The sequence below is a fragment of the Etheostoma spectabile genome, chromosome 11, assembly GCF_008692095.1.
Source record: "Etheostoma spectabile isolate EspeVRDwgs_2016 chromosome 11, UIUC_Espe_1.0, whole genome shotgun sequence".
NCBI lineage: Eukaryota > Metazoa > Chordata > Actinopteri > Perciformes > Percidae > Etheostoma > Etheostoma spectabile.
The window spans coordinates 5,768,633-6,013,334 of NC_045743.1; the positions used below are offsets into that span (position 1 = coordinate 5,768,633).

Below are 244,702 nucleotides of genomic sequence, written 5' to 3' on the forward strand. Positions count from 1 at the left end.
CTACTTTATCTAGACTACTTCATGTCATTTGCTGGGGCTAATAATAATAACAATAATTATAATAATACTACTACTAATATTAATAATAATAATGTATATTTTATTAATCTTACAATGTTTTCACTCTGTTGTTATTACACACATTACACACTACTGCCTGGCTTGTTTAATTTTAGCACAGAATTATTTACGGAAAGCAAATCTCTACTCACTCTTTACAAAGCAGAATGAAAAGAGGGAGGCAAAACCTAAACGTATGGTGGGAGAACTTCAGTTTGAGGCAGAACAGAACAGACAAAAAGAAAAGGGAGGTTACCAAAGAACGAGGAACAGTTTAATGAGAACCTCCTTTTTTGAGAAAGAAGGAGACCGTTTTGATTCATTCAACGTGCGCACTCACACAACATGTATACAAATCCTCACATTAACTCACAGTAAAGGATGTAGTGGCTGGGTTTGGGTGCAAGAGATTAGATGACTTTCTCTTTCAATAAACTGACCATAGTAACCGGGATCTGCATCTAAATTGATTGCAAACCAGTAAAATACACAGTCAGTTAGCTGAACACCTGTCCTTGTTATCCATGCATCCAGTGGCTCCTTGCTGCAGATTTTCAGTAATGACAAGGGGGCTGTGTGTTTCTTCTCCCAGACTGAGCAGCAGCGTAATAAGCTTATTAGGGATTTTCTTGTGAAGCTGCCATTTTGCCAATCAGGATAAAGAGAAAAACAATCCACGCCATCAGTAGGCTACATCAAAGAACACGGGTGATGTCCATGGGTGTTGAAGTTCAGGTTGAAATGGGTAAATGGGTCTGTGTTTCTGCTCTGGGTTGGGGGCAATCCAGCTAAAAGCCAAGATTTATGAATTGAAACTGATAAGTGAAAAGCAAAGCCAGTTGCCCCTAATTAGTACAGTAAGCAGTCACGCTGAGAACATATACAGGATATCCAGTGACAAAGTTACACAAAGATGACATTTCATAGCGTGCATTGAATATAAGTATGCACAGGCGAATGTAAATACCAAATATCAACCTCAGTAGAGAGCTAGATCATACCCTCCCACAGTCTGAATGCAAAATGTCTCAATTGAAAGGTCACGCATCAATATTTTGATGCACACACCACACAGCTCACTCTGCTTCTCTTCTCATTGTTTAAAAACTGGTTGAGTTTAAATGTCTCAACCAGTGCCATTTGAATAACTGTCACACCAAAGCAGACACAGTGTGAAATGAGTGACATAGCATGAGTTTACATATCTGAGAGTATCCTAACCCTGTATTTATGAAACTGCTAAAAGAGAATTTTTGCACTTACATAACTTACTTAACACTGGCCACTGTGGATACAAACTGTATTTACACCCCGCGAGTGTTTTATTGCTTACTTTTCATTTGCAAGAGGAAGATTGTCTTATTTTGTCTTTCCAAAGTTACATAATCTCACTTTAAGTGGAACGCAAAAGTTAAAATCCTACCTGCTAACGTAATAGTTAAACCTCTTTATCTTACAAATTACCAATTAAAAAGGATCTTGAATTGAAGAGAGCTCAAGCGGTCTCTTAAAGTGGATGTATGTAACTTTTAAATGTTTCTGAAACTGTAATTTTTCATCTGATGATCCTAAGTGACCTGTAACAGCAAACTAAACTAACAGTGACAATATTTTAATATAATTTTTATTCATGCCTTTGCCTGGGTCCAATTCTTCCCCTGCAAAGTCACGAAATGATTCTTTTAAAATTGATAAACACGAGCCCTGATGTGGGCTCAAGACATGAGGTACATCTGTGATGCGAAACCACAATGGATCCAGATTATTTTGTGGTTTATATTTACCAGAAAGTGTAACAAAATAAAAGTATGCCCAGGAGAGTTGAGAAAGGTGTTAAATGGTTGAACGTGAGCCAAACCACATTCAGCACAAACCAGTCAGACAGGCACAACTTCTCATTCCTGGTATGACATGAATACTGGCCTCCCACACTGACTCACTCTCGCTTTCTGTCTCTCTCTCTCTCTCACTCTCTCTCTCTCACACACAACACACACACACACACACCACACACACACACACACACACGCACGCACACACACACACACACACACGCACACACACACACACACACACGCAAGCATGCACGCACACACACACACACACGCACACACACACACACACACGCACGCACACACACACACACACACAACACACAACACACCACACACCACACACACCACACACACGCACGCACGCAACCCACGCACCACACACACACACACACACCACGCACACACCACACACACACAACAACCACACACACGCACACACACACACCACACACACCACACGCAATGCACACACACCACACACACACACGCACACACACACACACACACACACGCCACCACACACACACCAACCACACACCACACTACACACCACACCACACACGAACCACACACACACGCACACTATCGCACACAAACACCAAAACACGACACAGCACACACACGCACAACTGCAAACACAAAACACTGTAACACCACTTGTTTTTTGTGACAACCACACCAGTCACAATCCACACATCATTTAATCTGTGTGTTGCACATATTTGTACATATTATATTCATCCAAATAGTGCTGACGTGTTGTATCAGTCAACATTAAGCTGTGCTCAAGTATTTTCTGTGGCAGAAAGAAAAGATGTAATTTCCTGCCATTAGTCATGTGCAGAATGTTGCTAAGTAGTACAAATAAATGTACCGTTGATCATTCACTGTTTTCCTTCATTGTTTTGTCCTCAAGAGACATCAGTGTTTACTTAAAGCTGACTTACTATCAGGCACGTTTTTTTCTTTAAAGATTAGTCCTTTGTCATTTTAGGCCATTCATTTGATAGGACAGCTTAGACATGAAGGGGGAAGAGAGAAGGGGAATGACATGCAAAAAAAGGGCCACTGGTCAGAATTGAACCTGCAACCACTGTAGCAAAGATTGAGCCTCTGTACATGGAGCCCATGCTCTACCAGGTGAGCTGTGCAGGTACCCGTATCATCAACGTTTTACTGCACATTCATTCAAAAGGAAAACGCCATAGGCATCTTTGGTCTCTTGTTTGTGTGCTTCTGGTGACATTTTATCATATATGGGTGCACAAAGGTCAACTCAAGGGGCATTTTTAGCCTCTTTTAGCACTTATTTAAGTTTTGAGGAATCACACTTTCCTGTGCTGACTGTCAGTAAACAGTCCAGCATAAGTAAACATGCTGATGTATTTACCTTGCATCTCTTCACTAGTTCTGAATCTGGTTGTTGTCTACATCATAGAAAATGCCAACATTGGCAGGAATGCAAGCTTTCAGAGAGAACCAACAATTTGATTCCTTTAAAGTGGAGATCAAAACATTCACTTCTGTTAATCTGGTGTCACGTAATTATGTCCAAGGACCAGATCAGACAATACATATTAAGGTCAGGATCAAAAGACAGCAGAAAATCCTTTGATGGTGCGATGTCTGTCTGCAAAACCAGATTAAACATTGTGGGAGAAAACAAATCCCTTAGCTACAGGCCTACAGGAACTATCCATACATCTAACTACTTCCGCAAGCCCTTATTAAACATGGGCTGTTTTTGAAAATTTACTTTTCGCATCTACTGTGGTCTTGTCAGCTGTCAAATCATTTTGTGAACTGTTGTCTCAAAAACCTCTCACCACCGACTGAAGCGAACTCTGTGTTACACATCACAACTCCAAGTGTGATACTGTGTGCTCCTGTTACATCTGTTGAACCTGACCTTGAATGAGAGAAAAGTCAGCGTGGCTCTTTGCTGCTGCTCTCTCTTACAGTAAATTACATTTGATTGATGATGAAAGTGCAAGGCTTATATTTACAACATCATTTTAGATTTATAGTAGCCTACATGTATAATTTGATTTACAAATTATTATGAATTGCGATTTCAGACAGTAGCAGAAACTTGGTTATGTAGTAAATGTGCAAACGTAAAAATGACAATTCAAAAAACAGGCAGATGTTTTGCAGGTATAATATTAACCATGTTCACAATTATGCTTCAGTGTGTTAGCATGCTAACATTTTCAAAATAGCCCTTTAACAAAAAAGTACAGGTAACTTGTCCAACATTTTGGATCATGACCAAATATCTGCAAAATGAATGACATTAGTTTCACCTACGTGTTGTAGTGGTGCTAATTAGAAAATGTTGGTATGCTAACACTAGCATGTTAGCATTCAGCTCAAAGCACTGCTGTGCCTATGCACAGCCTCACAGAACCACTTGCATGACTGTAGACTCTTGTCTTGTTACTTTGTTTACTTTTAACTGTACACATAATCAAATGTGCGGACACGAGCTGCAACGACTGACGTTGATACCTGAAGATAAACATCTTGTAAACCACTATTATCATATTATTCGTCACAAACAGAAATGACATACATGCAATTTAGTGATGCATAGTCACATTTGCCCAGAATGTTGCTGTCAAGATCGTTGCCATTTCTCTCAGGTCACTCCCTATCTTCTCCCTCTGCTGGTTTTCAATGGCTGCCTCATGCATCCATTTTGAGTCTGCACACAGCTTGTACATCAGCCATTTATAATCCCCATAGAAACACTCTTCAGCACATACTCGTCACACATACTCTAAACATTTTCAAACAACAGCAAAACAAGTTTAATTCAGGTCTGCTCCAAGGTAATGGCGCAGACTTCCTGTTTTGAAATGTGAGTGAGACATCAGCAACGATAGCCCTTTCTTTACAAGCTTGTACTTAAGTTAAGATTCTTATTTTCTTGCTTCTTTTCTCAATAGATATGGTGAAAATTAATGTTTGAATTAAGATTATTCTTACTGTATATCTGTTAAATATTTGGCAGCTCTTCAACAGTACAAACACGTCATTGACAGACTACCTGGGGTTCATCTTTCACTGACCTCAGTCCATTTATCGATTTATTTTGCCATCTGCTTTTGCAACCTCTGACAGTCTGTGAAAAGCTTCTTTGTCTGTTCATTTGGTGTCATTGTGTTTTGTGAAGGACAGGGTTACCATTCGTCTTTGGTAATTAACACTGGTCTGTCAGTGCTTGTTGACTTTGGCAGGCGGAGGCTGTACTTGTGACTTCAAATGCGTCAAGCTATCATCCAGGAGATCCAGCACCAGCCCTTCTTAAATAAACACTTTTGGTGATGAGTGCCTTGTAGATCTCACGCTCACATCCCACATGTTTTCCTCATTGATCAAATGGGTTAGGGGTTTGAATCAACCTGGTCTCACGGCAGTTTGTGAAATGGTGACGTTATTTTGATAACGTCACCATTTAACGTCTCTGGTGGACGCAACATTTGAGACGGTTGTGGCTAGGAAAAGAACAACGGGGAAAGGAACGTCACACAGGACGCAAACCCCGGTCTCTGAGATGACAGTCCTGCGTTGTTTTTTTCTTTTATAAAATTGAACATTTCAACAGAATATAGGAGACGACTAAGGTTTGTGCACTTCTGTTAGAACTTCCTGGTCGGCAGTTTGTGAAATGGTGACGTCATTTTGATTTATTGGTTCGTCACAGTAACACAACATTCCTGTTTATTTCGTGTGGTCACACAAATTACCAACGCTGCAAAACACGAGCGCAGTCTCACGGGGACACAAACAGGCAAGGAAACGCCACTCTGGCAACGGACCAACCACGGAAAGGCGTTTGTTTGGAAGAAAAACATGAATGAACGTCACAGGGGACACTATCCCCGTCTACTGGGTAAATTTCACTGTTCAATACTCTCGCTATTGTAATCGTGCTGTCATCACGAAGGTGCTCTATGAAAAACCTACTTTAAGGTTCCTTTGATTTTTAACTTATGCATTCCACCAGCCTGCTATGGTGCCCCTATGGCTAGAAATGGTGATAGGTGTAACCAGCCCTGGGTATCCTGCTCTGCCTTTGAGAAACCAGACCATGGACCCCTATGAGGTCATAGGGAGGTTACCTGCCTTTCCGCTTTGCCGCCCAGACATTTGGCCCCCCATGAGAAAGACATCAAGCTTTCAACTACAAAGTGCAGTTGTCATAGATTAAATACTTCCCAATTCACAAACGCCATGAGACTGGCTTTGAATACATATAATAAATTATCAGTGACAATAAGTCAGTGGTATAAGATGTTCCAATGTCCATGTTTAATTTAGTTTGAACTGGAAAATCCCCCCGGCTTGTTTTTTTATTTTTTTTTTTTTTACAGAGAATAGGCCAGTATAGTACGGTTGTGCAATTACACAATATTTTTTGAGAAAATAAATTATGGGAATTGCCTCCTTTAAATGCTTTTCCACAGCTGCAGTTTAGTGGTACAGGCCCAGAGGATGCCAGAAACCTGGAAAATAGGCCTACTTAACTGATGTGAATCATTTTCACAGCCTTTCCACTCATAAAAGAAAACACAACATGCAAATAGATAACCCTGTTTTTCTTAACTTATAAAACTTATAAAAGCAAAAAATGAGCTAACTGGGGTATAGCAGATTTGCCATTTTTAACAAGGCAAATGTTAAATTGAATGTATTCTTACATCGAAGGCTATGTGCAAACAAAGCATTTTGTTACAGGAACACTGTTCTGGTTTGTCTTTAAACCGGAAATTGTTATTACTTTGACAACTGCGACCACATAAAAACAATCTATATTCAATGTTGATGGCAGTGATGGTTCGTTGATACTTTTTTAGTTCTTTTCACAAAGTGGGAATTATGTTCTAAACAATATGATGTGAAAGCAACGTTAAACTTATACAACTTGGTAATTTTTGCTTTAAAGTAAACATGATCATGCAATCTTGAGACAGAGGTAAAGGTAAAATGATCTTCGTAACACCATTTAATACCCCTGGTGGCTATACAGTCTGATTTTCGATCACCATTCAAAACAGAAACAAAAGTTTTTTTCTGCTAAAGAATGCACAATGTAGGGTAGTATCAGCAGAGTTACTGGTACAGTTATCCTGTGGTGTCAGTTATCTCAAGATGGAAATACCTGGTCACCGCCAGTATCTGCACACCAGGCTACAAAGAGCCTTTATGAATGCGTGTGTGAGCAAAAGCCCCCCAGGAGACAAAGCCATTTGCGTCATACCACGGATTAGCATATTATCCAGGGCTGAGGGTGGTAGGGGAAGGGGATTTGGGGTACACAGAAAGGTGACAGCAAGCTTAAATGAAAAGCAAATTAAGTACAATCATAGATAGACTCAACGAGTGGATACAATTCCAAAGATGAAAAAGACAGGGAGTAAAAGAGAGCGTTAAAAAAAGATGCAAAGATAGCACTGAGAGGAGAGGGCACAAAAACAGAGAGAGCAGCGATGAAGGGACTAGAAAGAGGTCAGCTTTGAGTGAAGCAGGATGAGGCACCTCTCGAAGTGATTTAGTGATGTAATGCTCTTATTCACCACTCCAAAAGCAAGCAGAGTGAAAGGATTTTTTTTGTCTGTTCTCCCTTATTTCTGACCAGCCCAATCTAAACTAACAGGGGATTTACAGAATTGAGCTGCTCATGATGAAATGGATTTGATATGTGAGACAGTGGAATCAGCAGAATGGCAGGACCTGATTAAAATTACGTATAAAACAAATAAAGTCATCATACTACCCTGGAAATGTAGAGGGGGGAGTGTTGGGCATGCTTTCCTTGCCCTAAAGTTGTGGGTAAAATATATACTGTCTCTAAAATGTATCTTTTTTTTAATTAAAAATAAATAAACACGTGTGACCTGGAAGTGACACTGAGTCCAGATGGAAAAAGTTGAAAGTTGTCCCTCCAGGTGTTGCTGCATGTTGTACTCACAATCTTAATATCCATATGGTCTCTCAGCTGGGTCCCCAAAGCCAGACAATAGTCCTTAACTCAAGGAGAGGAAGGATGTGTAGAGAGAGCTGAATACAATGTATACGTGCAGAGAGCTTCAGGGAAAAGTTGTGGAAGATGGTTGTTAGAAGAAGCCACCACCCGAGGCTGATCAGTTAGAGAAAGAACAAGCTACATTGTGTATATCAGCACAGACGTTTATTTTGTACATAATTAGTAATACGGTGTGGAGCAGGGAATATCACGTCCTTGTCCTTGCACAGATTATCTATTCTACTAAATTGATTTAATACTTTCTTTACCCCAGAATGAACTTGTGTAAATGTGGACACAGCTTCTACCACGTATTCATTGAATAAACATTTTAGAAGATGAAAAATAGCAACATTATATTTTGAAAATTAGTTCAAACTATAGACCCAGCATGATTGAATACTAAGTCAATGAAAATGTTTCACTTTGAAGCAAAAACAGTTGTTTATCTCAAACTTTATGAATCTCAAATTTTGCAAAAAAATTGTCAATGCAATGTCTCTTTTTTTGTGATAGATGGAAACAAGTGTGTGTGTGTGTGTGTGTGTGTTGTGTGTGTGTGTGTGTGTGTGTGTGTGTGTTAGAGTTAGCATGGTTGGGGATTCTAACCCTAACCCCAATTTTTACATTCGCTGGTGCAGCTGTCTAGCATGTTGTCAGGCACCCTATTTGATCCTCAGAGTGTTTTGCAGTGTGTTTGATTTGGTTGCTAGGACTGTTGGGAGATAAAAGCAGACAACAGATAGCTTGACACAGATCCTCCTCTGTTCTTCGTCCAACTTGATCTGCTCTCTTCATCCAACACCAGACCACCTAGTGTTCACTTTAATGACTAACCTCAGATTAACGGCAGCACAAAGACCGCTTTTGTTTCCATCTCCTCTTTTTCTTCCACCGTTTATCTCCTTCCACTACCTTCTCTACAGCCAAGGTTCAATGTTCAATTTCTTCACAAAAGTTAAAAGACAAGTACAATCATAAGACACAATGCAGACATGTGAAATGGGACACCCTGGTAACAGATTTAAAGCTTGTGCAAAGGGGCTCAGACACAAATAATACATTATAATACATTGTCTGGATGAAAAAAAGTAAACATGTAACATACAACAACATTTACAACCTACATAAAAATAAAAGCCAGTGAATGTTTGCCACTCAGGGCTGAAAATAAATATCCAGGAGAGCGAAGCAGCCAATGGATCCACCTGTCATGCACAGCAACATCTGCTCACCCAAGTGCACAATCCATATTTTCTTGTTTTTTTATCAAAAAACTATTACTCATATTTGCCTCAACCTTATCCTTTCTTTGTTTGGGCCACCTCCAGCTAAATGTAGCATGTATGATGGCAGCGTCCTAATATGTATATATAGCTCTCTGGGAAAGTTCCTTTCTCTTTTTTATATGATCCATGTCTCACGCACTACGACTCAAATATAATTTTCTCCCTGTGATACTCTGTGTATAATTAGTGTCAGGTGCATGATGACATTTCTGAAGCCTTAATGATGTTCTAAAGACATGAAGAAGAAGGTGGTGGAATTGTTTCCTTGCATGAGTATAGATGTATAGATATAGAGTTTAGATATAGCATGAGAATACCTATCCCGTTTGCAGGGTTCAGGTGGGCAGTTGAATGCCAAATCCCACCAGTTATTTCTTCAAATTTCCTCCTTCAAATAATCTCTTTGTCATTTTAGTAATGCCACATGCATTTCTTAATATTCTTAATATTCTTCTTCTTTAATACTCACTACAATATTTTCTCTTGTTTTGTCTTCTTCCCCTCCACCCTCCTCCTCCTCCTCCTCCTGTTTAGTCAAAAGGAGGTACGGACAATGTTGTCAGCAGCACACGTCAAAGACCCAGGCGCGTTTTCAATCCCCTTAGCCTAAATGAGCCTTCCATTGAGATCATTGCACACTAATCTTTGCATTGAATCTTTGTGTATGCATGACAATTTCCTCCTCCAGTTCAATCCTTCAATTTCATAGATATGTGGAGAAGAAAGGCTTCTCTGAAAATGTGAAACACCTTAAGCTAAACAGCTGCAGCCACACATATGTTTCGTACATGTTTGTAAACAAAAGGACATGCAACACTGTACTTCTGGTAAGCGAATGTATCCTTGAAATTGCTTATTGCAGGTGTACGTGGCTGATCAACGGAGGTGACTGAATCCTCTGTGAGGTGCACCAATCGATCCCAGTTCTCCCTGTGGATCTTGGCTTTTGCTGAGAAAGAAGAAAACACCTCATTTCAATTTATCTGCAGAAGAGTGCCGTTCTTATGCTTTCTGTGTTCACAGGCACAGATAATGTAGGATTGTTGTTCTGCTGGATGTGTTGGGCTTTCAGTGAAATGAGTCAGCTGGACTGCGGTTTGCATTTACGCTTGACCGCATCATAAAGTGGTATAAACACTGACCTCAGTGCAAGGGTGTAGGTTTGGTTTCAAAGTTGGTAGAGACAAAGAGTAAACAACACTGGTAAATCTGAGGTTATTTTAGGTTCATTTTGTTATCCATCTACATTTGCGTCATCCAGGATATGTAAAAAGCAGGGTTTAATCATGTTTTACCCAAATTACAAAAATTGAGGAGTCCATGTCATCCTATATGTAAATCTACACCTATGCTTCAGTCAGTGAGCTTCCATAAAGTTGAGACTTGTGAGATGCAAATTTGAAAAAGGATAGTCAAAACTGATGCATTAAAGGCAGAAATATTGTGACTTTAGTCCCTAGTATGATTCAAGCTCCAAAAGGGCTGGATCTTCACAACATTTCCTACAATGTAACTCAGTACCATCTACATCATCATTAGACCCTCCCTTTGTCCATGTATGCCCCCAGTCTGTATCAGAGGCTGTCCTTTAAAAAGAATCTGCTGCTAATTAGCTTTAAATACGAAGTACAGCTGTGTCTGATGCAAACATCCTTATTTTTGCAAGTGTTTGATCATGAGCAAACTTTTTTTTGGTGGTTGTGCTAGATGAAGAGTTGGAATCAACAGAATTATCAGGAGACATCATCTGGCAACAATAAATGTTCTAAAATTTTGAGCCAATCCATCCAGTACATGTTGAGATATTTCACAGGAAAAGTAAAAGATTTGACCTGGTTGCATTAGAAGAAACTCAAGTTATCACCAAAGTTATAGGTCTGTAGCTTTAGAAAGCTCCTCCAAACAAACAAGGTATCATACAGTATTGTACAGTTGTTCACAGATTGAATTTCAATACTAATAAGCAGGAAACTGAACTTCATTTGTCATTTGTAAAGTTGGTGGAAGACCCCTAATTGAACTGCTGTGTCTGGGCCCAGCGTTATGCATAATGACAAAAGGCTCAAGCTTATGTGCACACAGCAGCCTTCACTGGCAACATTACAGACAGATGCCAGTCTGTTACTGTTTTCTGCTCCAACTGTCAATGAGCTCTTAGCATCTGCTCAGACTTGAATGTAACATCCATCACAAGGTTTAGTGTAACTGCAGAAGAAGGAAGTGTTAGGTAAGTCATTAACTTGTTAGAGCTGGCAGAGGGGCTGTGACCGCACTGACAGAGTGTTTGTGCTGCATTTACGTCAGACAGCAGCTGTGGCTCATCCCTCCCCCCACAATACTATGAGAGACAGCCAGATAGACTTCAGGACTGGGAAAGAAAAACACTGCAAGGAGCTGTATGTTAGCTGTTGGAGACACACTGATACACTCCACAACAGAACACACAACGTACAGCCACACAAATGAGATTAAAGTGGTTGCCTATGGCATTTCCACAGAGGTGACGGGAAAATATTCATACATGCACTGTACATACATAAAGCTTCCGTAATCCATGACATGACATCTGCTATAATCTTCCTTGGCATTTAGCGGACACTGCTGAGTGATTATGACAGGTGTCGTGTAATGTTTAAGACTTAAGTTGGCTTCAGCATGTGTTTACCAGCAAATGTGAGTCTGTGTGACGGTGTGAAATCACTGGGCTGCAAACTTATAAATGGCATTAATTGTTTTAATTAAGGATGGCGTATAGTGGCATCTACATTTAGGGATTTTAACTTCCCACTCTTAATTTTCTGGGAACTTGAGAAGAAAAACACAAAATGGAAATTTAACAGAATGTGCTGGAGCTGAGACAGGGAAGGTGAATAAAAACATTGTCTGACTTTAAAACGCATCTTAAGGTTACGTGACGGCCCTGTTCATGTTGTACAGACATATTAATTGTGTGTCTGTTAAGAGGCACAAAGGCACTCTAAAACTTGCCCCGTTAACTGCCATTTTAGTTCAGTGGAAGCTTGTACACCTAGCTGCAGCTACTCAGTGTAGCCTACACCGATTCAGGTCAGGGTTTTTCAATCGAAAGTACTTGCATATTTATGGCAATCAAGATTAACATAAAAATTGGCCAGATTTCTCCTTTAAGGACATTCACACCCTCTTTGTATTGCACTGTGGCCCCTTCCATTTTTTTGACAACATCTCCATTGTTTCTGGTCAACCCTGTAATGTAGGGTGTAAAAATAAGAGTATGAAATGTTTAAAGAGAGTGATTTTAAAATGAAAACACTGAATTCCTTGCAAGACTGCAGATCATGGACATTTCAAGCACTACACTTACATGGCTGCAAGCGACTTGGGTTTGGAAGTCTTCTTAAGAAATTTGAAGTGTTTTTTTTTAGTTGCTGGTGGCACTAGAGGAAAAGTTGGGTGATCACTAAAGTCTAACAAAATTCTGTAAGATTCATCGCCTGGGAAATATGAATACGCATATGTATGTAATTTAGTGCCAAAGATGCTGCGTGGCTACAACCATAAATCAAAAGAGACAATAGAAAGATCTGTGTTTAAATCTCTTTATAAAAGAGTAGTGGCGGCCACTTAATTTCTTCTCTAATTTAATAATGCCTTTCAATGCACTCAGAGACACCTTACAGGCACAGTAAAAAACAAGCAACAATGCATCAATACATCATAAAACAGATCAGATTAATACATTACATTAAAATTAAAAGACATGACAACTCGTTAACATTCTTCCGATAGACAAAGAAAGAAGAAGAAAAAACTGTTAACCACAATCTCTCTTTGTAAGAGCTGATGCTGTGCTGGCGTCAGAGGCAACTGATGTCACCTCCAAAGCTGCAGCCAGCCCCCTCCTCCGTCACCAGCATGCCCAGAAAGACTGCATCACTGCTGGGTTTGACAATCGCCTTGCTGCTCCCTGGAGGACACCCCACTGGGTGCATAAGTGACTAATGACCTCTAATACGTGTTCCATAGTCTTGTATTTTTGTGATAGACGGAGACAGGTGCAGTGTTTTATATGTTGTAATCTAATAAACATATGCTGCAGGTGCTCTACAGTCTCAAAATATTCATGCCATGCAGAAAAATTGACAATGTGGTAAAAGAACAAAGAACAAAGCAATATGCAACAGCATGACTGATACTTTGAACAACAGATAGTTTAACAGTGTGTGTTTGTATGTGTGTGTGTGTGTGTGTGTGTGTGTGTGTGTGTGTGTGAGTGTGTGTGTGTGTGTGTGTGTGTGTGTGTGTGTGTGTGTGTGTGTGTGTGTGTGTGTATGTGTGTGGGAGTTTTTGTATGTCTGTGACAATATAGCATACTTCCTCTCTGCATTGACGCAATAAATCACACAACACCAGAAATGGCACAGTGCAGATCAATCACATGCAATCCAATCCATCTATGTAAAAAGGACCAATATGGGGGAAGGTAAAACACGTCAGAGAGAGAGAGAGAGAGAGAGAGGAGAGAGAGAAGAGAGAGGAGAATCAGCATATGCAGCCCTAAGATAAGACAGCAAGGAAGAGAAAAGGAAGGGGAAATCTTGCACACAGTCCACCAATGAACGACCACAAAGTGATGGAGAGTCTCACATTACCATTCTGGTACTGGTACATGTTACACAGTCTTATGGGTTATTGCTGACAGCTTTGACTGAGGAGGTATTTCTAGTCACAGTGACGTACAATTTTGATAGTAAATACATCTAATTACTGTAAATGCAATAAAACAAGGTCATGTAAACAAAAGATGCAGTTTAGTAGACCATAAATGAACAAAACTCTTCTTCACACAGGGCAAACGAACCAATACAAAGAACAGACATTTTCAGAAATTTCAAAACAACTACAAGCACTCTGCCAAGCTCTAAAATAAGGCTGTTGAACTTTATGAGAAACACCAGTAAGTTTCAAAGTACTTCGAGGTTGTGTGCTTCTGGAGCAGCTGTCATGAACCGAGCAAGCTCTATCGGCTGAGGAAGACTGTTAGATGCAACTGAAACCTCCAGAAAACGCTAGTAAGTGGACCTTGAGTTAATTTTCATCATGTAGGTTTTGTTCATTTGAATGACATATCTGTGACATACTGTATGAAGTTATATGACAATCACTGTCTTGCTGTATTGAGCTTTTCTCTTTTTACTTAAATACTCTCCTACTTTATGTCTTGCTTTTGTCTTATATTTTGAAACCTTTTTTGAGGTCTGATCTACAAAAGTGTTATATAAAAATAAACTTTACTCTAATTAGGGGTCAATTTGTCAACGACAAATACATCAAGAGCAAAGTGGAGCGATTTTTGACCTCTCTTAAAAAAATCTTCACATATTCATAGGATAATTTAACTTGTGCATATGCTTTAATTTTCCAAACACCTGTATTTACTTATTTATTTATTAGTTATATTTATGTGTATTTGTGTCAGCAAAATTACCTCTATCTTCAAACTGCGCAGTGTGAACAGTGTTAGCAAATAATCAGTAGACTACTGTATATTTTCTTTCAGTTTGGGACATTCATAGAGTTTTAAGAAATTACCAAAATTGTCATACTGAATAGTGCATTTAGCATTTCTAATCTCAAAAGACTGATATAACAAAAATAATCTTCTTTTAGTTTTAATTTAATACTGCATCTGACAATACTTATACCTAGATCGGTGGCCATCAGAAATGGTTTGATTGGCTGTAAAAAGCTCCTCTGACATTACAGAGTGTTCAACGTTTAAGTTTGGCACTTGGTTTGTGTGAGCACTCACCCCATGAGGAAATATCTCACCAAACCTGTGCAAGTATAAATATCACTAATGGTGGCATGTTTGAACCTCACTTTGAGAGCGCTATATGTGGATAAGATTCTGCTGACATATTGTTTAAACTTACCCTCCCGCTGTTTAATCGCTGATACCTGAAATACTGGTCAGTCTGAGGCTGGGAAAAGATTTACAGCAGAAGGAAGCTGTAGTCTTAAGGGATGGATTATTACCTTTGACCTAGATAAAGAATGGCAGGAAAAGGAAATACTTGGGAAGTGCGAGGGCTTGTTGCAGCACATAGTCTGCCCATTATTCTGTGATTCCGCATGCTTGTGTAGTGAGGAAATGAACAAGACAGGGGTTCTCTTACAATGTATGTCAGAAATAAACACAACAAATCTTTAATTGAATGACATTTCTGAATATGTTGACATATGCTGACAGCTTTAAGTTTGGCAATTTGGCTGATACACTCGAACAAGATGTAATTGATATTTGCAGAAGACTCTGAAATCCACAATACAATTTCACTTATTGTTTATTTTACTCATTTTGGTGTGTTTTAACTTCCAAATGGGACAAAACAAAACCTAAGAAATCAACAACAAAAAATATAAAATGAGAAAAAAGAGGGTCAACATAAAAAGATGAGATGCGATTGGTTCACAATAGCTTTAGGTTACATTATGACTTGACATAATGAACATTATTCACTTTTCAATTAATTCATATATCTAATATATACTAACTAAAGTAAGTCTAATAAGTCTAACAGACTTAATTGTTTTGAGCATATCCTAGCCTTAACCATGATTGGTGATTTTCTCCAAGTGTAGGGTAGGGCACCAGATTGAAACACATCAGCAAATGTTTTTAATAGTAATTAAAACGTCTTAATTGATGTAACACCCTAAACTTGGACTTTTATTATTCTAAGGCTGAATCCCATTTTTCTATCTTACCCCTTCCCCTTAACTGAGTGGTAAGGGCTAGGGGTGAAATCATACCCCTATAAAATGGGACAATGTACATGGAACCCCTCGGTTTCAAGTAAGCTCGCGTCCTCCCTTGGTTTTAAGGGCTGTGCACCCCTTCATCTTACTCCTAGCCCTTGATCAAAAGGAGTATTGGGACAGCCCTTACTCTCACGTGAATGCGCAAAAACTAAGGAGAAGGGGTAAGACAGAGAAATTAGATTCAGCCTCATGATTAGATTAGATTTTGAAGTACTGTTTTTACATCTTTAAAATGTTTTGATTTTCTGAAAGAAGAAGCATAGATCTCAATCAGGTTTATAGTCTTGTATTGTCAGATCTATCTCAATATCGCTGTGGAGGTCTGGCCACAGATACATTCTGGGATAAAAGAAAAAAACGATCTGGGTTGTTTGCATTTCTTTAAACCAATCACTTTTGTCTTGGGCAGCACTAAATTCCAGTCAGAGCGAAAACGGTTCAACACCATGTGAAGGGAAGACTGGGAAGACCATGTTTGTATGCATCACAAAGGAGTTGTGCTCTGCCTAATCTGGTTTCATCAGAGCTGAGGCAGAACTCAGCAGGATGATTAGTGTTGAGGTAAAGGGATTACTAAGTGTTTAGTAATTGTCATTGCCATTGCCATATTGCCACATTGCCATAATGCCATTACTAAGTAGACTGAAGTGAGAATAGCCGTTTTCTCATATGAACTCAAGACAATTTCTGGAGAATCAGTTACAGACATTGAGTCTGAGAGTTGCCCTTTCACACATTTAAAACACAACAGGAGATTGTCCATATCAGAAGCGTTCTCACCGACTGGAAACACTCTGGTTTAGGCGATGGTTACCGCCTGGGGAGAGCGTGCAGGAGGCAGGACGACACATCACGTAGCTGTACAGTGTTCCAGCGTTTTGTCTTCTCTCCAGTAAGACATTTTTGTTGCTGCCTTCATGTAAATTACCCCCCTTATTCACCCTTGGACTTTTGTATTCTTGTGGTTTCGCGCCAGCTGCATGATAGAAACGTCATCAACACGCTCACTTGCTTGCTGTGAATTCTCTTCACAGTGACCAGCTCTATTCACACATGGGCTCAATTAGACATTACATGGACTTTGTACTAGGGGGGCTGGCAGGATAAAGTCTGTTTAATGTTCAGTCCAACTGTTTCGGACAATTTAGTTCTTACGTACAGCTCTGTAAAATCTAGATAAGTTCAGGGTTGCAGGGCATGTGTGAAAAGGGCTGTTGTTTCTAGTCTAGTTATTTTGATCTCAGCAAACAGACAGTAGTCAGGTGGGATATTTAACCAGCCTGATAAACTATCAGCGGACATTCCTGTGTAGACATGTAATCAAGGTCAACGACAGAGATTAGGACACAGGAACTGGCAGCAGGTTCACAAATTCACATTGGAGTGACGCATGAAAAGACAGAAAGATAACTCATTATAAAGACCATATGCAGTCACATTACTTTTAAACAGACAAGATGATCTAAAAGTAAAAACACAACTTACAGTAAGCTCTGGTTGTGAAAGAAAACCAAATAATGTGTTTGCTTGTTTGACTCCATTTGTTTTGCACTGGTTGAATGACAAGTTAAATTATCAGTTCAAAATATATGAAACTTTACTGCAAATGTTTTGTTCTTATTGTTGCTCAGTTACAGTACACTGTAGTATTGTGATATGCTTCAAACCTGTGCACTTTTGGGTTACAAAGCTTATTTTAGCAACGTAATTGCTGTGCTTCCAAACGTTGTCAGAGGAGTAGAACTATTCTCTGTGTGACATTAATCACATCTTATGATGAGGGTGTAGGCGATGCACAAAAGACACTGTGCTCTCTTTATTGTACTCCCTGACAGCCTTAAGGCGTTTCTTGTCGATGCAACAATACCATACTGTTCATGTTCTAAAACATAACACTGGGATGTCAATCCCTCCTGTTAAATGTATTGCATTGTGAGGGTTGCATTATGGGTAACGTATGCACCAGGATTTCCCAAGGAAGAAGAATGAATAAAATACACTATATCTGGATTCTTTTTAATTTTCATAAACTGTTCATCATAAGTGCAGAACGAATAATGCTAAATTGGTGGAGCACTCTTTTAAAGAGACACTAAAGGTTGGGTTATGCATAAAACAAAATAGCTTGTATGAATCTTTGTTTTTATGGACTGTAATACTAATATTCAGTTTAATAAAGCCTGCATCATAGCCTGTTGTAAAGTGGGTACATTTTTAACACAATAAGAGTGAAACTGGTTCCTATATATTGCGATAAGTAACATACTCTGTTCTATATGTTCTATATTTGGAACATTTGATTTATTCATGCGTATTCATTAAAGTGTGTGCGTGTGTGTGTGTGTGTGTGTCGTGTGTGTGTGTGTGTGTGTGTGTGTGTGTTTTTCACTTGTTACATAGAGGTAAAGTAGGGGCCTTGGGAAAACTGGGTGCTGTAGTGCCTCCACAGAGCATGGTAAATGGTTGGCAACTTTAACCCAATGGTGACATCATCACGGCAGTAATATTAGTGTGACACACTCCGCTGAGGTTCATTAACATTCTTCACGTTCCAAAGCCTTTCTCATAACAGAAAGCCGCTCTGGAGCTCGCCCAGTGCATATTGTGATAGACTCCAGCACACCGCAATCCCCCACAGGATAAGCTGGTTTAGAAAAATGGACGGGTGGATGGTTGTTGCTTTGGAGCAACTGCGGAAACTGTGTCTGCTTTCTACCTCCATGTAGCTTAAGAATCCAAACTATTAAGGATGACACTAAAGCCAGGATAATACAAACGCCAGGGCTTCATATATTACGTCAGAACTAAATCTTAGACTGCTGCTATTGATTGGTGTTGAATCATAATAGGATTCCTGTGGCTCTGGAGTGAAATCAACACTACATGACTTTCATCAAGCAGCCAAGGTGACCTGCAACTAGAGGCAATATCTCCCTCTAACGTACAAAAATAATACTTCACCTTGAAAACAGTCATAGCTGGTGGCTTCTAACATAGTTTGTCATGTGTTCTACACTGTCAATAGTTTTTGTACAAAGAATAAACCTTATTTAAAAAGTAACAATAAGAGTGATAATAACGTGGTTGGGTGAGCTCAGTTGGTGGAGCAGGCGCACATATACAGAGCGGCCGTGGGTTTGACTCTGACCTGCAGCCCTTTGCTGCATGTCGTTCCCCTTCACGCTCCCCTTTCATGTTGTCTTCTGTCCTGTGGAATTAAAGGCCTCAAACGCCCCCAAAAAAACCTTTAAAAAAGTATGATAATAACATTAAAAAAGGCAGAGATCCTCGTATCCCCACTTGAATCATCTCTTGTATGTCTACACTGCTCAGAACCTTGCATGTGGTTGTCTTTTCTTGTTGTATACTGCTATCTTGTGGTGAAGAAGAAACACAACATTTAACTATCACTTGGAGGTAACTTACATTATACTTCAGTAACATTTTGAAAACAGGACTTTTAGGCTACTTGTGATATAGGTTTTTTTTTTAAACATTTTGGTAGTGCATATTCTTGTACTTATTTCCCCACTGTCAGCTGTTGAAATAAAACTATTAAATGAAATAAATGTTGATAATTAAATTTGGTATTGCCCAGCCTTGTGTTTGTAGTGTGAGCATATGCTAGCCCAGGCTTTGACCAAGAGCCCATTTTGGTAGTTAACCAAGAAGCAGGCTAGTGTACTAAGTTGATTAATGTTGCTTGTGATTGAAAGAGGGATTTGGCCTACTGTATTAAACATCTTGTTCTCCGTCACCCTTTGAATGAAGTCTCTAAACATCGACTCTCAGTCTTACAACAAACTGTCTCCATGACCGCTGGCTCAGACATTTGTGGTCTCTTAGACAGGAAGGCAGGTCTATAGTAAAATAAAGATGGAATCTATTACTATAAAGACTAACTTTGGAAAATATCCACTTGATTTGTCAAACTCAGATTACTGAAACTCATGTCAATTTTGGTTGAACTTTAGAATTGACTTTTGCACAGAAATAGAATTTTGTTCCCTATCATTCGAAAAGATCTTTTTTGGGGCTAGTATGGACGAAGGTCATTTCAGACCCTTATCAGGCCATGTCACAGATCTCAGTAGTTTGAAGAATTTGCCCTGGTGGATTGTGCATACTTAAAAATAAACATATTAAAATGAAAGCAATTAATACAGATACAAACATGTACAGTTTAACTATTTACCAATAAAAAAAGGTTATATGGTTTAGTGCAGGATGTGCAAAAATCAAATCTATGTGCTGTGTCTTCCTACCAGCTTGTTTTTTAAGTTATTTTCATAGACAGTTAAAGGTTATTCATGAAAACTCATCAGTCTTTTAAACTCAGAACTCAGACAGTCTACTGCCCAGAAGGTGGCGACATAGTAAAAAGGAAGGAAAAGAACAAAAGTCAGGAATGTGAGCTCCAGTCCGCAGTTTGCAGCTCACTTGGCTCCTCTCAAGTTTTTACTCAGGCGCGTGCTCTGCCCACGGATGTATAATAAGACCTGTCTGCTTTGTGTTGTCAGGCAGAGAAACAAAAATCGCATCGGTCAGGGTGGCGCGTGTTGTGATACATATGCACCGAACGATAGTTATTTCTGTTGTCTGTTTTTAAAGTAGTTAGCGTTAGGCATTTATCATTTTTCTACAATGTCGGTGGGTGTGGAGTCTGGATTCTCGAGCGAGGAGGTCTTAAACAGCCGCTTCCCTCTTCACCGGGCATGCAGGGATGGTGATGTCGGTGCCTTGTGCTCCCTGCTCCAGTGCACCTCAAACCCGGCTGACCTCACGGTGGAGGACACTTTCTACGGCTGGACGCCCATACACTGGGCCGCTCATTTCGGAAAGGTAGCTAGTTATATCGCTAGCCTGGTGTTTGAAGGACAGCCTTTCCCGAGTTGAACATTTTGGTCTCCAGAATGAGCGCCAACGATCTGCGACATAGTTAAGCCTCTCGTCTCGGCCATTTCCTGATGTTGGCTGATAAAACTAAAAAGCAGCCATCGTTAACTGTAGGTGGAGAATGGACAATAAACGTTGAATTGATACTGTTCTCTAACGTTAGCTAGCTAACTTATATTTCATGAACTGTAGCTAGCTACTGATATATCCATTATACATGTTAGATGAGATTAAGGCGACGTTACGCTTTTGAATGTAAGTAGCGTTAAGGTTTTGCGAGTAAAAAGCTTAACGTTACCTCGTGCAATTTTAACATTAATGTAATGGTCGTTAGATGAGACGTTGACATAGCTAGAAAGAAAAATAAACCTTCGTGAGTTTGACTTTTGCTTGTTAATTTAAACGGAATTGATTAAATGATAATAAACACGGTAAAATGATTGAAAACCAGGTGATATCTGAACACACAACTACGTTTCCAAGGTCAGTCTGAAATATTTTTCCGAAAGCTTTAACATTATATTTAAAACGTCTGGTAACTTGCAAGTCAGCGTTTAACAGTAAGGATGCCTTTCTAACGAACTGGCCGCTCCTAAAGAATCACACCTTACACATATGCTAAGATTTGTGTTTACACTAACTCGCTGGCATTGTGAAGGCAGGCCTACCAGTAACAGTTTGAACATTAATTGGATGCATGCCAAAAGCAAGAGCTATGAAGACTGAGCCAGGCCACACAATTGCGTTGCATTTTTCTCTAACCAGCTACTGTAGTATGCTTGTCTATACCTGCCCAATGTCTTCCTGGAAAGCAATGAATTAATGAATCGCTGCACACACATTCAAATGAACTGAGTTTCCATGCATTGCCCTTGTGTCTTCACAGCTGGAGTGTGTGATGCGTCTGGTTCAGGTGGGCTGTGGTGTGAATGCGGTGACCTCCAGGTTTGCACAGACGCCCACTCACATTGCTGCATTTGGGGGCCACCCTGAGTGCTTGTTATGGCTACTCCAAGCTGGTGCAGATATTAACAGACAGGTATGACATCAGATGCTCACTAAATACTGCACACCAGGGGAATTAAACGGTTCGGTTTGGCACTTTAAAAACCACCCAACTTATCAAGTAAGAATTAACCTTTTTGACATTTCCTGGTGAGGTGCATGTAAACATGATCTAAAAGAGGAGAGCAGAGGTTGACCTCAGACTGATCCCATCAAGGAGCATCAAACTAAAGTGGGGTCACTACCCTTGCAGTCTACTGCTGCTACTTACCCCTCAACCTGATTTATATTTAGATTATGGTAATCTCAGTTTCTGGTAATGCATTTGCTCTCAGATTGTTGTGTGTTTTACTTTTCACATTGTTTCCTCTTCATGTATTTTCCTGCAGACTCATGTATTCACTGGGGCTATATCTTATGCTCTGCTGCACTGCTGAGAAAAATCAAATTAGTAGGTCATGATTATAAAACGGGTCTCGTCATCATGAAACTGATTCAATGTGCTCAGCATAAGTTAAAATAAACACCTGAGAAACTAGGGAGAACTATGATTTGTGAGCTTACCTCTCTTGAATTCCTAATATGACTGGTATTGGACAGCAGAGTCGCACCACGTTTAAACTCAGCCGACTTTACAGTTGTTGGAGACATCATTTGTGTATGTAACTGTAATAAATGTGTGTGGGCGGTGGTGAGGTCTGGGTGAAAAGTTCAGACTCTGCCCTGTAGAGTTACGCCCTCTTATGTCTGTCTTTCCTTTTTTTTTTTTTAAACCTGGAGGCAGAGGGGATTTTTGATTATAAACGTACTGTAATTCCTCCAATGAAAGCCGGGGACTTTATTTACCTGAACTCCAGAAGGTATCAGGCTTTTATTTGAAGCAGGCTTTTATTAAAGGCAGGCCTTTATTTCTAATTCCATATGTTTGATAAGTATAACTGTTTTAAATGAACTGTCTTAGATGAAAAGCCGTGGCATTCCAGTGGTCAGAGAGCATTCATTTTTAAGAGACATTTGCAAAAATATCCCAAATACAACAGCCAGAAGGGCAACAGAGCATTTTGGCTCAGAAATAATCAAACACCACCATTGTGTCAGTTGGAACCCGAAGAAAAGTTTCACAGCTTTTTCACACAAGTTTCCCTCTGCACACTTTAAAACTCTTTTTTTATTTTGTTGTTGTTAAAGTCTGTCAATAGCACCAGAGCCTGTCCTCCTCTGCTAGCACTAAATGAGACCCATGTTACTTCCAATGTAGCTACTGCCATCAGTTGTCACCTGTACGTTACTACAAACTACACTTGGCTGAGTAACACGTACAGCCGCATTGACTAAAAGGCCGGTAGGACAATAGTACTTTACATGAGAACCATAACCCAGAAAAAAACAAAATGTGGAAAACATGAATATGTTTTTAAATCTGTTAAAGTGCCCATATTATGCTCATTTTCAGGTTCATATTTGTATTTTGAGGTTGTACCAGAATAGGTTTACAGTTTACATTTTCACCCTGTTTGTTTGCATCTCTGTTTTAGCTACAGAGTGAGACATCTCACTTCTATACTATCTTTGTTGGGAGTCGCACATGCTCAGTAGCTAGGTAAGATCACATAGCTAGATAACTCTTTCTCCAACTTTGGTCAGTACATGGCAGGATTGGCTGGAAGACTTCTTCTAAATGAGGGCGCACTTGTAGGATACCTGCAGAACAGGGACAGGAAGTAGTTCTTTTGTAATATATGGTGAACTATTGTGTGTTGTAGCAGTGTTTTGCCAGTGAGAACAAACTTGCATGCCAGTGCTAGCATGCTACGGTTAGCCACCTCATCTCGGCTATTTACGTAGAAAGCTGTGCAGGTTTTAAACGGCTCACCCAGAGACTGAAGGCAGAGGACATTCAGAAACCTGTATCTCACTCAAAACAGCATGGATGTTTTTTTTTCTTCCAAGTTTGTATGTGTGTGGAAGCACCAGACACACAATAACACCCCAAATCCCAGACAAAGTGATATTTTCTTTTTCATAATATGGGAACTTTAAATTAAATTAGTAGAAATGTACATCACGATGGGCTTGATTTAGGAGATTATTCACAGTAATTTTTCCCCGGCCTTAATTTGAGGCTGGCCTTTATTTGACCACGCCCCCGGCCACTATCAGAGGCCGGCTTTTAATTTAATTGACTACGAGAGCGGAGAGAGAGAGAGAGAGAGAGAGAGAGAGAGAGAGAGAGAGAGAGGAGATATTTAGTTAGTACCTGAAACTGTGTTTTTGCTCCTACAACTGTTCTTGTGCGCAACACAGTCTTGCTTTTTGTGTGTAACTTCAGTCTTTTGTTATCACTCAGGACTATGTGGGCGAGTCGCCCATCCACAAGGCTGCTCGTGCGGGCAGTCTGGATTGTATCAACGCTCTCTTGATTCAGGGAGCGAAAGCTGAGTAAGTCCTGTGATCAGATCTGTCTTTGTTTATTTTCCTCTGTACTATTACACATCTAAGTTAAACCTTTGCAAGGGATCGCCACCAAACTTAAAACGCTGCATTGATGAAATTGAAATGCTAGATTTAGATGTGATTTTTACAGTGTTGCAAATAAGAGTCAGATGATCTGCAGATTAACTCTACAAATCCGAATGTTAGGTTAAACAAATATTCAATTATAATCTGGAACTCTACATTGTTGATATTATGGCTGTCCTACACATACCCAGCCAGAAGGAAGCTGCTCTGTTAACTGCTGCTCTGTTGCATCCTAACTTTACTCAATTACTTTAAGCTGTAGACTATGCTTAATTTAACAGTGGTGTACATATTTCAAAAAATGCAGCACAATTTTCAAAATAAGTGCAGCATATTTATTATTTTAAAGATCAGTACAATAAAACATCACTATGTCTTGCTAATTTTGTTTAATTTTGGTGTTAAAACCATATAATTGTGTTAAACATTTATTTATCTTCCTCCAGTGACTTTTAATTATTGTTGTTCAATTATTGTGGGCAGTTTATTAAATAGCAAGACACTGTAATTTGATAGTAGACTTTTAGTTATCTTAAAACTTTTTTTGTTGTAGAATTCTTTGTAGATTGTTTTACAAAACAAATCCAGCTTAAAACAGTTTGTTAATTGATGCAGTATATAATAGAATATTAATAGAATTGGTGGAGCTCCCTTGAAAATGTGACACATTTCCTTAAAATTGTTGTTTTATCATAGCAACAATACACATTAAGTTGCCCTCTGTGTAATGATATTGACAAAGACATGTTTGGTTACTAGAAATTAGTTAGAAGTACTTTTTATTTTTTATTCACATTCAGCACTTTTTTTTAAGAAAGAGCAACATTTTAATAGAAGTAGATTAACTCAGTATTGTGCCTTTTTATTAATATACGGCTTTGTAAATTTAGCACAATCATTACATGTACAAGAGGACAACTTAATGTAAAGGTTGATAAACTGTTAGTCTAGTAGGCCATATTGCATGATAAGTCTAGAGTGTTGTTTTCTTTGTTAATATTTGTTTTGGTTAGTGTCTTACATACACAAGTTGACTGGATGACCAAATGCACATTGCCTCTTTCTTCTGATGCCCTTTTACCGTCAGTATGAAACGGCTATAATCCTGTTGCATATGAATGAAATTGCATCAGTCATACATAATTGGTTGCATACTATTTTTAGGAGACGGCACAGTAATTGGAAGATCAGATGAAACTATTTTGGCTGCTGTCATTGTACAACAGGTGTCGTTTGACAAATACAAAATGTTCTTGGTATTGACAAGATAAAACATAAATAGGTTATGACATTATGAACTTTACATTATTAATGTAATCAGCCCAGGTCACCCTGTTTCTTAGTGGTATTTTAGGAAGTGGGTAAATAATCCACCTAAAGTGTAGTGCTAAGCCACACCTTGTTAGTTGGAAGCTCCTTTTGTGCTGTTCGATCTATATAAACCATTCTGTTATTGTTCGTTCACCAGAAGCACAAACAAAGGCAGAAGAGATACAACCCATTTTTCTTGTTTCTTAAATTTAGAGTTTGTAAAACCTGTATGGACACAAATCAATTACAAATGATTGCATGACATAACAAACCATAGGTATTATTTCTAGAAGGGCATGAATGCAGCTCAATGAACAAAGCACTGAATTTACCTACTGTTGTATTTTATACAAGTAGATAAATGTTAATTTTTAGCTGATTGTTACTCATACATAGAGTAATTATATAATATAGTTTAATATTCTAGGAAGCTGACCTTAAACATTGCAGCATATTTTAATCAAATATTTAATTTAGACATTTGCCAGTCTTTCTTTCCCAGCCCAACTATTGTTTGCTTGCAGTTTCATTTTTTGCAACAAGTTGTATGCCAATTTCTGATGCCATTGATGTTCAGAGACCCAAAACAACCAGGGGGTTTATAGAGGCACACTTTATTGGGTAGCTTTTTTTATTTGTTCGTCCTGAAAGAACTTGTGTTCTTCTGAATCTGAGCTCAGCAAATGATGTCAGTGGAAAAAGTTAGAGATACCATAGTGAAATATTGGCTCTACTTAGTATGTACTTGTTACAATGAGAATACAAGGCATTTGTATTTTACACTATTAAATGAAGTTTGATAATTCTGCTCTTCGGGCCTCTTTTTAAAAGAGTTGTTGAAACACATGTATAACCTCTTCCTTGTAGTTTATTGGACTACATGACCCTAGTGACATAAACACAATATAGAAATAGAAGAACTCAAATTATAATTGTATGCGGGTTCAGTTAATCCTGACCGCTGAGCCACGTTGGTTTTTGTTAGTCACACTGTAAACCAAGGTGATTTATACTCTTAGTTTCCTATGAAACCCCTGGTCGATTTGGCTGTTTCAACAAAACAAAACCAGTATGTTCATTTAGACGTGTTTAATCAATCCTTTATTTCTTGTTGAGGTATTGTAATGTGCATTTGGTTATCAGCTGATGAATAATATTTATGATGGAAATGATATGTGATTTCTCCCCCCCGCAGATTACAGATTAATGCATTTAGTTCAGTCCATGTATCAGGGTTTTGTTTTTGTTTTTTTAAACTTATGACCCAGAAATGTATAGAGGGACAACTGGGAGGGAAACTAAGAGGCACACTAGATGGGTATGAGGCTCATGACATATATAATACACAATAACTTTAGACTAACTTCAAAATTAATTTGGTGTCAAATGTTTACCAATAACTCTTATTTCTCACTGATATCTTCTTCAAATAAATAAGGCTAACTTAAAAAATAGTTACCCAAAGCTAAAAAAAATTTGAATGCCTAATAATCCTTATGTACTTTGTAATGGAAAAACATATTGTTTTGAATTAAAATTGAACTGAAATGCTTAAATATCCAGCAAATGAATATGCGATTTGGCTTATTAATATTTTATTTCTTGTACAATGGATTTATCATTTTATGAAGATTTTTGTGCACAAATTAACATTGACAATTGACATCAACGCTTGTCTAATTCCTTTCTTGTTATTTTCTTAATACGTAGCAAAAGTGCAAGACAAATGCAGAAAAGTCAGAAGATAATGGAGTTTATAATGGGCTGTAAGATTACCTTAACCCATTTTTAGAATTTATACAGTTATGGTAATATTTTAGTTAATCAACAATGAATATATGTAATAAATTACAGTTTTGTAAATATTTTCCTTTTTTGAATAACCTATCACAATTTAGAAATAACTTAAACTTTATTTCAGTTCCATGAATATTTCCTTCATTCCCGGTTCAAACCAGGTCAGATTTCACAGTTTAAAGTTTTTTCATGGTAACATGAACATTTTAGTGGATGCCTACATGCTGTCTATCTTCCTCCTTAAGATCTTGTCATATTGATGTCCATCTTTTGAAGTCGCTCTAAGCACCAACACCTCTACGAAATGCCTCTGTGCTGCCACCCTCAACAGTGAACTACCTAACTACTACGGTGAAATTTAAACTTGCTGCATCATGTTAATGAGATGGATATTGAACTTTGTTTCAGTAATATATAATCCTTAACATTCTCCCTGTTTTTTTGTTTTTTTTGTTCTTGCTGTAAAACGTCCTTTTGTAAACTACTCACCTTGTTGGGTTCCTTTTGTGAAGATTCTTGAGTAAACGGCGTTTGCGTCGTGATGAAAGACCGCTGCTGGCCAGAGCCTTCTTAAGAGGAAAAGATTTGCCTGTCAGTGCCCTTTATGCATAAACTGTATGCTTGGAATATATTTTGCAACACTTTGCAGTGTGACTTGTCCTGCTCTCTTTGCACTGCATTGTCAGGCTTTAGCTTGATGAAGAAAGGAAAAACAGGAGAAACCACACTAAATGGATTCTTCTCTGATTCATTAAATTCAGAGCTTTCTCTCACCATCTGCTCCCACCACTGAGTCAACACACCCAGTTGGCCAAATGTCTGCTGACAAAAGGCCTACTGTGGTTCAGAACACCATCGAAATTAGACACCATAGATGATCAATCAATGCCCAACAGCACCTGATGACTCTGGGTTTGAGTCAGGCCTGATACCTCCTGAAAGTTTTCACTAAAAGCTTTCACCCTCTGAGTCTTTATTCATTTTCATGAAACCTTGGCCATGAAGAACTATATATGAGATCAACTGAAACTACACCGGTAGTATCATGGTTGGATACCTTTTTCCAGTTTTCCTATGACCCATCCACCTGTGTCCTTTTTACATACCCCTGTTTCATATTTGCACAGGGATGTTTCCCTTGCACGTGCCTGCATTGGAGAGACTCGTTTCCTGACAAAGAGATAAATGAATTGGAATGCCAGCAGATGAAAGTGTGCTCATCCTCTTGTGATGCTTATCTTTGTCCCATTACAAAGTGAGAAGACCTTTTTTAATTGGGACAGCAAGTATGACATCTGAGCTGTTTTGGTTCGGTAAGATAAGAAACTTGTGGTCTTACCCGGTCTTATTGGAAAAAAAAAACGGTCTCATTTGCTCACTTTATCTTATCGTTACCTCATCCTCTTATCATCTCCATTTAATCCTAACTAGACAAAATTGTCAGTGTTCGAAATTAACGTTCGGTCCTTCTATCTAAATTAAAACTAACCACAAAAGACTACATACTTTACCTAAATTAAACATTAAAAATATAATTAAAATCTTTTTGTCTTCAAAAATGAGCTTAACTTTACTGTTTCTACGATATTAAATCTCTAATATTAAATAACTTGAAACACAGTGTTCTGATAATTTTGATGGTACGTCCACAGTGCCTGCCTCTAAATTTGATGGGCCTAAATGGGTTAAAACAATCTCAGAAAACAATAATATTAAATTAATAACTTTTTTTTTTTTTTCTAATTCCTAACAAGTTTCCTCATCAAAACTAGGTTTTTATTATTTGTCATGAGTCTCAAAGTGCTAAGGTGGTCCATTAGCAAGCTAGCAGCAGGTAGGAATGTGTTAAGAGGCTTCCGGTGATCAGAGTAGTGCAGAGAAAGAGGCTTAGAGCAGCTGAGTGAGATGGGTTAGATTTTACATACCATCATGTACTGAACTGTGTAATGCTAACAATCATCCTGTTGCAATGGTTATTCACTGTCATTTCACTGTACCAAATATTTTACTTCATACACAGAAATGTTTTATTTTGTATGTCACAGTATTAACCCTATACAATATCATAGTCTGTTTTGACATCTAATCTTTGTCACCTTTTCCTTTATGAAAGTGACAAAAAAGTTTCAAAAAAAGTATTCTATACTGAAACAGAACCGTACGTCTTAATGTTTTGCAGCCATTGAATTGGAAATGACTTGGTTTTTTCAAGTAATCCTAGAAAGGGGAAGAATAGACACTGCTGAGTCTGCCCCGTTCCCTGGGATAGCCGCACTGTTGTGGCATTGAGTGTTCTCACTATCGCTTCCTATCTACACACTGGCAAACTGTTGAGGTATTTCTTGCGGTGATTGGTTTTAATGCTAGGTTTTTATGAATCAAAACTAAAGTTTTAGACCTGCATGCTTTGCTTATTATCCATGATTGTTCCTGTATCTAGTCTTTTTTTATTTTATGATTTAGTTTTTTATTCTGTGAACTAACCATAGGAGCCCTTTTTATATGGACAGGTTTAATCACGTGAGTCCCATGTCAACATGTAGCATGATAATAGGCTGCCTCTGGAAGGTTAGACGATAGTTAGAGAAGATGCATACTGTGTGCTTAGGACGGAAAAGCAAAGCATACCAGGCATTTACAAAGAATTAACGCTTCCTTTTTAAAATGCATACTAAAACTGGGTTAAGTAATTTATTTTTGCATCAGTGCTTGCTGTAGGTGCCAGGTCTCACTAAAGGAATACTGTTTTTAAGATGCAAAGGGATTATTTGCTTATGAGGGATCATCTATGTAGAAGAAGAAAATTATTTAAAAGTATAATTTCAATCTGATTTGAACATAACATCTGCTATTGAGACGCTACAGCATCTGAAACTCTCCTTGCTTTTTTTTGGTCCGACTTTAAAACAAGTCTTGAAAGGCAAAGCGGGGAGTTTCTAGTTTTTTAAAGCTTAAAAAAATCAAAAAGTACAAGACATGGTAGTGTTTGGTGGGATTTGATCTTAGGTCAGCACACATGGCTCCAGAGGCCTCAGAGATAACTGCTGGACTATAATAAATGTAGTTTGTAAATGTAGTGTCTGACTATTGCTTAAAGGATAAGATAAAATGCCTTTAAAAGGTTATTTTGCTTACTGTAATGTTTTTTTTTAAATTTGCTGTGCCTCTTGCCCATATTGATTTGTTCAGTGAACTTTTTTCAGTTTAAAGAGAAACTTAGTTTTTTTTGTTTGGGCCACTGAATTGTTGAATTGAATTTATAAAATGAGTTTTAAAACAGTTTTAACAGTTCGGACATTTAGATTTCTATTCCTTAGAGTGAGACCTATATATCTACCTTACCATAAACTGGTTTTGTACATGTAACCTTTTGGAATAATTCTTTGGAAGCGTTAATTTTGGAGGGGACGGGAAATGTGCAACAAGTTAATGTGTAATTTTAATATTTTTTTTTCTTCAATCTTAAATTCTTTATAAAATGTTTTTCATGTGCACTAGCTCTTGAAATGTTTCTTTTTTGCACAACTGTTTATATAAAATGCAGAGAGAACATTTTCTAAACACAATGAATGACCAAACAGCAACTGTGTACATTAAAAGCATTTAATTGTGTGGAAGTCAATGTCACTTGGTTTTAACTTAATAATAGAAATAAAAAAATTAGAATAGAATATTATTGAAAATAATAGACTAGAACAAAACACATTGCTTAATCATACAGTTTATGAAGCAGCCACCAGGTATGCCATTCTATTCACTAAATATGGACTTTATCTATTTTTTTGTGTATTCATATGTTTATAAATTGCCTGCAGATAGTAAAGTTTTCATTGTTTCTGTCTAATCTTTAATCCCAAATACCGTATAAGCTTGGATGTGAGCCAAAGTCCCAATTCCTTGACAAAGACATTACTGTAAGAACTCATTTTGCAGTTCGATGACATTTAGACACAGAACAAGTGCAGTATTGTTGTGTAACTGGCCAATGGAGAGGAGAGAAATTCTCATTAAGCCAAAAGGCCTCTATTGGTTAGAGGAAGACTGGTAGACTTTTATTCTTCCACGATAATGTCACATCAGCAGGAGAAAATTTTATGTTTTGTATCTGAAATCTAAATAAGTGCATCAGCAACAACAACATGCATACATATACAAAAAGTTGATTCTTAAAGTAGCATTTCTTTTAATGACAAACAGTAGTTATCTGTCATGGTTTAATTTTTTCAGTGAAATTGCTTCCATACTCAAGTGCCATGTCCAAAAGCTGTAGCACAACACTGTTTGCTCATTCATTATTGAACTCAGAAAATCTCCTTATTCCTGCGCCTGGATACGATTGACACAACTGTACGTAGTGCAAGAAGTCTTAAGGATTTACAAATACCCCTTACATCGGTTTCTCTTGTTTTTCATTCTTTCTTGAAACAACATGACGACTAGGTCTTTACAGCTTCACCTTTCACCAAGAGAAGACATCTGGATATCTAATGGTTGAAGGTTGTAGTTTGTCCTTGATACGTTGGAATTGTTGATTTTCTCTGAAGATAAAACTTACATCCTGGCCTCCTTTGGATGATCAACTTGTACTTGTCTCAGTAGAATTCTACAATCAGTTGCATAACTTTTGGTTTCAGGAATACAGCTTATGTTCTACTTTATACACACACAAAATACAGTGTACATTCATGTGGACATGTGCACCACTCCAGGTTTTTTATTTTTATTTTTTTCAACTTAAATTTGGAACATGGCATCATTGGTTGGATGAAGCTTTTCAGAAATCCTTGATCGGTATCACCGCTGGAAATGTGAGATGACCGCAGCCTTTCACCCTTTGCAAAATCTTTCTTGATGTCACATTTTTCCTGCAACAAGCTCTTTACATCACTTACAAAAATTTGACTTTTGGATTCAGTGGATCGTTTGATAGAAATATCATCATCCTGTCCAGTTTGTCAGATTAATAAACTGGTGCATACCTACAGTTGTCTCAATCGTGTCCTTTTGCAGCAGACATGTAATCCTAATTATTTGGGAACTTGTCACGATTTAAGTCCTATGGAAGATGCAAATGATCCAAAAGGATCAGTCGTCATCTCTCATGAGGATGACGAAGAGGATGTGAGAGGGTAGAGCAGCATAGGCTATGTCTATACATCTGTGTGTCTGTCTGTGTATGCGAATACTTGCCTAATGAGTCTGTATGTGTGTGTGCGTGCACGTGTGCTTGGATGTGTCTTATTTTGTTTGTTTCTTATTTGTGTGAATCAAGCGTACAGTGCGTGTCTCTAACACTCCTCCTTCTCGTGCAGTATGAGGAATGCCAGTGGGCTGACTGCTGCTGACCTGGCCCACGCCCAGGGATTCCAGGAGTGCGCTGAGATTCTCTCCAATGCCCAGAACTTCCAACAAAACATGGCTCAGTCACATAACGGGGCTTTTCTCAATGGCGTGACCCAGAATGAGGGCCACGCTCGCCCCACTATCCAGGGACGCAGCTTCTTGAATGGCGTTCCCAACAGAAAGAGGTCGTTTGAGGGCATGGAAGCAAACCCAATGAAGAAGGCTAGATCAAACGGTAGGTTACTAAGCTCAATGACATCTTTTTTACATTATTTTTAGACTTTTTTTTTTTTTTTCGAGGTTGCTTAAGACACATAGCATATTTTAGCACTGACAAGGTGTGTGTACTAGAGTGACATAAAATATACCTGATATGTACACTTTATAAAAAACAATTATACATATTATACAGCTGCTATTTTTTAGCATCAGGCATAAACATTAAATGGTTTTCTGTTATAAAACCAACTGTTCATTTAATTGTCTCGTGTTGTAATGCCATGTGTTGAAAGAAGGAGCTGATTAACATTCTTAATTGAATGGTTTCGTTGTATGAAATCCAAATTTTTTTTTTCTTTTTCTGGTAATTTAGTTAAAAAGAAACCCATATTTCAGACAGACATTTTTTAAAGGGGTAAAATTTGACCCAAGGACAAAAGTAGGGGTAAAAAAAACATAATAACCTATCTATACTGTGCTTTTTAAGAAAGTCCAGGACAATTTTACAGAATTAGAGATTGTAGGCTGCGTTTTTTTAAATATGTCCAGAGATGTAGCATTTCGGATATCTGCAGGGAGAGCGTTTCAGAGGGATGGGGCTACAACACCAAAGGCTCGGTTTCCGAAGGTACAGAGTCTGGTGTGGAGGATGTAGAGCAGGCCAGCGTCTGAGGGCCGCAGGTTTGAGGGTGGGGTGTATGGATGGACGAGATAGGAGAGTTACTGTGGGTCCAGGGCATGGAGGGATTTGTAGGTGAGAAGGAGGATTTTATGTGTGATGCGGGACTTAATTGGGGGTCCAGTGAAGGTGGATGAGGGTTGGGGTGATGTCATGCCATGATGGACCTCTTCAGAAGAGGTAAATATCTTCACTCTAGTTTCTGCGAGCAAAAGTCGCCGGACAACACCAATATCTTAACACAGCCTTACTTAGAAATACAGAGACAGCGTTCATACGTTTGGGAAAAAACTGGAAAAGTTATGGAATTTGAAAAATGCAAATTCCAGGCCTGGAAAGCTTTGGGAAAAATAAAAATACCCAGAAAGTTTTGGAAAAGTCAATAACTTTTTTTTAACAAAGCATAATAATATGTGATTAATTAAAAAAAATCTTTTAATGAAAAATGTATTTCACGTTGTCTTAACCTTCACGTTCTATTCTGGGCACGATATTACGAATTCCACAATGAACCACTTACATTGTCATTCATTTTACTGTTAAACCTCTGAGGATAAACGTTAACACAGATTTTATTCTTTTTGTATAATGTCAACTGAGATTTTCGGGAATACATAGTCATGGAAATTTGCCAAAAAGTATTGGGTAATATGCAGAGAGAGTTTTGTGGAGCTGAGTCTTTGCTTAGTAGCAACTTATTCGCCAATGGCTTGAATGTAACGGACGTTCCTCATTATAAAAGTTTAACCACTAAAGCTTAAAGAAAGTGATTATGTTTGGAGATTTACTGTAAATAGTTCAAATTATTTAACAAACATTTAGCAAGGATTTCTTCTTTTTTTTTAGCGAGTGGAAATTAATAAATATTCACAAAAATCAGTGTTCATTTCTTAAGGCAGCACTATACTCAAAATGGATGCAGGAACAGCAAGAGATTCAACTGGGGCCTTGCATCATGGTCTAGAGTTTCTGACATGTTTGAAGTTAAAAATTAAGTTATTTTCAAATATAATTTCTAGTTTTTGTATGCACCTTGTTCTCCTAGGTCTGGGCATGCCACCCGGATTGCTGAATGGGCCACTGGGAGGCACTGGAGAGGCCCAGATGGAAAGCATGAGCATGGAGTTGGCAGCAACTGTGACCTCAGGTGGGCCAGGACCCTTTGCATTTGGGCTGAATGGGTTTTCACCTCCTCAAGTACCGGGGCCCATGGATCAGTGTGGGGACCAGGGGGGACAGGACAGGTCAATACCTGCAACTAAAGAGCTGGAGGTCATCACTGTGGCGTCAATGCAGACACCTTGTCGCTGCACCAACTCTTATGCCTACCTGTAGAGAGAGAGAGAGAGAGAGAGAGAGAGAGTGTGTGTGTGCGTGTGCTAGAGTATATCTTTTTGGTATTGTCAGGCTGATGTTGTGTTTTTTTTGCATAACCTGCATAAAGGAATACATTTCTTTTGATTTGGTGCTAAGCTACATTTGAACAACATATAGCAGTGAATGTGCTGTATTTTCTTCTGTTCCACATACCTAATTATACTCTGATGGATTACAGTATTAACATTTCTTTGTTATGCAGATATATTTATTGTATCCGTCCAGTTATACAAATAATAGTTTTTTTTTAGGGTTTATGATTAAAAAGGGGTTTTGTTTTGCACAATTATACAGCTGCACTCCAACAAACTTAGTAGCATTCCCTCAACAAGGTAGGGTCAAAAGGGCAAATGTAGGTCATATTGGCATTATGGAAAAAATAAGTCTTGGTCACATTTAAATCAGTCATTATTGCTTGTCAAATTATAATGTGTTGCATAATAGGAAAAGATTCAATTTCATTGGTCCCCTGAAGATGTGCTGGAATGGTTAAAGCTGTCAAATGCTTATCCCAGAGAGAGAGAGAGAGAGAGAGAGAGAAAACTTCAAAATATAATTGCTAAATAGCAAAAAAAAAAAAAATGATTTTAAATAATGCTTAATTAATATTTATATAAAAATGATGAGTACTCTTTAATAGACGCAGAGGAAATGTCTACTGGTTTTGACCGCTACCACACATTAGCTGACACCATTTTGTGTTCAAGAATGACATTATGCCAAAGCATATCCCAACATGAATGTAGCTCGTAAAGTATAAACTATTCACCGTGCAGCTTTTTTGTAGTTTGTAGATCTTGTACTAAGACATAGTGGTCCATGGACTTGGAATGGGTTATTCCTCTGTTTTATCTTTTTGTTTCCTTTTTCCATTTTCGCTGTGTGCTTTTTGATTATCAAGTATGGTAAATGTTTACTATTAGCAATGTTTTTAGGCAACTAGCAAGGCTTGCACGTCTGTATGCTACATCCTAATACCCAGTGTGATTTTTTTTTTTATTATTATTATTATTTTTTAAGATGGTTATTGGCCATTTTATAATTGGTAGTTATGAGTTAACAGTACTGCTCTAGAAAGTTTGCATGAATTTGCAAAAAGCCTTATTTCTTGAGCTGTATTGAATAGTTGAACAATAGCTTAATGTACAGTACATCATTTTCATTACATTGTATAGATACTGGTAAGGGGAATTCTTAATGTATTTTGTAGTACTATTTCATGTTGCAGTTGGGTTCTGTTTATTTTGTTCTACGTGGCAGAAAGTTGGACTGTGTAGTCATTCAATTTGGAACAGCCAATGCTTAGTACTGAGCAGGTTTAGCTTTGTACTTGATTGTGTGAAATCATTAAATGTTGATTGATTTTATAAGTGTGACTGGTGGACTTTTTTTTTATTTTTTATGTATTCTCATGAATCTGTCAAGTCCTGGCCTTACGGTATTTTTGCTGGCCTGTAAAACAAGAAAAAAAAAAATGGAATTATTTTCAGATGAATTCAACTAGTTTCACTAACCTGATTTTTTTTTTTTTAATTTTAAATCACATCTGCTCATTATGTTGGGTTTTGGATTATGGCATGCCAACACCTGGAAGATTTTAGGTTTCCTTGACTTGACGCAGTAGCTTAGATACCACTGTGGAGACAAAGTGGCCACCTTGTCATACAGCAGTAACTACACCAAGTCAAAACGTATGGGTTTATATAAGGCTCTGGAATGTACTTTTCAATTTTTTTCATCAATCAATTAGTGAGGGTCAATCAAAAAGAATCTTTTTCTCTTGTGTGTTAAATTACAGTCACGTCTTCTAAACTTCTTTTGTAGTTGGCTGCTCATTAAAAGTCCCTTTCTAATAGTTGTGCAAAACAAAATCAAGCCAGTGTTTTTAGTTTTCCGTCTCTCATATTTATAGATGCAGGAATAGGGTCACAAATTAATCATAAATATTCGCTATTTGTCTCATTTCCAGTGGCAGGTGAGGATTTTTCCTCAAATGGTCACAGTCAGCCACAGCTTCCATTTGGGTGTGACTCAGCAGCAGAAGTCCCCCAGGGCCAACTCGTCTACAACGACTCCTCTGAGAACAACGGCACTGAAGGCAGCCAGGTGGAGCACCAGAAGTCTGTGAAAGCAGAGCAGTTGTATGACCATGCCTTCTTTACCACCATGCTTCTTTACCATGGATCCTAAAGTACAGAAGATCTAGTTGACAGGCTGTTTTTTTGCCTGACTGTCATAAGCCTAAACAAGCATTCATTTGCCTTAAAGCCATTTAATAGTCCATTTATTCATTGAAAATATTTGTTTTTGAAAAGGGCAGGCCCATTATTGATGGACTGAAATGTGTAACTGATTAATAGTTAAGAAGTGGGTGTTTTGTTTGTGTTGTTAAAGAGAAAGTGTTTGTTTGGCCTGTTTTTTAAGTTTGATTAAGCTGTAAATAGTCTAAACTAAGCATCTGTATTGAAACACTGCCAATACTTGTGTTTTTTTGTTTTGTTTTTTTACACTTTGTTGTTTCTGTCTCAACTCGAAGTTGGATCCCTGCCTCTTGATGGTAATACAAACAATTAAAGTCCCATGTTACTCATTAAGAATTAAAAAAAGTTTGGCAAAAGTTAAATTTTGATTCAGTTTATTTTTGGACATTCACGGGTACAAATAACTTGTGAAATAAGCCCTTATCCTGGCAAATATGCCATGTTAACCAATAATAAATGAGCTGCATATAAATTGTGCTAATCCTTACGTGGACTTTAAGATTTTTTTAAACCACAAGTCTTAAAACGTTTTCAGTTTTTTTTTCCAGAGGTTTATCCATGATACTGCTCTAAATGGAGCAGAACAACCTACCCCACTCTAGCCTTATAGTAGTAGAAATATGTTGTTTAATGTAAATGTACAGCGTTATGAAGTTAGGTGTTTTATTTTGAAATTTGGACTTATGGATGTAAAATTTGGTCAAAATCATAATCAGATTGATTGATTAAAATTGAGAGGGAGTATTTGTCATAATGAATGAAAACAAAAAGTACATTTTCCCAACACAAGGAGAATTCAGAGTAAAAAAAATAAGTATCTAGTCGGTTTACTCCAAAGTAATTTATTATGATTGCATAACCAAAATAAATGCACTCTCTTTGATTCCCACACTGAATGTACAATTTACATTAATGTCTATTTTGAGCTTCTGTAAATAGTGGTTGGTTGGGTAAAACCTAAGAAGCATTTAAAAAGAAATCTCTTTAACTTTATTAGTCAGACAATACCTTGTCCCAACATGTATCTCTAACAAACTGCACCAGTGTGATGTAAAAGAGGGAGTACTAATGATGTCATGTTGAAAAAGTTGACGACTTATTTTAATATTCTTACAGTGTGGAGAGAAGCAACTTCTACCAACAACAGTATCAAATACATTACCTAAAACAGGGAGATAACCACCAGCCCTGTAACCTCTAAAAAGTGCAATTACACCTGTGGGGATAGCATAGAAAACTAGAAAATTCCGCAGAAATTTTATCAGTGTGCCTACTACTTGGTGCACATCCACACACACACACACACATTGGAAACATCAGTTAGGAGTCAGTTGGTCAACATGGCCGCCAGGGAACAGGGTCATGATAGGGGTGTGTGTGTCTGAGCCGTTTTCAATGTGTTGTATTGGCAGTTGGTTCCCTAGCGTGAACACGTTAAGTCTGATAGACTCCATAGTTACATGTCTGCGACCGGAACAAGATTCCCTACATTTTGACCAACTATGATGTATAAAGAGATAGAACTGGAGGAGAGAGAGACATTTGTTTGTTTCAGAGAATCGTCCTGCAGCCCCCCCTCTGTCCTCTCAGTATCAGAACCTGTTGCTATGGTGATTTCGTCAGAGAGGGAGCCAGATTTTTTTTCCAATGTCTATATCTGCAGTTGGTGAGCCTAGCGCAAAAAGTTTTAGTCCGATAGACTCCATAGTTACATGTCTGTGATCGGCACAAGATTCCCTACATTTTGACCAACTAGGATGTCTAAAGAGTTAACACTGGAGGAGAGAGAACAATTTGTTTGGGGAAAAAATCTGTGAATCGGACTCCAGCTGCATGATTTCTCTCGACAGTTGGTAGATCACAGCCAACAATTTAAGTCCGATAGTCTCCATAGTTACATGTCTGCGACCGGAACAAGATTCCCTACATTTTGACCAATAATGAAGACTGCAGAGTTAAAACTGGAGGAGAAAGAGCAATTTGTTCGGGAAACTTCCAGATATCTGTACCGTAACCCCTCACTCTGTCTCCCACTCTAGCTCTGAACATTCCGCCACATACACACACATTGGAAAATCTGAGACGCTCTGAAAACGGGACGAAACGTAAACTGGGATTTGGGAGAAACCGTGCTTGATATCTGAACGCCCATTCAGCCCAATAAAGGCCAAAGTCTTGTCTTCGGTTTAAACTTTTAATCATGTTTCTACGTTAAAGTATGGCGATGCAGCACGGTCCCAAAGAGGGGGCGTTTTGAGCGATGTTGAGAGATTTCCCGAACATTTCCCATTCAAGTCAATGAGAGATTTTTGCCGTATTTTTGCCGATTTCGGTAAAACCACGCGGCAAATCTGGTTGAAACTACATAGCACACCATTCCCAATCAATACCCACATGTCGGTGTAATGTGTTGCGCGTGTTGGCAACGCTTCGGGACTAGTAGCGGGACGAAATTTGGCGGAAGATTAAGAATAAGAAATAATAATAATAAGTATGGGCAATAATAATCATTGTGCCGATTGCTGCTTATGCAGCACATCGGCACACTGAACAATCGAAAACTCCCTAGGAGGAACGGATACTAGGGGCGACTCTTGTCAGATGCAAATACACAAACATCACGTCACTGTGGCCCAGCTCCGTCAGAGGCGACGCCGAGCTCAAAGAGAATTGGGGAGGAAATACAAATGCAGATAAATAAAACAAAATAATATATAATTGTATCTTGCCGGTATTTAGCATAATACTTTTCCAAAAGCTATTTTATTTACGGCACGGGGTGCATGTACTGATATATCAATGCCAGAAAAATGTTGTAACACTTGGCACTCGAAATAGTCTCCTCTTCTTTCCATGATGTGGTATCGTCCGGTAAACCTAGCTGGGCTAACCAAGATTTATATCTAGAGAACGACGGAAAGCGTCGGGCCGCTGTGAATGAGGTTACGGTGAAGGTGTAAATATAACATAGCATTTTGATAAAATTAGCTCCTGTTAACGTATCAGTGTTATCAATACGTGTTTCACAAGTTAAACCATGTCAACCCCGGCTAGAAGGAGACTTATGAGAGATTTTAAACGGTAAGTTTTTACCGTAAGTCGATGTCGACAATGTTAGCTATGATTAGTCAAAAACAGCTAACATTAGCCTAGCTTACGTCAGCTTGAACCAGTATTATTTTAATATAAATCTATTGATTAACTAATGTCCATAGTAAAGTACGGGCAAAGCGAACGCCAACACTGTGTGGTAAATCTAGTGTTATAACAAACCTGAAACATAACATTTATTTGGTAGAAGCGCTTTGCCCGTAGATGGTAGCTAGCTAACGTTAGGAGCTAACAGTGCTAGTTGATACACGTTAGAATGGTGGTCGATTAGTAACTAGTAGCTATTGACAAAGATCCTCTATAAACCGTCTCTGGTGTCGTTACTGTCTTCGTCTAAGACGGGTAACGTTAGCTAGCTAACTCCGAGAACTAGGTAACGTTATCATTTTACGTTTAATGTCGAAGACAACCATGCAACATAACCGGTTGGCCATTTTATCTTTGGGCAAAACAGATTTAATGCAACGTATCAGTGCTTTGGGAATGTAAAAGTGTCGTTTAGGTGGCAGAAGGCGGTGTGACAGTTTTAACTTCCATTGCCAATATACATAACATGTTTAAAAACCATACAGTTCCATTATAAGTAAAATAGTTTATCAGAGTTTGGTGTAAGGTAAGTAATTGTGGGCAGATTTATTTTGAATCGAGATCTAGCACCACAGAGTAATCTAACTTTATTATATCGCTCCTTAAAAAAACAGAGTTTAAAAGTCCTTTGACAGACAAAGCAAGGCAAAAGTACGACAGCCAGGTCAATATAAACAGAGAGCTAAACAGTGGCAAGACACAATTTGGACAAATTAAAGCAAGAAGGTAAAAGACTCCAACGAAGTAGAGAAAACTAAATTTAAAATAAGGGCAAAATCAATAAATAAAAGAAATACCAATACTTTTTTTTTTTTTAAAGAGACATCACATGAAAGTCTATAAAACAGGTTTTAAGGAGGGATTTTAAAAAAGTTCACTGATTATGCATAACTCTCCAAGCAGGTTCTTCCAAAGTCGAGGGGCCCTGATGGCAAAAGCACGGCGGTCACCTCGACTTTGGAATAACCAGAAGGGCCCCACCTGAGGATCTAGGTGGCTGGCTCATATCAGGTCAACATCCCCACCATTCAGCTTGGAGCCAGACCCAGAAGAGCTACTGAACGCCTAGACAAATACATTGTGTTGAACATGAGAAGAACAACATTAAGCCATAGCTGAGGAAAAACAATACTACTCGGGCTGCATTTTCAGAAGTCACCATCAAACTGACTTGTTCATTCAACAGTAAAACAACACTTTTTACTTCTTTTTTATTTTTTTATTATTATTATTATTATTATTTTTTTTTTTTATACTTATTAGCAAGCTGCCAGTATAACTAAATAAATCCCCCCCATAAATCCCAATAAAAAAAAAAACTTTTTACTTCAGGGTCCTCAAACATGTTTTCATCTCACTGTAAATTTCAGCAGCTTCAGATCATTTTGTAGAATCAGCTTTTAGTCGTATGTGTTTCTAAGTAAGCTATTGGAACCGTTCACAAACTTCTATAGTCCTCTGGTGATTGTGCAACTGACAGAATTAGGATGACGTAGATATGTGACATAAGGTTTGTTGCAAAAGATGTGAGAGGTTAACATTTTAGTTTAGACCTGTCTCATCAGTGTTTCTATTTTGTAAGGGTTAGGGCTATGGTAATAAGAGAAATATTGTACCACTAACTACACAATGCTCAGAAACGTAAGTTCTCGTACTTTTATGCCAATGAGACATTGATTTTAAAAGGAAAGTTAATAAAAAAACATTGTCTTTTATTCAAAATTAGCTTGGACTAAGCTGCCACAATGTGAGGATAGGTTGCTAACTAGTAATGACATTAATCTTTATCTCAGCTGAAAACAACTTAAGAGGAAGCATTGTAGTTGGTCAGAAATTATAATGTAAAATATATAATATTTACATTATTTTTGGCACTGACTTGATTGATTTACAGAGACCGTTGCTTAGTTGCTATCATGATATGTACAAATTCGTTTAAAGCAGAAGGCTGAACAACATTTTGCAAAAATACTAAACATCACCAGGGTTAAATGTTTAAATGGCATAGTCGAGGTGGGGAAAATGTTGACGATAACAATTACCATTTTCATTTAAAAATATTATCACGGTGGATAACCACGGTGTGGAAGAAGTGTGTTCAAGCTTTCCCAGCTTCATCCAAGTCTCCTGAAGTTGCCGCGCAGTCGCACTGCCCAGCCTTCAGCGTGCGTTTCTTGAAGTCGAAATCATGGCGGAAGGAGGAGATGACTGCGCTCAGGACATTTATCAGCCCTCCAAGAAGACTATGTCTGAAGCATGGGCATATTTTGGTTTATTATTAGAATATCATTTTGACTTTGTGTAAAAGGAGGCCATTGGATTACAGGATTTACCCGACTCTGGCTGAATAAAACTAGTTTCCTGTTAGTGGAGAATAGTTTAAAAGTCCTGCTATAAACCTTTTTCTTTTTTTGTGTGTGTTTTTGTTGTAAAGGCTACAAGAGGACCCTCCAGCTGGTGTCAGTGGTGCCCCATCTGAAAATAACATTATGGTGTGGAATGCCGTCATATTTGGGTAAGACTTTGATGCATAGCCATAATGTTAATGGAAAGATTTCCCCCACAACTACAGATCTTGTAGATTTGTGTGTGAAGGGTGAAAGGAATGATGAATGACCTTCTTTCTCTAACCTCACAGCCCTGAAGGAACTCCCTTTGAGGACGGTAAGCATCTCACGTCTCCTTTACCACATCCAAACCCAAATAATATGGAACACATCATTATATCCCCCCCCCCCCCCCCCTTTCCATAGTTGATAAACCTGTAATATACAACTTCACGTTGCTAGAGGGGGGATTCATGTTAGAGGTCACTGCACCAACACACTATTCTGCCTTGAGACATTCCTCACCGGCTCACACATGTGTTTTTTGTGTCTCGTCTTTCGTCCCAGGTACATTTAAACTCATTGTAGAGTTCACAGAAGAATACCCCAACAAACCCCCCACAGTACGATTTGTGTCGAAGATGTTTCATCCAAATGGTAGGAATATTGTCTTTTCTACTGGCACATTAAAGGGTTGATATTTGTGTGTAGTGTGTAATTATGTTTTTATCCACAGTCTATGCAGATGGCAGTATATGTTTGGACATCCTACAGAACCGTTGGAGTCCCACTTATGATGTGTCCTCTATTCTTACATCTATCCAGGTTGGAAGGGTCATTAAACAGCAACATATTTTATTAGTTGGTATAAATGCAGGCAAGCCTTATTTTACTTTGACAAAAGTGAATAAACCAAAGGTCCTGAGTTTTCCGTGATAACCGGAGAAGCAAACCCTGTAGTACGGTACGTGGAGAAGCTGTAACCACCACGTATCTGATGTCTAACTAGATGGACTCAAATTATTCTTTGTACATCCAAATTTAAACAATGATTTTTGTTGTTAGACTACAAATCCTTAATACACATTTGTAACAACACAAATGTACAAAATAATCCCCCGTGCTAACCTATGCTCATGCAAATGTTTTGCCAATACAGTGACATCTAGAATTTGGTACTGATAGTAACGGTTATTTTCCAGGAGTGTTTAATTAATTACTTTGAACAGTTTTCTTGATTTATCATTTAATTTAATAATATCCTATTTATATTTAATGGTGGTTTTGTGTGCTAATTAAAGTAATTTGGTGCATAATTTTAGAAAATATATTTACAAACTCAGATATTTTGGTGATCATAATTGGATGTACTTCAAACCCAACATATGTGAAGGCGTGTGACTAGGTAGATGAATGGGGGTTGATGCAGGTTGGTTCTTTTCCACTAAAGTAAACCATGAGTATTGTATCTTCTACCCCCCAGTCCCTGCTTGATGAACCAAACCCCAACAGTCCAGCCAACAGTCAGGCAGCCCAGCTGTACCAGGAAAACAAGCGGGAATACGAAAAGCGTGTGTCTGCCATCGTAGAACAAAGTTGGAGGGACAGTTGACCTGAAAATCCTGACAGCTACTCTCTCCATTGTTAAGCTGTGTGTGCTGCAAGTTTTAGTAGAGTACCTCTTAATTTTTACCCTCCCCCCACCTTTTTGATTTTAAGCTTTTATGCACTTTACCTTCAACATACCTTTTTTGCCCACCGAGAGGGATTTATTTTTTCTATACTATCCCGCTTTTTCAGTCCGTCAGGGGAAATGTGCTGAATCTTGCCTTGATGTTTTGTCAGTATGGACTTGTGGACTGTCAACCCAAAAATTCTGGCCTGTTCTTACTTGCTGTAATAACTCCCCATGACTGATTATGTTAAATGTCCTGGAGGGTGTTTGAATTAAGTCATGGGTCCTCTGTTGTGCTCCTTATTTGTTCGGCCATTTTGTTTTCGCAAGGCAGTTTGTGGGCTCCAATGTGATCATCCTATCTTTCCCTGGGAGAATGAGCAGCCTGAGCATCATGGACTACAACTAAATCCGACATCTTTACATCGTGTCATTTGCTGTGTTGTGAACTTTGTTACATGCATGACAGAGTGTATTCACGTTCCGGTTCAGTACTCGTGTATATAAGAAACCTGCAGCTGAATTTATGTACAGATTTTGCACTGGTTGTCCCCCATGTCATTTTTTCAGCACTTGTAAATAAACAAAAAAGGCAAATCCATCTTATGTGAAAAGCTTTTTATTGCAACTGCAAAGTCATTACTATTTGACAGGAGTTACTATATACCTGTGCTGCGTCTTAGTTTTTATGAGATTGATGTCAAGAAGATGCACAAATTAATCTGAGGCACTAACCCCTAAGGTAAACTACAGTTTTGTGTATATATGTCATTGTCTATCCACTAAATGATGGCCCTTTACAACAGAGTTAAATCCTCACTATACCACTGCAGGTACAGTGGGGCTTGAAAGTTTGGGCACCCCAGGTAAACAAAAAATTATTAATATGCATAAAAAAGCCAAGAAAAGATGGAAAAAATCTCCAAAAGGGGCGGTACATGAAATAAACTCTGCAGGTTGCCCAAACTTTCTCACTAAATATGTACTGTTTTAGGCCTATTGGCAGACAGCCATTTTAAATGTAGGCAATGGCATGTTAAGAGCCTTTTTAAAAAAATTAAAAATGGTTTGCAAGGTTACTTTTACTTTTATACTTTAAGTAAATTTCCAAACCTGGACTTTGTTACTTTTACTTGAGTCAAGAAGTTAAATAAGTACTTCTACTTTTACCAGAGTAGTTTTTTAACACAAGTACTTCTACTTGAGTACGGGAAGTGAGTACTTTTGCCATCTCTGCTGCACATGGGTCGGCACTTTTAGTGACATTTTGAGCATGTTTAGAGGCTAAAAACATGTTTAAAACTTGCCCTGTTTCAGCCTGTTGGGTGCTACCTCTAGCAGGAGGATAACACGGTGTAGGCAGCACTGATTGTTTTTTTATTTTTCTTGCTACTGACAACACTCGAATTTCCAAACAACCGAGCTACGTGTTAAAATCGACCGTAATTCTCCTTTAAGGTATAAATTCAACACTAGAGTCAAAGTCACGTTTTTACTTTCAGACCTTTACAAACGTAAACCAGACAATGAAATCACTTACTATATAGTGCAGTTTATTTACAACATTTTAATTCTAAGTGAAATGTATACACTATATTGTGCCCTTATAGGTTTCAAATTCTCAAGTGTATCTTAATACGTAAGAAGCCCATATACATGAAAAGATTTTTTTCTTTGCTGTCAAAAACTTTTTTCGACATGCTAAACTATGACTTTTTTACTCTTTTTTTTCAACATACTGTGACTTGCTATAAAATGTATTTTTGTGTGACTTTTTAGACATACCATACTATGACTTTTTTATTTATTTCTTTTTCTTTTACTTACTATCCTAAGAATTTTTTGTTCATTATTTGCCATGATATATTATGAATTTTTCACACTCACTACAGATAAAGAAAAATTTCCCCAAAACTTTCATGGGGAAATGGAAGAAACCTCAGGAAGAGAAACTGAGAAAAATGGACAGACAGGAAGCAAATGGTGAGTTTACAGAACAGCCAACATAACAAAATAATAGTTATGTATAAAAAGTATACATAAAATGTAAACGTATGAAGAAAACGGATCCCGGAGCCATTCAAATGGCAAACAGCACCATACTAGGATTTGACATCTCTTCATCCAGGAGCACCGTTCAGATGTTGCTGTAGACTGGGTTGTATTATGATGATGTTCATAGAGTTACAGTAACAATAATAACTATACCCGTAGCTTTGTTGTTAATGATAGGGTGATGATATGTCTTGCTTGATGTATGTATGCTGTGCTTTATGTGGTTGACATTGGACAGTGATGACATGGTGCATCAAGATTGGAAAATCGCCAGTCTATTGCAGACTCTGTCACCCTGCCACTGTGAGGCATCGGACGGTGAGCTGGGTGGCCTCCGTCAGTTTCCAACAGGACTTTGGGTGCTGTGGTGTCCTTTCACTGAGACGTGGCTGGATCCTGGATCCTATTTTGAAAGGTTTTTAAAAGTCATAGTATGTCAAAAAAAGTCACAAAGAAGTCATTTTATGTTGAAAAAGTCACATAGTCATATTATAGCATATCAAAATAAAAATTGAATTATAACCCCAATGGCGTGTCAAAAAAAGGGAAAAAGTCATAGTATCGTACGTCGAAAAAAGCAAAAAGTCATAATTTAGCATTTCAAAAAAGTGATGGTATACTGTGTCGAAAAAGTAAAGTCATAGTATAGTTTGTCAAAAAAAGTCAAGAAAACTAATTGTATAGCATGTCAAAAAAGTGAAGTCATAATATAGCATGTTGAAAAAAGTAAATAAAGTCATAGCATGTCAGATAATGTCACAAAAAAGTCATGCTCTGAAAAATTAAAATGTAATTGTCTATTTAAAATATTAATTGTGCCTTATGTGATTGACATTGGACAGTGATGGCATGTTCCAGCAAGATTGGGAAATCAAATAGCCAGTCTACAGCCAATCATGTCACCCTGCCACTGTGAGGCATCGGACGGTGAGCTGGGTGCCCTCCGTCAGTTTCCAACAGGACTTCGGGTGCTGTGGTGTCACTGAGACGTGGCTGGATCCTGGCATGCCGGAGCCATTCAATCCCAAGACTTTTTTTTTTTTATGCACAAGTTGAAGAAGCTGATGGGTTAACATTTCACTGGTATTGTATGTCACAAATAAAATGAATAAAAGGATTGATGAGTCATTGTATAAGTCATTAAAAAGTATGTCGAAAAAAGCAGCACATCAGTTGCCTCTCTGTCAGCTCTTCATAATTTATATTGAATTGTCTATTTTAAAATTATTCCTTTTTTTTTGTTGACGTTAGGAGATGGCATCCTACTTTATGCTAACAATCCTCACTGTGATCAGTGCCATTTAATAGAAAATGTTCTTCATCTTTTATGGTGTCAAAAACATCCTAAATCTCATCTTTGATTAGAAAAGTTTTATTTGTTAATTGAGCACATATAAAGCATTGGGTGATGTTGCATGCATGATGAAAACAGAAGGGATGTAAGTTACATGCAGGTTGTACTGTACTGTGTTCATTCTTTACAAATAATCTCAACCAGAAGACCGCAATCTTGTTTATCAGCCATGCAGCGGTTACAAAAATAACTATTTCCCTAGCAATTCATTACTTTTTTAAACAGTGTAGACAGTAAATGGAAACAAAGAAATAAAATTATTTTTTACACAATAGTGTTCATTGGGCCAGACAGAGCAAGCTACCTGTTGTATGCCCTCTCCTTCTTGGCCCTCTCTAAAGTCTTGTCCATGGTCTTCTCATTCTCACCCCTACACTTGGGACAGTACCACTTTCCCTTGGGCTTATGGTGAAGCCCAACACAGGAGAAATGAAACCACTCAATAGGACATTCATCGTTATCACAGCCAATCATCTCGCCATATGATACCTGCTCACACAGGCAGTACGTTGGCTCATCTGGATCGATGGGCAGATCTGGGGGCGACACTTCTCTCTCAGACTTTCCTTTTGACCTTTTCTTCTTCTTCGAAGATGTTTTGGCTCTCTTTTCCCGGGATGCCCCCACTCCTGCTTCCTCGGTGTGATCCAGACCCCCGTAACTTTCCCGACTTTCTCCATTTTTCTGTCGCCGGGAGCGTTTCCCTCCAGCCTTGTCTCCACAGCCTGAGCCTGGGGTAACCTCATCACGCTTCTTGTCGTGGTGGCCAGTTTTGCCTGGAGTAACGGTGGCTGATGATGATGAGGATGACATCGTGGATGATGCAGTGGTTGTGATGGATGTTGCTGTGGGAACGTGACTCTCGGGGACTTCTTGAGAGGAAAGGAGAAGTTCAGAATGCCAGTCTATTTGTCGTGTTCGATTCTCAACCAACTCCACCTGAAACAGACAATGTTCATATTTTACTGTAAAGCTCTGCTCGCTGTCATGTGGAGTACCACATGTACTAAAGACTTGCAGTTAAGTTAAAACTAGAATAGTCAAAAATTTGTTTAGTTAGGATATGTAGAGTGGTAAGCTATAGTATGATTTCCTTTGATACATGAATTGCATTTCAATGATTTTGTATGTGAAAATACATTTGCACAATCTGCAGGAAACAAACTTGAATACAAGGTTTTATTTTTGCACATTTTGGATTTGCTTAATTTAACTGACTGAAAAGAAAAAGGTGAGGCAGGCTTCCTGTATAGCCAAGTATGTGTAGTAACATTTTACTAGAGGTGTAGCAACGTAGCTAGAAACAGATTTATAATGGTTTAACCACTTCTCCTTCTCTTGGATTTAAAAGTAAAAGGTGAATGTTAACATTCAAAAGTTAAGCAAACCGTTAAACCTCCAGTGTGGAACTATAAGAGGAAGATTCAGCCTTAATTGATGAAGTTCTGCCACTGTCCAAAGACTTTTTTCCTGGTTTTGATTTAAAGTGCTCATATTATGCTTTTTGGCTTTTCACATTTATATTATATATATATATATATATATATATATATATATATATATATATATATATATATATATAGAAAACAGAGCGTCAATTTACGGTGAAAAGCGGAGCTGCAGCAATGTGCTGTACAACAAATATATGGTGTTTTCCTGAAAAGTAAACCACATAAACCTATTCTGGTACAACCTTTAAATACAATTGTAAACTTAAAAATTAGCATAATATGAGCACTTAAAGTGAAATTAAAATGTGTGCAAATGGAAAAACCTAATACAAAAAGTAAATTTAACAGGTCTTTAAAAGATTTTTTTCTTTTTATTGACTCTATTTTCTGAGCACAAATGTTCCAGGAAAGCACTTCTGTACTCAAACAGGTGCACACACTCCGAACAAAGAGCAGCTTCACTGGAGCAGCTGCAGCCCACTCTTTGTAACCGACTCTAAAAAAGGTGTATTAATCAGGTAACCACTTCTTGCTGTATTTAATTAGTTTTCATTTTTTTTTGACACTATGAGTCCTTTATTTTGGCACCTCCTAGCGGAACTGTAACCTTGTACACAAAGGGGGGACTAGTTTGAGATGCACCCAAGGAGGGAACAACACATGTCGCTCGGTAACCATATACAGCTCTAAAGGATAATAATCAAGCATCTAGCTGGAACGGAAACAAGTTTGTTTGTTTTTGATTGTTCATGTGACTTTTGGGTAACATTTATGTAAGAGCTAATTTAATGTTATTTATCTGTCCTGTAGCTCTTACGGTGTTTCACGATGAACAGGTGTACGGAAGGTTACGTAGATTTGTTTTCAAACTAAGGCTGACGGATGAACATAAACAAGGCTTCTGGAAACATCAGTACGCTTTACCATTGTCTGGCTGCGGGTTTTCCACACTCTTAACATACCATTTGACCAGCAATCTGTATCTTCTCATCTCCGAGCTCTTGACTGCGAATCAGCGCTCTCTGAATGGTTAACTGAAGCTTTCGCCTCTGAAGCGAGTCAGATTCCCGGCGATACCGTTCATAAGCATCATCAAGCTCCTTCAGAACATCTGCCAAAGAAGAAATACAGGAAAAAATAAATAAATAAATAATAATACAAAATAAAAATATTCTCAAGGATACACAAAACAGAAATGTAAACTGTCAGCTCATTACTTTACATAACAGATAACTTTATTGATCACCATCATGTGGTATACAGGTGTTTGGTGAGTAACGAACGGGTTACGATTTAAGGCTGTATGAGGTTTAGCTAGGTGTACCTATTAAACTGGCAAGTGTGTAGTTTTTGGGTTCAGATATGTCTGTTAACATGAACTGATTCAATCACTTCTACATAAAGGTTTTTGTGACGTTTGGAAAGGTTAGCCAAAATGCATCTGGAGACAAATCTCTGTTTAGTCTGCAGTCAACGAGCGTGAAAGATGCATCCTTAATGTTGATCAAGCATGACACATGGATAAGACAGGCTGGGGAGTCTGACTACTTTGGTTGATGGAAATGAATATTGCCGAGAGCAATGTGGTTGCTGTAAAGCTCAATCTAGTGGGAGAGGTTAAAACCTAGTGGGTGTAGACATGCAGCTACAATGTAGAGTTTAATTATACAGAACACCAATATAGGTATATTTCTACCATGTAGAAGTTTGTTAAGCGTTCAGTTCATATACCTGGCAAATACCTGCTAATTTCTAATTTACTTGGTTTATTCATATGTAAATGTAAGTGCACTCTCCACGTGTTGAATTGAATGCTCATCTGTAATGCACACAAAGATATCTCTCACACACACACACACACACACACACACACACCACACACACACACACACACACACACACACACACACACACACTTTCTCTGATACATATCCATTCACATAGTACTTGCTTTCAGCAAAGGAAATATAACAAGGAATAACAGCTACAATTATAGTTCTGTGTACAATGTTTGACATGTCCAACTAAGGTTAACTTTATTTGTGTAACCTCTTTAGTATGTAGTCTTGATTCACTTAGGAGGATTTTAAAGAGATTTGCACATCAGGGGCCACACTGTGCAGCTTATTTACCTTGATACTTGGCATCAATTTCCTTCATAATGGACACACTTCTCTGCAAGTCAAAAGGTAGTGACTCCACCAAATCCAAATACTCCTCGACATAATTCACAACAACGTGGCTGGGGTCGCCATTGGTCGGGTTCAACATTGCAGGTCCCTCTCCACTCCAGGGCACTTAGACACCTGTTGACAATATATCATTATTAAAAATGCGTTGTTGCTCTAAAGCTGTTTAAATGCTGTTTTATTGGCAGTTCTTAATTTAACTTCATCAGACTTCTCTGAGATAATGATGTATATTATGCATTTTGTCTTGTTTTCTTGTACATACCTGAAATCAGTCTGGAAATATAGACTAATGGTCAAAATGTGAAAAGGGGAGGGGGCAACAGATCTGGAGTCAGCCATCCTGAAAATTGCTACGTGTACAATGAATCTGCCAACAGAGTGCTAATTAGTTTGGGGCCGAAGAAAAATAACCCAGTTCAAAAATAATATAACTAAATAAATAAGAGCAAGGTGACTTCAGGTGGATGACATTACGTTAGTTAACGTTACTTGACGTGCAAGTGAACAGTAAGTGTTTAGCTTTGTTGTGTCCTACAACAAAGCTAAACAGTAACACGAACTACCGTTAAGGTTAGAAAACGTTGGCTGAGTGGTAAGCCGACATATTAATGTGAAATCAACCACGAACAAGTTCACTGATGAACTTGAATATTTCCATCAACAGCAGTTGAGTTCCAGTGCCTAATTTTAGTGGTGATTATTAACCAGTTATCGTAACGTGACCCTGAACAAACTTCCTCCTTACTGCATGTTTGAGATGGGGTCTTTGGGCTTACTTTAACTCTAGCTAGCAAACGCACTCAACGAAATACAATTTCAACAGTGACGTTAGCTAGCTTTAATCGCTGAATGACAACGATGCAAGTGTAAGCAAACGACAACGTTACACCAATGTGTCAAAGATTAACGTAACTAACACTATGATAAACCACAACGTAAACAATCACAGAACACTTACATCAATAAGCTAACGAAACACAACAAACCACGTAAGTTATAATCAGACAATATTATAAGCAGTCATTTTGACACTTTAGGTGGTCTTATTTCAGTAATTTTTGCTTCAATGTAACGTTAGCCGAATTAGCTTGTGTTAGCTTTTAACGCATTTCGTTACTAAATAAACGACTCACATTAGAATCACTGCAAAACATTCAACACAGCTTGACTCATCTAGTTGGTAGATAGGAGGCTGGCAGATGAACTTACTTATGTTGATATTTGTTGCTAGTTTTTCTGCAGCAAACGTTTAGCACTCCGTGGTGTAGCTCCTCTTGCTGCTGTTGCTAACGCGGTCGTGTGAGTAGACCGCTGTAACAGCGTAGGTCCTAATACTAGCCTAGCTAGCTAACAGCTAGCTAAAGCGCCTGATCAAATGTCTATGTGCTATAACCACAATTACACGTGAATTAACTTGGCTTTTAGCATTAATGTCAGACTCCTATTTTGTATCATTAACGTTACTATATATATTACCAATCTGTTATACACAACTAACACAATGCCCCTTGCTTTGGCAGTATCTCTCTTGTGCAGTGCGTGGATGCATTAAGATGCAAGGGTAAGAAACATGCGTCTATGGTACTTTTCCATGATCCAAGTCAATATTGCCCCACTGTGGCAAACATTTACGTTACAATGAAGGCTTTTTAGGAACGTCAAAAAGTCACAGACACAAAATTTTATTTATTATTTATTTCAAAATGCAATCAAGTTTCTGTCTTACAGTGGCCACATTACTCTTTCCTTTGGTGGGTTGTGAAAAATATAACTACCTCAGCACGTTTGGTAAATGCATTCATAGATAATACTTGAGATATGGAAGACACATTTGTTTGTTTATTTTCTTCTAGGGTTAATTTTATACTCTTCAAACAACAAGTCAGTGTGGATATTTCTTTTGCACCAGATTTTGAGAGCTGTCTTTAAAAGGCTAGTCCACACCTCTCTAACATTAAATCAATTACAGCTTGAAGAGAACATTTTCGACTGGTTCAGCCAAAGGCTACAAGAGTAGTTTTGCAAAATTGAGTATGTATTTATAGATTTTAAAACAACAATTTCACTCGTTTTCAGCTTTCAAATAGCTTTTTGAAGGCTGTGCCAATCTCCTGGATCATGTCTGATGTGGTGGTGGACCTGCCATGTCGCTGGTATGCTTGACTGTTGCACTGTCTTGTAAGAGAACAGGCACCGAATGCTGCAACCACTGATGGGTTCAAACTGGAGGAGGGAAAAAAAATTATGGATTAGGAAACATAGAGACACACATTTACTTAACATGTATTTATCATATTACGATTCAAAATACCAGACTGTGGGTTTAAGTCCTGATCGATTCCCTAATGCATGATCATGTGACAATAATACATGGGGGCTGCAAATAAGATATTTTAATTATCAATTAGTCTGATTGTTTTATCTATAAAATGCCAGAACATAGTAAACAAGTTTCCCATAGCAGAGCCCAATTTTCAATGTATTGTTTTTCTGTCCAATAACCCAAAGATATTTAGCTTACACACAAGATTAAGAAAAGCAGCAAATCATCACAATAGAGATATATCTAACTCTATATTTACCTTGTACTTAATAAAATAAAACTTACAGAATGTTTTATAAATACATGTAGTTCACAAAATGCAGTGTATGCAGTTTGTAATGTGTTTGAACATAAAAAAAACACTGGTATGGTCCTTTAAAAAGGTGCTATACACTACTATTAAAACTAAATGCACAAGCAGACAATCTTGTCTTCACCTTCTGCCCATTCCAGCTGCAGAGGCAGCATGGGCCCAGTGTGCCAAAACTCCCATAGATCCAGATAGAAGATCTCCCTGTCCACCACATCTTCTCCCACTGCCCTCAACACTGCATGAGATCACTGAAGACAAGAAGTCACAACATAAGATCACAGTCACAAAAGAAAAAGAGCTCTAAAGTTTGCTAAAGTGTTATTGTTTTCCTACTATATAAGGACTTGACACTAACCCTTGGTGCCGTCTGTAATGAGATCCTGTTCTCCTTTTAGCACCACAGTGAGGTTGCCCATGGCTACACTGAGCTGCATGACGCTGCGTTGATGATCAGTGCTGTTCATGGGTTCGTGGTGCTGAGACAGCAAACACAGGAATAACGTAAACACACATACAATAACACACAGAAGCTATCAATTGTTAACTGAATCAACTCTGCAGAAAGACCCACCAGTGCCTCATACAGTCGAGTGAACTCCATGAAGTTAGGTGTAAGGATGCCTTTATGGTACCCTTGAATAACAGATGGTTGCTGTGTAACTAGCCATAAGCCGTCCTGTTGAAAACAAACAAACGACACACACTAGGTGATTGCGTACAGCTTTTGCAAATAAAATCCCATCTGTTCAACAGCTGGAACTTGAGACTTACTGCATCAATGACTATAGGGATATCTCTTGCTTTAGACTTCTCTATCACCTCCTAAAATAGAAAGAAAAAAGTGTTATCAAGCCATAATGTAAATTATATATTTTATTTAGGTACTGTTGGTCCAACAAGCACACTGTCATGTTCTCTTAAAGCCATAGTGCGTAGTTTCTGTCGCCCCCATGAGGCATTCTAAGTAATGACAACAACACTGTCAGCGCATCCACATGACGCAAGTGCACCAACTTCAGCCCTCCTCCACACAGTTCCTAGTAGTGTTTATCCTGTTAAATCAAGGAGGGCACGGAGGATTAAAAAAAAAAAACTAAAGAACATGGACTCTACAGAAGAGACAATTATCTTGTCATTTTTATGTCCTCTTTATCTCCAAAGCTGAACGCTGCTGATGTTCTTTCTCAGGAGTGATGTAAAACGCATCACTCGAGCTGCTGCGCACAAAAGTCGCCAGACTACACCATTTTGTAAACATAGCCATACTGGGAAATACAAAGAGTTCTGTGGAGTCAATATGCTTCAATAGCTTTGAATCAACTCATTTTGCAATGGCTTGAATGGAACAGACGTTCATTACTATAAAATAGTCAAACACTTTTGCTTTAAGGCAGAGCTACACAAAATCTTTACATATACATATCTTTAGATTTATATACTGTACATACACATATACCTGTTTCATCAGTCTAATCAAAGTTAGGCTACAATTCAGTGTCGCCTAAGCAGCAGAGCAAATGTGCTTCTTTCAGAGAAAGTTGGAATCACCAATACGACACTCTCACAAGTCTACAAGCCATGCTTTCTTGGAAATAAAATTGTAATTGTGACCGATATATCCGTCACAAGGAGCTACAAACATGAGGAGCTGTGTTTCGCAGCTTAAATCCATCAGTGTATTTTATCAAACAACTGTTAAAAACTATGAGTTTTGTTCCATTTTGTAAGAGACTGTTTTGAGTACAAGGGTGCAATAGTGAATATTTTCCACATGCCTTGGCTGCTTTCAGTAATACGTCTTCTCTCCCTAGACCTGGTCCCACCACAAGGCCGTGAAGTCTTGGGAGCCATTTTTCAATCTCTTCCACTGCATTAGGACTGTCCCTTGACACACAGACAAACACACACAGACACACACACAATGTTAGATGTGTTTGACTGCACAAAATACGAAAAGTCCTGGTTATGTTCTTGTTTCCAAAAGCTATTTCCTTTTTATGCCTTGTGCGTCATCCTGGTTTTCATTAATAAAAGGTTTTATGAATTCATTTTTACCATGGCAACCGTGCACACACAGGGGAAGGAAGATGCATACATGCCACTGTATCTGCATATTTGTCAAAATCTAGAAGAGCTTGTTTGAGTTATTGTTTGTGACATATGGTATTTACTACTATAATACAGTTTTGGCATGTTTCTATGAAGCATATATATAGTTTCCTGTTTAGCTAAAGCTAATGCAGTCTAATACAACAGTCATGCAATAAATCCAACTTACAAAAAGGTTAAAATGTTTTGCGGTTTAGAGAGGTGTTGATTCAACTTTGTGATCATTTTGTAAGACTTAGGTTGTGGTGCTGTAAAACTTAATTGCATTATGCAAACAGCTCTGTTATTTAGCCTACTGTCATTAATACTGGTGTGGACAAAATAAAAGAAACACCCGTCAGAAGATCCTATGAAAGAATGTCCTGTCAAAATTATATTCAGATGATAATTGGTCCAGGTGGATCTGTACTTACAGAACAGGATGAACTATGAGCTCAGGGCTGTATGATTTGATTACAGTTGCAGCATCTTTTGTGCAGAACACATGAGACAAGTCAGCCCCCTAAATACAAGACAAAGGAACCATCACTGCACCAGAACTAAACCTTAACTTTAAAAAAAGATACTTTTAGACTGGGTAACATTAATGATACATCATTAGAATTACTGCCTACCACTTTCAACGCTGAGATGGCGGCGAAGTACGGAGCTCCAGTATAGCTTTAGAGAGTGGAGATGAAAAGAATTAGGGCAAATGTGCTATAGAATAAAAATAAGGCTATTGTTTGGTGAATGATGTTGACATTGAGGACAAGTTGTGTGACATACTCTTGGCATCCTCCGATGATCCCAATACGTCCATCTTGTCCCTTGTGCTTTTTGGATGTCAGTGGAGGGACTATGCTTTTTACTAGTGAGAGGATGTCATCATCCATGCTTCTGTGTGATGTAGACCCCAAACTGTAGTAGCGTTCAAACACTGAGGAAATAAACAAAGCGTCAGTTTTAAAGTGTGAGATACTACTACTTTTTTCCTTTACACAAACATAAGATGACATCAGTTTCACAATAAAATCAACAAATACAGAGATAATGATGTACTGTGAATAAAGATAAACCACCTAACTGCACCGAGGAGTAAACCTATATATATATATATATATAATATATATTATATATATATAGGTTTACTCCTTGATGCAGCAGGCCCGGGTTCAACTCCAACAATAAAGGCTTAAAAATGTCCAAAAAATAATCTTAAAAATAAATAAACAAACAAACCACCTAACTAAGGAAAAACTTTGTACTGGAGCTCCATCACTGAGCCTTCGCATTACAGCTGATATGCCTTTAATTGTCACCTTGAGGCTGCACATGACACCGAAACTAATACCTAATGCCTGGGGATCTGTGTTCAATAGTTGACTTTGTTGAGTGCAACAGTCTGTCTGGGGTGAAGGGCGTCTGAGATGACTTGACTGGCCTTGTGTACATGATGGGGAGGCACTGGAGAACACAGGAGCACGGGCAGGAGGAGCTGTTTTACAGGGAGTGGCTGCAGAGCCGGGTCTGGTGGAGGAGATGCTGGAGAACATCTGACCGAGCATCTGAAGCATGTGCAGCTCCCTGGCGTGTTCGGCTTCCCTACGGCGGTCTTCTGCCTGCAAGCGCTGCTCCTCCATCCGATAAAAGTTGTCCTCAGCCTGGGCGCTCTGCTCCAGGAACTGCTCCATTAGTTTCTCCATGGGGAAGTTAGCACGCCGCTTTCTCTGCCGTTTAGGTGTTTTGGTTGATAGATTACTGGTCGACTGGCCGCTGTTATGCGGTCTTACTGAAGTGCCTAAAGTAGAGTGGGGTGAGACATTATGTGATGCATCTTTGAGCAAAATCTATAATCAAATAATCATGGTATTAGAAATTATCCACCAAACATAGAAGAACCACTGAGTGTGGACAAGGAGGGAAGACTTACTGTTATTGCCCATTGTCACTTTAACTGGAATGGGGATGGGAACAGCTGGGTATTCCAACTTCACTTCAGTTTCTGCAGGATAAGGACACTCCCCTGTGCTCTCCGAGTATGCATCCTGAGCATCTTCTCCATCTTCCTCCAGGCCATCATGATCCACGGCCTCTTCTCCCCCCGCCCCGCTGTCTATAAACTCCTGGGGGTCAAGAGCGGGCCGGTTGCTCAAAATCATCTCCATGGTGTCATAAAACTTACAAATCTTGTGATACTGCCCGTTGTTCCGTAGATTACCTTCCTTTGCTAACAAGTACTGTCTCTTGAGGCTTTTGATCCGCACCCTGCACTGCTCCGGCGTCCTTTCAAACCCCATTACCCCCAGCCTCCGGGAAACGTCGCGGTACACGAAGCTGTTTCGGAAGTTTCCATCCAGCGCCGTCTGAATGTCCTGCTCCCCCCAGATGTTCAACAAGGTCCTCGTCTCTACGTCCGACCACAAGAAGCCCCGCGTTGTGTTCGCTTGCATAGCGGATCCAAACGGGCTTGCTTACGGAATAACCTGCACCACAAGGAGTTCGAGTGGAGATGTTGACACTGCGGATTATGATGGACGCCTAGTCTGGATATTTGATGCGGGGCGCCGCTATCCCAGACAGCAACAACTGGCCATTTAGCAAGCTAGGTAGCTTAGAAAGACTTGTGAGGGTTATAATGATAGTGTTCAACTTGCGAACCATTACAATATATTGTAAGTAACCTTACAATATATATAAACTCTTTGTATGCTAGCTAAAGCCTCTCATTTTACGTCGCTAGCAAAATGCGTAGCTCAGTACTTTGAGATAAACTGACTGAGGATCGGTGTCCCAAGCCCTTTTCACAACCCTAACCTTCATTGGTGGAATTCCAAACTGACCTCTGATCAGTAGTCTGAGGGTAACTTCACCTTCTCCGCCTGCTCCTCCGCCCATGTTTCTGCGGGGTCCTAGAGACCTTTATGAAACCTTCCATGTGTCGACTTATCGACCAATAAACGGCGTGTAGCTTAGCTAACATGACAGCTAACCTACAGGCCACTGCAATGACATAAAATGTCGCAATGTTTTCTCTCCACTTTACCTTTCTCGTTCAAACAGACCAATGTGACGACAATCGACAGAGCAACTGTGATAAAGCAAAAGACGAGCATCTGAACCTCGTGCGCCATGTTTTTATCATCCTCCAGCCCCCCTTGTTGTACACAGTCCTTCTTACCTAAACTGGAGCTGCGTTTAAACGCTGACAACTGAACACAAATGATCCTGATCATGAGGAGCCTTGACTTGACAGTACAATGCCCCAGTACAGGAAGAAACATTTTATGATGCATTTAAAGGTGCCTCGGAAAAATCAAATTCCCAGAATCCTAGTAGGTTGAAATCATAGGTTGAAATCTGTCAACAGAGCTGCATCTAACCTGTTCGTGTCGTGATTCACTCAGGTCTTTAACCCGAGTCTTTAAATTGACTCACGATACGCGAGTCTCTAGTATCATAAACTCGGATCAGTTGAGTTCTACTACAATTCAATCTAAATTCATTCATTCATTCATTCAATCTAAAATGATAACAGATCCATACACAAACCTCTTGCAACATTAGCTACTATTCCGAGCCATCTTAGCTGCAAAAAGCTTAATAACACCAGTTCCAGTTAAAATAATAAAGTAGTATAAAAATAATAACAAGCACATGGACATTTCCTTTATATTGTTTTGAAATTGTTTAATTTTTTTTCAACTTTTATGTATCTCTGGGTTTGAAACTGTTTCCATGTCTCTATTTTATCCCCGTATTAGTTTGGTAAATGTGATATTTCCCCCTGGTGAAACAGATAAGATAAGACTACATTTGAATGTGAGATATGTGCATTTTGTTAGCAAGATTTCTGTTTGACACTCATTCTAGAGAGTGTGAGTGTATACACACTATTACTATGTTCAAATAGGCTGGCAGTCTGTTCATAGCAGGTGTACATGTACAATGTCCGACCTGAACATTTGGGCTGTATGTTTGTAGATGCAGATATATTTTAGCCTTACAGTAAATCCTAAACATGCTTATTCCTCACAACATTTCTTTGCTCAGAAATAATTGCACGCATAACGTGTGCTAGGAAAATCACACTTCACAAAAAGTAACTAGGCTGTAAAGCACAGTGCTGCCAAACTTCCCATTAAAATTACACAAGTGCGTTTTGTCTATGGAAAATGGCAAGAGTTACGTTATTTTTCAACATCAACATTTGTTTCTGGCCCGTGATATGAAAGAATTTGGGCACCTCTGCACTAGAGCCAGTTCCACAATGAGATTTCCTGACCCCTATTTTCCCCCAATTGCGGAATGGCTGCGGATCCGCGCCAGACCGGCGGCGGAGTCAATAGGTTTCTATTAAAGTCAATGTGTGTCTTTTCACTGACTGCGGAATGGCTGCGTTCCGACTCCATCCCAGCTCCGGCGATCCGCAGCCCTCTGGAGAAAATACGCAGAGTTTATATTTTTCATTTTTTCAGCACACCGCAAATTGTGGGGACAGGAAGTCGAAACAAGAAAAAAGAGGTGGAGGGTGGGGTGTTTGCACGATGTCTCTCTCTTTCTTGTGGGCAGGCCAAATTCTCTGGGTGGGCAAAGTAGAGAAAAGGGGGGTAACCTTGCTCCTTGTGATGTCATAAAGAGCAGATTTAAGCTCATCTGAGCTTTCATTTTCTCAAAGGTAGAGCCGGATATGTAGGGCTTGGGCATCTCTCGCCATTTCTAGTCATAGAGTGTATACAGTCAGGGAATGCATATTAATGTTATAATAAACAATGCATAAACAAATGGGAACTTTTAATGTTCCAAGAACATTTGATGTGTTGCTACACTTTTTATTTTTGCTGGATTTTGTGAAATGTTTTAAAAGAAAAACAAAACAAAAAATCATCTTGTTTAGTTTAAAACTAAAGTTAGTTTGTAGGAAATTGGCAATTATAGTGTGATTAAAACTCACTGTTTAAATTATTTACAGTACTTGATTTACAGCTGATATGTGAATAGGTACATAACCTTATTTGTTTTAACAGTAATTTAGTTTTACTGCAAATCATCATAGGAAGTGCTTTTATTTTGAAGGAGACTACACGGAAGTTTTCTGTTGTGTACTCTTGCTAGCTTATTGAGATGAATGTAAGATGCTAGATGTAAAACATGTCCATCTGCTCACTTTGTTTTTTGTAAAACTGTAACATGTTAAACAGTAATTGGTCACAGTAAAAGACAAGTGTTTTTGGTCGTCACTCGAAGCCATTTCACTACAGGTACCTCTCCACGGCTGACAAAATGCAATGGTATTTACTTATTCTTCTTCTACTCTTTAAAAAAACAATGATGAACGACCTGCTGTACCTCTCCTTCTTACACCGTCGGTGTATCAGTCTGCTGCTGAAGGAGCTGCTCAGGGACCCCACGGTGTCATGTAGGGGGGAGAGGTGTGTACTGTGCGACAGTAAGTCGCGTGGTTATGACACAGTCGTTTGCCAGGGAGAAAGCCCTTAACTGTCTATCATTTTTACAAAAACGTCTGCTACGGAGCCACAACGTGAGATACAAGGTAATGGAGCCTTTCATACATTGTTGTGTTTCTTTAGAAATAAACAACGGACAAATAGAGTCTTTAAACGCGTCAGGTGTAAAGTTATTCACTGTCAAAGTGGCGCCTAAATATATGGCAGTCAATGGACTGCTAACGGCGGGTGATGGTTTGGTAGCATCAAAATGGCGCCACAGGGAGAGGCCGACCCCCTTGCCTATTTCCTGTTTCCCTTCAGTTACTTTTTGAAGTTCAGATTCAGGCAACATTATGAGAACGAGCCTACGCTGGATAGTTGAATCCACTTTCGTTCATATGAGAGGAATGTAAGAGGAATTCGCGACCAGTCTGACAGTTTTAGGAGCTAGACCGAGTTTGTTTTATAAGATTTAGAGAGGATAAAGCGCCACTGTACCGGGACGCGATCCAGCGTCATGCCCGAGCTGTCGAAGATGAAGAAGCCCGACGTCAAGGTTGTTCTCCTGGGAGACATGAACGTGGGGAAGACGTCGCTGCTCCACAGGTACATGGAGAGAAAGTTCAGAGACACCATCAGCACCGTTGGAGGGGCATTTTTCCTCAAACAGTGGGGACCTTACAATATCTCAATATGGGACACTGCCGGTAATACCTCATTTTCTTTACTAGACTAGACTTCTTCATCTTTTATTTTAAACTCTTATTAAGTCTCCTTCCTCCTGTTTATTTGTGTTTGTTTACCTGATAACGCGTAATCCCACCACTTGTGGCAATCTCTGGTACGTGACCGTAAAACTGACCCTCTACAAATCCGCCTCTGATATATAAATAATGTTATTCTCACATGTAAACAAATATAGATTAAGATCTGAAACAATTAACAATATCATGTTCTATAGGTTTGCACAATTAAAACATTTCAGGTCAAAACTGGATAAAAATACAACACATAAGCTAATATTAAATCATTCGTTGAACAATACATATAGTTAGTCCAAAGTTATTTTCTACAAGTTTTGAATTTTGAAGCTTAATCTTAAAAGAAAGATGGCAGTTCAATGTAATGGTACAAATATATAAAATAAAAAATATGATGACAAAAATCATAAACAACTCAATGTATTGTTTAAAAAGGGACTTTTTCTAAAACATAAAATAAAGTGTTATGAAAGCAAGGTCTGTCGTCACTTAGTCAAAGTTCATTTTTTTGGATCAATTTTATCAAGTAAACATCAAATCCAAAAAGGGAAGACGATTTATGACCATTATGAAGTCATAAAAATAATGTCCAGGCACTTATGTTTGGTTACAAAAATTGAGTGAAAGGCCTATAATAAATAGGGCAAGATATTAAAAATACACCAGCGCGTGTCGGCTTGAGCATTCCTCAGGGTGTAGTGCTCAATCTCATATCAGTTTAAATTTAATTATAAATGCTATACTTTAATCAATTATAATGATGCATATATTTCTTTAACTTTCTGATAAGTTGATAACAAAGATGTCAGATTTAAAATAAATATAAATTAATTAATTGGAAAATGATTGATTCATTAATGACAGTAACTGTTTTTTCAGTTTTTGTTGTTTTTCATGTGCTAAAATGCATTTTTAGCCCTTGTAAAGTAATGAGTTAACACCACATCTATCCCTTAATCGTTAACATTTGTATTTTTATTGCGCTAACAGAAAATCACCCACCATGCAGCTGCATGCTTCCTTAACAAGCACTTCAAGGCCCTCTATATTCTGCAGTGACCTTAATACTGATTCATTAAAATTGTATCGCTACACATAATAAGTTCCTTCACTCAGGGTTTCCTGCTTGCTGAACAACACAGAAGTTATAAAATCACAGTGACCTTTGCCTTAGTCCGTATTACTCAACATTGGACTCGTCTGACCCAATCAAAGCCATTGCCATTGGCTTCTGCAGAAACGCTCACACATACAGAGACAAACATCTATTATGAGCTGCCTGTGATGGAGGCTTTAGGAATAACAACCACCGCTAATGCTTCGATAAAAGACAATCAATTCCAAGTAAACGCAAAGCCTCTAACACTACGCTGCACGGATTCTTACTAAAACATGTGTCAGTTAAATGAGTAGGTAAGCTTGTTTACATGTGCTGCAGCCTGCATGTCAACAGATAAACGGCAAAGGACCTTATTCTATCAGATGAATCAAATGATTCATGAAATGGTGTTAACGGATATGTTTTAAATAAGTTGCTGAAAAACCCAGTGAACTTAAATGATGACGATATGAAATTTATGCTTTTCCAGAAGCCCCAGGGATCACATGATTTGAGAAAGTCTTTCACTTTAAATACACTAATGTTGACTATGGCGGCAGTATTTTGTTGATTCTTCTAGCTACTGCTGATGAATAAGCTTATAACTGCACTACATTCTGTCATTGTGAAAAAAGAATTCCGGTAAACCCTCTTAGGTAAAAGTAGAGTTGGTGAGCCACAGAGATAAGGAAAGCCTGACCATGTCACCAGCCATTTCCTGTCTGTGTTTTCCAACTGCATGACCCCTGACTGAAGGCTGTTGCGTTTTCTTATTCAGTCACTGTGGTAGAGAAATGCCAGATCAGTGCTGAGTCATTTTAGGGTTACTGCTGCTGACTGATCAGTGTCGGCCATAAAGCTTTGGAAGAGTTGCCGTTATAAGGGTTCTACTTAAACTTGTCCAATGTTTGGCTCAGCACATTGTTAACAGGCTGTCTGTTGATTTTCTCGCTGATAATGCTCCTTTTTTAGTTTAGTTTCAAAACCCCATGAAGGCGTTTTAAGCTGCCTACCCTGTTCCTCTTAATAGTCACATGACGGGTGGGAAAGGAAGACGTGACTCCTCATGCTTTAACCTTCTTTTTTTCAAACTTACATACAATAGTAATTTCCAGAAGCACATGTTTTGTGACTCAGCCAATAGTATGGTAAAAAAAAGAAGAAATAAAGCAAACTTCTTACATCAGATCTTCAGTGTATTGTGCATTGAATATACACTTGAGATAGCATTATCGCTGGAATGATTAGTTGATTAATCAATTAGTCGACTGACAGAAATTTTTTTTGATAATCAAATCATTCCGTTTCCAGCTTCTCAAATATGAGCATTTGCAATAATAATGAACTCAACATATGTAGGGTTTGGACTGTTGGTTGGATAAAACAAGGTATTTGAAGATCTTCATTGGGCTCTGGAACATTTTAATGTTGATTTCCCCCCAATTTTCTGACTTTTTTTTTTTTTTAAACAATTACTTATAAAAAAAACAACAACTTAGTTGTACCTGATGAACTGGTATTATTCAAGAGAGGCCCCCAGTCTTCAAAGCCCTTTCAAGAATCCTGCATGTTTCAACAACAAAGGTTGTTTCTGTTTACAAACTGCTGACCGTCTTGCACAACTTCTCTGTGTTCTGCAGTGCTTTTCATGGCTGTTTCCAAGTTTGAAATGGGTCAGACTTCTCTCTGTCTCCTCAGGTCGTGAACAGTTCCACGGGTTGGGTTCAATGTACTGTCGAGGTGCAGCCGCTGTCATCCTCACTTATGACGTCACCAACTGGCAGAGCCTAGCTGAACTGGAGGAGCGCTTCCTGTCCCTGACTGATACTGCTAACCATGACTGCATTTACATGGTAGTGGGCAACAAGGCTGATCTCACAGACTCTAAAGCCCTGCTGTCCCAGGACTCAGATTTGGCGTCTGAGTGTGAGGACAAGAGGACAGAACCACAACTGTTATCTGCTTGCCCCACACCCCCGGCATCCCCTACTTCCTTTTCTGGGATAACACTACACAAACAGGTCAACCTTGAGGATGCAGTGGCTTTTTATGGGAGAATACTACGCTACAAGGGCCTTGAGGAAAAGAGCAGCCTGCCTGCAGAGAAGATGTGCTTTGAGACCAGTGCCAAGACGGGCTACAATGTGGACACTCTATTTGAGGCATTGTTTGATCTGGTGCTGCCTTCCATCCTAAGGAAGAGAAACGAGAACCAGGAGTCTCCTACAGTGGACCTGGAGGAGTGCAGAGGGGCCGGCAACAAGCGGGCCAGATCTGCCTGCTGCTAGGGGCTATAGTTTGTTACCAGCAGAGACTTGTTTTTAACTAAGGAAAATCAAGAGGTTGATGTGTACTGAATACATACTGTGATGGTACTACTTATTTGCCTCGACTGAGAACCAACATTAATGACCTCCCAGTAACACAAACACACATTCTTGATTCTGTCCGGAAAAGCAGCTAGCATTCATAGTGTCCGCTGACATTTGAAGGAAGGGAAATAAACGAATGTTGCGTTATAGCTCTACGCTTTAAAGCCTTTCAACCCAATGACTGAACCACACTTGTATCCCAAAGACGTGCCTGTGGGCAAATAACACACATAAGAAGTCAACCACTGCTTTTTGTTAAGGTTTTGGACTGAGAACTGAGACTGAGAAATTATCAGCACTAATTGTTATGTTGGTGGCACTGTTTATTACAGTTGTATTTTAAGGTTTCCACAAATCACACTTTTGTTTTCTTTTATGCTTTGTTACTAGCATTGATACAGATCTTTATATTTTTTGGCACTTTTGGATCTTTTTTTATTGTGTTAATAAACCTGTAGAATTTTTAACTATGCTGTCATAATACATATTTTTATTTTGCTGACTGCCAGATAAGGTTAATATTGTGAGAGTAAAATGATACAGTCAGAACTATAACAAACAACTTTTAATCTTTACAATCCAATGAAATAATGGAAGGAAAATGACCAATATTACATTACAGTTAATTGTCAGTATATTCCTGGTTGAATCAAACAGTTTATTTTCAAACAAGTGGATCTAGGAGAAGTAGAACATTTGACCTATTTTCTAAATTGTGTAATACACTCTAACTTATCCCAAGTGACCACAGCATGGATTTGCTGCAGTCAGACCTTTGATTCGAGCCGTTTACATTCTGTCGTGTTGGCAACTCGGGACAGTTCAATAATTAGTAGATTTGTAAAGGAAAATAAGTGTGACATGAGTACTATTAGACAAGGTATATGTTTAAACTCTAAGGGAGGGGGGTCAAGTTCATTCAGCTGGTATAAATACAAAGAATCAGTGCATTGTGTGAACATATGGTGTATGAAAAAATAAGAGTTAAAGATGACTTTTTTGCAATAGTTGAGTAATGCATAAAATGGACAAACAGTTTGAAAGCTCGGATTATAAAAGGTTTTGTAAGAGCAATGGTATAAAAGCAGGATAATACTGTCAATAGTATCAACCACAATTGTTCAAGACACATTCTTCATATGGCTGAGAAGCAGTGTTAGTGGCTTTATGGTGGGCTGTATACCCTAAACAATAAAAACATCTAGATAAACTGAAGCAGTGCATACACATGGGAGTCTTTGGTTTAGCTGTAGTGTACGGCCTCTGATCGTTTACAATTTGTGATCTTAGCTGAGGTAATAAGTTAAAGAGTAAGCACCAATCCACATTTTATCCACAAATACTTGTATTCCCATAATGCTGTTGACTTCATAATGGGGCTTCTCCTGTTTCTTTCTACAGCGGGGCATTGCACTCAAAGCTCAAGGCATCACACAGTCATTGCATAACTGAGCTCTGTGGTTCTGGGAGAATGTTTCCCATTTACATTGATCTAAATAAGTATTTCAGATCCCCCTTTGTTTGGTTTAGTGAATGGATAGAGAGACGCCACTAGACCACTTTTACTGCAACAACTTCTTTGTGTCGGCGTTACTTTAGAGTCTCTCACAAGTTCTTCATGCAGACTTGGCAGCGGCTGATGCGTGACAGGAGCTGGCCTGCTTTGAGCGTCTCTGATGCCGGCTCAGTGTGGAACGACTGGTCTACGGAGGTTAGCCAGAAGCTTTGCTTGTTAGCAAAGTAGTGGCATGTGCCTTTGGCCCCATTACACTCAATGAATGGTGTTGTGCGGAAGTCCTCCAGGCAGGAGCCAGGTGACGACAAGGACTGACCCCCTCCTTCATTTCCTGCTGCTGTGTGCTGTAGAGACAAAGGTGAGAGGGGAAATGAGGCAGGTGTGAAGTCAAATGTACACTAAAGGGTTTGGTAACATGTAACATTTTAAAGGAAAAGTCTATTGATATTGTGTGTTTTTCTTGTTGTCACCAAATCCCATGAAAAGACCAAACCAACAAATGATTCATCAACTCACTAAGTATTATCTCTGTAGCCACTAAACCCACAGCGGAAAATAGTTCCCAACAAATACACAATTTACTCCTGTTGGAGAAACGTTTGCTAAAAACAACATAGCAACCAGCTGTTTTGATAAATTACCTTTTTCAAAATAATAATATATGTTTATGACTCATTTTGAAATATTTTCATCCTCCGTAGAAATGAATAGGCTGGATATTAATGCCACAGACAGGGTGGGAAAATCAGAAAGTATTAGGAGACGGGCAAATGCATTGTTGGTTTGAAAATGTTTTGGATTTGTTGACAATGACAAAAATAGAGAATATCGGCAGCCTTGCCTGACAAACTACTGTACACTGATTGTAATCAGGTCGGATTTTACACAGAATATGTTGGATTGCTTTGTTGTGCAAAGACATTTGTTTGCTATGGCACATAATGTAGCCCAAATTAATGACAAATAATAGGAAACAAAATCCCATACAACAATAGAGGGTAGATGAAAAGTGGTGACCTCTTTGTAACAAGAGGCAATGTTATGAGAAAAGGAGGCCTAAGTGGGTCTTTAACAATTTAGTATTGTACTTTCATAAAGTTTAGGGACGAGGAAAAGAAAGATGGAAAAAAAGCGGTCTAAAAGCAGCAGAGATATTGTGACTTTTAGTCACTAGCATGGGTCAAGTTTGAAAAACGCTGCATTCCCACACCTCCCACAGCACAGCAAGACGGGGGACGTTTCATGAGACCTTCCTTGTCTAAGAAACGCTCACGTCCCTCAGTGTCCACATTCCCAGTTTGTATCGTAGGCTTTTTCTTATAAATCTATAGTCTCCAATTTGAGATTCTTTTAAATTTCCCAAAGCTCCTCCAGAGCTAAAGAATACATTATACAACTATTTTCACAAGCTGAGTAGTAGTACCCATTATTAGTTACCAATGGTTGATAAATCTTATTGACCATTGTCTTTGGGTTTGGTAGTTTGCAAATGGCCCTTTATCCACGGAGTTGAAAAAGAAGGTTGCGCTTCAAGAATGGACATTTTTGAGATCTAAACCCAAAATCCAATAGGCATGTTCCAAAAAGTGATAAGATGTGCTACCTTTTCTTCACTGTTTGGAACAAGCCATTTATACACGTTCGTAGGAAGGCCAGAACTCACCATGAGGAAGGAGTAGCCGATCCACAGGCTGCGCCAGCCCGCAGGACACTGTGGGATGGTGATGTCCTGGCTGTGAATGGCGATGGCAACTGATGGAGCTTCGCATACTGAGCAGCGGCTGATGTACGGTTTGATCTCTCCCTCTTCTACAGGCATCATGGGAAGAGGAGCAGTCGTCGACAGCCAGTAGGACTTATCATTTCTGCTGGCATAGTAGCAAATGTCTCCAGGATTGCAGTACAGGAAGGGCATGCTATTGAACCGTGGGAGGCAGGAGCCAGCCAAACCTGAAAAGGACAAACAACCAAATATACTTTGCAAAACGGCACACATTTTCATACACAAAACTCAATTTAAAGTAATTTTACACAATTGTTAAACTACATTAAATAAGGGTGACACAATTACTAAAAACATTAAAAGTAGGAGAAAAAGAAAAATACAAAAAAAATGTATTATAGTCCAAGATCTATATGTAGTCAACTTTTAATTTGTCCAAAAAGTTCCAAAGTTCCAAAATCGGAGAAAGTATTTTATCATCTGGAAATGTAACCATGTGTGGTGTGACAAGTTTTTATACAAAAGTCTAATAGTTTCCCAGTCTTTATCAGTGGTGGAATGCAACTAAGTACATTTACTCAAGTACTGTAACCTATTGTATCAACTTTTGTAAAAACAGCACTGATATAAGACTGGAGATTAACGTTTGCCAAATTCCTTTTCTGATTTTAGCATTTCTCACATTTAGAGATGTTCTGCCTCTTATGCATAGTTAATTAATTTAGAGACAAAATCTGGTAACATTGATTTAAAAATGAGGACAACGGCTGGTCCGAATGGTCCGTGGAATGTCTTTTGGTTCATTGGATCCCAACGTCTGATCTGACAAGACGGTACTCTAACAAACTCACACTGGCATATGTCTAGACAATGCACTGATGACCATTCTAGTGAAAATCCCCATACCAAAATCATATGTGAACTCTACAGAGCTTCACCAAGAACAACAACATACTGTAAAACAATTTCATACTTCACACTGACTTACCAAGATCCTGGTTGTGGGCCTTCTCCTGGCCCTCGAAGTACAGCAGACTGTAGCCGTCCCACAGTTTCGGCATGCCCACAGGACACATGGGCGTCTGCTCTGATTGACTGTGTTTCACAAGCAAGTAACCCACGCTGACACTGCGGCCCGGCATACCAGGTAAACCGCGGATACCAGGGTTTCCACGGTGACCTATTGAGGAATGGACTAATTATCGATTACATAATGAATTCAAACATACCCATACTGTACACACTTGATCAATGTGTATGATCACTGTGTAAGACCGCTGGAATCTGCACCATGCAATCCATCCATCACTGTAGACTTTATCTGTAAATAGGATGCCTCCATGCATGTGGCCTAATGCTTCCATTGGCTTCCCTCAAACCCTGTCCACCATCTATGCTAAGACAATTACTTAGTAATTACTAGTGTTTAATCATTTACTAAACTGGCTTTCACAAAAAATAACAAGGAAAAGCCTCTTGGTACTTGGTTCCCTGCTTACGTCGCCACCTACTTTAAATCCTTTAATCAAGGTGTATTATCCTAACCTGCCCCACTGTGTGAAACGCACCTTCCATGCCTTGCAGACCGGGGTGGCCCGTTTTTCCAAGCTCTCCACGAAATCCAGGCGTTCCTGATCTACCACCAATCCCAGGCATGCCCTTCTGCCCAATCGGCCCCATGAACCCTGTACAGAAAAAAATGTATGTTGCTGTCACTTAGTGATGTTCAACAACAAAATGTTTTTTTTTTTTAGCATTTTCACCCTTTTTTGACAGAAGAATGGGGGAGAGAGAGAAAGAGAGAGAAAGAGAGAGAGAGAGAGAAAGGGAAAGAGAGAGAGAAAGAGAGAGAGAGAGAAAGGGAAAGAGAGAGAGAGAGAGAGAGAGAGAGAGAGAGAGAGTGAAAGGGGTATGACATGCAACAAAAGCCCCAAGGCCGGAATCAAACCAGGGATTTAGCATTCGCTGCAGCCACTAAGCTAACAACAACAAATGTTTTATTAGAATAACTAACCTGTATCCCCAGGGGGGCCCTGTGGCCCTGTTTCCCCTCTGACCCCCTTTGGTCCTTGGATACCATGCGGACCTGGAGGGCCTCTCTCTCCTGGAATTCTGATGGGAATTGGAAGAGGACCCTGGTCTCCTGGGATTCCCTGAACACCTGAAGCACAGAAGGATAATGTAATGACCAAGACAGAAAACAAAAAACACAAAAGCACATATCTGGTAACTAGTGAGCAGTCTGGATATTATGTGAAAGTGGATCATTTACCTGTTGGTCCAGTGTTTCCTTTTGGACCAGATGGCCCTCTTTCTCCCTTCACACCAGTAACACCAGGAACTCCCATCACTCCTTGCTCACCTTTCACTCCTGTAAAAAAAAAAAAGTCTCAAGAACTGTACACAGACCGTAGCTTGTGATCATATAATCAAGCAGCAGACACGTGCATTAATACCATTTTTCAGACCTAAACATAATTATCATTTAAAAGCCAGAAAAGCAGGTATTACTTTACAGTGGCAAAAATCTGTAGAAGTGAAAATCAAAATTATTAACTCACATTATAATACAATTATCTTTACAGCAATATACTGTACATGTGTGTCATCTTTGGCTTTTTAATGTACATCTTTTTAACTTATGGCTTTCTTTGCAATCACTTGTGGCATTTTAAGCATTGATTCCAACATGTTTAGGTTATTTGACTCATGAATTGTAAACCTGTTAAGGTATACTTTATTTTGAGCTCATCAAATTTTAAATATTTTGTGTATTTGTGTTATTGACATGATGGTTCTGTTAATATGCTTTATTGGATGATGTTCTGCACGATGAGGCAAGATCCAATAAAGTTAAGCTCAACTGAACTGCCAGTAACTAGTGCAGTTCCCATTTTTAAAGCAGCAGCAATAAGTGATACATTTAGCCAAAGTATCATAAGAGAATTTGACAGATAATAGAGATTATTACGATGTATTTTTTTATTGATTTTTTGTTTCAACTATACATCATCAAAATCATGCCATGACCTTCCACTTCCGGGATTACTCCTTTGCCATCGTAAATTCCTCTGTATGTTTCTAAACGGCCGGATTTCTAAACTCCGGTGGATTTATGATTACTATGGTTACCTGCTCCTCGGATGTCTGCAGGGTAAATCCAGACAGCTAGTTAGACTATCTGTCCAATCAGAGTTTTCTGTTGCACGACTAAAACAACTTTTGAACGTACACATGTTCCACCAAAACAAGTTCCTTCCCGAGGCTATTTTGCAGAGGCACTGTTGCTCCGTGCGCTGCTTAGAACCGCCCAAGACGATTGTGATTGGTTTAAAGAAATGCCAATTAACCAGAGCACCCTTTTCTCCCATCCCGGAATTCCGTGTGGACTAGCCAGACCCTCCTCCTCCGTAACGCTGCGGTGGAGGTCTGGCAAAACGAGACTATCTATGACATGACACAACAGGGGAAATTTAATTTATCTGCTACTGCAAACATTTTTACATTTGAACACAAGCTACTGTTAAATGCTCATCCTAGAAAAGATCCAACACTTACAAGCACATGCCTACCTTTCTTCCCAGAGACACCGTTTGGCCCCCTGTATCCAAATGAACCTTGATCTCCTTTAAATCCTTTCCTTCCAGGGAGTCCAGGAAACCCATGTACTCCGGGTACACCTTTTTCTCCAGGGGGAGCATCCACACCAGGAAATCCTTTGGCTCCAGGGGAACCTGAGAAACAAATCATTTAGCTAGGGTTAATAAATATAGTTATTATATACGGTCAAAACCAAACCCAGTCTGAAGTGACACTTCTGTCAGTTCTTTAATTACATTAACAATTCATTTGAAACATCCATACAAACATAGTAAATGACCTAGAATCTAAATATTCAAAGGAATAATTAGTTTTTTTTCTTAAAGCTGAAACTGGTATTTTCCTCTATTACTTCTACAGCCACTCTCAGTTATATTAATATACGGTTCTTACTGCTAATGGTTCTACAGCTACTGTTGTCATTTGCACTCCTACTATCAACTGTTACTGCTGCTTTTCTACACCCAGATGTTCCCCGCTGGCCAGGAATTCAAGTGCCAACTTTTCAGCTACAAGCCCGATTCTCTAACCTCCAGGCCACCTTTTTTTAGACTCACATTTAAAACATAATTTTTCGTGTTTTAAACTGATTATTTGATGAATATGTATTCTTGGTTTTAATCACTAACTTGCTGAACTGAATGAAATTGAATTGCTGTTGAGCCACCGATTCAAACTGGATAGTTAGGAAATAAAAATCTGTGTCCAAAACACTCCTTATTTACTATCTAGTGAACTACATTTACTGTATGGTATTTGAACGGACCATCCAATTTTTGAGTGTGCAAATGTATCCACTATATAAACTCAACAATAGAACAAAAATAGTTTCCATGGCGAATGCCCAAAATCTCAATCTATATTGCTCTGTTTCTTTGAACAATACTTTGCTTTGATGCCACTGTATCTTCTCACCTTGGTACCCTTTAGGTCCTTTATAACCAGGGTCCCCACTCTGTCCTGGTCTGTCTGGGGTCCCGTATGGTCCTACGGGGCCGCGTAATCCTGGTGGTCCTGGTTGACCATGGTCACCTGAACAAGTGAAACATGGGATTGTCTTAATATGGTTAAAGTCAATTAGAACATACATTATGTGTTGATGTGCATCATTGGCTCTTTTATTTAGAGCTTATCTGGTTTATCAGATGACTCCTATTAACGCAGAAGAGTAATGGCTGACCTAGAGGTCCCTGGAAGCCTTTTAAACCCGCTGTGCCAGGAGCACCTGGTTGGCTGTTGGGGTCACCAATCTCTCCCTTCTCTCCTTTGATTCCTGATTCCCCAGCTGGTCCTGTGGTATCCAGACCTGATAAAAATACAAACGTAACATAAGAGAAAAACCCTGGACGTAGTGAAGAATTTAGAAATATACTTTGATTAACTTTACAATTTCTTGAATTTATTTATTTATGACGAGTTTTAACATTCAAATCCCATGCTACTACATGAGGACTGTGTGAATGTGGTTTAATTAGGTTTGATTGACGATGATGAGTATGTGAAGTCACCTTTTTCTAACAAAGCTCTAACCCCGAGGAGAGCACAGAGAAAATAACAAATACACAAATTAAAAACATTTATTTTAATTGTATTGAGAAACATAGATTGCTAACAAGTAATAGTCAGCACTGGTAATAGCGCCATCTAAAGTAAAAAAAAAGAACCCATGTGCCTTCCCATAGTACTACTACACTAGCAACTTTATAGCTACATGGGTCAGGTGTTACACCTGTCTTATTCGATTTTAGCTATTCTCTTCAACAAATGTTTTAATTCTTTTTAAATGCTATTTACAGCACTTTGAATTGCCTTGTTGCTAAAATGTGCTATATAAATATAGCTGCCTTGGCTTGCCTAAATGATCTACATGAAAGTAGTTAGTAGTATCGGACTCATTTTTAACTGGCAACATTTGTGGTATATTCTAGCCCTGAAAAGTGCACAGAGAGAATGTTTTTATGAATGTGGTTGAATACCTGGTGTTCCAGGGATACCCTTTTGTCCTTTCAGTCCATGTAATCCATAAAGACCCTTGAGGCCGGGGAACCCTGCACACATTTGCATAGATCAGATGGAAGAACATTGGGGACAAGTATGTACTGAATGCAACAAGTATGTAGTATGTAATGAAAGAATGAGAGGACGCTGGTCTGGTCGTGTTACCTTTGTTTCCAGGGAAGCCAGGAAAACCCGGATGTCCATCTTTTCCAGGTATTCCAGGAAAGCCTTTCTGACCTTGGTTACCAGGAGTTCCCTTCTGCCCATCAGAGCCTGCAGAAAAAAAACATCACGTTGTGATGTAATTCTGTTACAATGCCCAGTATTTTACATTTAATAAAGAAGTGAATAGGAGTCTTACCTGGGTACCCTGATATTCCTGGATCGCCTGACTCTCCCTTTCTTCCATCAATTCCACCAAAACCAGGTGTTCCCCTGTCCCCTGGTTGCCCGATCAATCCTTTCTGGCCTTTAAAGGAGGAATCAAACATTTCATATTAGCCACAAAAGAGTCTTTAATTATCAAGTGGTGCCGATCAACACCAGAGTAGAAGTAACAAAAGCTGCATGAACTATAGAGCTGTAACAATTCCAAAAACACAGGTACACAGCCCATGAAGTTTACACCATTTTTTTTTAACGGTATCCCTCCTTGTCGTTTTTGTTGCAGTGACTGTGTATAGGGTCAATCACAAAAAATTACTAATTGAAATAATAAAAAAGATAAAGTCCGTCTAATAATCACTTATATCATTAGGGGCCCAAGCCTGTGGGGGCTGGGAACCGCGGTTCACAGATCCAGCAGAGCTGTGGAACCCTATTACTTTGCTATCACTACCTATTACTACCCCTATTACTGTGGGGTGCCATTTTCAGGACTGGTCCATATCCCTGCAAGGATCTTGGACAAAGAAATAGCAGCTATAGCCGAGAAACACTTTTGGCCCTTTAACTCCCAAACCATCGCACATTAAAAAAAACTATCCACGCGTTCCCTGAATCCAGCTTTATCACCTGATAAGGTCCACGGCCATTTCCGCCTAGCCTTTTATGTGCAAAAAATTGTGTTTTATTGTAAACCTTCTTCTTTGAACTTCTACTAGACCGTGCAACAAATCGGCACAAAACTTGTTAAGTAGCATCTCCAGACCGACCTGATAAAAATTCATCTGAAGAATTTTTATTGTATAAAATTGCACACATTACGCAGGAACAAATTTGTGTGGCTAGCTACAAAAACACAAACCTTAAGTGCTAGCAATGTAAAACTTTAGATTATTGTTTGCCATGACCCTCTGAGGCTCTGCAACAAATGTTTACAAAATTGGCCAGTAGGGGGCGCTACAAGTACAAAACGTTTATATCTCAAGAACGGCTCATCTGATTTTTACGAAATTTGGAGGGTACCATCTAGCGCCACTACTGAGGCCACGTCTATAGTGGCGTACTGATTGATCAAAGTGTACATAACCTATGAGATCCAGATTTGGATTCACAAGTTACACTGATGTGACCAACTTCAAATTTACAGTCTAGATGTACAAGGGGTCATGAACTTCACATGTCAAAAATAAAATAAACTTATGGTCCACTATGGGGCGCTATAATGACGTCAAACGCTCATTTCCACTAAGAAGTTTTTTTTTCTTCGCAATATCGCACAATGCGCAAAACAAACTTTTCTGCTCCTAGGCCGTACGACCGATCTGCACGAAACCTGGCATCTGCAGATGGTCCTGACCAAAAGTTATCAAGGGAATTTTGCTACATTAAACTATGCACAATTCACAACCAAACTATTTTTTGTAGCTAGCCACAAAACAAACTTCACAAGCATATCTTCGCCAAATTAATAGGCATTAGAGCAAAACTTGGTATAATTTTTCGACATCCCACTTTGAGGCTCTGTATCAAATTTAGTAAAGAGTAGCCAGGGGGCGCTATAATGAACGTAGATGCGTTTTGGCAAATAAGTCAATGCATTTAAATGGGAAATTTGCAATGGCAATATCCCTCCCGCAGTAAATGCTATCATCACAAAACTTGACATTATTGTTATTATAACTGCCGTGCTTTGGTATCTTCATTTGCGAGCTCCACTTTTGTGGACTCTTCTTTCGTGAGCTCCGCGTATCCTCAGGGGCGACTTGGATCCCGTCATAACTACTTCCAGTTCTAGTTACAATGTGGCATATCCAAACAAAATCACCAATTCCCAGTCATATGATTTAAGACTTTAGCTAATGTTAGCAATTAATTGTGGTTAAACAAAGAAACCAAGATTATGGAAAAAAATGACAATGAGACAATTATGTAAAAATTGTTACAGGCTTAATGAGCTACAGTTTGTACCTGGCTCTCCAGAAAGACCATGCTCTCCTCTCAATCCTATGGTTCCGGGGAGGTCTATGCGGTCACCTGTCTCACCTGTAATCAAAATGTACAAGCACTTAAAAATTTTCAACAAAGTCAATTTATAAGTAGCTTCTAGATCTCCATCTGTCTGGAGTTTCAATTTGGGGTTGTACCTTTGACTCCCTTCCTTCCTTTGTCTCCTGTTGCGCCGTAGGCACCAGGACTTCCTTTAATTCCCTGAAATATAATGAGCAATTTATATTAGAATTTTTCATGTTTGCATGTGATGTGGGAATGAAAGAAATATATTGAACATGTATTCGTAGCACAAAACAACTAACATTAGACAAACGATGACATAGTGACAGAGTGCAACAATTGCAATTAGTACTTTTTAAAGCCCCCATATTAATTAATTTTAAGGTTGTACCAGAATAGGTTCACATGGTGTCATTTTCAAAAAACACCATATTTTTGCTGTACTGCACATTGCTGCAGATCCTGTTTTCACCCTTTGTGTTTGGGTCTTTGTTTTAGGCATAGACATATAAAGAGTAGACGCCGCATTGGCTGCTGAGCGCGAGATTTCCAGCCGCCATCTTGGACCGGTCATACTCGTTACTTAGCAGCATAAAGATACAAGAAGCTGGAGCACTGTGCAGAATATTCCTGCTCAGATCGGCGGATTTTTTTTATCTTATCTTTTTAACTGGGTTCTGTAAAGCATTTTGAATCTGTGTTTTGAAAATTGCTACATAATTTAAGTTTTGCGAGTTTCAAAGGGAGATTCAACCACGTAAATATGCAGTTTAAATAAAAACTGCCACTTACATTTCATACTGCTACTTTAAATAAGTACTGGTACGCGTGCTTTGTTAGGGGTGAAAGATATATCAACGCAATATCGTTACACAGCACATCGTTATATAAGTGGGTATAACCTATACATTATTCTGGGGGTCCTAAAGCAGCACTAATGTATGCTTATGTTGTTATTACATTGGGATTGTCTCTGGTTTAGTTGGGATTTGTTTGATAAGACTTGCACGTTACTCTTATAAAATTATATATATATATATATATATATATATATATATATATATATATATATAGTTTATTTTGTGGAGCTGTCCTGTTAACTTTATTTAAGTATTTTATACTGTCCAACCTGTAGAACCCGTCCTGTTCTGTAGACATGGTCCTTAGTTATTTATTCATGTTGGACCAGTCCACTATGACTGTCAGTTGAAATAAACCTTTTGTTGTAAGAAAACTTGTTTAATTTGTCATGAATCTATTTTGTAATTTTACATATGTTTAAAAATATCGGAATTCATATCGATGTTGCAATATCACATTCTGTCAATGTCGTGCAACCCGTGTGTGTGTGTGTGTGTGTGTGTCTGTGTGTGTGTGTGTGTGTGTGTGTGTTGGGAGTGCGGCCGCTAAATGTCAAGGTCCGGGAGGCGATTGATGCAGAACAACGTGGTAGTAGGCTACTTAGTATTTAGGGGACAGTCCCCGTTTTTGGTTGTCTGTCCCTAACTACATACAGAAGAAAAAAAACTTCCTCTGTCCCTGTTCTGTTTTTAAAGAAACAACATTAAGTTTTCAAATCAGATTGATAGTCAAACTGGAAATGTCCCCGTTTTTCTCCCTTTTTGGGGATTATGTTCCCAGTTTTGATCTCGGACGTCTGGTGAATTTATATCATGTCAGAATATTCTATTACTGTTAAGCCCACTATGCCTATTAAAATACGCCTAACCATGTGTCCTGTTTCATAGCTACATGTATGACCTTTGTAGCAAAATAAAACATGAAAATCAGTTTTGGATTCAGTGAGATTGACTAATTAAACGCGCTGACAGCTCATTGCACCTGCCAAACACATTACACTGAGTGGAGCGGGTGACCGGTCCAAGATGGCGGCCCCACGTCTCGTCAGCGCCAATAGGCAGTAGCGGTCGATGCGGCGTCTACTCTATATATGTCTATGGTTTTAGGTACAGAGTGAGACATCTCACATTTTTACTATCTTTGTTGGGAGTCACACATGCACAGTAACTAGGTTTTGATAACATCATCTAGCTACTGTTTTTCCACTTTTGGTCAGTACAAGGCAGGATTAGCTGGAAGACTTCTTCTAAATTAAGGCACACTTGTGAAATACCTGCAGAACAGAGACATGCAAGTAGTTCCTTTGTAGGTTATGGTGAACTAGAGCGTGTTATAGCAGGGTTTTGCGATTGAGAACGGCCTAGAATGCTAGTGCTAGCATGCTATGGTTAGCCACCTTGTCTCGACTAGTTACTAGAAGGCCGTGGTGATTTTGAACAGCTCACCCATGCAGCCATCACAGGGTTAAAATTTTCTGGTCAAGTTTGGTTTCAATCAATTCGTCTTCTTATTGGATAAATAGGCAGGCTGGTTACGTAACATCTAGTTTTAACTGGAAGGAATAGCGGTCAATTTTTCCCACGTTGGTCCTCCCTGAACTCTGCGTCTTCTATTAGGGCCAGCTCGGGTTACACTAGACGGATTGGCTGAAATGACCTGTCAATCAAATCCTTAGACGCCAGAGAATCTGCCGGTGTGCTCAGTTACACTGTGGCAGATCCGGCGGAGAAAAGAGAAGCAATCAAAACCCAGAAATGATGAACTGTTTAGCTTTCTTTCCGTTGAAACTCGGCCAGAACCTACAAGATTGTGAGGGGACCAGCTCGTTTTGGATAAAATGGCTTGGATATTCTTATTCCTTGGATTGTTGGAGTTGTAAGATAAAAATGTTTTTGCAGATGTTTCACCGCTGTGAATGAAGACACGAGGAAAAATGGATGGACGCACACTCGACTTTAGACACTTTCTGCGCAGAATCTTTCTGTATTTCTTTACTTCATTACAGTATTATAACCGCTATAAGTCATCTTATGCTTTGTGTGTGGGCTTAAAGGAATCATGAGACTTTAAGCTTTCAAATGGTGTGCTGCATGAGCGTGTTTATGAAGATTTAATGCTTGCAATTTCTAAGTAGAGAAAACGTTTTCTCTTAATTAGAGAAAACTGTCCCGTCGCCAGGACAATATTGGCTCACCCTTTTGCCTGGCATTCCATCGAAACCCGTAATTCCTCGATTTCCAGTAAGGCCAGGCATTCCTTTCATCCCCGGCAGCCCCTCTGGTCCTGGATCTCCATGGTAGCCTTTCTTATTGCCGGGGTTCCCAGGAAGACCATGGGTTCCATCATAGCCTGGCACACCGGGCAAACCCTTAACACCTGTGGAACAGAGCAGGATGTGAGGTAGTGAAGCGAGAGAGGACAACAGAGGTGAGAAGGAAAAAGTGACTGATATCAGACGTTTCTGCCGCTGCACACCTCTCGGCCCAGTGAAACCTTGATTTCCATAATGCCCCTTGTCTCCCTTGGCTCCCTTCATGTCAACAATCATCTGGGCAGGGATGTGAGGCTTGACCCCGGGTGCCCCTCTCAAACCACGATCACCTGGCAGACAGAGATGCTAAGTAAATCATTTATGTGTCGGTCCCAACAGAACACAACCGACTTAAGACCCAGTGGGATCCCAAAACATTTTATAACAGAACCGACTCACCTTTCTCTCCACTTTGACCCTTCACTCCTTTTAAGCCAACTTGGCCTGGCAGTCCAGGTTCCCCATTAAACCCGCTGAAGCCCTTCACCCCTATATTGCCCCTGGTACCCTCAAACCCTGACATGCCTGAAGACCCTTTGAATCCTGAGAAAGAGAGGGATCATCAGACATCAAAGAAGACAAACTTTTCTGACCAAAACAGCTTAAATCATGGACAAATAGATTTGATGTTTCCTTTCAGTCTATATTCTTTAAGGAACAGATGATATCTGAGGAACAAACCCTTCATTCCTGGAAGTCCAGGGGGTCCATCTGCACCAGGCTTTCCCATTTCACCTGATGGGCCATGCTCTCCAAAGGCACCATCATTACCGTGGGTTCCTGGGTTGCCTTTTAATCCAACTGGACCTGGAGGTCCCAGGTCTCCTTCAGTTCCCCTCTCTCCGGGTAAACCTGGTAAGCAGAATGACGTGAAAATGACGTCAGACATGAACAAAAACATTTCTGAGAGAGAGTGTGTCAGTGTGTTTGTTGGTCAAACCTGGCTGTCCTGTATTACCACGTGGCCCAGGTGGACCTGCTCGCCCAGGATCACCAGGGTAGCCGTACTTGCCCGCTGGCCCAGGCCTCCCTTCCTCCCCCTGCAGGCCCGTAGGGCCCCTCTCACCCCTGGAGCCAATCATACCAGGCATGCCGGCCATTCCTGGAGGTAAGAGATGAATAAGAACATCAGATAATAGCTTATTCTTTCAAATGATGCCACCAATGCTGAAAGTAATGCAATGAGGCAAAGCAAGATGAAGTGACAGGAAGGTGAATTCAGTGACAAGGACATGGCAAACCTGGATAGCCTTGCTCTCCTGGATCACCGGTCACGCCTTTATTCCCTTGAAGCCCAGGCGGCCCTGTATCTCCGGGAGGTCCTGGTGATGCTCCAAAGATCTCTCCGTGAGCACCCTTCTCACCTTGTGCCCCATACCGACCGTTCGCACCTGGAAGTCCAGGGGCTCCTACTGAACCTTTCCTGCCAGGAACCCCCAAGTCTCCACGGGGTCCGGAAAAACCTGGATTGGAGGAGCCATAAATGTTTATAAAATACAATGATCTGGATTAAAGACAAATCCAAGTTCAGATGGAACTATTGCCCAGTAGTGTTTTCTTCCCACTCCTTACCTGGTGGTCCAGGACGGCCACCTATGCCTTGATCTCCTGTTTCTCCTTTCTCTCCATGTGCTCCATGTGGGCCCTGTGGTCCTTTTTGACCCGGCTCACCTGTTGGTTCACAAAATTATAAACAGGGCATTAACAATTACTCAAAGCAGGTACTGTGTGGGAAACATTCAGCAAAAATATCTCGTTTTGTTATTAATACTATTTATTCAACAATTTTTCACACACACACACAAGCTCAGGTCCTGTTCATGCATAAATGGAGATATGTCAGAGTGAGGGGGCAGCAACTGCTGGACACCTCTCCAGCTACCAATTCAAACACCGTACGGGGACTTAAACCAGCGACCCTCCGGTTCCCAACCTACCTCCCAACGGACCGAGCTACTGCCACCCTTCTTACCTGGGTAACCTGGTAATCCACTGGGTCCTGGAGGTCCAGGCAGCCCCGGAGGTCCTGGAAAAGCATCACATGGACCTGAGAGAAAAAAATAAACAGTCTTAAGGGCAACATCATGGTTGTATGTAAAAACTGTTATTGTGAAAATGACTATTTGGGTGCAATTTATTTTTGTCTGCTGCCCAGCGTGGATTTTTTTTTCACAACATGGCATTATAATTATATTAACTGGTATCTCCGTACACTAAATCTCCAATAGTAAACCATTCCAACGTCATCATGCACACAAGTCCAATATTGCAGAGGCAAAAGCACAACAGAGTTGTTACAAAGGGAGCAATAAGGTGAAAATGTTATTATACCAGCTACCTGTTACATCCACCTGTCCTCCATCTCCTGTTGGACTACAGCCGCCTTTCAATTGCAAAGAATTAAAGAGAGAGAGAAAGAGAGAGGCATTCGGAACAAGAGTTATTTAAAAGCACAAGCAGTATCTCAAACAAGCTCGCTGCAGCTGGTTTGAGGGATGCAGTCCCTGCATCAAGTTGACAACAGGAGGCAAAGAAAGAAAAGTAAATCAAATAGCAAAATATACTTGTCATGCTTCCTCCATTTTTAAAGTGCCCATATTATGAAAAAAAATTTGGGGTGTTATTTTGTGTCTCTGGTGCTTCCACACGCACATAAACTTGGGTGATATACAGGTTTGTGGATGTATGCTGCCTTCAGTCTCTGGGTGAGCTGTTCAAAATCGGTAGTCCCGTCTACGTGATTTGCCAAAACGTTTGGTGTGTGCTTACCATTTTAGCTAATACCCCATCAGCTAGCTGTTTCTTCAACTTCGGTCTGTACAGGGCAGGATTAGCCGGGAGACTTCTTCTAAATGAGAGCGCACTTCCAACTTTGCATTGAACGAGGGACATGTACTATAAATAGTTCTATACAATTTCTTTTGTAAATTAGGGTCACCTTGTGTTACATTCATTACAGTGAGGACTAAAACACAGAGAAGAGGCAGTCAGGCAGGAGAGTATATTCAGGATTTATTCCACAAAAACAGGGCACACAAAAAAGAAAACCAAAAATGCAGGAACAAAGTCCAAAATCCAAAACTCAAAAATGCAAGAAGTCCAAAGTGAAAAAAAACGTACGGGGAACAGAGACCTCAGGGTAGAGAAGTTGCTGTTATCTAGTTCCTGTAGTTTGGCTTTGCAAAGCCAAACTACAGGAACTAGATAACAGCAACCACGCAAAACAGACAAAACGATCTGACAACAGATGAGGGGAGCACAGACATTAAACACACTGGGTAATGAGACAAGGAGAGGCAGGTGACAAGCGGGCTGAGAAACAGGTGGAAGACATCAGGTAATCACAGGAGCGGGAAAACACAGGAAGTAAAACTAAAGACTAGACAGCACAGAAAACCAGAAAAAAAAACAGGAAACAGAACACACAGACACTCAAGGGAAACTCAAGGGAAACTCAAGACAGAAACTACAACACAAGACAGGGGAGGAAGCTAGGACACAATCACAAGGAGACAAGATGGAACCAAAATATTAAATAAGAAGGGACAAAAACAAATCAAAACACCCAAACAACTTGTGTGTGTTGTGGCAGTGTTTTGCCATTGAGAATGAGGTCGCTAACTGCTAACAGCGCTAGCTTCTAGCTAGTAGTGATGCGCAGTACCTAGTTTCTGCGTATGTGCGCCTCCCAACAAAGATGGGATAGAAGTGAGATGCCTCACTCTGTAGCTAAAACAGTGAGGTCAGCACACAGGGTGAAAAGAGGAGCTGCAACAATGTGCAGTACTACACAAATATGGTGTTTTTTGAAAATGAAATCATTTAACCCTATTTTGGTACAACCTCATAATACAATTATGAACCTGAAAATGAGCATAACAGGGGCACCTTAAGCTCATACACTATTAATACGCCTTTCCATTTTACCGCTTAAGCATTTTATGACAGGTGAGGTAAAATTAAATACTTTGAGTGAAAACAAGTCAAATCACTTTAAGGACATAAAGCATTGTATGAGAAATATGCAACGCCATATTGAGGTTGGAATAAAAGGACAGAAGGAGGCAATGAGCCACCTCTCACCTGGGCTGCCAGGTGTTCCTGGAACTCCGTCATAGCCTGCGTGGCCGTCGTCACCGGGTAAACCACGTCGGCCCTTGACTCCCCCAAGGACTTTACCTTCTTCTCCACTTAGCCCAGGTGCACCGGGTCGACCAGGCCGACCTGGGAAACCTTTGTCTCCAGGTTCTCCTATGGGACCTTCTCCCTGTTATCGGCGAAAAACAGATAATCTCACTTTCGCTGACACCCTAAAGCCGCATACACATGATAAGCGATTTGCTCTCCGCGCACCGCTAGGTAGGACACAAAAAAAAGTGCAGTGCAAGCATTCGTCATCAAGGGTGGCAAGCAAGCTACTTCCCGTTGCTTGGTAATGACATGTTGTTATTTCATTGATTGCGCTTTCGTAAGGTCAGCTGCAACTAGGTCAAAGTTGAAATAATTTGAACTTTTAGCGCAACGCAAAGCGGAAAATCCCAGCAGTGCACCATGCCAGGGATAGCGCAGCACATAGTTGGGCGCCACCACCCTCCCCATAGGAAATCAATAGAACGGCCGGTGCAAAGCGGTTTTCCCGCCTATCATCTGTAGGCAGCCTAAGTCATGTGACACATATGCACAATATAAAACTTCCATAATGACTGATGGACTCACTGGAAGACCTTGGCTACCAGGTTTACCAGGCAAACCATTTTGGCCCGGAGCACCAACCGCTCCCGCCTCACCATTTCGCCCGGGATCCCCTGAGTCTCCAGGATATCCTGTAGCAATCACACACACACACACACACACACACACACACACACACACACACACACACACACACACACACACACACACACACACACACACACACACACACACACAAACATATGCATACAATGAGAACACAAACAGCAGAGAGGGTATTGCCTGGTTTTGGCCCATTTGTCCCACTGGTGCCACTTTGATGAACTAAAATTCACAGTTCACCTTTCAGTGAGGCCACACGCGGTTCGCCTTTCCGACCTTTTTGGCCCGGCTCACCGCTGAGCCCGGGAGGTCCCTGCAACACAGAAGAGTGTAAGGAAATAAAGAATTCCCTAAAAATGAACAATGGAAAAGACAAAATGGAGATGATTCAATTATTCTTACAGGAAATCCGTTTTCTCCTTGGGGGCCTGGTTCTCCTAAATCACCTTCCTGACCAAACTCTCCGGTCATCCCAGCATCACCGGTTTCACCGGCAGGGCCAGGTAGCCCCGGTGGAGAGTTTACAATGGTGCATTCACACAACCCATGATCACCTGAATGTACACATCATTGTACCAACAGGTCAGCAACATAGTGTTTTACATAAGATATTGGGAAAATGAACTCTACTTTTGTTCAGGGTTGATTATATAGAAGAGTAAGTAAGTACTTCAGAAAACTTTCTACGTTATTAATAAAATAATCCCTCATGATATCAACATTCTTCTTTAGCATGAAGAGCATAACTACAGCACCTTTCAGTCCTTTATAGCCTGCATTGCCAGGCCTTCCTCTCCCACCAGGAGCCCCCTTGAAGAACTCAGCCCCTACAGATGTATAGAAAGACAGTAAAGGTACTGACACAAAGGAGAACGTTTCAAATGAACAAGAAAGTAACATAAAATATTCAAAACCTTAGTGTGAACTCACTCACTCACTCACTCACTCACTCACTCACATGTTCCTTTGGGTCCTGGAGGCCCCCTGACCCCCGGGCGCCCGCTAGAGCCTGGGGGTCCTGCCCTGTCAGCAGGACGTCCTGGATCCCCTGGTTGGCCCTTATCTCCTGGCTCTCCCTTCATACCAAATGGCCCCATGAAATCCCAAACTAACAGATACAGAAAGAAATTTAAAAGAATATTTTTTATTTTTGGCATTTGGCTAAAACTCTGGAATTGTATATTTATACTTAGGTATTTGTTTAGATATTTTACTTAATGTACTGTTTTTGTATATTTGTGTTAAGGACCCACTTGAAAACAAGATGGCCTCTCAAGGGGTTTATCCTTCTAATAAATGTATCTAAACACTGTAAGCTTCAGTTTAAGTCTCATGTGTGTTTCCATCTTCTAGGTCTTTGTGAATCAAAGGTTTTTTTTTGGTTTATGACATTTTGCACTAAAGTCTTCAACATAATGACACTGAGTATTTACTAAATATTATTTATGATGTATTTAAGTTAATACTGTCATTATTCAAATTGTGATTCTGCATAGCGATTCTACTACTGCATGCATGGCATGTATTCCATGTCTGTGTGTCCTGGATGATGGATTCCTCATCTGTTCCTTTTCTTTAGCTTTTTTTCTCTCCATTGTTCCCTGTTAAAGTTTTTAGTGTGGATTTTTTCTTATCTGAGGCAAGAGTCTAAAGATAGAGAATGTCACATTGGTGTACATACTTACACATTTGTGATTTGGGGATTTACTGTATGAATGAAATTGACCTCAGAATTTGACCACTGAAAGTTTCATATACTGGTCCCTTTACTTGTATGTTGTATGTGAATTAATCACTTTGTATAGCTCCAGTTTCCTGACCTTGTTGCTGTGTTGCAGAGGCGGGGCGTCCTGGGGGTCCAGGGAATCCTTGGTTTCCAACCGGGCCTCTCTCTCCCAGTGGACCCTGCTCACCAGGAGGACCGGTAGGTCCAGCTTATCAAAGTCAAAGCACAATTAAAAGAAACATTTATTAGCATTTTATGCTCATGCATCATTGGCACTGCCTGTAACAGCTTTAATTCATTCTCACACATCTCTGTAACAGGTTATATAGGAAGGATAATGAATAGATTCTAAATGGCATATTCTCATTTAATTATATAGTGTAGTAATACTACTTATTGTTCTGTTTGTTAAATACTTCTGGAATACAAACAAATTAGATTCTCTTCTTATTTGAGTAATAATTGGAAGATTTCTCTTGGACATTGTTGTTAGAGTTCTCCTCAATGAACCCACAACCTCTATCAATCAATCAATCAAGTTTATTTGTATAGCCCTTTACAATAGCCGGAAGGTACCCCAAAGTGCTTTACAACAAAGCCATAAAACAATACATAACACATACAGAACACACAAATACAATTAAAAGTGCTGTAGTGGTGCAGCGCTGCAGGACATTAAAAGCCTTCGAGAAAAGTATAAAAAGGAGCAGGCAGAATGAGGACACCTATTCTCTATCTTGAACACTTCCCTTTTAGCTCTGACCAGTTTGTGTGGTCTGTTTAAGTTCAGTAATGCCACTAATTTCACCATGAGTTTCACTTCATGTCAGCAACTTTTTTTCTCAGACTGCTGTGGGTTTCATCTTCAAACCCTTTCTCTTCTCTTTATTTGAGTGTTTCTCTGGTATTAACCATCTTACCTCCTGAAATCCAGTTTCCTGATGAAATCAATGGTCCTGGGTCACCTCTGACTCCCTGAAACACAAACTTAATGTCAGTCTTTCAGTGTTCAGCGGCTGCTGTTTCACTTGACATTTTAATGAGGGAGATCACAAGCTGGATGTGCACACATGGCTTGAAAATGACTGTGACACATATCCTGTGGCTGGTTTAACACCGACAAAGTTCAAATAAGATTTTTAAAGCCAAAAACAGCAGACAATTTTTTTTAAAGCACTGGTTGAATTCTCAGATTTGGGGCTATTTTGCTTCCATAACATGTCTTTCTTTAGACTATTTGGGTTTTTATTCTAATAGACTTAGTTTATTTGCCATTTGCCCAAAATTATTGACTATACAAAACTGTGTGTTGAACAGCCCATTGCCTGGGTTCACAGATGCATAATTAGGGATCAGGATCAAGTGCATTCTCACCTTAGGACCATCTCTGCCTTTTGGTCCTTGTTCACCTAAATCCCCCTGAAAAAGAGTTGTCATCGTTAAGTTATTAAATTACATTTAATTTGGTAATACAATAATAATGCAGGATCTCTAATTTTTCACCCAAACATACCCTTGGTCCAGGACGCCCATCGGCACCAGTTGGACCCTAGGATGGCATAAACAGCACATGACTTGAACTTAATTGACGGATAGAGGGCAGTTTCTGGCTGAAATGTGCAGAGATGTGCTTGTGCTCACCCGTGATCCAGGGAATCCCATCACACCGGTTTCACCTTTGATGTCAGACTGAAATAAACCACACAAAGGAAAAGATGAGCAAAGGAACTGACATGCTGAGACGTTATTGTTAATATGAGTCTACTTATTTATACATGTGTATGATTGTGATTCATGAGTGATCACATACCAAATCTCCTATGTTTCCTTTCAGACCTTTCTCACCACGAGGTCCCTAAAACAATGAGAGAGAAGGATATTATTGGTGCACGTGACAGTGTCAGTAACACCATAGAGACCATATTTGAACGTTATAGTAGTTAAATCAATAAAAATGGACATGTTGAACAGACCGGGGGGCCATAGGTGGGCTGAATTTGTTGATGAGTAGAGTTTCCTGGCGGCCCTGGCGGTCCGATGTCCCCCTGTGGTGGAAGTAGGAAATACAACAAAAAACAGCTGACTCTCAGAGAGAAACCAATCATCATCCAGTTTTCAGATCCTTTACTTACCTAAAAGTACCAATACCACAGTTTTAAAATACTCTATTACAAGAAACAATCATGCAATCAAAATCCAACTTAGGTAAAGGTACCAGAGTATTAGCAGCAAAATATACTTAAAGTAGGTGAGTGAAAGTACTTGTATGCATATAAATTGCCGCGTGACTGACATGTTATTATATGACATTACTAGATTGTTAATACTGATGCTGGAATGTGTAAGCAGCACTTTACTGATGTAGCTGGTAAAGGTAGAGCTAGTTTTAACTATTTCATTTACAGTTGGGTAGCTTGGTCTAATGGTGAGACGCACCGGGCCCCCTCCAAAGGGTCACAGGATAAATCTGAGGGGTTGTTATATAGTTAGTTGGGGCAGAAAATAACAAAAAATAATAAATGTAGTGGAGTAAAAAGTGTAATATTTTCTTCTGAAATGTAGTGTAGCATTAAATAGAAAATATTGAAGTAAAGTATGAGTATCTTAAAGCTGTACATAAGTACAATACTTGAGTAAATCTTAGTTACATTTCGCCACTGAAAATATTATAGGGAAAGTACAGCTTTGGATTTCCAACTGGAGTTGCCTAAATTAATTTTCCGTGCAGCCACAGCAAACCATTTTGTTGCCATAGCATTTGCTTTGCAGCGATGCAAATAGACTTGACTAATAGATATTAGCAATGTATTTGACAAACATGGTCACTCACTTTTTCTCCTCGGAGTCCCTTAAGCACTTTGGTCATTGTACCCTGTACAGAAAAACAAAAAAACACCTGAAGCTGTATTCATAAACCCAAGTTCCTGTTTGATACCATTTCATGCAGTATTCATACATCACTTTTCTATTATATCAAATGAATATATATTATTGTTGCCTTACCTTTGGTCCACGAGGACCTGGAGGCCCTGGGGGACCCTAGAAGAAGACACAAACAGAATGCTAATAAGAACTTTGTGTCATAATAGAAGGAGCTTCACAAACTAAAATTAAAACAGCACTCAAACACACACAAACACACACTTACCTTTGGACCTGTGAAGCCTATGTTACCCTGCTGTCCGGGGTTTCCTTGAGGCCCCTGGCAATAACAGAACATTGAGTAAAGGTAAGTGCAAATTTGATATGACAACATTATATCTAACAACCAGTATCTAATCATGTCTCTGATCATGATCAGAATACAGCAACAAATTATTTTATATTTTTTATATATAGAGTATATATCATCATATAATTATATATAGTTTATATATTAAAGTGTCTTACAAATCTTCCGTTGAGCCCTGGTATGCCTGGATCTCCCTGTAGAGAGATGGTCAGAGATTCATAAATTAATGAGAACTGTAAGACTTTGTCAAGGCAATATCAAGTTTCAATATCAAGTGTAACTTTTTAAAGCCAGGAGTTCTTCAGAACAAATGTCAGGTGTGATGTACGCTCCTCTTGCTCACCCTGAAGCGCTCCATGTACACAGTGACCTCCAGAGAGTCTCCCTTCTGTCCCTTCCGGCCTGGCTGTCCCTGTTAGATGAAAACAATAAGACAGTCAGTAATGGTCAATTACAGGAAATCAAACTCTATTTATTTTACAAATCAATGTCCACGTTTGGAGTTCCACTTACAGGAAAACCAGGTGCGCCATTATAGCCGGGTGGCCCCATTAACCCTGATTCTCCGTGTGTCCCGTTACAGCCGTCTGCACCTGGCCTTCCCCGTGGCCCAGCTTGTCCTGGATGGCCCTGCAGAGCGAACGTCAATTAACAACAGAACAGTCAGAACACATTGCCAGCAGAATCAATACAGTAAGCTTCTCTTGCTGGATAGACTTACAGGAATGCCATTGTTTCCAGAAAACCCAGGAACGCCGGTCATTCCCTGCAGAGCGACAAGAATCACACAAAATAAACAAGAGGACATGCAAGAGTGTTGTGATTCAACAATTAGATGAAAAAGAAAAGGAAATTTTACCACATTTCCTTTAGGACCAATGATGCCACTACGGCCACGGTCACCCTTCTGCCCTTTTGGTCCTTGGATGCCTGGATCACCTGGTTTCCCTGGAGGCCCCTGGTCGCCCTGAGGACCTAGAGGACCAGGCTGACCCTGAGATCGGAAAGATAGAAAACAAGATTTGATAATCAACGACGCAATACACAAAATAAATTGTCAGAAGCTGCACATTGGCTTAGAGTTTAACACATAATTTACCAGAATAAAGAAGATTTAAAAATAGGATGTGGTAGTGTTATTAAGGCAACCAAAGCATCATTGCAATGCAACAAAACTATTGTCTTTTAAATTAAACATATTTCCCACGTTTCTGCCCTATTTCCCTATCTCTAAATTTCTGCTTGTATTTTCTGATTGCATCACAAGGGGGAAACAAACACCCTTTTTTCTAGTGAAATCCACTCCTTCAGCACTCCAGGCTCTCTATAGCCATCCAGTGGTCAATTAGTATAGATCCATGTGTCCACTGTCAGAGAATAGCTGATCGAAGCCAAATAAGCAATACAACTTAAATAAAATGAACATTTTTTTTTTTTTACACCACTGAATTCCTTTTAGTTCTTGTCGACTTTTCTGGGCCAGAACGAGCAGACACAATAATAGAGTCTTACACACAAATGACTTTATATGTTGCAAGATATGCCAAATCGAGCAGTGAGGAGATTAAGTTTCAGATAAACCCAGACTCTGCTGTCAAACATTTACTTAATGAAAAAATGACTGGCCAAGCAAGCCTGAAAGATAAAGTAAAGGGCTGTTTAATAAAGAGGATTTTGATTGATGACTGTTTGACACTGCAGACAGCCCCCTAATCTGCAAGCTAAATATAACAATTTGATATTCAGAGTGATGAAAGAGAGAATACAGGCAGGTTCTGGCTGTGGCGGAAGTATGTTTCTGTTCTCCAAACCGTACCTTATTATAAAATATCCCATTTTTATTTCCTGATTAATAGATACATTTGCAATGTGTCTGTAGACTCGGCCAATAAAGTGTGTGTTCTCTCTTCACCTACTTCACTTCACTACACCAGAATTGCTGCTGGATGGCAACAAGGAGGCAAGCGGGTTAAACAATCAAACAAACAAACTCCAGGAAAGTGTATGAATATTGAAGTGATCAGTGCAGACGGGCAGTGTGTGAGGGCAAGAAGCTTAAACCGAAAGATTAGATTGAACAGATGCCTTAAACACAAATGTATCTCAGAGTTGTGGGTGTATTTTTCTCCGGGGGACAGGACACAGCCAGAGGAGGCAGAGAGTAGACAGGGGATGGTGGGATGGAAACAGAATAATACAAGGACAGTGCTTTTACAAGGGTTGAGGGCGAAGATACCATGGGAAGTATGCGTGTTTGCATGGTCTGGGAGTTCAGGGGGTCAGTAGATGATGGCTGCTGAGCCCTGGGGGCCTAACAGTGTTCCTGTGAGAACCAAGAAAATATGACTAACAAATATGAAGCTAGAGCCAAGGGTCTCCAAAGCATTAATAAAACTCCAGGGAGCTTAAACAATGTCAGACAACAATTCAAACAAGCTCACAGACAAATCGGATGCAGAAAGTGAGCGATAAAGCCTCAGTTGAACTAACTGATGGCTAGATGTGTGTGTACTCATACATGCAGCCTCTGTGTGTGTGTGTGTGTGGGTGGGTGGGTGTGATAGTCAGAGCTTTGTCTATGGGAGGCTTTTTGAAAATGGAGGTGAGTTTACAGTATGTGTTTTTTCTTCAAGCAGCTGTTGCCTATAGAGCAGACAACAGAGACAACTGTCCTGCCAAAACAACATAAACTCTACATGAATAACAGGCTGTGTGTCATACAGTGTTTGCTGTGGATTTTAAGACTGGTGAGTCAGTCTTGATGTGTCTAACTTCTAATGTTGGTAACAAACTGACAAAAAAAACTAAACAAAAATGAAAAATATCTTTTTCAAAGGCAGGAATCAAAGCATATATATATATTGATTCACCATGTTTTAAAGAGCTTTCAATACTACAGTTCTATACAGTTCTTATGGACAACTGAGATGAAACAGTGTGTGCCAGACTGCATGCAGTGTTCAAAAAAATAATAATTAAAAACAAGATAGTCCGAAGAAGTAACTTGTACCTTCTTGTCAAGATGATAGATATAATTTGACATGTTTTTTTTTATTTTGACTTGGGAAAAAACTGCCACCTTCCTTTGCTATGAAACGTCATGTGCTCTATTTCTATGGTGGACAAATAGACCCTCAGGCACATAAGTAAGGTGAACTCAACCAATATACACCTACAATTCTAAATTATTCATCCTCATAAAAGGGAATTAATCAAGCCAACTAATTTTCTGAAGACAAATTGTTCTGTCAAAGTAATAATAATCACAGGGAGAAGTGAAGCGTACAGTGATAGAGGGGAGTGAGCTGGAAAGAATTGTCGTCATTTAAAAGTGGCTTATTTCTGAAATAAACGGTGCATACGTGTGTGTGCGTGTGAGTGGGTATGTTTGTGTGTGTATAAGCATGTAAGGGCATAAGAGATCCTTGTCTAGAGCACTTTGCATGGGACACTATGTGCACTGGTCTTTATCTTTCTGCATGGCTTAGCAGGGAACTGATATGTACCAGAGTGAAATCAGGCAGAATTGCAACGGCAACAGAGCAATCCCGGAAGTGGAACATTATGTTTTATAGACTAGATTATCCATGTGGTAGAATTTCCATCTTATGTACTCATGATGTGTAAGTTGAGACAGTGGTACCCCAGGTCTCAGTCAGGTCAGTGTCCATCATAACAGCAGTAGGTCATAACTGTCTCAGGCAGTGGAGACGTAACAGCTGTATGATAAGACAGCGCTGCCTCAGGCGGTGCCATCCTGCCAAAGTCAGGGGAGGAAGATGCTGTACATACACAAACTTACATATACACCTACTCACTCACATTCAAACACACTTAACAGTCACACACACAGAAACTGCAATTGTGATGCACACATAGAAACACTGGCTAAGATGTTCTTTGACCCAGATGGTCACAGATGAATGAGCAGCATGTGATCTGTGGTAACTACAACAGGACTTACTACATAGGTAAGAATACAGTGGGGCTCAAATGTTTGGGCAAGTTTGGTCTTCCAGATCTTGCTTTAACTTCCACTGTTCCTGATGACTGCCTTTTCTTAATTACATTCTGAACAGAGGATATTGGCATCTGAAAACGCTTTGCTATCTTCTTATAGCCTTCTCCTGCTTTGTAAGCGTCAACTATTTTCAGTTTTAGTTTTCTAGACAACTGCTTAGAAGAAGCCATGCTGCTGATTGTTGGGGCAAGGTCAGATGAGTCTGGGCATTTAAAACCTTAAGATGTCATCACCTGGTCGTTCCAGAAGATGATTGAGAACGACCCATGAAAGTGTCAGGTCTCAGTTTTCCAAAGGGAGCGGTGCAAGCTATAAACTCTGCAGGGTGCCAGGGTGCATAACTTTTGCAGACGCCATTTGTTATTTTGAAAGTGTAAATGATGGAAATAAAATCTAACTTTTTGTGACATATTATACGAATATCTAATCAGTCATTTGATGCCTTTTGGAATTTTTTCTCACATTTCTCACAAGTTTTTACCTGGGGTGCCCAAAAATTTGAGCCCCACTGTATGTCCAACATGAGTTTGAATACTCATATTCAAGAATACAGGAATTTCAGTTGGGATGGCACTTCATGGCACTACATGTTGGTTAAACTGTACTGCCTAATCCTGCGTCTCCTCAAGATGCATCAAATGCTTCTGTGTAAGTCACCAAAGGTGTGCCTAATAAAGTGACCACTGAGTGTAAAAGTATAACACTATTTGTTTTGCCCTTAAATGTACTTATCAACTCATCAAAATAACCATTTGAACCCTAGAGTAGGTCTAAATAAAAATGGACAAGACCTCATCCGCATACTGTATTGTTCCATTAGCACTCTGGGTGTTCATCATTTCCCTTCTACTCTATTTTCTCCTGAGCTAAATCTCTCTCCAGTCCTCCCCCTCTGTAATTACCAGCACTTCACAAATTCACTTCCTTCATACCTTCTTACTCCCCATTCTTATCTGCTCATACTACTTCCACCCAGCTTTTCCTCCCCTCCTCTCTCCAAACTCTTGAGTGCTCTGACATCCCTTTGCTTCTCTAACCCTGTAATCCTGGAGAGTGATCACATGCAAGCCTACAAATCAGCCAGCCACAGACTTTGGGGTGTGTGTGTGTGTGTGCGTACAAAAGAAAGAAAAAAATAAGTTTGAGCTGTTATACAACAGGAGAGGGATGAACATCTTGTAGAAACAGAAAAAGAAAAATTTAGGATTCTTTTACAGCGTAGTGTAGTAAACTCTTGAACTTGTGCAAATGGAGACCCTGAAATCTAGATCAGAAGAAGTTTAGGGCTCTTCAAACCAACATGTCTTGGATTCACTAAAGACCGCTGAACACACGTACTGTACATGCATGTCTGTTAAGGTCTGAGTTCCTCTCTGTCTTTGAAGGCCGGTCATGACTTTACCAGATTATGAAGCTCAGGAGACGCATGCTCCCCTTTGGCTTTTCTCTGTAACTGTAGCTACATTATTCTTCCTGTCAGTCAGGTCATGTCATCCCTTCAGCCTTGTGTCTTGTGCACTTTATAATGGGATACGACAGCAGTCAAATACGATGAGGCAGACAGAGGGCAGAGCAATAATGTCCAGAACTATTGAGCAGGTATTGTAGATCAGCCCTTTACATCTTAAATAATAATCCAAACTTGGATGGTTAGATCTAGCTCACAGCAGCGAAACATGCTCCAGACACCAGCATTTTAGAAGTTAATTTAATTTTCCCACTGGTGACAATGAGTTTTCAAAAATAATACAGTACTGGAATTTGAATGGCTTAATGGATGTATTTCCTGGTTAAAATGATAGTCGTCATTTCCTTTTATAACATTACATTACATTTAACAACAGATTTAAAGTTATTGCAAGACATACCAGATAGAGCAGTGAGGAGATTAAGTTTCAGATAAACCCAGACTGTGCTGTCAAATATCTACTTAATGAAAAAATGACTGGCCAAGAAAGCCTGAAAGATAAAGTAAAGGGCTGTTTAAAGAGGATTTTGACTGATGACTGTTTGAAACTGCTAACAGCCCCCTAATCTGCAAGCTAAATATAACAATTTGCTTTTCAGAGTGATGAAAGATAGAATACAGGCAGGTTCTGGCTGTAGCGGAAGTATGTTTCTGTTCTCCAAATCGTACCTTATTATCAAATATCACATTTTATTTCCGAATTAATACATACGTTTGCAATGTGTCTGAAGTAAAGTATGTGTTCTCTCTGCTGGATGGTAACAAGGAGACAAGCGGGTTACATGGCATGAAAATGTCACTATATGAGGTTTTTTAACATTAATATGCATTGCCCAAGCCTGCCTATGGTTCCCCAGTGGCTAGAAATGACGATAGGTTTAAACCAAGCCCTGGGTATCCTGCTTTGCCTTTGAGAAAATGAAAGCTCAGATGGATGAGGTCATGAGGGGCAAGGTTACCCCCACTCATCTCCTCAAAAGCTACAGACTCAGAAATGACACATAAGGAACGCTCATTGTGGGATTGACTCTAGTGGCTGTAATTCTGCACCAAGGCTGAATTTTGGGAAAGAGACTTCAGATAGGGTGTTAGGGGACCAGTAAGGCATATATAAAAGCATCCAAAGAGCACCATGTCATTGTACCTTTAAGGTCTCAGCCCTTTACAAACACGCTGCTGTGGTGGACAAAATCATCAAAGTCCCATGGTCAGATAAATACATTTGAGGGATCAAAAAACAGACAGAGAGTTGAACGAGAGGTGTGTGTCAGGCGGGGAAAAAACAGACTGAAATAACATGATTAAACCACCTGGGAAGTTGGAGTATATAGCATTAAAACAAAGAATAACTCTGTATATACACAGTAAATTAAGATCATAAGGACACAGACTATAGAGGAATGATTGTAAAAGAGCAATAAAACCCCAGCCCTTCCCACACTGGTTTGCCAACTGGTGTCTGTTTTTATCCGATCACTTCTCAACTCATTTCAACTACCACACACACAAAAAGGCACATAAAACACACACACACACACACACACACACACACACACACACACACACACACACACACACACACACACACACACACACACACACACACACACACACACACACACAGGCTAGGTGAACAAAGTGACCAAGGATAAGGACGAAGATAAAGATAAAGATAAGATAAAGACGCCGATAGTGAAAAAAATCCCTCTTTCTTTTTGCAACAAAACCCTAAATACCGTTAATTATTTTCTTTCAATTCGTATCTCTACCACAGCAGTAATTCTTTTTATTCCTACAATTAACCCCGTCTTTCATATATTATGTATGCCACTGACAACAAAGATGTCTCAGCTCCATCTTTTGTGGCAGCAGGAATGTGTGAGGAGGATTTTGAACATCCTCCTCCAGTTAAACCTGACATGTGAGAGTCCATGAGGATAGGGCTGGTGCCCACTGGATAGCAGAGGTTCACAGCTGATTTGAACCAAACATCTAAATTAAGCAATGAATTGAATGTTGTTGTTCTGCCGAGGTGAGGAAGGAGACTTTTTAATAACTAATTAAATAAGATCCAGAGATGCAGGTGTGAGACAACAATTTCCTGTTTCGCAGTCTCGTTCACAGATCACACAATATTAAAAGGACAGTCCATCCAAATTACACCCCAATTTTTCTCATATTTTAAAAGTGATCTATTTTCTCAGCCATGAGGATTTTCTGTTTTTCTCTTTGATTTTTTTGAAATTTTTTCACTATCATGAATTGGTAAGTCACAGATGTTTATTCACAGAAGTTTACTCACAATGCTAGCAGAGACAAAAAAAAACATTTTCCTCTGCCTAAAACCATTTGTTTTCTATAACTAATGCTTATGTTTATGTCTGGAAGTGTGCACCATTTACTGTTTATTGTTTCCAACTTACTAGTTGGATATCTAAGTTGACATATTTACATTTCCACTGCATTACTTCTGTAACTTTATGAGCGACAACTCTCAAGAATCGTTCCGGCTAACACTAAAAGCATCACCTTAAACCCCTCTGTGCCTTTTTTGTACGGTTCGGTTTTGCTTTTCTCCCCAAAAATACAGATCTATTTAAAGCCCCCCCCATCTGAACCACACTTTTCTCGGGACCCAGACGCCCCGGGGGTGGAGGGTTTTTGGGAAGACCCCCAAGAACAGGATGGGAACACGCAGCCCAGTGCACAAACCTCTGACCTCAGGTCAGAAACTCAATAAAATAAATCAATAAATAACTGGCCGGAAGCTCCCTCTGTTATTCCATCTGTCTGCATGGAAAAACTGGGACATTTTGTGAATTTTTTTAAACAAGAAATGGAAAGAGCTACTGATTAAAAAAGCAGTGTGAAGATTATCCTCTGATGTCATCACTGCGTTGACAATGACACAATGATACTCCCACAGAAACATCTACAGACCAGAGTGGATGCGCTTGTATTCACACAACACTCACTAATGTAAACTGTAAAATCATGGTGAGTGTCTCTGTGTGCTGCCTGCTGAGGGTTTACAGTAGGTGATGTTGAAGGTGGATAAGTTAAGGTATGCTTGAAGCTAAGTAGTTTGGACGACATGTCTCTTCCACCCCCCCAACAAATTAAGGTAGGAGAGGTGGTGAAAAAAAAGCAAGAAGAAAGGGACATGTTAATGTATGATTTAAGAAAGAAAAAAAAAGGAAGCAAAGAAAAAAGGAAGAAAAAAAATAAGGAAACAAAGGAAGAACAAAAAGAAACTTCTGCCTTTTCTCTCTGACTCCCACAATCGGGCTTAGACACTTTTGTTAGATTAGGTCCCACTGCTTTGCAACCCAACCCACGTTTTCTTGGATACTTTTTCTTGGACTCATTTCCATAAGATCCACATCCCCTTCTACATGATGTCCAAGGGGGGAAACAGGGCTCAGCTCCCCTGGAGGAGTGGGGGGAAATCAGGGGTTAGAGGACAGGTTCCAGGGGCTATGCTTGGAGTACAAAGAGGGTCCTCAACTGTATGCCCTCAGGAGGATTCACGCAGAATAAATAAACATCTGTAGATGTTTAGATATCTATTAGAGTGTGTTTAGATCTACTGGCTCAAGTCATGCAGGTCAGGTTTCCCAATCCCCAGCTGGAAAAAAATGTCCTACTTCTGAAAAGTGGATATAAAATGATACGCCGAGAGTTACATTAAAAGCAATCAGGCCATGCAGTCTACAGGTGGAACAGCAACAGTTGCTAAAACAATACCTATTGAAGAATTATCTGTGAGAAAGTTGTTGCCGTAGAGACAAGCCTCCAGCCCGATTTGTGAAAACCTTCATCATCTCCACTGGCGCAACAAGTTCCTCTGACTCATTCGCTTAAAATGTCTCATGTGCAAAGAGAGAGAAAGAGATGAAGTAGAGGGATAAAAACAGGCGACATACAGACGGTCGTTTCTTGTCACTGGCGTTGTTTCTCATGGAGGTCTGCTGCTCTTTGTTTAGCCATTCGGCACAGAGTGATTTGGCTGCGTTGAGAACAGTTTATATTAGAATTATTGTGTTTAGACTGAGCTAATTTCTGCATCCACGTGTCACTTTCACAGAGCACGTGCTCACACATGTGCCAGAAATCAGACAGCATCCAGACCAAGGAGAACGGGCAGCTAATGACCAGTGGATGGACTGAAGTGTGTGTGAGAGAGAGTCTGCGTGCGTGCTAAAGAGGGTGTATGTTGAAGATCAAGACTTGAGGGGGATCCCAGGCTGAGAACAGAACAGCTTGGACCTCGAGCTATCCCAGGGGTCTCTGGGGCCCAACACCTGTGCGATTGCCTCACGTTAGAGGAATGAGATGTCTTAAGTCTGTGGTCCAAGCATGTGTGTCTAAACAGGACACAGCTGCAGCCTGTGTGCATGTGTGTGTGTGTGTGCCTGAGAAAGAGCGAGAAATGGCACACAGGCTCAATGAGGTGTGGCCCTCACCTCAGAGACCAACCACCTGTGTGCCTGTATCGTGTGTCTGCATGTGTCTGAGATTGTGTCTGCGTGTAATGAAGTCCATTATGGGTGTGATGCCTCTATAATTCCAATGTTACATTTATCACTGTGATTATGATGCCATTACAGCTTCCACACAGTGGATCACCCAGTGGGCAGTGACCTTCTGTCTATAAAAGGAAAACTCAATTTCCTCCACAAAGCTGTTCTCTGATGATGTATATTACATCCAAGAGCACAAAGGTATGCATAGTGACTCATGGAGGCCACAGGAGAGTGTGTGTTTGTGTGTGTGTGTGTGTACATATTTCATCTTTTGATATTTTAGGTAGGATTTGTTATATTGACCCATAGTAGGTTTCACATTTTACAACAAAGTTGATCGAGTGATTTATGAAGCAATAATGGAGTGCATAGGTTTCAGAGTCTTAAAATGTGAGGTTTTTATATAATTGTAAAATTAAAATCTTTGGGTTATGGACAGTTGGACTGTAACAAAAGTACTGGAAAAAAGCTATATTTTGACCTAATGATGGCACTATATGAAAAGCTAAGGGATCAACAAATCTATTAAAAGGGATCTTGAGAAAGATATGAACGAGTGAACCAAGTTTCATGGTAGTTCATCCTATAGTTGAGTCGAGATATTTAAATCAAAACCAGAAATGTCAATATCATGGTGGCGCTAGAAGAGATGTCGATCAATAGATTCATTGATAATGAAAATATTTGTTAATTTCAGCCATATTTAGCTTTATGTACATCACTTTATGAATATTGCACTTTTCAAAACAGCATTACAAATTGCTGAACAAATGGTTAAAACTAATAAAACAACACACAGCAATGGGAAAAACCAAGTGTGGAGAATTAGATTTATGGTCAAATACCCAGCTGTGATCTTGGCCCTGATTGAAATGGACTGCTGCCAGCCACATTAGTGTCAGGGAAATCCATGGAATCCTCAAGGTCTCTTTCTGCACCCACCGACCCATCCAGCTGGCCCAGCCCACAGTCCAATTTTGCCAGCCTGGAAAAGGTTTTTCATTTTCCCACACAGGGGATGCAACACTCATTTAGCTATAGTGCACATTCCTTGAAATCGGGGCAAAGGTCAATGTATGAATATGGTTAACTGACTGAATAAAGGACTTCTCAGTTGACTATCTTGTTTACGTGTAAACTACATCAAGTTGATATTCCTGATTTCAGAAGGATGTAGAAGGCAGTGTTTTACCTTGACCTTGTCAATGGAAAAAAGCCATAAGAGACCCAATCCCTGCTCCTGAGAAAAAGATCTGCACTGAAAACATGTTTTCCTCAGAAAAGTGGATTACATATGAGAGGACTTTGAGGAGATCTAATTGTTTCCTTTGCAGCCGGCCCCCGATGTAGGTTTCAAAACAAGTCCTGATGGTGAACACATGGCGTTGCTGTGGTGACCCACAACTCTGCTTAAATTTTTCCTACAGCCCCGAGGAACGCTCTTTGTTGACCGTAACGTTTCCTGACTGCTGTCTGCAAATGCATACATCCCAGAGGACGTCCAGCGTTAACTTCACCCAACTTTCCTATTGTGAGAGCTGTCAGATTTGATTAATGTGGAATATATGGTGTGTGTCTGTATGTGTTTTCCAATGAGTCGCAGAGAGATAGAGCGATTGAGTTTGAAACAAAAGGCGTCCACAAGAAATTATTGAGGAAAAAGTTGCAGAAATGGGGTGAAGTGTGTCACGGGACATATTTGTCTGTGATCGGGGATTAAGTATGTTTAAGTTCAGAGCCCCATGAGGCAACAATCTCCCAGCCACAACATGAAACACAATATCTCAGGTTTATTCTACTCATCTTGATCTTTGTTCCCCTCATTTGTCCTCGTTCTATGCATGTGCTGTGGCTGATGATAACAGTCGCCAGATGGCAACACAAGGCCAATGTCTAACCGCCTTATTACACACAAGGTCGCACCAATACTCAAAACGGGATGTCTGTACTGTCAGTAGTGAAGTGAAACTAACTCTTTTATCACTGTAAGATGGATAAGGTCATGACGACAAAATCGAGGTCACTGAATGACGTTCTTGTTGTCTGGGATATATTATCACAATCAAAATGATATATAGTGTTAGAACTATATACACAGACCTGTCCAATAAATTGACAGTTCTCTTAGCCCCCGCCCCATTATTTACTGTTGCTACATCTGTCAATCCTTCCGTTCTCGCACAGCACTTATAAAGATTTAAATGTTAACTTGAAATTCTTAGTAACTGTCAAAACAATAGGTTCTTGATTTCCGACGAAAGTAGACCAAAGCAGCTTTTAATTTCTTACTGCCTATTTTGCCGGCTGAAATAACTGACGCAAGCAAATTTGATCAGCTTTAACCAACTAGCTCATTAAAATAAAGTTAACCTTTTCAGGTGGTTGCAATTGCAGTCTGACTTTTTAGTAGTTGTCTCAATTATGCATTTGATGGCTTCCTCCTTAATACTATGCTAAAAGACTGAGGCCAAAGCTGCATGTCAGCATCCTGACTAGAAGATCTCACTGACCTCACTGTTCTTGTATTGTTGTGCAGAGCTGGTTAGTACTACAGAGGTATTAGAAGTATGATAAGGAAAAATGTAACATCAGGCTTTTATTTCATTCTAACATAACCCTGGTAGGCTAACTTAAATGCTAGGAACAAGGGTGTTAGATTTATGGTTCATTGTTTGTATTTTCAAACAGTATGTTTTACTTTTAACAAGAAAAGGCTTACTGTGTTGGATGAACATATTGCTATCTCAGGTAACGCTGGCTGGAATTGCTGGAGTGTAAACTTCCCCTAATCCAATAAAGAGCTGCTAACAGTAACTTGTAACACAGTGGGGAAATACTGCACAGTGTTTAACGTAACCTGTAACCCCACAAAATGTAGTTAGCTAATGAAATGCTTGTTGGCCTGGGCGGTAACACTGCATTACATTGGGAATGTATCTATGCTCACCGAGTCCTATGTGCCCCAGCTCAATGTCCTCTTTATATGACACATTAGGGACAACTTTCAAATACTTTTTTATTTTCTCAGCATTGTTTTTCCCCTTGGTCAAATGTTCAAAATATGTTTCCCTTGAAATCACCCATACCATATAGCCTACTGATGTTATACTCCTTGAAACTTACAACCTCAAATTTGTGGGCAAGACCGTTTTCTTGACTTTTGACGTTGAAATTGCCACATGAGCTGAACAGAATGTTACCATTCAAACGGAATTTGAAGCATCCGTTTCCCTTCTTTGGGTTGTAATTTGAACTGTGAAGACAGCTCTTACACATCACTTACAATCTGAGTTTATATCAAGAAACGCACATGCCCTGAGAACATAGAATCCTGGGAAAACAGGGATATCCTGCATTGTATTTGTGTCTGTCTTCCTGTTTGTCATCCTTTAAGTGAGGTTGGTCTTTCTGTAGTAACACAAACACACACACAGACACACACAAATTATCTCCACAGCTCTATGGATCTTTTTAGCATCTTTCAGCTCATTGTTTTGGTTTTACTCTGTATCTCACTGTTTTTATTAATTTTCACTACTATCATATATGTTGTTTCTAGACAACTGTTGTCAATTTTAAAAAGTTACTATTTACCCCAAACAAAATGTCAGACAAACAAAGTTTCGGTAAAGATTTAAGAAAATCTAGATATTTTTTGTCAATTATACATACAAGTATGTATAATTGAATTTGGATGTATATGAGCAAAATGAACAAACTATTAAACATACCTATGTGCATATGTTTTCATTTGTGCAAAATAAAGTTGGCTGTAAACAAATGTTAATGATGCACTAAAAGGTAACTGTTTGCAAAGATTTCAAAAGGTCATAATACGTCAATATTGACGTTTTATTTATTAATTTTAAAGTACTTGAGCTAAAGCCAAGTTTTGTTTTAGTTATTATTCATTTTTTTCTTTACTCATTAATCCGTGTCAAATATACATATAGTTCGGAGGAGTAGGGAAAACATACAAACCACATGAGGAATGTGTGGAGATTTAATAGGCTAGTTAAGATTTTGTGTTTCTTCTAAATATGACTTCCAAGCCTTACTAAGTTTTAACAGTCCACACAGTGGCTAATATCCTTAAAATCCTCAACGAGCTACCAATGCAATTTCATATCCTCTTTTGCCTGATACATTGTGTATTAACATACACAAACAGGTGGTTACTGTCTGCATGTCAAAGCGTCTCCCCAGATATTTACTACCGCTTCACAATTTTATTTTCACTCAAGAAAAACCAGCTTGTGATGCCCGCTGAATTCCTCTTAACAAAATCCTCACGTCCAGGAGTTTCAGTGATAGCAGTATGTTGTTGCTTTCATCTGCTCCCTTCCACACACACACACACACACACACACACACACACACACACACACAGATTTCATCATTGCTTCACAGTTGGAAGTTCTTTTCCAATAGGCTCAGGGTCAAGGGAGAGGGACAACAGGGATGGATGAGATTCCTGATTGCAGGTTTGGATTGAGGGGCTTTCAGAATGAAAACTGCCATTATGCATCATGTCTTCTGCTGATCTGTGAAGCTACAACAAGCCTCTAATATAAACCATTATGCTGTAGTGCCAGTAAATCAGTTCGCTAACTTATCTCTCCTCCTCTACTGACAGACAATTAGTTTTTATCAGCAGAGATGGATCCTGTTTAATTGCATAACGGAAATGTAGCTCTAATCAGAAGAGTACAACCTGATTTAAGTTCAAGCCTTAGAAAGAGTTTATTTTATACACCCAATGATTCATATTGAGACAGTTTTCAAGCCAAATGGCCTTTTTTTCAGATAAAATAGATGCAACAGATGAAAAAATATGAAACAAATCTCCAAGTTAAAAATATTTTCAATGACTAAGAAACATATTTTTGCTTGCTTCATGTTCATCAATTGTCATGTATTTGGGAGTTTTATTATTTGCTTTGAAAACGTTTTATATGCCGAGGGGTTGTAAAATGCCCCCAAGGCCTAGAGGTTATGATCCTCTAAACAAAGTGTGAACCTGAAAACCACCAGTACACGACTTCCACCCTCTAGTAAAACTATATTCAAAGGAGTTTTTGATCTTTTCCAAACCTACAGCATTCCTCTCTGTGCCATTATCCTGAGCAGACAGGAAAGTAGATGACAGTCATGGGAACTGGATTCAGAAGGTATGGACTTGTTTTTATGGAACACAGAGATCTTTGCCATTGATAGATGCAGACAAACACACAGACGATCTTGTTCCCAGGAAAACAGAGAGTGTCTATATTTAAAAAAGATCAGTGGACTGTCATTGTGCTCAGCTTCCCGAAATGTGTGTCATTTCCTGTTCCACATCAGCTGTGGTGGCTTTTCCCATGGTGGAAAGGACAGCATCTCTCCATCTGCATTTCGTCTATAATGGTTGCCCTGCCATGTCATTTGTCTATGTCCGTTTCCCTCTGGATGTTTTTTTATCTCTCGATGTCCACTGCATAGGATGAGGCAAGACAGTGAGCTCATGCAGATGGTAGCTACTGTTCTCTATAGTCAAAGTTTCTTTTTCCTCTATAAAACCCGGGACCACTCCCAGTTTCTGAGAACTGAAGAGGAAAAACTCCCAGCACAAAAGAGAGCATTGATTTGCTAAACATGTTTTATGGTGAAGAGGTTTCTCATGCTTTGGAGACCACGTAAACGTAAACTGCTTGGTTTTACAGCACCACCTACTGTAGCACACAGGACTTGGGATTGTATCCCTTTATTTGACCACACTTTACTTTCTCTGTAGAGATGCCAACTCTGTTGTGAGATTACGATTGGGCCTATGTCTTGTGAACGAAAATGTTTTGTGTGCCTGAATTATTTTCTCATTACTCAATTGTGGGGTTGCTTGTTTTTCCTTTTTATGACCAATCTAAGTAATACAATCCACTCATGATGCAAAACAACAATAAGGACTTTTAGTAGTGCTGTGGGGAGCTTTTTTTTTTCTGCCTGCCAGCAATACGCTCTCTACCAGGGGAGTGGGTGGTGAGGCTGGAGAGTCAGCTTGCCAAATCTCTGCTCCCCCCCCCAAAAGCAGAAACCTCATGAAATTAATATATTCACTCCCAACAAACAATCAGTTTCATTCTTTCACTCTCTCTCTCTGTGTCTGTCTCTCATCTCTGTCCAGATTAATATCCATCTTCACGCTCAACATCTCAATTTCTCTATCATTATATGCAAAAAGCATGGGAATACCAGCATTCATTCATGAAGTACTTGAAGTACTACCCATATGACTTTCAATAACATAATCCATTACCCTTTTCTTTCGGTTTTGCTCATATCTAATATTTTTATGTTGAATGAGAGAAAAACGTTTTTGGAATAATTTGTTCTTAACTGATTGTTTGGCTACTACAAGCTGTAAACACAATATTGAAATATTAAAACTTATGGCAACAATGTTAAACAAGTGTCAATGCACTCATCCAACAGGCACAGTGTAGAGCAATTAGTATTTATTAACAGTCAAGTGTCGGTTCACCAAATCAGAGCCCAATATTGACTCTATTAAAAGGATACGCCACCGTTTGTTGAAATAGGGCTTATCGTGGTCTCCCCTAGCTGATAGGTGGACCAATGAATTGTTTTTGTGTCACTGCATGTAATTTGGTGGGTTTTTTTGTTTCAATTTTTTATTTATAGTATCAATTCATAACAAGAGTTATGAGTTATGTTTGTTGGCTCACTTTTACTCACAACATGCTAACCGGCAACATAGGATTCCATTCACAACGCTAAGCTAACTAGCGGCAGCAGCTAGCAGGGGAGCTAGGGGAGACTGTGATAAGCCCTATTTCAACAAACAGTGGCGTATCCCTTTAAGACTCAGTATTGATCTCCACCAACTTCTGAGGGAAATACCTAGTTCTTTAGTTGCTTAATGTTAACTACAATCAATAGCTAGTTGCTAGCTAACTGCTGTCAAATGTTGAGCAATGGTTCCTTAGACCTTTATAGCAGAAACAGCTTAGTGGCCATAAAACCACAACAATGGGCGGAAAAAAGTTGAAATGTTCTGTAGAGCAAAGGTTAAAAAAACAACCAATTGGACACAGTGATGATCATATTCAAATAAAAGAATCTCACTTGCCACACCAAGATGTTGACATGACTATAGCCATCATTTACCCATTAACGACCATCACCTAATCGCCACAGCTGTGTCAGGTCTCAGCCAATCCAGACAGCTGTAAAGGATCAGTTTGACCAGTACTCAACGGCATGACTCTCTTCAGGGAAAATATTTGGATGGAAAAAAGATGGACGTAAAGTTAGAGACACCAGAGGGATGAATACATCTGTGAAAATCCATCATGGTTTCCATTGTTTTTGCAAACAAGTAAATCAGTTGGGTAATGCACACATGTAAGGGAAGGCTAAACATTTAGTTGGATCAAGACTCTTGAAATGTATAGCTTAAACATGCATGCAGAAACAACAAGTGACAGACCAAAACAAGAGAATTTATAATGTCTGGTTTCTCAAAAAGCAGAATCTTATCTGTCAGTAAGAAATGGTTTAAGTGCCAAATCAGTGTCTGTGAGAAATGTTACAGTTCATCTTAAGCAGACCAGATGTGTGAAGGACGTAGGGCCCGTGAAGAGATTATGTCTTCTATTTCCTCTTGTTTTCATAAACATAAGTGCAAACAATGCCAATGTTTGAATGCATACTGAAATCTCTTCATTCTCTCTTGGCACTGCCATTATCACTTCGTCACTGAATGTTCTAAATTATTTCCTTTGCATCAAGCTGATACAGAAAAACAGTAGGTGAAGGGCAGGAGGGTGGAGGATGTCTTTTGCATCCGTCAGATGTGGAATGTGGAACTTCCTCTCCCTAGGCCTCCTTACAGGGTTTCCTGTACCCACAGGGAGCGTGGGGCTCAAAGGTCAGACCTGCTGCAAAGTTAGGCTGGTAAATTCTCAGTGCATGCCAGAGTACAGTTGTTAGACCATTCCTTTCTTCACCTCTGTATTTTTTTTTAACTAGCATTAACTTTGTTAACTAGCATCAACTAGCAACTTTGTTAACGAGCATGTTAGTTAGCAGCAGAGGTGGGTAGAGTAGCCAAAAATTGTACTCAAGTAAAAGTACTGTTACTTCAGAATAATATGACTCAAGTAAAAGTAAAAGTAGTCATCCAAATAATTACTTGAGTAAGAGTAAAAAAGTGCTTGATGAAAAAACTACTCAAGTAGTGAGTAACTGTTGAGTAACGTCTGATTTATTTCTTAACACAAGCATCAATCAGACAGACAAAAATACAAAATAATCATATTTAGGCAAACTATTGTTCATCCAATCAATAAAATAAATTAAAATTAATTTATTAATTACAAAATAGCTTAAGTGTAAGACTTTTCACATTAAATTAGGATGGATACTGCATGTGTTCTGTATGTAGCCTAAAAGACAAAGATCCACCTCTCCACAGCAGAAACTAAAACTACCGCTACGTCTCCTCAGGTTAGAGGTTGAGTTGTTGAACGCTCACATGTCCGTTTGTTTTGGTCGACACAGAAGGCATCGCATAATGTAGCTGCTGTTTCGCACTTTTCCTAAAAGGTAACCATGCTTTCACTATGAGGCCGGAGGGTTCCTCCACGTCTGTGTTGCCTTGCCAACGGTTGATTCTTTGTTTTGCTACGACTGTAAGGTAACACGTCCCGCCCATGGATATAACAGTCTATGGTCCCGCCGCTGAGATCTCGTATGGTCATGTGACTGCACAACGCCGTTTGATTGGTGGAACACAGTCACGTGGAAGAGCCTTAAGCGGAAGACTCTCTCTCGCTGTCAAAATAAAACATTAAAATGAGACGTACGCGGGGGTAAAAACAATGACGCGTAGAATGCCAAAGAGGTAAAAAGAAAAGTAACGAGCTCCTTGTAGCCTAATGTAGCGGAGTAAGAGTACAGTTTCTTCTTCACTAATCTACTCAAGTACAAGTAAAAGTATAGTGATTTAAAACTACTCCTAGAAGTACAATTTTTTCAAAAACTTACTCAAGTAAATGTAACGGAGTAAATGTAACTCGTTACTACCCACCTCTGGTTAGCAGTAATTAACCTGTGTAATTAGCCTGCAGTAATTAACCTCTATGTTATCTCCTTACATATACCTACGTTTTCCGTCTCTGCCAGTTTGGGAATGATTGAGATTTCTCGGATACGGAGGAGGTGAGGAGGGGGACCTGAAGGTGGAGATCAGGGAGGCGAAGGAGAAGTACAGGAGTAAGCTGGAGCATAAACTCCAGCAGAACGACATTAGGGAGGTCTGGCGCGTCATGAGGAACATCACTGGCTTCCGATCAACTGGCAGCAGAGGAGTTGAAGGCAGCTTCTTTAACAGATTTGATACACCTGCCCAAGATTAACCCAACTGCTGTCTCACCTCCAACCCCACTACTCCCCCCTCCCCTCCTCACTGTCTCTCGCCCTCCTCGTGGGAGATCCCTACTCCCCCCTCCTCTGCCTTTCAGGTTAACATCTCTCTCCAGCCTGACTCCTCCTCCCCTCCCCCTACCCCACCTGTGACCTCTGTGTGCCTCACTGCTGACCAGGTGAGAAGACAGCTGACCAGACTCAACTCTAATTAGGCTGCAGACCCTGATGGTCCGTCCTGGGGTGCTCAAAGCCTGTGCCCCCCAGCTATGTGGAGTCCTTCACCATGTGTGGACATAGTGGAGGACTACAAATACCCGGGAGTGCACTTGGACAATAAACTGGACTGAGCCAAGAACACTCAAGCCCTCTACAGAAAGGGCCAAAGCCGTCTCTATTTTCTGAGGAGGCTGAGGTCTTTCAACATCTGCAGGACAATGCTGAGGATGTCTGTGGTGGCCAGTGCTATTCTGTTTACTGTTGCATACTGGGGCAGCAGGCTGAGGGTAGCGGACGCCAACAGACTCAACAAACTGATCCGCAAGGCCAGTGACGTGGATCTGGACTCTCTGTCGGTGGTGTCAGAGAGGAGGACGCTGTCCAAACTACACGCCATCGTGGACAATGTCTCGCACCCACTCCATGACTTGCTGCTCAATCACAGGAGCACTTTTAGTGAAAGACTAATTTTCCCAAAATGCACCACACAGCGCCACAGGAAGTCATTCCTGCCTGTGGCCATCAAACTTTATAACTCCTCCCTCTAAGTGTCTGACATACAGAAACTTAGTGAGGTCGAAACTGGAAAATAATTTCTGTTTTGTGCAATAACACTGGCTTGAAATGTGTGCAATACTCCTCTGCTACCATTCTTATTATTATTATTATTATTATTATTATTATTATTATTATTATTATTATTATTATTATAATTACTGTTCACCATTACAACTTCTTAATTATGTAAATTTCGTATCATAACATTCTTTTAACTATGTAAATACCGTACATAGCCACACTCCTTATATATCTTTATTTATGTTTCTACTTGATATTTCTACTATTTGTGCAACTGTAACACAGAATTTCCCTTTGGGGATCAATAAAGTATTTCTGATTGTGATTGTGATTCTGATGTTTTATCCTTGATAACAAATAATTTGCCAAACAGATTAACCCTCTACTCCTAAAAATGTCTGGCCCATTGTTGTGGAGAGTAGGCGTCGGCTGTCTGATTCTGAAAGTTGCTAAACTTAACGGATGTGGAACCCCCAATCCAACGATCAGAAAGCTATCTCAGGATCTGGGCAGCATGTGTCTGAAGTATAAAGCAGCCTTTAGTCGTGCAGAACGCCATCACTCATTCTAAGCTCGTTATCTCAAAGTGTTTTGTCTATGACTGTCTCTTGAATTCAAATCTCCGGCCCCCCTCTCTTCTTTCTGTCTTTCATTCGTGTCCCTAATGGGTCTCCCACATTCCAGACACTCCTTCCACTCTGACCCCCTCTTTATGGGTTAATGGTGTGAATTTCATCACTTAAACTGTACGGAAGTGTGATAAGTCTTTCAAATGGCTGAATGCCCATGACAGACTCATAAATTCACATGAGCTTACATATTTTCATTGCATTGCTGTAATACTTTAATTTCCTACAAGAAGGCACTTGACCATGATTGCACATGATGCTGCTATGAGATGCTATGATATCTATAGTTTCCTTACTGTTAACAAATCCCATGAAAAACCCCCAAACCAACAGAGAGAGACCTTCTCAATCATGATTCTCAAAGTGGGCTCAGGGGACCCTCAGGGGTCCTTGGCACTCTGCCAGGGGGTCCGTGAAAGGTTTTCAGATACATTCCTCATTATCATGATATGAAACATCTCAAAGTCTGTAATAATTCATTGTTTACTTTCTAATTTAACAATTCTATACCTCAATTTATAATCTGCAAATATGTTTAATACACTATAGAAGTGTAAAGCAAATACGCTATGTCAAATTATTCCAAGGGACATAGGTCCCTAGTATACTCTCTATCTTGAGACCTTGGCTGACACAAGATTGAGAACCTTTGTTCTAAAAAGACTTGTGGCCCCAAGCCCATTGGTCTCAACAGAAAATAAAAAAAATTAGTCACAAACGTAGTTTAATTTCAACTAATTCAATTTTAATTTTTGCTGCTTAATTTCCTTAGTCAGCTTTGGATTGTTTTTTTTTTTTTTAAACATTGCTCAGACATGAATAAATAGTCAGCTGTGCATTAATGAACATTTGGTGCACTTCTGAGTATTTACAGTAACAATACTGTCTTTTTATGGGATTTGTTGTTTGACATATTGAAAAACAGCAGACTTATCGTTTGTAAAAAAGAATATGGGTCCATTTTGAACATATATACATATATAGCAATGGGAAACAGGGAGAAGTTATAAGTTAAAAGCTATAAGGCACTAACATATGAGCATTTTCAATTTCCTTACGGGAGTCATCCCAAAAGGATCAATAAAGAGAAGTCTAAGTCTAAGTCTAGTTAGGAAGGAAGGCAGTGTCACTGCTGCACTTTCAGAAACCAAGTTATTGGAATTACAATTTGCAATGGCATTTAGAAAGCATCATATGTGATCATGACCTTGTCTGTTTGGTAGAGCTGGTTAACACATAGATTAAGAAAGAGAGAGAGAGAAAGAGGGTTGTTTTTTAAAGCTGAAACAGTAGTAACCATACGGGACTTACCCTGGCACCCTTCTCTGGGAAACATTGACAACCTCCGCTGCAGTCTCTTCCTCCACACGGGCCACTGTCCTTCTTCCCACCCTGTGAGACACAAAACAGACAAGATTAGGGCTATTGGAGCTCACAATATAGATGTCACATATACAAGAAACGGCTACATTTTTCTGTAAACTTAATTTACAAAAACACAGTAGAGATATACTGTGTTGTTGCTTACTTTCCTCTTTGTGCATTCAATGGAATACAGTGTGGGGTAAATTGTGTTTACCGTAGGTGTGACCGGCTGTGTTTGTGTACACTGTGGTTTGTGAATACACTTGTTTATGTGTGGAAGATTGTTTTTGTGTTGCCTGCACTGCTATGGTTATTGGTCTGGTATGCAGAGAGGATGTTTTGGATGTGGTTCGAATGACCCATGACGGACATGCAGACATAATGGATGTCCATGAAAATCCTATTCATCAGACGGGCTGGTCCCAGCAACTGACAGGGACAATTGTCTTTAGATGTCTGCATACCAACAAAACCACCCACCATCACAGGCCAATCTGTGTTCGACTTGACACACACGCACACACACACACACACACACACACACACACACACACACACACACACACACACACACACACACACACACACACACACACACACACACACACACACACACACACACACACAGACCATCAGGGGTCAGTGTGGACATGCCATGATCAAAGAGAGCATTCACACAAGAAGGTTTCCCCAACCCACATGTCAGAGGTGTCGCGACCCTAAGCTAGCTGAGATTGCTGAATATATTATTAAGACAGAATGGTGTCTTGGAGAACTCTTATGGATATGTGGTGTTTCAAATAAAAATCAAATGCAACATCCAAGTTTGCCTTTTGGATCTTGTGCAACGACCACATTTCTTACTTATCAGAAGCAGAAGCAAAACAATTTGAAGCCTTGACAAAACTATAGAAAAACAACTTTAGACATGAACAAGTGCTCATTTAATATATGTGTGGGTTAATCAGTGACTGTGTAGACCATCCAGGGCGGTTTAAATGCATAACTGGAAACGCTGGAAATGCTTTCGCATATTTTAAAATGTTCCATTGAACTTTTCACCATTTGTGACTGAGAGTAATTAGTAATAAAACACAGACACATACTGCAAAGAGTGTGCATTCAAATCCAAATTTCTAAAGTTTACGAAATGGGTGAAAAGTCCTTTCATTAGCATGTATGAGTGAACTTTGACTAGACAGACGGAGAGGCTCCATGTAGCTGGTTATGATGTCTCTCTCCCTCTCTTGTATCTGCCTACGTGCTCAACCTACACAGCCATACCATAACAAATGCCTCAATACCCTCCACTCTCCCTTGTGAAAAGAAAAGAAACAAAATGGCCACTTTATGCCCACAGTGGCAACAAAACGGCAGATACAGAATCAGAATAATACTCACTCCTCACTTTGACAGCAGACCCCAGCAGTCTCTCTTACAATGGCCACATTGAGACTCTCCTCATACACAAAGACCTTCTTTTACTATAGAGACATCGTCCTTTAATGATCCCCTATCTCCACAACAAAAAGACCCTCTTCCCCTCCCGTATGGACTGCACAAGGCTGCATTTCTTATTTAACTACCAGTGGATCTGAGGGGTTCCTTTCAAACCACTGTTTGATGTAGATTAGACATGCTGTGATTGGCATAATTTAGCCTGCATGCAGCATGCTATGGTGGAAGACTCACTCGGTCTACAAGGAGCATTCATTACTTAAATCTTTAATTTTGAAATCATAATTTGAAAGAGGGTATATCTAAAGCAAGCCTTTATCGGGAGGGGGAATACCTTTACAATCTTTTTTTAGTTTCAGGAGTGGAGACAAAAAGGTTGTAAGGATGTAGAGAGTCACAGATGACCTTTCTTCACTTTGAGGTGGAAGTCCAAAACACAGACAATAGATTACGTCATCTCTGGACAGACACACAAAGAAATGGCTCCCAAGAAGGCAATAACACATTATGAAGCTATGCACCATCAATTAAATTTTACAGGCTCAAAATCGCTGTTGGCTATTTCAGCAGAGGACAATAGGACTGTGCTACAGTATCCTGTTTTCTCCACCCACTGTCACAATAACCTCTTCTTTGTTAAAATCACCTTTTCCATAGGCGAACCTTCGATGATAACATGTTGCTGCATTTATTTTGCATCAGTGCAACAAAACTTAAAGAACTTGCTGCCTATTGGTCCAACAATTTTCTCTTTCTTGTCTTTTTTAGGGTGCTATCACACTTGTAATTCAGTTCAATTAGTCCCACTCCTGCAAAAAAAAAACCACACGGTTGCCTTTTAGTTTGGTCCATTTTGTGTTCACACTGACTTATTAGCTTGAAGAAATAGAGTTACATGGATCCACATAGGTAAAGGTGAAAAGGTGGATCTGTATGGAGCTAGAACAGTGACAGCAACCTGTGGTATTGAAAATAAAATTTGGCATTGAAACAACAAATAGCGGCACTAAAAACTGTTGAACTGATATATAAAATATAAACATAAAAAAGTAATAATCTCACAATATGATATTATTTCACTTTGACATTTTTTTGCATTATGATAGTTTTTTTTTAAAATTATCAAAAAATTTTCTTGATGTCTTTGTCTTTTCAGTTTTTTTTTACGCTGTCAAGATTTTTACAATGTAACTGGTTTTCAGGTTCAACTTTCTGTTACTGTTTTGGAGGGGGCCTGAGGGGAGGGGACAAAGAGGGCGTGGTTTATGGGTAATTTACATAGTCTACTGGCGAGAGACCGCACCTCCATATATGATTTGAAACAATGGCCATAAACCTGGTCAGTTCCTAATCTCCGGTTTGCGGTGATTGCTCATCTGTGGCTTCTCATTTACAGTAAGCATCCCCAGTGATGATAATCTTTTATGTGCTGTGAACTACGTTAACTTATCTAGGGCATCAACTACAGTCCTCTGCTATGTCTCAAGACTGCAATGACATGCATAAACCTAAACTCTTCTCATATATATAAATGAACCTGTGCATTTGTGTACACCACTCAGACCACACACAAAGTCAAAGGAGAAATAAAACATTCCACAGAGCATTGATTAGAAAAATAGACCAAGTTTTCCTCTTAGAGCCAACATGGTGTCTCCTGAGCCAAAACAAATCATATTCCTCTCTTGCCAAGTTCCCCAGTGTATCTGGAATGTGTATACCAGTTTTTCCATTGCTATAAGCAGAGCTATGAGAAAGAATTAAGTGTTAATGTGTAAAACAATTAAGAGATGTTTCATCAGGAGTAAATCTACAGTACCATTCCCTTAAAGCAACACTCAAGCATTTAGGGAAATAAAACCCATAGTACCTTCCCTAAATAAAGGTTTAATAGAATGAGTTAATACAAGATTTGGTTCTGTCTGTAAAAATAGAGCCAGTGAGGTCATATTTGTAAGAAAGATGTCTGTTACTGATATCGCCACGTATCTATGGCCGCTCTTATGTATGAATTTGTGTAGGGATGTACTGTATACTGTATGCAAGCTATTCCGATGTAAAGAATTTTTTTCCCCATCTACTTTCCTTCATCAGGGTTTCATTAAATAACTAATTGCACACCATCAAAGCACTGTCTAAAGATAACCCTTGAGTTTAAGTTCTTAGAAGAGTTCAAGGTCCCCAAGCCACAGTGGTCAGATTAATGCTTTTCTCAAAATGTTTTTATTGCCTCCCCTGTTTTTTATGGCTGCACTGGTGCCTCAAACCAAATGTCCTTCAATGTACAGTAAATTAAATAAAACCAGCTATGTCAACAGCACTCTCACGCTCAATTATTCCCTCCCTGCTGATACACCTAAGTACATACAGTCCATTATTGCTATTAATGCTATAAGAAATACTTGTCTTTTTCAACATTTTATTGATGGACAGTGTTACATTGTGTGAGAGATTATTTGCTCCAAGTGAGAATGTTACGTGTGAAATTGAACACTACAGTAGGCTCTATGCCAATGTTGTTTTCAATAAAAAAACATTTGCACAATGCAAGCCGATCCACTTTTCCATGTTGATAAGAGCATTGAATGAGAAAAAATAATGGGACACAAAGAAATCAAGGGACATTTAGAATAGATAAAAATGTGCAATTAATTTCAATTTAACTATGACATTAATGTGATTAATCATGAATAAACATTATTATAAATATTTTTTGTGATCAAATTTTTATTTTTATATTCAGAAAAAATAATAATGTAAACATAACATTCACGAACAGTTACAAACGACACACGGGGGCATAGGAACGCATCCCAGGGCTACAAATTCACAGAGAAGGAAAAACGGGAGGGAGGGAGACAAAACAACACATGCAGAAACAGACACACACAAACAGACACACACACAGACAGAAGACAAAGGACCAATCAACCACGCGAACAAAAGAAAAAGCTACAACATTGCTTTCAAGGACTCAGCAATGCTGTGCCAAATCTCCAAAGTCTTCCTAAGGGCTCCACCCACACAAACCGTCGAAAATTCCATGTACGTGACATCCAAAAAAGAAAGGATCCATGTACGAACAGATAAGTCATGAGGTGGCTTCCAACGGGTTGCAATCGTCCTCTTAGCAGCTGTAAGTCCAGCAATCACAGCACCTTTTTGAGCTTTAGAAAGCTGTAAGGCTGACAGGTCATTCATAATCACAACATTGACAGTAACAGGCACAGTGACATTAATCAAGGTGGACATCTTGGATGCATTATTGTTCCAGAAGTGACCAACAGGAGAACACTCCCAGAACATATGAAGATATGGACCTTGAGCTTTGATTGGGCAGAAAATGCATAAAGGGCTGTTTATTATTTTCATGTGATGCATTTTCACAGGGGTGATATATGTCCTATGTGTGAAATTATAGTGAATCTGCTGATGATCTGGATTGCAAGATACTTCTGGAATTTTAGATCATACATTATGCCAGTCAAGAGTGGGGCCTGCGCAATGGCGTGCCCAATCGGAAGGGCAGAGCGGCCAGATATCACCAAGAACTGATAAAGCTTGGATACCATACCATAGTTTTTAGGCTGCATGGTAAATAACTTCTGAAGTGGATGGATGGGCAAAAGCCTCTTCCAAGGGACACCATGTGCCATGAGTGCTGAACTTAACTGAGGGTAAAAAAAAAGGGGAACGTGGCAGACTAGATGCATTTTGTAAGTCAGAGAAGGGTAACAAGCCAATCTCACCAAAAATGTCTCTTAGACAATGAACTCTTTGCAAAAACAAAATCTATTCTGGAAAAGGATTTATGTCCACCTGAGAAAAAGGAATAGTCCCTACAAGTAGGATTAACTGTACGCCAAATATCTAAGCCCCAAGCTGCCGGCCCATGATTTCAGGCCATTTGTAGTCTGATCCTGGCCCCTAGTGGCCTTCGCGTTCAACCAATCAATAAAAAATCCAGATCCTTGACTCGTGCTGAATCTATGGTTTGATAGAAAGCTTGCCGCCGCTTGACCGTGAAGTTGCTGTAATCCGGGGAGAAGCGAATTTTCCGGCCATGAATGACGAGCGGAGATCTTCGCGCAGCTTGTAGGATTGCCTGCCTGATTATGTAGCGAAGGACGTTGAAAATCAACTTGCAATTAGTAGTGGTGTTCTTCTTTGGGTTATCACTGTAAATTCGGTGGGCTCTCATAATCTCTATCTGAACATCTGCTAGATTTGGGAACCACTTAGGCAGTGAGTGTGAGATTTTTTTGGTTTAAGTTGAAGGTAGTTTCCTCGACCAAAATACTGTACCACCATCATACAGAACATGCAGATATGACGAAGGTTGGTTTGTGTGGATCGTCTGTGGTCAGCCTGAGTGACCATGGTCTTGGTCTTACCATTTAGTGCATACAGTAGGTTTACCACAGACATAACCACTTTCTAACACTTCCTGTCAACGTCTAAAGCAGCCAAAATCAACACTGCATCTCAACTACGAGAACAGGATGATGGTGGGTACTGACGAACGGCAGAGCACGGAGCCATCACCCAGCGGAGCCGTTCTGCAGCCGTTCCGCAGCCTGTGGAAATTACAGTTAAAGAAATAGACCAAAATATCCCGTTCTGGACGGAGACCAGTGAAGGAAAATAGAAGCACTTTTCTGGTAATGGCTAGGCGTTACTGCGCAGCCTTCAACTGACCTTGACAATGTAGTTGTGATGTGGGTAACGTGTCTGAAAGTTGTAAGTATTCTGGTAGCTGTGCCAAGAGAAATCTCAAACATTCTCAATCAGCAGAGACGGAGAGGCGAGGGTAGGTATATGTTAAGAGATAACATAGGCACAGGCTAATTACTGCTAACTAACATGCTAGTTAACATTAGTAATTAAACCCAGCTAATGGAAGTCCAAACTGTCTGCGTTCTTCTCCTGACAATATGGTGATTTGTCTATGCACAGGTGATGGCTTTGTAGCATTAAAGTGGCGCCATAGGGAGCTACGCTTAGAGAAGAGAGGCTTACCCCCATGGGAAGTTGGAGGTGAGGCTAACCGCCATTATTAGTTTCCCATGATGGTCTTGGAGACCATTCTGACTAATCAAAAGCTTGTTTACGGCTTGTCAACCAATGGAAGGCTGTTCAATCAATGCAGATGACATAAATCAAATAAGGTGAAGAGGAATCACCCGAGGGCAGTATAGTTTGATATGACCTTAAATTGTCAAGAATACCTCAGAGGGTTAAAACAAAAAAAGCAACAGAAGAAATCAAACAGTCACAGACTCACAGTTTTTGCAATAAAAGCAATAATAGTTCTATTAATAGTTCTATAATTCCATCAAATAATAGAGAAGTATCGATAACGGTACTTGGATCTTCATTACTTCAGTCTTGAAAATGGTATCAATATCAATACAAAATAACATCCCCATCCGTAATCCTTACATGGTTAAATCAAATTACAAATGCCACAAAGACAGATAAAAGATAAAAAGATAAAATCAGAGATATTAAATTAAGTATAATTTTAGGTTAACACAAATCAGTGCATAAAACCATCACTGGGATCCAGGAAATGCATTGTAAAGCCTCTCGCCTATGAAACTAAATAGCAAACAGAGCATAAAACACACACAGGAGACAGATGGGAGTCCATGATGTTGACACACAGCTGTGGATTCCACATACCAAATAAATTACTCAAAAAAACATCCCATAATCCGTAGAGATTATTAACAAGCTAAATACATAATTGAGAAATGTGCGTGACGACCTTGACCTTAAGAAACGATGTGACAGGGACGGACAAATTTTGAGGGGAAGTCAGTAAATCTCCTGATTCCAACAGTAATTTTCCTTATGAAACCTTTATTTTTTGTTTGCAGATGTTGTTACAAGAAAAAAAAAGTCAAGCACTCTTTTTGTCAGACACATAGTATTTCTTACTCCCTGTTGTTTAAACATCCAAACATTCATAGATCAATCTTGATGCCACAGAAAGATCTTGTAATATCAATGACTCTGACCTGATGGAAATGACAAACTGCCTCTTTGAGATGATTTCTTAGTTTTAACACATGAAGCAACAAAGGAACCCCCCACCCCCCACTGGGTTTGAGGTATCAAATAAATGGAGATCACAGACTGTTGCAGGTCAGGATGAGTGTTTGATCTGGTAGTGGTGGTGACACAGTTTCTACCCTTCAGTAACTCACCCTATAAGGAGGACAGAAGAAACTGAGGAAAGAGATGTGAAATATGGCTGCTGTAATAACAATAATAAGGTTCTTAACCAAAATCAAATCCAACTACAAGAAAACCTGTGGCCATAAGTGAGTTAATCTGTGGGCTGTTTGCCAGTGGCTGTTGCTCATCCTTAATTAAGGGATTTGACCTGCAGCCTCTACACAATGACCTTGGCCAAAAATATTTTAGATCCCACTATCCAATCTTTGTAGATGCCAACTCACTTTTACAACCACTACTTTGTTTTCGTAAGTTTTCACCATTTTGATTTTGATTGTGTGTCTGTGTTTACACATTTATACATTGTATGTCAGAGAATCTGTCAACTATACTGTGTGCCAAGGTAGCAGCTGTGTTTCTTCATACTAATGATGAGAAAGCACAAACTCATTGAATTTGAAACACCTGGCCACTCTCAACAAGAAGCTCTGAGAAGGGTTTTTGTACACATCTGTGATTAGAAACATGCTGTGTGATATGCCTTGATGCATATCTGCACTATATCTCAATGTCAGCGGTGAGACCGATTCTGCACTGGGTGTGCGATACTCCCTTTGCCAGCTGAGAACAATCTCTGTGAAGGATACATTAAAAGCCTGCAAGCCGGAGTTAAAATCCGACTCAAGAAGTAACTTAAATATTAGGAAAGTTTTGTTCATTTAGCTTGTCAGTCCTCTACTTTTGTCCAGACAGAAAAAACTAAACTACACTATCGGATGGATTGCCATAAAATTTGGTACAGACATTTATGTTCCCCACAGGATGAATTGTACTTTATTGATCCCTTAATTTTTCCTCATCAGGTAAAAATCTTAATTTGATCAATACTTTTTAGTTTATCCCCAAATACGTGTGGAACTAATTACAGCTGTCTTAGCTGTAGTTTGTGCTTATTCCTAATTAGCAAATGTAAGCATGCTAGAATGCTAATTCAAAGTGGTGAACATTGTAACTGCTAAACTCAGCATATCTAGCCTGACATGCCAGACCCAGCTACAACTGCACACATTAATTGCTCATGTATTGTCCAAGCCTTGTTGCACTGTCTGTATTTGTCCAGCCCAGGCTGATGTCTTGTATAAATGTATTTGTCCTTATGTAACTGTATTATTGTTTTAGTTGTCCAAATCTGTCTAGTCTACACAATGTACTGTACAAATGTCTGTACCCGACGTGCTGTAACCATGTTCAATGTTTTATGTTTCTGCTGAACAGGAACCTGCTGAAAACCAGTTTTTAAACTGAGTCAGGCCCGTTTATATTGTAATGTAATGTAACTTTTAACTTTCCTGTATAGTAAATATGAATGAATGAAAATTACATTTTCTACCGCTAGGGTGCGTCTAGATTTCTAGGCTACAGCACATCATTCAGCATTTAGCTCAAAGCACTGCATTACTTAAGTTCAGCCTCACAGAGATGCTAGCATGGCTGTAGACTCTTCTTAAAAATAATAAAGGTGAAAAAGTTTTTTTTCTTCTATGTAAAATCATATTTTGCTAGAAACGTCTCCTTGCTTTTATCCAATAAAGGCAAGGCAGGGTATTTTCTTAGTTTTATATACAGTATATATATTATATATACATTAACCTCTATATGTGATTCAAAGACTTTTAGTTTCGGTTTATGCTATCTGGCCCACAGTAAGACCAGCCCTGCATTCAAGGCCTGTTTCTCACTTTGTACAAAAGAAAAGATCTTGAACATCTTGAATGACTTCATCGCACTGTGAGCAGTCGCACTGCCGCCTCAGTGAATCCCGGACAACACAAGGTGGAATTTGTAAGGACATTCTTGCTTCGCTGAATAAAAAGAGGAAAGAAGCATGTCTAAATTACCCCTGTGAGTGGGAAGCTATAAACATAAAACTTCAAATGTCTGTGTGTGTGTGTGTGTGTGGGAGCAAGTTTGTAATGCTGGTCATCATTGTTGCTGTCTGGCTCTGTGACTCACAGGTGGGCTGTAAGAAATGTTTCCCTCACAGTAAAGAAATGAGTGATACTGATGCAGTAAATTACATGGAAATGCTTGATCACTATTTTACTTTTTCAACAACCAATTCCCTTACTTATTTATTTCAAACCTTTTGTAGTTTGTCTGTCAGATTGGTTCTTATTTTTCAGCGCAGTACTAAAATACAAAACTGTAAAAAAAACAGACTAAACCAAAAAGTAACCCAGGCTGTCAAAAAGGGGGAGTTTATACTTTCTGTGCAGCATCAGCTTCCGGCAATAGTCAGACACAGAATTTAATCAAATAATCAGAACAGTAAAACAAACACACTGACAAAGCAGTTAGAAACACACAAACTCACTCACACAGACTCACACACGCAAAAAAGCTCAAATAGCAAAACATCAAATATAACTGTTTGTGTTAGCGTAGTTTTTATTACTGAGACATGTCTTGATATAACACCAGATGTCCCAAACGCCTCCATTATGGTGATTAGGGAATGTCTCGTGCTGGCCATAATGGAACCAACTCAGTCTCACGCCAGTTTGTGAAATGGTCACGTTATTTTGATTCAATAATTTGTGTACATGTCGCAATTTTCTTGTTTATTACGTGTACGTGTCACAATTTTCGAACGTGACCTTTTCACAAACTACCATGACACTGGGCTGCTCTGGGGGACACAACAACGGGGTAATGAAACGCCACACGCCAACCACAACAGCAGGACAGTTATGGATAGGGAAAAAAAATGGGGAAAGGAACAGTCACACGCAGGACACGCAGACAACAATGGGACGGTAGTAGGAAGAGAATAACAATTCCTGGTCTCCAGGGTGACAGTCCTGTGTTCTTTGACCCATCCGCCACAGCTTTTCAATACTACTCACTACCGTAATCGTTGCTTGATCACAAAATAGGCTTCCCATTGAAATACATTACTTCAAAATTCGTAGTCGACACACGAAAATAACGACACTAACATGATCTGTACACAAATCAATAGATTAAATAACGTGACCATTCCACAAAATGCCATGAGACTGGGCTGAATGGATCTCACAGATGTCATACATGATACAGTACAGCTTACAGAGCGACTCAACATTGCAGTAATGGCTCGAGAGATCTTACTGTGTGCACTGTATGGGTTCTGTTGCACTTCAAATTGAAAAAAAGTTGGAAGAATGGTGAAAGAGACAGGGTCACTCTGCTGAGAGCAGGACAGGATTTTGAAGGAGAACATGAGCTAGCAGACGGACCTGAAAGAAGCAGGACAGAGTAGAAACTCAAACTATGCTCCTGTGGCTGGGCTCCAGTGTAAACACAGCTCTGGTTTCTGCCCTGGGCCTGACACAGCTGGACCTTCCCTCTCCCTAACTGGCCTCAGGTCACACAGTTTCAACTCCATTTCCCAGTGGGGTACACTTCTAATCAATGCTTCCTACTACAGTCTGAGCTAAATGGAGGTGGGATTAGAACTGTTTCTGTTTTGGATTTTAGTGCTGACAGTCTAATCTGTCAGACCTTGTTATGGTGATGGCCCTGCTGCTCACCCCTTGAATCAGATAATCAATCACATCCAGATGGGATGATCCATTCAGAAAGAACTGGACACCTGAGAGGCCTGAGAACAGTCATGTTTGTTTTGTATTTCCACTTACGAGAAAACAATGTCCTCAGAAGGATGACTTACAAGGATTAGAGTTGAAAGCCATAGTCAAGATAGATTTAGTTATTCATGGAATGGACCTAAGCAATACTGATTAGGATGGTAAAATAAGTATGACTTTAGTCCAGACACAGAAAAGATGGACATGGTAAGATAGTCAGGAGAGTGGTTGATGTAAACCCAGTTATTTTGGGCTTTATGCCACAATAACAGAAACATGACTAATAGTCTAGAGCCATGCTGGCGGTTCTATGACGCTGTTCACAAGGTGGTTGTTTGAGCAAAATGATAAAGATATAAAAAGTAACATTAAAATTCACCTTAAAGATAAAATCTATATACCAAATTATGTACCAAATTACATTGCAATGCATCAAAAGGTTGCTGAATTATTATGGACCAAAGTGGTGGTTGACATTTGGCAACCCTGCCAAAGGAAAAAGACAAACGAGGGATAAGAGAAAGAGAGAGAGAGAGAGAGAGAGAAAGAGAGAGAGACGAAGATGTAGAAGGAGAAATTGGACATGGTCATGTTATCACAAAGTGCGCATTTAACTGTTTTAACATTCTTCACATGACAAGAAATAGTTCAGTCTAATCAATTAGGCCACAGCTGGGATGGAAATGAATGGCATTTTCTCCAGTCCAGATAAAAATGTGTGTAAAGCCCTACAGTAAGATGAGTGAATGGCCATGTTTCTCTTGGATGAGATATCAAAATTGTGACATTATGGAGTGCCTACATACCACAGGATATGACTAGTTCAAGTCTACACATCAGTGCATCACCAAAATAAGGACCCATAAATGAAATTCAAACAAATGACTCCAGAAATGTAATGTATTGTAATGTAGTGTGGGCACCTGTTGAACTAAACAGCACATAATCTAACAAGCCCAGAGTCCTTTTGTGAGAGTATGTATAGTCTTTGGGTAAACACAGCTGAAACAATCCTTCCATATGAGCTCACTGAGAAAGCTCACCTCGAAGGAGAAAAGCTGAGAAAAGAAGAGTGAAAGAGCGGGAGGACAGACGCATTTGCAGATGGATGGAGAGCAAGCAAGGGGACAGAAGACAGGGGAGATCGAGACCAGGGGCAGAATGAGGCTATAAAAGGAAGTGAGACTGAAGCCTTGGAGGACTGGGAGGAATTATTTCTGCACAGCCTGATGGGACCCCTGTGTCTCTCCATTAATCACTGTGAAATTGAGTTAGGGCAAAGGACAGGGGTGGCTATATACAGTATATAGGGATTTTCCAGAGACAATGTCCACAATGAATTTACTTCCAAACTTTATTCCAAGTCAAATAGAAGTCAGCTGAAGCTGCTGTACTTTAAAACAAAGCTGTGTCCTTCCTAAAAAAACTGTTGCATAAAAAGCTCAATTAAATTAGTAGAAGTACTTAAGAAGGTATGTACTGTTTGTACTAAAATTTAGGTAGGTGTACTGTACGAGTGGGCAATATAGATAAAATCTTTTATTACTGTATATGTCATTTTCTATCACAGTATCAATATGTATTGTATATTTTGTACGTATCATATATATGAAATCCTTAAAATGAACTCTGAAGCCAGCAAACTCAAAACCTCCAAAATCAAAGCGTTTCGTCACACTGATGCATAAATCATGCAAAAACCCAACACTGCACACAATCAAGGATGGGCAATATTGCAGGATTTTCCACAATGGCTTAATATACTAAGATATATTTAAAGGGTAGCTGCTATAGAGCTGAAAGGATTAGTCTTTTAAGCAATCAGACCATCAACTGAAAAACAAAAGACAACTATATGTGGTTTAAGCTTCTGTACATTGGTTGGTGTGCACAGATACATTTTCCAAAATGGAAGTATAGCATTTATAGGTATTATTTTTATGGACAAAGACACAGAGAGAGTTTGTGTGTGTTTGTGTGTGTGTGTGTGTGTTTGTATGGGTGTTTCTGTCAGCGCACAATTCACCGCAAACTGCTGTCTCTGGAAGAAACTATTTACACATCAAACTCCACTCGGTTTCCTTTTCCTCTTTAGAGAGCTTCTATGGATAATCTATTTTCTCTTCACACTATTCTGCACTCAGGTAAAACCAACCTTCACTATGCCCACAGATAAACACAGCCCACACTCTTTGCACATGTGAAAAAGAAAATTAGCCTCACACATCCTGCCAATGAGGGAGAGCAAACTGGCTGACTAATTCAAGACATCTTTCAGTACCCCACAAGAAACTCCAAAACAAATCGCTTGCAGATTTACTGACCTTATAATCCGCTGATAACAACAGTGTTCATGGTTGTACATGTGTGCTTGTTTAAGGAGTCATTTGTACACCAATGGGGGCAACCAGCCAAGCTCACCAGGCCTTTCCTCACCCTCACAATGCTGAACCATGGAGAATAATCAAATAATCACCACCACAAAGTTACATTTCAAACAGCTGTTCCTGTGGAAACAATACTTAAGCAAACAAAAGACACACATACTACACATCCATTCACATGTGAGCAGGCATGCACGTGCATCCACACAAACGTTACACAGTAAAAATGCAGAAAGGTCAGAGAGGACTGTCACTGATGTGAGTGCAACACATCATTGGAAAATGCATGCCACCACACAACACACATCCATGCTTGCACACACCAGTGACAGGGAAACCCCACAAATGGGCTTCTCATCCAAGGCTGCGGCTTCCTGCAGCACAGTACAATGGGCTTTTCCCTTGATTGTTACAGCCAGGCGCTCTCTATATCACAGCCACTATTTTGGCAGGGGATGTGCTGTCCATTTTTCTATCCTTATCACAGGCAGACATCTTCCCCCTCGCCCCGGACACACGCCTTCCTCTGCCATCAAACAATCACATTTAAGAGGTCAATCACGTGCCTACTTTCCATCAGATGACCCCATCACACAGCACTCATTCACGTTTAGACCCAGACTTATGCTTTTAAAATTTTAACAAATAAAATGCACGGCTGTGTAACCAACGTTAACTGTATTTCCATAATTTGCATCTTTTCCCATTCTCTTATAAAAATTTCCAACATCCTTGTTCCGGATGTAAGCAGTCCAACAAAGTGCTGCCGCAAGTGACTAAAAGATACATAAACACACTGTTTCACTCAAGATTGTATTGCAATGATTACTTTCTCCACACATAAAATACAGCTACTGCAGTTACCAAATGTAATGCTACTTGTGAGTCAAAATAGGTGTGTAAGTGCGGTGGTCAACAGAAAGTGTTCACTCCCAGGCTCAACCCATCTTTGTCAAAGCCCCAAAAACCCAGGTGAACAAGTGAAGCAAACAGATATAATGTCATCAATCCCGCTCAAGCCGTGATAAACACGCCCACCACCTACAATATAAGCGCCCATTTTAATAATAAAAAAATAATATAAATGAGATCATAAACAACATACTGTATGTGGCTCCTACAATACTAAGTTTGATTTAGTTTGTCTGCGTGGTTGCAAAGTGAACATGTCAAAAAGGCATATGCAGAAACAATATCACAATCATCCACTTAGCTAGTAATCGCTAAAGCAGATGCTGCTGCTAGGCTTCCAGGTACTGTAGGAATCTGTAGCCAAAAACGTCTCTTCCATGGTCACAGACTAAATTCCCACAACTCTGTCATCCTCTGCCAGCATCATCCCCTCATTCCACCGTACTCAAACACTTCTTGAAATATATTCTCAAACACACAAAAATCCGAGCCTCTCAAAGGGTCCTACATGAAACATCCTGTGAACATTACTGCCTCAAGAGCCTTCCTTCCTCCGCCAATGGACACTGATAAACAGTATTTGTGTGCAAGGATTATGTGCGTGTGTGAAGGGGAGTGCACATTATCATGTTGTTGGTCTCTGTTTCAATTTTAGTCTGGCATCTCCAGGTAGACTGCGGAGAAGGAAATACAGAAGTTAGGATCCTCTGATGTACCATAGAAACTGTCCCCAAGGTAATGTAATGTAGTTCCTAAGAGTCAAAGCAGGTATGATGACACAGCTAACTTTAAGGGTTCAGTATGTTTCAACAAAATAGTTTGTGAAAAGTGTTGTTTAAACAAACTGCAAAATGCATGTAACTGTTCTGCAGGACATGGCCATACTGAAAGGTGGGTTAAACAGCGTGTCAAAATAGATAGGGGTGAGACAAAATTAATCAGTCAGTCAATTGCAGTTATTTTCAAGCAAAAATGCTAAATATTTGCTGGTACCAGATTGTCAAATGTGAGGATTTGATAGTTAGCCAACTATATTTGGGTTTTGGATGGTTGGTTTGACAAAAAACAGACACTTGAATCACTTAAAAAATGTCATTGGCACATCTGACATCTGACTTTTCTCACATTTTATAAAAATCAAATGAATCAAGAAAATAATCAGCACATTAAACAATAATAAAACTAATTGTTAGTTGCAGCCCTAGTGGGTGCACTTGTTGGATTGTTGGTTACCATTACAAAAATTGCTGGACGCACTGGAAGCAAACTGAGGGCTTTAAGGCGGCAGAGTACTCCGTCAGAACTGCTGTTAGATGGTTGTCCTCCTCCCAACACTTTTCCAACATCAGAATTGGGGAGGCTTCTTCCAACAATTTTCCAGAACTGACAATTCGACATTCACAACTACTTCACTGTGATTGGTCAGCAGTGCTGTGATGAGTAAGAAGCCATGGTTTGAACTTCTATCTCAAGATCTCTTATTTTAATTCTTACACAACTAATTTCTGTCACTTTTTGTGTTTACAACCAAGTGCAGAACTAACAATGCTGAGTCAGAAAAAAAATGAACAGCAAATTAAATCTCACATGCAAAATATCTTGAGAATTATATTATTGACAGGAAAGGGAATTCTAAACGTAAAGCACCACATGGAGACGGATGGTGGGAAACAGTTGTATGACATAGAGGCTGGGGTTACAACAACTAAAACAGTCCCATTGGTCACATTTGGATCTGATATGAAACAGAAACAGATTTTCTCAGAAGCAGATTGAGACATTCTGTGTCTGATGGGAAAGTTCAGAGAGTGATGTTTGACTGGTTACTGCTTCCTTCACCCTTTTTACATGTTGATGTCATTACCTCATGACCTACAGCTCATAACTTCTGAAACAGACCTCATTACCCTTTCAACAGCTTCTTTAATGTGCGCAGATGGAGGTGTTTTACCAAAAAACGTCAAAAGCTGGTTGAACGTCACACCCAGACACTGAAGGTTTTCTGTTTTACCTCAAGCTATTTGTATAATCAATGTGAGCTGTTCCTTCAATTGACAGTCAACAGCCTGCACAGAGCACATGGATGGTGCCAAACTAAAATTAGAATGCTGTCTTCCAGTATTACCGCCTTGGAGCAAAGCTGCACAATACACAGAGGAGCGTAGCTGTGTCACACGCATTTAATCGAGGACTGACCAAATCTAATAAAAACAAGCGACAAAAGGTCTTTTCATCAAACCCAAGAAAATAACTTGTTCCTTAAATATGATATCAAATGTTTGACAGAACCACTGGCCATCTGACGTCCCGCACAAGCAGCAACAAACAAACATAGCAAAACAAGCTCACATGCTGTACACTCAGAAAACACACAATAATTTGGCATCATGTGTGCACTTTCCTTTCCTTTCATCAAGCCCACATTTGTGAGTTTGATGGAAGGAAAATTAAAGTAGGTCATGCAAAGTTATTAGGTGTGAAAAGAGAGATGATGGAGGTGCATTTTTATGGGCTATTACTTTGGCCCAGTCAAACATTCTAATTGTTTATTGTAACATCTGTGTTTTCTCTGGCACTTAAACCTTTATGACAATTTAGTGTAAAAATCCAAGTGAGGGTGTTTATGCATATGAGGAAAAACAATAAATCCCTGTACATGAACAGGAAGGTTTTTTTTTCCAAAGCAGGAAGAGTGAACTGTAATGTCTACACACCCACAAAGCTACACTACTGATAATGAACATTCCTAGGACAAGAAGGCATGACATGAGCCATGGGTCCATTCATAGCTTCCTTTTCACTGTCCCAATGTACACGCCAGCATGCTACAGTCACTAAGTGTGTTTGCAACTAACTATTTTTAGATGAAACTTTCAGTTCTGTTTGGAGTGATGAGGAGACCGTAACTGTCCTCTAACGAATACATTTAACAAACAGAAATGCAGATTCTTCCACATTGTGTTTGTTCATTTGAGGTTTGGCTGGCTCTCTTTTAACTACCTCTCTTTTTCTGCAATGTTTTAATGGTACCCAACTGGAAAATTGGTGCCGACAGCTGTTTATCTCACCCAACTTCTAATATTCGCATAACAGTTGGAAGGAAACGCTCATTAAGTCGCATTTTTTTGCCAATTTACTAGACTTTTTCAAATTTGTACTTTTTGGATGGAATTTAGCTACAGTCTATGTTGATTTTCCTAGTGACAGTAGCCAACATCTAGTGACATCTACTAGTCAGCAATCCAGACTCCATTGACAGTGTTTCCTTACTCAACTATATGTGGAGGGATAGTAGCACTAAGAGGGAATGCCATACTAAAGACTGCAGCTTTAAAAGACACTCACTGAATTTGTCTAATTGAGACTGTTGGAAGATTAGATTTAACTGAACTTTAAAATGTTCTTTGCTTTGAATTAAGGATTTAATGGCCAGTATGTACAGGAGGAATGATAACCGCATAAGTAGCACATGTAGATATGGGCATGTGAGTATTGTTTAAGCCCATTCTTCCCACTAAGGTCAAAACTGTCTCTGGTAAGAAAAGATTTCCGTGGCAAAATGTCATGCTGGTAAAAACAGAAAAAAGAGAGTGTCAAAAAGCTGAACGCAAGTGGCAAAAAACTAATCTCCAGGTCCATTATAACACCTATAAAGAGAGACTTTGCATTTATGATTTGGAACTGAGGAATGAAAGGTGGTCCTTCTTCTCTGACATTATCACCAGAAACAATAATAACTCACATGCTTTGTTTGCTATTGTCAATAGGTTAACAAACCCTCCAGTACCAGTAGCATCTGAACATTTATCAACCAAGGTCTGGACTGAATTTGCAATCTTCTTAAACAACAAAATTCAGAAAAATAGACAATCAATTAGGGATGAGCAAGTACAGCATTATCTGTATCTGTATCTGTATCTGTTTACCACATGAATTATCTGTATCTGTATCTGTACTCGGACTGGGCGGGGCCTAACCCGGAAGTGGACAGAATTTAACCCGGAAGTTGGTTGGGTTGTCTTGAAATGGGCGGGGCTTTAACCAGTGTGTTATTTTAACCCTGCAATTGATATGGGTTGATCAGAAATTGTTATATTTATTGCTGATTAGAAAACTATTTACATGACAGCAGCAAGCTTCAGATCAATAGTGTTGTCATGGTAACAAACAAACTATATACAGAACGTTTTGCAACAATGAATACAACACATGCGGTTGCAATTATGAAGTAAAATGTAATGAACAAGAGTTTTCATGCTAAATATAACTTTCTTTTTTTACTTTACATTTTTTATGATCAGTGTGATTTTTTTTGTTTTTGGTTCTTTTTCTTTCTTTTTTTTCATTTCCACACCAGGTATTTGTGAGTGTGTGTGTGTGTGTGTGTGTGTGTGTGTGTGTGGTGTGTGTGTGTGTGTGTGTGTGTGAGTAAGAGAGAGACACAGAGAGAGAGAGAGAGAAAGAGAGAGAAAGAGAGAGAAAGAGAGAGAAAGAAGAGGGGGGGCGGGGGCTGTGTTCTACGGATCAAATAGGCAGATGCTGTTTCTCAGATCTGCATTGACTTTAATGAAGCCAGCTGACGGTTAAAAAAAAAAAAAATCTCCGACGGCAGAGACGCAACGCGAGTCGCATTTAAACCAAGCAGTTTACCCCACCAGAAACCCCACGTTTACCAGAAATCTACTGGTTACTATGTAAGTACTACAAACCAAAGTTAAAAACAAACCTGAAGCTGAAGAAACCCTAAACGTTAACGAAACAGACCCGCGGACCTGATTGACTGAGAGAGAGAGGGAGAGAGAGAGAGCGCTGTTCTCAGTGTTCTGAGAGTGAGCAAAGCGTGTGTGTGTGTGTGTGTGTGTGTGTGGGGGGGGGGGGGGGCTGTGACTGTCTCAGAACACAGACACGGTCAGCTGAGGAGTTTTATTCAATCCGAGTACAGATATTGACTCGTATTACTTGTATAATACTTGTACTCTGCAAAAGTGCTTTATCCGTACCGGATACTTGTTTCAACCGAGTCTCCGGCTCATCCCTACAATCAATGCCTCTATATCATGTACATGATATGTGTTGTCAAAGTGTCCAGGCATAACAAATTCCAATATGACACAATTTCATACAATCAACCGGAAAAACCTGGAGGACATTATACAACATCTGGTTTCTGATCTTCTACAGATTGTAAACACGTCTCTTCTATCTTCTGAACTATCTTACCACAGTCCCTGAAAACTGCAGTCATTAAGTCACTCTTAAAAAAAAACAATATGTCACTAATGAGTCACTATAGCGAAGTCACCAATATCAAATGGGGATTACTTTATATCTATAGGTAATTATGCATCTGAGCATGACATGCAGAGTTCCCCAAGGCTCTGTTCTGGGGCCTCTTCTGTTTAACATGTACATGCTACCACTGGCTCAGATTATGGAAAACAATAATTAAGTTACCATAGTTATGCAGACAACACAACAATTTACATAACCTTATCGTTAGGGGAACTTAGTCCAATACAAAAACTGACTAAGTGCATTGAACAAATTAACGAATGGATGTGCCAGAACTTTCTTAAATTAAATGAAGAAAAAAACGAGGTGGTTGTTTTTGGAGCAAATGAGTAACAATTAAAAGTCAGCTCGCAACTTCAAATGACAATGTTAAAAACAACAGACAAAGCCAGAAATCTTGGCGTAATCATGGACTCAGACCTGAATTTCAACAGCCACATTAAGACAATTACAAAGTCAGCCTACAATCACCTTAAAAATATATCAAGAGTTAAAGGACTTATGTCTCAGCAGGATTTGGAAAAACTTGTCCATGCTTTCATCTTCAGTAGACTTGACTACTGTAACGGTGTCTTTACAGGTCTCCCTAAAAAATCAATCAGACAGCTGCAGTTGATTCAGAACGCTGGATCACTCCAATTCTGAAGTGTTTACACTGGCTTCCAGTGCTTCAAAGAATTGGTTTCAAAATACATTTGCTGGTATATAAATCAATAAATGGTTTGGGGCCAAAATAAATTTCTGATCTGCTACTACACTATGAACCACACAGACCTCCCAGGTTGTCTGGGACAGGTCTGCTATTGTCCCCAGAGTCAGAACTAAACAGGGACCTTTCTTTTAGATGTTGCCTTTCTTTATATAATAGTTAATTTCTTATCTGAAGTTGCATTGTTGAAACTCTATGACAATCTATACAACAATCTTTAAAGTAAGACCGGTGGGACCGGGACGTTCTGGGAACAGCAAGGATTGCGGGTGGATTACGTGTATAGAGCAATGGCTTAAACATTGTCCCATACTAGCAGCCTAAAATCTCATATTGTATCTGCTTTTATATTTAATTGTTTTTAACTGCTCTTTAATGTTTAATTTCTTATACTTCACTGTAACTTCTATTCTCGTATTTTATCTGTTTTTCATTTTTTTATTGTTTTTAACTGCTCTTTAATATTTATATACAACACTTTGAATTGCCCTGCTGCTGAAATGTGCTATACAAAAAACATCTTGACGTGCCTATGGGGCCTAGTCTATGTAGGTAAAACCACTAGACAGGCTGCCCTTAATAAGACATTGGCTCCCCTGAAAGCGTGATTTGTGAAATTTTTGGGAGTCTTTAACAATATTGACAGTGTGCCATTTTGATGATTTAAACCTAATTCACTTCAATTAATATACCTATACATGCTATTCTTGTCATGAGCATCAAGGTGTGGTGGCACTGTGGTGCAAAACAAACAGTGGAGGCTATTAATTGGCGCACAAAGTCCTTGAAATCCATTCTGCAGTTAGCATCATTTACTTTCACATAGCACTTTAATTCATTTTGGTTTTGCTAAGAAATTGTGTAGCAATGGTGTTAATAGCACGACCGATTCACCTGCTGCAAGCCCTGCACACCTTCCGCCGGGGTGACAACGCAAGAAGCTGAAGAAGAAATAATGTCCTCTTTTGCTGAAGAGGGTGGTGGTAACAGCTTGTCAGAGGCCAGTCAGGATACCAACCCCTCTTGCTCCTCTCTCCTGTTAAATTGGAACAGCCAGCAGTGGAGAGAATGGAGGAGCCAATATAGGCTACATGGCTGTTCGTTAAGAATGGAAGATTAGGATGCATCGCTTAGGCCTAATTGAACAAAGGAATTATGGTATTCTTCGGTAGCTTGAGTGACTTTAACTGTTGTTCATGTGAAATCTCAAAGACAGCCTCATGCTTTGTTTATAGACTATTTGTGGGTGGGTGCTGTTTGACCCATTCATGTCGATAAAGTATAATATGGTCAATTCTGTATAGTGCATACACTTGTAGCTGTTATGTATTTTTGCAATTTATTGTAAGTCGCAAGTGCACGACCCCCTGACCGACAGAATGACTGACACACACAAAAATTAAAAAAAATGTATAGTACACATGACAAATGTGTACTCATAAAGCACAGCATCTTGCCATGGTGCCTGCAGAGGTCATGACCCCACCCCTCAATCCATGCCAGGTCTAGGTTCAAGCAAAGCTGAACATGAAACCCCATTTCTGTTTAATAAGTTTGCAAAAGAAAAACAGTGAATTAAAACCACTAAAATTCCAGCATGAGTCATTTCACAATAAATTGTTTTCAGCTTCGCTGTTATTTACCAGCATGCAAAGCCAAGAACCCTCCTACAGGAGGAACTCCCCAAAACACACTCCCACTCTCTGCATGTGTCTCTAACAGAGACAAACCCAACACGGAGACACTACCTTTATTTGTAGGCCTAAACGTTGATTATAAGTAGTTTCATACCAACTGCAATTTGCACGTGAGAGTTTACCATGAAAAACACGTGGGAGAGAAAACTTACCGCGTGCACTCCTGAGGCGAGGATGGCAATGGAGAGGCACAGAAGCTGCAGCCTGTAGTCAATGAAAATGACAACGTCAATAACTCTGCTGATCCATAAATCCTGCGTTGATGTTTTGCAGTAAAATGTTCCGCTAACCTCAGGTTCTTCAGTCCTCGGTTGTGTTGCCCTTGCATGGTCCCACTCATGCGCTCCGCAAACTTTCAAGAGTTTCACTTTTTCACTTGTAGAGACACTTCTACAGCATGACTCCCGACCTGGGGCAAACGTTAACGTAAATAATTACCGTGTGATCATGAGTTCATACATTTGACCTACATTTGTCTAAAGAGATGTAGCCTACGAGTTTACTATTTTTACGAGTTCTGCTGTAAGGTATCACAATGTGCTCGAAACCACTCTCATGGATCAGTTACAATGATACATCGATTTAAAAACAAACAAACGTGTTTTCACGAGTATGTCATTAATTTCCCATCACTTCGATAAAATATGTTACTTACAGTCACCCCAGTCTTGCGTGGTAAGGTGAAGGAAATGGATATCACGGGCCAAGAGATGCGCGGGTTCCCAGGCTGAAAAGTTTTAAACAGCTACCTGTATCACCAAAGCCTTCTCAAACATTCACACAAAAACACACCAAAGTGTGCCGAGTAGTCCCTCTTCTAACCGAGAAAAGTCAAAGTGTTTGTAACAGCAGGGTTGAGTCCGTTTGCATGGGCGAGGGTGGTCGTTTTTGGAGGGGGTGTGGTGCAGCAGAAACAAGACCAAGTTGCATTGATCGGAACCTCATATCGTCTCGGACAAAGATGCAGCCTAACAGGCTGAACGTGCTCTGCCGATAAGTTTAACAGTTACCTGAAGAGAGAGGACAAGAAGCAACCAACAGGTGGTTGTTTGCGGGCACTCTGCACTGTTGCGCACAAAATTTCCATTGCGCACCGCCACGATGCTGTTACCGTCCGGCACCCTGTTACTGCTGGCGGCTCTTTACTCAAGTGTAGACCTGACAGGGGCTGAGGTAAGTGGATGAACAGTATCATTATTATATAACAATGTAGGGAGCCTAAAGGTATACCTTTGCAGAAAGTATCAAGTTGTGACCGCTGTATGTGCTTAACTTTCAAATTGCAGCTGATGATGATTTTAGACTTTCTTCGTGTATTTAGGCAAAGCATGCACACAATTAATATGCATATATGTCATATAGTATGTAGGCGTAGTCTGTGTGCAACCTGCTGTTTTTCTGTGACGAATTGAGTTTTAAACAACAATTAGCTGTGCTTTGCAGCGTAGTCGTTGAAATAGACACATTCATGTTTGAGGGTCATCGAGACGCACGTTCTTTATTCTCTTTTTTGTATTATAACACATTAGCACTGTAGTGTTTTATGTGTTTTCAACAACTCCTTGTTTGTTTGGCTCTACGAGGCAGTTCTAAAAACTTTGAGTTGAATCTACTCCCAGTCTAGCCTCCTTCCCTTCTGCTGCGGAGGAGAAGAGAGAGAGAGAGGGAGAGGGTAGGACAGAGTACATACAGTAGCTGGAGTTTTTTTGTGTGTGTGTGTATGTGTGTGTGTGTGTGTGTGTGTGTGTGTGTGTGTGTGTGTGTGTGTGTGAAGTTCAGAAAATCCAATAAACGTTTCATGAATGTCTCTTTAGAATAAAGACAAACTAGTTATGCTCATGTGGACTTCTTCCACAGTCTAGCCAGACATAACTTTTCTTCTCCAGTCAACAGATTGCCCTGTGTAATTAGATTTGCAAATTAATGAGATAAGAATCGTCAGGTAGAAAACTACAGTAAAAGCTGATTTTGATATAAACCGACGGAGCCTTCATTTCTTCTCTCAACTTACAAAGAAAAGACTGTTTGATGTTTAACATGAAACATTTTGACTGTAAGTCTGAACTAGTACCAGCTATGCTTTCAACCAAATTAGTAGACTATTAAGTAATAAAGCATTAAGAAAGCCAAGTTGTTTGGTACATCTTGCTCAGGTCAAATGTTTGACAAATAGAAATTCCACAGTTGGACTAGTTGTTATCACACATTTCCAGATCCAGTTTCTCTACTTAAAAGTAGATCATCTAGGGGGCGACCTCTAGCCCACCCAGTAAGAGCGTGCGCCCCGTGTTGACTCCCTTGCAGCAGCCCGGGTTTAAGTCCGACTTGCGGCCCTTTGCTGCGTGTCATCCCCCGTCTCTCTCCCTCCTTTCCTGTTTATCCACTATCTCTTTCTAATAAAGGGAAAAAATGCCCCAAAAATAATCTCATACATATATATATATATATATATATATATATATAAAGTAGATAATCTATGAATGAGTTCTATGGAAAACAGGAGAAAAGCTGATGCTTCAAGTCTCCACTGAGAACAACAAGAGTTTAGAGACTTGCTGATTTGTGTGTTCATGTATGTTGATCCTCACTGTGCCTTTTGTTGAAATATACTACAGCGGCCACCATCTGCTGAAAGCCTTGTCAGATGTGGAGCTTTATTTTGAAGCGTGGGTGGAATTTGCAGCGGAAACATCTCTTGCACAAGAGAAGCCAAAATCCAGAGGAAGGGGAGAAAAACTGGACTGGGACAGGTGTAAAGATGAGGAAGAACCGGCTGTTAATCAATTAGTATTATTGTATAATGGAGCAATATGTGATGTTTCACAGAAAATTGACACCTTTTTAAGGGAGCCTGGTATGATCATGTGGGGAGTTTCTCCATCTTCCGGGTGTTTTAAAGGTAGCTTTTTAGCTGTGATGGATTGTAGCTGCAAGCTGTCATGATAAGTGCCACCAAAAAAGAAAAATCAAGATAAACTTGTGATCCACTACATGTTACAAAATATGTCACAGGACCTTTTCCCTGTAGCTTGTGTCCTTTGCTGGCAGCAAACTAGGCAGAGTGGCTTCGACGTCTCTTTCACCAGTGTTTTATCGACAAAACAATACTTATTTGCAATGGCGTGTATTTCTCCATGCAGACAGAGGTTTGATTTAGGGACATGCAAAGGATAGAAGTTTATGATGTTGAAAGCCAACATACAGTATCAGGTTGAACAACGCAGCAAAGGGAACTTTAATACACTGCCTGAATGAATTTAGAAGCATAAACACAAGACAGACATAAGACATCTGGGCAGAGGATAGGATGCGGGGGAGGTGTTCTGGCTGAACAACTTGTCACTGATCAGATGATGCCAATGAAATTGGAGTAATTCAACATTCTGGATATATTGTTGGGAGTTGCATACTTTCCCATCCACCCATGGGAGGTCTGCAACATGAAGTTTGCGATACTGTCATCCATCCAAAGCTGCAGGTAGAACAGAAAGGGACACAGATACTGGGAAGTCATATTTATTCCTTTACTATGCTTTTGTATCCCGCACCTTCAGATATGTGAATGCGGTTTGAGAAATCATTGTTTGGCCGATGTCCACAGGGCCTTCAGTGTGTTTTTATATTCTTTGTCTCCACATGCATAGGGATGTGACGCTGACTATCAGAGCCTCCTGTTTGGGCTCCTTCACAATCAGTGAGGCTAAACTGAAGCTAACAGTGTATATACAATATAAACAATTCATGGTCAACCTTTAATGCATGCAAGCACGCACAAATGTGATAACCCTGAGCCTTGCATGGGTCAGGCTGACTTAGAAAGGTCATAATGAAAAGATAACATAATATTGCCTTTACCCTTTTTTAAGGATGAAGCTCTATGACAACCTTTGCTCCCAATATTTTTTTCTTTTTGCAGCATATGACCCTGATTATATTTTACCATTGTTTATGTAATATCAACAGATTAGAGTTTTTCTCCCTTGGCGATCATTTAATCTGGTCAGAATGAGTCATTAGTAATTCCTAGAGGAGGAGGAGGAGGAGGAAGAAAGAAGAACAGATTAGCAGATTCCTGGAGTGAGAGTTTATGTGTGGGATGTTGAATGGAGGGATTGGAATGGTGGTAGCTGGTGGGAAAGTCAATCTTCTCTGCTGCCAAGTTCCTGGTCCTGGCTTGGCCATGATGTCCCAGGACAGGACATACCCCAGGGAGGATGAACACAACTCAAATATGGAGGAAGCAGCACTGAGAGCTGCTAATCCCCGTACAGGAATGTGTGTACATTGTCTGTAAAAAGCTAAGAATCATTACCAAGGCTTGACTGTTGGTTAAACTTCCCAAAGTGTAGTTAGTTCCAAGTCTGATCCTGTAGACCAACCTCCTCCCCATCAACCCCCCACAGAGACAACAGCTGACCCTGTTACTGTAACTGGCCACCAACCAAGCAATAAAGCCCGGGAAAGCACAACCTGCCCGACCTCTGTCCCCCAGTGTTGTAAAAATGCCTACATTTGGAAGAGTTGTGATTGTGTTTGTGTCCCCCTGTTTTAACAGGCGTCTCTAGCTGGCAAAGATAATTCTTCCCTGACCTTGATACTCAAATAGTGTGGCAAAATGCCCCACTTTCTGCATGTGTTCTTTTCTCTGTGTGTGTGTTCCCTGTCTGTGCCAGGTGAGCAGAGGATTAAATAGTGGTAAACTCTTTTCAAGTCCCTGTGGTCCAAATATCACCGAGAAGGCATTTCATTGAGATTGTTTTCACATATAAACCACGTCTTTTGTCCCACGCTAATATTTTCCGCATTTTAACAACCTCGAGATCAACTTGTGTTTATCCTTGAGATCAGTTACTTCCCTGAGGTGTATTGTTATGGTGAAAGTGCATTTTAGCCATTTAACTGTGAAATTGGTGAGTCATAAATGTCATTTGTGGTTTGGACGGAGATGGCGTAATGGATACGTCTGTCTGACAGAGGAGTGGGAGGTGGAGAGTGATGGAGAGGGAGCCTGCGAAAGGAGGAGGTGAGGTCATGAGCCCCAGAAGTGGTGGAATGTGTTTTGGAGCAAGCAATAATACCCCATAGGAAATGTTTTAGTCTCAATCTTTGGACCATGACCTGCACTCCCACCTGCCGTTGCCAAATTGTTCAATTGATGGAGGATATTACACACAGTGATGATGGTATTATTAAACTTATGACTGGCTGAGGTTTTTTGCATTGGTCCATGTGAAGTGAAGAGTTAACATCTTGTCTGTCTCTTCCTTCAGCTGTTCTTTTTGTCAGTTTTTGGACTGAAAAGCTTCCGAATTAGTGTCCTGCTTTAAACACCAAGGACAGGTGCAAGACGAAATGAATGGATAGTGTTTTAGTCAATAATTCTGAAAGGGAGTTTACAGTAGCCTGTAAATCCAGACCCAAATCCGAAAGGGTTAGGGCTCTGGCATCGAGTAATGAAAGTTGCCCATCTCGAGGGGCGGCACCAAGCGTGCATTTGAAAATCTCACTTCACGCAATTGGATAAAACTATGACCAATCACAACAATACATGGGGTGACGTATCGAGAGCCCCATACGATACCATAAGTACCAGCGTAGCTAACTGGTAGATTAAACTGTCATCTGTTAAGTTAATAAACATCATAGAATTATTGCCTTCTCCCCCTGTCAACACAACAGAGTTTTCTACATGACTAATTTGCCATTTAAGTCATTAAGTTGCCTCTGATGCAGAAGAAGAAATGTTTAAAAAAGGTATTTCATGGTTTATTTTTGTTTCTCACACTGTCCTAGAAATGACTCTGGTATCTAAAAAAAAAAAGTTTGTTATTATAATTAAAAAAAAATCATTCAAATCCAATAAAGATAAAATCTGAGGTGGCACATACGAATATCTGATCTTTTACACTACACTGCAGAACTGAGAGTTTCTGAACGGATGTTACACCAGCCGGAGTGGTTGTGGCCTGGCAAATGGTGAAAGATCAATGCAGATAACAGATTAAAGCGTGATTTATGCTTCTGCATTAAATCTACGCTGTGGTTACTTGCGTAGGTACGTTGACACACAGACCCTACGGCATGGTGCAGGCCATGAAGATGGAAGCAGGTTGAACCAGGATGAAAATGGGGGATGATGGATTTTGCCAGTGCTAGAGAAAGAGAAACACTTACAGTCAAACCACATGATATTACAGATAACACAGACACATGCTTTATATTTGTCCCAATAAACGTTAACTGATTACTGCTCTTGCCAGAATGTTTTGTATGTGGTGTGTGGCGCCTTTCGACAAGTCTGAGCATTAGATGAATGGTGGAATTTTTTATTTTTGTCAGCTGAACATGACAGTGATGTCTGAAGTGGTGCAATCTGGTTTTAACGCTGTCTTTGTCTTCTCACTACCCTCACTACAGACAACGCATCTTCCTGCACACTTTTAACTGAACTAGGTTCACTCTGTATTTGAACCAGACATGGTAGTACTGGACTGTTATGGCACTGGATTTACACAGGGGCATTGATAGAAATAGCAGATCTGACTGTAATTTGGAGGACCTGGGAGCGCCTTTGTATCTATACCTAGAGCTTTGAATCTCTTTCCTGGAAGAACAGATGCTTTATCCATCTTCGCCTTATGTTGCTGCTGGCGGTTGTTCTGTTGACTTGCTGGACATTCAGTATTGCTCATTCATGTAGCTGTTATTCTGCCAAAGGTTTCTGGAAAAAAGGGTTTAATCAGATAACTTTGAGTAGGAAAAAGGCTAAGTCAGTTACATCCTGTGGTTCACATCAGGAGAAGAGGAGATATGCTAATCTTTCAATGCATAGCTGAGAATATATGGGTAGATTAAGACATTTTTAACTGATATGAGACCAGATCTGCTGTCAGTGTTCGGCATCTCTAAGGCCGACGTATTGAGAAGTCTTTTAGTTACAGTCTCCATATGTCCAGACGGAAGTTATGTAATGTTGATGGAGGAGATAAGGCTCACTATGAAAACAGGAACACAATAGAGTGCAGCGCCATCTATTGGATAGTTATCATGGGATGATAATTGGGGGTAAAGAGCTCCATTATCTGGTAGTTTGTTGCAGACTTGGAAGTGCAGTGCTGGGATAAAAGCTCTCTTTCTCTGGTCCTTGGAATTTCCTCTCATTCACACATATTCTTACTGTTGTAGTGTTCCCTCAATTATGTGTTTCTGATGTCAATAGTGAGGGGTAATTTCCTCATTGGGAACAAACCACACCAACATATGGTGAGCATTCACAAATGTAAAAGCCTTTGTTAAAAAAGGATGTGAATAGAGCTTACATGCACACACACTTCCTGTATATGCATACTCCCTGATGGATGCATTGTGTCACCCTGTATAACAGGGATGGTAATGCTTCTTTGCATGAATTATTAGCTCAAATCCCAGATACTTACAATGTAACGTGTAATTTTATTTTAAGAGAGAGCAACAGACTTGGTTTTCTTTTTTAGTTTTAATTTTTATGGGATGGCAATGTTGGTCAATCGGTCTAGACTAAACTATCTCAACTCACTAGAGTTGGATTGTCATTAAACTCTGTACTTTCATTTGAGAGAATAAACCAGGTTAGATGTGTTTGGTTGGTATAAAGTCACAGAGTTCATCTCTATGTCCTCCCGTGCTGACGCTATTCCCAGATACCAGAGCACTTTTTAGAGAGGCGCAAGGCTGACCCAACCCCTTCTTGTCTTTGTGAGCATAAAAGGCAAGAAAGAGGCCTTCCTCAGGAGAGAAAGAATGGCTTCCTACATCTCACATCCTGTGGCACAGTGCTGCACATTCACAGAGGAGCAACAGGCAGAGATGAAGTCCTCGGAGTTCTGCTGCCGCTCACATGAACTGAACTGGCCCTTTCTCAGAGAAAACAAACGTCTTAACAGAGTAATTGTTGCTTGCTCTCCCCCTGTCTCTCTCTTTTTCCACCACCCCCTGACCATGTTCTCCCTCTTACTGCCTCAATACCAGTTTTGTTAGGAGAGAAAAACTGTTTGAGATTATTGTCAGATTTTCTTTCAAGGGCACATGCATTCAAAACTGATACAGCTGCAAACAAGATGAAGTGCAGAGCTACATAGCTTTTGATTTGATATTTTTGTGTCTTAGTATTTTTGCCGCTACGTTCCTGTATGATTGTAGAGGAATGTTTTTTTTTACTGTATAGAACAAGAACTTCCCAGACCAGTGATGTATGGGCATGTGAACAGAGCCAAGAACAGAACTAAAGAGTCCATCTCCCACTCGCTGAGACAATATAACTGTAACAATATAAATCCCACAGTTAGCTCGCCAGATTTCTAACTTCTCACACTTCTTTTTTTTTATGATTGAGACACAGCATCTCCTGTATATGAGTACTAAAAGTTTCTTTTATCAACAAAGAGCCGGCTAGAGTGCAAAACTATAATCACCTGTTCTTGGGTGTAGTACTTGAGTGTGCTTGTGTAGTAGTTAGAGTCAGAAAGTCCCCTCAAAGGCCAAAGGATTAGTAGCAGTCTTGCTTAATTTGTTAACAAGGTAACAATTAATTCACAATTTATTCCCAAGCACTCAGACACTGAAGAAGAGAGTTATCAAGATGACCCTTATATTGAAAGCTCTGTTTGAATGTCTAAATCCCTCTCATGGCCTGGCCAGAGGTTACAGGTCAACAGGATGAGCCTGTGAGGGTCATTAGTTACTGGTCAAGATGGGATGCAGATGGATAAGCTGATTAAGAGAGGTCAGGGACCTTTTTTAATCTAACGCAGGATTATGGTATAGGATATGCTAGAAGCAGTAATGCAGTTGAATGAAATTGGTGTTGGTCATGATAACTAAAGCATTGCAATGAAATATAATTATATTATACACATATATACTGTCTTTCTCATTGAATTAGTGGACTCTTTAGGGCTCTTTTGCTTCAGTCTAATCTAAAAAACAGTATCCTGATTTTCACACATCTTGTTTTCTTATCATGTACAGTGAGTGATCAGCAGAGAACAGTTTTCTGGAGTCCTATCCACTAGCTGGAGTTGTCCCATTAGCTCTTGAAGATCAGCCAATTCCAGGGTTTTCATATTACCACTCACAGCACACGCACACACACACGCACACACACACACACACACACACACACACACACACACACACACACACACACACACACACACACACACACACACACACGTTCCAACCAGCAAGGCCTGAGAAATTGTCTAAAACAATTTTCCCATTTGTTAAGTTAATTTTTACGTGAGACTTCCTAGTTGGACTATTGACACAGGCTGTCTGTTCTGCTAAAGAGGAACTGTACAGTGTTCTTGCTTCGTGTTGCATGTCTGCTGACGTGTTCAAATACTTCTGCAATCCCAGAGGATGAGCTTTGTTTGCAGTTATGTCCACAGTTGGCCACTAAATTATAATAGACTTGTGCCCATGTTAAGTCTATGAGTTTGTTGAGCTGAAGTCAAGCATAGACCTGCATGACATTGATAACTGGGTGAAAACTAGTTGTTTCTTTTGGTAGGGATGCCATTTTCTTAACTTTTAGACCCTACCACTTACAGCTGTTCTAGTCTCCTGATCCCAAATTTGATGACAGGCAACACTAACCTGGTCAAGCATGAACAGACAGGCGAGTAGTGTGTTTATTCATTTACTTTTGTGTGTGTGTGTGTGTGTGTGTGTGTGTGTGTGTGTGTTTGTCCCTATATGCGTCATATAGCATAAGCCCATTTCATGTATTTTACAATTTTAGCTTTTCCCAGGGGACAAAAGTTTGATCTCACAAAGCTTTTAGGGTATTTAGTGTTATTGTTGGTTTTTCATCCATTGTATGTATTTATTTCTGCACATATGAATTTTTGTGCAGGCATAATTTGGGCCTGTGTGTGAACGGCTCTCTGCAGATGCATCTGCTTTTGGTTACAGAAGCCTTGAATTATTTTTGAAAATTAGATTAAAACCTGCTGCCTGGAGCCTAAACAGGGCATGTTTTACATCAGGTTGGTCTCAGAAAATGAGCGCTACAGGAATTCTTAAATACAGGAAACAGAAAACATAGCCCTGTTTATTGCAGAATGTACTTGTTATATGTCTCTAGGTATGACTTGGCCTTTGGTTTCTCTGGAGTATTGACGTGTAACCACTGTGTGTGTCTATCGTTTGTAATGACAACTGAGACAAGACCCTATCTCTTTTAGACTTTTTGAGCAGTCTAGCGGCATATTTGTTAATGGAATAGTTGGACATTTTGGGAAATACACCTGTTCGTGCCCTTGCCAAAACTTAGTAGAAAAAAATACCAATCTAATGTTGAGTATTGATTTTCTCAACTCTCTGCAAAAAAGCAATTAAGTGTATTTTCCAAATTATTTCTTTAAGTACAGCCAACAAAATCTTCAGTATATTTTAATGTTAATTTCAGTGGAATGTAGAATGCATGGCCTTAAATTAATTCAACAAAACGCTACTTCAGTTGTCATTTCTGGTCTATTACAGTTTGATTTAAGTCTGAATTTCTCCACAAATTTAATTTAATGTCAAATAGTGCATTTTTATACTATTTTATGCACTGAATACAATGAAATATGTTCAGAGAATCAAGCACAGGAAAGGTTAACATAAGAAAAATGGTTTCGCTTAACTTAATATCTATCTTGGCATTTAAAAAAATGTTTCACATCATGACATTCCAGTTTGTGCACGTGCAGCTCACCCTCACACAGACATACACACTCATGCTGTTTACAGAGAAACTTGCGCCAGGAGACTTGTCTTCCAAGTATGGCAGTCAGACAGAAAATTCCCCTCCTCCACTTTCTATTCTCTCATCCCAGCCTCTCAGTACCAGAGAAGGCCAGGAATGTCAGAGCTGCACAGTTCAACCCAGCACAGTCTGAAAAAACGTATCTATCCTCTTCCACTCATATTTTATTATTTTAGATTTTGCTTCTGTTAATCTCTCTCCTGTTTCAGTGAGTGTAGCTGAGGTTGTTATGGGAACAGCATAGTTATGATCAGTAGCACCTGGGATCTCATTGACCGTGAAGTAAAACTACAAGTAAAAACCTCAAACCACAAAAAGCTGGAGTGGAGTGAGTAAACAGTGCTGAGACACCGATTTCATAGTTTTTATGACATCAGAATCAGCTGAGCCAAGTAGCAGCACAGCTAGTGGAGGTGTGTGTTTTCTAGTGTGAGCAAATGTGCTTGTGTATAAGCTGCTACATTTATTATAAGGCATGTATTGCCTATAACGCTGTGTGCTCCTTAACTGTCTCATTAAGTGTTGCTTAATGAGCCCTGCTGCCAAGTGAGATCCCTTCTGACATTTATGGAGTAAAATTATCCTGATTGTCTTCATATGGAAGCCATGATCACAGTTTAACGCCGTGGGAATTTCTTCACAGGGTAACTTATGCAGGTTAGGCCTCTTAGCTATAGTTACACACCACTGTGATAAAGGGACACCGGAAACTCACTTTAGGACACTGAAAGAAAAAGATATACTACACAACTTCACATGGTGTTTTAGTTGGACTCACTGAGTCCACAAATAAACCCAGATGTTTATGTGAAAGTTCATGGATATGTCACTTTAATGACATTGCACAACCGTTTGCGGGATGGAAAGCCAAAATCTCATCGGATGTCGTTAAGAGTAATTAGATCTGCCAACAAGAAATGTACCCCAACCGCCGTACGCCTAAAAAATGGAACAAAATGTAAACACAAAACTAAGTGATGCAACAATATGGCTAACTTGTGTACTTGGTTTGGAGTACACATGGTCGAGGAGTCTTGTGACAGTTTAGGGAGACAGTTTAATTCTCTTGCTTTACACCAAGGCTAAACTGAGTCACAGGGACCGTGAAAGATCTTTTTGGCTCTTGCTGATACTAACCTGTGCGAGAAATTCAGGCAGTGATTTTCCTCTAAGGTACCCTTTTGATACCACTAAGGAAGACATTCTGTGACTAACAATATGGTTGCACTGGTGGTTGCATGAAACACGGAATTCCTAAAAGTTATTGAGGGTAGAACCCTACAACAAACATTTGTATACTATGGCCCTCTTAATGCCTGGCTATGTTCACTGTAGTCGCTAACTTTGTCTGCTGCTTGGTGCTGGGTGTGTAGCTTAAAGTGAGTTTATCAGAGCTTTATATTATCAGCACCAACACTTTCTTGGAGTTCACACTAGACTCTGGTTAAGCCGCCAGATTGCTCTACAATTGCATGGTTATCTGTTTTCCCCCTCAGTGAAACCCATATCAGTGTGGAAGGAAGGCTCTTGTCACAGCGGAGGAGATAAACTGAGACGGTATTCTCCAGTCAAATCCTTTTCTCTGGCTACATAGGCTAGATTTTCACATTGCTGGGTCAGTAAAACATTTGTTTTGTTTTCTGAAAACAATAAGAAAAACAACAGCCTTCTGCAAGGACTTATAAGAGCTGTCAGAACTTTTGTGCATGACTCTGGCCTAGGATGTCAGCTTCATAACTTTACATTTAGTCATGTGAAAAAAGTGGCTGCTGTCTATGGTCTTACCGTGTGTGTGTGTGTGTGGGGGTGGGGGCTGGGGGTGTGTGTATATGTGTGTGTGCACGTATGTGTGTGCTGAGGTTGTTTTTGTGTGTCTTGTGTCATAGGAATTCATTTAATCCAATTCATACAGTAATAAGTAGCATAATTGCAACACCTTGACTGAATCTCATGATGCTTGTCTGATAACTATTACTGTATGTTAGGAGGTCATCTAATTTTTTTTGTGTGTGTGTGTGTGTGTGTGTGAATGTGTGTGTGAACAAGAGGGGATGTGAAATGACATACAGTATGACATATCCTCCAACACTTCATGTGCTCAGCCCCCCCAGAAGACCCTAGGGGGTCAGCAGTGATCTATAGTAGTGGGAGGTTATGGCAGGAATGTACCGGGAGTGTGATCTCGTTTTAAGAAAAGTCTGTAGATGACACTGAACAGATGTTTGTGTGATCTTCAGTTTCCATTTACATGGTAAGAAAGAGGCATCCAGCTGTCAATGCAGAGCGTTCCAGTGATGGGAATGTGTCTACCCCCATGTGGTTAAAATCAGTACTGCGGCAGTACTGTTCATGAAACCTGCGTACCAAATGTATGCAGCATTGCAGCAGGTTAATATTTGTCCAGGCGCCTATATATAGAGATTTAATCCTTAATCAGCATCCTCTCACCAGACTCTGACCTGCAGTCCTTTGATGCATGTCATTCCTTCTCTCTCTTCCCTTTCAAGTCTAAGGTATCCTAAACAAATAAAGGTCTAAATGCCCAAAAACAATCTTTAAAAAAATAACTATATATATATATATATATATACATCTGTGAAAATATTTTAATTGTTTTACACAAGATGAAAGAGTAGGAAACATTCAAGCCCACTTGTTGTGTTTGGGGGTGGGCTGCCATACACAAGGGATAGATTTGCCCACTTTGGCAAGAAGAACAGAGGCAGTGAGTCATGCAGCCACAGTGAGCTGAAGGGCACACTAAATGACTTCTGCTGCAGAGAAAGCAACCTTCTTTTTAAGATTAGGAAAATCCAGTTGCCTTCTCTATCCATTGTTTACCCTTTGAACAAAATGCCTTTAGGGTGCCTCAAGTCTCAAACAAGATGTTTCAGAGGTCAGGAATATACATTGATTCTGCATGGTTAAGACATAGTACTTGAAAATAACCCAGTTTATGTTTAGCTCTACAGAAGAAATAGCCTTCTTGTAAGTTTCTTACTTCCTGTTCTAAATAAAGGTTTTTTTATTTTGAAAGTCACCCGTTGGCACCTTAACTAGTTTTACTGCTGCTTGTGATGGAAAAAAAGGATAAACAGTAACGTGCACACAGTTAAATATATAATGTTTTAGCACCCCCTCGAAGAAGCACAAGGTTAGTATTTATCATAACACTGTAAAATGAATATGTTGGTGGTGTTTCGAAGTAGTTTTGAACAACTTTAGCTTTTTATAGCTGTTTGTTTAATAGGCTAATGCTGGACTTTTGAGCTAGTACTAAACTATGTTAATGTTTTGAATCTATATGGTAAAGTAGCTAATGCATTTATTGTTTGTATTTGTTTCTTTTTGTAACCAGCTCTTAAATTGGTTTTGGGATTTCCAATAAATCTAAAATCATCCGTTCAAGTGTCAGACCATCTTTCTGAGGGTGTGCTACAGTACTTTTGATTGGTTGTGGAAAAGTTCTTTTCCCTGAAGGCCCCAGTAATACACACTAATTAGGGTTTTCAACCTTTGAACTTATAGTACTGAATTGATTCTAAGTAACTATATGGCAACCAAGCAACAACTGCAGAAAAGAATGTGTGAATGCTGCAAATCAAGCAGCCTTAGCGGTTAAAAAAATTTAAGTTCATTCTTGAGTTTGGAAACAGTAGATGACGAAACAATTTCAAATTGCATCACACAATCTTCCTCAGCATATGGAGTCTGCCTAGTTGTTGGGGAATTGCAAAAGGTAATATCTAAATATGTCTTCAACGCCATCAAAATCCAAGCAAAAAAGATTGTGTGATATTATTAACATACTCTAATCAGCTGATTAACTCAAAACACCTGTAAAGGCCTTTAAATGGTCTATCAGTCTAGTTCTTTAGGCTACCCAATCATGGGGAAGACTGCTGACTTGACAGCTGTCCAAAAGACGACCATGGACACCTTGCGTAAGGAAGGCAAGACACAAAAGGTCATTGCTAAAGAGGCTGGCTGTTATAGAGCTCTGTGTCCAAGCACAATAATAGATAGGTGAAGGGAAGGAAAAGATGTGGTAGAAAAAAGTGTACAAGCAATAGGGATAACCGCACCCTGGAGAGGATTGTGAAACAAAACCCTTTCAAAAATGTGGGGGAGATTTACAAAGAGTGGACTGCAGCTGGAGTCAGTGCTTCAAGAACCACCACGCATAGACGTATGCAAGACATGGGCTTCAGCTGTTGTGTTCCTTGTGTCAAACCTCTCCTGAACAAGACACTGTGTCAGAAGCAGCTCGCCTGGGCTAAAGACAAAAAGGACTGGACTGCTGCTGAGTTGTCCAAAGTTATGTTCTCTGATGGAAGTAAATTTAGCATTTCCTTTGGAAATCAAGTTTCCAGAGTCTGGAGAAAGAGAGGAGAGTCACGTAATCCATGTTGCTTGAAGTCCAGTGTTAAGTTTCCACAGTCAGGGATTGTTTGGGGTGCCCTGTCATCTGCTGGTGTTGGTCCACTGTGTTTTCTGAGGTTCATGGTCAACGCAGCCGTCTACCAGGAAGTTTTAGAGCACTTCATGCTTCCTGCTGCTGACCAACTTTATGGAGATGCAGATTTCGTTTTCCAACAGGACTTGGCACCTGCACACAGTGCCAAAGCTACCAGTACCTGGTTTAAGGACCATGGTATCCCTGTTCTTAATTGGCCAGCAAACTCGCCTGACCTTAACCCTATAGAAAATCTATGGAGTATTAAGAAGAGGATGATGCGATGCGCCAGACCCAACAATGCAGAAGAGCTGAAGGCCACTATCAGAGCAACCTGGGCTCTCATAACACCTGAGCAGTGCCACAGACTGATCAACTCCATGCCACGCCGCATTGCTGCAGTAATTCAGACAAAAGGAGCCCCAACTAAGTATTGAGTGCTGTACATGCTCATACTTTTCATGTTCATACTTTTCAGTTGGCCAACATTTTGAAAAATACTTTTTTTGTGTTGGTTTTAAGTAATATTCTAATTTTCCGAGATACTGAATTTGGGATTTTCATTAGTTGTCAGTTATGATCATCACAATTAAAAGAAAAGAACATTTGAAATATATCAGTGTGTGTGATGAATGAATATAATATGCAAATTTCACTTTCTGAATGGAGTTATTGACATAAATCAACTTTTTCATGATATTCTAATTATGTGACCAGCACTTGTACAAGCCATACAAGTTATTCTGTAACAGGCTGTGTTGCCTCAACCGCGATAGGGCTGCTCTTGCTATTGTTCCTCTTAGGATCCAGTTATGCAACAGCTCTACACACTCACCCTTGGTTTACATTAAAAGTGGTTGTGTTAATGTCAGGATCTTTGGACCGACCTCTCTCGCTGGTTGAGGCCTGTTACTCATCACTTCCTCTCTCCTGGGCTCATCTCATTACTGGATTTATGTATCTAATGATGTCAGACATATCATGCAAGTGTTGTTGAAACCTCAGAACTTTTAGGATGAAGCTTGAACTGATGTAACCTCCAGCACCTCTGACACATAACACCAAGCACTGAGATACATTGGTCTTCATAAAAAGGCCTGTGAACGTGCCAGTGTGTACCATGACTGTAAAACCCACACCCTCCTTCTCTTCTTCTGTTGGCATTTTATGCTTCTCTTTCAGATTCTCTCTAAGCAAACTCTAAGGCTTGTGTTTCCCTGCCATGTCCAGCCACTGTAAACAATCACAAACACACTGTCATATGCATACAATTATGATAAGGCACTGTTTTGCGCAGCGCCCAGGAAACGTAAACACGCCAGCACACGTCGTATTGGTTTTTCACAGTTTGGAGACATCCAGGCCTGCCATCCAGACTAGGAATGACATAAACACTTGTCTAGAGACACGTCAGAGCTTTACTGGATGTGATACAACTTTTCCAGAGCTCAGTGACTTGCTAGCCACTGTATATTCACTGTATTCATTAACACTCATCACTGCAGAATCTCAGGGTTCTGCTCAGTCTCTTTGCTCTGTGGAAGATCATGCTGTTTGAGAGGAACAAAATCATCTTTATCTCTTAATTTTCTCACAATCTGACGCTAAAGCAGACTCTCACACGTGCACACCCTGTACTGTGCTGGTGGAATGTACCACAACGTTAACATACTCCATTATGAGAAATACAGATATAGAGCATTAAAATAGTTTTAAATAGTACTTCAAGTATCTTAACTAAAAATAGTTTTCATGCACAATGGCCCCCTATGTTCTTACAGTTTTTATCACATTGTTGTGTTTTTATCACTGATGCACTAAAGTATTGGCTTCCTTTTGAAGTTGGAGTCAAGGAGGAGCTAATTAGCTATTTTATTAACTGTTGGGAAGTTTATAGCAATGCATCAGATTGTATAAGGTCAATATAAGTAAACTATGTAAAGGTAAAGTAAGTAGTAATCATAGCCGACAGTTGGGGATGCCCCTATCCAACTTTTTTATCTTCTGATACAGATACATAAACTCAAATCAAGTACCGATCAGATACCAATGTATGGTAACAAAAGACAGTAACTGTAATACTCAACTTTAGTATAAGTAGTGACATGCACCATAATTCTTTTATAGGCATATTTATTTATATATTGTTCAGAACAGTATATAACATGTCATTTTAGATTCAAGTTTTGGTAACCCCTGCTAACCACGAATGGCATTGTCTTCACAGTTGTAATAAGGATCAATAGAAGATTTATGAATTAAGATCAGCTTCCTGCAAATGAACAAAGCGGAACAAAAATCTGTATTTGATGGGGGTCGGTCAGTATGTAGAGTAAAAACTGTAAAAAATCCCTCTGACATGTAGTAATGTAGAATAAAATGGAAGGACCAAATTACTCACACCGGTACACAAGTACAAGTACAAGTACCTCAAAGTTTTACAGTACTTGTGTAAATGTACTTTATGTTCCACCACTGTACGTTCTTTTTATCTCATGCTTGTATGTGAACTGGTAAGGCTATCATTCTCCATAAAGTAGGCCTTCAGGAATGGTATTTATGGTATTTATGCTAAATAACCAGACCTCTCATCATCGGACACATCCAGGGATCTGTATGATAAGGTCCTCCTATGTCCCCTTTTTCATGCAAAGCCCACTCATTCACTCCATGGTTGCAAGACTCATTAGCAAGATGCTCTTTTTGTGCAGATGTCAGTTGGGTCTTTGTTCCTTCTCTTCCATCTGGTGTTTGGGTTTACGGCGGTGCATAAAGGGTGTAGAAAGAAAACAAATGGGTTAAATCAGGGGAACGCTACTTTGATCTACCTGCAGAATACTGAGCTGTGTTTGGAGATTCAGCAGTAGACATCACAGGGACGTGGCTTTTCATCACACACCAGCACACATAGCTTCTTCATCATCGTGCGAGTCGTTTTGAGGCTTGGGTCATGGCCTCCAACATGCAGGAATGTCTGCTTGACTAAGTTGTGCCTTAAAGAGGATGGAAAAAACTGCAGACTGAGAAAAAGAATCAGGGACAGAGAGCAACAGGTGGTTGAGGGAATACTTAAGCAATGCTTAAACAAGAGCAGCTGTCATTTACATGAGTGGTGCTGACAATATGCAAGTTTGTTCCCTCATTGCATTAGGGTGCCTGAACTCCCTTGGTGAATTGCCAAAAAAAGAATTAAAAAAAACCCCGTGTTAATTCAGTACCAGGAGCTCTTATTGCTGCGGGGCTTTGCCATAATGAAACACACATGTGCTTCATTCTGAGTTAATTTGCCTTTTCCTCTGTCTTATGACAGTAATCTGACCTGGAGCAGGTGTTCCTAAAGTTTTCTTTAAGTGCCATAACAGAAATTAATCCTGTGAAAAAATACTTTACCAGAAGTAGAGAGGTGAGAAGGAGTTGGTTTAAGGTGTTTGAGAGAGCAGGAATGGGAAATGTTGCAGGCCACACATGTGTTGTATTCTGCAAATAGAGGAGAACAAGTGCACTTGGACAGGGTGGAGGCAGTCAGAGCTAAAGGTCCTGAGTGTTAGGTCTGTTTCTGATAGTTCCCAGGATTTAGAGCCACAGTGGATCATTTATTGGTATGTGGAGAGGATTGCAGAAAAGGACAAAAAGGGAAAAGGGACTGGCAGGAATTGGTTATAAAAAGCAGAATTAAGAATACTTATGTACGTGTGAGGGAAGGAAAGAAAGTGGGTACGGACATGGAAGGGCGATGGAGATTTATTTTTTGTGTGGGCGTGGGTGTGTGTGTGTGGTGTGGGGTGTGTGTGTGTGGGGGGGTGGGTGGTGGTGAGAAAAATAGGCAGACAGAGGAATATGTCCCGTGGTAGGTAGCGGTGGCACTCTCTGCCCAAGCTGGCAGGTTGCAAAGCAAAAGGGCTTCCTGGACGCCTGCACGTGAAGCAAGCAGTGGATGAGGGCGGGAAAAGGAGGAGAGGAAGAGCCAGGGCAGTGCACACAATTTCCAGCTTAATCCACTGGAACCCCAGGGAAAGGAAGCAGGGGGGGGGGGACCTGAAAGGGCTGAGACCAGCTGCATTGATGTTCTGCCTGCATGTAATTCTACAACGTTAACCAGTGATCTGGCTAAAGTAACCTGATTACAGAAAATAAAACCTTTCTTCAATGTCAATCATCAATACAATTAAAGCTGCTATTTTTCAAATGAACTATAGATCAAATCCCTAAGTGTATGTGAATGGGATCGCTTGTAGTGACAAACACAGAGATTTATCAAACCCAACTCATGCAGTAACTTAGCTGTTTTGGTTCACTCTTAGGCAGCTGTTTTTAGCAAAAAACTCTAAAAACCAACTGTACGGAGCTAAACGGAGATTGAATATTAGACTCAGATTCACAAAGTGTAGAGAAACACAAAAGCTTGCTTCCACCCCCCCCCCCCAATTGAGCCATCTGGCATAGACAAGACCCTAACATGCTATAAAGAATGAAGAGTTTATAGCACGGTTTAAACTTCTGATGACATCAAATGGCCCTCAGCAGATGTCTGTCATACTGTCCAGCTGGCTAACAGCTAGCTTTATTTCTGTTCTTATCTCTAATTTTATTTTCAGTTTTGCCAAAAACAAACCTATGTTCTTTCTTATTTGTTTTTTTCTTCCAAGGGATGGATCATTTATTTTTATGTTTTTCCTTCATCCTCAGGGCTGTGGAACATCATGTGGAAAATGTGACTGCAGTGGTGTGAAAGGAGCAAAGGTGAGCTTTTAATTCGTCACTGCCAATCAATGCTTGTGCATTTTTTGTCACTTATAATTCTGACATATTAGTTTGCAGTTGATGCAAAGTGCTTTTTAAGTTCACAGTAGTCCAAAGCAGCCGTGACAGTGCTTCCTATGTTCTGACCAAATGGGGACAGCTCAGTGGGACGGACTGGAGCTGGGCCTGGGTGGAAAAGCAGTGGATGTGGCTCAGTCACAGAGCAGTGACCATGACGGGACCAAAGATCAGTTTGAATTAGCTCTCAGATACAGATGTACAAGCAGTGGGGACACAAGCCATGACATTACCTGTCATTTTAGTTTACGCTTTTATTCAAAGTGAATTACAATTGCTATATGTGTCAGAGGTTGCACGTCTCTGGAGCACCTTGGGGTTAAGTGTGGGAATCGAACCCAGATCTCACATACCAAAGGCATATGTCATATCCACTGCACCATCACCACCACAAACTGGCCATGAGCCTTTGAGCTGTCACCACTTGAGCATGAATGTTAATCACTGACCTGAAACACAAAACGTTTGTATTCACTGACTGGGGGCAAAGGGGGTTTTGCTGTACCTACATTTTTTTGTCTTTAAAGAAGCTTGCCTAGACACTTTTCTTTGTTTTATTGCAAAGATACAACAATTATTGTGTACAGTACTATTCATATTGTCAACAAATTACTATAAAAGACCAAAACCAACATTACATTCATTATTGAGTATTTCCTCAGTGAAGTATTGCCTTTGTAGCCAAAGCCTGATATATCTTATTCAATCAGAAAGTATATCTTTACGGGATAGGAACCAGAAAGAAAACCCATTTCAGCCACACAAAATAGTGATTCTTTTCATCCTTCCTACTTTTTTCTTATTTTTGCCTCTTTCGGGCTTATTTTCTATCACTTGAGCACTTTAAGAATAAAATAAAGAAGACATCACTTTTTGGGCAACTTGTAACAAGGGGTCACAAATAGACATCGCTTTTTATGTTGTCACAAGCTAAGAATGTCAGGAACCACTGCTTTAAAGTTGATTTATTTCACTACAACTCCTGCTATTTGAGTGAACACGCAAATGATTGGCTCAGATAAATCAGACGACTGCAGTGTTATCTGTCCTCTTAGTGCAACAGTCTGGCCTTGGCTCATTCTTACAGCAACAGTAGTCAATCATTCAGTTTCCCCGGCAACAGCAGATGCACTGACCGTGTTCAATGGAGCCAATCCACTGTGGATTTAAGGCACTTCTGTGTTTTGAAAGTTTCTAAAAAGGCTCCAAACACCTTTTCCTAAAGTCCTGTATGAGCTTTGTTTCTAGTGATATCACATCCTTATGTTGCACAACAGGAGTTGCCTCCGTAACTATATTGATGATTCCCATGGTTCAAAATGGAGTGTTTCTCCCAGCTGATGGATATCAGATGTGTGTGGTCAGAGAATGGAAATCAATCTCAAAAGTTTCACTATGTTACACGTCACTCTCTCATGCTTGGCAGCTCAGAGAGGATTGTGGAGCTAACTGGAGCATGACTCTTCTTTGTGATCCACTGGTGTCATCTAGTGGCAGATGGGGGAAACAACATTCAGTCAGTTTTTTTTTTAACATTGTGCATAGACAACATTAAAAACAATATTCATATCATATGTTTCTTCACTATGAAGTTAAGAGCAATTAAGAAAATAGTTAAATCAAAAACATGTGTTTATGATGGGCTGTTTTGGCACTGGACTGACCCATGTAAAATTGAAGAGCATAAGAAAAAATATATATATATAAATATTATTTTGGAAGTTTGCTTTAATAATTACTATACAAACAACAAAAAAATAACTGACAAATCGTATTTTTTTCTCCAACTAAAACAATTTTCTTTGAAAATTTTGCAATGATGAACTACAACGTCATAAGCTCTAGGTAAAATTATCCCAATTGACCTAAATTGGTGAAATGCACATTTTTAAATGCATCGCATGGCCCTAAAAGTGTTTGAACTTGGTTTAGATACAAGGATCTGTGATTCTCCCAGGAACCAACTTGAATCCATTATAGATTATTCTGTAATACTACATCAACAGATACACAAATAAATACAGTAACTTAGTCTTTGAGTAAGTATTGAATGAGATTGTGACTGTTTCCAATTTAATTTGCTTTGGGTGTCAAACCTATGTCTGATACATTTTTGAAATCAAAAAATGTATTGGAAGTCTGTTTTGAAAATGGTTTCAGCATTTGTGGCTAAAATGGTTCCTTCTAATCTCAGTTAATATAAATAGTTGTATCCTTGTATCATTAACCTGGTGGTCTGTGCTTCACAGGGTGAGCGTGGATTTCCTGGTCTTCAAGGTAATATGGGATTTCCAGGGATGCAGGGACCTGAAGGGCCTCCAGGATCAATGGGCCCCACGGTCAGTACACACATTTAAATTAATAACCTTAATAACCTTATTAAATAACCTAATCTGATTTAACTGTGTCCCCCTGTCCACACGTGGCATTGTCAACAGATTTGATACCTATAGATCAACTATTAGGTTTAAGACCACATGTTTCTCTATTATGATGATCATAATGTTGTTTGTTTCTTTTAGGGAGGTCTGGGTGAACCTGGAGCTCCTGGACTAAAAGGAGTGCGGGTAAGTAACTAACCATCATAATTGGGTTATACAGTAAAATATGATATATGGTATAGGCTTCTATTTCACACATTATTGCTTATGCTGTGGTACTGTCATGGCATTTCATTTTTAATGCTGATATGGTTGTGATCTTTCAGGGTCCTCCTGGTCTGCCAGGTTTCCCAGGAAACCCGGGACTACCAGTAAGTTCCTTTTGATTTGTCTCACATCCTGCAACAATCCAGTAAATTGCCAATACAATACAAATATTGTCTAACATGCAATTACCCACTTAAAAGTAATACCCTCTAAATATGCTACAACATGTTTTTAGAGGATGTCGATACTTACACACATGTTGATACACTGACAGGGTAGAATGGTCCAGAAGGTACAGAGACTTGTCACTATAACTGCAAATGGTCTCAAATTGTCTATTTGTGCACTATTGCTTTTAGGGCATCAATGGAAATGACGGCCCACCAGGTTCGCCAGGGATTCCAGGATGCAATGGGACTAAAGTAAGCCCAGTTCTACTGTGTTTTTAAGCAGATTTGTTCACCATTTGTGTTTTCTGACTGTGCTGTGTGTGTGTTTCAGGGAGACAGAGGAAGGGATGGCGCTCCTGGTTTTGTCGGTCTTCAAGGACCTCCTGTAAGCAACCGTGACTCACATGACAGCCAACACCACCCCACTCACCAGCACAATTTTCAGTTATTGCTACAGTCCTGCGGAAAAATACAGAAAGCATCAACATTTCAATAAAATCTTCCTAGTTTTTATAGTGACTGACATACCTTTTTGTGAATGGCCCGGTTGGTTTTGAGCAGCTCATCTCAGCTCATATATTGAAACATCACAACCATAATAAGATTGCTACATGACATACATGACACACATGAACAGTGTCTCAAATGCAAATATTCATCCTGCCAGAATATGTATTGATATGTTACTAGTGTCCTCTCTTCTCAGGGCATTCCAGGAATTTCTGGAATGAAGGTCAGCTGAAAATTTGAAGTGTTAACAAGTTTTTTTCAAACAATACAAGTATGTCCTATATTTAAGTCTGATTAAACATGATTTCTAGCAAACCATTTATTTTCCTTTTGTGTCGTACAGGGTGACCCTGGTGGTGTGATCGGAATTGTTCCCCTGAAAGGAGACCAAGGATTCCCTGGAACACCTGGATTACCTGTATGTTTGTGGTGTGTGTGTGTGTGTGTGGTGTGTGTGTGTGTGTGTGTGTTGTGTGTGTGTGTGTGTGTGTGTGTGTGTATGCGTGTGTGTATGCGTGTGTGTATGCGGGGTGGGGTTGTGTGTCAAAATAAGGGGAGACTGGGACAATATTGTTCAAATTTTCAGGCATAAATCCAGTTTCTTCCAACATGCATCTTTCTCTTGCAGGGATCAAGCGGGACTCCTGGACCTATTGGACCTCCTGGGCCTCGAGGCTATCAAGGACCAAAAGTAAGTTACTTCTACAGTAATAGACTTTTTCTCATCCTACAGAGTCAGTGATAAACCTTATGATCTCTGGAATATTGGTTATACAGAGACACATGATGATTAAATATAACCCCAATGTGTTCTGGAAATAGCACACATTGAAAAGTATAATGTGTGTAGGTTTTTAAACCTTGCAGATACTGTTGGATGATTTATTTATCAATTAGATAGTGTGCTGGCATTATCCTTTTGTATCTTTTTAGGAATGTTTTAATTGTTTTTAACGTCTGTTTAATATTTATTTTTGTAAATCACTTTGAATTGCCCTGTAGCTGACATGTGCTATATAAATAAAGCTGCATTGCTTTGCCTTTAACTAATGGAATAACCGTTTGACAGGGTGATCCTGGGCCCCCTGGCCTCCCTGGAGAGAAGGTAAGACCAATCACATACAAAAATTTTACAATTGTAAAACAAAATCCATTCTTCTCTGGCTTCATTACCCAGCCTAGATCTCATAGGCATGTTTTACTTACTTTTTTACTTTATGTAATCTTCCCTGCAGGGTGACAAGCTGGCCTTTGTGAGTGAAAAAGGAGACAAAGTAAGAATTTTACATGCATACTGCTCCATTTCTTATATGATGCTTTCACTGTAGACCAGCCTACTGTAGAGAGGTAGTGGGAGCGGAGCACGTCCCACTTTCTTGCCATTTGTGTTTTAGGTACCAAATAATTGCATTGCAACAACGTTTTGATATTATCTTGAAACAGAAGAATATGAATACCAGCATTGGTTTCTGATAATTGCTTGTGGCAATTTCCTGGAAATTTCTAGCGTTTGTGAAGGTATGACACTGTTATAGAAGGAGCGTAGTTATACTCTTCATACGTAGATGCAGGGCTTTCGCAAAGCAGCCCTAATGCTAGCCCTAAAAGAGACACACTTGCATGCTGACTTCAAAACATACAATTATTTAAATGGACAATATTTTGATGCTATTTGGATCTTATTTTTATGAATTTGCTCATGAATGATTGTTTTGATGTGAAGTATTTTTTCTTTATTATGTTTATTTCACCATAACTAAAAAAAAACTCATAGTAAGGGGGTAGAACCAGGAACGTTTTTTTTTTTTTTTTTTACTTCTACCTAACTCCTTTTTGAACATGGAAATCCTTATTTGATATAAAATGTGTTTTCTGACTATTTTGTTTTTGTTGGTTGTAAGAGAATGTTATTAAGGTAAACTTACTTACTATACTTACTCTAATCTGAAAAAATCACCACACATGGAGACACTTGGTTTTTACTGGATGATTTGCTTTTTGAATTTGTGTTTGTGACTAATTGTTCTTATGAAAATGAATTTAGTTGTGGCTGTTGGCATAATAATTGCTGTCTCCCTGTAGGGTGACCAAGGATTTCGTGGCCCACCTGGCCCTCCTGGACCTCCTGTACATCCATCATTTGCAGAAGGCTCACCTACCACAGTTTACTTACCTGGACCACAGGTACTCGCTCAGCTCTTTAAAAAACTGAATGGAAATGTTGCTATTTTTGTGTATCAATAAATAAATCACAATGGCTAAATGTCTGTCTATATGTAAAAGACAACTTAGATTCTGTGTTATTTCCTGAATGTGTTTGTGTTTTTCCCCTAAAGGGCGACAGAGGACTTCAGGGAGACAAAGGAGACAAAGTTAGTATTTTGCTTTCAAATGTTGAGGTGTATGACTAACGTTACTGTGCACACAGGCTGTTTGTTATATTTTACTTCAGCTTTCTACTTTTTTGAGACACTTGATTTCCTTTGCAGGGCCAGTGCATCCCGCATCTAGCTGGTGTCAAAGGTGAACCTGGCCCGCCTGGAGCAAGAGTAAGGGGCAAAAATAAGTCTCTATGAGATGGTATAATGGATTAACAAATGAAGAAAGAACTTCAGTCAAACTAATCATACTGAGTGCTTCTATAATTTTAGGGTAAACCTGGAAAGGATGGAGAGGACGGGCTGAAGGTAACAATAACTTACCATATTTCAACCGACTGTACTCTACTGCCAAACTGTTGTTTGCTTTTATATTATGAAATTATTATTTATCATTAAAGTATCATTATCATTAAAGTCTTATCATTAAAGTACATACGTACTTTCATACAGGGAGAAAAAGGCTTCCCTGGATCGTTTGGATACACCGGTTCCCAGGTAAATAATGCACCTTTTATTTACTCTGCACACATTCAAGGCTTTAATTGAAAAACTCAGTTATCTTGGAGGAGTTATGGTAAAACAGACTCTTCTCTGTCTTGTTTCAGGGTGAAAAGGGAGAAAGAGGACCACCAGGTCATGTAAGTGATCTATCTTCTACATCTTTTCCAGCATCTACAAAGAGGTGGGATCTTTAAAACCACCAGCAGATTTCACCACATATTCATTCAATTACAATCATAGACATTAACAGTCTATTGTTAAAGAGTGAGACCATGTTAAATGATTTTACCACTGTACTGTATAATGTCTTCTATGACTAGTCTGATGAAATGGCATCACTTGAGTCAAGCCTGTAGCTTTCGTTGAAATCTCCACGTTATGTTCTTGGTATTGATTCTTGAGATCTTTTGTCTCAGCAGTCTTGAGACACACACACAATTTACATATGTTTAATTAAATTGAATCGTAATCTTAAAATCGAAATTCCAATCAATTGTGGATTTGGAGAATCGTGACACCTTTTGCTTGTAGACTAAAACTTTTTAAAGTTTTTTGGCCAAAAATAATGGATTCAATTTACATATAGTGTAATAAAAGGAGTGTGTATTTTTATATTCCATAGTTTAGAAGTGTACTCCAGGGTGTGACGGTACACTGTAACATCGCTGTTGACGGAGACAGAGGATTCCCTGACATCACTGTAGATCGGTATAATAAAACCTAAACATGATCTTAATAAATGGACATGCACCTTAATCTTTTTAATTATATAATTTTAGGGTAGTGGTTCCCCTGGTCCTCCCGGTCCTCGTGGTCTCCCAGGGTTAAATGGAGAAAAAGGTTAAGTGAAGCTAAAACATGCCTCCAAATGTTCAAATGCATATCGTCACCTTCCTAAAATAATCGCCTAAGTCATTTTTTGACAAAAAGTATTTTCTTGCCTATATCATCTCCTCATGGTGCTGGCCACCTCTGGTAACATTTCCCACATTCTCAGTTGAACAGTTCATGTGATTCTATGCCTTTAGTATAACTGCATAAGTCAAAATATGTTCAGTTGGTTCAGTTTTTTGTGTTTTCTGAAAAATGTGAAAAAATGACTTAGGCGATTATTTTAGGAAGGTGACGATATGCGAACACACACGTACACATAAACTCTGTACTTTGGAGAACAAACTCATGACATCATGTTTTTCTTTCCTTTTTAATTTCCTCTTAATCCATAGGTTTTGCTGGTCCTCAGGGAGAGGCAGGTCCGCCAGGTACAATAACAATAACAACAATATTTACTGGCTTAGCATATGTCAGTCAGACACAATCTAAGCTGAATAACACACAAACTTGTTTTTCAGGACGGCACATTGAAGGACCTCGAGGAGAGACGGGTCAGAAGGGAAATGTTGGGGAGAAAGGAGACAGTGGTTTAGAAGGAGAGTCTCTTGTTGGACCTCCGGGACAACCAGGAAACACTGGACCACCTGGACCACCTGGACCACCGAGTATGCCTTATCTTCTCACTCAATTACATTAATTTTAATAATTGACAACCAGGACGCATGCATAAAATGTGTATCTACAAATAAATGTTTTAATAACATAACGTCTGTGTGTGTTATGTGTGTGTGTGTGTGTGTGTGTGTGTGTGTGTGTGTGTGTGTGTGTGTGTTCTATGACAAGTTGACCTTAATGAATGTAACATTGAGAAAGGAGCTCCTGGCCCACCTGGACCCCCAGGGTTACAAGGGGAATTGGGACAGAAGGGTAAGAACTCTGACCATTAATGCTGATCAATATGAGGCATCAATAAATTAATCCTTAAAAGTTCTATGTTTCCATCATTGAGGTGTAGCTGCTCTACACATTAAGGACAATTACATAGGTAATATGTTTCTAATTGATGTTCCTGTGCCTCCTTTCAGGTGACAGAGGTGACACCTGTGTTCAATGTGAAGGCTTCGGTCCACCTGGATTACCTGGCCCCCAAGGCCCTAAAGGAGATCGAGGTGAGTGAACAGTGGTCACATTCAAATGAAATGCTGGTGTCTAGCCACACCAGTTTTTTCCCTAGCTTTGTGGAGGACTTAAGTGTGTGTATGTGGTGAGGGGTTAAATTAGGCTTCCCTCAAGAAAATGTGGGATTTTGTCTGTTTGTAGTCGTGTTGTGTATTGTTTTGGTCATTTTATTTTCTCTGAGGTTGTTTTGGGTCTCTGTGGTCATTTGGCGTCTCTTTGTGTCCCTTTGTGGTAGTTTTGAGTCTCTTTTTCACATTGCTTTAGACCATTATTATCTTCATATCTGTGTCTAAAACGTTGGAAAAGACAGAGCAGATTATAAATAACTAACACTCCAAAAGCACAGAATCTGAAAACAGATATTGAAAAAAGCAAGAGACGGGCACCATCAGGAAAAACAGTGAACATTGGAGCTGCTTTGGACGCACACACCAACTCCCAACTAGTTAATTATCCTCCGGACTGCTGCAGTTATTTTTTTTTTCTGTCGAGTAACGCGCATACCTGCTCTTGGTGTGAAGACCATTATTATCTTCATATCTGTGTCTAAAACGTTGGAAAAGATAGAGCAGATAATAAATAAATAACACTCCAAAAGTTTAAAGACAAAACTTGCTAAAAAAAGTCCAACTACAATCATTAGATCTGAGAAAGGTTTCTTAGTTTTATTCATTCTTAGGCCCAAAACGGCTCAGGTGCTGCACCTAAACCTTATAATGGCAGGGAAAACCCTGCAAACAACCAGTAAATTACATATGTAAGTATTTCACTGGCCTTCTGACCAAAGTATTTCACAGTTGTCATTCCACCCTTTCTTCCTATGTATTGACTTGACACCCACCATGATGTATATTGATGAACTAATTATGTGTAATTGTTCATATTCTTCTGACAGGACCTCCTGGGCTAGTAGGGGGGAAGGGAGAAAAGGGTGGATTTGGCGCTCCTGGACAACCTGGTAGACCTGTGAGTAGAATAATGTCTGAAACACTTGGGACAAGATCTGAGCTCAATGTTTTCACAGTTGATCCCTCATTTCATTGAGGAAAATGAACAATACATGTTTTCAATCTGTGTGCAGGGTTCTGCAGGCGTCCCTGGGTTGATTGGAGCCCCTGGTGCTGTTGGTGAGCCAGGGGACATTTTTGCAGGTACCGGTCTGAAGGGGGAAAAAGGTCTGCCTGGTGTTCCTGGTTCCACAGGGCCGCCAGGGAGAGATGGACAGCCAGGGAGAGATGGCCTCCCAGGTATACCTGGCTTCAAAGGAGAACCGGTAAGTGTGTGTGTGTGTGTGGTGTGTGTGTGTGTGTGTATGTGTGTGTGGGTGTTTGTGTGTCTGTGTGTGTGTGTGTGTGTGTGTGTGTGTGTGTGTGGCAGTGTTGTAGTCGAGACCACCTAAACCAAAACCATCATGTGTGTCATAACCAAGACCAGGGTGTCTCGAGACCGAGACAAGACTAAGAAGGACCATTATTAAGGATTTGAGACCGAGTCAGCCAGAGCCTCAATCGTTTTCTTGGGAGCGTGTGTAAAGGTGGCTGGGAGAGGGGGGTTTACAGTAACAAATTTAAAATTAGATATGATTTAATGCTTCATTGTGTAATGTTTGTAGTTGTTCATTATCAAAATCTGTATTGCCCTTCAGAAACTTGTCCTTTTTTATGAAAATTTGCCACCACCATTAATTCCAAGTATTCCTATTAGCTTGAAATTTTACATTTGCACTTGCATTAACTGGGGTAGACTCTCCATAGTCATGCGCCATCTTGAAATACGTTTGCCGGTAAGGGACATACAGGCTATACTGCTCCGCCTTTTGCGCTTGAGTCACAGCTGCAGCTAATGGATATCGTTGCTTCCCGGTCCTGGCAACACGGGGGAGCACACGTATTCAAAATCCAAATTTCAGGAACAGAAGTCTTCTTCTTCGCCCAGAATCTGAAAACAGATATTGAAAAAAGCAAGAGACTGGCACCATCAGGAAAAACAGTGAACATTGGAGCTGCTTTGGACACACACACCAACTCCCCACCAGTTAATTATCCTCCGGACTGCTGCAGTTTTTGTTTTTTTCTGTCGAGTAACGTGCATGCCTGCTCTTGGTGTGAAGTGCGCATCCGTGCCACTTTTCTACATGCACTCCAACCACCACGGCTAATAGACTGCCTTTTTTTACGTTTCCGCTTTTTGTAACGTGACGGCTACCGTAGGTGCAATACATTCTGTAAAACTATGTGTGAGTTTGTTGCAATATATGACCTCAACACTAGATATTACTAGCAATTCTTACACAATGTAGCTTTCAAGTTATTGGTTGCATCTGCAAGTTTTGACACAATTTAGGGAAATCCCTGCAGTTGTGGTCTTGAAAATCCACTCTTCTGTTCATCCGAGACCGAGACAAGATTGAGTCAAAATGTGGTCGATATGGAGACAAGAATTTAAAAGATTGGTCTTGTACTCATTTTGGATTAGTACAACACTAGTCTGTGGTTTGTTATGTATATATCAGGACAATTTCACAAGATAAGATAAGCCTTTTTGTTTTGGGCGTTCAAGTGAAACAAATAGCGACACATTGCGCATACCACACACACACACACACACACACACACACACACACACACCACACACACACACACACACAAAGCCCACAGTTAACCTACACAGAACATAATCATATATTATCTCATCCAATGCTTCAATGAACATCTAATAACCACACACAATATCCACACACAATTAAATAGTTTCTAGTTTAAGAATGTATTTTCAACCTTAAGTCAAAGTAGATTGGGCATCGCTTTCTCTAATTGCTTTCAGGCCAAAGAGGGCATCAAGGGTGAGCGTGGACCAGATGGGGACCCTGGTATAATTGGGTCTCCAGGAGAGAGGGGTCCACCGGGCCTGCCAGGCTACGGGCGACCAGGAGAGCCTGGAGAGAAGGGCAGCCAGGGGAGACCAGGCATTCCTGCCATCCTGGACCATCTGGTAGACAACACACACACACACACACACACACACACACACACACACACACCACACACACACACACCACACACACACACACCACACACACACACTGTACATTAAGTCATTGATAACGTGTATACCTTGTGTCCACTAGGTCTAAAAGGTGAGCCAGGCAAAAGTGTAAGCACTCCTGGACCTCAGGGAATACCTGGACCACGCGGAGAAAACGGCAAACCTGGAGCTCAAGGTGAGCAGCACCATAGTTAGCTTGTTTTCATACATACTTTGCAAAAACAATTATTTGAAATTGGTCTCTTGAGTATTGATCAGTGAATTTAAACTTGAAACATCATTAAAATTGGGGTGAAGGAACAGAGTACAATTATATATACTATATATATATATCTATATTATATATAGATATATATATATATAATTAAATAAGATTCACATATATGTGAAGATTGTTTGTGATCCTGTTGACCATGCAACGTGTTGTTGGTTGCAGGCATCAGAGGCCTGCAGGGAGACCCAGGGTTGCCGGGTTTCCCTGGACCAAAGGGGGAACACGGACCCTCTGGAATTGGATTCCCAGGCCCAACTGGCCGAAAGGTAAGTTCCTCCATGTTGACCCTCTTCCTCCTCTCCTTAAATGCATCACAGAAATTCACTGCATACTTACAAATCCCTTAAGAAAAATGTAAACCAACTAATACAGTATATGTACATAAACTAGAGTGTCCGATACCATTTTTTGCTCCCCAAAACCGATTCCGATACCTGAACTTACATATCAGCTAATACAAGTACTGATCTGATTCCAGTGTGTCATATGTTTTTTTAAAATGTTTTAACAGCTGAATATTATCATCCCTACTGTATATGTGATATGATGTCTATCTTTATTGTCAGCCTGGCTCAAGTTAAACCTTTTATGAAAAATGAACAACCTCCAACAATGACTGCCACATAACTTTCTTTTATTTTGACAGTGAGTCATAATGGAATAAGGATATAACTAAACTACTTTTAAAGTAGATTTTCTTTGGGGCTAAAGTACCTATATTGTATATTGTATATTGTAAACTCCAGTATGTGCAAATACCAATACCAGCATTTTTTATTTTTGTTATTTTTTAAATATTAATATTTAGGCATTTTAGGCCCTTAATTTCTATAGGACAGCTTAGACTGGAAATGGGAGAGAGAGGGGGAATGACATGCAGCAAAGGGCCGCAGGTCAGAGTCAAGCCCGCTGTGTTTAGGAGTAAACCTCTACATATGGGCGCCCGCTCTACCAGGTGAGCTGCCCAGGCACCCACCAATCCCAGCCTTTTAAGGCAGTATTGAAAGCTTTTCCAGTTATGTTATCGGAACATCAACAACATAAACAGAACCAAACTCAGAGGAATTGTTTTGTCCATGTTTTTAGGAATCAGTGGAATTCCTGGAGCTCCAGGATTACCAGGAGAGCCAGGAAGACCAGGACAGGATGGCTTGACTGGAAAATCTGGTACACCTGGACAAAAAGTGTGTATTTCTCTGCTTATGTATTTTGATTAATACACAGAAATTACAGAAATACTAACAACAATGTAAATGTCAAACTTGTTCCGTCTGTATTGTGATCTTCCAACTAACAGAAATTCAGAAAAATACAAATAGTTAATTATTGGAAACATTAGAAACACTACAAAACCCTGAACAATACTATCAGTTGTTTTTTTTTAATTCAAATGTCTAAATATATAGATCAATATGAATCCAACAAAATATTAGCTGGTTAAAATGGCCTATTTGTGAAAAAAATATTTTTAATATCTATAATTCAATGTGAGTACACAATTGTTGAAATTATATAAAATCCCCATTCCCTTGTAGCTGTAATAAATTACTCTAAAGCTAATGCTTACCTGTTCAAAAGTAATTTAGCTAACTTGGCGTGCTTTTGGGCTCTAAGCTGTCTCCGTCTTTCAAATACATCTCCAATATCTACCAGGGTTTTTATTTCCTGTTTGTTTGTTTGCTGCTTTCATGGGTGTACTAACGTTACAGCTGTAGCCAGCTGGGTTTACGTTTTTACAGGTAACATTATATCTGGTAACCCGGCCTGGCTGTCAAACTGGGCAGCTGATAACAACACACAGGCCAAAACACAAACAGAACATCACGGAACAGAAATTTCCAAAGGAGAAAAAACTGGCATTATCATTGTTGTCTGAAAAGATTTCAACTTAGCATGTTTCATATATAAATATATATACCGTATATATCTGAACTGGGTCATTTTTGGATTTACTCAATATATTGCACATTGGACCTTTAAAATATTATTTAAATTGTATTATAATATCCATTCATTTTTTTTTCATTTGGCCAAGTTTAATATACAACTCAATTGTAAACTATATCTGCAGTACGGGGTCCCTACACTGTCTCTCTTTCAGCTTAGGGGTCCTTGGCCTAAAAACATTGAAGACCCCTGATTTGATGGGCATGACCTACTTGGAGATTTGAATGTTTAAAATAATTTGAGTAAAATCACTATTGCCTGAGTTGAGATGCAAATAAGTGCCTATTTATATTCTCTTCTGCAGGGTGAACCAGGGCGGGGTCTTCCAGGCCCGAAAGGTTCGCAGGGCCTCCCAGGAATTACTGGTTTCCAGGGAGAAAAGGGTGGAGTTGGACTACCTGGTATTCCTGGACAAGAAGGTCAGACAGGACCCCCAGGACCTCAGGGAGTCAAAGGTACCGCAAGTCACTTTCAACAACTCTGGTGTGAAGCTTTGCTGGATTTAGTTAAATTGAGTTAAAAGACCCATTGTCTGTACCAAATACAACATTGTTTTTCGTTGGCCTTCAAAATTAGGTGATTTAGGACCCCCGGGACCTCCGGGACTGGTTGGCTTACCAGGTGCTCCAGGAAAAGGTTCCCCCGGAGCCCCTGGGCCACAAGGACAAGCTGGAGAGCCTGGATCATACGGTGAGCACAAACCTATCATCTGAACATATGAACCTTTTTCAAAGAAGACATTTTTATATGTCACTCCATTCAGTTGCTTCAGTTTCAGGGTATTGTGCATACGTAGACACTTGAATAGATACTTGAATGGATCACAGCCATCGTAATCTAATCAGTAACACCAGTAATATTCCATACACCTGTGATCTTTGTTAAGTCAAAATGTCTGCTATCAGATTTTGAAGCATACTCTTGATTTACCTCACCTGACAACTGTCAAACTGTCAATTGGGGTTTTGGAAGTCACTACAAATATATGTGTATGTGTGCATGTTGAACAGGTAGGGAAGGTGTAAAGGGAGAAAAGGGCTACCCAGGTCCTCCTGGTCTGGACATGCCGGGGCCTCAGGGAGAGAAGGGAACCCCCGGGTTCCCAGGAAGCCCAGGTCCTAAAGGACTGCCAGGGCCGCAAGGCCTACCAGGCCGGGACGGACCAATTGGAAACCAAGGTGAGACTGACTGATGTGTAGTGTATTTGTATTTTTCTTGTTGCACTCGCACAAATAGATTACTGATAACTTTTTTTTATCAATGAACATCTGTTACATTCAAGTCATTGCCATATGAGTTGATACAAGTTAATTAACACTACAAACACTCTCTGTATTTCAGTCAGTATGGCTATGTTCAGAAACTGGTGTCATCTAGCGACTTTCACACACAGAAACTGAGGGATGATTATTACCTCTTCTGAAGAGTCCATCATGTTTTTTTAACTGCATGAAGGAGGGTTGGTGGGGGGAGGGGGGGTTGTGCAATCACGGAAGGCTTGTGTCATGTAGATGCAACAGCAGTCATTACTTAGAATTCCTCATGGGGGCGACAGACATTACGCACTACAGCTTTAAGTATGACTATGTAGTCATCTTCATCAATTTGATGCTCTGTGTTTCACCAGAAGTCATTTCAATGCATCTGCTTTGCCATTATTTTGTTCGGGTTAAGATATTGTCAATGAAACTCAACACCTTCTGTGCATGTTTCACATTAAAAGCCTTCCATTTACAGGAGGGATTATATCCTTTGAGCTGCGGGAAGGCTTTAAACCTGAGCCATCTGTGCATGAAGGGTTCAGGAGTAGGCCTGCACTATTTGGGAAAAACATGAATCGCAATTTTTTAGCTTAGAATTGATATCACGATGCTCTGCCATGATTGTTTTTCTCACAAATTGTAATGTTTTTTGCACACATGAACCATAAAAAAACAAACAAATTGGCAGTAGCCTACCATACCAAACAGATTGTTTTTGGCACCTATAGCATCACCACAAGCCTGTAAACATAGAGGCTTCAATGAAGCAAAGGAAGAGCATTGCAGCACATGGGACCACTTTAAAACCTATTTTATACAGTCTGTTCAAAACTCACAGAAGAAAGTAGTAGTGTTTGTAATGCAGTTGGCTCGTAAAAATAAATGAGAATTTTATTAATTTTATTCATTGGCAATAGCTTACTGCTAAACGAAAGAACTACAAAGTCTGTTTAAAAGAGAAACTCAGAGCAGCAGAGTAGTGAGTATAATAATAATAAAAATAATAATAATAATAATGATAATAATAATAATAATAATAATAATAATAATAATAATAATAATAATAATTAATCTATACTTTTCTAATCTCACAAGGGGAAATTACAATTTACACTTTGTTGTTATTAACACATTGCAGACAGGCCTGAATTACACACACATGCTCAGTACCTATACATGCACTAATGGAGAGATGTCAGAGTGGGGGGGCTGCCCATGGAAAGGTGGCCTGAGCAGTTGGGGGTTCAGTGCCTTGCTCAAAGGCACCTTGGAAGTGTCCAGGAGGTAAACTGGCACCACTGCTGCTACCAGTCTACCACCATACTTTGGTTTGTATGGGGACTTGAACCACGACCCTCCGGTTCCCAAACCAACTCCTTACGGAGTTTTCATTTCTGTTTAACACTGTGGTAGAAATGTACATTATGTAATTCTGTTTTAAAACATCTTCATCCTTTTTGCAGTGGAGGTAAGGTTTGAGAATTTACTGTGGCAGAAATGTATAAGGTTATAGAATTTTACCTACCATTTAATTTGAAATGAGGAAGGAGAAAGATTGACTTTTAGTGAATTTTCAGAATCTCCTGCTAATGGTGCTGTGTGTGTGTGTGTGTGTGTGTTTGTGTGTGTGTGCTTGTGCATGCATGCGTGTGTGTTTGTTTACCAGGTTCTAAAGGGGAAATGGGGGTCATAGGGACACCAGGAGTACCAGGATTTCCTGGACCACCTGGTACACCTGGATCTCCTGGACCAAGAGGTACGGAAACCCACATTGTGTAAACTATTATGGTTCTTTCCTTCGCCTCTCTCATACTGGTCATAAAGTATGACCAATTATTTTTAATTATTATTATTATTTGACCAAAATAACAATTTATTTTTGTCTCTCTCAGGTGATCCCGGCATTACTGGACCAAGAGGCAATGATGGAGAGACTGGAGCTAAAGGAGAAAGGGGAGATCGAGGTCTTCAGGGACCTCCTGGGAACATGAGCGAAGTTGACATGGAGCACATGAAGGGGGAGAAGGGAGATATTGGAAAACCAGGTATGAAACAACATGCATAGTTTATGGGTTGATTTGCTATAGACAGGTCCATTGGTGCTTGTGCCTATTGAGCCATAGTTTAAGAATAGTTTGTAATTAAATTCCATTTTCTTATCAGGTGACCCTGGGTTTGCTGGAGAGAAGGGCCACCGTGGACTTACTGGTGACCCTGGAATGCCAGGCAAAGATGGAGAGCCCGGATTACCTGGACAACCAGGTGAGCACATGCCCATCTTAACAACAACAAGCTAAATGTGTTTAATGTCTTTATGGGATATTTAAACCATGTAGAAATCATGTAGTCATCATCTTTCTTTGTCATATTTATTTAATTTAACTCTTATTTTAGTCAATTCTCATTCTCCTGATGAAAATGGAGGGAAATAAAATTGATATTAATTTTTCAATCTCCCTGATTTGTCTCAGGTGAGAAAGGAGACCCTGGTTTCCCCGGAGAGCCTGGTGGTATGGGACAACCTGGACAGAAGGGCGCTGTAGGAGAGATGGGAATACCAGGTAAGATGGAAATGCGCCAGTGTGTGTGGGCGTGTGTGTGTTTGTGTTACAAACATGACATTTCTCCTTCAAAGACAGACGTGTTAACAGCTGTATTGAGAATATTTAAAGCAAGGGAAAACCTAAATTTTATATACTTACTATATAATTGGGAGAAACACTTGTTTAATGCAAGTTAAATGCAACTCTTAAGTAAATATCTGCATTTGTGTGTGTGTGTGTGTGTGTGTGTGTGTGTGTGTGTGTGTGTTGGTGTGTGTGTGTGTGCAGGTCCGTCTGGTCCAAAGGGTTCTAAAGGAGATATTGGTACACCAGGACATCATGGATTCAGAGGCACAGATGGACAGAAAGGAGACAAGGGAATAGCTGGAGACCCAGGTATTGGGCTCCCAGGACCTCCAGGAGAAAAGGTAAATCCGCTGGCTATTATAATTATTGTTTTATTGGGTGGTCATGAAAGTCCCAGTTAAATAATCAGTACAAAAGATGAAACACTATTGTGCAGAAGCTAAGGTAATGTAACAAAACCCATGGATAGACTTCAAATAATAAATAAGGTAATCTGGCTACCAACAGAGATGGAAATGAAAATGCTTCTGTCAGTTTAAATGTCATATTTACTGTCTTATTCAACTTGTTCCTCTCCACAATCATCAGTACCTACCTGTCTTTATTTAGTTTTCCTCTCCACTCCTCTACTTTGCCAGGGTCAGACAGGCCAGCCAGGATTCCCAGGACAACCAGGAGAGAGGGGTCTGAAGGGTCTTGAGGGTATGCCTGGCAAGCCAGGACTACAAGGAATCAAGGGAGACAAAGGAACCATCGGGTACTCAGGTCAGATTTGTATCCTATTTGTCTACAATGCTAGATATAGCGTTCATATAACAATCATATGTTGTTATTCCATGTGGGTTCTCATTGGTGTGTGTGTGTGTGTGTGTGTGTGTGTGTGTTGTACAGGTCAGCCAGGTAGACCAGGTGAGAAGGGTGTGCCTGGGCTGCCGGGGTCTGAAGGAGAAAGAGGTCAAGACGGTCGGCCTGGTATGTAACTTGTTTATCTTGTGAGATCAGTTTATGTTAAAAGGGTTTGGTCTGTAAAAAAATCCACTGAGAATTGATTATACCTCTGCCATCCTAGAAAACAGCAACAAATAGTCTGTAAACCTGTTCTCTTCCAGGTGAAGGGGGCTTGCAGGGACCTCCTGGTGTTCCAGGAGAAAAAGGAGAACCTGGAGTGGACGGCATCCCTGGATCCTCAGGGGAGAGAGGAGACACAGGTTAGTGTAATAGGAGTGAGGAGGAGCAAGAATTTACTAAATTGTTGGAAAGCTGTCACAGCCCAATTATTCTATGTCCTCGACATTCCATTTTCGGGATTGCTCCGTTGCTCCGTTCTCAGATTTCACACTTTTCAGCCGGATGTCCCCTTTCTCTTTCTTTGTGTAGGCATAAACTCCGGTGGATTTATGAGCACTATGGACTGCTTCTCAGATCTCTGCAGGGTAAATCCAGACAGCTAGCTAGACTATCTGTCCAATCGGAGTTTTCTGTTGCACGACTAAAATAACCTTTGAATGCACACGTTGCACCAAAACAAGTTCCTTCCCAATGCTGTTTTGCAGAGGCCTCGTGGCTCCTTTTGTCGGTTAGCACCGCCCAAGAGGATTGTGATTGGTTTAAGGAAATGGCAATTAACGAGAGCACTTTTTCTCAAATCCCGGAGTGCTGTGTGGACCACTGGCTGTAGAGGAAGGTCTGATGCAATACTATAGCACAATAAGCCTCTCAACCTTATATTTCCTACTCTGGTTTGGGACCCTAAACCCAAACCTTCAATCACCGCAAGCACATTTTACTGGAAAACAAAAACTTTGGGTGGTGTTTGAGTAGTCAAACACCACCCATCAACTATAATCAGGGTTTCAGGTAGCAATGCCTTCTCTAAATATAGAGAGAAGTAATAATTGCAGACCCAGAGCAGGTTTAGGTCTATAAACCCTACCATCTGCAGACCCCTCACTACTTAGAGTACTTTCAAAGTACTCTTGCTAGTTTATAAATCACTTAACGGTTTAGGTCCAAAATACATTTCTGATCTGCTACTACACTATGAACCACCCAGACCTTTCAGGTCATCTGGGACAGGTCTACTTGCTGTCCCCAGAGTCAGAACTAAACAGGGTGAAGCAGCTTTCAGTTTCTATACTCCTCATATCTGGAATAAACTCCCAGAAACCTGTAGATCCGCTGCTACTCTCAGTTCTTTTAAATCAAGGCTGAAGACCTTTCTTTTTGATGCTGCCCTTCTTTAAATGACTGCTCATTTCTTTAAATTTCTTATGCTGCACTGTAACTTTTATTCTTGTGTTTTATGTGTCTATTTTTTATTCATGTGTTTTACCGGTTTTTAATGCTTATGATTTTTAACTGTTTTTACTTGTGCTTTATCTGTTTAACTGATTTTGTGTAAAGCACTTTGAATTGCCCTGTTGCTGAAATGTGCTATACAAATAAAGTTGCCTTGCCTTGCCTTGCCTTGCCTTAGCCAAACATTACGGACACTGCCTTTAATGGGTTTTCTTCCTTCCCTGCAGGTGCACCCGGCCGAGGTTTCCCCGGACCACCTGGAGTGCTTGGTGGCAAAGGTTAGAGCCCTTCCAACATTGATTCATAGAATCCCTTCGTCACTGGAGCCAAACAGAGTTTCTTCATGTGACATCTTTCCCTCTCCAGGTGACAAAGGTAGTCCTGGCTTCCCTGGCCCTCCTGGACATCCAGGTGTCTCTGGTATCAAAGGCGACAAGGGACTTCCAGGCTCACAGGGGGCCCAGGGTGAGACAGGAGAGAGGGGGCTCCCTGGTATATCTCTGGAGGGCCCTAAGGGAGAGAGGGGAGAAACAGGACAACCCGGAGAAGCAGGTATGCCATGTACATGACAGGCTAGCAGTTTATTTATTACATGTATGAGGACCTGTCACCTAAATGTAGTACAGCATAGAGCCACAGTTACAAGTGAAAAGAGTTAAGAATTGAAAAACATATGTTATATATTGTATCATTGATCTTATAATAATAATAATAATATTAATACTAATAATGATATTATTAATATATAATAATGTAATGGCTCTTTATCAAAAGGATCCTCAGGAGTACCAGGACCCTCCGGTGTGCCAGGCAGAAATGGACAAAAGGGAGACAAAGGAGACCAGGGTCTTCCTGGTTTCCAGGGAGAGTCGGGACATAAGGGTGACCCTGGAGTTACTGGACTTCCTGTACGTCACTAGGCTGTTTTTACATGTCATATGTTAGTTTATGTGAATGTTAGTGCTGCTTTAATATTATTTTGTGTGTATGTGTGTGTGTGTGTATTACAGGGACAATCTGGCCTTCCAGGTATCGATGGACAGAAGGGAGAGAGGGGATTGCAGGGTGTCCCTGGCTTCCCAGGTGAGGACAAACAAGTGTAATAGTCTAGGATTTTGTGTGTGTGTGTGTGTGTGTGTGCGTGTGTGTGGAAGACAGCATGTATAGTTACACTATTTTTTAAATCTAACTCTAGGTACAAGAGGTAATTTCGGGGACATTGGATTCAAAGGAGAAGTTGGAGACAGAGGATTCCCAGGAGAAAAGGGTAAAAAACACCCCTTAGTGTGTCAATATTCTAAACTACCTCTATCTCAATTACTAGAATAATTACAATATATCATTTATTTTGTGCTTACTCATGTCTCTGGTAATCAAATAACTTGACCTCCATAAATTGCTAAAAATCAAAATTATCATCTGGAAATAGTGTCTAAAGATACTGTGTATATCAGGCAATGTAGGTCCCCCTGGTCCCCCGGCCCCAGCACCTTTATCAAAGGAGACATTGGGTTCCAAGGGCCTCAGGGCTTCCCGGGACCCCAGGGGCCATCTGGGCTCCCTGGACAGAAAGGACTGCAAGGTAACGTTTTGCTTAAAATTATGATCCAACAATGTTTCTCCTGATGACATGTCCGCATCCATTTTTCTTATTGTTTGGTCATTTTTGTTATTTTCTTTCAGGTGTGACAGGTATTCCAGGGCCAAAAGGTGAAGATGGCATTCCTGGATACCATGGTCAGCCTGGGTCCAAAGGAGATCCTGGCCTTCCGGGGCCACAGGGTGAGAGGCTCACAGGGATTAAAGGTGTGGGTAAAAACTGCTGTGTTGCTGACCTTACTCATTATTTACTCTGTCTTTAGGACCCAGAGGACACCCTGGCCCCCCAGGACCTGACGGTGTTCCAGGTCAAGTGGGTCTCCCCGGCCCCTCCTCCATGGATCACGGGTTTCTGGTAACCCGTCACAGCCAAACGGTGGAGGTTCCACACTGCCCTGAGGGAACCTCGCTCATATATGATGGCTACTCCTTGCTCTACGTACAAGGCAACGAACGTTCCCATGGACAGGACTTAGGTGAGAAACACATCATGAAAGAAAAAAGAATAAAGGAAAGAAATTGGAATCAGGAAAGCACAAAGGGTTTATGGGATGAATTACATGTCTCCTCGCTTTGTATTTTAGGTACGGCAGGCAGCTGTCTAAGAAAGTTCAGCCCCATGCCCTTCCTCTTCTGTAACATTAACAACCGTGTAAATTTGCCCCCCGAAATTTACTACCCCTACGGTCACCTCCCCGGAGCCCATCCCCGGGACCTGGCCCCCATCACGGGTAAAGGGCATCAAACCCTTTTATCACGGTAGGGCCCGTATTTCTACCCAAAAAGGGTTTTGGTTTTGGGAAAATAAAATACTTTTTTGGCCCTTTAAACATAGTCCCTCCTTAACGTGTGTGTTTTGTGGGGTGTGGTGGTGGGTTGTGTGGGTCCCCGGGGAAGGGTTTTCTTTGTGTGAAGCCCCACGAGGGTGATAGCAATTCACATCGGGCCCATAAATGACCCCAAAATTTGCCCCCCGGGCGGGGAAACTCTTTTTGGTTTGGGCTACCCCTTTTGTCATGGTAAGAAAAAACCCGGTTTCAGATCTGACAAATACTTTAAATTTTCTTCCTCACACCCCCCGATACCCCCCCCCAACCAAAATTTAGATGATTCAGTAAAATCTTTGGGAAACATTTTTCCCGGGGGGAAGACTCTGTTTTTTACATTTTTCTTTAAAACCCGCAAAGGGAAAATGCACCTAAACATGAAAAAAGGTTTTTTTCTTTCTTTGAGTCAAATGTTGGGTTGACTAAATTAAGAGGAAAAATTTTATGGGAAAAAAAATTGAAAATAGACTTTTTATCCCAAAACCCTTCTACACCAAAACCGCCACATAAATAGACCGATAAAAACCCCCCCCCCCTTATGGGCGCCGTTTGGGAAAACGGGTGTTCTGAAAAAAACCAAAAAACAACTTTTGTCACAATTTTTCTTTAAAAAATGTTTAAAAACCTGGTAGGGAAATTTTTTAGGGGAAATTTTTTCACATTTACAACAAAAATTTTTCAACCCTTTGGGAAAAATTTTAAAAAGGGTTAAAAACCAAAATTTTAAAAGTTCCAAACCAAATTTTTAAATTTTAAAACTAATGCTAAAAACTAAAACTAAAGTTTTAAAAAAAATCTAAATGTTAACTAAATCAATCTAAAAGTTAAATCAAATATTAAAACTAAAAGTAAAAGTTAAAAATAAAATAAAAAATTTAAAAGTTAAATCTAAAAAATTTTAACTTTTGAAAAATTTAAATTTTAATCGGGGTCTAAGGGTTTAAAACTAAAACTAAATGTTAATCTAAAACTCAAATCTAACAATTTTAATCTAATCTAAAAGTTAAATCAAATCTAAATCTAAATGTTAAATCTAAATATTAAATTAAATATTAAATCTTTAAACTAAATGTTAAAACAAAACTAAAGTTAAATCTTTAAAACTAAAACTAAATGTTTAAAACTAAATCTAAAAGTTAAATTAAAACTAAAGTTAAACTAAATTAAAACTAAAGGGAAAATTAAAATTTAAAACTAAATTTTCGGTGGAAAAAAAATATTTTTCTAATATGCAAATTAATGTTGGCCCCAAACCCGGGAATTTCCCAAAAAAAAAAGCTGGGGGTCATGTATGTTTTTATTTTCAAATAACGAAAAAAAATCCTCTCATTGGGAAGTTGGGCTTTGAAATTTGGTAAAACCCTGAAAATAAATAACCCAAAAATTAAAAAACATTGGGGGGAAAAATGGGATTGAAGAGTACTTTTTAGGGTTTTTTTTGTCAAATTTTTTGAAGGTGGGTGGGAATTTTAGCCCCAGCCACCACGGGGGGGGTCACTTTGAAAGGGCTTCACGTTGCTTCTTAGGGCAGCAAGAGCCCATCCCCCCCGGGCCCCCCCAAAAAAACACTGCGAAAGGGCCCAAAAAATCCGGGGTTTGCCGAGAACACCAGGCCCCCTCCGGGGGCTGAACCAAAATTATTCAACAGCGAAGGGAAAAAGCCCCAGGGCCCCCCGGTAAACAAATTTTTCCCAAAACACGGAAATAAACCCCCCGTTTGCAAAGGTAAAAATTAAATTTAAAATAGCTAACGGGACTAGCCCTTAGGATTTGCTTACCCTTTACAACAAGCAATGCTAGCTCCGTGAAATTTTGGGAAAAAAAAATTTTCCGAGGGGGCCCGAGGCTGTGCTGGTTTTTGTTTAAAAGGGGGGGACAGCCACCGGCCTCGCCCCATGTTCCCCCGGTAAAATGATTTGTTAGACATTTCCCCGAGTTACCCCAAAGTACCGGCCTTGCGGGGGCGGGGGGTGATAGGCTCTTGTGCCTTAATGCAATGAAAATGACAGACAGTCAAAGTGAGCCCCCCCCCCCTTTGAACTTTTATTTTTAGTGTCCCCTTTATGAATGCTGGGGAATTATGCCACTATAGGGCCCCAAGAGGGGGGGGCTCACTTTTAAGGTCTGTCATGTTCGATTGCATTAAGGTCGCCGAGCCCATCATTTAAAACTTTTAAACGCGACAGCCCCCGGGGGGCCAAATCAGGGCCCCCTCGGTAAACATGTTTTCCAAAACACGGGGCTAGCATTTACTTTTTGTAAAGGTAGTAGCAAATCTCTACTGGCTAGCTACCGTTAGCTAGTTTAGTTAAGTTAGCCTTGACAACAGGGTTGCTAGCTCCGTGATTTGGAAAACATGCTTACCGAGGTGGCCTGAGGCTGTTGCTGTCGCTGTTGATAGTTTGTTCAGCCACCGGGACGGCTCTGCCGATGTTCTCGGCTAACGCGGATTCGTTGGACATTTCGCAGTGTCTTGTCGGGGGCGGGCGGGGATAGGCTCTTGCTGACCTAATGCAAGCAAACGTGACAGACCAGTCAAAGTGAGCCCCCCCGTGGCTGGTTATAGTGGCTATAATTCCCACACCATTCATAAAAGTGACACTAAAAACTCAAAGTACTCTTCAAATACAGTTTTCCCCAACTGTGTTTATTATTTTAGGTAGTTATTTTCACGGTTATCCAAGTTCAAGAGTCCATATCTCCCAATGAGAGGATTTTTATTCGTTATTTGACACTATAAACATACACTGACCTCCTCGAGCTTTTATTTTGGTACTTCCGGTTATCGACATTAATTTGCATATTAGCTAAATATTTAGTTTCACTCGAAACATTTAGATTTAACATTTAGATTTTAGATTTAGATTTAACATTTAGATTTAGATTTAACATTTAGATTTAGATTTAATATTTAGATTTAACATTTAGATTTAGATTTAACATTTAGATTTAGATTTAGCATATAGATTTAACATTTAACATTTAGGTGTAACATTTAATATTTGGATTTAACTATTTAAAATATTTCCAAGTTGACAAATATTGTTGTAAATGTGCAAGAAAGTGACCCTCAAAATTTCATACCAGGTTTTTAAACATTATTTAAAGCTAAATGTGACAAAATGTTGCTGTTATTTTCAGCACGAGCCGCTTTACAAACGGCGCCCTATACCCCTCTGCCAGTGATTTGATTTTGCCCTGCAGCTCGGTCTAGAAACCTGCACATTTCTTCTGCTTCAGTTTACAACTTTGCGGGATCCAATCACAAACTGGCTTATCTGCCTGGCAAGCTATTGGTGGGTTTAAAACAATGACAATAGAGAAGCGACCAAGCAGCTTCTTGTTTATATTCAACATAGTGGCCACCGAACGCCTATCAAAGCGCAGAAAACCCGTTGATGCCACTGTTGCTTCTCTGATCACCTGGATCTTTGGACTTTCCAATTGTGTACAGAGTCGTTTGAACTAAGTCCTTACAGAGCAGACTCCCCAGACCAATGCTCAGTCTCAAATTTATTGAGCTTGGCTTGGTCTGGTGTTAGCCAGGCTACCAGATACCCAGCCCAATCTCCGAAACCTCCCCCTTACACCATCCTCTATACCAATGTCCACACACCCATAGTAATTAACACATGTACATGCATACACATACATAGTCAAAGTAACCCTTTCAGAACTTTCAGCAATCAAGCAATAGCTCTCTTCAGATTGGGCTTCTTTTGGTGGTCAATGAGCTGTTTCCATTGTTTGTGTTTGTGTAGCACACCAGTGCTGGTGCGGAAGGATCAGGCCAGGCTCTGGCCTCTCCTGGTTCCTGCCTGGAGGAATTCCGCAGTGCTCCATTCATCGAGTGTCACGGTCGTGGAACCTGCAACTACTATGCCAACTCCTACAGCTTTTGGCTCGCCACCATTGAAGACAATGAGATGTTTACGTAAGACAGAAACACACAGACAATGTTTTTCTTGATTCCCCCCATTTCACATTAAAGAGTAACCTATCACTCCTAGAAAACCTTATTTTTGATGACCTTCAGTGGTTTAACTTTTTACCTTGCTGCAGTGATGCACAGGTGTACTCCAGGACACCATGACATCACTGGTTGGGTGTGGTTACAGGTCTAAAAGAGCACATTTTGGCTACACCCAACCAGAGCTGAAAAACGCTTGAAACTTTCAAGCAGAGACGACAGTGAAACACTGACTTTTTAGCCTGGTGTTATGTTACTTTTAATTTTTTTTGCCATTATCACATTTCTTCCACATTTACATTATGAGCTTGGTAATAAAGATGTATTTCTGGTGTTTTTGTCTCTCTACCTCTTTCCAGGAAACCTGTCCCCACAACGCTAAAAGCAGGCAGTCTCCGAACACACATAAGTCGCTGTCAGGTGTGCATGAAGAGAACATAAACCATAACACCAGAGTCCTCCTTCCCAACCTGCAAGCAAAACCACGTCCGCTGACGTCCTTGACTTGGCTTAACGTGCTGTTTTCACGATGGTGCTATTTCCCTGCATGAGTGAGTGCACAGGGACAGAGATGTGGTTTGCAAACAGCCGGAGATTGAACATTACAAACCAGAACACAGAGACCAAGTGGCCTTTGCTCCATGCAGTACACAACATGATCACAACATGTCTCTAAAGAATTGCACCCGGTTTACCACTGCACTGAGTTTATGCCCCCTAAACTGGTAAACTGGTGTTAATTTTATGTGAGTCAGGTGCTAGTCAATTTTACTTATCTGCCTTATTCCATTTTGTTTTTTCCCCTCCCTACCAGTGCCACAGCATTCAAAGATTATAGCCACATATTATTATAAATTTTAACTTGTTTAACATACTAATGTAAAGGATTGGACTTACCACTGGTTACAGACGCTTGCCATTTGCTAAATCACTGTAATGTTGCCAACACAGATATATAACTGTCACTCTGTTGTACATATAATGCATTCCTCTCTAGCATACTTCAACATACTATCCTCAGGTTATTATTGAAATACTTTTTGTGTTATTAAGTCCATTTTTATTTATAAGATTTATGAGAATATGTTGGACTTGAGTGTATCGGAGATTCCATTGATCTAAAAACAATATTTCAACATCTGACAATCAGCGTCTTATTAACATACAAAACAGCACTGAAAGAGCATTGACGTGTGTGTGTATTTGTGTGAGTGTACATATCTGAATGGATTCGAGCTGCTTGGAAGTGCTTTTCATGATGTCTGCATATATGTTGTTGAACAACCCTGTTGTTGACATAATCCCAGACAGATGCACAAAGTGAAATAGACAAAAAAACCTTTTCTTTACTTTTACTTTGTCAGAAAATTGTGTTTGGAAGCGTGTGTGTTAAAAGATTTACTCTTCTCACATTACATAAATCAAATGTTTCTGATCCCAAAGAAATGCACATGTATATATACAGTACTTACACATGATATGTACTTTCTATTTTGCTCATGTATTTGACTGTTCCCATTTGTGAATTGCTTTTGTTACACCTGTTGGTTTAACGCAAAACTAAGAGTGAAGATTCATCACATCATTTTATGCATTAGAGTAAAACACGGACAGATGACGAGGACTGTATTTATAACTGTGGCCTCTTGGACCCCAAACATAGTTTCTATGTCCCTTTTCAGAGCTTTATAGATTAGAGATTTAAAATGCATGCAGCAGTTACTCTACACTGACTGTAACCAGTTTTTGTTAGTCTTGTGTGCTTGGTTGTGATGAAATGCTCCATGAAGTACAATTCAGTAGTAGTCACTTGATTACAGTGAGGATAATCTTAAATAAATAAACAAACATTTGGTTTGCGTGTATCAAATGTGATAGAGATTTCTTATTCAGTTCTTTAAAAAGGCCACAGCAGGGCAGCACCAGCACACTTTGTAGGTAAGTTGCTGATTCATGTTCTTCAAGCTTTTCATATATTTTTTTGTTTTTTACTTGCCACTAGCAACTTATTATTCCAACAAGTGGCAGCAAGAGCTGACCTCAAATTCTTGAACCCTAATTTAAGTGCAGCCTCTGCGCTAACACTTTCACGGTGCGATGCAGCCAATACCTCAGCACTTCTGCCGGGACTGTGGCCAACAAACCCATTTACCCCATGAAAACACAAACAGATCAATACGCTCCGTGGAGGACCAGATAACCCCTCCTTTCATCTCTACTCTCATCTTTCATCTATTACCGGAATCCTATCCCTTGTTTCCGCTCTTGTCACTAGGACAGACAAACACAGTCCTTGACCCCTGGCTATCTTCATAAACATGTCTAACAAGGCCTTGACCTTTGACCAGCAAGTGCAAGGTCACCCAGTCGAGAGTCACACTGAGTGCCCATACAACACAAAAAGGCCAAATGGTCAAATGACAGGTACAACTGACGCTGATCAAAATCAATTGCTGCAAGGCTGCGATGTCTGCAGGTAGGGCAAAGGCTAAGCTCACAGACAAGTGGCTGAAAACGGTTCCTCTGCTGATATAGCGGGTAGCAGCTTGTAACACAAGAGGTAGGTGATACGTTTACCTAATAAGCTTAGCTACATCTGAAGTGATGCTTGAAAGCGTAAGCCTATTTCACAGATGCATTTACTATTGAAAAGTTATCTTAGATTTAGTTGTTGTCTGGTGTTCGTGCTTACAATTTGGTGGTAGATTATGTCTAGTCTATAATCACGCCGTTTCACTTCCGGGTTTACTCCGTTGCCAACAAAAATTCCACACTTAGGCCGGATATCCGTTGCCTTGGGCTTTTATTTTGTTGGCATTTAAAATTCTGGTCAATTTACGAGGACTGGGGTTAACCTTTTCTCAGATCTCTGCAAGGTAAATCCAGACAGCTTGCTAGACTATCTGTCCACTCTGAGTTTTCTGTTGCACGACTAAAACAACTTTGAACGTACACATGTTCAACCAAAACAAGTTCCTTCCTGAGGTTATTTTGCAGAGCTGCCGTTGGAAAGAAAACATCATTGCTTAGAAGTATACCTTCCTTTCTTTTTACTTCATAAAATGTCATTTTAAGTATGGAATTTTAAAACCTAGGTGTAAATCTGCTCATGAGAACGTGGTTTCCACAAATCTGATTTAAAAAAAGGAAGCACATAAATTATTCCCATACACACAACATTAATGCCAAGTGATTAGGGTCAACACTTAGACTTGCTCAGGGGCTTTGGAGTTTAAAATATTAACCTCTAAAAGTTTTAATCCTATTAGTTATTTGCTAACAGTGTTAAATTGAGACCTGACTTAAGAACTGCAATCACCTTGTAAAACCTGGGGCTCATGCTGGTCAAATTTGAGTGCAATATTTTGGCCATATTGTTGTTTATGAAAGAGCAAACTCACTGACCGCCAGCAAATTGATCATATAGCCTAATAATATTATTAGGCTATATGCTACTAATACTCCTACTACTACTGATAATAAACAGGTTTTTTTCCTCATGAAAGGTTTCAATTAGGGACTGGCTTTGACCCTCGCCTAAATCTGAAAAGAGTTTATTAGTACAAGTCCAACTGATAAAGAGAACTCCACGAAGTTCCTGTAATTTAATATGTAAGGTTTTTCAGAATGTGTTTACAACACAGTGCATGTTGGCAGGTTAGTACAACCCCGACACTGATCTTTCTCCTGAGTGGATAAATCACAAAGGCCACAACCTCCACTACCACACCCCCTTGATCTGAGCCGTGCCAAACACAGATTAGCTTGCAACACAGCATGCAACGCAAAAAGGAAAAGAAGCCAACCTGGGGCAAACACCCACAAACACACTCTCGCACAATTGTAAGAGAGGGACTTTGCTTACCTGTGCTGTTTGCATCACTCTGGGGATTACACAGACATACAATCTAAATAAAATAACTTTTCTTTCTTACACACAGAAAGAGAAGTACTCAGTTTCAACTTTTTGTTACCACAATCTGTCCATTTTCATTCAAAGCAGAATTTGTTTATATCAGAAGCTACAGGTACCTGCAACATTGTAGTTGGAGAGAACCTAATAACATGGAGTGATTGTCTTCCCCCTAGTCTCTGTGGTACCTCACCTGCCAACAGGTAAGCTCAATGTGTACAGTCGAGTAGGCCAGGGTCTTAACCAATCCCATTGGCTGTTGGTGAACAGACAGAATATAAATTCGGTGGATTTGGACTATTGTTGACTGCTCCTCAGATCTCTGCATGGTAAATTAAAGCTAGACTGTCCAAGTTGAGTTTTCTCTCACAAGAATATTTTGCAGCGGCTCTGTGCGGAGTTTAGCACCGCCCATGAAGGTTCTGATTGGTTTAAAGCAATGCCATTGTCAATGCCAACCAGAGCACTTTTTCCCCCCCATCCCCGATTGCTATGTGGAGTAGCCAGACCCTCCTTCAGAGCTCTTTGGAGGAGGGTCTGGCAAAGCGAGACTAGCTGGACCCATACACAAATCCAGTGACAGAAATGGTACTTATATCTGTTTTTTGTTAAAGAACCCTGCATACCCACAATGATATGATATAAACAAGGATGTAAACCAGGCATAAACAATTAAACAGGCTGGACATTGGATTTTGTGTGTGAATGTTCAATGTGATTGAACTTTTTGCAAAGCACACAAATAAGGTTCCATTTGTGTTTAAAAGCAAATGGGTCACAAATCCAGTGTGATCTTGAGAAGAGGTCTAATCAGACAAGTTGAATGAAAACATGTCTTGTATATGTGGGTGGAGCATCGGTGTGCAGGGGTTTGAGTGTTGTTTTCTGCTTGGAGGACAAATAATTTGACAACTCTGGAGTCAGTCCTTTAGTCTTTATGAAACCACAAAAACATACTTGATAAACTATACTAAACTATGAGTATAATACATACTTTAAATAGATAAGTAAGAGGAGATAAAGTTTTTAGAAATTTCCCTCATTAGCTCACCTGGTAGAGCATGTGTCCAAATACAGAGGCTCAGTCATCGCAGCGGCCACGGGTTCGCTTCCAACCAGCGGCCCTTTTGCTGCATGTCATTCCTTTCTCTGTCTCTCCCTTCAATTCTAACCTGTCCTGTTAATAATAAAGGCCTAAAAATGCCAACATTTTTCAGCAATATCAACTGATGTTAAGATGTGTAAATCTTTAAGTCATTAGCAGTTCATTTTCTTTCTTTAACAATTTAACAGTCTGCAAAAGTTCAATGGATAATCTTTGTAAAAGTCAACATAGCAAAAGTGGTTAAAATCTATAAAATAACCTTGTTGAAATATTTTAGATTCCATTTGATGCGACCTTACATTACATAGTCTACAATGTGTGATCAATCCAAGATATTACTGTAAGCAAATGGTTATAAAAGATACAGCATAATAATAGGTACTTTAATATATCCTGCACATGCTGAACATCCTGGGACTGGGCACGGTGCCTGTTGTTATGCTGGTTGCCTTAAAAACAATGCTCATTTCAAAATAACCTTCACGGCATCAGCATGTGGAGACATACTGCTTCTTTTACATTCTGTTAGACATAATATAAATCAATGATACCACTAATTATATGCTAGTTTACTATATTGCTAATTATCATATTTAATGTAAATATAGTGTTTGCTATTTGTGCATTGCTACTTCAGCTGGTGAAGAGGTAAAAGAAAAAGGAAAGAAAAAAGGGCCTACAAGGCAAAAACCTGCTGTAAACCTTCACTTTACTCCTTCCTTTGCTTCCTGGTTAATGTTTCCATCCTTCTGCAGATCCATTATTAGCTCTAACACATAGACCATTGGCAGCACCTTTGAAATGTGTTCCTTCCTGGTTTCCTCACCAGCTGGTTTGTGACTGAATGATCGTGTCTTGAGGTTTCCTTCTGACTGGACGTGGTGCTAACCTGTATTCATATTGAACCTTTTAAGATTCCATGTCTTCCTATGTGTGGGATTTAGTTACAGTACAGGCATTAGTAGACTTTTTTGTGGAGACATGCCACCCCCTGTTATTTTAGCATTTGTTGCCCCTAACTATCGAGTATCTTCAACATCTTACCACTTAAGACTTACAGTATATATAGGGATTTTTTACCCAAATTCCCAAAATATAGTATCAAATAAAGTGGAGGTAGACATATACCTCATTCTGAGCAGTTTTTATTAGAACCTCTTTATACTAAAGAAACACTTTGTGGCAACATGGCCTCAAATGTGCCTGCAGTGCAGTGCTGTTTTTCAATTAATTCATTAGTCTGCGAGTCTGAGGGTTGTAACAAGCTTGACCCTGTGGCCAAGGCCTCACACTTTGGTGCAATAGGTTTGAGTTTTTTTTTTTTCTTTCCTGTTTTAGGGTGATACATTTGCACATGTGCTTTTTCAGTTTTTCTCCCCCCCACCATAATATGATCTAAAAGAGGAACCAACTGAAAGACAATCTGCAATTAGTTTGCCTTAAAAAAGAATAAGAAAACTGACAAAGTACAATTAATTACTAACAGCATACTATAAAGACATGTCTGTTTGAGTGTGAGGCACATTCATACAATTCACACAATCATTAGCATTTAAATCAAGTGCATCAGTCATCAGTGTCAAAATGGCTTGACAAACAGATAAAACATGTAACACATTGTTACTGTGTAAGCCGGAATGAAACAATTTATTACCTAATATTACCTTCTCAATGCACTGTTTAGCTCAATGCATTGTATTTCACACATAAATATCATGACATTAAGAACACACTGCTCTCATTAGTGAAGAATATAATTGTAGTACCTTGATCAGTTTGCAGTAGAAGTCCTCCCTAAATGTAAAATAATACCCTAGAGTTTACTGTCCTTTCCCAGTAAGTAGTGAGATCAGCAAACTTGTGTGGCACTGCATACGTTGTTTCTCAGAATCATTGGTAGGCTGTTGACCATTCTGGATTAACATCCGACTGGTGTTTGTATAATATGGACCTGGAAGGGAGGAACATGGTTTAAATACTTGTTGATTTTAAATAAAAAATGATACAATTGTACTATTTTTGTTATTAGAGAGACTGTAGTAGCGATTGGAGAAAATGACAATCATATCTTGCCTCAATTTCCCATGTACAAAGATGACATAATTCCATCTGCAGAGCTTGGCTCTCATGTGAGGTCTGATCACGATCTCAGCATGATCAGGAATATGATCTGATCAAGCCAAACATGGTGCTTCCTCCTCCTCTTCCTCTTGCACCTCCTCTTCCTCCACCACAGACATTTCAACTCAATGCACAGTGTCCACTCAGAAATATGGAAATAGCGTGGCAGTGTATGAATGAGAGGTGACCAGAACGCCTCCCAGCAGAGCGGAGGAGTGAAAAGGAAGAGTGGACGTCACAGTAACAGAGAGTGCGTGGGCACAAGAGGAAGAGTTGGAGTGAATTTGTGGGAGGCTTTCCAGTATAACTCTCAGTCTGTCTTTTCTCTTTATTCATCTCAGCCATATCACTCTTAATCTAACTCTTTCACTTCCATAAATTCATTAATCTGCACAGAACATCTGTTTTTAACAAGGGCCTTTCAGCCAGGCAGAGCAGCACTGGAGTCTTCTTATTCTTTGCTTATACACGCAGTTCACGTTTACAGTGTTAACCCACGGAGAAAAAGAGACACTTTGTATGGTCTGGTCTTTTCACAAATGAGGAATGGTGAATAGGTACTGTTCTTTCCAAGAGCAAGAACAGGATTGTGGGTGTTGTGTGAACATTAGCAGCTAAGGGTGTGAAGACTCATAGTTCAATTGATATGTTTAGTACAACACAGCATTTCCTTCTTGTAATTAAGCAGATATGTCAATAAAGAACAGACATGATTAGTTGAAAATGATCCATATGTGTATTGTTGTGTAAGCGCAAATCTGGAGGATGTAATTGTCTCATCCATGGCTGACCAGTATTTCACTTCATGATGAACCAAAGTGATGGCAACATTTTTTTTCCTGTTTTTATGGTCTGGTCACGTCATATTGTAAATTACTATATAATGGTTATTAAACTATATGTTGTGAAGAAATGCACAATTGATTAGGTGTGACACTGCCATCAGTCTTAATGTCACTTCATCATGTAAAGGATTGGTGGAGAGCTCTTCTCTCACTGCACAGTATACATTGGTGTTTAAAAGACCACACCGTAACTTACATAAATCTATAACAGCACATCCTACGTAGTAAATAACATTTAACTGTGTTTCATGCTAAATTACCTCAGTTAATATTACAAGCTGGATACAGGAATATCTCACTCACTTGGCTGCTTCATTTACATGCTGAGTGAAGTCATCACTTACCACAAGCATCATTAACAAATGGGCACCCACTAAAAGAAGCCCAATTACATCAGATGAAAGGGCCATGCATGCTGAAGCTAACAAGCAACCCCTACTAGCGCTGAGAATACTCAACAATTAAGGTTTTCAATGAAAATAAAATACCAATAAAATGTGGAAAATAAAGCCATTTCACTTTTACATACTGTAGACTGCATCACAGGCTGTACTGAACTTCTGAGTAGAGCGATGCAAACCGCACATGATGTGAGTAGTGCTCCAATTATCTGATGACATTGCCTACAATATTGTTTGCTTTTTTAGAAAATTGGATTGTTGATTTTCTCAGCAGCTGCTAAATTATTGAACAAAGCTATCATCACACCAGCAGACCAAGTATTTAGAGTAATAACACGGTTGTTGTGGTATTAATGGACCCTTCCATTAGCCTCTGTGAAGGCCAGAGTAACACCTGCATCAACAAAAACACATGCGCATGTACACACAAGCTCACAGGCACACATGCTGTCACACAGTTGTGGACCCTCATGGGAGTTAGCTGTTTTTCAGCAGTGGTCTGAACATGTCAGGAAATGTGCTTACACCATGGCAACACATGCTGGCTCAACAATATTACAGACCGTGGCTGGCCTTCAATGTCTCAAGGGATTCCGGATTAAACACAAAATCACATATATGAAGCACTATGGTGACAGCATGTGTGAAGGATGCCGCAGAGCTCTAAAGACTTTGCCTTTGCTGGTAAACGTCACAATTGAGATAGCATGTGTGTTTCCAACCTATTTGTGGTCCATCATCATGGGCAACAGTGGGAAAGAAACATAAAAAATGTAACTGTAAACTTCTCCAGAGAGATAAGGGACACTTTTGGCCTTTATTGTGTTTCATGTTTACAGTCTCTATTACTGACTCCTTTGCTCATCTATCAGCTGACAAACTGTAAGGTAAAACAACGTAGTGGCATACACATGGTTTGCCAGTATTTGATTTACTCACTGACCCAGTTGCCATTATCACTTCACTTTTGCACACAAATCTGCTAACAAAAACCAACCTATATTAGCCTGAACTGAAATTCACTGAAGAACTACTTAACATTTATTAAACTGACCCTTTGCTAAGGCCCACCTCCCTTAGTTACTGCTGCTAGTCTCTAAAACCTTCAATTCTAGAATGCAGTTTAGAATCCCGGCAATGGCGGATTTATCCTAGAAATGTGTGAAAAGTCTTTAAAGCAACGGGTCTTTGATTTAATTCAGTAATAAACAAAAGTAGTCTTCTCATTTCTGGCCAACCACCATTGATTTTGTTAGCCAAAATGATGACTTGCCACTTGCAGATTTTAAAACTAACTAATCAATGCACATTTTTATCAGCTAATTTGTTTTAAAGGTCCGATATATACTGTATTTACTGTAATAAATCCAAAATTGACCCCAATGCATCATCAGATATTAAGGAAACATGCTAAGTTTAAATTTTAGCGGTTCCTACTGTAATTCTAAGCCAAGGAAGTGTATCTGTCAGTTGTGTACAGAACTCCGCGTGAGCACAGGCTTTTATGACTGTCAATATAGCCAGCATCTAATGTTAGCTACTCTGCTGTCCTGCCAAGTAAAGTCTGGCTATGTGCGACAAGCGTCTAGCAACATTGTTGTGGATGCTGCGGTCTCAGCCTGGCAACCTCCGTGAACTTTTGAGAAGGGGGGGCAGGGGAGACGACTCTCTCCAGTATTTTGAATTTGTACTGCAGTAACTATTTTAAACACCAGCTATCAGTATTACATATTGCACCTTTAAAATTAGACCGCAGAAACACTGTCTTGAATATACACCAGATGACAACATACATGATGTAATGCTAGAAGACTCAGGCTCCTCATCTTTCCAGTATTATAAAGAAAAATGTAATTCAAATGTTATTTTTTTTAAATAACCCTATTTAGATGCTTAACATAAAGTAGAAAATGAACTTGGTCATGAACTTAGTTCGTGTGTCCATTTCTGTCCTTTGTCACAGTCTCTCTCCTCAGGCCTGCAGCATTTAACACAGACATATTAAGAGGTCAGGTTTATCATCACAATCATCTTCTAAATTTGTATCTGTTATAAATGGAGTTGTGGAAGAGATGTCTGATCCTTTCATCTTAATTAAAGATTCATATTATTTTCACAAGACACAGCTATGTTGTTGCCAGTGCATATGAGGCCTGCTTATTAGCTTTGAGGCTCTCTTGACTGAAAGTTCCCAAATAAACGGAATTGATTCTGATAGACCCATGCTGTGTCTAGTCTGTATGTATTAAAGGTTGACAGCGTGTAACTAAAGTAAAGGCATTGCTGATGATGAAGACAAGTGAAATCGTGGAAGGCAGTGGTACAGTAAAATTCTCTTATTTCAGTACCGTCACACATGATAGCTCGGATTGTCAGCCACCCAATTTCTTGCGTATCAAAGTAAAGGCCCATCTCAACCTGCAAGAGAGCTATTTCGTAGATCCCAAAGGTAACCAAATGCAAATGAAAATCTAATGACTCTCCCCTATGTACTCTTTCATATATAGGCCTAATTTATTCTCTATGCAAGGGCCTAATTTATTCTCTATGCAAGGCCACCCATGCGTTGAACAAATACCACAATGCTTTTGGAGGTTTAATCCTTCTTTCACACAGCCATTAGCATTTCACTGCCATTGATGTTTTGATTATTCTGGTTGGAATTTAATGTCATCTTGCCAGAACATCTTTTGCAAATGAATGCAGATTGAACTCACTTTAATAGTTTTTCTACCTACATAGTATAGTGTGTGTGAATATACATTCCATTACCCGAATCCACATGACCACACACACACAAACACACGCACGCACGCACACACACACACTCACACTCACACACACTCACACACACACACACACACACACACACACACACACACACACACACACACACACACACACACACACACACACCACACTCAATGTTTGTATCTACAAGGTATTCATTAACTAGTCCTTATTCTTACCCTCTTGTTGAAACCCCATTAAACAGAGAATTAATGTATGAATCTAAATAAAGATCTGTGCTACAGTGTCAGTCACACTGATGGAAATAGACATTGTAGACACAAGTATTAGATTAGATTCAAGATTAGATTCAACTTTATTGTCATTACACATGTACAGGTACAAGGCAACGAAATGCAGTTTGGGTCTAACCAGAAGTGCAATAGCAGTAAGTGCAGGATATACAATGGTTCCGTAAGTGCAAGACATGGATATGTAATGAATAAATATAGAAAAGAATACTATTATAAACAGAGTTTTACAGATGGGTTTGTCCTATGAATACAAAATATAGATAACAGGTATTGTGAGCAAGATTTACAGCTAGGAATTTGGTGGATATTACTATAATTGCAAATTTGTTACAGATATGTGCAAACAGCATAATATACTAATGAAATATGAGGCTACAGGAACAAAAGCCTCAACGCCATCGGTCTGACCTCAAGCACCCTGTCCCCTTATCTCAAAACGTCTGACTGGGTTTCATTACTCAGTGCACTCCTCTCTTAATTGTCTAACACAATCATTATATCTGACATTTAGAATTGTGCTTAATGTATGCACAGTTAGGCCCAATCTTTATCAATTACCATGATCTAAATTAAACCAATGATTCACTTTGGAGTAATTGATCAAGATCTCTAAACCATGTTCCTATTTGCCACACTGCTGGATACATAATGTGTTTAAAAATGATTACAAAGATATGAAATCATGTGTTGCCCAGTAATGTTGTACATGTTTTATTGGGATGCAGTGTGGTGTCTTAAAGAGAGTTTCTTTAAGGATAAAGCTGTCACTATTGAAAATGTTATGTATTTGTCAATGAATCAGATGAAAAGGCATAAACCAGTGAAGCAATAATCTCTCTAAATACTTTCCCTACCCCATCTGCGGCTCTCATCCCAAATAGGTTAAAAATATATAGTAAAAAAAATATATAAAATGTATAGATACGTGTAATATATAATATTTTTTATTAAAAAAAATCACTTACTTAGGGAATCAATCAATGATAATCAACACACATTTGGTGCTCTAGTGAATATTTGGAATATTAGTACTGTTTACATATTTACGTGAAATTAACTCATGTTAATTGTAACAGAGGAACATCAGAATCAGAATCAGAATGTTTGTAGAGGTGTATGGCACAGAGGAATAAACTATATCAAGCTTTGACTACACAAACCATGCGTAAATTAATTTAATAATTATAGGATTTGTTGGCAACAAGGAAAATGTCATGGAAAATGGAAATTGCCATACCACACTCAGTATTTTGGTGTCTGTGGGTAAAAACACTGACAATGTAAAAATTCTATTTTACTGACTAAAAATCTCCGGGTAGGGAATGAGTCCTTACCTCAAGTGAAGGAGTTTAAGTACCTTGGTGTCTTGTTTGCGAGTGAGGGGACCATGGAGCGTGAGATTGGTCGGAGAATCGGAGCAGCCGGTGCGGTATTACATTCCGTTAATCGCACCGTTGTGACGAAAAGAGAGCTGAGTCAGAAGGCAAAGCTTTTGATCTACCGGGAAATTTTCGTTCCTACCCTCACCTATGGTCATGAAGGCTGGGTCATGACCGAAAGAACGAGATCGAGGGTACAAGTCTCCCTTAGAGATAGGGTGAGAATCTCAGTCATCCGAAAGGAGCTCGGAGTAGAGCCGCTGCTCCTTCGCGTCGAAAGGAGCCAGTTGAGGTGGATCGAGCATCTGGTCAGGATGCCTTCTGGGTGCCTCCCTAGGGAGGTGTTTCAGTCACGTCCTGCTGGGAGGAGGCCTCAGGAAAGACCCAGGACTAGGTGGAGGGATTATATCTCCAACCTGGCCTCGGAACGACTCGGGATCCCCCCGTCGGAGCTGGTTGATGTTGCTCGGGAAAGGGAAGTTTGGGGTCCCCTACTGGAGCTGCTGCCCCTACGACCCGATAGCGGATAAGCGGATGAAGATGGATGGATGGATGGATGACTAAGAAGGAATTATTGGCTTGAAGCAGTAGGTTAAAGATTCTGAGTTCTGATTTCTTACAGATTATGAGGAAAGAAACCTTATGTTGTATGATGGCTTGGTGTGTAAGGATGTTTTGGTCCAATATTGTTGATTTGGGATGTAGACAACCATAGTTGTTAGAGCAACAGGGGGTGTCAAGTACACAAGGAGGATTTTTCCTGTCTTCTCTGGCAATCAGTCCACCCCCTCACATCCTCCCACCCCCATGGTTGCCAAAACCACTCCACTACTCCTATATAGCCATTACCCACACAGCCAGCCTTTGACTATTTACCCTACTGTATATTACACATGTGATCTTCTGTGATTTCCACCCACCGCACCAGAGCAAATGTGTGTTGTGAGAAATATGGCACCGAACCTTCCAGACTTTCTGAAGATAACCCACAAGAACCCTTTTTTTAACATGGAGATATGTCTGAATCACTGTGACAGAGGAAGATGGACGCTTATCATTCTGAAATGGTAAATATTTAAGAGCTGCAGGCCTGCAACCAATATAAGGGAGTGAGTAGAGAGGATGAGGGAAGTGGAGTGAAAGTAAGAAAGATGAGGAAGGGGAGGGTTGAGCGATATGAAACTATATCCTTTCAATTTCAGTGTTGACTTTATAACATATTCATCTGATGATGCAACCATTATGTATGTGTGTGTGTGTGTGTGTGTGTGTGTGTGTGTGTGTTTGTGTGCAGTGCATCCAGTAATCATACATATTATCTATCACTTCCACTTTAATTGCACACAGCCAAGAGAGGGCGGTCTCATATCAATAATTCTAATAATACATGAAAGCAAATTATCATCTTTCAAATTATTTGCTTGAATGCTCTCTCTGGTGTGTGTGATGAATGTACTTATATATGTATACAAGTGTCTGAGATATGCTATTATGACTGATTTTTTTATTAGCATAGCCTGTGTTATTGCATAGCCTTGTCTGTGCATGTGTGCCTGTAGCTGTGCATCATGTGTGTCCCTTTATAGGTATATATAGATTTTCATTATAACCTCTATCAACGTTCAATTATTAGATACCATGTCTCAACCCGTAGCATGTTGCACTTCAGGTAAATGTAATTACAGTTCTGTTGTGTGTGTATGTGAGAGGCATTCAACAAATTATTTATGTTATGTGACTTTTTTTGTACCCTGACTATTACTATTTTAAAACCATTATAAAACAAGACAGAATAATATAAGAATAAAAATAATAACTGTTGGGCTATCTGGTATGCTTCCACCTTTATACAGAATGCCATCATGTATACAGTACTAAAGAAAAGAAAAAACACAGTAAACCATAGATGATACTAAAGACATTAAAAGCTAAATAGCACCCCATGATCATTTGCATTTGTGACTACATGAAAATAGCAATGATAGTTCAAAGTGAAGATTCAAATCAGGGATGTTGCAATTACATGTCATGCATTGTAGACCACTAAGCAAAATCTATAGAACCTGAATGGGGACATTAGTGAATGAGTTTTAGAGTGCTGGAAATATACAGTACAACTGCACTAAAGGATGTGATGAAGTAACTAAAGCTGTACATGAGATAAGATAATAACCTACTAATGGCACCCGTAGAAAACAAATAAATGCAAAGGCTAATGCTAGATAAACAACCATACTTCACAGTCACAATAAACAGGGGTTGGTGTTGAGTTTTTGTCAGCGGGAATTAACATGCTTGTGCACAAACGGCACATAATTGTGTTTCTTGTCACTGGTGATCCTTTTTTGGTAGGGGATGACCTGAGAGAGTGCCATCTTCTCATTTGTGGCAAAGGGTCATCAACATCTCATTTGAACACTTGATTGGCTAATTATTCTACATGCATAATTTAACATTGTAACCTCTCTCGCTCTCTTCTCTGTCTTCAGATATGATTAGAACCACACACACCCTTGCACAAATGTATGCTGGAATTGACTGCACAGTAACACCATTGTCTCTCATTTGAATAAAGTAGCACTTACTGTGCTATCGGCCACTGCTCAAAGGTTTTTTGCAATGTCCTACTTCTTATGAGCCCGGATCTAATCTGGTAACAGTGTTGTGTGACATGCAGTGTGTATGAGTACATGTCTGCAAAAATACATGTGTGTTTGCAGTGTGTATAACACGACAAAAAAAGGCCAAATTAGGGAAAATGTCTTCTTACATGATTGAAAACATGTGAAATCACTTATGTGATTCCATGGTGCAGTCATTTCAGAGCATTATTATACCTTATATGCTGTTACAATCATTGATGTAATAAAGAGAACAGGATACCCTGATCAAAAATGGCGCCTCATTCATTCATATGAAAGTTGCTCTCTGGGCAAATACTAAAAAGACTGGTTTCAAATATGAATGGGATATAATAATTGAATCATACGGCTCTTTTAGATTTTCCAAATGTTATTAGACAATATGGATGATAATAAAATATCAAAAAGAGTAATTTTGGGAGGATTGTGTTGATCAGAAAAATACATTTTGTGTTTTACAGTCACTTCATTTCCAATGATTGTGTATTCCCATGATGACACTCGGTTTGGTAAGGTTCTGAGGTGAGATCTAGAGGGACAACAAACGTGTGATAAACACTGCAGTGCCACCTCTTTAGGCAATTCTCTATTTCCTGTCCTTCTTTGCCATATTTATTGATCTTTTTCATTAATCATCCAAAATATGAAACATATATCAAGAGAAAACAGGGTGAGGCCATACTAAGCCCTAGGCAAAGGGCTTAATTAAGGAAGTAAAAAAAAACATCCTGTGGCACTGACAAAGCATTACATTCAGTCTGTTTGACTTGTGGTCATCACACAAAGCACAACAATGTGATTGCATGCAATGTTACTCATTTTATTGGGTTTTGGATAGACTCTCCAGTGCACTCCTTACAACAGCAAGTCCGGAATTTAAGTTGCCTGCGGGAACTACCACAAAGACAGTTTTGAGCACTTTGCCAGGTGTTTACAGTATATGTCAGTCTGTCTGTAGACAGATTTTGTCACCACAATAGCATCACAACCGTAAAAGATCTAGTGCCGCAACTTTACAGATGTGTAGTAGTTTAGAATAAAGGCAGAGTTCAAAAATTGGTGTGGTAACAGCATGGGCACCGGGCACATGTACACACGCACGCATGCAAGCACTGTAGCACAGATCTTTATTTAGATTCATACATTAATTCTCTGTTTAATGGGGTTTCAACAAGAGGGTAAGAATAAGGACTAGTTAATGAATACCTTGTAGATACAAACATTGAGTGTGTGTGTGTGTGTGTGTGTGTGTGTGTGTGTGCGTGTGTGTGTGTGAGTGTGTGTGTGTGTGTGTGTGTGTGTGTGTGTGTGTGTGTGTTTGGGTGTACATAATCTGTTTGTCTTGGTGAAGATCAGTTCCAATTTAAATACTGTAGATGCCAACCACCTTTCTTTAGATTTCCTTCTGCTGCCATGTGGACTGTGTGATTAACGCTGAGGAAATATCATCTACACACTGATTATCAATTACGTTGCAGTAAACAAAAACTATCACTACCATGTTCCATACGTTGCTTACATTTCCCCCTATAATTGATAAACTTGCATGTTATCAGTCTGATGACTGATTCAGTCATCAGGAAACCGTTGTCATTCCTGTGATGGCCTTAGATGTCTATATGTAAACAGTCATTCTGTTTGAACATACACACAAAGCTTCTGGGTCTGTAAACTGAAGCCTTTAATCTGCATAGCATTTAGGATTTCCAGAAGGGGGTGACTCCACTGGTTAAAAAAAAGTTTGCTTGTATAAAAGTCTATGAGAAAATAAACCTTCTCACTTAAGCACCATTGTTAACCATAGACAACACTGGCTTGGCCGCGTCATCCTTCCCGGCGCCATTCTCCTCCATCCTACATGCCCACATCCAGTTTCAAAAAACTAAGATGGCGACGGCTATATGGCAATGGGAGATGTCACTGATGCTATCTATTTTTTTTTTTTTTTTACAGTCTATGCAATTAGATTTATATTTCACACACTCTCTGTCACAGTCATAATATTCTTGTTCTGACGAAGGCCGAAAGGGGGCTCATTTATCATTGTCATTTAAACCAAACCCTGTGACTCCAGATTAAGCATTATTATGACAAATGAATGATGATAGTATTAGGGAGCCTGAATATCATAGGCATTCATATCTGTTTAATCAAAGCTAAACAGAGCAAAGACCCTAACCCTAACCCATATTATCGTTAGTTTCTCTTCTAGTCAAATGAGCATGCTATGGCTGCACCTGACTGGTGTGTCTTCCTGTCCCTTTTAATGACAATATCAAATAAATATTTGTCTCAGTGACCTGTGAAATGAGAAAACTCAAGTCTTTTGAGTGTCTGTACAAGAAATCTTTAAAAAAAATAAGTTAAGGATAACAGTAAAGAGTAAAATATTCACAGTACAAAAAGGTCTTGGGTAGAACAGTCTCTGCAGCTCCACAGTTTTCCATCAACGTTCTCATCCAGGACCACCATTATTGCACGATGAACACTGTTATCCCGAATAGGTTGACTTTACTAAAAATTTGCATGGAAACCCGTTTCCTTAAACCGTCTAAGTTTTTACACAAGGTGAAACTTGACAAGTCGAGCTGTATTAACAGAGGGCGGTAAGTTGATGCAATAGACTGCACGGAAGGCTTGTGTCATTTGAATGCGCCGACAGTTTTGTTGTCAGTACTTAAAATTCCTCATGAACAAGACAGAAACTACACTCTACAGCTTTAAAAATGCATAGAAATATCACTGGGCTATAGACAAAATAATTAGTTAGTACACACACAGAATTTATTTTCCTTTATAGTAATGTATAATGTGTACAACACAAATATTTTACGACAAGGAGCAATGAACATAGAAGAACATAGAAGATTCACTCAAGAAAACAATGTTATTAGCTGGTTAACTGAAGTAATTAAAACTGTAATCACTTGTGCTGTGGCTCAATATAGGCGCGTGCAGTCATGTCCAATAACACAAAGAACTCCATCGGCACTCGCTGTCTTTCCTCCAGGTCAGCTGTGATCAATCAGCAAAAAAAAATAACTAGAAGAGAAATTTCAATTTTGCCTTTGCTTTATTGATTAGAGACTCAAGTCAATTATGGGTGACAACATGAGATTGAATGAAGCAATCCATATTGTGTGTTATTATAATGTGTTGAAGAGCAGAGAAAACGGCCTCCATTATCATTTACTGCAATGCCAGGTTTAAGAAATTACAAGGTTAGTAGGGAATGATGTTAAAATGGTAATAGAATTGAAAAAAAAAATATATATATGTATTTATTTATATATTAATATAATAATAATAGATAACTATAATAGTTATCCGAAATGCTTCCCTATATAACCAAGTGATATCACTAATTGTTATATTTCCAGTTTTCCACATTGTGTAGTTTTAACGCTTGTGTTTTGCTGACAACAGCTTTACTTCCTGATTCTTTGGGGTCCCACAAACCCATTCTCTGTATCTGTTCAAATATCAATAATTGCATAATGTTTAATATTTTTGCTTCATCTTTGCATTGTTTATGAATCCCATTAAAAACAATTATGTAGATTCGTACTGACCCTTACCTTTGCCACAAACTAAGTTTGCATTTGATGAAAGTAACAAGATATAAAAATGACCATTAACCATTGGTATTACTAGAAATAAGGAAATAGTTCATGTTTTATATGTTGTGTGTATATATATATATATATATATATATATATATAAATATTTATAAATGGGTTGTTTATAAAATTATTAATTAATTAATTAATTAATTAATAAACCCCAGAAAGGTCTAAGTCCCTGTCAGACCTCTTAATAACAAACTTTTATAAAACTCCAAAAGCAGAAATCCTAATCGAGTAATTTGGGATTTGGGAAGGGGTACTTCTGTGTTAAAACAACAATCAAAGACACCAAACATACAAATGTCCATTATTTTTAACTGTGGGGTGTCCGCCTCAGCAGACTTCTGAAACAAGTCATCAGTTAAAAATTATGTTTATAAGCAATTCTTTAAAAAAAGTGGAAGTAACGAAGCATCAAGCTAGTAGGCCTATGTTGTTTGAGGTATTAAAGTGAGCCCAGGGTCTCTAGCAGACTCTAACATAACATTAAGTTTAACTGAATATGCTGCCATTGCATCAGAGTTTATTTATCCAATTCAGTCTCTGACACAACGTTCCTGAAAAAAAACAACACAAATTGTCCCCTGCTCAGGACAATAAATATCAACAGGATGAAATTTAGATCCAAAAAATCTAAAGCAGAATTGCCCCAACACTACGATCAGACACCCGAGGCTTCGGCTATAATCTGTTTTGCCTATAATGAGATGAGGCAGAGGTTGGGTGAAGAGTGGGTGTGCTGTTTAGATACCACAATACATGGTTGTGCTGTTCATTTGATGGGGCCTCATGTGACAGTGAGTGGAGTATGACTGAGCCTAATCTTTACCCCCCCGTCCTTAATCTTATCTCATGAAATCGGCTATTCTAATCTGCTTTATGAAAGCTCATGAAAGTAATCGTTGCACACAGTGACAGTGCAGTGGGTGACTGAGACATTATGTGGGGCAAGAAAATCTGTTTGAATTTGAAGACCAGTCTTAAGAGCCTGAATGAGATTATGTCTTCAAAGCTACAGGCTACTCAGTGAATTTAGACAATTCATTATACTTTACTTTAACCCTATTTGATTGTTTGCTCACATTTAAAATCCCAGCAGTAACTTTACTTGCACTAGAGAAGGAAATCAATCCGGAGAAGAACCATGTTTCGAGAGGATGCACCCTTAAAGTTACACCCCTGTCCTTTCCTAGATAAATAAACCTATAAAGACATAGCAAGTTTATACCAGGAGCCTATGAGAGTGCCCATTTAAAGCATTTGTAAATCAGATTTAGTTGGCCGTTTAATTAACTTGTAAATTAATGCACCATGCTGTGTAAATGGGAGGGTGATAAATATTCATGTGATTACCTAAGAAAAGGGCAAGGACACATCACAGACACAACCAGATTGGGTTTACAAGCAGCACAGTTTATGGGCCCACCTTACTGGTATTTTATAGTCAGCTGATTTGCGTTTTTATGCTTCATGGGTTATGCAAAAAGAAAAAGTCACTCCTTCTGCCCCTGCTTTCACTTCACACTACCCCCACTCAGTTTTTGTTTATCTTCCCAGTGTCAGATCACGGTATTATACAAGGCAAATTTTAAATGCTTCCTACAGGGATAGTTGATTCATTATTTATCAGAGATTTAAAGAACTGTATGCTGTAAATGTTACTTAAAGCATTGCAGTCACAATACATTCATTCTGTAGTTGTTTGTTATCGGAGAGTGGGAAAGATCCAAGCCCACGTCTGTCATGAAGGAAACCTGATATCAACAGACAGGGAACCCACCTCATCCTTCAGGGAGATATCTAAGCCTCAGAGGTTTAGGCAGCCAGCTCTGCCCCACCTATTGTATCAATATGCCTTCATAGCACTTTATGCAAGCCTGAGGTAAATACAGTCACTCAAATAATGAAAAGAAAACAACTGCACCAAACACAAAATCTACTCATCACTAGCCATGGACCAAATTTGTAAGCTAAAGGTTATTTGAGGGACAGATCACAAGAGGGCAGTGCCTGATTTAATTCTTTTCTCATGGTGCCAGTAGTCAAATCATTGCTTCTGATGGCATAATTGACCTGCACAGGGCATGGTTATTGACCTTGCTGCTGAGGACAGGGTGGTTTTGTGCTGAGCCTGCACTGTGGTATCTGAATGAAAACGGGATATAAAGTGTGTGTGGGTGTGGGTGGGAGGGTGTGGGGAGAGGGGGCATGCATGTGTGTGTGTGTGAGGTGTGGGGCTTTCAACATGTTATCATCATGGGACATACAACTATTAATAAGAGGCACTGCATGTGGCTGATTATTGACAGATAATGTGTATGAATGTAAATGAATCCCCATTGAACTACAGTTTTCAGAATTCAGTTTACTGTGTCTACATTTGATGTGAGTATTCTACAGTCAGGACACAATATACAGCCTGTTTCCCTTTGTTGGACAGGAAAAGGTGAATATCATTCCCTCAGGAAGTGAAAGGCTATTGGCAGTTACACACTCTAATCACAACCGCACCACGGTACACAGCTGCCTCCCTAATTTCATCATTACGCACATATATGAGCATTGACGCACTGAGATCAGGAGAATTTTTTTGCGTCATCATGATTTTTTTTCTTTTTTTTCTTTACATAACCTTATATGGATTTTCCCTCTGTTTCGCTGAGTGGGGTCTATTTCTTGTAGATTACGCTTTCAATTACTGAAACCTTAAAATAATTTGAAACAATTCAAACACTGTTTCTGAATGGGAAGACAAATTGAAACGGACTGAGCAGCAATCCTGGGAGCTCCAGGCAAACACGACCACGTTACGCAATAAAGCACCCTACTGCACTGTATTTGCACTTCCCCAAATATTGTAGTAGTTGTTCATCACGAACAGTTTGATGATTTCTGTGAAGACTGAAAATGGAACAGTGGCTGGATTATGCCGCTTAAACCGTGATTGTATTCTGGCTGGGCAACGCACATGGAAAATTCCTGCCACTGAGCTGCAGTCCCGACACCTATAGGTGCTTGTTTACCAGTTCGGAAGGACTGGAAGGACTCCCTCTACAGACATGTTAAAATATGGTCAAGGGGTTGGAAAAAAAAAACATAGCTGGGAATAAGAAAAGGCTATGGCACTAAAACATTGGCAGTATATACCTATACGAATCAAGGTAAAATAAAACAAATCATTCATTATAGTTCCTTCACCCTGTGTAGGCTATACACATTCAGGTTACTATTTATTCTAATATATTTTATAATCCACCTCAATTTATTGAATGACACAAATGTAGGGTTTGTTCATCAGGAACATCTCGGTTGGTACATTTAGATTGGCAGAAAATGAAGTCAAATGTTGGATCACAGCACCAGAGCTTCTAAAAAAAAGCCCTGACTGACTACACTCAAATGAATCAGAAGAGGGCAGAGTGATAGTAGGAGGGCGCTCTCTCTCTCTCTCTCTCTCTCTCATTTGAACGGGGCCATCTGACTCTAGCATTCATCCCGTTTCCACCAATAAGCCCAATGAGCTGAGTGTGCACCGCCCACTGTCGGTGTGTGTATTTTTTCTCCTCCTTTCTCGTCTTTTTTTTCACCAGAGCTGGATGTGTAGATCGTCACATGTTGTTTCCCCTCCTTAGTCCGGACTCTAGCAGACATGTGTTTTTTATTACTCAGCTGTGGGAGAAGACGAACGCTCGCACAACCAGCTCTGGAAATAGAGGATTAAAATAAAGCGCGTCATTTCTTTAGCAATTCGAGGAAAGGGATTATTGTGTCTGATAGCGAAGGACACGAGAATGGCGAGTCCGCCAAACACAGGAGATCAGCCGTTATTGCACAGTAATACGAACGTGAACAACAATATCAAGAAGTGCGGATATCTAAAGAAGCAGAAACACGGACACAAGCGCTTTTTCGTTTTAAAAGAGCCGAGCGAAGGTTTCTCTGCCCGGCTGGAGTACTACGAGAGCGAGAAGAAATGGAAAAACAAATCGGCCGCGAAGAGAGTTATTCCTCTGGACTGCTGTCTCAATATCAACAAGAGAGCTGACGCAAAACACAAATATCTTATTGCTCTTTATACCAAGGACGAGTACTTTGCCGTCGCGGCAGAAAACGAGCAGGAACAGGAGAGCTGGTACCTGGTGCTGACGGATTTAATGACAGAGGGGAAAGTATACGACGGCTCAGCGTCCAACTCCGCGTCCTCGCTGGTTGGCTTCGACGAGGAGAGCTACGGTGTAATAACGCCGGTTACCGCCATCTACAAGGAGGTATGGCAAGTCAATCTGAAATCCAAAGGCCTGGGCCAAAGCAGAAATTTGACCGGAGTGTACAGGCTCTGTCTCTCCAGTCGGACTATCAGTTTTGTCAAGCTGAACTCAGAGGTTGCCTCAGTCATTTTACAGCTGATGAATATCCGGAGGTGCGGCCATTCTGACAGCTTTTTCTTCATTGAAGTTGGTAGATCTGCAGCTACGGGCCCGGGGGAGTTTTGGATGCAAGCTGATGACTCTGTGGTGGCGCAAAATATCCACGAAACTATCTTGGAGGCGATGAAAGCCATGAAGGAGCTGTCGGAATTCCGTCCGCGCAGCAAAAGCCAGTCGTCCAGTACAAACCCCATCTCTGTGCCCACACGGAGGCACCTGAACAATCTCCCCCCCAGCCAGACAGGACTTCCCAGGCGGTCGCGCACCGACAGCATGGCTATGACCTCTCCTGTGAGCAAATTTTCCTCCTGTCGAATACGCACGGCCAGCGAGGGCGATGGCACCATGGCACGCCCCATGTCAGTGAATGGCAGCCCCCTTAGCCCAGGGGTCCAAAGGACCCTCCTGAGCAGATCTCACACCATTTCAATGCGCCCTTGTCGGACATTTGAAAATTCTTCTCTTCAGCACAGTAAGTCCATGTCTATGCCCCTGTCTCCCTCTCCACCCATAGCCACTTCAACTCAAATAAATCTGTCCTCCTGCCCAGAAAGCAATGCTCCTCGCCCCTCCAGTTGCAGTGCCTCCTTCTCAGGCTCCCCCAGTGATCCTGGTTTTATATCATGTGAGGAGTATAGCTCTAGCTCTGTGGACGCACGGGACCTGAGGCTACCGCTAACACTTCGTAGCAACACTCCAGAGTCTCTCAAAGCTGACACTCCCCCCTCCCGGGACGGCAGTGAGCTTGAAGGCTACATGGTGATGGAGCGGCAGAATGGTTACCGGTGGTTACCGGAGCTGGACAAGGCTTATCGAAAGCGCACGTACTCCCTCACTACCCCCCGCCAACAGAGGGGTCCCCCCCAAGTATCTTCAGCCTCTCTGGATGAGTATACTCTTATGAGGGCTACTTACACTAGTGGGAGCCAGTCTTCTCGCAGGTGTCACACTGCCTCCCCTAAAGGGATCCATCCGGAGGATTACAGGGAGGTTCAGATCAGCGTTGGCATTCTCCAAGGTGACAATGGCTATATGCCTATGATGCCAGGTGTGGCACCGCAGACACTAGGGTCTAAGCATGACCTCTACATGCCCATGAGCCCCATGAGTGTTTCCGCTCCAAAGCAGATCATCAACCCCCGTTCACACTCTTCAGCAGGGCTGGCCCAACACACAGAGTCTCCTGGGAGTGTTTCTCTGGAGGACAGTGGCTATATGCGGATGTGGTGCGGAACCAAGATGTCAGTGGAGAGTAGTGATGGAAAGCTTACCAATGGAGAGTACCTGAACATGTCTCCTGTCGACCATCTGGTGTCTTCAACACCCACAGACTACATCCTCAGTCCTCCAGGGGGAGATCCCCACCCCCAGACAAATCACAGACAGCCTTATTCTTACAGCTCTCTACCATACTCACTTAAAGGCCAGCTGCAGCGCAATGGGTCCACAGATAAAGACCAGTATGTGGTCATGAGTTTACAAAGACAGCGGATAGAAGAGGAGTCCAACTATTGTCCTGTCTCTCCAGGAGACTTTGTGGCCAGCAGATCTCCGGGGACACCAAGCACCCCTTCCCCTGCGCCATCTCCTCTCAGAGTGGCTCGGGTAGATGGAGGTCTGGTAAACCACAGTAGGGTGTGTCGGCCCACCCGCCTGGCTCTGGAATCACTCAGAACACTACCTTGTATGAGCGAACACCCGCTTCCCTCGGAGCCACGCAGCCCTGGAGAGTACATCAACATAGACTTTGGTAGTGCTGGTAACCTGCTGGCATCCACAGTGTCAGAGAGCACTGAACCCTCTGTGAGTCTAATGTGTACAGAGAGGGGATCCCTGCCATTCTCAGACTATGCTAATGTTGACGTCAGCTCCCCGGGTCATCTTGGCTCACACCATCCCGGGAGTTACCTCCCTGCAGAGTGCCGAAACCACACGCCTGAAGTCTTGACTTGCTCTAGTCTGATGAACACCCAGCAGAACATGCAGGGAGGCGAGAAGGGAGAAGAGAAAAAAATCATAGAGAGACAGACAGAAGAGAGGGGGATGGTTAAGGAATATCCCCTCCAGCAGCAGGTGAGCCTGGTGTGTCAGCCTGCTCCAGTCAAAGAGGACTATACTGAGATGACTTTCAGTCCTCCTGCCCCTCGACCTGCTCTCTGCACCACTGGTGATGCTTCCCTCTCTACCAGCCTCACCACCTGTGTCCAGAGACTCAGCCTTGAGAGCAGCATTGAGGATGGGGTGCCCCCTGTGCCTGTTGACTCTTTTCTCCTGGGGGGTCCATCGTTATCTGTCACCCTCATGGATCCACACAGGGGGGCCAAAGTGATCCGGGCTGACCCTCAGGGGCGCAGACGGCACAGTTCTGAGACCTTTTCCTCCACCACCACTGTCACACCAGTGTGCCCATCCTTTGCCCATGACACCAAACGGCACAGCTCTGCGTCTGTGGAGAATGTATCCCACGTTGTTTGCAGCTCTGAAGGTTCTGACGAGGACTATGGCAGCAACAGCCCCATGTGCAGGGAGATGTCAGCTGGTTATCAAAATGGACTTAACTACATTGCCTTAAACTTGATGGAGGGAAACCTTGGAGGATGCAGGTTAGGGGGCTGTGACGGACCCTTGAGGTTCAAGACGACAGCCTGTGGCTGCAAGGGGGGCATGAATGGTTTCAACACTAGCCCATATGCCACCATGGGATTCAAGGAGACTGCTGCTGCTGTGAAAGGTGAGTGGTTTTATACATGTCACACACACTCATTCATTCAGCAGGTTTTCATTCATAAAGGGAGTGGTGTTAGAGCTTAGAAGTAGGATAGAGATCCGCCTCAGGGCTACTGTAGATACTCTGCAGAGATAGGCTGCTCGTTGCTAAGCAGCACTTCTAAGCTAATTTTCATTCCAAAGTTGAGAATGATCTTTTAGAGAACATGCTGAAAACAAACAGCCTTCATGTTTGTCTGCAGTTGAGCCTGTGTTTTAAACATGGACTATGGATTTAACCCTCTGACTATTTAAAACACACAGTGTTCATTTTTAATCCTTGTCCTTCATATTAGCCAAAATAATACACAACTTACTTGTAGTTTATGTCTCTGCTGTTCAAATTGGTAAAGCCACTGGCCATATATGTCACAAATAACCTCTAGCCTAGTGTTATGTAATCAAATATGACAAGTTTTACATACAACACACATACTGACATGTGTGTTAGAATAGCAGCTCTGTCCGTAAAGGCAGGCTCCGGGAGTCGAGGAAAGTAAAGCTGTTATGAACATTGCTGTTGAGTGTATAGGCTGCAAAGTTTAGATAGGATTAGTCACCTACTAGTCACACCCATGACACATAGACAAATCTCAAGGCTGCCCGATGCTGAGGAGGGCTGTTTGCTCAGTCTTTGATCTGCTTCAAACTGCAGAGAGATATTAAAGCAGAAGCACTGGAAAACAAGGGTGTTTCCTTCCAAATAAAGCTTAGAAATTTGTGCAAAACAACAAAAACGCATCCATATTCTCCAGAGTATGCTGCTTTAATTTGCACTCCTTGGCTGTTGATCTCCTTAAAGGGAGACAGCAACTGTATTTCAATTCAGAATTCACTTTTACATTTTATTTTTTTAGCAACATCTTATTTTGAAAAATTACCGGCATTGCGGTGTTTTATTCTGGCTCACTTGATGCTGCTGCTGGTGTGCGTTTGTGTGAATGGTCTGCTCTGCTCTCCCCTCAGTGACGCAGTTTTATTCCACGTCAGTATTTAAAAAAACATCTAGTCTGATCCAGTGACGCATGCAGCACTACACATGATGCGCACATGGAAGTAGCTAGAACAGGAAAACAAATCATTTTTATTTCCTATTTTATAACAGTGTAGTGTAGTTTTTATAAGGTTGGTATGTGTGTGAATAAGGCATGAAATCCATATGACTAAGTGTCTTTGTGTGAAGGATCAGTTGCCATTAAAATATTACCTTTCACCTTATTTTGTTCACTGTTGCATCAGTGGCTTTTCATGCACCTCTAAATGGCAGGGATTATTTACAGGGATAGATGCCCTTGTAGGGGCATGTCAGAAGTTGCTGTTGTCCAAAAAGAAAATACATAGTGCTGGGATCATTGTGAGTCAGGAGGCAGTGTTCCTGATAGTGAAATACAAGAGTTTAATTGCTGTTTGTGGTTTCACAATCAAGTTGTCTCTCTTTGTCTTTGTCTCTGCTGGCTTTCATGCTGTGAGCGCAGCCAGCATCGGGCTTGGTGCAAGTCATCGGGTTCCCCAGAAAAACAAGTGAGTCAGTTGTTTATCAACTGTCAGGTACTGGGTTTCAGGACTGGAATGTGGGCAGTGTGCAAAGGTTGCTGGGAGAGGTGAATGCTCACTTGTTTTTTTAACCTGGTGGGATGGGCTAAAAGACGGGGTTGGATTCTTTCTTTTTTACTTTACAAACACGCTAATGAAACAATTTTAGACAGGAAGGGGCACTCATTAATGTTTTGTACAAACACATATGACTTTTACCAGGCACACACACATACTTGTGAAGCCTCACACCTATTGTGAACCTCCCACTTATTGTCCAATCACTTCGTTGTTTGGACAGAGCCCAAATATTGAATTTTTTAACCACAGTAGAGACGTTTGTCCAAGGTCACTAGAGCGGGGATGAGTGACAAGGGAGGAGAAGGGACAATAGTAAAGGATGGATGACTTGTTTTGTTTTTCATGTAGGCTACAACAATACAATGGAGCTGTTGGGAGGGAGGGAGAGATTGAGGTGGAGGAATGGAGGAGTAACCTGGAAACCAGGCTCTCTGATCAGGGATTTGATCAGTGTGGCAATTCATTGATCCTCATCAAAACACAAAAGACACTTCTGTTGCTTGTGTGTTTGAGATGAAAAGAGGGCCTGACTATTCAGTACAAGATGGTAGGCCTTACCACATTCTCTGGTTATCACTGAGTGAACTATAGCTTGCATTCACTGCAATACATCAATTTGGAATGGGTAGATTAGGAAATCCATCATCTGTCCTCATCTTAAGTTTTCGGCGAGAGACAGAGAGGGAGGGAAACATTGCTCCGAAGCAGATCTGGCCTGTTTGTACAGCTATATGGAGTTCAGGTTAAGGCAATACCATGGTTTCTCAAATGCCATATGAACACCTTATGCCGGTTAAAAGTTCTCATAACCCGGATAACAGACCTAGATAACTCTTTTAGTAACCGGAGTATTCTAAAATTTCCTTCAGGATGAATAAAGGATCTATCTATCTATCTATCTATCTATCTATCTATCTATCTATCTATCTATCTATCTATCTATCTATCTATCTATCTATTCATGCACGTATCAATCTTAACCGGAGTAAGATCGGGTTAAGCGCCTGTGCACGCTCCGTAGGTTATAACTTCCCCTCCCCACTCTACTGAAGTGGTTTTGACCCGGAAATAATTTGTCAGCACTGTGACCGTTGCTATGATACAACAAAAAAGCTTGGATCGCCGTCAAGCAGCGGACAACAACAACAACAGATTGACCATCTCCGGGGTTGTCAACACTGTATCTCGTCAAGGAAGTGTAGCAAACGTTAGTTGGCTAATTTGCAAATTTCACCATACGTACATGCCTTCATGCGACACTGGTAACAGATGAGGCAAACAAAGTTGTTACTCGTCTGAGAGAACACTGTGTTTCTTATGCTGTGACAAAAGTGTGTGAATGAATCATTACGTTGTTAAATTTCATTAATTTATTGTCCGGCTGGCCTGTCGGCTGGTTCTCAGTTTATTCTGATCAGTTGTACGTTAACAGAGCGCCACCTACTGTAGCTGAGGTAGAGTTAATGTATACTTTATTAATCCCACAAGGGAAAATTACAATTTACACTCGTTTGTTGTTATTAAATACATTACACATTATACATGCTGTAATGGAGAGATGTCAGAGTGAGTGAGGGGGCTGCCCATGTGCCCATGCCCTGTTGTTTGGGTTTTTGCCCTGACATGACGTGCATTAGAGATGTTCTGATACCGATACCAGTATCGGTATCGCCTCCGATACTGCCTAAAATGCTGGTATCGGTATCGGGCAGTACTGGAGTTTATCCCCCGATCCGATACCAAATAATAAAGCCCTAAAGTAAATTTGTATTTAAGTTCTTTTTTTGTTATAACTGAATGTCAAACCGAATAAAAAAAGAATGTTCTGTGGCATTCATTGTTTGTGTTTCTTGCATTTATCCTGAGCCAGACTGACAACAAAGATAGAAATCATATCACATCCATACAGGGATAGAAGTAAAAATGGTATCTAACGTGCAGGGAGAGGGGAGGTTATGGGGCAGAGAAGAGGGCTTTTTAGCTTTCAGTGCACGCCTTCTGGCCCTGTCGCTAATGTCTAGCCCTTTGAACTAGCTCTGTTTGTGTGAAAGACTCTGAGTGTGTGTGTGTGTGTGTGTGTGTGTGTGTGTGTGTGTGTGGGGGGGGGGTTATTGCCATAGAGACATGTCTGTGGCAAAAACAAAACCAGGAGGTGTGTGTACTATTTTTATAACTTCTCACATCCATTCATCTTACCTCTCCTTTTTAAGTAAATCTCTCCAGACACTTCTCTTTCCTCCATTAAAGCTGCTTTATCCTCCTTCTGTCTTCCTTTATCTAATGTTTCTCTATCTGGCTAAAAGTCGCATGGGTGCAGACAGGGCAGAAGACTGACTCACACTCCATGCCTTTCATTTGTGGGCCCAGACTGCCACAACACACTTCTTCTGTGCGTGTAAATACAGAACCTTCAGCAGATGGTGTGTGTGTGTGTGTGCGTGTGTGTGTGTGTGTGTGTGTGTGCGTGGGGGGGGGGGTCCAGGGGCTTTCCACCTGCCCTGTCAGGCAGTGCTCACTGGTTATCTGGCCCTTTAGAGGAGAGTGACAATACACTAATGACTGGCCACCATCTGCCACAACAACAACAGGGAGAGGGTGGGGGTGTGGCGACGCAGTTTCAAGAAGCCATACACCAATCCAACCCCCCCCCCTCCTTCTCTGCATCCTCCTCCCCCTTTTCTCCACTTCTTCTCTCCAGACATTGGTTTCTGTTTTCCAGAAATCATGTGATCCAACTCACCTTACACACACTTTCTCCACACCGGTGCCTTTGAGCCTTGTGTTTTTCCTGTTGTTATCTGACCGCAGTGGACCGTCTCTGATTGGCTTGTCACACTAGAGGCCATAGAGTATTGTCTAACAATCATTACACAATTACCTAATCATATCTGATCAACAAGCCTCACTTCTCTCCCTGCTTTGTTTATCTCACACTGCTAACAACAACAACAATACATAACTTATAGCCAACTGGTTTGAAAGATTAATTTGAAATTTCTAGAGCAGTAACAATTGATGGGTAAGTCAACTCATAGAAAATAACTCAGCAGCTATTTTGATAATCAACCAATTTATGTAATTGTTTTAGTCTTTTTTCATCAGAAATTCCAAACTTTCTCTAGTTCCAGCTTCATAAATGTGAGGATATGATGCTTGTTGAAAGTTTACATCATTGAATTATATTGGACTGTTGGTCTGATAAAGAAATACATTTGAAAAAACATTTTGGGTTCTGGTGAATTATAATGGACCTTTTTCACTGTTTTGTGGCATTTCAAAGACAAAACAAATAGTCGATTATTCGAAAAAATAATTGTCAGATTAATTGAAAAATGAAAATACTAATAATCCTCATAATGTCTGCTGTTATGGTGTATTCATGGGCTAAATAAAGTATACCATCTGAGAATCAAGAGCTGGTTGCTACACGATAACCTTTTTGATGCAAGAGGGAACTAAATTAACTTTCAGGTTTGATATTTGACAGAATAGCTCACAAATGCCGTGGGTCATATACAGTATGTACTGTAGAAAGTCCCTTTTATAAATAATATGCTTGCAAATAAAAGTGACAGTAAAAGAAATGTGTGTAGCCAAATCTTTTGTTAGCCTTGGACACTTAACTCTGCCAACAATGCCTCTACTTGATTGTTTGATTACAAGCTTTATTTTTTTCAATATATATTTTCCTTACCTGTAGCCCTTACTTACAGGCATACACACACAAATAGCTCTCTTGGCCATAACTCAGGATACATAAGTCTTTGAGTAAAGTAGGGCGGGATGTTCCAGCACTTGATGTTAACAAAGTCAACCTATCATATCCTCAATTTAGCTTGGAGGTAAAAAGGATTACATTCACTTCAGGATTAGACTTTGTTGAGTAGCTCATTTAGTCTAAAGGATGAGGAAGAGCTAGTGCTTCTGTGTGTGACAGGCGAGCTCAGTCTACTGACTTCTTGCCAATTTTCAAGTTTTTCACTCATAAATAGTCCAAGTCATCATAAACTCTTTTCTATCGCTCTAGACCCTGGTACTGTAATGTTTCTCCAAAGAGGTGTATTATATAGAGCATAGGATTAGCTTTCAGTTGTCAGTATGATTTGTTACTTTTCTTTGTCATGTGTGGTCACTAATTTAAAAATCTTTTGGTTTTACATTGTTGGTCGAACTAAACAGGACCTTCTGAATTTGCCAACTGTGGCTCTTTCCCAATTTTCTGACATTTTAAAGACCAACTCAATTAGGGGAATAGTAAATTATGTTAATCTAATATCCCTTTTTGTCAGAATCAGTGAATATCTCCTCATGGTCACCTAGCTCTGTATTTTCTGTTTAAAAAAAAAAAGAATATATATTTTTTTAATACACTGCCCTGGCTCTGTAAATGGAAAACAAACAGAAAGGACTGCAAGAGCCACAAAACACTGTTCCAGCCAATCAGCAACAAGCAGCGACAGTTGATGGTAGGGGCGGGAGGGGGGGAGGGGAGGCAGCATTTGAATGTGCCGGCCAGTAGTTCTCTGTCCATAAATCTGGGGGGGCCGAGCTTATGAAGAGAGGGTTGTATTTGTTTGGCCGTTGAGTTCAGATATCAACAATCTTTGTGCAGAATAACATTCTGAACCAACCTGAGAAAAAATGAAAGTAATCATCAGCTGCAGCCCTTTTGTTTAGGGAAAGCCACAGGATCATTGCAGAAAGATACAACTTAATTACATGTTGAATCTGGAATATAAGTAGCAAGAGTAAAGAAAAAAAACTGAATAAAGCAATTAAACAAAACAAATATCAACAACAATGCACATTTTGTAGCATGAGGCCTACTTCTCTGTGATCCTGGAGACAGGACTTTTTTCATATGTTTTACTTAATCGTTTACCACAGGGATCTCCACCAAGGGGTCCCTGACCCCTAAGGGGTCCTCAGAGTCACTCCAGGAGGGCCTCCATATATTATTAATTTTTTGAAAGTTTTTTTCAAACATGAATGTGATTAACATGAATCCAACATATTATTTGCAAATAATAAAACCCCACTGATGATAGGCTTACTGTCTTGTAGGCGGTTAGTCTCTAAGATAACCAATTACAGCCGTATGCACTCAGTGTACCCGAGTTTGAGATAGCGCATTAAAAACCTGAAAATGCATTCCTGCACATTGCTTCACTCTTCATATAACAAAGATTTTTAGTTTTAATGGAGATTATCACAGCAATAACTCAAAGGGAACCTCCAATGCAAGGCCCAATCTCGCATTGTTAATGAAAAAAAAAAAAAAAAAGGTGTTTTCCCCGTGATTTGGATCTGCTCCAAAATTGTATGGGCTCTTCCTTGGTCAATGCTACACCATTCCACCAAGTGTAATGAAAACCAGGCCAGTAATTCTTCCGTAATCCTGTTGACAGACAGACAGACAAAAAACCAAACAAACCAAACTGAAAACATAACCTCCTTGGTGGGGGTAATAATGAGTCAGCAGAATAAAGGCCCTGACACACCAAGCAGATGGTCAAGAATTAGTAGCGTCAAAGGCCGACCGTGGCATTGCCCCATGATGCCTTTGTCAAAGAAAAACAAAAAGCCAAGAAAAACATTGCAAAGACTACAGCCAACTACAACGCACGTCTGCACCTGCGTGAGAGGAACTAACTCTCCATGCCAGCCAGGCGGCAGTAATCTATTGGTCATTTAAAAAGGGAAACCGGATATAAACACTATGATACCGACAACTAAACAGCGTAACAACTTTTTTTTATTAGTTTATATTGTAACGTGTAGGTATGTAGATCTTTTAAAAGACATGAAATAAATACACCTACACAAGCAGTTATGGATGTTTTCCATCTTATGGAAACAATGTGCACAAATATCAGATATCCCAATAGTTTGAAGTTTAAAGGAACATTCAAACTTCATTTCCTGCCAGTTTTGTCACCCCTATGTGTATTGGATTGATCAGATGAGATGAAGATGAAAAATGAGAGGAGCCTTCTGTGTGTGCTTTCAAAGTCGTTTGTTTGCTTTTCTCACTACCGTTTTTCTTCTTGTGTACTTATTTGCCGACAGGGATGCGGGACGAAGTCCGATGTGTAGCAGCTCCTTGGGTCTAGGTCCTAATATAGTTAACAGCATTTGTTGTTTTTGTTTTGTTGTTCAGACAGAGGTGTGGAAGGTCAGAGTGTGGGTCAGTGTTTGTTTGGTGGAGCAGTGCTGTAGCCCAGGGAGGAGCCTGCAGGGCAGGAAAGTAAACAGAGCAGATCTGAGCATGATGATCTGTAAGAGGAAACCTGCTCGTAACATCATTTCTGTTGGAGCAGTTCCCCAAAAGCTCATTTAGCTCTGTAGCCACACAGAACTACTCAAGCAGGCAATGCATCAACAGGCATGGGGACATGTTTACTCTGCTTCTGAAGCACCAGAGAGGCTGCTAATACATGGCTGAGTGTGTGTCCTAGTCCTGAATGGAGCAGTGCTAAATTTAGCCTGTGCAAACTAAATAAATAATGAACAGAGCTTGAATGTGTGTGGGTTGGAATAGGGGCCACAGACGTGAGTTGTTGGGAGGGGTGTGTGTATGTGCTCGAAAAAGAGGAGGGGTAGGAGCCATTGGGTTTATTCCCCTGCTGGACCAGCGTCCCCTTCTCTCAATCCCCCGCCCCCCTCCCCACATCTCCCTGCCCACCCACACTTTTCTCCGGTCAGCATGTGTTTGAATAGCGGTGTGTGCGGCTACTCCCAATACAACACATTGTCATATTGCACCATAGCTCACAATAATAATAATGTTTTTGAGTGCTTATGTACCAGGCTACACCTGGTTGCTAATCTGAGCTATTAGTGATTCAACACTCCTTCCCGGCAGATCTCAGTCATTCTTACCCAAGTGTGTGCCTCTACAGGCCAGCCCCTTCAGAAACACACACACACACACACACACACACACACACACACACACACACACACACACACACACACACCACACACACACACACACACACACTGTTATGGACCGTCTGTCCCATGACCTCACTGCATTCCCGTTCCTCTCTGTCAGGTTGATTCTGTTGCTGTGGTTTTTCCACCACTTCCAACCCTGTTTCTATTTTCTTCTGTCTCTGACGCCCATGGCAATGAAAAGACATAGCTCAGCCAGCACAGGGGGCTAAGGAGTTAGATGAATTATTTTACCTTTCAAATTAATTCTGTGGCTCCATATTTGTATGTCTGTTGAAACGCATTGGCCTTTTCAATGTATTTTCTTTACCTCTGTGATGTTTTGGTCCTCAGTAAGTGTTTAGTGTCTATGTCAAGTGTCTATGAAGCTTTAGATTTGACAACAGCCTCTGATTTTTCTTTAAAGCGTGTAGGGCAAAGAGGGAGAATAGACGTGTGTGTGTTTATGGTGGGAGTAGTGAATGTGCAACAGTGAGGACTCTGAATGAAAGGTTTGTTTTAGAGAATGACGATCACATCCAGCTTTGTGAAAACAGCTCTTGTTTGTGGCTGGGGAAAAGGGAGAGGAGACGGCGAATGAGGGAAGAAATGCAGCCGCGTAGAGGGGCTTTGTGTTTGTGTGTGTGTGTGCATGTGTGTGTGTGTGTGTGTGTGTCGGCCAAGACTTCCGCTTCTATTTGATAGCTCTACATGCAAATGAACTGTGCTGAATTCCCTGAGATGTGTTCCAAAGCAGTTTAATCGTCATTTTGACAATACTCACAAACAAGTACACCAGGGCAAGGGTCAGCACAGCTTGCCACTGGGAGAAAAGTGACACTCTGAAGATCCAGGGTTTATTGTATTTGAAAATACACAACTGTGGTGTGTATGTGTGTGTGGGGGTGGGGGGGGGGCGTGGGTTGAGTGAACTTGTGTTTATTTGACTTTAGTAGGTATGCAATCAAGAATACCTGGGTGGGTGTTTGTCGGTGTGTGGGAGTGTTATTGCTGTCTATTTTTCCGTCATTGGAGACTGCTCTGTGTCAGCTGCACAGTGCTAAATGCCACTCTGTTTTTCCCCTGCTGTGAAAGCACCTGCCACTTTGGTGTCTACCAGCTGAAGAAAAACACACACACACACACACACACACACACACACACCACACACACACACACACACACACACACACACACACACACACACACCTTGAAGAGCACTTATTCCTTATTTGGTAACAGAGTGGGGGGATCCGTTTGAACTCCCCCTCTACCTCTATTGCTCTATCCTAGGTAATAAATCACATACTGTACAAGCACTTCCTTTAAGTTTCTAAAGAGAGTATTGACCAAGAAATTGTATTCAGTTAGATTTATCTTCATGACTGTAAATCACATGACAAGAAACTTACTTGTTTTTTTCTTCTTCTTCTTTCAGAATGAAGGCTGATCCTCTCACCCCACCCCCCTCCCAACCCTTCTCCTCCCTCCTTTTCCTGTGAATGTAGGATTTCACTGCAGCCAAGTGACGAGGTCGCCACAGCGACAGCTGGACCATGCGTTGCAGTCAATGTCCTTTGATCTCTTTTCCGCCTTCGAGGGTCACAGGGACAGCCATCACCATGGCAACACGGACACTTGACCCTTGCCCCAAATCTTCCTTCTGCTTTTCTCGGCACCAAAACATTCAGGCGCCATTGTTGCTGCTATACTGGTTACTTAAAAAATAACAAGGACTTAAACAGACTATTAACTCTGACTATAGATAGGTAACTATTTATCTCTGTGCATAGGCCTGCAAAAATTATTGTTATATTACTTATTCATTTTTATTGTTATTATTGCCATTTATACACTTTCAGCTGGTCTTTTTTTTGGCTTCAGCCAATAGTTGCCAGATACTCTCACCTGAAATCCTGTGAACAAAACCTGGAGACCATTGTGTGCACACAAAAACCTTTAATGCATACAGATTACATATATTTATTTATTTATCATGTAGGTATGCATTCAATGAAGTGTGTGTTTGAATTTGTATACAGATTGTACTGCAAAAAGAGGTGGCATTTATGAACATATTTAAAAATCAAAGTTAACAATTGCTAAAAAACTAAAAACCTACCTCAGCAAAAAAACAGGATGGTACCAATTCACACAGTAGAAATATATATAAAATATTTATTTTCCGAGGTGAATGTTTTTTAAAAATCACCATTCCAAAGCCTTACTCTATCCATCAGCCCCCTTTCTGATGGACCTTTTAAGTTTGGACCTATAAACAGACAGTATATCAAAGATTCAACTGATCATTTTATAGACTGAATGTTCATCAGAGCCGAATGACAGACAGCCTCTCTGAGATTAATTTCCTTCTCTGCCCACCTTATATTAATGACAAGATTATGTATTAAAGATCGAGAGTAATATATTTATTAATATGCCTGAGATGGAGGATTCATACACACTAACAGAATAGCCAGGACTTTAGAGGAGTATCTGTCATTGCATTGCATCACACATGCATGCAAGTGACACACATTGAAACATTGCAGCATAAACCAGATCCGACTGGACCTTACCACCAGATCTGTGGCCTGTCTGAGACCAGGTCTCAGCACCTTTATATACTTTAACTACTCAGCCACTGTTCACATGTGATATCCTGCACACCCACAAGGCCTGCAGGAAGTTATGACCTGTCAGGTAAAGGGACAGAGACATGAATGTTTGAAGTAACAAAGTAACTGGACAGCTCAGAATTTTCTCACCTGATGCCTCATGGCGGAGCTCTGTCACACCGCGCGGTTGGCTGGCAGGTGCAGGGAGCGCTGGGTAATGTGGCAAATGCATGACACAGTATGAATGGCTGTTCAAACAAGCCTGCTCGATAGCTTGAATCCACTTTGAGCTGAGAGAGAGTCAGACTGGAATGCGCCGGAGCTAATGCATGGTCTTGCACTTACAAACTTTCTAGATTGTAACACAAGACACAATGAATGTAGTACATGTCTTCCGAGCTTGGGAACACACAACCCAACAAACACCACAGCAACTGCAACAACAACAACGAAACGTGCAGAGGTACCAAATGGAAACTATGACAGAAACAAGCAGAATAAAAGAAACAAACCAGGGGAAGTATCTCTTTATTTATCTGAATTCACTGGGACTTTACCGTTGCCTATGTACTGTAAATAGTACGGTGTTACAGAGAATTACATTTAAGCAAACGCTAAGAAACTTTGAGAGATGTTAAGTTAAATAACTTATGTTGTTTGTACTTTACATAATATGTGTTTGAGTGAACTTTCTGATACAACAAAAGCACTAATTAAGTTATATGCTAAGCAGTATGGTTTGGGATTGATTTGTTTCTTTTTTAAACTGTCATGCAATAGTCTTGTGAAATGGATGCCACTATGAGGAAATTTCTAATGCTGTAATTCTGCAACAAAATTTTTTTAAGAGAAATTATTAATACTTGACATAATTAATTCTTGCTACTTAGGTACAACACAAATGGCATATATGCAATATTTACACTTTTGAAAATTAGTTTACAAAGACGTACCAAATGTACACATACTGTTAATAATGTTTGTTAAACCTTAAAATCAGATTTTTGCTGTTTGTACATTTTTTTCCTCCAAATTTGAGATGAAAACCTTTACGTGTTTGTTTTTTGCTAATCAAGCCTCTTGGTCTTTTGAGCAGTGTTTTGCATTTGGATAATGTTTCAAGTTTTTATTCAGCATCTAAAGGTTACGATATGAGCTTATCTTGCTGTGTCTTTCATTGTAAATATTTCATATCTTGCATATTGTGATGCTACTAAGAGATGATAATTTAAACTTAGTTCATTGCTTTAGATTGTATTGATTCTTTATAGACACATGCAATAAATAATGATGTTATTTAAGAAAGCCATTTTCCTCTCTGTTTCATTTCTCCTCCCCCTCTCCTCTCTGTCAAATAACAAACAATAACTAGCTTTTCATCTTTCATGTGAATAGGCACTCGCCAGAGCAGATGGTTCAATTTAGTGTCATGTCTCTTTCATTAAGAAAAACCTCATTAAGATAGATGGAACATATCTTGATTCTCTTTAATTTCCCATGTCCCTCGTGTTCCCAAAACTCTGCTCACTATTGAGAAAGAGTGGATTAAGAATTGGGTGTTGGCCTAACCTAGTGTTGCCTCCAGCATTAGCATTGTATTCCTGCGTTTGGCTCCCAGTCCCCACCCCCAGCAAGAGTCATTAGACCAGCATGTTGAAACAGCCCCTGGAACTGGGAGTGAATAAATAACTGTGACAGGATTATGATTTTTCACCCTTAGCCATATGCTGTATTCATTCTCACAGCCTTGCTAATTAAAATGGTGATTAATGTTAAGAAATAGGTCTTATTGTCTACTGTGGCTAGTGGTATGTGTTTGGATGGGTGGTTCTGGGTGGTTGGCTTAGGCTTGTGTGCAAGTACTGGGTGAGGGACATGACTTGTTTGTACTTCAAACCTAAGTATGTGAGCAGTACAGATGGAGCAAGTAAAAAAGGGGTGGTTGAAAACAGCTGGAAATTGTGGAGAAATGTATAGGTTCAGAATAGTAGCTTGAAGGTAGATCCCTTCCATTAGGCAGATTTGTCCCAACGGCATATGTAGAACCTAGAAGGCTAATGAGAGAGCAAAATCCTAGGGAGTGTGACACATGGACTGGTGTCTTCATCGCTCCTGTTCTCCCTATTGCTCCACAAGTTTAGTTAAAGATTTTAGTTTATCTTATTAAATAATAAAAAGGGATAGAGAAGGAGCTGCGGGCAATTTGGTCTCTTTCTGCCTCCTCCATTCTTTACTCCGTCAAAAGACTGATAAGTGGGAGAGGAAACTACTTGTGTGACTCTGTGTTGAAAGAGTCAAACAGAAGATAATACCTGAGCGTAGTCTCTACTGTATGTTCCATGCAAATCCCTATTACAGTGGGATAATGTGAACTCAATGAGCTGGCTGGTGTTTGAATGTGTGTGTGAGTGCTTATGTGTGCACATGATAATGTCTGTGCGTGCTTGTTAGGGGGGTCTGTCATGCAACAATAAATAGGTCCATATGAGCAGCGAAAGTAGCCAGTTGCCCCAGGGAGTCATCAGCCTTATGGACAGAGACCTGCAGTAGCTCCACAGGAAATGGCTTGTTTCCGGATAGCTGTCTGGGACAGCTCTACTACATTAGTGGCCGTGTGTGTGCGTGTGCCGGTGTTTGTGGTTTTATAAGGGTTTGTAGATGTCCCCCACAACAATCAGTCTTCAGTTGGTTTGTGTGACTGACGTGCTACATCTTTTCTACATTATATCACTGAGAGAGAGGTTACCTTGATCACAAACTGATAACTGAATGTAAACAAACACAAACCTTTGGGCATTCTTCCTTATAGCAGAAGACTGAAATAAAAAAATGAAATTAATTAATTGCACACACTGCATTCATACTATAGTGAATTTCTGTCAGTGTCCAAATACATTTACTGTACATATGTCAGCAAAACCTGGCTGTGTTCAGACAAACTGAGACAAGAAAGTGTTCTTTGTGTGTGAATGCAAAGCGAGTTTTGAAACATATGCATGTGTGTGTTTTCATGTTTTCACATTCTCAGCTCACATTCTTAGTTTTCCAGGTAGTATTCTCATGCTTCTTGTGCATTTCCTGTTTCTCACGCTGGCTGCTTTGACTGTAAATCCTAACAACAAACACACACACACCTACTGCCCCACCTCTTTAACTGGCCACCAGGTGAACAAAAACCCACCTCACACACCCCTTCCTGTTTCTGATGATAGAGGGGCAGCCACAACAAAGACAGGACACAGGAAAATAAGCACACTTCCAAACAAACCACACACACACACACACACACACACACACACACACACACACACACACACACACACACACACACACACAGACACACACACACACACACACACACACACACACACAGACACACACACACGGAGGGAATGGAACAAGAGGTGAAGAGGGAGAAACAGGAAGAGGCAGGTAAGAGAGATGGAAAGACAAAGACAGGGAACAGGAGGGAACCAACATGATGAGCTCATGCTCTCTCCTGGTCCTGCCCACCTACTGTATGTGACTCATACTTGGAAGGTGTGTCTGCATGTGTGTTTACAGCTGCAGGTCAGCTCAGGGTATGTCCTCAATACACTGCTGGGAAACACGTTTCCTCAAGCACAGGTAGAGCTATTTGTAGAAAGAAAACTATCTCGAACATAACTTTTGAAAAAGGTAGCCGTGCATTCTACCATCATACCCTTACTGATTGATGTAAGGGTTGAAAATTGGTAAACTCTTATGCAATCTGTTTAAATAAACCCAACTTCCCTGAGAGAAAAATATTATGGAGATATTTTGGGAATGGGCTCTTGCTACTGTAAAAGCATTCTGTTCCCCTCCCTGCTTTGGCCTCAAAGTCATAGACGTGGTTGGTGGAGATGGCACACAACCTGCAGACGGCCACCAGCAATTTAGATAATATTCCATGAGCTTTTTTGGCTGCTGAGTGTCAATGAAAAGCATGTGTGTATTTCATTTGATGATCATGTGTGTATGTGTTCAAGGAAAACTCACAGCTCAGATACCACCTGTGTCATACTAACGACCAAATAAAAACGCATCACTCTAGTGGGTTCAACTGATATTTCTTGATTTGAAAAAAAAAACGTATGCGTTGAAACATGTAAGTCTTCTAAATAGCCCAAAAATACACTATGAATACACTATGTCATGAACATCCTAGCCTGCCAACAGTTCACTCTCTCAACACAAGGTCAACCTTGGTGAAATTCCAGTAGACAGACATTGTGGTAATACCAGCCTTTACAAGCCTTTTTAACATTTCTTTCTGAATATCTGTCAGTCTGAAACTATCTTTGGCCCACAGTTCCCACCATAACAAAGCACAAGAAACCCATTTACATTGTTATCCGAAATTAGTTGACTTTACTAGAAATTTGCGTGTAAACCTGTTTCCTTAAACCGTCCAAGATTTTACACAGGGTGAAACTTAACAGGTCAAGTTGTATTACCACAGAGCGGTAAGTTGATCCAGTAAACAAATCAAGATTACATAGTAGTCATTAACCAAAAATCATTAGTAAACATAAATTACATTTTTCTGGAGTCATGTTGTCTAAAATAAGCATGTTAAGTTAAAGCTTTAGGGCGTATTTGTTTATATTAATAAACGTCCATTACATTAAAGCCATTGTCAAATGAGTTGATACAAAGCTAATTAAGACTATCAGCTCCACAAAACTCTAAAAATAAACTAAACGTTTAATGACAACTAAATCTGGGTTTACAGTGTAGAATCCTACCATTGCAGTGCCATGACAAACAGAGCCACTAATTCTCTCTTGCTTCTATGTACAATACATCTTCCTCAAATTACAGTAGAGTTGGTGATGTTTACACTGTCACACAGTCCAGGAAGCAACGGTGGCGTAATTGCCATTGTTGCTTCAGGTTTTACAGCTGCACGAGCTGAGAGTACTGTGGTGTCTATGTTGCTAATTTCACATCACTGTTCCCGTAACAGTTAGGGATCATTATCAGTCAAAGGTGTCACCATCTTCAAGGGAACGCCTTTTTGGGAAGAACAAACTAAGGCAATTGTAACTTAATGTTACATACACTAAGTTAATTTCGTACACAGGTGTACACTGTGCAGTGGAACATTTAGCTACTTATCGAAATTAGTAGACTCAAATTTCTACCTTTTAACATTTGTTAACTCTTTCTGTTCACCACTGTCTTTGCCTAAAATTTTCTTGGAATGTATTTGTCATTTAAACAGATGACCACAAATGTTTCCGTTCCTCTAATCTATGTGTTGCCTCTATCAAGTTTTGTTCTTTTTTTCTGATATGTTCTGTGTTCTCAGGGCTCATTACTTATCTCGGCTGCTCTCCGTATGACGCACAGAGCAGAGCAAGGACATGCAGTTTTTACACTAGACTGAGACAATGTTGTCGAATCGCCAATCTCAGATTGACTCCATGCTCTTTTCAAATGTTTCTATATTTGAAAGCGATGGCCGGATAGGAAGTGAGAGAATGTGAATGAGAGCTGAAGGACAATGCCATTATTGTTTGCATTTACATTTTGAGTTATCACCTCTGGTCACAAAGACATATTCAGCCTGTGCTTTGACCCCTGTATGAGGTCATTCCTGTGTGTGTGTGTGTGTGTGTGTGTGTGTGTGTGTGTGTGTAGCAAGTGATAAACAGGACAGGTGGATAACTGCAGAAAGCAGAGCCTGTGAAGAGTGGGAGAAGTGAGGGGGGATGGGAGCCTCATTTGGGATTTACCACATTATTATATGAATGAAGGATGTCGTTTGTGGTGAATGGAAAATAAATAAATAATTAGGGAAACACACTGTTGAAGAACAAGGCAAAGTAAGAAAAAACAGGGAACCAGAGGAAAAAAGGAGTGAAGCACTCATAAAACAGAGACGTGGATGAATTTCCCCACTCGACTATTAATTTCATTGACAACAATAACAAAATGGGATTCGAGATACAAAAGATTTTGTTGTTTGGCTTCTCCTGTATCAGTGTAATGAAAGCTGTTTTCCATCAATGAGATCACACAGCAGGTTTTTCGAGCGCTCCAAAGACATTGACACTGTCTGGAAGTGCGCCATCAGTTTCCTTCAATCATCCTAATGTGGAGGGCTGTGAGGCTGACAGTCATCTATAGCTGAGTGATACCCCTCCCCCCCCCCGAGTGCTAATAAACAAACACACAGCCTCTCTCGGAGTGCCCCAGGTGGTCTCAGTCAACAGATTGAATGGAGCATCACTCAATGATGGATCAAAAGAAAGACTGTCTACCCATCGCTCATCTTCTCTTCCCTCGTCCTATCAGCTGTCTTCTCCTCTGCTCCTGTTTTCTCCCGCTCTTGTTGATCCACCTTTTCTCATTTAGCCCCTCTCTCATCCATCTTGGGTGTTCCTTCCCTGCTCTGAGCTCCAGACAGACTGATCATCCCTCACCCGCCTCTCTCTGTTGGGACAAATAGGTCCCTGAGCGCTTTTGGTGAAGGATGAGCCTGTTACATATACACATTTTAAAGTTTTTTTTTTGCTAATTCCTCTTTGCTCTCTGAATGCACTCTCATGTTCAGTTAACATTAAACTCAGCTCCCATATTCTATACAAATGCATGAATAGACTCCATTACTAAGTGATTTTTTAGACATGTAGCTAGATCTTTGCCATACTTGTTACATTTATGTATGGACTGTGCAATCCATCTCACCCACAAAAGATATCTACACATAAGTACTTCTTGCGTAATAAATAATCTTGCGACATTACACACATTTATTCAAAAGATTTCAACTATGACCCAATTTGTTGTTTACTTTACAAAGCAGAATATGTGACACATGGATCACCCTGTGTCTCTGAAATTTAAAAACGCATCAGATTTTTGAAAGACACATTCTGTGAATTGACGATCACAACAAGGAAATTTGTCTTCATGGCATCTTTGTCGCACTGAGCATCAGGCAGAATGCTGAATAGAGTCGACATAAATTGATAAATCAATATTAAACAACCAATGCTTTTTTTCTTACCATCTTTTCAACATGCTGAATGGGCAGCTAAAGAGGGCAGACTAGAGCCAACAGTAGTGGACACGGGTCAACCACACAAAACATCCCCTTGTCTCACACCCAGGGAGTCGACTGGGGGGAGTAGTGAGCGTCAGTATTCTTGTCGGATGGTCGAACAGCATCTGTCACTCCCTCCCTTCCAGAGCTTTCCGATGTTGGAATAGAGGGGGTACACAGTGATTGGCCCAGAGGGGAAAAAAAGTGAAGAGGGTTTAAACTTCCTCTTTATTAATTCTTCACACAATTACTGCCATCACTTTTTGTATGTACATGTCTTCAGGAAAAAAAACGGTCTGAAAGTGTCTGTCTGACTGTCTTCTATGCAGGCCTGGTGAAGTAGAAAAACATCCCAACTGTACAGTAAAAGAGCAAGGGAGACCAGCAGCAGCAGCACAGTTTAGACTAGCAGGCCAATAACAAGCCTGGCCTGAGCACAGAGCATCATAACAGCTATAATAAAAACCGGAGACAGAGAGAGAGTAGGCCAGTAAAAAGCAGTAAAGCTTCCATCACATCTCCAACCACACCGAGCAACTACTTTTGGCAAAGGCCATTTTCCTCTCTTTTTAAACCACCCCCTTTCTCTTTAAATCCCTGCTCCACTCTGTTCTCTCTCCTATCTTTCTCTTTTCTTTTTCCTCGAGTATGATAGCATGATAGGTTTTTCTCCCTCTGAGCGCTAGCAGAGCAACAACACATTCCTGTCAGCATTCCAGCCTTCAGGAAAAACAGTGTCCGGAACATAATAAAAGGCCAAGCACGTCATTTGTTTTTAAACCCACTTGCTCGCTGGAACAAAGCTGAGCTGAGGGCCGGATTGGGTAAATGTGACTGCGCATAAGAAAAAAAGTAATACTGTAGTGAGAGGGATGTGTTTGTGTTTACATGAATCTGTGTGCGTATGTGTTTTCTGTTTTTCTCTGTGGTAATGACACCGTGATATGTTTACCCCTCCACCACCAACAATATATCACACGGCCTCCACCCAGCCACACGACCTGAAATACAAATGTGTGGAGGAAAAAAAAGCGCAGCAGACATGCTCTGATCAGCTCATATCTCTAGCCTGTCGGCACATTATGTGTTCTCCATTTCGCTCATCTTCCTGATGTAATTGCAATTTTATCCAACTTGACAAATTTCTCTCTTTCTCTTTGTGTCTCAAGTCACAGAAAAAAATCACCAAGTACAATGTGACCTTTTTTCAGCTACCTGCACGCTCATTTATCTTCTGTTCAAACATATGCACTGGACAATGGCACGCAAAGAAGGAGTATCACACGCACGTATTTGGCTATACACACAATAATCATCATGGGACAGCTGATAAGAGGAGTGCTGGACATTTTGTTGCTGTCCAAAAGTTGGATTTGAAATGTGCTGGGGACAGAGACGCATTTGGAAGTGCATTTTCAGAAATGCTGGGTACATTGACGCATTCATTTTTTTTTTCTCTTTCGCGCAGGACATGTTTTGAAAGACTCTGTCCTGTAGCTAACAAATGTAAATAATAAAAAAAATGTGATGATGTCCGACACATTTTATGAAGAAGAAAGCCTTAAGTTTTCAAAAAGCATTTAAAAAAGCATATGACCCACTATGTTCTGCTTCATGTACCATGTTGACAATGTGACATGACGTGATCAGACTCAGAGAGAGGAGCTATGAAAGGAAAGAAGCATGTAGCCAGCGTAGCAGCACGACCGCTATGTCTGTGCATGCCCTGTTGTAATTTTTGTGGATTGTTTGGCATCTGTCGCTCAAGAATTATATGCGTTATGAACTTTTTTTTTTAAACTAAATTGAGCTTGAGGTTTTCAAAAAAAAAGTGGTGGGCACAAAATGGCTCATGATGAAATCTGATAGGTACATGTACCCACCGTACCTACCATCTCCACCGTCCCCACCGTCGACAAAATCAATACCTACGGTGCTGTCCAAGTCTCTCTGACAGTTTTGGCAGGTTGAAGGTCAAGCGAGTTTTAATGGCTTAAATTGAAGTGCTTTGGCCACGGTGTATCCTTGGTCAGACAGCCTCTTGACCTCCATATCCTGTCTAGTACAATATCACTTTCCCTCTCCACCCTCCAAGCCAGCAATCACTCTCAAAGAATGACTGTGACTGATTTTGGCACAAAAGCCTCCGTGTTGACATTTCCCATCATTCATCACCTATTTTTGTCTTTTAATCCACCTAGTCCACTACATTTGCCACAACCCCCCGAAATCTCAATTTCTAACTCAATGTTGTGCGGTAACTGATACTGAAAGCTGCCGACCAGCCGATCCATAGTACTGCTGACCTCATCCTGTCCTCCTCTCTGTCTGGTGCTCCCCCTGCTGCCGTTCCCATCAGCTCCTCAGGAAGCTAATAATCTCCTTCCTGTATTTGACACAGAACGTGCCGGCCAGTGGGGCCCATGTGTGAAGGAGGTGGATGTGTGTACGCAAGTGCATGTGTGTGTACACCAGCCTGCAAACTCAAAACAAACTAAAAAACTGAAACTAAAACCTAAATAAACAACGTTTCATGCCTGTCTGTACATGCGTACATTCTCACAGAACACTGTTTTTCTGAATGACATGTGTGGGAAATGGTAAATGTATGGTTTTATACAACTTGTCCTGCCGGGAAATTACCTAGCCTTTAAGAAAAAAGTATGTACTTGTGACTTATTTTGGAAGATTTTTATATCCATCAGAGGTCTAAAGGTGTAAACATCAAAAGGTCAAAGTTTAACCACCCACCAATAAACCAGCAGTTCTTACAGCTCACATTCATACAGTGGTGCTCAAAAGTTTACATACACATGCTTAAGTTGACTAAAAAGAGGAATAAAAAAATCATGTTTTGGAAATTTATTTTAATACCTAAATTAAAAAATGAGGTAAAATCCAACCTTTAAGGACACCAATTTTCTTTGTGAATGAATAACGTATTGTAAATAAATAAATGTTCTTATTTAAAATACAGGGGTCATAAGTATACATACCCCTATGTTAAATTCCCATAGAGGCAGGCAGATTTTTATTATTAAAGGCCAGTTATTTCCTGGATTCAGGATATTATGCATCCTGATAAAGTTCCCTTGGCCTTTAGAATTAAAATAGCCCCACATCCTCACATACTCTTCACCATGCTTAGAGATAGGCATGGGATACTTTCTATAAAATCATCTCTCAATGCAAATCAAACCAGGTATTAGTCTAACTGAAATAAAACCATGCCTATCTCTAAGCATGGTGAAGAGTATGTGAGGATGTGGGGCTATTTTAATTCTAAAGGCCAAGGGAACTTTATCAGGATGCATAATATCCTGAATCCAGGAAATAACTGGCCTTTAATAATAAAAATCTGCCTGCCTCTATGGGAATTTAACATAGGGGTATGTATACTTATGACCCCTGTATTTTAAATAAGAACATTTATTTATTTACAATACGTTATTCATTCACAAAGAAAATTGGTGTCCTTAAAGGTTGGATTTTACCTCATTTTTTAATTTAGGTATTAAAATAAATTTCCAAAACATGATTTTTTTATTCCTCTTTTTAGTCAACTTAAGCATGTGTATGTAAACTTTTGAGCACCACTGTATGACCCAATATCACAGTGCCACTCTGTTAGCAGCTGAAGGACCAATGATACGTGTCATTAATGGCCTCCGTTTATCCTGCCTCTTGACCTGGACATCTCTCCACTGTTCAAGCCAAATACTGTACCAATCATATTGTTTTTGCACCTTATCTCACACACACACACACACACACACACACACACACACACACACACACACACACACACACACACACACACACACCCTATTTTGGCTAGATGTTGCTAGGAAGCTTAATCTATTCATTTTTATTGATAATGCTGCTTTTCTTAGTAACAAAACGTTTTTTTATGGTAACAACAACAACAAGAGAATAGTGTTATGCAAAGTGTAAAAATTCAGTCTTTTTCTTTCCCTCTGTCTCTCTCCGAGTCTGTTGCTTTTACATCACTCCTCTTCTGTCTCACCCTGACTCTTGTTTTCCCTGTATTGGTCTTGATGTTGTAATCCACACCTGGACAGGCACCAAGCATGTCTGCAGACACCTGCGTCAGACTGACTGAGAAAAACAAGAGAGAAAAGCACAAGTCCCACCCCTTTATCCCTCGACTCCCTCTCTCTGTGTGTTCATCTGCGTTTGTCTGTGTTTCTCTACACCCCCCCCCCCCCCCCTACTCTCTTTGAGTTCAAATGGGTCATGTGACTTCCTTCCTGTTGTTTTGACCCTGGGGTCAGTCTGCCTCAGGGTCAGTGTATCCCCTCCCCTTGCTTATTAAATACAATCTTAAAATCTCAGTGTCTTTTGCTCACACACACACACACACACACACACACACACACACACACACACACACACACACACACACAGAGCAGGAGAGAGAGAGGGAGAGCGGTGGGCCTCTGCTGAATCTGATTGAACTTTAGAGGAACTCAATGACCACGGTCTTCTCCTCTTTATGGTGCTCTCCGGATGCCCTTTCCGTCTGCAGAGGACGGCAAACGGTGGGGGGGTTGGGTACTGGGTCTTGTTATGGCTGACTCAAATAAAGAACACATTGTTTTGGGTCCAAACATTGACTACTATTAACATCTGTCAGGCACAGCAGATATACATTACATTCTTTCTCAGCTTAGACAGAAGTGTACTATGAATATCCTGCATGTTACTGTGTATTTCATTCAGCTTTTCATTTCAACATCAGTTGTCTATGGCAACCATTATTTTTGGCTTTCACATGAGAAGAAGGTATTCAGGTCCATACGAAAACTATCATCCAAGGTCATCAGAACATAAAGTGCACCCAGAATCCCTCTGGATTTTACCATTATCAAAGGTCCTGCTATCTCAAAGTGTTCTCACAGCAGCAGGCTTCTGTTCCTATCCAAACACCATTCACAACACTTTGCCGATTCAGAACAAGCGTCAGAGGACCCACAGTAGATCCAGTGTGTTGTCATGGTTACAGATAAGCCTGTGCGTTATCATTCTGTTCAGCTATGGAAACCACATGATTATGAAGTGTAGTACAATTGGTTTATGTGCGTATTTGAGAGTGAGTGTGTGTGTGTGTGTGTGTGGTGTGTGTGTGTGTGTGTGTGTGTGTGTGTGTGTGTGTGTGTGTGTGTGTGTGTGTACACAGGGACAGCGTCACAGGTTGATAAACAGAATTCTTGGGAATAGGGAAAAATAATTCATACAATGAGAATTACTCTTAAAAAATTATCCCTAAGTTCATAGTCATAGTTCTTTTACTCTATAAAAGTTATCAGTTAAAAAAACAAACAAACATCTTTTGACTTATCCGCAGAAACTTTCTTCTCAATCAAATTCAATTTATCCTGAATAACTTTAGCTTTGACGTGGTTGCACGAAACCAGGTTGAATTAAGCCCAGCCAAGCAACCATGGAAATGTTTTCTTTGCGGCTAGCCTGGTCCAGAGCAGGCTAACAGCCAGGCTAAGATTAATCCTGGAGTCTCATGTGTTAAAATCAGCTGCAGCTCTGATCCAAAATAAAACGTGTTCAAGTTATTCCTTATTTTTTATATAATAGCTTACTTTGGTTTCATAACCTTCTCAATAAGTCTCACATCACTGGACCAATAACGTGGCCTACATACTGTACGTGTAGTGTAGTTTACATTAATCACACCGGGAACACCAGAATGCTTCTTAAGCTTTTTATTTTGGTGCTGTCACTCTTCAGAATAAAAGAAACAGGAATATGGTTTTCCATATATGCTCACAGCATCAATTGAAGTAACTTACTTCTTTTTCTAGTTTTTGTCCTTTTCTGATTGTTCTGTATTAACATTATTTGTACAAAGACATTTAGAATTAGACAACTTATAGAGATCTGTGCATATGGTTGTAAAACATGTTCATGCAAAATTAAGCCTGTAGTCCTTAGGGTACATTTCCCCGAGGAACATTAATTCCTTCTGCTCACTTTTAAAGGCAAAAGTAGGCTAAATAATACATTGTATTTATGCTGTGCTTTACATGGTAGGATATTTAAAGACACTTTACAGTAAAACCAGCACATTTTTCACATAAAAACAGAAACATGAAACTAGCATATTTAAAGCAATCAAAACACAGTGTAGCTTACAACTTTGTAAAAAAAAAAAAAAGTGGAGTGACTAGTAGGCGAAGCAGATATTTTTACATCCTTACACATTCAGTCGGTCTGCTATAGTCTGTTGGGCTTTTCATCTCCGTTTGATAACAGCCGTATTTCCCTTTCTGCATATTATATTCTTTATCTCCTCGTTACTTTCCATTAGAAGCTGCTGCTCATTGGGTGAAACATATGGCGCATGCGTCTTCTCCATTTCTGCATCAGTAAATCTGTGATCGATACCGTGGTCTATTTAAGAAAGCCGTAAACGTGCACTTCTCCCAGCTATCTACACCTGGCTTGACATAGCTTCACCTGTTCATCCCGGCTCGGCAAACGTGCAACCAACTAAGCCGCGATGAGCAGATCACACTAAGTCAAGCTGCGCTTTCACTTATCCTGGATATCTTTATTCTACCTTCGTGCAACAGGCCCCCGATATTTGAGCTGTGTGGTGTGTGTGTGTGTGTGTGTGTGTGTGTGTGTGTGTGTGTGTGTGTGTGTGGTGTGTGTGTGTGTGTGTGTGGTTGTGTGTGTGTGTGTGTGTGTGTGCGTGCGCGCGCGTGCGTGCGTGCGTGCGTGCGTGCGTGCGTGCGTGCGTGCGTGTGGCAAATGCTTGATTCTGAATACTTCAGCTGACTGGGAGCAAGACGTGATCTCCGTACTGCTTTTACAGCCTGGGGGAACACAGGGTGCTAAGCAGTCCAAATTAACCTGCCTTCAGATGTGTAACGTTCTGTTCCCAACCTGGTAACAATGAGACACCTGGCACAGTGGCAAAAATAAGTTTGAGTGCTTTTCTCAGCACCTTGTTTAAACAGAGCAAGGTGACCTACTAGTGTCATGCCAGCTATTGTGCAACAAGAACAGTTGAGAGGACAAGTTTCTAAGTTTTCTAAATCTGTCACGTTAATGCTTGGTAATAGCTTTATGCAAACATGACAGGACCTTGACAGCTAGGAATAATGTTTGCTTAAAGTTAACAAGCTCAGCCTGACATGCTATCTTCCCAGCTAACTGAATAGGCAACCGTCCACCACATTCGACAACTACAATATAATAATAATAAAATATTTTCTTATAGATACACTGAGACCAGAAAATCTGCATATGGTGAATATCTTGCAGACCATGTTGGTGAACAATTGAATGGAAAATCCAGCCTTTAGGACAACAGAGGAGCTACTTTAAGGGAAACAACCAACTACAGAAACACTCCAGTAAAAGTTAAATTTTACTAGGTCCAACCAAAGACTGAGAAAAAGTTACTCAGACATTTATTTAAACATGACACCGTTGTGTACAATTGCCAGTGTTTGGTTTAAAAAAAAGTTAAAACCAATGTTTATGTTTTGAAAACAATGTACTTTCGGTTATGTTCCCTGACTAGCCTTAATTAGCATTTGACTGACTCACACCAAACCAAGCTTCTAAAAGAATTGATTAGGTCATATCTGACATTTAACAGACAGGAGGAGGCTCAATCCCCCCACACAGCAAACAGCAGTGATGTTGTGTTAATTAGGTAAAGTCTGGCATTAACATATTGAAAGAAAACATTTGTCCCACAGCAGGAAGCAAACATATGGTTTAGGCTTAAAACCATCCCATGCTGTGCTGAGACTAGATTAGAACACATAATAACATTTGATCTGTGTCTGTGAGAAACCCAAATGTGCACGCTAGAGGTGTGACCATCACATTTGAGGCTATGAAGAAAGCCAATGAAATGCACCCAAAATATCACCATGCCAACAGCAGGCCAATGGAAATAGACGCGCCCCAGGTACAGGGAATATAATTCTGAAATTTACAATGATTTGGGACTGATGGATGTGACTCCTGAAGAGGAGGCATGTTATTCAGTCAGCTGCAGTGTAACAATTGTCTTTGTCACGTCATTTTCGTCACTCTGTTTTATTAGAACTTTTGTTAATTCTTCATTGGAACTAAAGCCTCTCTCCTTCATCATCAATCCAATCATTAGATACTATTTCTTAACACTAACAAATTTACGTAATGGAGTATGTGTCTGAAAGGGGCTACACATAAACAGAGACTACTGTATGCAAACATAGCAAACAATTTCGGGCTTCTATAAATCAGCCACAATGTTTTTACAGCAAATGAGAGTTCAGCCTATTATTGCCCAGCTAGTTATGCAGTCAAATGTGGAGGAGCTGCTGTACGATGGAGCTCTCTTTGGTGAGAGCAGACCTCTGTTAGCACTGTGTACACACTTCAGTGGAGTCAGTCAGGAGCGAGCAAACATTAACCTCCACACCACGCTCTCTGTCTGTCATTGTCTCTTCACACTCCCCTTCAAGCTTCCGGGGCCGGATGGGATTTGTGTGCTTATCATAGGACCACTTAGACTTCTTGATTCTGAACGAATCATTTCTAGTAACTGGACAATATAACCGCACACATCTGGGGCAGATGTTTTTGTTTTGTTTTTATGTTGTTTTTGTTTGATGTTGTAGTTAATGGATATGTGTGTGTGAGAAAGTTTACCTTGTCTATTGGACAGAGATTACCAAAACACAAAACACATTTATAATAATTTGGTCTTAAAACAGACCTACACAACAGCGTTCTATCTCGCCACTATAGCTAATAGAAAACTGGATGGAATGTTTTACCTGTACATCGTCAAGGAAATCTTTGACGGTGTACAGACTTAGTCAACATAACCATCGAACCAAAAAAAGACAGATTGCACTATGCAGACCTGAATGCACCTTACACAAACCAAGGAAACAAATCTTATAAAAAGTCAGTGTCATATGTCCAGAAATTCCCCATAACACAGGTGTGGTAGAAATTCTCTACATTGACACGGGAGACCGCTGTTTGCACTGCTGCTTGTTTCTTACATACAGTCAGGGTTGATTTATTTTAAACATGACCGCAACCTTACCCTAACATTAACAAAGTAGCTGTTGGGCCTAAACTTGACTAGGGCACTGACAAATGAAGTTGTCCCGATAGTAGGGGTTTAAAAATCTGAAAAACGCCCATATAGGTTGTTGTGGAAGGCAATGACAAAAAAAACATTTTGTTGTTTAGTTTGGCCTCTATGTTTAAAACAGGAACAGCGTAATAAGAAAATTGTGACCCCTGCTGTTTAGGTTTGCTAACTACCATTATTTCTATACTTCCCTTTTGTGTTCCACTGTGGAGTTTAATTAATTTCGTTATTTGTTTAGAACCTGCGGAACATCTGCAGAGGTTAGACCAGATAGCTACAGCTGCAGATGTTGCGTTGGCCTGCTTGTGTGGAGCAGAAGTTGTCAAAATTGTTGGCTTGCAAAATTAAGAAGTACACACTATATTAATTTCAGTGTGAGCATTCACACAACTGCCAACTGTGATTTTTAACAATTATTTTATTGCGTCTTTCTGAGCTATGTTGCATATAATAGGAAAGCGTCAGGGCTGCAAATAATAAATATTTCAAATTAACAGGAAGCAAACCTCTCAAACGTTTTAAAATGATTGCGCAGTCACTGTAGATCTGAAATGTGTTTTTGACATTTGTGTTCCTCTTCCAACCCCCCCCCCCCATCTTCTGTCCCTACCAGATGGGTTGCAACCTCCATGTGGAGGGCCAGTGCTGTAAAGTGCAACAGTTTAATTCAAGCACCAGTGGATCTCTCCATCTTTGTGTTATGTTTTGTAATAATTATTACACGTAGATAATATGGCAAAGCCAGCACAAGTATTTAATCCTAATGCTTTCCCCCCCCTGTACAACAAACATCACAATGTGACAAAAATCAGATGAAAGAGGATCAAGCTTTAATGTGTGTGCGTGTGTGTGTGTGTGTGTGTGTGTGTGTGTGTGTGTGTGTGTGTGTGTGTGTGTGTTTAGGATCAGAGCACTTTAGTTAGCACTTTTGATAGGATGAGAACAATCAATGAGGGCGACTTGAACTGGAATGGTGCCAGTACTCACCTCACAGGCTAAGGCAGCGAATGGATAGAAGACTGGATGACTACATGGACAGAAAGAACACACTTTTAGTTGCATGCCTGCCATGCTGTATTGTAAGCAAATATTGTCCCGATAGTGCAGACCTGTCAAGGGAGTTGTGAGCTATATTTGCTAATGTGTTCTCAGTCTTGTGAACACATCAAGTTACACATCTACTGTACATGTATAAAAATCTGTTCTGGTTTTCTTGTAGTCTAAGATGTAACTGCAAGTTCAAGGATATTTGCTGCATGTCAACACCTTGGCGGTCTCTATTTACAATTTATGTCAAATAAAAACAAACGTCTTTTCTCATTGACACACTCTGAGGCTGTTAATTGCCTCTAAGCAGCTTCACCTGTTAACAACATGTATTATTTACATTCACCCAAAACGTTGAATATTTTTGGGGCTTGTTATTTTCAAATCATGTACATATCCATGCACACATGTATAACGTTTCCCACTTTCACACACCACCAACAAACCTGATTAGTGTGGGTGTGTACACATGCGTACACAGGCCTTAACCCTTTCTTTTCTTGACAGAAAATTTGGGCAGATGGACCATGGGCAACTTAAAGGTAAAGTAAGAAGGACCAAGCATCTCATTGTAGCACCTCCTCTTTCACCCATAAAGAGGAGCCAGCTGTGCTAATTAGATTACTTATAGCTCTTAAGTAGGGCAATTATGAGATTTAATTGGTTGGTGACTGGCTTATTAGATAGTGCACTTTGCAGTGCTAATTGTTATTCACACTTGGGGGATGGTAGGCATGAGCGGAACTTGGATCTTTTTAAATAAACACAGGACCATATACATGGATGTCAGATCAAAAGAAAATGTGAGGGTGTTTTCCTCTCTCTGTTATTCACAGTTTCTCCCTCAGATGTTAAGTCTATAAATTGTCTGGTGTTTTCTCTAATCGTTCGTTTTACCGCTGACAGCAGAGAAAAAATTATTAAAAATTAAGCTTGGCCACCACACAAAAGGCGAGGCCCTCAAGATGAAGCCAAGAAACTTCTGACATCTTCGCTCCTCACCAGGCTGTGTGGCTATTATTATTATTATTATTATTATTATTATTATTTACCTTCGTACATCTTCTGAATTCATGAAATGCCAAATTGATCTTAGACTTAGACTTCTCTTTATTGATCCTTTGGGATGACTCCCGCAGGAAATTGAAAGTTCCAGCAGCAGTTTTAGCAAGAAAAAAAGAAATAAAAAATAGATAAAAAGACAGTATAAAGACAACAAAATAACAATAAAAATGATAACAATAAGAACATTCGTCAAATAAACAAAGAAAAGACCATAAATTATTATTAAAGTGATAAATCTCACTTCCAATTTTACAGATCCATGGAATTGATCAGGACATTTTTCACAAACCCCTGAGAAGAACACACATGTGAGCTGGGAGGGCATTTGGAATGCCCTTTTAAACCGCTGCTTACAGGCGTGTAGTAACGATTGGTGGCTCGATACTGTGGTATTAATACTTGACTGATAATTACAAGCTACTTATTTGGTATTGATTCCTTTAAAAAAATGTCAATAGTAAAAGTACACTATAGAAAACATGGGTACCTGCATCAGCGATCATCACTTCCAAACATTTTAAACGCTTTTGAATAAAGCTTGCGCCGAAAACAGCTGGCCCTTGTCACATGACTGTGGAATCATTTGACAGAAACTAGTGCGCACTGCGCAGCCGCAACCACTTCTGCATCAAACTTGAGAGAGAGAGAGAGAGGGAAAGAATGGTGAAGAAAAGAGAAGCGCAAAATCAACAGTGGAAAAAAGAGAGGCAGAGAAAAAAAAAGGTGGAGAATGGCAGAAAGTGTGGTGCTATTTTCCTTCTGTCAATAAAAACAGGGCAAGATGCACCATCTGTGATTAAAAAGTAGCACACAGCAGTGTAGGCTTGTTTAAGCATCATAAAACAACACACCCCCTGAGAAGATTAAGAATTCTTGAAGTGCCCATATCATGAAAAGAATCCCTGTGTCTGGGATTTGGGGTGTTATATTGTGTCTCTGGTGTTTCCACATGCATACAAAATTGGAAAAAAAACGTCCATGCTGTTATGAGTGAGCTACGGGTTTCTGAATGTCCTCTGCCTTCAGAGCTATAAAAAATCTGCATGGCTTTCTACGTAACTAGATGAGGTGGCTAACCGTAGCACATGCTACATTAGCATGCTAGCTCGTTCTCAAATGCAAAACCCTGCTACAACACAAGAAGAAGTCTTCTTTAGAAGAAGTCTTCCAGCTAATCCTGCCTGGTACTGACCAAACGTGGAGAAAGAGTTATCTAGCTGATGTGATCTTACCGAGTTACTGTGCATGTGCAACTCCCAACAAAGATAGTATAGAAGTGAGATGTCTCACTCTGTAGCTAAAACAGAGTGCTAAAAACACAGGAAAACAGGATCTGCAGCAATGTGCAGTACAATAAAAATATGGTGTTTTTTGAAAATTAAACCATATAAACCTATTCTGGTACAACCTCAAAATACAATTATGAACCTGAAAATGAGCCCATTATGGGCGCTTTAAAGAAAGTGCAAGTGCGCAAATTTTTTGTTTGTATTTTATTTATATTTATGTTATATTTATTTATTGTATTATTATTTAATCAGTATTCTCTATTGTTTAGCATACACATTTGTATTTAATTGTCCTCATATTTGCTTTTGTAATCAATGTGTTTTAATGGCCAGTATGTGCGATAATATTTTTCTAAAAGACCCTTATTTTAAAAATAAATCATACACTGTACTTATTTAAGAAATTATCACTATCAGCATTGGTATCGGTGTTGGTAGCGTATAGACCACAGTATAGACTGCCATGTTTGCTTTTCAGGAGTGGGTTGTTGATGTAAACATGACCTGAAGCAAAGAGAGATCCTTAGAAAGATGGCCCAAGGGGAAAAAAGCAGCATTGCAGCACAATGGTTACGCTCAACTGTCAAGGACTCCCCTTTCCAACGAAACCATACAGAAGTTATGGAATCCATTTTCAGAGTTCCCATGAATCCTACATTTGAATAATTTTGTCAATTTCCTTGATGCCTCTATGGTAAAGTGGCTGGCAGCAAAAGCACCTGATGCTATATCTATACCATTTTACATTGTATATAACATACAAAGCAAATGTGAACTGTTGGATTGGTAGTAGAAGAATTCTTTGCACTACACTAGACAAATTACACCTAATTCCTGTTTCCCCATGATCCCCCGAGTACCCTACCACACAGACATGCATGTGCGTGTCTCAGTCTATATGAGCGAAAATATATGCCTTGGTCCGTCTGACCTTGTCAGCAATAGAAAGCCTTGTTAATTGCCTTGTTAATTAGCCTTATCATAAAAGATCGCCTCAGTGTGTGTTAATCTGCTGACTGCTGGGTGAAAAGGGGAATGGAAAGAGGATGATTTCAGTGGCAGCCGTATGGATTCAGGGAGGATTTGTCTTCTGTTACTGATCTGCTGTCAATGATTTATCACTTTGTTTTCCTTTTTCTAAAAGCATATGAGCACAGGATTACTGTGGTTCTATACCAAGGCACAGATAGCAAGATATTCTATGGGTTGTTTATCAAGTTAAGATGGGGGAAGGAATTTCCAAGGCGGGTATGTTGGGAGTGCACATGTTTGCTGAGCTATTGACACAATACTTTCCTTTGCATGGGGGCTTCTCACTCTGGGTGGTCAGAGTGAAATGCTCAAATACCATACAGTGCAGAGAGAAATTAACTCGTTTACACATTCAATTATCAATTGGTTATAAGTCAGTTTGAAGATTGTGGTGGGTTTTTTTTAGATTTGAAAGCATTGGCGCAAGTCACAAACACAACGGACATGTTATCACCTTATAACATTGTTTAGGCAAAAGTGTTTCCAAACAGTTGCGTTTTTATGCAGACACCAAGAAACATTTATTTAGAGTAATTTCTGGCTACCTGAGAAAGCTAAGTCCACCATTAATTATCTCATATTCTATCTTCTCTCTGTTTCAGTCTCCACTAACTCCAGAGAAGAATATCTGGCTTTAGCAGCTAGTTGCTCTACTATGTTTACCTGTGAGTTACTCACTTTGTCCTTCTGTTGTTTGGTGCTAAGCAGGTAGAGTTCATTCAGTTTAGCCAAAAATGTCTGCCTGCTCCGTAGGTTTATTGCTTACAATTTATTAGCAATTGTTTGCATAAAATATTATGCAGCTTTAGGAAAGTTTTGTTACTATTTTTTTTTTTCCACCACTTTGAGTGGTATGGCTTCAGGCAGTGTGAGTGCAAGAGTCTGTCTGTGTGAGTTTATGTCTAATCTGGTGCTTTGAAGGCTGAGCTGATGTGATTTGATGGATGTGTCTGGAGAGACAGACCTCAAAGTTATTAATTGAAAATTGAGACGGTGTCGCGATGATGTTATTGATTTTCACACTCTTAGCGAGCATTATGCGGAAGTCCGTGCCATTGCGAGAAATGGGTGAAGAGGTGATGAGGGAACCACAGTGGGGTCAAAGGAGGACAGAGAAAATGTCATGTGGGGGGGAGGATAAGGAACAGATGGGGCAAAAGTAGGAGAGAAGGGATTTTTGAGGTTAGGGTATGAAGTAAAGTGGGGTTGAAAGATGAATATTATGGCAACATTATTGAAAAATATCTTTTGCAGCTCAATGTATGTTACGAACATAAAACTGGCAATCATAAAGCCGATGAAGGCTCACAGCAATGGGAGCAACCCTTCCAACCTGTGCCTTTTCTTCACATCATCAATCAGACTGGAGCAAGCCAGTCCCCAGGCTGTTTATAGTCAACATAAACCCACAAACCCTACAACCAGTGCTTGAGTAATCAATAGAGTTAGGAATTGTGTTTACTTCTTTCTTTCATGGCCTTTAAAATGTCTTACAGCATTCATCTTCTTCCTCTCTCCTGCTGGTCTCTCTTCGTCAAGCACACACACACAAACACAAAGACACAAAGACAAACAGTACACTATGTCAGTCTTTCTTTGGTGATTTGAGTGTGGTTTGTGGACCAAAACAAGCACATATGATCAATACCTTGCTTTTTCCTTCTCGTTGTGCATGCCAAAAACAGTAGTTGTCCCTTTCCCCAACACCATTCTGCGCTTCCTAGGAACAATAACAATCTGGGTTCGATCTGGCACTGTTAGTCTGGCAAGACTCCAGCATACCGTGAATGGAAACTTTGTGTTCAGTTCCAATGAACACAGACCCGTAAGTACAACAAAAAACACCTCTTGTTACAAGGGCACTCTTTCTTCTTGTGCTCAAATACAGCAGAGAACAGTTTATTCAAATGGCCCTCTGCATGTGGTGTAGCATGTTTATGCTCTTTCCGTCACCAGCTTGTGGTCATCTGCAAGTGGACAACAAGCTGAGAGCTGAGACATTCAAGCTCCTCTTAATTACTGTTGTTACACCTGTCGAGCTTACTATTCTAGCAGGGCACATATGCAGTTAACAATCACAGCACTGGCAGATATATTTCTCGAAATTCATTATTTAAAACAGTTGTTTTTTGATTTCAGACAGACTTCAGACTTGGGCAAAGGCATGACCCGCCTCTCATTGGTTGATTGGTTGGTTAGGTTTATGCATGAGTAGTGAGTGGGATTGGTTAAGGTTAGAGTAAGAATATCAGGGTAAGTCAATCAAAGGCAAAGTAGGGTGGGTCATGCATTTGCCCATTCTTCTGGACCATCAATACTAATAGCTATTGATGCATATTGTTGTGAAGAATTAGTATGCTGTGCTGAAAAGATCATCATAACCATCAAACAATCTGAGAAGTAATGTATGGAAGCATTATAAATTTAACGTTATTAATGGAAAATCATGCTTAAATGTAAATTGACTTTATAAAATAAACCATCTTAATTGACAATAATGTAAGCTTGTCACTTAAGTAAAGCCCAAGTGGCACCGCAAACAAACAGAATGTTAATTCTACAATGTAGCTTATGATAAGGAATGGGTGGCTTAATTATTCTAATAAAGTGACAACCTTATATTTCACTTATTTGATGTTCCAGCTCTGAATAGGTCCTTTGTCTAACATAAACTATTTCCACAAATGTTATGCTAACTCTTTGGCTCAATAGTTAGCTGGGCAAGCAACATTTACATTTTATATTAGAGCAAATAAATGTGCTTTTTAATCCATTTTGTATACATATGCTCATGTGAATTGCGGTGGCTTTAATAGCTTTCTTACTGACCATTAAAACAAACGAATACTATTTATAAACACTGTACACACCTGGGCACAAACCGCCCCTAAAAGTAGCCCTGAGGGAGTGATAGGAATCATTGACAATCAGAGGAATCTGAGGATGGATGGATGGATGGATGGATGGATGGATAGATAGATAGATAGATAGATAGATAGATAGATAGATAGATAGATAGATAGATAGATAGATAGATAGATGGCCAAGGTGACCACAGTTAGTGCCATAAATAGAAGGCTGTGTGTTTGATTCAGGATGTTCTGGTGTAGCATCAGGGGGCAGCTTGGTCCAAATTACCTCTTGACCATTAACCCCTCCCTTTTGTGTAATGGAAGACCTTTTCAATCCAGAAGAAATGTCCCCTTTGCCATTTCTAGTGATGGGGATGAATTAGGAAAAACCCCTCCTGTGGTTGTGGTTTGGATTTAGATTAATGGTCAATAGCTGTAAGCCCACCAAATTACAACCCCTCCCCACTCCAACTACGCCTCGATATCCTGTCCACAAATAATACAAACAGGATTGGTGACAAAGTGCAGCCCTGGCGGAGGCCAACCCTCACCTGGAACGGGTCTAACTTACAACCGAGAACCCGGACACAGTACTCGCTTTGGTCATACAGAGAGTGGATGGCCCTGAGAAGGGACCCCCTCACCCCATACTCCCGCAGCACCTCCCACAACATCTCTCGGAGGACCCGGTCAAATTGAATTGTAATTAAATTCTAGCTTTGGACATAAGCAGTAGCGTTTTTACCACACCTGCTGACGTAAAGGTCTTTTCTTCAAGGTGCTGTATTACCCACTATATATATAACTGAGTTAGTGTTAGCGGGAGGTCATATAGTTGCGGTGAATGTTTTACTGGCGTACAACCAAATCTCTTATTGTAAAGTTATTTTATGAATGAAATAGATATTACATACTTCAGGGCCAATTTGGGGCCAGTTTTGAATCATTTATAATCCCGTACTTGTCTCCAGCTTTAAAGCCTGGGCGAGATTGACTTGGGTTTTCAAACGTTGAAGAAAAAAAAAACTATATGGCTGAGGGTGTTGGTTCATTGAACATCTGATGTGGTGTGCACATTTAAACACGGGATCCATTGCCGTTCCAAGGTTTTAATTGTTCTCGAGGCAGGGAAAAGGTTTACACTGGTGGCAAGTGAATATGAATGGATCGGTGGATGGATGAATGGATGAATGGATGATTTTGTCTGAACAAATAAATATAAAGAAAATGTCATCTCTAAATAACCTTAAACAAACAAGCATAACAAATTAGGTTGGATACAGCTTGACTTACATCAGTAATGCATCCATAGTCTGCACTGAATCCACAATTTTTACTTGGGTTTCTCTTAAATTCAAATAGGATTTCACCCTGCAGTCTAACATAAACCAAACAATATATATTAGCTTTCAGGCATAACATTCACTGTGGGCAAATATAAGTGTTATACAATGAAAAAGTCCATTGGACTCACATCACTCCTGTCTTTGTTCTACCTGGTTTGTTTGGAGGGAAAACGAGTGTCACAAGCCTGAAGGGCGGAGTTATAAAAGCTTGGAAAGGGGTGTGGTTTTAGTGGTGATTGACAGTCCATGATTGAGGCAGGTGGAAACTTGATATTTAACAAACATTATCTGTCTCTCTCTTTTTTTAGATTCCAGTTGTTTATTTTGTTCCTTAATAACCTTTTTTGCTATGATGGCCTTGCCCCAGTATACACCATAACTACGAAAGATAAATTGTGAAATAAAATTATTACCTACATAATATAAAGAAATCTCATGCTACCTCTTACCTGGCTGGATACACAAACACAAGTTTTTGTGGGGTTACAGCAAAATCTGTGACCTGTCAAAATGTGTTACTGCGGGGTTTACCTGTTGTAAAGTTGTTTTGTGACTTTGTAGGAAAAATCAGACCTGGGAAAAAGCATGAATAAAATCTATATATAATATAATAGCGTTCTTCTCAATGTTAGTCTTGTTTGCTGTTACAGGTCCTTTATGATCATGATTACAGAAACATTTAAAAGTTACATGTAGTTACTTTCACTTGATTTAACTAACTGTCTTTCCAGCGTCATATCTCTCAAGTCTTTTTTTTTTTTTATCTCACAGTAAAGACAGTACATATTTGGGTGCGTATGAGTCAGCACCCTCTGGTAGAATCTGTTTACTGTGACACACTCGGGCACAACTTCAAACATAGACTCACACACTCTAAGGTGAAGCCTACCAGTAACTACTGCTTGGGGGAAACATTCCTCTAAGGTACTATAGCAGATTATTAATGTGGGAATGTTTGATTGTTCCAGCTGGAAGGACTTGGGCTTGTCTTGACTTGATTCTGAACTGAAACCTCCAAAGGTTAGTAAACACCTGGTGCTGCAGCCTCCTTATCCTAGGGAATGTCACTTCACACTGACATTATTATTAAACCCTGCAAACCCTGTTCAATTTCCTAAAGGGTCACAATAAAATAAAAGCAAATTTACTTGTGGTAGCAGTAACAAATAATTCAACTACATGCATGGTAGGCCACACAGTAATAACTTACAGTCTACCATGTTCATCTGCCTCCCACTCTGTTGTAAAACATTTGATGACTGTGTTGCTCATTTTGCTCATTATGATTACTATGCAAATACAGACACTCCAATTGATAAACACATATCCAGCCAAGGGTAATATGTAACCCATTTTTTTTTAATAATACATTTTTTTACTGTTTATTGATCCCCAATGGGGAAATTACAATTTAAACTGTTTTGTTAGTAATCACACACACACACACACACACACACACACACACACACAATTTTTATGTATATAAGAATAATTTTGAAGTTCTTGTACTTTACTTACACAACACAGACATTA

The 244,702-nt window shown here is 39.9% G+C and overlaps 8 protein-coding genes and 1 long non-coding RNA gene across 21 annotated transcripts; 5 read left to right on the forward strand and 4 right to left on the reverse strand.

Moving 5' to 3' along the window:
* Positions 1-20,456: 20,456 nt before the first annotated feature.
* On the forward strand, positions 20,457-37,772 carry ankrd10b (ankyrin repeat domain 10b). 3 transcript variants are annotated; one of them, XM_032529246.1, is made up of 6 exons: positions 20,459-20,861; positions 21,802-21,954; positions 24,268-24,359; positions 32,861-33,126; positions 34,835-34,936; positions 37,142-37,772. In XM_032529246.1, exons 1-6 carry the CDS (start codon positions 20,664-20,666, stop codon positions 37,354-37,356), a joined length of 1,026 nt encoding a protein of 341 aa, XP_032385137.1. In that variant the 5' UTR covers positions 20,459-20,663; the 3' UTR covers positions 37,357-37,772. The 3 variants fall into 3 exon arrangements, with proteins under 3 accessions (XP_032385138.1, XP_032385137.1, XP_032385136.1); XM_032529245.1 differs by having other exon boundaries at positions 20,461-20,861; positions 37,136-37,772; XM_032529247.1 differs by lacking the exon at positions 34,835-34,936 and having other exon boundaries at positions 20,457-20,861; positions 37,136-37,772.
* A 2,467-nt stretch (positions 37,773-40,239) lies between these two features.
* Positions 40,240-45,228, forward strand: ube2al (ubiquitin conjugating enzyme E2 A, like). Its single transcript, XM_032529284.1, has 6 exons — positions 40,240-40,508; positions 43,060-43,140; positions 43,264-43,289; positions 43,520-43,609; positions 43,689-43,777; positions 44,436-45,228. Exons 1-6 carry the CDS (start codon positions 40,465-40,467, stop codon positions 44,562-44,564), a joined length of 459 nt encoding a protein of 152 aa, XP_032385175.1. The 5' UTR covers positions 40,240-40,464; the 3' UTR covers positions 44,565-45,228.
* Positions 45,229-48,043: 2,815 nt separating this feature from the next.
* ing1 (inhibitor of growth family, member 1) lies at positions 48,044-53,213 on the reverse strand. 2 transcript variants are annotated; one of them, XM_032529251.1, is made up of 4 exons: positions 52,889-53,213; positions 51,620-51,793; positions 50,450-50,598; positions 48,044-48,975 (listed from the first exon to the last, which is right to left on the reverse strand). In XM_032529251.1, exons 2-4 carry the CDS (start codon positions 51,756-51,758, stop codon positions 48,337-48,339), a joined length of 927 nt encoding a protein of 308 aa, XP_032385142.1. In that variant the 5' UTR covers positions 51,759-51,793; positions 52,889-53,213; the 3' UTR covers positions 48,044-48,336. The 2 variants fall into 2 exon arrangements, with proteins under 2 accessions (XP_032385142.1, XP_032385143.1); XM_032529252.1 differs by lacking the exon at positions 52,889-53,213 and adding an exon at positions 51,942-52,086.
* Positions 53,214-53,361: 148 nt separating this feature from the next.
* On the reverse strand, positions 53,362-63,532 carry naxd (NAD(P)HX dehydratase). 8 transcript variants are annotated; one of them, XM_032529182.1, is made up of 12 exons: positions 59,450-59,787; positions 58,337-58,889; positions 57,758-58,204; positions 57,193-57,343; positions 57,039-57,084; positions 56,838-56,926; positions 56,091-56,199; positions 55,087-55,137; positions 54,887-54,991; positions 54,671-54,791; positions 54,440-54,563; positions 53,362-53,902 (listed from the first exon to the last, which is right to left on the reverse strand). In XM_032529182.1, exons 2-12 carry the CDS (start codon positions 58,854-58,856, stop codon positions 53,752-53,754), a joined length of 1,914 nt encoding a protein of 637 aa, XP_032385073.1. In that variant the 5' UTR covers positions 58,857-58,889; positions 59,450-59,787; the 3' UTR covers positions 53,362-53,751. The 8 variants fall into 8 exon arrangements, with proteins under 8 accessions (XP_032385073.1, XP_032385075.1, XP_032385076.1 ...); XM_032529184.1 differs by having other exon boundaries at positions 59,585-59,786; XM_032529185.1 differs by having other exon boundaries at positions 58,337-58,529; positions 59,585-59,784.
* Positions 62,161-67,143, forward strand: rab20 (RAB20, member RAS oncogene family). The gene is made up of 2 exons (XM_032529272.1): positions 62,161-62,560; positions 65,412-67,143. The coding sequence occupies exons 1-2, from the start codon at positions 62,371-62,373 to the stop codon at positions 65,999-66,001; spliced, it is 780 nt and encodes a 259-aa protein (XP_032385163.1). The 5' UTR covers positions 62,161-62,370; the 3' UTR covers positions 66,002-67,143.
* Positions 66,632-135,637, reverse strand: col4a2 (collagen, type IV, alpha 2). Of its 2 annotated transcripts, XM_032529130.1 has the most exons (48): positions 135,390-135,637; positions 135,025-135,143; positions 134,887-134,938; positions 112,417-112,497; positions 91,100-91,234; positions 90,962-91,006; positions 90,754-90,870; positions 90,584-90,652; positions 90,399-90,434; positions 90,157-90,210; positions 90,012-90,047; positions 89,839-89,880; positions 88,982-89,053; positions 88,819-88,863; positions 88,650-88,697; positions 88,522-88,557; positions 88,383-88,427; positions 87,929-87,983; positions 87,103-87,216; positions 86,241-86,390; positions 86,038-86,109; positions 85,685-85,836; positions 85,523-85,595; positions 85,205-85,311; positions 84,572-84,755; positions 82,827-82,871; positions 82,461-82,535; positions 82,061-82,159; positions 81,730-81,951; positions 81,429-81,590; positions 81,170-81,340; positions 80,888-81,031; positions 80,653-80,778; positions 80,372-80,553; positions 77,451-77,514; positions 77,275-77,349; positions 75,284-75,391; positions 75,088-75,195; positions 74,901-74,972; positions 74,105-74,230; positions 73,840-73,956; positions 72,897-73,058; positions 71,597-71,695; positions 71,339-71,485; positions 70,893-71,009; positions 70,313-70,504; positions 69,265-69,551; positions 66,632-67,945 (listed from the first exon to the last, which is right to left on the reverse strand). In XM_032529130.1, exons 2-48 carry the CDS (start codon positions 135,072-135,074, stop codon positions 67,691-67,693), a joined length of 5,025 nt encoding a protein of 1,674 aa, XP_032385021.1. In that variant the 5' UTR covers positions 135,075-135,143; positions 135,390-135,637; the 3' UTR covers positions 66,632-67,690. The 2 variants fall into 2 exon arrangements, with proteins under 2 accessions (XP_032385021.1, XP_032385022.1); XM_032529131.1 differs by lacking the exon at positions 82,827-82,871 and having other exon boundaries at positions 67,691-67,945.
* A 20-nt stretch (positions 135,638-135,657) lies between these two features.
* On the forward strand, positions 135,658-182,725 carry col4a1 (collagen, type IV, alpha 1). The gene is given in 55 exon segments (XM_032530323.1): positions 135,658-135,907; positions 154,669-154,722; positions 157,050-157,139; positions 157,323-157,367; positions 157,508-157,552; positions 157,808-157,870; positions 157,950-158,003; positions 158,325-158,351; positions 158,472-158,546; positions 158,757-158,819; positions 159,198-159,233; positions 159,364-159,402; positions 160,211-160,312; positions 160,465-160,500; positions 160,618-160,677; positions 160,780-160,815; positions 160,960-161,004; positions 161,115-161,147; positions 161,790-161,850; positions 162,237-162,272; positions 162,363-162,509; positions 162,688-162,771; positions 162,930-163,013; positions 163,919-163,989; positions 164,105-164,296; positions 165,847-165,997; positions 166,000-166,014; positions 166,151-166,243; positions 166,505-166,608; positions 166,909-166,918; positions 167,429-167,526; positions 168,594-168,744; positions 168,866-168,979; positions 169,300-169,467; positions 171,218-171,307; positions 171,444-171,596; positions 171,715-171,813; positions 172,023-172,112; positions 172,383-172,522; positions 172,820-172,946; positions 173,073-173,153; positions 173,291-173,389; positions 174,707-174,757; positions 174,846-175,031; positions 175,254-175,387; positions 175,490-175,562; positions 175,675-175,746; positions 175,934-175,951; positions 175,954-176,061; positions 176,163-176,261; positions 176,342-176,554; positions 176,663-176,837; positions 180,448-180,526; positions 180,667-180,839; positions 181,235-182,725. Coding segments are annotated over 55 exon segments (4,896 nt in total). The 5' UTR covers positions 135,658-135,835; the 3' UTR covers positions 181,317-182,725.
* Positions 150,132-150,400, reverse strand: LOC116697814 (uncharacterized). The gene is made up of 2 exons (XR_004334047.1): positions 150,277-150,400; positions 150,132-150,218 (listed from the first exon to the last, which is right to left on the reverse strand). It is a non-coding gene; the product is annotated as an uncharacterized LOC116697814 (long non-coding RNA).
* Positions 182,726-203,451: 20,726 nt separating the features above from the next.
* On the forward strand, positions 203,452-219,617 carry irs2b (insulin receptor substrate 2b). Of its 2 annotated transcripts, XM_032529147.1 has the most exons (3): positions 203,453-203,620; positions 203,652-207,109; positions 217,133-219,617. In XM_032529147.1, exons 2-3 carry the CDS (start codon positions 203,743-203,745, stop codon positions 217,135-217,137), a joined length of 3,372 nt encoding a protein of 1,123 aa, XP_032385038.1. In that variant the 5' UTR covers positions 203,453-203,620; positions 203,652-203,742; the 3' UTR covers positions 217,138-219,617. The 2 variants fall into 2 exon arrangements, with proteins under 2 accessions (XP_032385039.1, XP_032385038.1); XM_032529148.1 differs by having other exon boundaries at positions 203,452-207,109.
* Positions 219,618-244,702: the final 25,085 nt, after the last annotated feature.

Coding starts and splice junctions, on each gene's coding strand:
- ankrd10b (XM_032529245.1), top strand. CDS start 20,664: ATGTCGGTGGGTGTGGAGTCTGGATTCTCGAGCGAGGAGGTCTTAAAC. Junction 33,127..34,834: donor GAAGAAGGCTAGATCAAACG/GTAGGTTACTAA, acceptor TTGTTCTCCTAG/GTCTGGGCATGCCACCCGGA. Junction 34,937..37,135: donor GGCAGCAACTGTGACCTCAG/GTGGGCCAGGAC, acceptor TCTCATTTCCAG/TGGCAGGTGAGGATTTTTCC.
- ube2al (XM_032529284.1), top strand. CDS start 40,465: ATGTCAACCCCGGCTAGAAGGAGACTTATGAGAGATTTTAAACG. Junction 40,509..43,059: donor CTTATGAGAGATTTTAAACG/GTAAGTTTTTAC, acceptor TTTGTTGTAAAG/GCTACAAGAGGACCCTCCAG. Junction 43,290..43,519: donor AGGAACTCCCTTTGAGGACG/GTAAGCATCTCA, acceptor CTTTCGTCCCAG/GTACATTTAAACTCATTGTA.
- ing1 (XM_032529251.1), bottom strand. CDS start 51,758: ATGTTGAACCCGACCAATGGCGACCCCAGCCACGTTGTTGTGAATTAT. Junction 50,599..51,619: donor AATTGATGCCAAGTATCAAG/GTAAATAAGCTG, acceptor CTTCTTTGGCAG/ATGTTCTGAAGGAGCTTGAT. Junction 48,976..50,449: donor TACAGATTGCTGGTCAAATG/GTATGTTAAGAG, acceptor TGTCTGTTTCAG/GTGGAGTTGGTTGAGAATCG.
- naxd (XM_032529182.1), bottom strand. CDS start 58,856: ATGCAAGCGAACACAACGCGGGGCTTCTTGTGGTCGGACGTAGAGACG. Junction 58,205..58,336: donor AGTGACAATGGGCAATAACA/GTAAGTCTTCCC, acceptor ACTCTACTTTAG/GCACTTCAGTAAGACCGCAT. Junction 54,564..54,670: donor CATTACAGACGGCACCAAGG/GTTAGTGTCAAG, acceptor TCTTGTCTTCAG/TGATCTCATGCAGTGTTGAG.
- rab20 (XM_032529272.1), top strand. CDS start 62,371: ATGCCCGAGCTGTCGAAGATGAAGAAGCCCGACGTCAAGGTTGTTCTC. Junction 62,561..65,411: donor CTCAATATGGGACACTGCCG/GTAATACCTCAT, acceptor CTGTCTCCTCAG/GTCGTGAACAGTTCCACGGG.
- col4a2 (XM_032529130.1), bottom strand. CDS start 135,074: ATGAGTGGGACCATGCAAGGGCAACACAACCGAGGACTGAAGAACCTG. Junction 90,048..90,156: donor TAGGCTTCACAGGTCCAAAG/GTAAGTGTGTGT, acceptor GTCTTCTTCTAG/GGTCCCCCAGGGCCTCCAGG. Junction 75,392..77,274: donor TGGTCTTTCTGGAGAGCCAG/GTACAAACTGTA, acceptor CCTCCTTTAAAG/GCCAGAAAGGATTGATCGGG.
- irs2b (XM_032529148.1), top strand. CDS start 203,743: ATGGCGAGTCCGCCAAACACAGGAGATCAGCCGTTATTGCACAGTAAT.